A 269,090-nucleotide genomic window follows, 5' to 3' on the forward strand; every position below is an offset into this window, starting at 1 on the left:
ATCTTTCTACCATTAACACTGAAGAAAACGTTATTGTTTTTAACCATCTCTTCGGACGAGGCAAGAATCCTCTCAGGTATTGCTTACCAATAATTTATATAACAATATTTACTGTATATGTTTTTCGTAACCTTTACTAAACCGCTGGTCGCACTAACTTCTAATTGGTTCCAAACGAATCGTCTAGGTCCTGAGGAGGGCCTGGCATGGCCTAGCGCGTTAAGGCGTGCGCTTCGTAATCTGAGGGTCGCGGGTTCGCGCCCGAGTCGTGCCAAACATGCTCGCCCTCCCAGCCGTGGGGGCGTTATAATGTAACGGTCAATCCCACTATTCGTTGGTAAAAGAGTAGCCCAAGAGTTGGCGGTGGGTGGTGATGACTAGCTGCCTTCCCTCTAGTCTTAGACTGCTAAATTAGGGACGGCTAGCACAGATAGCCCTCGAGTAGCTTTGTGCGAAATTCCAACAACAACAACAACCAAAAACAGGTCCTGAGGTTTGCACAAAAGTAAAAATTTTCACCCCACCCATTGGAAAACTCGAAGATTTCCGAAAACCCCTTCTCATAAACTGCTGGATTCTTCATACAATCCCAGGCACTGGGGGATTTCGTCCAAACACTTTTACTGGGATTCCCTGAATGCAGACCCCAAATTTAGCACAGATTTACATTAAAACACGTAAATAAATAGACCTTCTAATTACCGTTCGTATCGTGATTAGATAAATTAAGGTTACGTTATAGCTGCAATGAACATTAAACTGACAAAGTAGTAAATAATAAATTAAATTTGTATTGTAGAGGTCTTCTAAATCCATAAAGGGGAACAATATCAAATTTACATGAATTCAAGTTTTGACACATCATATGTGCTCTTCAGTTTAGCATAACGTTGGGCGGAAGAGGGTGGGTAGAATTGTCGAAACCTATATCCACGTAAATTTGTTATGGATTTAAACCTTAATTTACGTAGTGTTGTTGATAATGTTCTTTGTTTTACCAGACACTAATTAGTATCTTATGATCCATCACATGCGATACAAGGCTTTCTTATGCCCTGTAGTTCAGGGAGCTTTGCTTATTTCATACCTAAACCAAAATCTGAAAATCTAAATACTGTCATCATGTGTTTTGTTGTTCTAATAGTTATCAATAAATATACGACCATAAATTTCTTAAAATAGTAAGTAAGTATGTTACGGTATGTTACAAGGAACTAAAGAATTGAAATCACGCATGGAAGTTACGGCATTGTTTCAAAGTTGTATCGATTTGTAATAATTAAACTCGATAGTCCATTAGTCAAATCAATATTATTTTTTGGTGTATACATATATATTTATATAATCAATCTCTTTAACTCACTTGATATTATAAAGAAGATAAAATCTTCATTTTATCAAGACTTTCTTTGTTCTGAAGTTTCAGTAATTGATCTCAGTTACTGATAATCAACTTTGTTGTTCTTAAGAATTAATACTTTTTTTTTTTACATATTTGGTATCACTAATGTTATTACAACTATCAGTATCAGATAGCTTATCGTGAATTTCATGGATAATTGTAAATGTGGTTATCAAAGCAGTACAGAAAATGTGTTACTTGCTAATTGCAATGTTAGTTGTTCGAACAGTGTGTAAGGCTTACGATAATTATTATATTGTACAACGGAGATTTTTAAAGCTTTTTGTATAAAATGAAACGACCTTTCTTCGTGGCATCGTGTGTTTTGGAAGTAGTATGTTTCATTAACACGTTTCTTATATACAGTAACCTATAATAAGAGATTGAAAATATAAAAATTAAAATACTAACTTGCCGAAATTGCCCAAGTGTGTACATATTGTCTCTACTGTTCATCACCAACGCTAATGATATATTTTCATCATCCGAATTAATAATGATCGAGGTAAATATACCTCGTGGTATGTTACAAGGAACTAAAGAATTGAAATCACGCATGGAAGTTACGGCATTGTTTTAAAGTTGTATCGATTTGTAATAATTAAAGTTGTATCGATTATTTAAAATAATTCCTTTTATATTTTATATATAAAAATATATCTGCTAATGATATATTTTCATCATCCGAATTAATAATGATCGAGTCGTTCATCATCGCTATTAGACTTAAGAAGAATGTCATCATTATCAGGGTTTATAATAATACAATTCATCATCATCATTAGAGTTAAAGTGCACATTATTATCATGAGGGTTAATGATAGTACAATTCATCATCACCATTAGGGTTACGGTGCACATTGTTTTCATGAGGGTTAATGATAGTACAATTCATCATCACCATTATGGTTACGGTGCACATTGTTTTCATGAGGGTTAATGATAGTACAGTTTACCATCACTATTAGGATTAATGATCATTTAATCATCAGAGTTATTGATCTTAGAGTTAACCCTTACCATCAGGGTTAAAGATTATATTAATGTTATTAAGGTTACTAATCGTGCAGGTCACCATGATCACAGTATAGTTGGCTATTGTCATTAGCCCTGATAACAACGTTGAATTGTATAGTCACTGAAAACATTAATGAAATATATATGTTATCACGATGGATAGCGTCATGCTGGAATAATATTGAAGTGATATGTATTATCGTAACGATTAACGAAAACATCTTGCTTTGATAACAATATGATTATTTCAAACTTAATACTAACAAGACAAAAAAGTGTTCATATTAAATATACGAGATGTCAACAGATGATGAAATGATAGATTTCGTTTTTATTTCAGAGGTAATATTCAAGTATGCGCGAGTATTACTGTATTGTTATATCACTTAACATGTCCCAGCTGGTATAGCGGTAAGTCTATGGATTTACAAAGTTAAAATCAGGGGTTCGGTTCCACTCGGTGGACTCAGCAGACAGTCCCATGTGTTTGTTTGTTTGTTTGTTTTGAAATTTCGCACAAAGCTACTCGAGGGCTATCTGTGCTAGCCGTCCCTAATTTAGCAGTGTAAGACTAGAGGGAAGGCAGCTAGTCATCACCACCTACCGCCACCTTTGGGCTACTCTTTTACTACCGAATAGTGGGATTAACCGTCACATTATAACGCCCCGCGGCTGGGAAGGCGAGCATGTTTGGCGCGACGCGGATGCGAACCCGCGACCCTCAGATTACGAGTCGCACGCCTTAACTCGCTTGGCCACGCCGAGCCCGTATTACGTAACAACTGCATTACAACAAATGCTTTTAGAAATATGAACATAAATTCGATACATGCAGTCTTAATTTTAAACTACTCAGACATACTAACAGAGAAAAATTTTTTAATATTTTTAATTGAACGAAGGCCACAAGCCTGCAGGAACAGTATACAAAAATTACATATTAAATCACTGATCAGGGAAAGCAAAACATTATAAAAGTTTTGCAATATAAATTAGATACTAAACTTTTTATGCAGCACAGAGTATCTAAGTTTTTATAGTGGCTCTATTAACTGATGGGCGTGTTGTTTTTTGTTTTTTTTATAGCAAAGTCACATGGGACTGGGCCTGGCATGGACCAATTCCAAAACAAACAAACAGTTACGTAATACGCTTTTTAAAATTTTATTTCGCATACTGGGAGTCTCTTGGCTTAATGGTAATCCTGAGGGCTTATAATACTAAAATTTGGATTTTAATACCCATGGTGAGTAGAGTAAAAAAATAAATCCTTGTTTTTAAAATAGGGTTTTTCTGTAAATAAGTTCATTACAGTTTAGGAGAACGCTGATATTTAATGTTTATATGGTATATAGTAACGGAGTGAAAAACTATTAAGATTATAGTAACGAGAGTTGATACATTTTCAAAATTTAACTTCCACTATAACTTGATTAGTTCTTCATTTCATTCCACACATTCACACCTGCGGATCAGCGGTAAGTTTATGAACTTACAATGCTAAAATTCGGGGTTCGATTCTTCACGGTGAACACAATGCAGACAGCCCACTGAATAATCTTGTGCTAAAACAACTTTACAGATATGAATAAAGAGTATTAAATATTCAATTTGCAATAACTGATGCCTTACATCGATTGTCTTTGCAATCATATGAATGGTTATAGTACACTGCAGTTCGTGGAGATTGTTTGTTTCTAGGCTAACTTAGATATTAGATCCATGTTTATGTCTTCAGTGGAATTTCTTGACGTCAGAGTTAAACGTGCCTAATCGTACAATAGAGACATTACATTTCTGTTGTTATAACAACAGATAAAAGTAAAATGTATTAATGCCTGTCAAGAACAACTAGTTACATTCTTAATGCAATTGACTCTTTGAAATGGTCATGAAAAGATAATAGCAAACATTTTAATACTTTTCTTACCACCTCAAGTGGCACAGTGGTATGTCTGCGGAAAACCGGGTTTTGTTACCTGTAGTGGGCAGAGTACAGTTGTACCCTTATGGAGCTTTGTGCTTAATTTTAAACAAACATTTTTTTTCTTTTAACAAAACTACCTTAAAGATAAATAGATCTAGCCGAATTAAAATATATGACGTTCGTTAGAAATTTAAAGGACGGGTGTCGTCCATCTTGACAACAGAATCTTAAGTCATGTAAGACAAGGTATAAGTAAGTCTTCAACATTTTGTTTGTTTTTGAATTTCGTGCAAAGCTACACGAGAGCTATCTGCGCTAACCATCCCTAAATTTGCAGTGTAAGATGTAAGACTAGAGCAACTAATCACCATCCACCGCCAACTCTTGGACTACTCTTTTACCAACGAATAGTGGAATTGACTGTAACATTTTAAATTCTCCACGGCTGAAATGGTGAGCATGTTTGGTGTGACAGGTCGGGTGCCTTAACTACCTGGCCATACGGGACCGCCTTCAATTGTAATTAACTTAAACATGTTAATTTTTATTATACAGTTACCAAATATATTGCATTACAAATGTGTATCTATACAGTTTCTACTGTTGACGAGAGTAGCATGCCTCAGAGATGAGAATACAATGTGTTTTTTGGGTTTTTTTCTGGCTAAGCCTGTCTGTTAAGATTATTTTAACTATAGTTTTATATAAAAATGTATTACTTCGATTGACATAACATTGCTAACTAAGCAGCACTGATTCTTAATGAATTCAGTTAAGTTACCGTTCAACTATTTGTCACATCAAACAAATTTTCTAAACTATGAGTTCGATAGTATTACAATTTGTCTGAAAGTCGGTATGACAAGCAGTAACTGTCCACTGTTTGCAACGGCAAGAGGCTCAATCATTTGTTATATGGTTATAGTCACACGGTAGAAATGTTGTTAATACTAGCTCTCGTCCGTCCAAATATGGTGTCCTAATATGACGGTATACCTGATACTATGGGTTTTGATTATATTAAACCTGATACTACAGAGTTTGATGACGTTATACCTGATACTGGGTGGTGATGACTAGCTGCCTTCCCTCTAGTCTTAGACTGCTAAATTAGGGACGGCTAGCACAGATAGCCCTCGAGTAGCTTTGTGCGAAATTCCAAAACAAACAAACACATATTTATTATGTAATCGTCTGCTCGCTGAACCCTTGACATCAGTCAATTTCACATGAAGTTCTATAAACATGACATTAATGAGTTATAAACACAATGCACAACTCTTACCAAATAACGTAACTTAACTTGTCATAACATTTATTCTAAAATATTTGCTTCTAACTCTCTAGCTATGAACAAAACTAAACAGTCATAAAATATTCACTCATAAAATAAATTGATTAATAATAACTACACTACACAATCTTTTATATCATGACATTCACATTTTTCTAGACGATGATCCCACTTGATCATGCTGCGTACTGTCCTAGGACACGAGGGCGGCTTTTGACAACGAAATTCGCGTTCGTGGGATTTTTACCCATTGCAAGATACAATTTGCTTACAACGGTTGCAGGTCTTTTCTGGATAGTTCCAAACATCATATTGATCTATATTTTTTTATTTTCTAATAACAGTAAGTATTTCAGAATCCCTGTCATGGAAATTACAATCTGAATGTACGAATATTTTGCGTCGCAAAGGGTTGTTACAAATGATTTTTGGTGGTATCACACTACCTATGTAACGTTAAACAGCGTCAAAATGTAATTATGATGCATACTCTTTCACCGCGCTTAGATATTGCTGTGTTTGTTACGTAATTTTCTGACCTGGATATTCAAAATAAGTTTAATATGTAGTACTTGACCATCTGTATAATAAATAACAAATTATCATTGAGCTTAAATTTAAACAGAAAAACGTGTTTGTACCGGATTTTTTTTTTTTTAAGAGTTAGGTTATTCAATTATCTGTGTGTTCTAATTGGTTTCAAACTACGCAAAACGCTTCCTGTCCAGTGTAAAGTATTTCAATATTTATGCTCGTTTCTAATTAATACCCACGTAACTTCTACTTAAATAGGTCAGAATATAAGCTTAATCTTTAAATGTTTAATTAATGCTCTGCGATATAATTTTTGCTTTCTGTATGCTAACTACACTAAATAAACGTTTAATATACTTTGTTGTTACTGTTTTTGGTGTCCCCGACGGATCAGCGATAAGTTTAGTCTTGTAATATTTTTGAGCAAATAATAAACGCATTACTGTTTCAATCAAAATGGGTTTAATGATTGTACTGTAACTATAGTATATTTACGAATCCATGTAATTTATTATGTTCAAAATGAATAAAGTCTCTTTTATGAAAAACGATTGTCTATTACTGATATATTGTGTCTTTAACGTACGATTCTTCAACTTCACTTGTGTTCAGTTTATTTATCTTGGGAGTAGTTTTAGTTTAATATCTCACAAGTCCTTTCGAGGCTTGCTAGACAATCAGGAGCGTTTAGTAACGTTTATTTCTCTTCAGCCCCGCTCGCGGAATTAAGGTTTGATTCCACTGGGAAAGAATAATGGTATTACTTAGAGGGTTTTTCTTTTATAGGGGGCAGGAACTTTTAATAAGTCATATGTTTTGTAAACTAATAATTATTAGCTGTATTTTCGAATAAAATATTTGCAACTACTTGTATCTTATTTTACATAAATAATTTAAATATAAACTGATCTTATCTATTTTTATTTTTATATTAGAAAATGTGTGTTTTCTTGAACTTAGAAATAAAATAAATACGAGTTTGTTTTTATTGAATTAGCGACTAACTCTTCTGGTATTAGAGTGCAGCGGAGCTGTGTGTGAAATAATATGGTAGGTTTCAAAATCGTATTTAATCTCATTTTGTATCTGAAACTATTATATCCTGATTATTATAATTAAAATAAGTATATAATCACTTAACACTTTATCTAAGTTTTGAGATAAAGTATTCAATAAATATTAAGTTTTAAAATTATCTCATGATATGTGGTGAGTAAGCCATTCAAATGTAAGTATTAATTAAATTGATATTAAAATAGTATTACTGGGTAATAATTGAAATAGTATTTCTAATTGATTATCAATAGTATTAATACTGATAGTAGCAATAATAGTTTTTGTATTTTTATACATTTGGTGCTACTGTTATTATCTTAATAATTGAGTTAAAATTTAAATATATAACGGATTAATCAGTGCAGTCCAGCTCATGGAACTTCGCTATTTTATGTATAACATTAACAAGTTTTATAGTTCTAATTGGTTTTACTGAAAATGTCAGACAGTATTTTATAAATTGGTAATCATACTTTGATAAATAACGCCTAAAAGTAAAACTACTAATTATAATAAATTGCTGAATTTCTAGAACTTAAGCTACCTAGAGTTTTAGAAAGACTTTATTGAATTCTTCCTGTGAATATTTCAAAATTTCACATCTGGCCTAATTTAAATTACGTTTGTGGTACTAACATTTACCATTAAATTGATTAAGCTAATGTTAGGTATAAAAAATGTTACTTCAATTACTTGACTGATCCTAGGAAAATAGTGCAAACCATAATTATCCACAGTTGTAGATTGTAAATGCTAAGAAATATATTAACAAAACTGGAACCTGCATGTGTGGTGTTTATTTTGGAATAAACTATAGACATGTGAATAGTGTAGCTTATTGTAATGGTCCAAGATTTTTAGGAACATGGGGATTCTTTCCCTTATTTCCCATGGTGTGTCTGTACTGTATCAAGTGAGAAATGTGACTGTTGTTATGACAGATGAGTAACAACATCATATGTATTTCATCATGATCATTTTTGTGAAATACCATAATCTGTTTCCAGAAGGTACCACTGACATTGGGGCCCTGTCCGATATAGGTCTTAATACATTTACATTATTTTTATATGCAACAGTTTCCTATGTATCATGGTTTTCATTAGGTGCTGGTCAATAGCCTGTGTCCGACACCTTAAAATGACTGATTTAACTGGCACTTTTTTGTACAGTGGATAAACTAACATACAATAATATTTTGGCATCTCAATAATATATGTTGTTATATTAATAATATGTTATTATATATATATTATATATGGTTTTACTGTTAGTGGTACGTCATACAATAATATATATGGTTGGAGTACCCGTTCCTGGAATGTAAATTCATAATTAATGAAAGGTTATGACATGAAAAATTTCTTCCATTATATGTAATTGTACAAAAATTTGTAAATGGTTATAAAAACTGTAAAACACTGTGTGAAACCACTAGTTTTCATGTATCTGTGAATAGACCTAAATTTGGTCACAGGAAGCAAAGTAGATGTAAAAAATGCAAAACTAAAAATTTGAATGTTTCTTTATAGACCTAATGAACCTCCATATTACTATTATATTTATATAGATAGGTAGTTGCAGGGTCATACAACAGTCAGTACTGTTATATCTATATAGATAGTAGTTACAAAGTCAGACAGCAGTCAGTACTGTTATATCTATATAGATAGGTAGTTATGTGGTCATACAACAGTCAGTACTGTTATATCTATATAGATAGTAGTTACAAAGTCAGACAGCAGTCAGTACTGTTATATCTATATAGATAGGTAGTTATGTGGTCATACAACAGTAAGTACTGTTATATCTGTATAGATAGGTAGTTACATGGTCATAAAACACAATACTGTTATATAGATAAGTATTTATGTGGATATAGTGATGGTTTATATGGAAGGTACTTAAATGAAACTGGTGTTGCACTGTGAGTACAAATAAAGGTAAAACGTTGGTATATAAATGTATCTCAGAATGGCTTGTATGGGTATTAACACTTTTATTGATAAGCAGAGAATGATGTTTTGACCTTCCTATACCAGCCCTTCAGAGAGATTTTTATTTCAAATGAATTTCTCCTCATCAAGAATGTTTGTATATTATTGAAACATATCTTAAGTTTCCAAGCTGTGATTTCTGTTAATAGCATGTGAAAGGAGTCCATTAAATTATGTACTTAGTGTTAATAATCAATCTCCATTATAGTTACAGGAGAAATAAGTTTAGCTGATGTTATAACAGCAGTGAAAGATACATTGCTGTGACTGTTAAATTCTTCCATAAAGATCAATACTATTTCTTACATGTTAATACATCCAGTGTGCGTGTTTTATATAAATCATACTTGGTAATCATCTTTCAAAAGAAACTGTAAAGTTGGTTTTCAGTAGATTCAACAGTATAATGAAATGTTTTGGGAAGTGATAAAAAAAATTGTTACCTACCTGTTATAAAATTTAATCAAATATAATGTAATAACATGTTTCTTTGGTCTTATTAAGTTTTTATGTAATTTAAGTTTTTACAAATTTCACTTTAATTGTTTCTACTATTTAAAAGTAACTTTATTTACCCTCATGATGTTTTAACTTTAAGAATAATTTGTTATAGATATTTAATATTATAACTAGTAATAATTTTGCTGTGGATATACCATACAACTACATTATAAAATTACTAATTAGTATGTATGTAGTCATAATTTTAACTGGATTTCTTTAATATATATGGAATTCTTACATATTTGTTACATGAAATTCATATTCTGTGTTTCTTACATCAGTTGTCTCTGTTGAAAACACCTTTTATAACATTGATATACCTTTCCATTCAAAATAGTAATATTCAAGAAACAACTGAAGACTAAACATATTAAATTATGTTTTAGAGTAAATTTTTAAAGATGTTTTTCATCACAATATTCAGTGTTACAAACTAACCTAAACAGGTTTAGTGTAATTACTTATTTATTCTGTGAAATACATCAGGAATCCCAGCACTAGTTAGTGAGGTTTGTATGTTACTAGGGTCTATACAACCAATAGTTCTGGGATAAAAAAAAATGTTTAGAAAGATGATAAAAAGTTTACTGTCATCCCTACAGACAACAGCAGCAATTACAGGGTTAATAAAGTTATAAATTAACCTTTGTTGGTTTATTATTTATAACTCTCCATTTCCTGGTACATATGATAGGTTTTAAGTTCTACTATTCATATAAAAATTTAAACAGTAGGTATATTCTTCCAGATGATGATTATTTGGTTCTTACATTTCACAGTAACAAGACCTCCTGTAGCATAGTGGAATGTTTGTGGACTCACTCTACTAGAAACATGGTTTTGATAGCCATGATGAGCAAAATACAGATAGCCCATTGTGCAGCTTTGTGCTTAATTCCAAACAAACACAGTAACAATGTGTATGCATGTTCCCATTACTTAAATGTACAGTCACAGTTGATCTTGTAGCTTGGGTTAGAAATAAATATTTTCTGTAATCTAAGTCTGAAGTGAAAGGTGGAAGGACAGATGCTAGATAGTAAAAGCTGTATTTAGATATATTACAGACTTGTATGTTTATATACTTCTTTCATAATTAATACTGATTTGTCCTAGGCTAAACGGACAAAGAAAGTTGGTGTGGTTGGAAAGTATGGGACCCGTTATGGTGCTTCTCTTCGAAAAATGGTAAAAAAGATTGAAATCACACAGCACTCAAAGTACACATGTACCTTCTGTGGCAAGGTGAGTTAATGTTAACTAGTTGAAACTAAAACTTCAAAAACCTTGTTATCAGTTTCTGTATGTACAGTACCTGTTGTCCCTCAAATCAGTGTCTTGTCTACATATCATTTGTTACTGGCTGGAGGGTTACAAACACTGCATTATGTTGAGTAATTTTGTCTTTGCTTCTCACAGTGACTGTTGTAAAGAACTGGACACAATAAACTATATGATGTCATACAATGACTATTGTAAAGAACTAGACACAATAAATTGATACCTTACAGAGACCATTATAAGGAACTGGACACAATAAAATGTGACATCACTCAGTTTCTACATAAAGGGCACCTAGTGTATTTACTCAGATTAATTACAATATAAATTTTTTTTTTATTTATTTGGGTGTTACTAGGAGCCCTAGAGTAAAGGACATTGCAAGTAATTTATTACATAATAGTTTTAAAGAATGACTTGATAAAACACTTTATGGCTTTAGTGTAGCAACTGTATAAAGTCACATAGTAAATATTACATTACACTTAAGTCTGATTTAAAAGATATTTTATAAAACAATTAAGGATACAAGCAACACTTGTTGAGAACAGTCTTAGCACAAATAATGGGTTACTTTCTCTTAAATGTGTATCATTTTATTACTCGTTTAGTACTATGTTTCTTTTCAATTTATAAATTTTTTTGATATACAAACACTAATGTTTTTAATGAACACAGGAGACAATGAGACGAACCTGTGTCGGGATTTGGAAGTGTAGAGCATGTCAAAAAACAGTAGCAGGAGGAGCATATGTGTACAGGTAAGAATGGTATATGTCAAAAGTTGGTACATACTGTGAAAACAGACACTGGAATCTACACATCACAAACTACAGTTGACCATGTCTAGGTGTTTACCAACTGATGTGATGTTTATAAGCTATAACCTAAGAGCATATGTGAAGTAGGTTTCTTAACCTTTTCCAATAATTTTTTTTGCTGCATGTTTTCATTATTACATAAAGTTTCTACTTAGCTAACCTCATTGAACAAAACACACTACCATCAGTGAAAGCAGTTTCAGTTTTTATATTATTTGTATTGTTGGGTTAACTGTTAGACCTTAGAAAATTTCTACTAGAGAGAGGAAAAGAAACAAACCAAAACTTAGAAGTCTTGATATTACAGAAACTACTTTTAACACACTTGTGTCTTTTTCAGTCTCATGGCAGGAAAACTGGTCATGAACATTCACATGACCAAAATTTTAAATTCCTTCAAGTTATGTAGGTGAAAGCATAAGTATTGACATGGGAGTTTCTGGACATTAAACATGGTAACACAGACACTGTCATTTTTCTTCATATGAGGTATTCTGACCATCAACTCAATTAAAAATCAAAACAGGTAACTACATAAAAAAGAACAGTCAAAAGTAGCTTAATCAAAGCCTGCCTCTTGAGGTGACTTAATATGTAAGTAAAATAATTCCAAGGTCATGCAGATGATGTTGGCCAGTCAGATCCGTACCAAAAGATGGCACAATACCAAAGAGGACATACGAATGTGTCAAAACTATTCTCCGGTAGCAAAAGCTAATTTGTTCTATTTACTCTATTTTTTCTGTTCTGTAGCTGCTACAAAAAATATTGTATTATGTTACAAAATATTCAAATCCTGAAAGAAAATTGACAATTACTCAGAGAACTTAAAAACCACTTTCCAAATAAGTCTTGTTTAACTCTGAGCAGCACACTAATGGAGAATAGAGACATATTTCTTATAGTTACCAAGATATTTAATGAAGAATTGAAAAACATTCCTACAGATACAAGTTCTAGCTACATTCTGAATAATATAAATGCATGTCAACAGTCACCAAAATTAACTTGTTGATATGCTTAGGTTGAAAACCAATTCTTGTAGTTTTTACTCCAGTGGCATGAGAAATTATAGAAAGAAAGTTTCAAAGGAATGGCTTATGAACCTAAAACATCAGGTACTGGAAATGTATGAAGAGCTAAATAACATTTAGATGCAAGACTTCCAGAGTGTTAAAGTAGGGTTAGTAACTCAACACGTACACTCTTACAGAAAGAAATTGGAATTCCATTCAGTACACAGATGTAGGCTTATTAGTTTGTTTCAAAGTTTGAAGTCACAATAAAGTCTAAGATGCAAGTACTTCTATGCTAACATACACAATTTTGTAATTTATAGCTATTTGAGGTCATTAGAATCAGTTCATGAATTTTTATTTTACTTAATGTGGTATCTGAATGTGGTTTTTTGACTTGAAAGTAATGCTTACAACCAAACATGTTATCAAACAGTAATATAAAGTCTAGATAACACTGCCAGTTTTATAAAAATGTTCTTGACTAAACAAAGGTTAATAAACAATTATCTATCTTTATAATAGTTATGTTCGTTGGAAAACCTGTACAGGAACACTAGTTTAGGCCTGAGTAGTCTGTTGGTTCTTTTATTAATAGAACACTAGTTTGTTTTACCTACCTAAACACTATCCTGTAGCATGACTTAAACTGAAAACAAATTACAGTCAAACATCGATATAAGGCGCTAGTTGGGGTCCAAAAAATTCGACCGTGTTGTATCTGATTGCGCCTTATACCGATTTGATTATACAGTATATTTTTTTTACCCTCGGGGTGAGCGATAATGCAAAATTTACTCGTTTTGTAGTGAAATAAAGAAAAACAAACAAAACCATACAAAAAGATTGAAGTGGATTTGGTTTTTGATTTTTGATCACATTAACCAGCTGATTACATTAAGCAGTGGTAATATTAAGCGGCGGCCTCTGTAGAAACCCCAAAAAATTTGGGGCCTAAGACCCCATTGTGCCCAACTGATTATCGCGCTTTATCGATGCATTTTATATCGATGTTTACCTGTATTCAAAAGATGTATTTTTATCCTTACAAAACAATTGTAAAATTGTTAGGTTTTAATTTTGTGCTTAGTGTTTTTTTGTTGTATTCTAGCACGACTGCTGCAGCAACTGTTCGAAGTGCAGTTAGACGATTGAGAGAAATGAAGGAACAGTAAACTGTGGGTTTGGTGTAACTATTTGATTTAAAAATGAAATAAAATGTGTAAAACTTGAACTGTTTGGTGTTAAATGTAGTGAAGTATTCACACAAACATCATAGCAGTAGGGTGTAAAACAGGGTTGGGCAAGGTGTTTCTAAAATCATTTTCATGGCTTTGTACATTGATTTTCGTTTGTTGAGCAAAAAGGATATTTGTTCTAAATCATTTTCAGTTTCAACTTTCAGACACAGTTATGTCAGAATTCCTACTTTTCCTATGAACTTGGTGCAAGTATTTTCTTTCATTGCATATCACTTATGTAACATTACCTCTCTGTAAGGATCAAAGTTAATCTCTGATATTCTGGTAAAGTCTAAATTTACCCAACCTTTTTGATAGCAGGAAACAGGTTGCTGTCTCTAAGTTGTTGCAGATCTTTAAAATGAAAATACAATAAAGTTGTACTTCTACCTCTGTTGTAATGTTTAAATACTTGTGTATGTTTGTAAAGATGTAGTAAAAGTGTTTATCTCTCTATTGCTATGTGAGTGAAATGTTAAAATCCAAAATATTGGATTATTCTAATAAACTTCACTGTTGCTCTTCAGACAAACTACCAACCACCATTAAATGTGTAAGGTGAATATTGGAACTACATGGTATAGAGAAATATACTGTAGGTACAATTAACATAGATGTACAATATTAAAACAAAATTAAATAAAATGTTATTCTGGTCTGACGAGACCTTGTTTATTAACAAACTTGGATATACATAGAGCAGACAACCTCCGAACAATCGGTTATAAACCATCAACTGGGTTACCTTTAATTCATTATTTTTATCAAATGTCTTCTTATTAACAGGTTAAAACAGGGGTTCCCAACCGGTGGGTCACGACCCCCAGGGGATCGCAAAGCTTTGGCATGGGAGTCGCGTAGCCTTGTTAGAAGTAGCTTGGGATAACATTAATTTTATTTCATCAATTAGATTTTCATGCTCTTACATTTTTTTTGTTTCTCTGCAAAGCAAAACGTGTGCTACGTTAGTTCAATGTCATTAGGTGATATTATGGGTGTATGTATGCGTGCCTGTGACTGAATGTGTATGTGTCTGCAACTGTATGTATGTGTGTACTAGTGAGTAGCGAGTATGTGAGTGCACTCGCATGTACGTATGCTTGTGTGTCTGTTTAGCTGTGATTAAGTGTGTGTGTGCTCGCTGTCGACACGTGAGTCACATGTCCCTTGCTGATTGGTGGATGACAAATCGTGCGACTGGCCACGCTCCCTTCCCTCCCAATACTTACCCCATCATTACTCTACCTGCACCCCCACAAGTAGTCAGTGTAAGATCTACAGTTGCCAAAGCGTTCATTATTCAATATTTTTATTTTATTTTAACAAGGAGATAAGTAAGCAGTAGAGGTGAGTTGTGTCCATGGCTAAATGGTGCAGATACTCAGAATGCTACCTCAACATTGGCTTCACCACTGTGCTCACCAACGACGGCATCGAGAAACCACAGTGTGTTTTGTGCCATGCTGTCCTGAGTGCAGAGTCAATGAAACCATCAAAACTCAAGCATCATCTCGAGACGAAACATCCAGAACACGCAAAGAAGGGTTTGGATTTCTTCAAACGGCATGAACGGTGTCTTAAGAGCCAAAGAATCGATAGAAGTGGGTTGTTTCAGCAGCAGAGTGCAGCCATAGTGGAAGCTTCATATGAGATTGCATTCAAAATTGCTAAACAAAAAATGCCTCAAACGATTGGAGAAACAATTCTTAAACCCTGCATGATGAAAGCAGTAAGTCTTATTCTTGGAGAAGCCAGTGCAAAGAAGATGCAGCAAGTATCCCTGTCAAATAATACTATACAGAGGCGCGCATTTCTAAAATGTCTATGGATGTGAAGGAACAGGTTTTGACTGAAATCAAGGGTTCCCCTTTGTTCTCCTTTCAGCTCGACGAGTCATCAGATGTAAGTTCATGTTCTCAGTTGCTTGTCTTCGTGAGATACATTAATTCAGGTGACATCAAAGATGAATTCTTATTCTGCAGTCCACTTGAAACCACAACAAAAGCTGATGATGTCATGGAAAACGTTTCAACTTTTTCTCAAGACGAAGATCTTCAATGGGAAAACGTGTGGGGTTTGTACAGATGGGGCACCAGCTATGCTGGGATTGAAATCAGGATTCCAGTCGAGAATGAAGAAGCTAGCACCTCAAGCAAAGAGCATCCACTGCATGATTCACCGATATGCTCTCGCCAATAAGACTCTCCCTGCCTCTCTGCAGGAAGTGCTTGAATCTGTAATCAAAATTGTAAATTATGTGAAGACTCAAGCACTCAACACTCACCTATTCAAAGAACTATGCAAAGACATGAATGCTGACCACGAAGTCCTTCTCTTCTACACAGCAGTACATTGGTTGTCGAAAGGAAATGTTATTAATTGTGTCTTTGAAATGAAAGATGAAATAAAGCTATTCCTGGAGACTCAAGAAAGGAAAGATCTTGTAGCTCACTTCGAAGATGAAGCATGGAATAAAAGGGTTGCGTACCTAGCCAACATTTTTGACCAGCTGAACAAGCTCAATTTGAAGCTTCAAGGAAGGGACACACATGTTCTCCTTTTTCAAGATAGTCTTCAGGCGTTTGTTTCCAAACTGCAGAACTGGCATCGGAAAACCAATCTTGGAAACATCGCTATGTTTGAAAAACTTTATGGAGTGACGGATGAGTCTCAGATCCAACTGGATCAGTTCCTCAAGGATGAGATTACCGAGCATCTTCAGTCTCTAGAAAAGGAAGTCGAAGCGCTACTTGGCTGAGCTATCACAGGAACAGGAGGCCCTGGTAAGGAACCCATTTTGTACTGAACTTGATGTATCCAGCATCCCAGATGATATCCAAGATGAATTTCTGGATCTAAGGAACGACTCTTCAGCTCGTGATCTCTTCAAGGTGAAATCCGTGACTCAGTTCTGGTGCGCTATGTCTCAGTCATACTCCAAAGTCAGCATGATAGCTTTATGTGTCCTTGTTCCATTTGCTTCTACCTACTTGTGTGAGGCAGGATTTTCCACTCTTGTCAATATAAAAACAAAGAATAGGAACAGATTGTATGTTGGAGATGACATGAGACTGGCTCTAACAAATGCTCGGCCACAAATTTCAAAGCTTGCTGCTGAAATGCAACATCAGGCATCTCACTAGCTGGGTTGGATAGCTGTTCAAACCTATGTTAATATTATTTTAAGAAATATATGTTCTTTTTGTGAATTCAGGTTGGACCAATGTGATTTAATTTGCTAATAAATAATTACAGAATTTTTAAATATTTTTTTACATGTTTCTTTCCCTCCTTCACAGAAAATAAAAGAAAAATTAAGCTGCTGATAGTAAGCCCTAAGTAGGGGGTCACATGGGTTTCAAACTTTTAGGTAAGGGGTTGCAAGTGCTAAAAGGTTGGGAACCCCTGGGTTAAAAGGTTAAACAGCATTAAGGTTACTTCACTGTGTTAAGATTGTGATTTTTTGATTTTTTTTTTTAGGCAAAGTTAACTTGTTACAGCTCAACAAACTGAGTTACATAACAAAACATTAAATTCTAAATGTTCTGCTGCTAAATAAAACACAGTTGATATTGTGGGTAAAGATATTCAGGGTATGTCAACATACTAAATCATTTCATTTTAAACCTCATTATTAACCAACTGTGTATTGGAGAAGGGAATGTTGACCATAATTCCAAAGTTGCTACATGTATCAACATGAAATATGACAAGCTTTTAATATATGTCCAGGTCTGTTGAACAAAAAAATCTAATGTGTATATTATAGTTTCTGGTGCTTAAAGTAATATTCATGTGTCACAATGAACATTTATTATTTGAAACTATTTTGTATAGGTACTTGAAAGTTGTAATTGCTTAAAGAAAATACTCCTGCATCACAGTAAACATTTATTTTAAACTATTTTCTACAAGACCATTAAAAATGTTAAAACTAAATTAATGTACACAAAATTCACATAACGAAAAATATTTAAGTATAAACATTTCAATATCCAAACAAGCAACAACTGACATTATATAAAGCTAGCCAAATATTTTTAATCAAAACATTTAACAATGAAGTTGATTTGTTTGGGAATATTGATGCTAATCTATTTACACGTTACAATACGAAGATAAAATCATGCATGTAATGCATGATTTTGTGTCTCCACCAAGTATTATCCTTCATAACAAGGTTTCTTAAATATATCTTCTCAAAGCCTTACCTCATCTAATTATATAAATAACAACCAATGAAGAACCTAACTTTCATTGTTGGATGTTCTATGGGGAAAAAAAAAATCAAGTATCAAAGTATTTTACAGTATTTATTGAAATAAATATATATTTTTTAAAGCATTGCTTTTTCCACTATGAGGAAAATAAAAGAATATTTACATATGTGCTGCCCCTACCCTAAAAATGTGCTAAGGACCTCATGATTTTACAGAACAGTGAAAAGTTACCAACAAATTTCAAGATACCAGCTATTACACACTTATTTCTTCTGGTTAAGTCACATGATATGTTACTTATAATGACTTGGTACTTTGTATACTGTCATAAAATGACAGTACTAACAACCTGACAACAATTTGGAATTAGTGTATTACTCTTGTATAATTTGTATAAATGTTTCAGTGCAGAAATGGGTTACATAAGTGAACAATTGGTTAAAAAACATGAATCAAATTACAACTAAAATGGAAAAAAGTAAATGATCATACTGACATGATTACAGTTTATTAAAACTAGAGTGATTACATGCTATTTCCTTTATACGAATGGATGTTTCAGTAGGAAGACTAGTTATAACCAGTTAGAATCCAATAGAAATATGTTATTTCTAGAAACCTGTATGAAAGTAAAGAAGAATACATAAACCACGCTACATCTGCCGTATCCAGGGCCTTCTGCCCAGTACTAAGGTTCATCAGGCTGGCTAGAACATGACAGATATAGCACTGATCTGGATGATATTTAAATCATTAATTACATGAACCACTATTGTTATGGTGTAAACTAACTGAAGGGTAATTACTATCAATTTTGTCAGATGTACAATCCCAGAATGTTTGTGGTTAGTGAAGTCAAGACTTGTAAATTTAGTTGATAATGGTTATTCTACACATGTAGAATTTTTTTTAAACATTTGCTGAACAAATCCTTTTCTTTAAAGTTGTTTTATATGCAAAACTAAACCTAGTTTCTCTTATTGGCAAAGTGGGAATAAGTATGTGAAATATAAATATTTCATAGTTTTATAATCAATAAGTGCTTTTGTAAGAAATATTCTTGGTTAAATTACAGAATTATCATACTGTGATGAATTTTTGAGTTGACTAGATTCATATAAAGTTTCAGGAAGGTGGACCAAGTTAAGCCTAAAATTTATAACAGGTGTTTTGTATAAAATTATATTATGTACCTAGTGCATGTTTTATTGGTAACTCAAACCATGATTAAATCTAAGTACAAAAAATATTAAATTGGAATAATCTTGTATTTTGTTCCAGTTCTCTAGATAAAACAACATTCCTGCTATTAAATCAAATTCATAAAAACAATTTTTCACTTAGTGTTGTGTGCAGGTCTGAACTGTAGTCTTATTTTTAATGTTTCTCTGTGAATTAACACCAAAGTGACATAATTACATAAATCTATTTTGTCTAGAAAAATAAAATGTAGTAAGTAAAGCATTAACAAAGTTTACTTTCAGTAATGAGATTCTTTATTGATATTAAAATGAAATAATTCAGAAACATTTGTTGTATTTTGTCATCAACAGTTTATAACCTAAGAAAGTTTGGAGTAAAGAAAGAAAGCATCAAATTTGTTTGGAAATAATTCAAATTATTTTTTCTTAACTTATTTGACATACTTGAATACACCAAAAACAGTTATGGAAAAGATTAAATAATTAATTTGTAGATGCTAAGATAAGCTAACACAAAGATGTAAACTGATGTTACATTTGCTGCACACTGTCTTCAGTTCTGAATCACCAAATACCACAGCCTGCTATAACTTTTAACGAAGTCAGTCCAATCTAAATTCTGTGGAACAATCGGAACTCTAACGTGTCCACTCTACAGCCAATTATAATAAACAAATATCACAGTTATTAAATTACAGCAAAAGATTTACTTATTTTCACTTTACTAAGTAACATTAAACATTTATGTCTGATCATAAACCACATAAAAATATTATTTACATATGATCACTTGTTCACTTATTCTTAATGATAAGTTTTGATGACTTTGTTTTTTAAACATCTTCATCAACATCCTTATATCAACTAAAATCTGCTGTAAACAGAAAATGATTTAGTTGTTAAACATACTTGAATTGTGCACCTGAGGATTAATGGTTCAGAGCTCATTTTTGTAAAATCATTCTCTGAACTTTGGGCTGTTGGTGAGTTATAAGAATGATGGTCAAATTCCACTAACTGGTCAGCTAAGACTTCATGAAGAATTAACAGTGGATGCTGTCAACTAGTTTAGGGTGACCAGACATTCCAGTGACCTTATTTTAACTTTCTATTACTAATCTGTAACTTTTCAATACTTTTAAACAACCATGAATCAACACATGCATTTTTTTTAACAAGTAGGGAAACTATAATATGACTCAGTATAGCTTTGCTGCTTCCTCTGATGTTGGCTATCCATCAGGTTGCAGCATGTATTATGTATCAACATTACTGAGAAAGTAGTTTGTGCCAAAACAAAGAAAGAGAAGACAGAACATAAAACAATGACAGATTCTGTTGTTGGTTAACATTCACATATTAAATCACCAACCACTGACTTAGCCGGAATATGAATGACAGTTGCTCATAATGTTATGGTAAGCTCTTGAGCCACAAGAAGTTGCTCAAGAAATTTCAATCAGAGAAATAAATGCAGTTACATAATTGAAAATATTTCTTCACTTGATGTTACATATAGTTTTCCATAAAAGCAAAGTTACAGTTTTAAGACATCAACATACAAGTTTATCCCACTTTTAGGACTTGGAAACCTGGTCACCCAAAACTAACTGCCTTTGCTTTGTTTATTAGGTGAAAATTTGCTATGGCTATGCACAGATAGCTTTCTGTGTAGTTTTATGGGAAAATTAAGGATCAAGCTTTTGCATTTAGTAATGAGAACAAGTGGTGATCAGATTTAAGCTATGTAACCACCATTTAGCCTCACCAAACATACCATAAAATTATTTTATATTGTTTAATTACCTGACAAATAGAAAACAAACCCTGTACCCTGATGGTTTATGCAGTTCCTACCTGATCTTAATAACCTGTGTTACCATCCTCTGGAAGGAAACAAGAAAAGATGTTTATCTGAAAACTAACCAATGAATGGTTACATTACAATGTTATGAAAATTTCTGTTTCTACAGACTTAGAGTTTCTGAATATTATAACCTGGATCTACAAATGGAAGCTTAATCGTGGCAATTACTTGAAAAGCTAATTTAAAGAAAACAAACACTGTCCAAGTAAGGATTACACAAGTCCTAAACTTGGTTCAATAAAAATAAGTTACAAAATAAAATGTTTACATTCAATATTTAATATTATCATCATTCAGAGCAACTTTATATCTAAATAATATCAACACCAAACAATGATTTTTTGTCATGTTACTTACATTTTCACTGAACAACAGTAGAATATACAGTCTTGAATGTACATTGAAAAGTTTTTTGTTGTTTTTTCTCTGATTTAATATTGAAGATAATTAATTATTCCAATGCATGACAGGGTTTTAACAATACTTACATTAGTCAGTGACAGTTATTCCACACTATATTCCATTACATTACAAGGTTCTAACAATACTTACATCAGTCAGTCATAGTTATTCCACACTACTGTATGTCATGAAATGAACAAAATTACCTTATACCTTTTTTTAGAAAAAGAAACAACTAAATACGTTTTTGTGTTACTGAAAGAAGAGACAAAAGAAAAACATTAAACAAAATCTAATGTACTTTATTTGAAACGTGAATGAAAATGGAATTGCCTGTAATTATAAAAATATGTTTCACTATTAAACAGTCTAACTTGAAAAGTAGGGAAAATCTGGCATAAAACTCGATATTAACTTATTGAGGGTTTTCATAAATAACAAAATAAAAATTAACAATAAAATATGAAAATTATATGATTAAAAACTTTAACTTAATTAAAAAAACTCTATAACTATATTTTTAACAAGAGGTAAAAATCAAATTTCACAAAAATATGCTTAGCTAATTACAATTATACAGCCCTAACACAATTAACATACAGTCCTGACACTAAAGAAAAGCAAGACTTGTTTAAACAAACCAAATATCTTACTAATAGCCTATGATTATACAATGGATATACACATGTCCCACAAACAAATTATGGCATTTAGTGGCAATTCTAACAAAAATCTAAAAAGGAAATAATTTCACTTTGTCAATACCATTAAAAACATTTATCAGAAATGCACAGTTTTACTGAAATCAAGAACTGATTTCTGATTCTGAAACTATTTCATATTCATCAATATTAATATCACTGTTTTGTGAGGCATCTCGCTGAAGACGTGACGCATGCACAGTGCTCTCAACAGTGACTTGATCAGAGGGAAGTCTGGAAGAATCAACATTTTGTGCCTGTTGACCATCTGGAAATACACAGGTGATTGCTCCTTCAACACTTTCTTCTTGTTCGCTTGTATCAAGTACTAGGGTTTTAAGGTTAGAAGGTGGAGTTGTTAAAATATGACTATGTTCCACAGAGTCTGAAACAGCAAATCTTTGGCTAAATAACCCTTCCTCATCTTCTGATTCAGAAAATTCTTGTTTAAAATGAGAGGAGTGAAAGTGAATTGAATCTCCATTGTTTTCTGCTGGTGTTGGAGTGTTCTGTTGAGGCTCCAATGATATATGTGCTTGTAATTCGTCTCCACTCTCTTCTTGAACATCAGGAAAAGACTCGAGACCTTGATATAATGAAGTTTCTTCTGAAATAAAAACATCACACACTCCATAACATAAAAATATGTTTAAAAAGTGGCAAATGCATACTTTCAGTAAATAGGAATATTAAACCATGTTTATTTAAAGAGATAACTAGTAAAAAAATCTAGTTAATGATATCTAATACAGTGAAAGTCAGTTTAACAAAAATTTAGGTAAAGGCATCTGATAGAGTGAAAGTACGTTTAAGAAAAATTTCGTTAATTACATCTAATACAGTGAAAGTCAGTTTAACGTTTTCACTATAGGCTGTGGATCAAAAGCCATGACATAGCATTTGTTGACTTGCATTCTAAATTTTATTAAACTATTATTTTTTATGAATTTATGTCAGTAAGTTTGGAGTCAAATTGTAAATTATAATTCAAATTTTAATATTACATACGAGTTAATTTCTCAATTTAAAAGTAAATATTAAAAGAACACATCTCAATATAGATTTTAGTAAATCATGTGGTATATTGAATGCAATACTGGTTAAAATTAGATGTGATGTCAAAATACTAAGTCTACAGTTTTGTACAAATTAGAAACTAAAATTACTGATATTGACAAGCTAGAATATGAAATGAGAACCTCGCATCTTTTTATTTAGCTGAGACATGGCTCATGTACTGAATCAAACACAATGGTCCTGTTCACCTCTTTCAATTTTTTGAAATGGTCCCTTATGTACAATTATGCCAGAAAATGACATGTGAATAACCATTTGACAGCTTAGATGGTTTTCTCAGCCATTTTAATCTATGAAAAGGTTACCATGTTCTATCCAACCACGATTTCAAGAAAGTAGGTTGTGTCTTTAGTCTGCTCAAAGTTTCATACTTTTTTAGCCCTAAATACAGCTTAGTTACTAAGTTTTAATAAATTATAATGGAATTCTGTGGTATCAGTATAGTTACTAAAGTAGTTTAGATTATTCAACTGTATGAATAAAACCTAAAAAAAATTTTGCTTGATATCCTCCACATGTGAAATTTTAAAAGCTTAGCAATTTATGTCTAGCAGCAACCAAGTTCAAAGGTCATAGTTAAAAGAGATAATTGTTTGCTTTATTTCTTAATTTATTATTCTGTATTTTAAGAAAAATAAGTTTAATACTTTATTTTTATATAGTAATAATCTATATACATATATAATGTATAATAACCCTATGAAGCAAAATTTTTACTTTTCCTTGTTCCTGGGCAGAAAGTGTTATTTCACAACTGCTTATGTCTAAAGTAAATGTAAAAGACCTATTTTTCTTTTCAAACTTTGCTTTTGTGACCTGGGTAATGAAATTTTCAAATCTACCCATTTTCCAGAATATTCCAGATCTAAGAAAGTCAAATGCTGAGCTTTTGATATCTAGGCTCAAAGAGTGGGATTTGTTAGATGAAAGTGTGCAAGTCACAAGTCAGCGGAAGCTTCACCAACATTTTTCAAGCTTCTTCACTCATCAAGATGGGTTCTGTTTCTGCCACTATGTATCTGGTCTGTGTGAGGCAATTGGAATTGCCTGTAACCTAAACAAGTAGTGTGTTTTCATTGATAGCTCATCCAGAAGCCTCAAAGCTGTGCTGCTCCATAACAGGAATAAGTATCCATCTCTTTCCCTGGCTCATTCGGTGCACCTCAAAGAGGAATACAACAGCGTTAAGACCTTGCTAGAAGCCTTGAAGTATGATGAGTATGGCTGGGAGATTATTGGAGATTTCAAAATGGTGGCATTCCTAATGGGTCTCCAAGGAGGCTTAACCAAATTTCCCTGTTATCTTTCCCTTTGGGACAGCACTACAGTGCACTACAACAGGAAGCACTGGCCACAAAGAACTGAGTTCTCTGTGGGGAGGCACAATGTCAAGTGTGAGCCACTAGTGGATCTCCAGAAGGTGTTGTTCCCACCATTGCACACAAAATTGGGTCTTATGAAACAATTTGCCACAGCTCTTGTTAAGAAGTCTGCACCCTTCAAGTACCTTTGAGACTTCTTCCCTAAGCTATCTGAGGCAAAGGTCAAAACTGGTGTCTTCGTTGGAACACAAATAAATATCCTGGAATGCACAGAATTCCCCTAGTAGCTCAGTAGGAAGGAAAAGAAAGCTTGGGGCAGCTTTGTCGCAGTGGTTCAGGGCTTCTTGGGCAATCACAAGGCCGAAAATTATGTGGAACTGATTGCTCTGGAGAAGAACCATGGCAAAATGGGCTGCAGGATGTCTCTGAAAGTCCATATCCTTGATGTTCATCTTGATAAATTCAAGGAGAACATGGGAGCATACTCAGAGAAGCAAGTTGAGTGCTTCTGCCAAGATATACTGGATTTTGAATGCCGCTACCAAGAAGCGTATAACAAAAACATGATGGTAGGCTATATTTTGGGGCTGATACATGAAAGTGATTTACATTACAGTTGCAAATCTCAAAAAACTACTCACTTCTAAACATTTTCGCATAACTTTAGTATAAATACATATAAATCTTGATTAATATGTTGTTTTATTCAGACCTTATGTAAATGAAAATGTGCAAATTTGCCCGTTTTTACATAGTAAATAGGTTAATTTTTAACTTTCATTCTCCAGGTCACAAAATCAAAGTTTGAAGCGAATAATGGCCATTTTATGTACTTTTACAATATACACAATTAAGAAATAACACATATTATCCAGGAACAAAATTTGTGTTACATAGTGTAATAGGAATGTGACTGTACATTACAAAATACTAGTTCACTAACACACAGTCAAGATGGGGAAGACTAAAGGTCAGTTTTATATTACTGGATACATAACATAAGTGCATATGCACCAACATCAATGCAATTTGGGTAATGTTAGCTAAGCATGACTGGAGGCTTAAAATAATAAAAAATAATAAATATGTGTTCATATATTGTGTTACGAGACATAAGCTACTTAGACCAAACATTTATATTTTCCTGTTATAATAAACAGTCATTATAGCAGAAAAAAGCATAATTCATATTTATTTCCTAATTTCTTTATGATGGTTATGAAGTTGTTTATGTGACAAACCCAACATAGTTAAAGTATAAAACATAACATAACATATAAAGTCTCATTGAAAACAAATGTTTGAAATGTATTCAGGACGTTTTACAGATTACACAAATAATATTCGGGAATTTTGGGACAAAGAATAGTTTTCTCAATCATAACATGAAATCACTTTGCACTCAGTCTGGTAATAAAACAGATTCTATTTTCAAAAAAAAAATCTTTGGTAAAAATATTTCATCAATAAATCTGATTTTCTGTGTACAAAATACTTGTGATCTTTATTAAAAGTCTACCAAATTCTAAAAAAATACACATTCTGTATCAAAAGTTATAGTGCAAATACTTAACATCTGCAAATCTGTATAAGAATTTGTGTATATTATAATGAAACATAATGAAAGTGTTAATAAATTTTAGTTAATGACATCTAATATAGTGAAAGCCAGTTTAATGAAAGTTTAGTTAATATAGTGAAAGTCAGTTTAATGAAAGTTTAGTTAATACAGTGAAAGTCAGTTTAATGAAAGTTTAGTTAATGATATCTAATACAGTAAAAATCAGTTTAATGAAAGTTTAGTTAATGATATCTAATACAGTGAAAGTCAGTTTAATGAAAGTTTAGTTAATGATCTCTAATACAGTAAAAATCAGTTTGACAAACATTTAGGTAGAGATATCTAATAGAGTTAAGTCTCTATCAGGAAGATTAAACAACTTTTTGTTTATATGAAATTGTTTTAGAATGTATTCTAATACACCTTGTTTACCCTAACAACCTGTCAAGTTTAAATAAAACTGGGAAACATCACATTAAGTCTGTAACTAGAACTAAGCATAAATGCACTTTGTATTGTTTTTTTACCTTCTGAAACCACAGACTCTGTGAATGATTCTGACACCAAGGGTAATGATTCTGCCTTTCCTTGTTCGCTAGCAATATCTTCTTGAGCTCTATCTTCTGTCAAACTAAGTTCTCTGTTGAGACACTCTTTTGGAAAGTGCGGTAAAAACTCGTCCAGCTCACTGTCAGTCTCAACAGTTTCTGGTAACTTCTCATGTTCAGCATCTGTAGAAAGATCAAACAACAAAAAACATCTTATATTGAATAAAAGTAAATCCACATTTCATGAAAGAATGTTTTGGTAAAATTTAAACCTTTCAGTCTTAAATAAAAACTTTTATCATTTCTATTTTATTAAGGAGAAAACAAACTAACTTATGCATTAAAAATGAAATTAGAGTAATTTCAAATTGTGTAAGCTATGCATAAATCATACATGTGACAGCAATCATTTATCAACTATTAAAATACATTTTTAATTGTGCAATACTTAAGTTGCTCACAAATGAGCAAATAAATGTACCCAGATTAAATACAGATCGTGTTTAGTTGGTTGGTTGATTGATTTCGTGTTTTGTGGCACAAAGCAGCTAGGCTATCTGCACCAGACGTCCGGTGAAAAGGTAAAAATAAATTAAACGTAATAAAATACATAAAAGGAAATGAGGGTAAAACAAAACATCATTGAAAAACATAAGTAGCATAAAACCAATGTTGACATCCAGTCTACAATGTTAGGAGAGAAACTACAGTAAGAGAAGTTGTAAAGGACTTCCTGTAGCAGAATGGTAATGACCATAACCCGCCAGGAAGACTAACAGGTAAGTACAAGAACCACCATCAGTCACCTGAAGTTGGTCTTTCCAGTCCTGGTTCTGGGTTACATGTTATTATGGCCAGTACCAAAAGGTAAAGTAATAAAAGTGTTAAAAGACATGTAGCAAAATTGTAATAACAACTTGCCAGGACGACTAACTGGTAGTTCAAACAGCAGTGTTAGTAATCTGAAGTTGGTCTTTCCAGTCTTGGTGTCGAGTTATTTAATGTTCTGGACATTTTCCAATTTCAAATTGAACTAGAGAGATTGAGACTCGTAAAAGGGAACCACAATAAAAAGGTGTAATGAATAAATATCAAACACTTAAATGAAATTAAAAAGATTAATGGTCATTAAAAACCTAAAATCTTTATCAAGGTGGACAGAGTCACTGTCACCAATAACACTGTCCAATGTTATGGACAAACCCTGGGACAAAACATGTTTAAAATAGTGCCGTCGTTGAGAGTCATAACGATGGCAAGAAAGTAAAACGTGGCTTACAGTGATTTGAGTGTTACACAAACTACACACTGGTGCAACAGTTCCAGATAAAAGAAAACAATGAGTTAAAAAACTGTGACCAATGCATAGCCTAATTAGAACAACTTCCGAACCTTAAGGAAGCTAGACGGCTAAAGCCCAATACAGGGTTTTATTTAGAAAAGCTTGTTGTTGTGTTACTCACTCCAAGTGGACTGCCAGCTGGGACGGAGCCGAGCCTTAAATAGAGGACCATAGTCCATGTACAAAATAGACATAATGGTGATAGTGCCAAAGTAGATAGATTTAGCTGTTGTGTCTGCAAGCTCGTTCCCACGAATACCAACGTTGATCTGTGGTGGAGTGCTGTTGTCAGAACCTATACTGGGTGGGCGAGAGGAGGTTGCTTGATTCGAAGAACCAAACAAGATGAACGTTAACCATCCTCTCTAAGGTCTTACAGAGACAGCTCGTCAAAGCAATTGGATGGTAGTTTGAAGGAATCTTGGAATCTTTCCTAAGCTTAGAGAAAGGTAAGATAATAGCCTGGTGCCAGACATCAGGAAAAACATTCTCCTGCCAGATCCAGTTAAAAACAATTAGAAGAATATCAAGAGAAGCAGGAGAGAGATAGCGCAGCATGTCATAGTGTACATCATCAGGTCCAACAGATGTACTGCCAGACCGATGAAGGGCCATTTTCAGTTCCACCAGTGTAAAGGAACAATTATAGTCAAAAAGACAGTCAGTTCGAAAGGAAAGAGGTGAACGCTCTGCTCGAGTCTCGATGGCCAAGAAGGTGGAGGAACAAGCAGAAGTGCTAGATACTTGACAAAAGCTTTCACCTAGAGTATCGGCGATGCTCCAGACATCAGCTACCTCTTGGCCATCAGAGAGTAAGATCAAGTGGGGGACAGAATTGTATTGCCCACTGACCATTCGAATCCTGTTCCATATGACCTTGGAACTGGTGGTAGAAGATATGCTAGTTGTTAACTTAATTCAAGATTCCTTCTGGCTTTGACGTCTTACCCACCTAGCATATGCACGGGCCCGTTGGAAAGGGATGGGGTTCAAAAGTGTAGTATATCTACAGAAAGTATCCAGGTCCGTTTTTGAACCTTCTGTGCCATGTGGCAGGCAGGATTCCACCGCTGACAAGGATATCATGGAAAATGTGTCAAGGTTTTAGGAATACACTGAGCAGCTGCTTGTATAATACAGTACATTACCGCTGCCACACAGTCGTCTATTGATGGCTGATTCATGATGGCAGGATCAAGTTCTGCAAGAGCAGTGAAAGTGGACCAGTCTGCCTGATCCAGCTTACACAGGGGCACGCGGGTAGGATGGCATCGACCACGTCCAGTCTCTCTCAAAAGTATAGGAAAATGATCACTGCCTAGTGGATTATTGTCAACCTTCCATGAAAAATGGGAGAATAATGAAGGGGAGCAAACCAAGAGATCAATAGCAGTAAAGGACTGACTAGGTGCATGAAAATAAGTGGAAGAGCCAGTACTGAAAAAAGAAAGATTGTGATCAGAGAGCATACGCTCTACAAAGAGACCCCTCCTATCAATAACAGCACTTCCCCAGAGGGGATGATGTCCATTAAAGTCCCCCAGGATTAGAAAGGGAGACGACAACTCTTCAACGAGAGCATCAAGGTATGATTGATCATATGTCTCTTCAGAGGTCAGGTAGAGAGAACAAACAGTGATGGTGTGACCCAAGGAAACACGGATGGCTATGGCCTCCAAGGATATGGTGAGTGACAAAGACAGGATGAGCACATTCTGATCAACGAATAGTGCCACCCCTCCATGTACTCGTCCATCACACAGCCTGTCATTTCTGTACAGAGAAAACTGCCAAATGGTGACTGTATCAGCAGGTTTTAGAAACGTTTCTTGTAAAAAAAGACATACAGGATGGTAGGAAGCAATCAGTGTTTTGATATCATCCAGATTAGAACATAAGCCTCGACAGTTCCATTGTATCAAGGTGGCCATTTTTAATGAAGGGTAGGCGAAGTGGCTAGACAACCATTCTGTTTATGATCATGTCTTTTTCCTTACTGTCCTTACTTGGAGGAGGTCTCTCGACCTCCATGGATCCTGCCCTGGGTTGACTGGGCAGGTCTTTGTTGTTGGAAGGGGATTCCAGTGACTGAGGATGCAAACGAATGATTGTTTTTCATCTTGGGGTGGAAGAAAAAGATGTATAAAAAAAAATGCCTGTATTTGAAACCAAAGGATGTGGATCTTGAGGTTTGTTGGAATGTATGGGAGGAACAGAGATTGGTGTAGAAGTCAATTCATCAACCTTTTTAACCATGGAGGTCAAAAGGCTTTTCATTTGTTTTGAAAACGATTCTCTTGGAGGCACAGAGAGATCTGTCTACACTCCAACTGCAGTTGTGGAACGAAGTGCAGCAGCACATGTCCGAGATGAAGTGGCAGACAGCAATTTCCAAGCCTCAGGATAACTAATGTTATGAGTCGTTTTCAAATGCTGCACCTCTTTTTCCTCCAACCATTTTGGGCAAGAACGAAAGTAGGAAGGGTGAGAACCATTGCAGTTGACACAATGTGGGTCCGTGTCACACTCATAGGCATCGTGGTCCTTGCCACCACAAGGAGCACATGTCAGGGAACCACGATAGGACGTCTTTGAGTGGCTGAACCTCTGACATTGGAAACATCGAAGAGGGTTTGGAATGTACGTCTGTACCCTGCATATTAGATAACCTGCCTTGATGGTGGGTGGCAGGTGCACGTGGTGATGTAAATATCAAAACGAGGATATCTGTCAGCATTTTAACTCCATCTTTGCGAGTAGAAATGAGCATCACTGCAGAAACTCCTTGAGTGGAGAGACCAGCGAGAATCTCTGACTCGGGAACGTTCTTCAAATCCCTTTCAACAATAACTCCTTGTGATGAATTCAAGGTAGCATGAAGGTAACCTCAATAGGTATATCCCCAATTGCCTTTGAATTTAAGAGGAGTTCACTGTGTTGGGATGTGAATGTTTCAACCAATATGTCTCCAGATCAAAGCTTCTTTACTGACTTTGGAGAGCCAGCAAGACTCTCTAGTCCCTTCTGAATAAAAAAGGGGGACATTTGCCCTAAAGGTTTTTCTGAAAGAGAATGTAATATAAGAAAATGAGGTACGTGTGTTACAGATGTTGAAGATTGCTGCTCAGAGTCTTCAAAGACGTGGTCATTTACCTATTGACTGTTTTTTTCACTATTTTATTTAATTTTTTGTTGGAAAATCCATAGGAAAAAAGGAAAATTTCGGTACCAACCCACCATGGAGCCCTACAAGGGTACGCACTACAATGTCATGCAAGGACATTGCAGCAACGCCAGGGTTTCGTGAGCACAATACCCAAACACCAGCATCAGACACAATGTCCATAACACCTGTTGAGAACTTCCAACACTCGTACTTGGTTGACTCTTGCCCAAGTGAACCAGCCGATTAACCCAAGGGGGACACCCCAAGGCCACTCGTCTACAGGAATACAAGGCCAAAGTAGTGTGTTACGGTTGGACCCCTCAACCACCAGGATCCTCTCCTCCCCTTCACGGATCGCCACGCACGGCAAACACGTGGGTGGATGTTTAGATCCCAGAGGAGGTAACCAGAAAGAACAGAACCTTCCCTGGGAGGTCCCCTCACCACGTACAGAAATCCACACCTAGGGGAGATCGTGTTTGTTTACATGTGCTTCACAAGATAAGTCTGAAGTATATACAGATAATGTCTGTCTACATGTTCTTCACAAGATAAGTCTGAAGTATATATAGATCATATCTGTTTACAAGTACTTCACAAGATAAGTCTGAAGTAGATACAGATCATGTCTGTTTATGTGGTTCAGAAGATAAGTTTGAAGTAGATAAGATCATGTCTGTTTATATGCTTCAGAAGATTAGTCTGAAGTAGACACAGATCATTTCTGTTTAAATGTGCTTCACAAGTTAAGTATGAAGTAGATACAGATTATGTCTGTTTATACGTTTTCACCAACGTTTGAAGCGAGCATGTGATGAGCCCACCTATAATTGGGCAAAAGCTAACATTCAACCTCAGAGTAAATCCTTTCATGTTTTTGACAATTACAACAAAATAAATGTAACCCAACAACACAGATATACCAATCATTTGTTACCAACATCCAACAAAAAAAGTTTCACTCATTTATAATCTCACGATTGTCATGCCTTTTATGTAAAAATATGTTCATTACACACTTATCACAAGTGAAAACTATTAAAAGAACTGGTATGCACAACCTGAAAATTCAGTACAGGATAAATGTAACAAAACAGTATCAAGTTTATTTGTGTTTAGTCTGTGTATATACCTACATTATTCTTGTTTAATAACATGGAAACAATTAGTGATATTGTCAGAGCTACCTCATAAACAAAACACTGGTTGTTGCAAGTTACAAAGCCCTCAAAAACAGGTGTTGAACCATGAGATAAGCCACACTTTTTGTAGAGTCAATATTCTCCTTAGTTATTTGTCTACAAACATTTCATAAAACTTACTGTTACCTGAGCATTGCATGTTTGGAACATTACTGGTTATCATGGTGACAATGTCCCTCGCTCTCTCCTTCCAGGACAAGGGAATTACATGAAGTGTGAGACCCGGAGCAAGACATACGGTCATCACTGTTAAAAAACAAAACTTGTTTGCACAACAAAACTTCAAAAAATATAATTTCAATCACAAAAGAATACGTGCTTTCTTGCGCACACAGCATGTACGAGGTAGTAAGAGCTTTCTACAGGTTACGTAAATCAAATGTTATGTTTAGAAAATTAAATAAAACTGTAGCTTTGAAATGTTAAAAAAAGATTTATTTTTAATGTTTTTTAAGAAAAACCCAAAATTCTTAACTTTATTATAATTTTTCATTTTATAAAACAATGAATTTAATTATTTATTTTTCTACAACATCATAATACAAGTATGAACCTTAGTGATAATACTGTGAATAGCATATAAACAACAACTAATCAAATATAGTTTAGTTGATCTATGGGTCACAACATTGTATGTAGTATGCAAACATCAACAAATCAAATATAGTTTAGTTGATCTATGGGTGATAACACTGTATGTAGTATGCAAACATCAACAAATCAAATATAGTTTAGTTGATCTATGGGTGATAACACTGTATGTAGTATGCAAACATCAACAAATCAAATATAGTTTAGTTGATCTATGGGTGATAACACTGTATGTAGTATGCAAACATCAACAAATCAAATATAGTTTAGTTGATCTATGGGTGATAACACTGAATGTAGTATGCAAACATCAACAAATCAAATATAGTTTAGTTGATCTATGGGTGATAACACTGAATGTAGTATGCAAACATCAACAAATCAAATATAGTTTAGTTGATCTATGGGTGATAACACTGAATGTAGTATGCAAACATCAACAAATCAAATATAGTTTAGTTGATCTATAGGTGATAACACTGTATGTAGTATGCAAACATCAACAAATCAAATATAGTTTAGTTGATCTATGGGTGATAACACTGTATGTAGTATGCAAACATCAACAAATCAAATATAGTTTAGTTGATCTATGGGTGATAACACTGTATGTAGTATGCAAACATCAACAAATCAAATATAGTTTAGTTGATCTATGGGTGATAACACTGAATGTAGTATGCAAACATCAACAAGTCAAATATAGTTTAGTTGATCTATGGATGAAAAATTTCATACTGGTCTTGTATGTGTAGTACATAAACAACAACAAATCAATACATTTCAGTTGATCTATGTGTGATAACATTCATACTGGTCTTGATTATAATATATAAATATTAACAAATCAATACATTTCAGTTGAACTTTGGGTGATAACATTCATACTGGTCTTGATTATAGTATATAAATTTCAACAAATCAATACATTTCAGTTGATCTATGGGTGATAACATTCATACTGGTCTTGATTATAGTATATAAATATCAACAAATCAATACATTTCAGTTGATCTATGGGTGATAACATTCATACTGGTCTTGATTATAGTATATAAATATCAACAAATCAATACATTTCAGTTGATCTATGGGTGATAACATTCATACTGGTCTTGATTATAGTATATAAATATTAACAAATCAATACATTTCAGTTGAACTTTGGGTGATAACATTCATACTGGTCTTGATTATAGTATATAAATTTCAACAAATCAATACATTTCAGTTGATCTATGGGTGATAACATTCATACTGGTCTTGATTATAGTATATAAATATCAACAAATCAACACATTTCAGTTGATCTTTGGGTGATAACATTCATACTGGTCTTGACTGTTGTATATTAATAACAACAAATGAGTATAGTTTAGCTGATCTAGTGACCTCTAAGACTTGTCTACAAGTTAATAAACAATATCCATAAACATGTATGACAAGTTACTGAGCAATATTAGTTGTTTAAAAGTGGTATTTTAACATACACAAAACATCCATTTGGACAACAAAAAACAGACAGAAGGGTACAATGTACATATAAACTCAAAAACTTGCACACTTACACACACAAACACATGCTCAGATCACACCAGTACTCAAGTAGCATACCCATCATTGATAGCTAGTCATGTCATGTGTAGTTGATTATGCTATTGTCTTCTTGACTCTTTTTGTTGTAAATACATTTATTATATGTTTATTTTCAAGTGATTCTAACAAGTCATCTGTGTACAGATATAGCAGTGTATTTAGTCTGTTTTGGTACACTCTTGATAAAAATGTGTTCTTCATCCTTTTTACCATCAAGAATAATCCTTGAGGTATGGATAAATCCTTAACATTATCATGATGTTTGAGAAATACTGTTTCAAAGATCTGTCATGTCATTCATATCATATTTCCTTCTTTATAAATCCTGACATTTCTTTACCCTTTTCCTCTTTTAGGAAATGAATCTTTTAATTCTTGCACGAATGTCTTGAGATATTTTTTTAGATGAAAAGCTCCACAATCATCCAATTTAGCAGTTTTGTAATGAATGAATAGTCCTGTGAAACCTCTCCAGGTTCTACTAACATCCAATTTAGCAGTTTTGTAATGAATGAATAGTCCTGTGAAACCTCTCCAGGCTCTACTAACATCCAATTTAGCAGTTTTGTAATGAATGAATAGTCCTGTGAAACCTCTCCAGGCTCTACTAACATCCAATTTAGCAGTTTTGTAATGAATGAATAGTCCTGTGAAACCTCTCCAGGCTCTACTAACATCCAATTTAGCAGTTTTGTAATGAATGAATAGTCTTGTGAAACCTCTCCAGGTTCTACTAACATCCAATTTAGCAGTTTTGTAATGAATGAATAGTCTTGTGAAACCTCTCCAGGTTCTACTAACATCCAATTTAGCAGTTTTGTAATGAATGAATAGTCCTGTGAAACCTCTCCAGGTTCTACTAACATCCAATTTAGCAGTTTTGTAATGAATGAATAGTCCTGTGAAACCTCTCCAGGTTCTACTAACATCCAATTTACCAGTTTTGTAATGAATGAATAGTCCTGTGAAACCTCTCCAGGCTCTACTAACATCCAATTTAGCAGTTTTGTAATGAATGAATAGTCCTGTGAAACCTCTCCAGGCTCTACTAACATCCAATTTAGCAGTTTTGTAATGAATGAATAGTCCTGTGAAACCTCTCCAGGCTCTACTAACATCCATTTGGCAGTTTTGTAATGAATGAATAGTCCTGTGAAACCTCTCCAGGTTCTACTAACATCCAATTTAGCAGTTTTGTAATGAATGAATAGTCCTGTGAAACCTCTCCAGGCTCTACTAACATCCAATTTAGCAGTTTTGTAATGAATGAATAGTCCTGTGAAACCTCTCCAGGCTCTACTAACATCCAATTTAGCAGTTTTGTAATGAATGAATAGTCCTGTGAAACCTCTCCAGGCTCTACTAACATCCATTTGGCAGTTTTGTAATGAATGAATAGTCCTGTGAAACCTCTCCAGGCTCTACTAACATCCAATTTAGCAGTTTTGTAATGAATGAATAGTCCTGTGAAACCTCTCCAGGCTCTACTAACATCCATTTGGCAGTTTTGTAATGAATGAATAGTCCTGTGAAACCTCTCCAGGTTCTACTAACATCCAATTTAGCAGTTTTGTAATGAATGAATAGTCCTGTGAAACCTCTCCAGGCTCTACTAACATCCAATTTAGCAGTTTTGTAATGAATGAATAGTCCTGTGAAACCTCTCCAGGCTCTACTAACATCCAATTTAGCAGTTTTGTAATGAATGAATAGTCCTGTGAAACCTCTCCAGGTTCTACTAACATCCAATTTAGCAGTTTTGTAATGAATGAATAGTCTTGTGAAACCTCTCCAGGTTCTACTAACATCCAATTTAGCAGTTTTGTAATGAATGAATAGTCTTGTGAAACCTCTCCAGGTTCTACTAACATCCAATTTAGCAGTTTTGTAATGAATGAATAGTCCTGTGAAACCTCTCCAGGCTCTACTAACATCCAATTTAGCAGTTTTGTAATGAATGAATAGTCCTGTGAAACCTCTCCAGGTTCTACTAACATCCAATTTAGCAGTTTTGTAATGAATGAATAGTCCTGTGAAACCTCTCCAGGCTCTACTAACATCCAATTTAGCAGTTTTGTAATGAATGAATAGTCCTGTGAAACCTCTCCAGGCTCTACTAACATCCAATTTAGCAGTTTTGTAATGAATGAATAGTCCTGTGAAACCTCTCCAGGTTCTACTAACATCCAATTTAGCAGTTTTGTAATGAATGAATAGTCTTGTGAAACCTCTCCAGGTTCTACTAACATCCAATTTAGCAGTTTTGTAATGAATGAATAGTCTTGTGAAACCTCTCCAGGTTCTACTAACATCCAATTTAGCAGTTTTGTAATGAATGAATAGTCTTGTGAAACCTCTCCAGGTTCTACTAACATCCAATTTAGCAGTTTTGTAATGAATGAATAGTCTTGTGAAACCTCTCCAGGTTCTACTAACATCCAATTTAGCAGTTTTGTAATGAATGAATAGTCCTGTGAAACCTCTCCAGGTTCTACTAACATCCATTTAGCAGTTTTGTAATGAATGAATAGTCCTGTGAAACCTCTCCAGGTTCTACTAACATCCATTTGGCAGTTTTGTAATGAATGAATAGTCCTGTGAAACCTCTCCAGGTTCTACTAACATCCATTTGGCAGTTTTGTAATGAATTACTAGTCTTGTTAAACTTCTCCAAGCTGTACTAACATCCATTTGGCTGTTTTGTAATGAATGACTTGTGCTGTGAAATGTCTCTAGAATAATGTTCTGTAACTCCATCATTATATCTGTTTCTAGTTGTAACATAAGGCTTCTTGATTCTTCAGTGCACTTGTGGCTTTTCAGACTCATGATTTGTAATGGAAGTATTAATAAATCTCCCAAATAGCAGTGTCATTAGAAATAGTATTACATTTTCTTCTCAATCAGACAACACTCTTACAAGAAGAATATTTTATTACCAAGTACCTGTTTTATGAAAAGTATTTCCTAAAAGGAACTGATTAATATTATAAAATTATAGTTAGTTTTGTTACGTTTCTTTTTGCCAACTAGTAACTTCATGAAGATAATCTTATATACAATTGTAAAAAAGAATAACATACAAATGAATATATTAATCTATATATATGCGAGCAAACATCAAACAAATAAATTTGTTTATTTATCATGCAACCTACCAACAGTGTACATAATGACCACTCCTGGGAAGATGTGGCCAATGAAGGCTAAGCCAGTCAATACACTGCAGGTCAGGATACAGAACTATTATAAAAGAAATAAACATGGCAAAGTCAAAATTATAGAAATACGACATGTATTAGTTTTTACAAGATAACTGGAGGATCTCAACAATAAGAGAGAGATAAATTACAAGACACTTCTGATACTCTCCAATATTTTAGAACATCTTGTTATAGAGCAGTCAGTCAGTATTGACAACATTACAAATGTTACTTCAAAAATTTGACTTAAAAAAGAAACTTGTACTAGAAGTTGAAAATTACTCAAACTCTAAACAAAAGTAATGTGAGCATAATTAATCTATTAAAGCTTACCACACCAGGACAGTCTTGTCTTAACTGCCAGTACCACTGTCGCCATGCTTCGCATGCTGACCAGCAGTCATTAACAAGCTGACTCAGTTCAGGAACACTGTAAACCTGTGGATGAATAGGCGTCCATCTAGAAATTAAAAAAAAAAATCCATTCATTCATAGATACTGACAAAACCTGAAACTGAATTTCACTTCTGTTTGAAGAAAAACTAACTATGTTTAAAAATGTAGAGTAGTATTTTTCATACAATTTCTTACCATAAATTGTTTGTTTGAAGTTAAACACAAAGTTGCTATGTGTGCCTTGTCAATCGAAACTCAGTTTTAAGTGTTGCATGTCTGTCGACTTTTTGCTGTATCACTAGATGACTCTACTATAAAACTTGCCAGAAAGATTTACTTTACTCACATAAATGTCTTGCATTTCAGCTTATTAATTTATTCTTTTTAAAAGATTCCATGAAACAGGCATATTCACCTTAACAAACTAATGAATTCTGTTAACATAAAATCTTTATGGAACAGAAACAGGAACAATCAACAAAATTACTGTGTTTTTGTTGCATTAGTGAACAAGTTTAGGAATGAACAAAGACAATTTTATATTTCTAATTATCAGATCCAAGTATTCATATTTGTTATTTTAGCTTTTACAACAAATGCTACTTTTAGGCTTGCTTTTCAAAATTTGTTTGACAAATAATTATAAACTGTTTGTTTTTATTTCTAACACAACAACTTCAAGATAGCACATTCTAGTGTTGAACACAACAATGACTTTTAAGATACATTCTTTTACTAGTTTTCTTCCACTACAGCTCCACTAATTACAGTCTTTCCTTCCTCTTTAAGTGTCTACCACAACCTTCCTTTTACTACAGTTTCACTACCTATTTGTTCTTTGTAAACTTTCAATTTCTCATTGTCTTCCTTTTCTAGCAATGCCTAATTTGACCAAACTTGTGTTTACCAACTTTGATTTCTTCTACAAACTTCCCTTTATTATGATTTTAATTTTCTCATCTACTAATATTTTACTTTTTCTTCTTTCAATCACTCCTTATTTTCTTTTAGTGGTTTCGTCTTCCTCCTAATAATACTTGACTTACTAATTTAACTTCTTTCTTAGTTTTATTTCTTCTCTAGTCATTCTTCTAAACCAATCTATCACTGTGGCATCCTCCTCAGAAGTAACTACATTGTTCTCTACTCCTCACTGCCTAAACCAACTTTAATACCTTCATACCTCTAATCCATTTAATAATGTTATAAAACCAGTCTTGCTGCCATTAATTTAAACCTCACAATACTCTGCCTTCCTTTAATGTAATCTGAGATCTAATTATGTGCTCCAAATAGGGAATTTTTCCTTTCTAACTTGCATGTATCAATTGACTTGTTGACTCTGTACAATCCTATACTTCCATATCTTTCTTCTCCTAGCATTCAACTCTTTTTTTTTTATCCATGCTTTTATTATTTGTTTTTCAATTACTGACTTCATCCTAATATTATTATACATTTAATTTTTCTTCATACTGTCTAGTTTTGAAACATTTCTTTTATTAAACTTTTGCCCAATTTATTTTTTATCTCATTTTACTAACTGTTTTCTTTCCATACAGTTTGTAAAAATAATAATTAATATATATATATATATATAATTACATTTAAGTGAAGTTAAATAAGTAAATAAACTCATGAGGAAGGACTGCATTAAAAACAGCAAATCCCAACCTCTGATTAATTATATTATAACCATAATTTTTTAAGCCATAAACAAAACACATTAAAATTAAACAAAATACACTGCATATTTTTAAAAAGATCCTGGGGTACAAGCTACAACATGGGATTATAAAATGTATCCTAGGTTTTGGAGGTGACTGAAGAAGTGGGACTCACATTGCGGTGGGGATGCACCATCTGTCTGTCTTAACCTCCAATAATAGTGATTTCATATGAGACAAGCATCAGTTTAAAAACAACTTTTAGAAAGTGTTCTAACCACATCATACACTTTAGGAGAATAGAGAATTATATATAAAAAATTACAGTTCATCATTGCCCTTCTAGATTTGAGGCCACCTAGTTCTTAACTTGTTACTGTTCAATAAATGTTTGCAAGATAGAATTAAAAATGAAAAGAACAAATGAGTGGAGTCATAATTTTGACACTAGAACCAAGTGCTGCACCATAAATATATTATCACATTTTTAAAAATAATAATTACAATAAACCTGGTCACAAGAATATCACATTGTATTTAACACTATTTTCTATCTCTAACAAAATTCAGTCATAAAAATGTACACAAGAAAATCAATTATTCAAACTACTGAAACATCACACATAGTAGCTTAAGCTACATAACTACAGGTAATGCTACTACTTTTACTGCAAGATCACATTATTCTCTAGCCATATCCTTCTTACTGACAGTCAAGACTGTTTGGTTTAACTGACACTTACTCTTCCATATCTTCGTTTTCTGGAGGAGCAACTAAAAGAGAAGAAAATTTATACCTAAACAACATTGTTGTTTAATAATATGATAAATAAAACAATGTCCATTTAACAATGATTCACAGAAAACTGTTTCATTCTGTAAGATTTGAAAGCGGCAAGCATATTTGTTTTCAAAATGAAAAGAAACATTACAGGTAACATCTGTTGAAACCTACATCAACTATAATATTATGTATAATTAAGCCAAGTAAAGAGTAACAGAGTTTGCCAAGGTTTAAATATTCAATAAACTCCAAGTTATATGGGAATGCTTCACATGTTCAAATAACTTTAGTGAGACAAGACTACAATGTGTTATTTTAGTGAGATTTCTTACAGAAAGATCACGGTGATTGGATGTTGAACCTTGATATGCTTCATAGTTTTGTATGTTCACTCAAGCATAATTGTTAATTAGCTAGGTTCTTTTTATTTCTAGGTACTAATTACTAACTAGTTTCTATTTTACGTTTTTGCTACTGCCATCTTCAGAAAAGTCTTATGAAGGACTCTATTATGTGGTGGTAGTTACCAAGTTTCAGTCCTGGTTTTTTTTTGTTCGGAAGGCTGATGTATTGTCCACTGTAAGTTTCCTAAAGATGGCAGCAGATTAGCAGCTGTAACACTTATCAACCAGTAACCACTAATTAAAAAACAACTAATTAAGAATTGGACTTGAGTGATCATTTAAACTGCTAAGCATTACAACACACATTTTATCTTGTCATAAAACCCAAACATTCAAAGGAGTACATATATTTGTAATGAAGAAACCTATGTAAGCTTTATAATTCCAAGTGTTTTGCTGAAAAGCTGAATGGCTCCATTTGTGTAGGGACAAATAAAATATTATCAACTCAATCCCATAAAAAAAAAAGTGCAAGTTAACAAAATATACATCAATCAGTGAATAACCCAAATGACAAGTGATTAAATACAAAAACTCTCAAGCAACACTTAGTTTCACTTTACACACAGCTGATAGTTCTAACTTAAGTGCAAGTTGTCTTGGATCAAACAAGGTTTGTTTCTAATTGTACTCGCTATCCAAGTGACTTTTAAACAAAACTATATTTTCAAAACAAGATGAAAACAAACATCTCATACTGGACCCAATTCTTTCAGTCTTTAACAGAGCTACAATTCTTAAAACTAGGTAGAAACAATTATGAAACAGTTCATTTTCACCCCCACACAAGATCAACATTCACCTAGTTTTTAAACAGAGATGGTTCTAAAGCAAGATGGAAATAAAAACAACATTAATGTTCAAAGCAGTCTCATATCATTATCAATCCACTCAGTTTCACACCAGAGAGAAAACAAATTATCAATTGCTTACTTCATATCTGAGGCCAGATCCAATTCACAAAGTTAGTTTCATACCAGATAGAAAACAAATTACCAATTGCTTACCTCAAATCTCAAGTCAGTTCAAATCCATCCAGTTAGTTACATATTAGACAGAAAACAACTAGTCAATACTCACCCCTTATCTCAGGCCAGATCCAATCCACCCAAGATTTATAGAGAAATACTATCAAAGTACTGAGAACTATCAGGAAGTAGAAGTCTGCACAATGAAAATATACAAACCTGTGAAAAGAAAAGTTATACAAATGTATCTGAAGGTTATTTTCAGGAAAACTGTTTACATTTACTTCAGTCTTTCATATAAACAGTTTCTGATTTCACACTTAATTTCATCTCTTTATTAGAATAAAAAAACTCAAACATGAGATAACCAATACATATTGTCCTTAGTAGAGGATTAACAATGACTTATTTGTAAAGTATATTTGTATGAAAACACTTTATATTATTATAGTATTCCACCAAAATTTATAGCTAACTCCTAGATACAATTTTAATCTTGAATGGTGCATTAACATTTCTTTAATATTTCTTCAATTACTAATTGCTGAATATTTTTTTATTTTTAAATACTTTTCTCTCAACTGAAGAGGACACATGCATGTGTTAAAACCAGTTTCTTTAATTGGTTGTTTCTTCTCTTGGTTGTAGATTTTTCATTCAATAGATTCTTTAATTTAAGGTCTATGGTTTGATTTATGTTAATCACAAAGCTACACATTGGGTTGCTTATCTGAAATCTGCTCACCATGGATATGTAAACCTAATTTTTAGCATTATAAGTTCTAATCTAGTCAATTATTAATACATGCCTGACTAACTTACTGATCAACTATATTCTACCTTTCATACACACTGAATTCTCAGTAACTTTTCCATAGATAATTTACAATCTTCTTTCTTCACTGATAACTTGTATTTATACATTGTACCCTTATTTAGGTACTTGATAAGTTGCTAGATTCTTGGTGTTATGTGCTCCCTAGCTACAATGTAGCTTACAACAATAAGCTATTCCACAAATCTCACAGAAAACTTGTAATCATACATAAAGACATTTCAGTAAGATATCTGTAATATTGTTTTGTCATAAGAAAAAAATAAAATATTAGCCCCATGGCTGTAGCTAGAGTGGGCAGCATCCTGGAGTCCAAAACATCAACAAGCACATATATATTGTGTACCTTTTCCATCGGGGTGGAAAATGATATTGTGCATTAACCCTTCATTTCCAATTTTAACAAAGAATGAGAGTTTGCTGATTTCAGTGCTAACTATAGCCATGACTGGTTCCTACTGAAATATACAAAAACAAAATGTGCCTGAAATGGTACAGTAACCATAGATGATTTACTAAAATGACAAATATAAAAGAATAATTAAACAAAATAAAAAATCTGTTTGTTTGTTCTAAAGCAAAAACTACACAGTATCTATCTGTGATGTGCTCACAACCAGCACTGACACACAATTTTTAACATTTAAAGCTGAAACCACTATGTCACTGGGGTGCACAAAACTAATTAATACTCTCAGATGATTAATGTTAAGCATAAGATGTCATCAAACTATGTGATAATTAATGTTAGGCATCAGATGTTGTCAAACTGTGTGAGAATTAATAATGATTATTAATCAATGTTAGGTACCACATGTTGTCAAACTGTCTGACAATTAATAATGATTATTAATCAATGTTAGGTACCATATGTTGTCAAACTGTCTGACAATTAATAATGATTGATGAATAATGTTAGGTATCAGTTGTTGTCAAACTGTCTGACAATTAATAATGATTGATGAATAATGTTAGGTATCAGTTGTTGTCAAACTGTGTGAGAACTTAAAATTATTCTATAGTTTCTTCTGTATTTATAAATGTTTAATATCAACTAATGGATTAGTTGATTTCATGACTACGAAATTCTGTATCACAAATACACTCCAAAATTTAAGCTTCTGATTTTTGCATCATAAATTCCATAAGTTTTAAAACCATAATGTTTTCCTTGTGTGGCACAAATAAACTTCATAAGCTTGTAGTTATTTAACAGAAAAATAAATTGTATTATTTGCATATTCAACTCAAAATGCAATTATTCTGTGTTCTCTGACTGAATGGTTAATAGTTAAAGTTCAAGGTTGAGTTATTCAAGATCTCTCAAAGAAATGAAACGTATCAAAAATTGGCAAACTTTAAACATCAATATGAAACAAATATTTAAGTTGCCATTATAAAACAATCACTGTTTTCTAGTCATGGTAGCAGAATACAAGATTGAGAACATCAGTGTCATATCACACGCAAAACGAGCAGGGAAGCCATAATATTAACCATTATTCAGCAGTCTAACACCTTTTCTCAATATACTGTCCAAGTGAAACCTTTCAACAAAATTGTTAACCATAATTGATTGATTGATTGATTTCATGTTTTATGGCACAAAGCTGCTAGGCTATCTCTGCCAAACGTCCAGTAAAAAGGTAAAAGTAAATTAAATGCAGTAAAATACATAAAAGGAAATAAAGGTAAAACAAAGCAGCATTGAAAAACAGAAAATGCATAAAACCAATGTTGACACCTAGTTTACAATGTTAAGAGAGAAAGCAGAATAAAAGAAGTTGTAAAGTACTTACTCTAGCAAAATGGTAATGACCATAACCCACCAGGAAGACTAACAGGTAAGTTCAAGAACCACCGTCAGTCACCTGAAGTTGGCCTTTTCAGTCCTGGTTCCGGGTTATGTGTCATAGCAGCTATTATCAAAATATAAAAGAATAGAAGTTTTAAAAGACATATAGCAAAATCATAATAATAATTTGCCAAATGTCCGGTTAAAAGGTAAAAGTAAAGTAAATGTAGTAAAATTTGTAAAAGGAAACAAAGGCAAAAACAAAACAGCAATTAAAAACATAAAATGGCATTAAACCAATTTTGACATCCAACCTACAAAGTTGTAAAGGACTTCCTATAGCAGAATGGTAATGATCATAACCTGCCAGGAAGACTAACAGGTAAGTACAAGAACCACCATCAGTAACCTGAAGTTGGTCTTTCCAGTCCTGGTTCTGGGTTATGTGTCATTATGGCCAGCACCAAAAGGTAAAGTAATAAAAGTGTTAAAAGACATGCAGCAAAATTGTAATAACAACTCGCCAGGACGACTAACGGATAGTTCAAAAAGCAGAGTTAGTCACCTGAAGTTGGCCTTTCCAGTCCTGGTGTCGAGTTATTTAAAGTTCTGGCCAATTTTCAATTTCAAATTAAACTAGAGAGATTGAGACTCTTAAAAGGGAACCACAATTACAAAGATGTAATGAATAAATATCAAACACTTATATGAGATTAAAAAGATTAATGGCCATTAAAAAACTAAAAACTTTATCAAGGTGGACAGTGTCACCATCACCAATAACACTGTCAAATGTTATGGACAAACCCTGGGACAAAACATGTTTAAAATAGTGCCATCGTTGAGAGTCATAATGATGGCAAGAAAGTAAAACGTGGCTTACAGTGACTTGAGTGTTACACAAACTACACATTGGTGCAACAGTTCCAGATAAAAGAAAACGATGAGTTAAAAAACTGTGACCAATGCATAGCCTAGTTGGAACAACTTCCGAACCTTACGGAAGCGAGATGGCCAAAGCCCAATATAGGGTTTTATTTGAAAAAGCTTGTTGTCACATTGCTCACTCCAAGTTGACTGCCAGCTGGCATGGAGCTGAACATGAATACAGGACCATAGTCTATGTATGGAACAGGCACAGCTGTGATAGTGCCAGTGTAGAAAGATTTAGCTGTGGTTTTGGCAAGTTCATTCCCATGAATACCAATGTGGCCCAGTATCAAGAAAAACAGAATAGAAGTAGATGTTAATGAGAAATGGGCCAGTCGGTTTTGAATATCAGAAAGAACAGGGTGTGAGCCAACATGAAGCGATTCCAAAGCCAGTAGAGAACTAAGCGAGTCAGTATAAATAGTGCAGTTGAAGTATTGCTTAGCTTTAATATGATCCAGAGCAAGAGATATGGCGTACAATTCAGCAGTGAACACAGAAGCTGTAGAGGGGATTCTGTGCGCAACCACCGAACAGCAACAAACAATGGCAGAGCCCACAGAGTTACCAGATTTGGAACAATCTGTATAAATTGGAATGGAAAGATTGTTTGAAAGATGTTCAGTAAATAAAAGACTATACTTCCAATCGGGAGTATCTGCCTTTCTCAAATGACTTAAAGAAAGGTCACATTTGGGGACTGTAATAAGCCCTGGTGGGATGGGCTGACCAGTGGATTCTGCAATGTTATCCAAGGACAGACCCAATTCATCCAATTGCGCCTGAATGTGAAGGCCAAAAGAAGCAATGGCAGATCGTCTGTTCTGAAAAAGTATGGCCCACTGAGGAAGGAAAACACATCCCCAGGTGGGATGCTTTGGTAAGGAATGAAGTTTTGAAAAAATATAGTAAAGACAATTGCAAACGGAGAAGGTGCAGAGAAGGTTCATGAGATTCAACGTGTAAGCTTTGAACTGGGGAGGTGTGGAAAGCCCCAGTGCAGAGTCGAAGTCCTTGATGATGAATGGGGTCCAGCATCTTTAAGGCCGAGGGTCTGGCAGAGCCATAGACCATTGATCTATAGTCGAGTTTTGATCGAATAAGAGCACATTATTTCTTTAACATAGAACATCGATCTGCTCCCCAACTGGCAGTAGAGAGGACACGGAGGATGTTCAGTGCTCTTGTGCATTTGACCCATAGCTGCTTTAAGTGTGGTATAAAGGTTAGCTTACGGTCAAAGATAAGCCCCAAGAACATGGTCTCAGGGACCACTGGCAGCAAAACTTCACCAATACGGAGTTCAGGATCAGGGTGAATACCCCGTTAGCGGAAAAAGTGCATGCAAACGGGTTCAGAGAGAGAAAAATTAAAGCCGTTTGCCGTAGTCCACTTCAGTACACGATTGAGGGCAGTTTGTAATTGCCACTCAATATATCTTATGTTCGACAACTGAAACAAGATGTAAAAGTCATCGACATAGAGCCAGTTCACAACAGTGAGAGGGAGTTGTTCTGTGATGGCACTTTATATTAAAAAGTGTAACACAGCCCTGAGGGACCCCAAGTTCCTGTACAAAAGAACGGCAAAGTGTTGAACCCACACAAACTTGGAAACTCCTGTCCATTAAAAATTTTTAATAAACATGGGTAAATGGCCATGTAACCAATATACATGGAGGTCTTGCAAAACACCATACCTCCATGTTATTGATATTGATGTTGGCATTTGAGAAAGGCTTCTCTGATTGATGTTTCAAGATGAATTAGGTGGTCTGTGGTGGAGTGCTGTAGTCGGAACCCACACTGGGTGGGCGAGAGGAGGTTGCTTGATTCGAAGAACCAAATAAGACGAGCGTTAACCATCATCTCTAAGGTCTTACAGAGACAGCTCGTCAAAGCAATTGGATGGTAGTTTGAAGGAATCTTGGAATCTTTCTCAGGCTTAGAGAAAGGTAAGATAATAGCCTGGTTCCAGACATCAGGAAAAACATTCTCCTGCCAGATTCAGTTAAAAACAATTAGAAGAATATCAAGAGAAGCAGGAGAGAGATAGCGCAGCATGTCATAGTGTACATCATCAGGTCCAACAGATGTACTGCTAGACCGATGAAGGGCCATTTTCAGTTCCACCAGTGTAAAGGGACAATTATAATCAAAGAGACAGTCAGTTCGAAAGGAAAGAGGTGAACGCTCTGCCCGAGTATTGATGGCCAAGAAGGTGGAGGAACAAGCAGAAGTGCTATATACCTGGCAAAAGCTTTCACCTAGAGTATCGGCAATGCTCCAGACATCAGCTACCTCTTGGCCATCAGAGAGTAAGATTAAGTGGGGGACAGAATTGTATTGCCCACTGACCATTCGAATCCTGTTCCATATGACCTTGGAACTGGTGGTAGAAGATATGCTAGTTGTTAACTAAATCCAAGATTCCTTCTGGCTTTGATTTCTTACCCACCTAGCACAACACAGGTGCGTTGAAAAGCGACGAGGTTTGAAAGTGTGGGATATCTACGAAAAGTATCCCAGGCCCGTTTTTGAGCCTTCCGTGCTAAGTGGCAAGCAGGATTACACCACGGACGAGGATATCGTGGAAAACGTGTCGAAGTTTAAGGAATACACTGAGCAGCTGCTTGTAGAATACAGCCAGTTACCGCTGCCACACAGGCGTCTATTGATGGCTGATTCACGATGGCAGGATCAAGTTCTGCGAGAGCAGTGAAAGTGGACCAGTCTGACTGATCCAGCTTCCACCAGTGCACACAGGTAGGGTGGCATCAACCATGGCCAGTCTCTCTCAAAAGTATAGGAGAGTGATCACTGCCTAGTGGATTATTGTGAACCCTCCATGAAAAATAGGAGAATAATGAAGGGGAGCAAACCAAGAGATCAATAGCAGTAAAGGACAAACTAGGTGCATGAAAATAAGTGGGAGAACCAGTATTGAAAAGAGAAAAATTGTGATCAGAGAGCATACGCTCTACAAAGGGACCCCTCCTATGAATAACAGCACTTCCCCAGAGGGGATGATGTCTATTAAAGTCCCCCAGGATTAGAAATGGAGACGACAACTCTTCAACGAGAGCATCAAGGTGTGATTGATCATATGTCTCTTCAGAGGTCAGGTAGAGAGAACAAACAGTGATGGTATGACCCAAGGAAACACGGATGGCTATGGCCTCCAAGGATATGGTGAGTGACAAAGACAGGATGAGCACATACTGATCAACCAATAGTGCCACCCCTCCATGTACTCATCCATCACACATGTCATTTCTGTACAGAGAAAACTGCCAAATGGTGACTGTATCAGCAGGTTTTAGAAACGTTTCTTGTAAAAAAAGACATACAGGATGGTAGGAAGCAATCAGTGTTTTGATATCATCCAGATTAGAACATAAACCTCGACAGTTCCATTGTATCAAGGTGGCCATTTTTAATGAAGGGTAGGCGAACTGGCTAGACAACCATTCTGTTTATGATCATGTCTTTTTCCTTACTTGGAGGAGGTCTCTCGACCTCCATGGATCCTGCCCTGGGTTGATTGGGCAGGTCTTTTTTGTTGGACGGGGATTCCAGTGACTGAGGACACAAACGAACGATTGTTTTACATCTTGGGGTGGGAGAAAAAGATGTATCAGAAGAAATGCCTGTATTTGAAACCAAAGGATGTGGATCTTGAGGTTTGTTGGAATGTATGGGAGGAACAGAGATGGGTGTAGAAGTCGATTCATCAACCTTTTTAACCATGGAGGTCAAAAGGCTTTTCATTTGTTTTGAAAACGATTCTCTTGGAGGCACAGAGAGATCTGTCTACACTCCAACTGCAGTTGTGGAACAAAGTGCAGCAGCACATGTTCGAGATGAAGTGGCAGACAGCAATTTCCAAGCCTCAGGATAACTAACGTTATGAGTCGTTTTCAAACGCTGCACCTCTTTTTCCTCCGACCATTTTGGGCAAGAATGAAAGTAGGAAAGGTGAGAACCATTGCAGTTGACACAATGTGGGTCCTTGTCACACTCATAGGCATCATGGTCCTTGCCACCACAACGAGCACGTCTGGAAACCACGACATGACATCTTTGAGTGGTCAAACCTCTGACATTGGAAACATCGAAGAGGGTTTGGAATGTATGGCCGTACCCTGCAAATTAGATAACCTGCCTTCATGGTGGGTGGCAGGTGCACGTGGTGATGTAAATATCAAAACGAGGATATCTGTCAGCATTTTAACTCCATCTTTGCGAGTAGAGATGAGCCTCACTGCAGAAACTCCTTGAGTGGAGAGACCAGTGAGAATCTCTGACTCGAGGACGTTCTTCAAATCCCTCTCAACAATAACGCCTTGTGATTATTCAAGGTAGCATGAGAGGTAACCTCAATAGGTATATCCCCAATTGCTTTTAAATTTAAAAGGGGTTCACTGTGTTGGGATGTTGATGTTTCAACCAATATGTCTCCAGATCAAAGCTTCTTTACTGACTTTGGAGAGCCAGCAAGACCCTCTAGTCCCTTCTGAGGAAAAAAGGGGACATTTGACCTAAAGGTTTTTCTGAAAGAGAATGTAATATAAGAAAATGAGGTACGTGTGTTACAGATGTTGAAGATTGCTGCTCAAAGTCTTCAAGATGTGGTCGTTTACCTATTGACTATTTTTCACTATTTTATTTAATTTCTTTGTAGGAGGATCCATAGGATCAAAAGGAAAATTTCGGTACCCACTGACCCCACCCATCATGGAGCCCTACGAGGTTATGCACTACAATATCATGCAAGGACATTGCAGCAATGCCAGGGTTTCGTGAGCGCTGTACCCAAACACCAGCATCAGACACAATGTCCACAGCACCCATTGAGAACTTCCAACATTGGTACTTGGTTGGCTCTAGCCCAAGTGGACCAGCTGATTGACCCAAGGGGGGCCACCCAAAGACCGCCCGTCTACAGGAATTCAAGGCCAAAGTGGTGTGTTAGGGTTGGACCCCTCAACCAACAGGATCCTCTCCTCCCCTTCACGGGTTGCCACGCACGGCAAACACGTGGGTGGATGTTTAGATCCCAGAGGATGTAAACTGAAAGAACAGAACCTTCCCTGGGAGGTCCCCTCACCATGTACAGGAATCCACACCGAGGGGAATTGTTAACCAACTTCACAAGAACAAGTCTATAAACTACGATAATCTAGGACACCATTTTTACATGAAAAATAATATTTTTAATAATTCATTATTTTGAAAACGTCGTTTCTGCTTACTGAATTGAAAAAAAATGTTTACAGTCAACGGACCTGATTAATTATCAGAGGAACGTATCTTGGCACTAAGTCAATGTTATCTTAGATATTCAAAAATTGGCATTGTGCCAACTTCGTATTACGTACCTTGATCACGAGAGACCTTCTTAAAATAAAAATGTCCCAGCTGGTATAGGTAATAACACTTTTATTAATAAGAGAACAACGTTTACCGATTCATTACATAAAATACCACGTAACATTTTAACGTATGTTTCTTCGTTTTTCAGAATTTCGCGCACAGCTATTGTGGTGATATCTAGCTAACCACTCCATATGTAGACATTATAAACTGGTGGGAAGGCAGAAAGCTTGTCACCTCCAAGAACTCGTTCGTTACGCTTTTATCAACGAAAATTAGAACTGACCGTTGGTTATAACGTCCTCACAGCTGAAAGGACGAGCATATTCGTCGCAGGTTGTATGTAGTCTTGTGTCGTTATCACCAGGCCTTTAAAATATATAATGTCACTTTGTGTAACAGGTGTTTTTTTGTTGTTTTTTTAAATGTTATCTCCGACATGATGCCCAGCATGGCCAGGTGTTTAAAGTACTCGACTTGTGATCTGAGAGTCGCGGGTTCGAATCCCAGTCACACGAAACACTGTCGTCCATTAAGCCGTGTGGGCATTATAATGTTACAGTCAATCCCACTATTCGTTAGTAAAAGAGTAGTCCAAGAGTTGGTGGTGGGTGGTCTTACACTCCTAAATTAGGGACGGCTAGAGCAGATAGCCTTAATGTAGCTTTGCGCGAAATTCAAACCAAACTAAATCTCTGATATGTATAGATAATTAGGCAATAATAAAAATAAGTACAGGGTAGATTAGATTAACAGTTAAGTTTTAAAGTCTGCGAAATCTTAAAAAAAGGCTTAAAACATCAATTATTTTATAACAATTTGGTGTAGAAGAAAGAATAAATTAAACATAGGACTAGGAGTCAGGGCTGTATACAGGCCGATGTTACGCGTTGGTTATCCCATGGGTTCGGGTAAGAAGCACATTTTTATTGCACGCTTCAACCTTTCACATTTGACGTGATATTACCACAGATCAAATGTTCTATTTACCTTACATTTACCTTCATTTAGTAATAGCTCGTGACTGATGAGAGTAAATACCAGACACAGTATATAGAGCCACTTGAAAGAAGAAAAAGAATGTTACTTGCATTTGTCAGATTGACGACATTAATTCAGACATATCTTAAGTACAAACACTTTTATAATACTTTCATTGATAAATATACTGTTAAAGGAAAAACCAAACCCTAAAGTAAAGATTATTGCCTTCTGTAAACTTTCACAGTTGAGACCTATGTCCCATGGAAACTATCTGGTAACAATTACCATGGATGTGTCGAGTGTTTTCTTTTTTTTTTAGCAAGTCCACATCGAGCTATCTGCTGAGTCCACCGAAGGGAAACGAATTGGATGTATCGAATAGATAAAATTAACAGTACAGTGCAATGAACGGAACAGCTTGAAGTTGTAACAATCAGAAAAATTCCATACCCCTCACACCAGTGCACCTTTTGGCGATAACACGAGTTTATACTAGATAATGTCGAATTTCACCCTCGAAAACAAAGAAAAATCCTTCTCAGATCCGGAATAATAAATGGTCCTGATAATTTCTGTACTTTGGTGAGGAGATTCAACCCTAATGCGTTCATGAAATTTGGTGCGACTGCAAATCACACTTCACAGACTATTAACTCAAGACAGCGAACACGTCCAATTATAAATATGTATATATAAAAACGCTTCAAGGTTTTTTATGATAAAACAAAGAAGACAATTAAGAAGACTATTTATAACAAGAGAACAAGAAATAAAATCACAAATTAACAACACTAGAAATAAAATTAGAGCAAAAATTAAACAACTAAAACAAGAAAAATGGGACAACTTCTGCTCTCAACTAAATAAACAAACTGACCCTAGAAAGTTCTGGCAACATTTGAAAAGATTCACAAATGAACCCGCCACAAGAAAATACCCAACACTGGAATATAACAACACCTTAGCACAAATCAACAAAGAAAAAGCAGAAACCTTCAAACATCATCTACAAAACACATTTAAAACACACAATGATACCGACATGAACAACTACTACTACAATAAAATAAACAACCACGTACCAAATAACATAGAATTATATAAACCACGCTTTCCAGTCAACATCAAAAACAGCAACACAAACAAAACATATGACTACAATACCCAACTACTCACCAAAACAATCAAACTAAATGAACTTGAACAAGCAATCAAAAATACAAAAAACAAAGCACTAGGAAATGATGGAATACAAGCAATACTTCTCAAAAAAAGGCACTCCAAAATTATTTGACCACCTATTAGCAATATTTAATTTATTTCTACAATCTGGATACATCCCAGTTTCTTGGAAGCAAGCAAATATTTTAATGTTCCACAAAGAAGGAAAACCAGCCAATAAACCAAACAATTATCGACCGATCAGCCTGACCAGCTGTGTAGGCAAAATTCTCGAAAGAATAATAAGCAATAGACTCTCCACATTTTTGGAGAATAATGCAAAATTACCAGAAGAACAAAACGGATTTAGGAAATTTTAGGCAAACAACAGATCACTTAATTAGGCTAACTGAAACAATAATAAACAGCTTTAATAGAAAAGAATGCACTGTCGCCTGCTTCCTCGATATCGAAAAAGCATTCGACACTGTATGGCACAATGGTCTTCGGTTCCGTATGTATGAAATGGGACAACCGCGAGGAATTATTCGCTTGTTATCAAACTTTTTGGAAAATAGAAAATGTAGAGTAAACGTAGAGGGAACTTTCTCGGAGTTCATCACTCCAGAAGCTGAAGTCCATCAAGAAGAGGTGGTTAGCCCTGTTCTCTTCATCATGTATGTAAGTAATATGCCACTAAAAGATCCAAACCATGGATACGCATCTCAGTTCGCTGATGATGTAGCAATTTGAAAAAGTGCCCCTACACCAGAAATAGTAGCCGCCAGCTTACAACCACAACTAAATAAATTATGTGAATATTGTAAAAAACACAGAATCAAAATAAATACAGCGCAGACGCAACTAGTGATATTTTCAAAATCTACGAAATATCAAAAAGTTCAACCCCAAATCTATATGAATGGAGAGCTCCTCCAGACTGCTACATCTGCAAAATTTTTAGGATTAACATATGATTCGAAACTTACATGGATAAAACATGTAAGTAACATAAAAAGTAATATTTGGCGAAGAATAAACTATGCTAGGAGTCTAAGTGGTAAAAACTACAGAACAACACCAGAAAACATCATTAAAATATACAAGTCATACATTAGACCTGTGATAAACTATGCAGCTCCTGCATGGATCAATGTAAGTGTAAATCAAATTCAAACCAAACTCCAAACATTACAGAATACACTAATTACATCACCATACAGAGTACCTAAAACCACTTCATCAAAGTTCATGCATAATTACTCAAACACACAAACAGTACCATATAGACTTCTGCATCGTACAATAAAATATTTTGATAAAAATTGGTGAAAAAATGAGTTGTTATGCGAACTAGACAGGTATTACATATATGATGAAGAGAGACCTAAACACCTTTCCCCGTTAAATCTATAATTAGATCTTTAAGACAAAATCATTTAAAATAATAATAGTAATATTAGAATATAGATAAAATAAAACAGGCCACCTACGTTCTAGACTTATTAAATAATAATAATAGTAATAATAATAAAAAAATCAAGAAGAATATAAATGGACATTGCCCTGAAAAGGACCAGACTAAATTTATGATATCACTCCAGCCATTCTATATTTAAATCGAAATATATATTAACCTGGCCACTCCAACAAAGTTATGGAAGGAGGAAGAGGTCGAGTGTACCTGACCCTCCCGGGTATAAACATAAATATACCCAAACACCAGAGAGACTTCGAGACTTCAAGGTGATTGATCTAGATTCCTGATGTGGCCCATATTTGGGGAAAACTGTTCCGTACTGACATCCCATCATATGCAAAATTTTCGTGACCATCAGTTTTCGAGATATTAGAGCGAAAACAAAGACAAATACACGAAACTTCCACCCAATCCGGAGGCGAGGGTAATAATTATAATAATGACGTAATGACGGAATTAACGACATCACATTAAACGAAATTTCAGTGCGACGTTCTAAAAAAAGGAACACCAATATTCAACAGGTGTTTGTATATAGTTCTGGTTAAATAATCACTTACATATATATCTCTAAGCCTTGCTGTATATGTGTGCAAACAATGAAAAAAACAGAACTGTCGGCAGTTCTGAATAAACAATAACATCACTTACTTTGTTAATTAGAGTAACTACACGGTTTCGAGATCTATCGGTCCTTCGTCCTTGCTCTTTACGGCGTATTATTCTCTGATCACCAGATCTAGTCTATTTTATACCGTACGTTTTACCAAACAAACAGCTGTGAGTTTCGTAAGACAAATATCACGTGCCCTGTAGTGAACAAATGTTGAATTAAGCCACGCAACTCTGACGTCATGTGTACCGCGTTGAGACGAAGTTAATCAAGTCACGTGACACCGTCGTCGGAATTAGTTTCATATTTCTTCCTGCAATAATATTATTCAAATCGCACGTGACATGAAACCAATTCAGTTGAATTCCTAATGTGCATTTTTATGACCCAGAAATTTGCTTTTTTAAAATAGATGATGTCACGTTTAAATAGCCCAGGTACCAAATACAGGACCTACATTCCCATGTGCATCTAGACATTCATAGCTTTCTTAAGATTATAGTGGATTATTATGGCAAGCTTAGAACGTGACCTTTATATATTAAGATTAAAGTATATTATAAACTTCATAAAACATACTGATACAATGATATTAAACACTACTAACACGTTCTTATTTAAACAATCAGTAACTTAGTTTTTGGTGTTTTGATGAAATTAATTAATCGATTAATGAAAGTGATTAGTCCTAGTAGTTGATCACCTAATAAAACTAAATTAACCACCATTTTTAACAAAACTGTTTAAAGAAAATTAATTCCAATGACACCACTGACTTAAGAAGGCATGTAGTTCGTCTAGATACAAAACATATTTCAAACATTTTATTTAAAAACCAAGTAACACCCTAAACTGTTGTAATATATCTTAAACTTGTGTTTGTATAATCAATCAATGCTTTAAAGATGTATTTAACAGTAAAATAATCTGTCGTTTATAAACGTAAACACCTTTTCCAAGTTATCGAAGCACGATTATAATTAATTTCACTTATCATAGTGTTAGGTCTATTCAATTTTTAACCACTACATTTTTTATTTGGTACTTCAGAATTTGTTAAAAACTAACTGGCGACACCAGAAGTTATATAAATTCATGCTTTATGAAAGGTTACGTCAGGACATAAAAATCTACTTCCATCATAAGTAATTTCAAAATGCACAAAAATGCCCCATAAAAACCACGAAACACAAAATTCAAAACTGAAAATTTGTATGTATTTCCCCATGAACATTCAAATTCTGCAATGTAATTGCATGGACATACAACAGACAGTACTATTATATTTATATAGATAAGTAGTTACACGGACATATAACAGACAGTACTATTATATTTATATAGAGTAGTAGTTACATGGACATATAACAGACAGTACTATTATATTTATATAGATAAGTAGTTACACAGATATACAATAAACAGTATTATTATATTTATAAAGGTAAGTAGTTACATGGACATATAACAGACAGTACTATTATATTTATATAGATAAATAGTTACACGGACATACAACAGACAGTACTATTATATTTATATAGATAAGTAGTTACACGGACATACAATAAACAGTACTATTATATTTATATAGGTAAATAGTTACACGGACATACAATAAACAGTACTATTATATTTATATCGGTAAATAGTTACACAGACATATAGCAGACAGTACTACCGTTTTAACAATTAATGTTTTGACTACAACTGTTTAATATTTTTATGAAGTCAATAATTCATTCAAAAATATAATAAATCACTTTTTACAGTAGATAAATTTTGATTTTAAGATTTGACCCATAGTATCAAGTCATCACCAGGTTGAAAGTTGGTTTCTGAAGAGCATGACAGACACGTGGTGGTAAAGACCAATATGTAGATGGCGTTAAGTTTGGTTTTTAATTTGTTTGTTTTTAAATTTCGTGCAAAGTTACACGAGAGCTAGCTGTGATAACAGATATCTAATTTAGCAATGTAAGACTAGAGGGAAGGCAGTTAGTCACCACCACCCACTGCCAACTCTTGGGCTACTCTTTTACCAACAAATAGTGGGACTGACTGTCACATTATGTCGCCCCCATGGCTGAAAGGGCGAGCAAGTTTGGTGTGATGTGGATTCAAACCCGCAACCCTCAGATTACGAGTCAAGTGCCTTAATCACCTGGCTATGTCAAGGCTTTGTTTTTAGTAAAATGAGTTATATTAATATGGAAAAACTTTGTTCCTGGATATTTATTTTGCACTGGGTCCGATGGTTTTACCAATACTGCTTCAGCTATTTTTCTTCTATTAATGTCAGGTTCTCTTTGGATTGTTTTAACATTATTTTTAAACAATGTTCTTGTATGTGTGATGTTCCTTAATTGTGAGAATCATTTAAAAGATTCCTCAAGTCTGAGATTCATTTCTCTCTCGGTTTCTTCACTACTATAGTCTGTATTAATTATGTTTGAATGTATTGTGTTCCAACTGGATTGATGAACTCTGTATTCATTAAAATCTCATCAGCTATAAATATGAAGAATATAGTGTAGTTGAAATACTATGTTAATTTTTAAATAGATAAAGAATGTAGTGTTAAAAGAATGTAGAGAGAAAGACGTTCAAATCATTACGACTGTTGATGTAACAAATGGATTATATACTGCAGTTGCAACAACGGGACATGAACCAAGTAGCCTCATATTCTCAGCCAGGTATGCATATGCTAAATAACACAAGACCCCATTTTTGAAGTGCAAGCAAACTTTCCATCTGCAAATAATTATTCATTTAATGATCTCGAAATATACAAGTGGTACCTATATATATATATATATATATATAAACACTATGAAATATAGGGAATGTCCTAATGGTTTACAAATTGAACTTAACCCTATTTCTATTTTGTAAGGCCTGTTAGTCAATTATTCCCAGCTTATTGAGTCAATCTCAAACAATCTTGTCAGATTGATGCTTTAGACAATGTTAAACATTCTAAACGGATTCAAGGTCAAAGTATGAAAGTTTCTGGATTATTTCTCAAACAACCATGCTTTTCTCATGGTTAATGACATGTAGGGTATTCAAAGTGAGATCACCTCAAAATCTTTATCTGTTGGTAGATGGAAAACAAACTGTAAATGTTGTTTATAAAGCTTTTTTTTATAATTATAAAACTTTGATATACAGTTTATGTTACTTTGAAATACATGATTCCTGTTAAATGTACATTAAAGTTTAAGGATTCCCTATCAGATGATGGGCATTTCAGCTATAACCCAACAGCAACAAAACAGGCCTATCGTGTACTTTTTAATAATCGTATTTTTCAATGTATAGCAAAATATTGGGGTTACCTACGCCAATTTTGTACTATTCATCAGAGAAAAGGTAGCCAGTTAGCAGCATATTCTATCACCCTCTCTCATCCACGCTAAGTGATTGACTATCACTTTTATAATGCTTGAAGTGGAGAAATTCTTACACAATACCTTATGCTCATTTATTGCGTTATTAAATTCGTATTTAGTCACATATAAAGACGATGGAGTAGTTGTCCATCATGTTACAGCTTTAACTGTATAACGTAGCAACACACTGTAGTCCTCTCTCCTGAACAACACTTATTGCAATACACTAACCAACACTTTGTAACATCATTTACAAAATATATACAAAATGCTATTATTTTTTAATATTATATACTCTTTCAAAAGGTCATAAGGATAACATTGAACAAGTACTTGTAAGCTACCATATGACTACGTAATGAAGGACAAACAATAAATTTTCGACACCTAGATTCCTGGAGCAAAATTATTTTAATTTTGTGGGGGGGCATCATTGTTTGTTTGTTTGTTTTTTGAACTTCGTGCAAAGCTACACAATGGCTATCTGCGCTAGCCGTCCCTAATTTTAGCAGTGTAAGACTAAAGGGAGGGCAGCTTGTCATCACCACCAACTCTTGGGCTACTCTTTTACCAACGAATAGTGGGATTGACCGTCACATTATAACGCTCCCACGGCTGAAAGGGCGAGCATGTTTGGTGCGATGGGGATTCGAACCCATAACTCTCAGATTACGAGTCGAACGCCTTAACCCACCTGGCCATGCCGGGCCCCGGGAGGGGGAGGTCATTCTATGTAAGACTAGAACTAAACATGGCGTCACTGAAAATCTGCATGCCCCATGTAACGCGGTGAGCGGAGCTTCAATGCCCGGAGCCCTACCAACAACTTAGGTTACAATTAATTAGCGAACCTATTGCAGTAAGTGATCGAGTTTGTCACTCGATTTGTCAGTGATGCGAACAAAATTTATGTTTGTCACTACAATCCAGTTAAGTGACGTGAATGTTAAGTTCGTGTTTCGTTGAAGAAATTATCAAGTAAGTGGGATTTCTTTTCATACAAAGTGCATTTATGCCGAAGGTCAATCACCTAAAGTTGCTTATATTCATAAAATGAAACGTTTCTGTTATCGCTACATGAACCAAAAAACCCGGCCATCGGTAGAAATGATTATAACAACATTTACAGAAGAGACCCAAGTCTGATAATGGGTAAACTTGCATAACAAGTTATTTTGGGAGTGAACAACATACCCGCTTATCTCAATACCAACAAACGGTAACACGGATACACAACTGTTATTATGGTAAAAATTTAAAAATCAAACCTGGGATGTAATACTGAAATGCCTGACATTTGCTGCTCCTTGCACTTAATTTTACAACTTGAAATAAAATATGTTGTGGGAAATAACTGGATTCATCGTTTATTATTGTATTGTCTTTAAATTAAATTAAGCCTATAACAGAGTCTGTGGAAGGGGACCCTGTTTTAAAGTACTTGATAATTTAACAATTTTATTACCAACATCAAATACTGTTTCTTGCTCCAAACGTTTGGCCAATCAATAACTTTAAATTCAGAGCCAGCGATGCACGTAACAAATGGCGCTCTTGGTCTATTTTTTTCTTAGTAAGGCCAATAACGAAGATTTAAATACGGGAACTAAAATACCGAGTAACTGAACTGTTCTCCATCACGCCCTCTATACGTTTTGAATAAAACATCTTGTTTTTGTTTTTTTTCAATTTACAAAACATTACTGTGTTACGTAGTTACTTCTTACAAGATTTCATTCGACGAAAAACAATCAAATATACCCCAAACTCTAAGTAATGGTGAGTGTGATTACATCATCTCTATTATTTACTAACGTTTGATAAAATTTTGTTTGGTTGTTGTTTTTGTACAGAAAAGTACATATCTGTAATATACCCATAACAGGTATCGACACCAGATGTTTGACGTTATAAGCTCTCTACACACTACTGCTGAGCCATTGTTAAGAGCCATTTTACTAATCCTAATGTGTTTTAGCACAGAACTACACGATGGGTTATCTGCGCTTTGTTCACCGTAGGGAATCGAACTGCGGATTTTAGTAAAGACTTTTGGAATCTCATAGGCTTAAACCGCGATGTTAGATGTGCAAAATTGTTTTCGTCATGGGCATCCGCAAGGGGGGCCCATACCCACCCTGGAAAATTAGAAACATAGTTCATTCTATATTCATTTCATATATGTTTGTTTTTGTTTGTTTTTGAATTTCGCACAAAGCTACTCGAGGGCTATCTGTGCTAGCCGTCCCTAATTTAGCAGTGTACGACTAGAGGGAAGGCAGCTAGTCATCACCACCCACCGCCGACTCTTGGGCTACTCTTTTACCAACGAATAGTGGGACTGATCGAACATTATAACGCCCCCACGGCTGAAAGGGCGAGCATGTTTGGCGCGACGGGGATGCGAACCCGCGACCCTCAGATTACGAGTCGCAGGCCTTAACACGCTTGTCCATGCCGGGCCCTTCATATATGTATATGAATTTATGTTTTATTTTGTTTTTACTTATTTCAAATTTCACAATACTTATTACATTTTATTTTCAATTCTAATGAAAGTCACTATATCTGTGAACAGGTTTAATTTAAAACCTTTAGATACCTAATGATTGCTAAATATTTTTTTTTAAAATGTTGCTACCACAGTGACTTCGTGGATATTGGACATGTCAGTTCTTACTTAAAAAATCATCAAATAGAGACACACAGTCTTGCTGACATCCCATGATCCTTGACACAGTGCGATCAAGATCACCCTGTTGCCACTCGTTGGTAATATCGGCAGCAGGTCATCAAAGACACTTGACATAATCTTGTACACATCCCATGAGACAACGTGGTCGAGGTCAACACAGATTTACTATTACGGAGTATATATAGCTGAAAGTCTTCAGTATAGCTTAAACTAACCTAACAAATATTAAACCCATCAAAGCTGACTGTGAACACTCAACTGCAGTGGAAAAACTTTGAAGGCCCTTAACATTTTACTCACCTCACAGTAAAATGTCTACAGACCCCCATGATATCCGTATTTAATTCCGTAATATCTTTTGTCTTCTCCGTATTTGACCACTGCCAAGTCTGTATATCCCAGCTGACCTGATGGGCCGTGGTATTTGTCAAAAGGTCTTGCCGAATTGGATATAGCACGTGAAGAGTTGTTGACATATTATCGCAATCCTTTCTACTTTTCATATCATAAGTTCTTAAATTCAATTGCACAAAACCGAAACATCAATGCTGATACATACATAGCCCAAGTTAGAGAACTTTTACCCTAAAGAAACGCTGCTGTTTTACAAACCAGGAACGAAAATAATGTATATGTGTTTTGTAGAAACAGTTTGTAAATATTTTCTATTTATTCTGCCTGACTATATCTGGAAACAACTTAAAGGCATCGTTACCTTAAGCAGGTTTCGTTTCATGACTTCAAACATGGCTACAGGTTGTTATTTTTATTAGTTTTACTGAAACATAGATACTGATATTTTAACAATATCGATACAATAAAAATCATTCAAAGACAGTCATATCAGTAGAGAGACATAACTACAAAAATTGCCATTACATGTGTATGGCCCGAGTAATGTGACATCAATTTAAGATGGTCTGGCATGGCCGAGTGGTCAGGGGACTCGACTTCTAATCCGAGGGTTGCGGTATAGAATCCCCGTCACACCAAACATGCTCGCCCTTTCAGCCTTGTAAACGTTATAATGTTACAGTCAGTCCCACTATTCTTTGGTAAAAGAGTAGCACAAGCATTGACGGTGGGTGGGTGAGGTGACTAGCTGCCTTCCCTCTAATCTTACACTGTAAAATTAGGGACGGTTAGCGCAGATGGGCCTCGTATAGCTTTGCGAAAAATTCAAAACCAAACTTACACGTGTTTCCTTATAATTGTGATTACGATCCTACACACACACACACACAATTAGGGAAGTTGATGGGGCATAGGAATACATATGCTACTGCATCAGGTTTGTATAAAATGACCACCAAAATTTGGTAATAACACAACACAATGAACTCACAGTTGCCCGATAGTAGAACAGTAACTGTCCCATTACCTGTATGCTAACACTGTGTAATCTTAACACACATACTTACACAGATTCGGTGTTGTTATTCAAGTACCAATAACACAGATATAAAATAGGTAACAATCACTTTTGGATCACCTTGTAATACACCCTGCTCCTAAATATATTTATTGTGTGGTACTTTTCCTAAACATAATATTGTGTGGTACTGTTCCTAATCCTGATATTGTGAGGTACTGTTGCTAAACGTTATATTGTGTGGTACTGTCCATAATCCTGAAATTGTGTGGTACTGTTGCTAATTACGATATTGTGTGGTACTGTTGCTAAACGTGATATTAAGCGGTACTGTTATAAAACACGATACTGTGTGGTACTGTTATTGAACATGATATTGTGTAGTACTGTTTCTAATCCTGATATTATGTGGTACTATTCCTAAACATGATATTGTGAAGTACTGTTCCTGAACATGCTATTAAGTGGTACTATTATTAAACATGATATTATGTGGTGCTATTATTGAACATGATATTGTGTGGTATTGTCCTAAATGTGATATTGTGTGGTACTGTTGTTAAACATGATACTGTGTGGTAGTTATTAAACATGATATTATGTGGTACTCTGATAACACATATCCTATAACAAGTATTTTATACATTCATTTGTATTTTACTTGTCTCTAAGTAGTGTATATATAGATAACATTACTACAGTTACGTGACATCCATTCCAACTTTCTTATTTACAGAAACAATCAATAGGTGACAAAACAAGCAGTCACAGAACCATACAATAAATAACTAAAATAACCCTATAAGCATTGTTATATCTTCTATCGATGTTAACTAAACAGGGAATAATAAAACCATACTACAATCCATCAGGTCATAGTACTGTTACTCTAGACATAACCAACAGACAATTATAAATAACTTACATGGAGAAAATATTTAAAACTGAGATAAGACAAACATAATCAGTTTGGTGAATTTTGTGCAAAACTATTCAAGGGCTATCTTCACTAGCCCTCCTTAAAGTAAACCAGAGGGAACACTGCTAGTAAACACTACCCACCATCAATTCTTGGGTTACTCCTTACTAAGAAATAACAGATTACCTGTTACATTATAATACCTACATGGGTTAATGGGTAAGCAAGTTTGGTGAAGGGCTTTGAATCTGAATTGAGTGCCCTAACTACTAGGCCTAATGTGATAACACTCAATTACAGCACAAACACAGTTACTGTGAAGTTTTATTGCTTTTAGTGTTACACCGAATTTAATCAGAGAAATTTAAAACCACAAGGTTTTATACACATTGTAACAGAGTGTTCCAAACATATAGTTCCACTTAAACCCTAATGTTAATGTACAGAAAGTGTCCTTAGTACTTATATACTTGTTAACTTTGGTAATTTTAAGATTTTCTATATGATTTGCCATGACAAGTCATGTCATCATGTACCATAACCCCTTCACTAAATCCTAATTTCAACATAAAACAATAGTATTTAGAAACTGGAAATATCCTAAAAAACTAATTTCACAACCTCATAGGGTTGGTACCAACGGTCTCACATTACAGTATCATTTTACAACATGGCAGCAATGATGGCTAAATGTTCATAAAGTGATTGTATATTCATGATGTGCTGAAAACACATCTACCCAAGAAGTCTTGACAAAACTGAAATAGAAACCCTTATAACCCTAGCACTTTCAAAAAGTGGACCTTTCTTCTTCAGGAGTAACCTGATTCCCAGATTGAACCTGAAGAAGAAAGATCCACCTTTCAAAAGGACTCGTGTTATAAGGATTTCTATTTCAGTTTGTTCATAGAGTGGGAGGGGGAAATTAGAGTTACACAATAGAAGCTACCCTGCAAACATCAATATATATATTTCTTTTCTATAATATCAGATATGTTTAATGTTTATGTTATTTTGACATGACTTTCACTTACCCAGTGATAAATTACTTGTATAACTTAATAACAATTCATCAACCGAATGATAAAAACATATGATGTTGAATCCTTTTTTATGTGATGGTTGTGAACATCAATGAAACAGTAGATAAGACCACACATCATACTCAACTGCATAAACAAACGTATGTTAACATTACAATTAAATTAATATGCAAAAATGACATAAATCTTCTTGGTCATTCTAATCTGCTGAAGTGGGTGTATAACGTTAAAATATATATATACAATCTTAATGATATGTTTAAATATTAGAATATTAAAGTACACAAATGTCATATACAAACACTGAAAACAACACAAAAGATAATTCAATATTAAAACATTCAGTTAGCTGGGTGCCACACCTATAAACACTTGAAATATCATAAAGAGACATGATAGAATTGTTGGCACGTGATAGATTTATAGATGCTATAGTGACCAGAATATGATGATGCAAGATAGCATACATCTTTAAAGGCAGCTCTGTAGCTAATGATAGTACACAAACAAGACATCATCTTGGAGTTGCAAGATCACCAAATCAACTTCTGATTTAAACCTTGTCTCCTACAGAAAGCAAAACATGTTTTAGGTGTAATTTGAAAGAAGATATTTTCAGGAACTTTATGGAATAAGAATTCATCCCCCTACCAAAAAAAGCATAACAAAAAATGAAACTATTACATATTCAGGGCATTTTATAATTATAGCTGTGGCTGTGAAAAACCAACAAGTGTTAAGACACCAAGAAGTCTATACCCCAAGGGTGAACCTTTGAGCCTAAGAATGAAGAGAGTTATGCAATGAGCAAGTGAGCATGAAGTTACAGCAAGAAAGTTAGAAGTAACTTTTTACATATCATGATTTGTTTGTCACTGATATTAGGAACTGGCTTCATGTGGAGACATGGACATGAGGCTATGCTAGCTTCATGTAGACACATGGACATAACTGAAGTTAGACTAGCTACGTGTGGAGACATGGACATGAGTAAGATTAGGCTAGCTTCATGTGGAGATATGAATATGAGATTAGACTAGCTTCAAGTGGAAACATGGACATGAGGTTAAGCTAACTTCATATGGAGACATGGACATGAGGTTAGGCTAGCTTCACAGTCTGTGACCATTAAATCCCCCTAAATTGCAAGACAATTACTACATCAGAGACTGAAATTTCTGTGACAACTAGGATAACAGTCATTGTATCACCAACAGGTAAAACACGTATACCAGGATTTGTTAAGAGTATATTTACTTCTGTTGATTGGGCTGCAGTAGAAACAACAAACACCTCAGAGGGTCCTGATTTATTGTAGTTGGTACAACACGTGACTCTTCAAAATCATTACAATCATGAATACAAAAAACAGAGCATAATTCAAGTGAAATCATGTTGACACAGTGCAAGATATGAAGACGAACATGTAGTATTTCTAAACCACATAACGTCAAAACTAAAAAAGACAAGTCTCATATCAAATTCTTACATATAAAAAGGTTATTGTCCTGCTCACAGGAGTTGTAGAGATCTTTCAACTGATCAATAACACGTATCACATTGCTTAGAGAATACCAATAAACCTAATGACTTAAGATGGGCAAAATATCTCAGAAGATCAATACTGAAGATATAGCCTCAACAGACAAGTTAGGTAGATGACTTCCACTTGCAAAACAGGTTGAGTCTTTCAAAGCTGTGAAAGAATAAGGAGTGATACAACCAAGTACTGGTGTGTGGGCACCACTTATTGTGTTTGTGAATAAGGATGGATCTACAAAGTTCTGTATGGACTACCAATACATGAATTAAGTCATAAAAAAACATGTCTACCCACTACCAGGAATTTAATTCAGATGCTCTTGGATCTTAAATATGGATGTTAGCAAATGTAAATCAACAAAGCAAGAAAAAAAGAAGACAACCCTTACTACCATAGATGGATTTTGTTAATTTCTTGTGTTATTATTTGGATTATGTAATGCAACTTCTTCATTTCAATGACAAAAAACAGAGGAGCAAGCTATAGTAAATTAACTACCTTGGAAACTACAATGGTCTATGTATACTGTAAACTCTCTATGTATCTATTTTATGCTTACCTTTTTGGTATCACTAAACTATCCTTCAGTGCCTTTTTCTTTATACAATTTTCAACATAAACTATCAGAAATCAAGCAAAAGCTTCTAATGACATAGTCAACAGTCAATGCTTAGTTAACCCTTAAACAGCAGGAATGTTGTAGATAGCAGCATTAATTGATGATGGCTGCCTTTACTAGTTAATTATATATTTTTGAATTATACAATAATGTTTTGCATGGTAAAAAAATATCTAACCCTTTTCTATTGTTGATTTAATATTTCTCTCTGAATCACACTTTTGTTTTTCTTTTTTTTGTGTGTGTGAATTTAATGAAAATCAATTAGCAAAAACAACCAAATACAATACTAGCTTGATAGGCTCACAAACTTGATGATTAATTTTATGATTGCTGTCTTCTCTAGACACAACTGTAATACTGAGATGTTCTTCCTTCTGCTAACAGTCACATTCTTAGAGGATTCTGTCTGATCATTTTCACAGTTGAAAGTCAGAAAGGAAAACCAGCCAAACCAGAGCAGAAAGGACCACTAGTCAAACCATAGCAGAAAAGATAACCAGCCAAATTGTAGCAGAAAGTATAACCAGTCAAACTGTAATTGTAGTTGAAAGAATAACCAGTAAAAATACAGAGAACTGAATACAAATTCCAAATTCTTTAAGAGTTAAAAAATGTATAAGAAAATTTAAAGAATTAATTTACACTTGACATGGAAAGATTATAAAATCACAGGGATTAAAAACAAAAAATCCCACAGTGAAAGTTTTTCATACTAAAAAAGACAAGAAAAGAAAACAAGTTAGAGATTTGTTGTTGAAACATAGTAAGTGATAATGTGTGAGATTCAATGTGTCACAAGTTATAAATGGGTATACACATCATTAAAACTAAAATCTGAATAACCAAATAATTCTCAAGTTGTTTTTTTGAGTAACCAGCTCTATACGTAAAGTTAAAACCCAGTCACAGTATGATTTCTCATGCAACATTTACTTTGTTTGTTCATTTGTAATTAAACACAAAGCTACACAATGAGTTATCTGTGCTCTCTCCACAATGGGTATATATAAAAATCTGGATTTTAGGGTTGTAAGTATGCAGACATACTGCTGTGCCACTGGGGGCCACAAGATTTACTAATGACTTACAATAGGCTGATTATTTCAACTAATTAGCCAAAGATAATTTTACAAAAAAATGTATAACCAAGTTTTATAAAACCATATGCGACAGAAGAAAGAACATTAGCATTACATATGTACTATGGCAGCTATGTAATTTCAACTTTTTTCTACACATTCAAGTTTGCATAAATCAATAAGATATTAGCACGAGTGAGGTCCAGTAATATTGAGATGTTTTAAACTTGTTAAAAAATTTCAATATTTTGTAACACTAGCATACGAGTTTGACCTATTTGACATTTTTGTTAAATATACTTAGTAGATTCAGTTTCCAAATGGGTTTTGTTAATTGTCAAAAGGGTGTTAAATTTAAAATGATCAAGCTATATCATCCATAAAATAGGTTGGCTTCTTCCAGTTTGAAATCAATTCACTTCTAATTCTTCAATTAATCAAAGAAAACCTAAAATTCTAAGTACACAAAGTATTTAACTGCCTACCATTCTTGTATTCTATCTCTGTATTACCATTTCTTGTATCTTATTTCTGTACTACCATTCTTGTATCTTATATTTGTACTATCATTCTTATCCTGTCTCTGCACTATTATTCTTGTATCTTGTCTCTGTACTACCATTCTTGTGTCTTATTTCTGTACTACCATTCTTATCCTGTCTGTGCACTATTATTCTTGTATCTTGTCTCTGTACTACCATTCTTGTATCTTAAATTTGTACTATTATTCTTGTATCTTAAATTTGTACTATTATTCTTGTATCTTGTCTCTGCACTATTAATCTTGTATCTTTTCTCTGTACTACCATTCTTGCGTCTTATCTCTGTACTACCATTCTTGCGTCTTATCTCTGTACTACCATTCTTGTGTCTTATCTCTGTACTACCATTCTTGTGTCTTATCTCTGTACTACCATTCTTGTATCCTGTCTCTGCCCTTTTTCCAACAGAATTATATCCTTTCCATGGCAAGATGACAGGTAATGTTCATAATGTTCCAACTACAACTGTACCAGTCTTGGAAGGGATAAAATTACCATCTTATTATTCAATTCAAAATTCTTATACAGTCTCTTTGCTCTTTCCACTACAGCTAAACATACAGCACAACTTCAGGGTTATATCAACAATCTACTACACTAAACACACAGCAGAACTGTAGGGTAATATCAACAATCCACTACAGCTAAACACACAGCACAACTTCAGGGTTATATCAACAATCTACTACACTAAACACACAGCAGAACTGTAGGGTAATATCAACAATCTACTACACTAAACACACAGCAGAAATGTAGGGTAATATCAACAAACTACTACACTAAACATACAGCAGAAATGTAGGGTAATATCAACAAACTACTACACTAAACATACAGCACAACTTTAGGGTAATATCAACAATCTACTACACTAAACACACAGCAGAACTGTAGGGTAATATCAACAATCCGCTACAGCTAAACATACAGCACAACTTTAGGGTTATATCAACAATCTACTACACTAAACACACAGCAGAACTGTAGAGTAATATCAACAATCTACTACACTAAACACACAGCAGAACTGTATGGTAATATCAACAATCCACTACAGCTAAACACACAGCACAACTTCAGGGTTATATCAACAATCTACTACACTAAACACACAGCAGAACTGTAGGGTAATATCAACAATCTACTACACTAAACACACAGCAGAAATGTAGGATAATATCAACAATCTACTACACTAAACACACAGCAGAACTGTAGGGTAATATCAACAATCTACTAGAGCTAAACATACAGCAGAACTTTAGGGTTATATCAACAGTCCAAAACAGCTAAACACACAGCACAACTTTAGGGTAACATCAACAATACACAACACTAAACACACAGCAGAACCTCATTAATAAATACTTCACAAATTTCCAAATCTCAAATGCATAAATTTATATTTCTCAAAAGTAAAACTCATTTTCTAAATTATGGACCAGATATAAAAACTGTTTCAATATTAATATTGTTTTAATATTAGAAATTAATAGTTCTCTTTAAAATATCTGCTCTTTCCAGCATCTTTGGATCATCTGCAAACTTGGAAATATTGCCTTCCAAAAAACTATCCAAACTCAATAAATAAATAGACACTAAGGAATCTAATTAGTCATGCCCCTACAAATGCAAAACTGTCTATATTCTTTCACAACATTATTTTCTTCAATTTTTCCACTAATTACATAAACACCCAATTTATTACTTTCTCATATGACACCTTCACACTTTCTGAAAGTGAATATATGCTATATCAACCAGAATGCTCTCACAGAAAAAAAAAATTATAATAATAGTAATAATATATTCCACCAAGAAAGACTAGCATGAATGTTTGATTGAGTAACCTTTAATAAAGGCATTTCAGATGCTTTAGCTATATGTAAAAACCAAAGATTCTATACACTCTATTAACAACACAAGTCATACTGATAGGCCTGTTGTTTAAGGATTTCAAACACTGTTAACAACCTAAGTCATGCTGATAGGTCAGTTGTTTAGGGATTCCAAGCATTCTTCCAACAACATAAGTTACACTGACAGGACTAATGTTTCCCAATTGTTCTTTTTATCCTCTGGAACTTTAATAGGTATCACTATGACAATTTTGCCAATATCAGTAGACTTTTAAAAATAACACAATGAAAAATCCAATTAATTCTTCTGTAAACTTTGTCATCAATTTATATTAAATCTCAATAAAGCCAAAAGCTGAATTATTCAAACATTTACCAAGCTGCTCTAAAAGAACAGCTTCGGACTTCTTCAAGAAATTTAAGAAAATCATCCTTTAAAGAGATTGATCCACCAGGAAACCTCTTCATACTCATCAGTAACATAAGAAAAATGTTACAGCATTTTATTAATATTCCCTACCTTTATAATAATATTTCTTCTAATGTTCTTTAAAGAACTAACTTTACCATCTTTGGGGTTACTGATGTATGACAAAATAATTGGCTTTGACCATCACCATTATATTAAACTGACATTACCAAAGTAAGAAGTGTAACATGTTTTGTTTTTGCTGTAAAGGGATGATAATAATGAACCACCAAAAACACATTCAAGTACACTAGCTACTAGGCCATGCTCAGTCCCTCTCGAGAAAAATACAATTAGTAACATTATTAGCTGCAGTATGCATTATCTCAATAAATTCTTCTAAGTATCCATACTTTTCACTCTGAACTATAACATCCATTAAACAAGTTCCAGTCCATATTTTCCCATCTATTCCACACAAACATACTTTGTAAAGTATAACTACAGTGAAAACTACTCTCTTCCCATCCTTAAACACTATTAAACCTGTGGTTGTTTGATACAATTATTTGATCCCAGCTTGATTTTTATTTCTGCTGAGTTCTTGAACCCATCAGTTTCCTTCTATTGTCCTACAACAGCAAGCTCCAGATTAAGACCTGCTTCTTGATTCTATAACTTTTGTGCCCATTTCATTTTAAGTTCTTCCCAAAGCAGTCTCTAATTCCTTCCCCTTTAAAGGTCTTACAAACTCTACTGAGCATTTTAAGAACTACTTTAAAATTATCACAGTTGTTGCATATCTCCTCTCACAAACTCTGCTCTTTCACTGCTTCTAACCAAAACTAAAGATAAAAAATATCATAGTTAATAAAAGTCAAATAATCCCCAAAAGTGGCAGAAGCAAAAATACTCAGCTGCTTTTAACACCACTTTAAAACAATATCAAATCTATAGTAAATGTAAAGTAATGTGAAAAATATAATGTAAAGAATCTACATGTACTACTGTACTTAGGTATGGCAAGGGGCCAATTGCCCCTTCCCTATGTTTATCATCTTTGTTTAGTTTGGAAGAATACGTATAAATATAAAACGTATGGTTTTTATTGTTTGTCATACCTCATTGGACTAGACAGATTCAAACGCAGGCATTGGGGTAAGTACCTAAATCAAGATATTGACTGTTATTCCTAAGCATTTATTTTGAAATTATTTGCTGATAATAGTTATATTACTAAACTAGTGCTTGCTACAAGAAATCAAAGTGTAATTGTACTTGTAATTGTGTATTCAATAAATCATCGCACAAAAATTACATTTATATACTTAATACTAATAACAGGCAATTGAAAAACACATTTTCTTTATTTATAATTGTCTACTACTAAATAAACAATATGTCATGCTGAATTACAATTAATTTCAGTAATTAATATGAATAAAGTCACCAATATTTCCATACCAAAAGATACAGTTGACAGCAACTACCGCCAAAGCGCTGTGATACGGTCGTTCCCATATAAGAAGGCTTTGTATTGAAACTACGTAAAATTCAAAAGGACTTAAGAAATTTGCAATGGCATTTCCCCAAACAGCGCTTGTCTCAGACACATTTCCTGTTTCGGTGTTAAGATATTTTAAAGGATTTATCTTTCTCACTTTCCTCACAATTCGCCACACAAACGCCATTACACCATTTGTTTTGATCGTACTGTGATGTCATGAACTAACTCCTATGGACGTATCGCGAAACTACGCATCGAAAATCCTTCTTTCAAAAGCTTGTTTGTTTGTTTGTTTGTTTTGGAATTTCGCACAAAGCTACTCGAGGGCTATCTGTGCTAGCCGTCCCTAATTTTGCAGTGTAAGACTAGAGGGAAGGCAGCTAGTCATCACCACCCACCGCCAACTCTTGGGATACCAACAAATAGTGGGATTGACCGTAACATTATACGACCCCACGGCTGGGAGGGCGAGCATGTTTAGCGCGACGCGGGCGCGAACCCGCGACCCTTGGATTACGAGTCACACGCCTTACGCGCTTGGCCATGCCAGGCCCTTTCAATAGCATAACATATATTAAGAATACCAAGTCGAATATGTAAGAATTTAAATTAAAAGTAATTACAAGCGAAAAGTTTTGGTTTGTGAGTAATTGAGGGATATCTAACATACAGTTTATATAAACAGATTGACAACGTTTTCTTTATCCCCAAAGCTACAGAAACTGTCTGTGCTCAGATCTATGGAGAATTAATGGACATTCTATCTTTCGAAAAAAAAAGCACATACCTTTCATGAAAAAGCTCAGATTATTATTTGTAACCTTAATAAGTGCCTGAAAATGTCATTCCTTCATCCAAGATACATTTATCGCTGAAATAACGTTCCCAGATCTTTTGGTATGTCAACACAATGTACAGTTGGAAAGAACCCAAACTGTTGGCTATATTTAACAAGTTTATTTTCTTTTGGTTGCGCAACTTTGAAAGCAAACTGAAACATTCTCTTGGATTGCGTGAGAGACATTAGAGTTTTCATCTTTGTTGGTTCATTTGTTCTTAGACATGTCTGCTTTTATACAGCAAAACCACATTGAGTTATCTGCTCATTCTACTGTGTTCATTGCGGAAAATCGAATTTCAAATTTTAGCACCATAGTTCCATATACTTACCGCTGTGTCACCGAGGTATTGTTAAACATAAAGCTACAAAATGAGGATTATGTTTTTCCCACTAAACTCAATTTTTAGTATATAAGCCTACTGGATTGCTGAACATGAGGGAGGGCTAAACTTGTTTGTTTTGTTTTTGAATTTCGCACAAAGCTACTCGAGAGCTATCTGTGCTAGCCGTCCCTAATTTAGCAGTGTAAGACTAGAGGGAAGGCAGCTAGTCATCACCACCCACCGCCAACTCTTGGGCTACTCTTTTACCAACGAATAGTTGGATTGAGCGTAACATTATAACGCCCTCACGGCTGAAAGGACGAGCATGTTTTGGCGCGACAGGGATGCGAACCCGCGACCCTCAGATTACGAGTCGCACGCCTCAACACGCTTGGCCATGCTGGGCCTAGGGAAGGCTAAAGAAACACTGAAAATATTTAATGCTTTATTGGTTGAAATGACCCTACTGTGATTTGGTAATTAAAATTGTATTATATTTTTCCCTTCGACATATTTACTGAAAAATATGTATACAGTACTAATATCTGAAAATTAGTTATAAGTTACAGAATGTTATTTAAAAGTTTTATCAAACGCATGTTAAGAAACGTTAATTATTTCCCTTGCTTTATTCTGTGCGAACATATAAATATTTTCTGTTAAAACCGACTCCATGTTATAACTTTGTTATTATTTTGTTTGTTTTAATTTCGCGCAAAGCTACACGAGGACTATCTGCGCTAGCCGTCCCTAATTTAGCAGTGTAAGACCAGAAGGAAAGTAACTAGATATCATCACCCATCGCCAACTCTTAGGCTACTCTTTTACCAACGAATAGTGGGATTGAACGTTACATTATAACGCCCCCACAACTGAAAGGGCGAGCATGTTTGGTGTGACGGGATTGTTATTATTAATTCATAATCAAAGCAAGTTACTCATGAATACCAAAATGAAGCATTAATCCAGTAATGAATATATTTAATATAATGTACCGTTTGGAATACATTGATTCAGCAACTGGGTAATCAATTTTTTATTGGTTGAACAGTTTTCCTAACATGATCAAAGTTATTTTTCTAACAATAAAGAGTTCGAACGAAATAAGTTCCTTAAAACTCAAACTATGTTCTTAAACATGCATAACCACATGAAAAAGAATTGGTAAAAAATTTCATAAGCTGTAAAACGGTTCATTTGTCAAAAGTATTAAAATAAATCTTGTCTGAGTTTTTCGTTTTATTAATAGAAAAAAAATCAAACCTGAACCTAAAATTAGTGTTGTAGTAGATTATTCTTCATTCTTGTGTCCTTTTAAATTATCTGATGAAAATAATTAAAAGCACAGTCCTCCTTAACGCTTCATTACAGACTTTCACTCTTTGGAATTTGTAAGTTATAGGCCTAAGTAACTTTACGAACAACATCACTGGATCAAACTGAAATTCTTCGACTAATGTAAAAAATAAACGCTTAAACAATCCTAATTGTTTAAAATATAAATAAAACACCACACTATATTCTCAAATACCACGTCGTTGTAGTTGTTTTATTTTCTGAGTTTGGTGATATACAGACAGAATATCATCTTTTCTCTTGTTATAATTGGGCATCCTGTTATTGGGAGAATTATTTCTATGTAGGTGAACGACTATATCCACTGGTGGCTTCATTTTTGATAATTCTCAGGTTGAGTTTCTGTTGACAAGCTAATCTCTTACAAACGTACTTCCAAAGACGATTGATTACCTTTAGTTTGGTTTGCCTGTCCTTCTGGATTCAGTAAGCCACATCTTTCTTTTCAGTAAATCGTGTGGCTCCTCTGAGTACCAGGCCCGGCATGGCCAGGTGGGTTAAGGCGTGCGACTCGTAATCTGAGAGTCGCGAGTTCGCATCCTGGTCGCACCAAACATGCTCGCCCTTTCAGCCGTGGGAACGTTACAATGTTACGGTCAATCCCACTATTCGTTGGTAAAAGAGTAGCCCAAGAGTTGGCGGTGGGTGGTGATGACTAGCTGCCTTCCCTCTAGTCTTACACTGATAAATTAGGGACAGCTAGCGCAGATAGCCCTCGAGTTGCTTTGCGCGAAACACAAAAACAAACAAACAAACCTCTGAGTACCTGTTTAATTCTGGAGTTCATCCTTTCAGCTATATCATGTCACGTTGAGGAAATCTAATTTTATCACATACGCTGACTTAAGTCTTCTCCGACTAAAGTAATACCTTACATCTTTATTCTTTACATTCACGAGTGCTCTTTAAACCATCAATTATCTTTCAACACATAACGAAGTATTTGTTACCATTATTCTTGAATTACTAGATGAATAATAATTAGTAATCACACTTGGTCTAGATATTTAGCTTCTAGTTTAACCTCACATCATGTCTATGAACTCTTTTTTAACATTCATTACCCACACATTGTAGGGGTACAATAACGGTAACTTTTACCTTTCCTTTTGTTGGAAAGTTATGTCCAACGGATATTTAAACAAACCCCTCTTTTCTTCATTTCAGGAAGCAATTTTCCACCTGTTATTAACAAATCAGATCAAATAATTGTAGCTGTATTACCAATGTTAATCAACATATTGCAAGGTTGTTTTTTTTTCATCAATAAACCTAAGAACTCATAGACAATTTTCCTCAAACAACAAGTTGCTTTTCTCATTTGGGACAAAAGAATGTTCCCAGCTAAAAATATTCTCATGAATCCAACTAATTATTGTTTTCTTTATGTCACGTTAGTAGATTGGGCTCTGTTCCTATGGCTTAATAGCAGTAAATTTATTTCTTATGTTTTTAAGTCTGAGATATAATGGATACGTCTGTAACACTATTCTCTTTCGGTGTAGTATAAACAAGATTGTTTAGTATAAAAATTATTATTTAGTTAATTTAGTTTTCTAATGTTTCATGGTTACTTAGTTTCATTACGAGGGTGTCAAAAGTAGTTATTTAAAGACGATAATTATGACAGACTTTGTTTTAACTTTGTTGTTTTAAATTGTCACCGCATTACTCGAACCTTCTGTATTTTTCTTGTTACCTTAAGTGAGTGTTGTAAGCATTTCATAGTTTATAGAAAGTTCTAGACCTCGGTTGGGCAATATATACATATAGAAAAGAGCAAATCAAGTAACTGCAAGTCAGTAAAAGTTAAATTAGTGAAAGTAAACTTAGACTATGCGATTGTTAGTTTACCCATAACGGGCGAAAGTGTTTACTTGTTTAAAGTTAAGCACAAATCTACACAATGAACTAACTGTCCTCTGCCCACCATGGGTATCGAAACCCTGTTTCTAGCATTGTAAGTCCTCAAACGCTGTGTCACTGGGGGGAAGAAGGCATTTATGAAATAATAAATCCTCCGAAAGAGTATAAGCAAAACGGAACTGTTGTAGATGTGATAAACGTCTCCATTACAGTTGAGAACATGGGTAATCAACAGGCGTTAATACACAAAAGAGACAGTACCATAAGGACGAGCCTTCAAGCTCAACCATATCAAGGAAACAAGAAACGGTTAATCAAACATCAGGAAGTAGGAAGTAGATTGATGTACGGGGTAACATTTAGCTGGAAATATCCAATCTGTCTCAAATGAGATATAAAGTTTATCATTTTAAAAAGGAACCAGCTTGTTGATGAGAAGCCTTGTTGAGTAGCACTGGTTCTACAGCTACAATGATTCGATCCAATTTGGTAACCGAAAGAGGGACATTGCCTCTAACAGTAACGAAAGACGACGGATTTACGCAAACAACGGCGAAGTTTCCGAAACAGAAAGCTTGTCTGTACTTCATGATGTGTGTATAATTTCCTTAGAGAATGAAGCCTAGTAACAAATAACCTCACAATCTATAAACAGTAAATTTTCGTACAGTATATGAGAATTACAGCACCAGAGAGTTGACTTCCCATAACGACAAGGAAGGCTGTTATTGTACCATACTGTAATTTTGTCTGTTAGTGGCATAACTGTATTTACTGTTTTAAATTAGATGCTTGTTTTATACAGAAAGCTAATCACGACGATGACACTATAATTTACAGTTTTTATAATAAATATTAAATGAACAATAATGAAAAAATCACAGATTAGATAAGTTTTATTGTACAAAGTGGTGAATCAATGAGATATTCAATTCAACGTTAGAAGTGAGTTAGATAGTGAAGGTTATTGCGTTTGTCTGTGATTAAGTTATTTAGTTAGTGTGTTTGTTATATTAGCGAAGGAATTCTGCAGTTAAACTTATAACCAAGTTAGATACACATATCATTAGTCTCGGAGTTTCTGTTGAAATGTTTGCGAAATTAGTCTTACAAGGAAACGTTGATTGTACTGTAACAAATGTTTCTGAAAAAAATCATCACCGTTAGGTGGACTAGAACTGTTATTGTTTGTACCAAGTAATCAAAGATACGTCACCCACTACTAGGAAACATAACTACTGTAGTGTTCATTTTAGACAATAAGATTTACATAACATTTACAGTTAGTGTCATTTATTACTAGTTCATGTTCGGTTTGTTTTGAATTTCGCGCAAAGATACACGAGGGCTACCTCTGCTAGCCATCTCTAATTTAGCAGTGTAAGACTAGAGGGAAATCAGTTAGTCATCACCACCTTCCACCAACTCTTGGGCTACTCTTTTACCAACGAATAGTGGTATTGACCATCAAATTATAACCCCTACAGCTGAAAGGGCGAGCATGTCTGATGTGACGGGGATTCGAATCCGCGACCCTCAGATTACGAGTCGAGCGCCTTAACCACTTGGCCATGCTAATAGTTCAGGAAGTATCTTGAAGTTACGTTTACTTTATATCTGAATGAAAATGACCAGTCGCATGGTATCACAATAGTCATTTTAGGTAAATACAATGTTACATCCAAAGCAAGGAGTGTTGAATTTAAACAAGCTGGTATAAAAATGTAGCCTGCTCTGTTGGATATAAGACATTTAACGGAAGTAAAGGTTTCATGTTTAATAACAGAAAATACTTACACTTTATATATTGAATATAGATTTTTCATTTTATGTATTACTTTATTTCTAGTGTCTTTCTTTCAGAAACTCTGTTATTCAGATATTCTTTCCAACCTCGTGATAAATATCTTGTTGAACTTCCTGTTGAATGAACTTATCCTACTGCTCTAAATTTAATTCAGTATGACCTGAGTATATTATACTCTTACTCTCTCTTTCTCAAGAGAAAGTAAGTTAAAATATTTCATCTTATCGTAGTAAGGCAATCCTTTCATCCTTGTAATTATTCTAGTAGCTTTCTTCTGAACACTTTACAGTAAGTCAATAACTTTTTTCAGATAAAGAGAAAATTGCACACATTATTCTAAATGATGACTATCTAGTGGGATGCATAAGAAATTAATAAATGTATTGGTTTATAATCAATATGTTTATAAAATACACACTAAAATCTATTAGATCAACTCTTCGCAACAGAGCGATGATTTGAGTGATTTAATCGCCAATATGCCAAGGATGTTTTCTTCAATCACAATATTCAACGAATTCCTAGGTATATTAAATGTGTGAGTCAACTTATAATAACCCAAATGCACTTTCTCGCACTTACAAAATTATTTTCTAATTCTTGATTTTTTTTTATGATAAATTTAGTTACTGACAAGCGGTAAGATAGGCGATTAAAATCACTCTACCACCCACTATGCACTCTAAAAGACTGTCTGTCATGCTTGTAACACATCCACAACTTAAAGTGTAGAGAATATTTCGTGTTACCACACTGATCCAAACCCGGGTCGCCACATCCAAAATCTAGATATTTACCGTTGAACCTGTCCTCTCTGCTACTGAGTATGCTCTTATCAATATCATTAGTGTTAAATCCCCTCTGTAATAAGCTTGAAGGCTTATAATGATAAAATTCTGGGCTCGATCATTTTAGTTGGAATAATATTTATATCTTAATTTGCATTCTTATACATAACAAGTAATTGAAAATTAAATTTCAATAAGAATGTTTGTTTGTTTGTTTTGACTTTTGCGCAAAACTACTCAAGGGCTATCTGTGCTAGCCGTTTCTAATTTAGCAGTGTAAGACTAGAGGGAAGGCAGCTAGTCATCACCACCCACCGTCAACTCTTGGGCTACGTTTTTACCAACGAATAGTGAGATTGACTGTCACATTATAATGCCCTCACGGCTGAAATGGCGAGCATGTTTGGTGCGACAGGGATTCGAACCCGCGACCCTCAGATTACTAGTCGAATGCCTTAACCCACCTGGCCATGCCTGGCCCAATAAGAAGGGAAAACAATCAGGTATTTTTATTCCTTTTATTGATAGGCTAAAGTTATATTTTGAGTAGATGGCAGCAGTGGTTATAACTGCACTGCGACGGCGGGAAAGAAAGTGTAAATGTGAAATTTAAGCTTTTAGTTTTAGACATAAGAGTGACTGTTAGTATTTTATTGTGTGTGAAAGTTAATTAGTTTTATTATTGTGTAACTTCAGTATTACACATTATAACAAAATGCCTCGTGAAATGATAATGTTGCAACTTGGACAATGTGGAAATCAGAGTAAGTTAGATTTGGTATACTTTACGTTATCGTTGTAAATTTCGATGCTATATTGATTTTCATAAATATATATACATGCACTAAAGTAATGTCACTATTATGAATCAATTAGTAATAGTAGTATGGCCAAAAGTTACTATTTTTATAGTACTGTGTAATGGTAATAGTTTTCTTTTCAGTACTCCATTTTGGGCGGTTTAGTGCTTTTGCGAAGTCTTAAGTTCTGTTAATTATATTAGCCCATTCGTGTACTGAAGTACTGAACTTGACTGAGGCTTGTTATATATAGTGTTACTGTTTCAATATATATGTTTTACAATAGTGGTTAGATGCAAATAGTTTGATTAGACATTTTGTTGAAATAATAGCAAGGTGACTGAATCTCTTCAAGGACTGTCTTGATTAAATACCTAGTTAAGTTAAAGATAAGCATAAAACCCTTTTGGAATATGAATTGATTATATTACAATGTTAACTTATACTTGCATGGAGTTTAAGTGTATAACTTATCATTCTGTATTATTTGATTTGTTAACGCTTAAACAGTGGGAATGTTGTAGGTAGCAGCAACAATAGATGATGGCTGCCATTTAAGGGTTAAATGGCGTGGAGTGGAAAATACAAAAAAAAAGTAAACAGGTAGTAAGTTTACTATCCACAGGGGCCATAGATTATGTAAGTTTAGTACAGCCACAAATTGTGTAAGTTTAACCAGGTTGAAAAATGTAAATGAGCAGTTCTGAAAGTTAGTGACAAAGTTTCATAATGACATTATTTTTTTAACATTACATTTCTGTTTAAATGTGATTATAAAGTCCCTGTTATTTCTTTATCCTCTTTTAATGATGGTGATTCTAAACTACTCTGAAACCCAAATTTTCTTTGTGACATCTTATTTTTAAATATATGATAATGTGTTTCTGACAGTTTTAGATTGAACATTTGTATTTGTGCCAGTTTATAAAAGCTGAAAATAAAAAAAAAACTTAAGAAATATTTCATTAAACATTTATAATTTCCATTCAGAATTGTGCAACAAGTTAATTGACAAATGCATATCAACCAGTTGATATATTACTACTAAAAAGTAAATTATATTTTTAAAAACTAATAGTATTTTTAATGTGTTAGAATAAATCAGAGTAATATTTGTGTGGTGTATACACTATAAATCATGGTGACATGGATAATGTCTAAATGTGTAGATAAATTAATTACTGTTTTTATCTGTATAGATATTTCATTAAACCTAACAATGAAAGCCATATAAAACTGTAGGGGTCTGGAATCAGTTTTTTGTAATGTATATGTAATATGTATATTGTAATAATAATTAAAACTATTATCTGTATTTTTAACTTAGTTGGATTTGAATTTTGGAAAAAGTTGTGTGCAGAGCATGGAATAAGTCCTGGTAAGTGAACCAACATTTAAGCTTGTATGTTCTTGTGCATTCTTTAAAAACTTGCAACGTATAGTTTCACTATGTGATTTTTATAGTATTAACATGTCTTAGTATAAGTTGGGTGAGTAGAATTTACAAATTCATTATTTGCACATGATATTATTGTATATGTTTCCAACTTTGCTTTCTGTCTCCCTTTTTCAAACTGACCTACATTTGTAGTACAGTAATTTAGGATTAAGTTATTTTTAGTCCTAATTTGTATGTGACAATGTATCATACACATGTAATGTGAAACCGATAAGAAGCAAAAAAATACAATTAATACTATTCCATGGTTTCCTTTCTGTAATTTTTAAACAGGAAATTATGTTTAAACTCCTGAAACTTGTTAATAAAAAGTAGTTATTTAGTGACTTTGGGTATAAATTGGAAAAATGTTGAACACATTTGTCGGGTTTATTGGATTTTACCCTTTAAACAGTTTCAATAATATACTAAAGGTACTGCATGACCAGTTGGTTAATAAGATTAAGGAAAGAAAATAGAATTGTTACAAACACATAGGTATTGATATTAAATAAACTAATTTTTTTCATAAAAATTATCATGGTGAGTTGTTTCTTACCCACAATTATAATTGGTTTTTGTTTAGAGGACAGTTTTTTTTAATATAAACTGCTAATTTACAGTTTATATGTTAACATCAGTATTTCCATATTTATTCATTAATTGAGCTGTTTAAGTTTTTAATATATTGCTGGATTTTCTTTATTTTCAGAGGGAGTCTTAGAAGATTATGCTACAGAAGGAAGTGACAGGAAAGATGTTTTTTTTTATCAGGTAACATTAAGAAATTGTAAAAAAAACATTTGTGGTTGAGACACCATTTCAAATTCATTGTAAATAAAGTAAGTTAAAGTATTAAAATGAAAAATTTGTTTTATATATTTATAATCCCAATATGTTGATTTCAAATTAAAGCATTAAGTTTATTCTGTCTTGACACTGTAAGGTTAGACCATTGAAATGAATCAAACTTTTAAAACTAATACTCTAGTGACTTGTACAAAGGAAATTTGCTACACTTTTCATAAATATATTTTGTATAAAAATGTTTCCAACTTTTGCAAAACTATATCTACACTTAAATAGTATTTAAAAAAAAAAGCATCTACAAGCTATATAAATAGGAACCTTAGGCTTATCAAGGGTGAACTCCTGCAGTACAGTATCATTGTGATTATAAGTTATTGTTACTGAGAGGTGTCTAATTACTAAATTGGAAATAAATGTTTATTTAACATCAAATAGGTTACTATGTTAGTCATTTCTGGAACAGTAATTCTGAATGATTACATGAGTATTTTAAAAGGTAAGAGAAGTGAAATTCTGAAACACTAGCCCTTTATTTTCTGAAGTAAGATTTTAAATAGACAGTACTCAGTTTCTACTTCATCAGTTTTTAGGCTTGGATAATATACTTGTTGATTTCCACACATTTTTAACTATGATTATATAAATATCAGTCATCACTTCAATACATAAAGCATTGTTTTGTAGAGACCATGACAAAGTATCGTGTGATTTTAAGAGATGAAGTAAAAAACATTTTAAATGTTGACTTCTCATTCACAGTACATCTTGACGTACTAACGACAAAACTAATAATTATTAAACTTCAATATTGAAAAGAAATCAGGCATACTGTTGAACTGCTAAAATATCTTTTTTGTGCATAAAAATGATAAATTGCTGCATGTTTCCTTTAAAACATTGAAAATACTGTCTGACATCCAACAGTTATAATAAGTTACTAAACATAATAATAATAATTTAAAACACTGATTACTGATTATTAATTTACACAAAATTAATAATTTTTGTGAAACAGGTGAACTGAAATACAAGATTGAAAGCTAGCATGGCAGAGCTTAATGGTGAGTGATATTTGCTAACCAATTAATTGATGGGTTCTCCAATAGATGACATTTGATTAATTGGTTATTATGATACCCCCCCTCCTTCCCCCAAACAAAATTGTGTCTTTTTTCCATTTTCAAGAAAGAAAAATTTGTAAAGGGTATGCCAGCATCCTTACGTTGTTAACCACTGCATCATTGTACAAAGCTTGTACTAGCATCATTACTTTGCAAATGAACTGAGGATTTTAGGTTCAGTTCCCATTGCCACAAATTTTTCTGGTCTTTCTTTGTTATGGGAAAGACATTACGGCTAGCTGTCAATAGAGGGAAGATCACTGGCTGGCAACACCCAACACGTAGTTTGTTTGTTTGAGAAACACTGTAGTGAGTGATTAAGGTGGGGAGGAGATTAATTAATCAATTACTAAATATCACTAGTTGCCATGTTCATACTTGTCCAGTCTAGTTGTTGTGGTAGAAAAAACTGAGTGGTATTTTTTCTCAGCAACTTGTTCCTGACCATTAAACCATACTTCAGATGTCTTTACTGTAATAAATAATGGAGAGTAAACAATACACAGTATATGTATATATTAGGGGTGTAAAGGTAATGAATTAACTAGTTGTAACATTTTCAGTATCTACTGTTTAAAAAGTATTTATACATTTAAATATTTTAATTTAATACCTTTTATTATGAGAATTTCTTGTTATTTTACTATATTACCTTTCATTGTATAGATTTCAATATTATTCTAACAACTCAAATCTCTGGCAGGCATTAAAAACGCAAGACATGTGGGAACTTAAGTCAGCCAATCGTGCATGCTGCTTACATCAGAGGGCTTACTGCCCCTCTTACTGCTAGCCAAATCTTGTGCATCACTTTTTCATGCATTAGCTCATGTTTGCATGATGTCTGACTCCAGTGTCCATTTGTCTTGAAATAATGACAATCTTCAGCAATGTCTTCTTAAACTGCTTGAGTTTAAATGTATTGTGAATAATTCTATGGCCTAGTAATATATACTGTTTTGTTTCTGGACCTCATTGCCAGTAACATGCATATGTAGGGTTTGAAAGAACTACAAACGTGTTTATGTTTGTAACTTGATGCTTGTTCAGTAGATACATTTTTAACTCAAATTTAAGTAATTTTCACAATGGATATTTTTACTTCATCAACATTTTGGTAAAGTACTTTTACTTGAATATGAGCAACATGTTTTATTACTTTTTACTTTTCTGTTACTTGTATGTTTATATATTCCAGTAAACAAAAACAAGCCCAAACAAAAATGAAAAACACTACTCAAACATAAACAATCCCCAGAGTACAGGCTATAATATGGGATATAAAATGTACCCTAGGTTTTGGAGGTGACTGAAGAAGTAGGACCCACATTGCAGTGGGGATACACAGTCTATCAGTCTTAACCTCTATTCACCAGTCTTGCATGAAGATGAATAATAATAATATAAGAACTAAATAGTTATAAACTAGTCAAATTAAACAGAGACTAGGAGAGTGAGGATGTAGGTGTTCAAACCAACAATGTTCCACATCTTTATCACTCTTCACTGCCACAAACTTTTGTGAGAGGATAAGTGAAAAAAAGAACATGAAACAAGGTATTACCACTTGGGGTAAGTAAGATAGAGTTTATAAAGATTTGTGCAAGGTTTTTTTTATTTTTGTTTTAGCTTGTTCTTGTTTATTAGAGTACCATTAGTCAGAGGTTTAATTTTAATGTGGTCTCTTTGTGATTTTGTTTTGTATGACTGTTTATTAATTTGCTGTATGTATATGTAATATTGCAGCTGGATGATTCATTGTTGGAATTTTAAAAATACGTTCTTAGGTTTGATTAACTGAAGCTGTCAAGAAAAATTATTTAATATTTCTTTCTTAGATTTGGTTACCTGAACCTGCCAAGTAATATTATCTAATGCTTCTTTATATTACAGGCAGATGATGGCCACATTGTTAGGTTTGGTTAGCTGAATATATCAAGGAATATTATTTAATGTTTCTTTATATCACAGGCAGATGATGACCACATTATTATATTACAGGCAGACGATGACCACTACATCCCTCGTGCTGTTCTTCTTGATCTCGAACCCCGTGTTATCCATACTATCATGAACTCTCCCTATGCCAAACTGTATAATCCAGAAAACATTTACCTATCCAAAGCTGGTGGAGGAGCTGGAAATAACTGGGCAGTGGGGTTTTCTCAGGTATGAAAAATAATGCATTTAGTATTAGTAACAGGTTGGGGGATATTAAACTGTTCATGATTGATTTATCTTTCTTTCAGTTCAGTGGTATTAAAAGACTTAGTCTGTTTGGACCTGAAATTGATCACTGATATCCATGGTTGTTTTTTGTCCTCATGAAAATTCTTAACCTGATTGCATGACCTTTGAACAGACCTTAAAAAGTTCAATGTAAATTAGTTTTTCTATCATTTTTAATGTGAAAATGTCGTTTTTTTGGAATCGCTTTTCAAAAAAAAAGTCGTTCCTACTTTTGATATAGAATTTCAATTTCCTTTAATCTGTATCAAAAACTTCAATATTATGTATCCAGTTAGCTACAGGTTTATTGATGTTCATTAATAATTTATTACCTGTTTTTACAAAGATGGACAGAATTTGTTTTCACCATTGTATGCATGATTGTCAGCAAAATTTCTCAAACAGCTGAATTTTGTTTGAGTCTTCTAAGCTTTCAATTAGATTCTTGTTTTCATTGTTGCAGATGGTTGATGTAGTCACTTTTCCACAAAACCTAAAATTACTTCTTGCACCAGTTGATTCATTCTAGACTAATATAAATAGTTTAAAATTTGCTCTATCTAATTTAAACTTTGCTTGTAGATTCATCCAAGGTTGAGTTTCTTTAATATATGTTCTTGCATCATAAATTGTGGAAAAGAAAGACTGTAGTAATAAAACCAGTGAACGAGAAAGTTATTTGGAAAACAAAACATCAATAATTATATTCTTAAATGATAGTAATTTCTAATGAAATATAAACTTGTGCTTTGGGATAGGCAGAAAATCCTAAAACACAAATTAACCTTGTTGTTACAGGTCACGGGTCAAAGGTCGTGTTATTGTGTTTGTTGACTAGCATTCAAAACTTTATTGAACTACTATTTTATGAATTTGTCAATAAGTTTGGAATCAAATTGTAGACTATAATTCAAACTTTAATATTATATATGAATTAATTTCTTAATTTAAAAGTAAATATTAAAAGAATGCACCTAAACATAGATTTTAGTGAGTTGTGTGGTATATTGAATGCAGCACTGGTTAGAATTAGATGTTTATGATGTTCAGATACAAAGTATGTAGTTTCTTATGAATTACAAACTCAAATTACCATTTGTTTTACAAACAGAATCTAAAATAAGAACCTCCTATCTCTTTGCAGAGATATTGCTACATTTATTAAATCAAACACTGGGCCCCACCCACCTCTGTCCATTTTTGAAAAGACTTGCTTATGTACATCTGCTTCTATTTATGGTGTGTGAGTAACCAATCAAAAGCTCAGAATGTCCCCCTAGTGGCTTTTTCAGCCTCTTTGAAGTATTTGGAGGAAAACTCATTCTTTTAATGCTAGATTTCAAGTGGTAAGACATTAGTGAGCTTAATTTTTGAGAACCAAGTACAGTATAGTTACTAATCTTGATAACTTGTAATAGAATTTTGTGGTATTGATATAGTAATTTATAATTTTTGGTTATTTTGAAATGTATATTTAAAATGTGAAATTATTTCACTTTATATTCTCTACATGTGAAATTTGATGAGGCTTAGCAACCTATGGCAAGAAGCAAACAAAGTTTACAACTAGAAGATAATTATTTTCTATAATTCTTTATTTACTGTTCTATGTTTTAAGAAAAATAAGAACTTGTTTGTAAATAGTATTTATATGTATTTCTACAACATATTATAACTGAAATTTGATTAAATACTTAATTTGAAAACTTGCTGTTTTATGTAAAAAATAAAGCCATTAATGTGTACTCATAACCTGCAAACACTTTGTAAACATGTACATACATTATCAAAAATCATTGTGTAATTACTATCATGGATATATTTGTGGATACAAGTTGGTGAATTCCACCCAATCCATAATGAAATAATTAGCTGTGTTTGCAGGTATGACTTGCTGAAGTAGAAACAGAATTTCAACAACATATTTCTAAATTATGTTGTATTTTGTGATGGCTGAAATATTAAGTTATTTTTGTATTGTTTGTATGTATGTGCATACGATACCTAAAAGTTGCTCTGTGGTGGGAATAAGGCTAATATACCATGTATGGGATGAAAATATTATTAATAACCCTATTGCAAGTTATTTAAGAGTGATTTAAGTATTTTCTTTTTATTTCATGAAGTATTGTGATTTGTTCCTAAAATATTTCTTGTAGGGAGAACGTTTGTATGAAGAAATTTTTGACATTATTGATCGAGAAGCCGATGGAAGTGACAGTCTTGAAGGGTTTGTTCTTGGCCATTCAATTGCAGGTGGTACGGGCTCTGGAATGGGGTCTTACATTTTAGAGAAGCTAAATGATAGGTAAGTTTAACATGTTATTGATTGTGTGTAGTTTAAACTTGAAATTACAGACTTGTTTTTACACTACACATGTGCTGTTTAGTTTGTCTTCTTTAATTCACTAATTTTGACTGTTCTTATGATGCTTGTTGTAGAATAAAATGTCTAATTCTATATAGAGAATACATACACAACCATAGTAACAACTAGGGGGTAATTGTATTTATTATTTTGATTGTTTTTTGTATGACTTGTGTTGTTAGAGTATGTAACCATATGTATAACAGTTTAGAAAAATGTTTGAAAAAAAGTATTGGGGATTCGTATGTTGTGTTACTGTTGTAACTCTAGAGTTACAACATGAACTATTAATGACATTATGCCACTGATTTTGGTACATGTTGTCAGTTATTGTTTAGGTACTATCATGCTGTTTTAGGTGCTACCGAGCTAATAATGTGGAAGTGTTGTGCTCCTATATTTTTATTATTTTTTTAGCTAGAATTTGTTAGGTTCTGTTTTTGTTTTACAGGTTTCCAAAAAAGCTGATAGAAACATATTCTGTGTTCCCCAACCAGGATGAGATTAGCGATGTTGTTGTTCAACCATACAATTCTCTGCTGACTCTCAAAAGGCTAACCCAGAATGCAGATTGTGTTGTTGTACTAGACAACACTGCATTAAATCGAATTGCTACTGAAAGACTACATATTCAGAACCCAACTTTTGCCCAGATTAACATGCTGGTAAGAAAGATCTTAATAGTGCACTGTTTTAGGTTTTTTTACAAGGTTTCTGTATGGTATTAAAACTACCAACTAAATAGTTTACAGAATAAATCTTTCTATAAATGACTTCATGTATTCTGATATCATGATGAGGAAACCACTTTTAGATAATAAAGTTTGCAGACAACTTGAATGGAAGAAAGCTTCATCACAAGTAATTTACAATGATGACAAGATTTTATCAGAGTTGTACATTGTAATAGTGTTCTTCCATTCAAGCTGTAATAACTAATAAAGTTGTTCTCATTTAAGTCTTCAACACTTTACTTATTTAGTAGGATATTCAGATTATAATAACACCTTAGGTAGAAACTGGAAGTGTCCATCATTTAAAAATAAATATTTGTTTAAGAAATTAACCTTTTTTTATATTAAAGTGATATAAAGAATCCCTGGTTCATCAGCAGCAGTAATTCCTTGTTATTGTTGTTGTAATTATTGAAATAAATATATGTGCTTGATTAGAAGATTGAAGATTTTATTGTTTTTGGAGAAAAATCTATTAGATATTGAAATAAAAATGTAGATTATTTTACTTTTCAGAGATTATTATAAAGAAAGAGATATACCCAGAAATGGATGTGATAAGCAGAAGTGGATAAAACTTTTTTAATTAAAATTTATAGATAAAAATATTTTTTTTATGATACAGTGAATTGTTTTTGAAAGTTTACTGCCAGTTACCTGTTCAACTATGAAGTTACTTCATAAGACATAACATACACATTTGTTCGTTTAGATTACTAGTGAATATTTTCATACTTGTAGTATATCATGTGAAGTGTGAAATGTTCTTACTTCAAGGTATCCACCATTATGTCTGTGAGTACCACAACTTTACGTTACCCAAGCTACATGAACAATGATTTAATTGGTCTGATAGCGCCTCTGATCCCTACGCCTCGTCTTCATTTCCTTATGACAGGGTATACCCCATTAACAACTGATCAAGAAGTAAGAAAATTTACAACAGGTTGTGTTTCACAATTCTATGAAAAATAACTTATCTATAAATCATATTTTGTTATTGTGGATTGATTTAAATCTCCTTGTAAGGTAATGTATCCTATACAATACTAATTTTAAAAGTTAAATTACTTTCTAATTTAAATTGTATCTAGTGGTGTATAAATGTATAGTTCTTTGTTGTAAATATATTTTTGGTCATCTTGGCTTCATGTAATAACTATATGTTGACCTACTGGTATTTTGACTTGCAAGTTATTGTAACTGATGACCTTGGATCTTTTGACTCCATGTCCTAAATGTTGACCTACTGTAGTCTTTTGATGCCATGTAGTTTTGACTATTAACTTGCTGTGGTCATTTGTGGATACAAACCACATGAATGTAAAATTTGCTATTTCAAAACTTCTTTGTAGAGTTGTACCACAATTGATGCCACTGAAACCAGCCATAGTAAGTGTCTCTTAAACTTGTATTGAACATGAATACTAAGAGCATTCTTTCTAGTAATTACCTAACATTTAATATTCCAAGATGCTGTGTTGCAATTTTAACTTTTATTTAATTTTGCTAAAATTCTTTCAATTCATCATCCTTAGTTTGGTTAAAAACATTTAGTTTAATGCAGAGCACAAAATGTAATGTAATGGGTTATACAGAACCAGTGTGTGAAATCTTTTATCAAGAAATTTTATCATTATCTTGCTTAATAAGTTGAGTGATTACTCATGAAATGGTAATAAAGTGTTGGCTGAAATAACTGTTTCATGTATAAAAAAAATAATTACCAGTAAAATAGTTAAGTCTATTTCTTAAAAAGAAAAGTTTTTTTTTGTTTTTTTTTCAGGTAGCTGGAATCAGGAAAACCACAGTACTTGATGTAATGAGAAGACTTCTTCAGCCTAAGAATATGATGGTGTCCACAACTCATGACCGGAATGCTAACCATTGTTATATAAGTATCCTAAATATTATTCAGGGAGAGGTCGATCCAACTCAGGTATTTATAGACAGAAGTATGATTTCATTGGTAAGGTTCACCAAGAATAACACACTTTTATTTTAACATAATTTTTCTTTGTGTTTGTCATAAGTTTTATCAAAGTGAAACAATAAACCTTTCTTAACTCTTGGAGCTTGGAATTCAAAATAAGAGTTTTTGCTTATTAAGTTACTAATGTCTTCCTTTCATTCCCTTCTCAAATTAATGTCTTCCAAAGACGTATACAAGGTATTAGCTTGTGATCGCCAATATCACAGTTCAGACAAAGATTTGTACTTATTGGCACATGTCATTTGCAACTTTCCATCTTGTACGCTCGTCACCTAATGACCTCTAACAGTAAAGACTGTTTCTAAAGTTATTGTACTTGGCCTAGTATTAAAGGAAAGATTAATTGTACTTAGTATTAACCTTACTGCCCTGGGTATCCTTCACTGCACATGATAGTTTACTTACATTCAACATTTTTTTTTTGTTTTACCAGTTGGAATAGCATAAACTCTTAACTAATAATTCATATTTTAATAGTATATAGGTGTTACATTCTTAACTCTACAAGGCAGTTTTCTGAGAAATTCTGAATTACCATAGTGTGACACATGATACATCTTCTCTTAGCATGTCATCATTCCTATTAGATCACCATTCCTTGAAAAAGAACGAAAGTAAATATAACTTACTCTATAAAATCATCATTGTTTAAATAAATTGCACTTATTAGTCTTCACCTTTGTTTGGTTACAGTGTTATCAAATAGAAAATCAATGTTTTCATCTATCAAGTGATATATTATATTGTGACATGTTCTGTCCAGATTATAGTCAATTTCATTTGGAGTTTAAGCAACTTTCCTGTGAGAAAGTTAATGGATAGTTTGGATGAACATGGAATGTTTGAGAGTTACAGGAATTTGTCTAAGTTTTTCATGTTATTAGTCTCTGTTGATTGGTGCATTATTTAACTGAATGAAAATTATGAATTGCAATAGAAAAGAATTAGGGTTAACTACCAAGAGCAAGAAAAAAATATTGAATAAGTATTTTGTTTTATTTCTTGTTTTTCATTCTTTATGTATAATTATAAAAGCAACTAAAATGTAAAGGAATAAGGATATTTTGAGGTTAAGATTAAATTAAGTAAAATAAATAGTAACATAATGGTTCACAAGGCAAACATGTAAGCTTCTTATACTACGTGTAGTAGCTCATGGGTAAAGCTGTTCAGTAGCATAACTAGAGCTGCACATGTTCAAAATGATTTACGATGGCATGGGCAGCATTTAGTCACAATTCAAAAGGCGATAAAATGATAAAATTTAATTACAAATAGGTACATAAAGCTACGAACCTAGAATTACTTAGGATAAAAGAATATGGTCCATATTGCAATATGAAGTCATCTATAAAGGAACAAAAGAGAAATATATATTTAATTCATGTTTTTGTTGTTGATTTATGATATGATTTATTGCAGGTTTCTTTCTGAATGGTCCTAATATCCCAAGTTGACCCACATTTATTTGCTTTCCAGTGTCATTAAGGATAAGGGATACTGTTTTTTAGAACTTCTAACTTTTTAATTTGGACATGTCTTTATGGTACAAGTTTGTAAATATTCTGCATTAGAAGGGGTATTACATACTCTTCTTATTTTTAAAAAAAAAATCAGTTTTTGGTAGCATCACCCTATCTATAAAATACTAAACTATGTCAACACACAATTCTGGTACATAGCATTCCACCTCAAACTTATACTGGCTGTAGTTGTAACTTGCTTGTTTCCATATTCAAAATTGTTTAAATACAATTGTATAAAAGATATGTTTTAGAAAAGCCAGAACAGAATAAATTGAAACTGTAAAGTCATGTTATTTAATACAGTATTGCTGTGTCCATTGTTCTGTTTGTTAGTTTAGTACTTGTCCCAATGGTCACCCACTCAGTGTGGATTCCTGAATGTGGTGGGAAGACCTCTCAGGGAAGGTTCTGTTCCTTCAGTTTAACCTCCTCTGGGACCTAAACATCCACTCACGTGTTTGCCATGCGTGGTGACCTGCAAAGGGGAGGAGAAGATCCTGGTGGTTGAGGGGTCCAACCCTAACATATACCATCTTGGCTTTGAATTCCTGCAGATGGGTGGACCCCTTGAGTCATTTGGCTGGTCCACTTGGGCTAGGGTCAACCAAGTACCAGTATTGGAAGTTCTCAACAGGTGTTGTAGACATTGTAGACAGGAGTTATTGTTGTGAGGTATTTGAAGAACATCCCCGAGTCAGAGATTCTGGTTGGTTCTCCATCCAAGGAGTTTCTGCAGTGAGGTGTATCTCCACTTGCAAAGATGGAATTACAATGCCATCTAATGTCCTCATTCTGACATTTACATCACCACTTCCACCTGCTACCATCAAGGCACGTTATCTTAATTGTAAGATATGGCCATACATTCCAAACCCTCTCTGATGTTTCCAGTGTCAGAGGTTCAGTCACTCAGAGACATCATGTCGTGGCTCCCTGATGTGTGCTCATTGCGGTGGCAAGGTCCAAGATGCCTATGAGTGTGAAATGTACCCTCATTGAGTCAACTGCAGTGGCTCTCTCCCATCCTACTTTTGTTCTTGCCCAAAATAGTTGAAAGAAATGGGTGCAGTGTTTGAAAATGATTCATTACGTTACTTATCCTGAGGCTCACAAGTTTCTGTTCACCACTTCATCTCGGACGTATGCTGCTGCATTTCATTCCACTATTACAGTAGGAGCACAGATGGATCTCTCTGCCTTCAAAAGAATCGTTCTCAAACCAAATGAAAAGTCTTTTGACCTCCATGGTTAAAAAAGTTGATGAATCATCTTCAACAGACATCTCTGTCTCTTACATACATTTCAGCAAATATCGAGATCCACTTCCTTTGGTTCTGGGTGGGTATTTCTTCAGATACGTCTTCTTCTCTCACCCTAAGATACAAAATGACTATTCGTTAATGTCCTCAGTTGCTAGAATTCTCTTCCAACAGCAAAGACTTGCTCATTTAAGACAGGGCAGGATCCATGGAGGTTGATGGACCTCCCTCAAATAAAGACAGTAAAGAAAAAAGACATGGTTGTAAACAGAAGGGTTCTCCACCCAATTCAGTTGTGCATAAATAAAACTGGCCACCTTGATACAATAGAGCTGTTGAGGTTTATGTTCTAATCTGTATGACATCAAAGCACTGATTTCTTCCTACCATCCTATATGTCTTTCTTTGCAGGAAACATTTCTGACACCTGCCAATACAGTCATCTTTTGACGATTTTCTTTGTACAGAAATGACAGGTTGTGTGATGGAGGGGTGGCACTGTTGGTTGATCAGCACATGCCTGTCCTGACTTTGCCACTTGACACACCCTTGGAGGCTGTTGCCATTCATGTTTCCTTGGGTTATACCATTACTGTTTGTTCTTTCTACCTGATGCCTGAAGAGACCTATGATCAATCAGACCTTGATGCTTTCATTGAATAGTTGCCATCTCCCTTTTTAATCTTTGGAGACTTTAATGGACATCATCCCCTCTAGGGAAGTGCTGATATTGATAGGTGTTGTTGCTCCATAGAGCATATGTTCTCTGGTCACAACCTTTCTCTTTTCAATACTGGTTCTTATACTTATTTTCATACACCTAGTCAGTTCTTTACTGCTGTTGATCCCTCAGTTTGCTCTTTTTCACTATTCTCTTACTTTTCAAGGAGGGTTGACAATAATCCACGAGGCAGTGATTATTTTCCTATAATTTTGAGAGACTGGCCATGGTCAGTGCCACCTGACCCATGTTCCCTGGTGAAAGCTGGATCAAACAAAGTGTTCCTCTTTTACTGCTCCCACAAAACTTGATTGTGCCCATTGTCTGTAAGCCATCAGTAGACAATTGTGTGGCAGCAGTAACTGACTGTATTATACAAGCAGCTGCTCAATGTATTCCTAAAACCTCAACATGTTTTCCACAGTATCCTCATCCATGGTGGAATCCTGCCTGACACATGGCACGATATACTCAAAAATGGGCTTGGGATACTTTTCGTAGGTATCCCACATTCACGCACCACATCGCTTTCCAGCAGGCCTGTGCACATGCTTGGTGGATAAAACATCAAAGCCAGAAGGAATCTTGGATTAAGTTTACAATCAGCATATCTTCTATCACCAGTTCCAAAGTCATATGGGACAAGACATGAAAGGTCAGTGGACGATATAATTCTGTCCCCCTCTTGATCTTGCTCTCTGATAGCCAGAAAGTAGTTGATACCCGGAGCATTGCTGATATTCTAGGTGAAAGCTTTTGCCGGGTATCTAACACTTCTGTTTCTTACTCCACCTTTTTAGCCATCGAGACTCAAGCAGATTGATTACCTCTTTCCTTTTCAGCTGATTGTTTCTATGGCTATAATTGTTCCTTTACACTGGTAGAACTCAAATTTGCCCTTCATCATTCTGGCAGTACATCGGTTGGACCTGATGATGTAGGCTATGAAATGCTGTGCCATCTATCTCATGCTTCTCTTACTATTCTTCTGATTGTTTTTAACTGGATCTGGTAGGAGAATGTTTTTCCTGATGCCTGGTGCTAGGCTATTGTCCTACCTTTCTCTAAACCTGGGAAGAATCTCAAGATTCCTTCAAACTACCATCCAATTGCTTTGACAAGCTCTCTCTGTAAGACCTTAAAGAGAATGGTTAATGCTCATCTCGTTTGGTTCCTTGAATCATACAGCCTCCTCTTGCCCACCCATTGTTGGTTCAGACAACAGCGCTCCACTGTGGACCACCTAATTTGACTTGAAATGTCAGAGAAATTTTGTATCTTGTATCAATATTCTTTGACATTGAGAAGGCTTATGATACAACATGCAGGTATAGCATGTTGCAAGACCTCCATATATATGTGTTATGTGGCCATTTGCCCATTTTTTTATTAAAAAAAATTTTAATGGACAAGAGATTTCAAGTTTGTTTGGGTTCAACACTTTCACATTTTTTTCTTCAGGAACTTGGATTCCCTCAGGACTGTGTTTTGAGTGTCACACTTTTCAGTATAAAGATTAATGCCATCACTGAACAACTCTCTCTTACTGTTGCAAATGGGCTCTGACGATGACTCTCACATCTCATGTCAGTCTTTGAATATGAGGTATATTGAGCAGCAGCTACAGACTGCCCTCAATTGTTTACTGAAGTGGACCACAGTAAACGGCTTTAACATCTTTCTCTCTCTCTTAAACCATTTGCATGCACTTTTGCTGCCAGTGAGTACTTACCCTGATCCTGAACTTCGTATTGGTAAAGTTGTGCTGCCTGTGGTCCCTGAGACAAAGCTCTTGGGGCTTATCTTTGACTATAAGTTGACCTTTATACCACACCTCAAGCAGCTATGGGTCAAATGTAAAAGAGCATTGAACATCCTCTGTGTCCTCTCTTCTGCCACTTGGAAAGCTGATCAATGTTCTGTGCTAAAGATGTATAGTGCTCTTATTCGATGGAAACTCAACGATGGATCACCGGTCTATGGCTCTGCCAAAACATTGGCCTTAAAGATGCTAGACCCCATTCGTCATCGAGGACTTTGGCTCTGCACTGGGGCTTTCTGACCTTCCCCATTTCAGAACTTATACATAGTCTCATGAACCTCCTCTACATCTCCACCATTTGCAACTGCCTTTAATATATGTTTCTAAACTTTGTTCCTTACCAAAGCATCCCACCTGGGGTTGTGTTTTCCTTCCTTGGTGGGCCATCCTTTTTCAGAACAGATGATCTGCCATTGCTCCTTTAGGCCTTCTTATCTAGACACAGTTGAATGAATTGGGTCTGTCCTTGGATAACACTGCTGTATCCACTGGTCAGTCCATCCCATCATGGCTTTATAGTTCCCAAATGTGACCTATCTTGAAGTTATCAGAGAAAAGCAGACACTCTCCATTGGAAATACTATCTGTTATTTGCTGAACATCTTTTGAACCATCCTTCCATTCCTATTATACAGATGGTTTGAAATTGGGTGACTGTGTGTGCTCTGACGTGGTTTGTTTTATTTCGGTGGTTGTGCACAAAATCCCCTCTGCAGCTTCTGTGTTCACTGCTAAACTATATGCGATTTCTCTTACCCTGGATCAGATAGAAGCTAAGCAATACTCAAACTGCACTATTTATACTGACTCTCTTCGTTCTCTACTGGCCCTGGAATTGCTTCACATTAGTTCACATCCTGTTGTTGCTGATATTCAAAACCGACTGGCCCATTTCTCCTTAACATCTACTTCTATTCTGTTTTTCTTGATACTGGGCCACGTTGGTATTCATGGGAATGAACTTGCCAAAACCACAGCTAAATCTTTCTACACTGGCACTATCACAGCTGTGCTTGTTCCATGCATGGACTATGGTCCTGTATTCAAGGCTCAGCTCCATGCCAACTGGCAGTCAAGTTTGAGTGAGCAATGTTATAATGGACTTTGGCCATCTTGCTTCCGTAAGGATCGTAAAGAGGAAGTTGTTCTAACTAGACTACGCATTGGTCAGTTTTGAAACTCATCATTTTCTTTTACCTGGAACTGATGCACCAGCGTGTTGTCTGTGTAACACTCAAGTCACAATAAGCCATATTTTATTGTCTTGCCATAGTTATGACAACAAAGACACCATTTTAAACATGTCTATTCCAAGGTTTATCCATAATGCTAGACAGTGTTATTGGTGATGGTGACACTCTCCACCTTGGTAATGTTTTCAGTTGTTTAAAGACCATTAATCGTTTTAATGCTATTTAAGTTTTTTAATTTATACATTACACCTTTTTTTGATGTGGTTCCCTTTTAAGAATCAAAGTCCATCTAGTTCGATTTGAAATTAGAAAATGGCTGTAATAGCAAACAACTCAAAACCAGGACTGGAAAGGCCAACTTCAGGGGACTGACAGTGGTTTTTAAACTTATGTGTTAGCCTTCCTGTTAGTTTTTCTCTTACTACTGTAGACTAGATGTAAACATTAGTTTTATGCTATTTATGTTTTGCTTTACATTAATTTCCTTTTATGAATTTTACTAAATTTAATTTTAACTTTTCACCAGATGTTTGGCACAGATAGCCTAGCTGCTTTGTGCCATAAAACTCCAAACCAACCAACCAACCCTATGATCATAAAATACAAGTTTCCTTGGCTGGCTTTTAGTTTTCACACTGTTTGTTGACAAATTCAAGATGTCTAATTTATTTTTTATCAGGTTACCTTTGTTGTAACAAGTGTCCTTGTTCTTATATCTTGTTAATTGGTTTTATCTGAGCTTGTATATTTTTAATGCTTAAACATTTTATACCATGTGAGGTACAGTCCCAATGTCTGAGCAGTCACCAGTAACATTGACGATGACCGAAGGTCGAAACGTTGTTCTCTCTTCTATGTAAAATATTTTCTCAACCCAAACAAGCCGTTTTTGCATATATATTTCTCTACAAGTGGGTTTTCTCAACATCACTGATTAGACATTTTATTTGAGGAGGAACAAGTGTCTCCACAGTCAGTGCATACAACAACTCTTCATGTAGGTTACTCCTGCTGTATTGCAAAACACGACACACTTGGTCGTCAATTAGGCAATGTCTGGACATTTTATATGTTAAAACTGTGTTATATACTCTAAATAAAAAGTTTAACATTATTGTCTTACATGCAACAAACCATGTGTCTGTAATAAATGTTTATTCAAGTAGGAATTTTCAAGTGTTTCCAAAATTCTTAGACACCTGTCATGTTTATGTAGCACTTAAATAAGATGTTTGTTTTTTTTTTTTTTTCAATACTGACTGTATAATAGTGTAAATTCATTGTCATCATGATGTAAATATATGACTTTCTTGCTGTCAGCTGATATTTTAATCTTCACAATACTTCTTGAGTACAAAAATATAAATAGGTTTATTGTTAGCTGATTTTGTCTGTTAACTACCATGACATGGATTTTTATATTCTATCTTACTATATAATTTTATCCATTTGGTAGCTGTACATCTGTTATTTATGAGTTTAACTCTTTTCTCTGCTACAGGTACACAAAAGTTTACAACGAATAAGAGAGAGGAAGCTGGCCCAGTTCATACCTTGGGGGCCTGCTAGTATTCAAGTAGCCCTATCTCGTAAATCTCCATACATCCAAACAGCACACAGAGTGAGTGGCTTAATGCTAGCCAACCACACCAGCATCTCCTCAGTAAGTATAGGAACAAATTATCTAATCAAACACAGCATAGCTGTAAAAAAAGAAAGGTGCAGCCAAAATGAGAAAATATTGGTAATTAAAATATTATTTAAACTGTTGTGACAAAACATTCAGAAGTACTCAAAACTTGTAGAATACAACTATCTACCACAAGAAATTACTGTCTTTTGTCAGTGCATGGCTAGACATTTTATAATGGTTGTTATAATAATTTGAGTTCAACCTCTAACAATATCCATTATATCATCTTATCTTAGAAAGATTATTTCAGTATGGGAGTCTGCTTCTGGTAAGAAGACACTCTGTTGTCCAGTTAAATTTAAACATAAATACGTGTAAATTACTGGGTAATTACAAGTAAAGTTTTGAATAAAAGCATGTCATCAAGGTAATCAGTATCTTACATAATTTGACAAAGAATATATATTTGTGCATAATGAGTGAAAGTTGCATTCAGTGAACGGGGTGTAATATTCTCACTTATAAACTTGTAAGTGTATCTTTACATGCATTAACCCTTAAATGGTGGCCACCATCAGTTGATGCTGCTACCTACAACATTCCTGCTGTTTTAGGGTTAATGTGTATAAATTGTTTGGAAACACACTTCACAAATAAGCAGCTACATTGTTTGTGTTGTATGTTTTTATCTTGTTTCTTTCTGTACCCCTGTAATGTTTTTACAGTACTGTTAACTAATGCTATGAATCAGTAATGGTGAAAACTATGTACTTATTGCATATTTAGCACAATGTAAACAATGGAAAGTCTGTCTTTCACAAGTCTGTAATAAAAAAATATTTTACAGGAGCTATAACTTATTCTTCTATTACACTGCAATAAATGTTTATCATAGGTGTGTTTCTGTCATTATACACTGACCCAACACACAAATGATGTTAATGGAGTATGTTATATCTGTCTTGTTCTATTTTGCTAGAAGTTATCACAGTGTACTAAATTCTGTTGTTTTACCTAGGTATCTCTAAGGGTTTTTAATTATATTCACTGAATTTAATTAATTTGTCTTTCTTCACAAATCATTATTATTGTTTCTTTATGGTGTGTTTTTTTTTCCTCCCCAAATGCTTAAAGGTATTTCTTTTTATTTATTTGATTCTCCATATTATATTTATTTCTTTATGAAGATAGTTCAATAAAAATGGGCAATCTGAAAGTAAGAAAAGTTTTCTTCTGGTGGAACTATTTATGAAACTTGTGAATTAGAACAGTTTCTTTATTAAAGCTGTAGTTGAATAGATAACTCGATTATGTTATTGAGCTTAGAGTTACCTGAGAATGTGTGCTGGTTTTGTGTAGTGTCAAATGAAAGCTACAATATATGAAGTATCCTACTTCTAAACAGGTTTTGTAGTCATCCAGAAATTAAATAATGAATTCATTACGACAAAATTTTTAAAGTTTCTATTAATACTTCATTTTCAAAAGTAAAACTTCCATATATCATGTTATACCTGTAACCTCAATACAAATTTTACCAATTATTAATGTTATATTTTAAAAATAGTTGTATCAAAAATAGGTGTAGCATTTTTTCCTGACACAACACATATTTCATGTACAAAATATAACTGATTTTATAAGTATATCTGTGGAATTTGTATGTGCCACCTGAGAAATTGTTCATTGTTGTATCTATAACTTGACTCTTCATCTGTGGGTAGCTCTTCGATCGTACATTACGGCAGTATGACAAGCTTCGGAAACGTGAGGCTTTCTTGGAACAGTTTCGTAAAGAGGCCATCTTTCAGGATAATCTGGATGAACTGGATTCTTCCAGGGAAGTAGTTCAGCAGTTAATTGATGAGTATCTTGCAGCTACCAAACCAGACTATCTGACATGGGGAATGCAGCAAGTAAGTTTTCATTATGGTCACTAGGCAAGGTGTGGTTTGTTTTACCTGGGACACTAAACAAATGGGTGGTTTATTTTGTGATTTTTGGTAAACTTTGTGTTTTTATAAATTACTTTGTGAAGTTTGGAGCTGCTATATCACACAATCTGTAACTAAATTTGTATTTGTGCATGACCTCTCAAGACCTACCCGTAAATTTGCTAGATGTATATCTCTGATTTACCAGATCATGTAATATCATTTGTTTCTGGAATCTAAATGGTTTTGCTTCATACAAAAGTACCAAACCTCATCTCGTTTCCTTGACTAGGTTGTTAATACTTAAAGTAAACATTTAGGAGAACAGTATGAAACTAGTTGTGGCTCTATTCAGGTTTTACTGTTCATAATTTAACTACATTTCAATCAAATTCATCTTCTGTGTCTTTATCACAATCGTGTAAATTAGTCTACCACTAGGTGGAGTTTTCTAAAATTATTTCACTCAAATAATAATAATAACCAATTTGAAACTCAGCTTTTACTAATTCTAGTGGGTGGGAAAATACAGGTGAATGTAAAAGATTTTGTTTTGTAAGTCGTGTTATTGTGATTGTTTAAACCAAGCATGAAGAAACACGTTAGATAAGTGTAGTGGTTGTGTTACAAATTTGTAAAAGTAATTCTTGGAAACTATAGTTGAACTGGTTGCTAACATTGTTATCAAGTATTACCTCTGAAAAATATTTTCATTGTAATTATATTTCTATGAAGTTTTAGGAAATTTTTAACTGGTTTCTTTTATTTAAAGATTTGTTGTTATAATTCAAATACTGACTACAAATTCTCGTTTATTCCTTGTTTTTTTTTTTACAGGCTGGTATTGATGTTAACTGACTACAACGTTGAAGGAAGGTCTCAGTTTTTGTACAGTTGTTTTCGTATTATAGTAAGTGTACATAATTAATCCTCAATACTGTGTGTTTTGCTTGACTTAAATTTCTTTCTTTAAAAACATTAAAGGAAACTTAAGTTTTACAAACTCAATAGAGATTGTAATGACAGTTGCTTTGTTTATTCATAATTTGGCTCACTTAACACATCATGTGTGTGTTTTATTAAACAAAATAATTATACACTTACTATGTAATTATAAAGACTACTCTATGTACACTGAGCTTACTTAGTTATTAGGAATTTTCTGTTCAATATTATGTAACAAACTGATATTATGAATTCCGAGTAAAATTGTTTAATATTAGATAGTCATGCATAGTTTTGCTTCTTTGACTTGAATGACGTGAAGGTGATGTAAAATAAATAATGAAGCTTTTATGTAAACATTGTCTGTATCTGAATGGTTCTACTATCTGGTTCTTTCATCCTGTACAATAAGGTACAACTTAAAGATAAATGTAGAGTTTAAAAACATGTTTGCTAATTCACAGATCTTTCATCAGTATGTTTTCTATGAAACTTAAATCACATCTTTATGGAAATTTAGCTTTTAATTCAGGCAACCAATTATAAAATTAAAGCATGATAAAAACTTGTATAACATGGCATGACTGGTCAATGCCATTCTTCTAAATAATAATTCTACTTGTTTTAAAAGTGATTCATGACTTAAGAAAGATGGATTAAGTTTTCTCTGAATTGTTCTCTCACTAGTATTTCATTGATTATAGTGTTATCAACAGTGCGATCGTACTTCAATTACACTGGTTTACATGGATTTATTTGGAGGTAAAAACAATAATCATATTGAAATTAATTTGACATTTACGATAGGAATTGCTACTCAATGCTGAAAATCTCTCGTACTAGAAAGGCATAACTGGGATATGTTTTAAAGATAATTAGATTCTGCTTGACTTGGAAGTTGCTTTGTATCTTGCAACACTGAAAATACCTAACTTGATCACAAGAGATTAAACTTATTGATCAAATGATGCTGAAGAGTATATCAACAAAGGTGTTCTTCAACAGTTATTCAGGTGGTATCTGAAGGTTAGAGCTCCACCTAGGTTGTAATGAAAGTGATCTCTCATGGGTAATGCTGCTTGGCCTAAAGAAACATTTCATTAATCTGGAACTTGGTCTTCAGTTGTCAATCGTGGGATTCAGAAACTGCAGTTGTTCCATATGATTAGCACAAAGTACACATGCTTTGTTTGCATTTAAGGTTATATATTTTGTTTCTATTCTCGTCATTTCGTTATAAATACCTTCAAATCTTTTATGTAATGGATGTATCTAACAGTTTGATATAGTTTCACCTGGCTATGTGGATGTTTATTATGAGGTTTTCTGTACTGTTCTTACTTCACTGTATAACTGGTTTCAAATTTGGATCTTTTGGTTTGGAGTGTTAAGGCACATTAGCTGTTTATCATCTCTTGTAGAGTGGATATGGCATATCTTGAATTATGCACTTTTGTTCTTTGAGGTCACTGCCTTTACTACATTAACAATGTGTAATCTTCATTAAAACACGTTATTTGAGATTTTTTCACTTTTTTGGGATTTTTTAAATTTTTTTACTGTTTGCTCTTATTCCCATTGTTTTTGATTCTCTAGCAATTTCCTAACTCACTTTTAGACTTTGTGATCATTTTCAAATTTGAATTTGAGTTCTGTTATATGTTCACCAAAATGACCTCACATCTAACACCAGTGTTATAATATTATTTTATTCAGCAAGTTATTTGGATTATTTGCTGAAAATAACGTGAAGTCCATTCCAGGTAATTATAACATCTTGGTTTACTTCTATAATGTTCCCAGATGTATGTTTACTTTGATACAAGTCAGATGCAAGTTCAGATAACATTTCAACAACAAATTTCCAGCTAATTGTATGCTATTGTATCACAAATAAATTTAAAGAATTCTGTTGCTAATCACTTACTGAATAGATACAATAGCTCTTGCCACTATGAATCATTCATTGAATACCCTTTTAATTCAAACTGCCTACTTGTATTTATAAAAAATGTATTTTTCTCTATTGATATTAAAATTCCCTTTTAAGTGATACCTAAAACGAAAAACTACCTCATCAGAGTTTGTGTGATGTTCCTTGAACAATTCTGTTTCATGCAAAAATGATACATTAAACTTGTAAAGAGTTACTTTGTTAATTATACAGTTGATATTCATAGATATTAAACTTATTAGATCATTAATTAAATGTAAGAAAAAGATTACCATAAAATTATGATTAACAAAAAAAAAAAAAAATTATGTATCTGAGGGACTATTTTTCAGGTAAATGGTTGAAGGAATTAGATACTAGCTTAATCCATAGTGATACTCTAGAAATTACCTTAACAGAAACCTTGGACTTGACTGACTTACCACCAGTAAGTTCTTTGAATTTAACCAGTAGGCTCTTTTACCAATGTACTGTCAAAAGTGCTCAGGTTATAAAGTATTATATATTTGTGTTCAATTGGTTTTTTTAAACCTATGTGTTTCTCAAATATCACGAATGTGAAAATATACTGCCATCATACTTTGTTCAATTTTTAACATAAAAAGATTTGTATACACAACAAATCCCACTACATATGTGATATATCAAATTACCGTGCATTTTCTACTTTTTAGATTTAATGTAATATTATTCTAAATTAAGCAGTCATCCTAAGGATATGCAGTTTTCATATAACATATCAGGAAAGTTGTCACATGCATTTCATGTTAGCTTTGTGTTTTTCAGTCATTTTATTGCTATCATACTTGTTTTGCCCATGGATAGGACATGGTTGTAATGCTGTATATTTTGCAAGAATGCAGACAGCTATGTCTTCAGTGATAGATTAGGTGGTATTTCAAGATTACAGCTTACAACATGCTTGTATGAGAATGACCAGCCATATGGTGGTGCCAATCACTTGAGTATGATGTTGCTCACGTTGTAGAAAATGTTGAATTTAAATGTTGATATAGGATTTCAGCTGCTCAGTTTGAGAGAATAATTACAATCTAGTACAGGTGACTTTCCAGTATGCAAAGCAAGTTGCATGTGTTTGTGTGTTCAAGTATAATAAAGATTATGCTTTTTGTCTTTTAAATTGTGTCCAGTCTCTGTTTCATTCTTATGAACTCAAGTATTCAAAGAAACACAGTATTACTTTAATAAATATCAGGTCTTCTGTTATAAAGTGGATTTATCCCATTGCTCTAGAAATAATTAGTTGTAGCTTCATTTTGCTTTGAGCACTGTCATTATCTTCAAGTTGAATTGAAAGTTTATTTTCACCAAAATAATCCTACTTCTTACACAAGGGTTGTAGTGGTTTCTATCATTGTGCTATTTCTTTATGAATAATCAGTAAAACAGTGAAATATACAATCTACTTAAATCCTCCCGAGTGGTTCAGTAATAAATTTAAAGCTAAAATCGGAGGTTTTATTTCCTTCAGTGGACGGAGCACAAATAGCCCACTATGTAGCTTTGTGTTAAAACACAATAATGAAAGGAAAGTCTTTTACTAATACATTTGAAAATGGCTGGTATGGGCAGAGAAAGCACTAATAGAGGAGTGAACAACGTTTCAATCTTATTCAGTCATTGTCAGGTTCACAAAGAATAATTTTCTCTACAAGTGAGTTTTCTCATCATCATGGATTATAAAGTCTTTTACTTCATTTGAATTTCATACTTAACGATAGCCAAGCAATTTACCTAACTTCACAGATAATTGACTAAACGTTTACTTGATATCTTGTGTTTGTCTAATACTCTAGTATTATTTCAAAAGTGAAACTCATATCAGTGATCTTTCACTGATTTAATAGTCAATTAACTACTCACTACACTAGTTGATGTTTTAAATTGTTCAAATAGTTTATTTTATACTCCCAAAAACCTTACTTGGTGAACTATAAGCTTTTCACATGTTATAGAAATTCTTTCTAATGAATAACTAAATTTAAAATTAAACATAAAACGTTTTGGGACAACATGGAACCAATTGGACCACCTTTGCTGTTCGACACTTAACTAACTTTAAATTTAAAGCCAACTTTTATCATTCATATACTTATAAAGTTTTTCTTAAATGTATTTAAATTTAGTGCCTCTACAACATTTAAAGGCTAACCACTCTATTAGAAAAATATAAACTGTTTTAGCCAAAGGTGACTTATCCTGCCAAATTTTTTGTCCCATAGCCTCCTGTTGTCACTGTTAAATATGAAAAAAAAGCATCATTTTATTATCTCATTGAACACTTCAGACAGATCCTCACCAATTTTTTTAAAGAGAAAACAACTTGAGAGATTTCAGCCTCTCCTTGTATGAGAAACTGTCCATTCTAGTAACCTTTCTCTGAACCCTTTCCCAAGGTAAGGAGCCCAAGACTGGACATATATCTGAAATGAGGTCTAACCAGTGAGCTATGCAATGAATTTATAACCTCTTTAGACTTGTGTTTAGTATTTCTGTAGATACAACCTAAAATTCTATTTGCCTTACCACTAGCAAACAGCACACTGCTTGGATGGCTTTAAAGACTGGTTGACTATTACACCAAGATCCTTTTCTCTCATGACACTGTTGAGGATATTCCCATCCTAAGTATACATATAATTAAAATTATGATAATCCATTGCATTATCTTGTATTTATTATAATTAAAACCCATCTTCCATTGATTTGCTGAACAAACCAAATGATCTAAACCTTTTGTAAAGAAGTAGCATCCTCTTCATAGCTATCATCATCCAAGACTGTAATATCATCAGTAAGTTTCAGTAATTTATTAACCATTCTTTCATCTATGTCATTAATGTAAATCAAAAAGGGCAAAGGCCTTAAGTTACACCACTTGCAACTTTAATCCAGTTTGATTGAATTCCATTTAAAATAACCCTTTGATTTTTTTTTCTATTCACTTCACTAACTTGTCCTTCACATATATAGAGACAATTTATTTTATAAGCTGTTATGTGGCACTTTGGCAAATGCTCTATGAAAATCCAGATATCTACACCCTTACCCTCATCTACACAAGAATGTCAAAAGATTTGTAAGAAAAGGTTTTTCTTTAGTGTGACCATGTTGACAATCCAATAAAATTCTAAACTTTGTTAAATGACTTTGCAAAGTGTCTTTTAACAAACTTTTCTCACATTTGTTGTAACACTAAGGTTTATAATTATTGGGACAATTTTATCACCTCCCTTGGAAAGAGGAGTTTAGCTAACTTCCAATTTTGGTTTCTGCTCAAAAAACTAACTAATTTCCTGTTTCAATAATTTTCATGATATTTTATAATCTTCCAACACTTCTGTCATACCAGTAAATTTTATTTTTTTAAATTTATGATGCTTTTTTAAATTTTGTCTCTTAAACTTTGTGAGCCAACCCAGGTTTTTACTTCCAGCTACCTTTTTTTCTATGAAGAATATACTTACCTTGAATGTTTAAAAATTTATCTTTACAAATATTCTATATCTGCTCAGTGTCTTCAAATAACTCATTGCTCAATTTGTAACAGATAATTCTTGTTCCACATCTACGAAATTTGTTATCAAAATATTGTTACTTATCTTCATGTGCAGCAAAACATAAAATTAAATAGAGCAATGATCACTTGTACCTAAACGTTTCCCAGTTTCCACCCTCTTGATCATTTCTATATTGTAAGTTAACAATAAATCTAAAATAGCATTATTCCTAGTGGATTCTCTGACTAACTGGTGAAGAAAACCAACCTGAACAATTCCCCCAAAACCTCCCCCATGAATATACCTCTACCATTTCCCAATCAAAATGTCTGAAATCAAAATCACCCATGATTATGACTATTAACAGCTGAAATCTTAATTTCATTAGTGTCATCTGGTGGTCATCATAAACTTTTCCCTTTATATACACTAACATAAACCCAAGTATATTCAATCTCATTGTAATTACCTTTAATATTCTCAACTACAATAGAATGTAACACTCACTTTACATATAAAGCCACTTCTCCCCTCACTTTAATATTCTGTTAAATAGCCTGTAACCCTGTGTTTCATAGAACCCCCCGCTTGTACAGCGGTATGTCTCCGGATTTACAACGCTAAAATCAGGGGTTCGATTCCCCTCGGTGGGCTGAGCAGATAGCCCTTTGTGGCTTTGCTATATGAAAAACACACACACACACATTCATAGAAACTTCCGTCATCAAAATCATGTTTCAGCTATTCCCATTAGATTAAAAATTCTCCGCTCCTACATTTGTTCTCGGATCATCTATTTTATTTCTTAAACTTCTAACATTACAATACTAACAATTAAGCCTATCCTTATACCAATTACTATACTCATTTCCTATGCTAAATTTTTCCTTGTTCCCCGCCCCCCGCTAGTACAGCGGTATGTCTCCGGATTTACAACGCTAAAATCAGGGGTTCGATTCCCCTCGGTGGGCTGAGCAGATAGCCCGATGTGGCTTTGCTATAAGAAAAACACACCTTGTCCCCCCTCTTTTTTTTCATTTAGTTTTTTTTTCTGGACTGCACCACTATCTACTTCTAATTTAAACCTTCCCTTACAGCTGAATTAATAGCCGTTGCAAACAAGTCAACCCTTATCTTACAAAAGTATTAAACGTATTTTTTTTTCCCTTATCCAAGTAAAAGATGTAATAAATAGTGTTTTTATTTTAACTAAAGGTCTGAACCTTTCTGTTTTATTCATCATACATCGGACATTAGAATATCAACAATTTAGTTTATTCGCGATTCTACCGTGTTCATCTTCAACTCAGATAGACTTTTATTTTTAAAACTACTATTGGAGTTCTTATACTCTGAATCTGTTTATCAAACTTTTCGTTGTCTTACGACGTTAAAATTCAAGGTTCGATTACCCGCAATGGACAGAACGCGGGAAGTCCATTGTTTTGTTTTGCGTTAAAAATAACGAAACAAAGCCCTGATTATCCTATCAATAAAAATATTTTAATGTATTGAACAATATGCTTTCATCTTCAAGTTGTTACAATAAATCAATATGTGATGTGTGCTAAATCCCGTGATTTATCCGTGTATAGAATATTTCTTTATTTGTTTAACCAGTACGGCGGAAAAATCCATTATATCTGTGTAATATCAAATTTAAAGATTCCTAAGATCTTTTAGTTTAAATTAATATGACAGTTTGTTAGTTAAAATTCCAATAAAGAATCAAATTTAAAGACTTTAAAACATTCACAGGCCCAGCATGGCCATGTGGATCACGAATCTAGGCTCTCGATTCGTAATCTGAGGGTCGCGAGTTCAAATCCCCGTTACACCAAACATACTTGCCCTTTCTGCCGTGAAAGCGTTATAGAGTGATGGTCAATCCCACTATTCGTTGGTAAAAGAGTTGGCAGTGGGTGGTAGTGACTAGCTGCCTTCCCCTCAGTCTTCCACTCCTAAATTAGGAACATGTAGCACAGATATCCCTCTTGTAGCTTTGCGCGAAATTAAAAAACAAAGAAACATTCACAGACTGAAAAGTGCAAAACAAAAATATTACTAGAAATTAAGAGATTGTAACATGCATAATATTCCTCATATTAAAGAGTCCTTTCGTGTTACTTTTAAATGCATAATATACCAAGACATAAACACTTTTACCATTCTTTTTCTAAATCATGAAGATTTCATTCTCTTTTTGAAATATTTTAAGGCCCTACATGACCAGGTGGTTAAGGCATTCGACTCGTAATCCGAGGGTCGCGGGTTCGAATCTCCGTCACACCAAACAGGCTCGCCCTTTTAGCCGTGGGGGCGTTATAAAGGTACAGTCAATCCCATTATACGTTGGTAAAAGAGTTGGCAGTGAGTGATGATGAATAGCTGCCTTACCTCTAGTTTTACACTGCTCGTGTAGCTTTGCGCGAAACTCAAAACAAAGCAAGCCTGTTTTTATTTTTTTGAATTTCATCATTATTAACAGAAGTTTTAAAGATGTCGCTAGTGCAGAAATTTTATTTAATGTGTTGTTATGGCGAATCCAAAGTACGCTGATCTTCCTGGTATTGTAAGTATCATGATTTTCCAGCTTTTATTTACAAAGATATATTGTTTAAAGATTTTTGTTGAGGTGGTTAAAAGGTTAAGAAATACAAATTATTGTTCTGTAAAAATAAGTAACTGAATGAAAAAACGATAGTCGTGTTCACTTCAGTAACATAGGGGTGAATGCTTCATCTGGTCAAGGTCGTAAATTTCTTTATTTTTCATATCCGTAATAAATGAATCAACAGGGTGGAGGAATGAGTCACAGTTGTTGGTCAGAATTTAATATTTCTGACGTTACAGGATATTGCTGTCTGTTTACGTATCCCAATTTATTACAGTTTTAATGATATACTGTAGAAGTCCAAAGTAATTAAAAATTATATTGAATGTGTGTCTAAGGTGTGGACAGAAAAAGTGCCACTTACAGCTGCCTTATTTCTTTAAGCATTATTATACCTTATTCTCATAGACACTGCAAACATATTCGCTTAAGTAAAACAATAAATATGCTATATAAATATCAAAATGGAAAGGCTTGTTTCTAGCTTTAATAAGAGCAACTATTCAAAATGTTGCCAAATAAATATATCACTACCTTAGTTTTTAAAGGTGATTTATTTCTGAGAGTCTAATTTCTTTGTGTATGTGTTTGTGTACACATTTGTACAGTATTAAAAACAACTACACAGATTTTGAAGTGAATGGGTGTGAAATGTTAATGTTTACTGTTTTGAGTTTCATCATTATTCCTGCACAATCACTTTTGAGAAAATGATTAATTTCCCCTTTTATACTTTTTAAATGCTTTCCATCATAGCTATTTATAACAACTTGTACTAACACCCTGTTAGAAATATAAAACTCCTTTAATTGGAGCATAGACTGTTTTCTCCAAGTCTTGTGTCCTGTTTGTTTTTGAATCATAATAAAATTATGAGCTGTCAAACCAATGGATGATCTTATATACTTTATAAGATCATATTTTGATCTGTCCTTGTGTTGTAATAATCATAGTAACCCTTCTCTGAGCCATCTTCAATAAGTTGGTTTCTTTTCTAACTTCTAAGGCAATAAAATCAAAACTATACAGTTTTCCAAGTGAGGCCTAACTAGTAATTTGTATAAAGAGAATGTTGTAACATATATTATTGAATTAGTATAAATTGAATTGGTATAAATAATGTAGAGTCCAGTCCATGTAATGACAACAAATTAGTTTATCTACTCTACAACAGTGTTTCTCAACCTGAGTGGTGCTGCCCCTACTGAGTATTTTTATAAATTCGGGGAGGGATAGACAGGTTTTTTATTTTTTTCAATATGGTTTTGCAAAAGTCATTGTGTGGGTTTGTTTCTGGCAAGCAATGTCCATCTCAGTGCTTCTTTTCATTTACTGAGCATATTTATTTTCGACACCACATTCTGTACTTGTATTAAACATTTTATAATAATGTTGTTTTCAGTCGTTCTCTACTGTTGCTGAAATAAAATATTTCAAAATTTGCAAATGACTGTTATTGCTGCACAGTTTTCATTTTAGTAAAATATTTTAATAATCAAACATTTGTCAGAAGGGGGCATGAGTACTCATTGTTTGCTGAAGGGGGTGCTGCAATGAAGAAGGTTGGGAACAATGCTCTTCAACATATGCTATAGTCGCTTTGCCACAGATTGTAGGACTAAGTTCACAAAAAAATTTGTTGAGGTAAAATTAAATTGCTTAAAGCCCAATATACTATAAATAAATAATAAACAAAAATATCCTAGGTTGATAACAAACCTGATTGTCTTAACAGAAACCTCAATTCTTACTGTATAACTTTACTCAGTCAGTTTTATGTTGGTAACTAATTACTCCATCATTAACTACATATATTTATACAGAACTGTCACTCCTACAAAGTGTGGCATTTTTTATGATCATTAATGATCTTAACATCATGTGCCCTCTAGTTAACTTTGAATTAAAACATTTAAAATATAATTTACAGCACTGTTCCCATCCTGGAGTATGAGAATCCCTGGAAATGTCCTAATGCAAAAACAAATTGTCAGTTAGCCAACTCATTTTTGGTGGATTTCTTTTTCAAGAGTTATGGCATACACATGGGATGGCCTCTTATCACTTGGGGAATTCCTCCTGAGCAGGTGGTTGAGTGAACTCATTGGTGTCTGTGCATTCCTGTTCTGAAAGTGATCTTGAAAAAACCCACCTGGGTCATTCCATGTCAAATCATTCAATTTTTGGAAAATTTTCTAGGTGACCCCCTCAGAATGCCTTGAAAAAATTCACATGCTCATCTACCCATATAATGAAAAATTGCCAAAGATTAGATCAATATCTCTAATAGTTTCTGATTTACAGCCCTGTAAAATTTATTAATTTTTTTTTTATTTTTGGCAAATTCATTTTCAGGCAACTTTGGCTGCTTAAAGCTGCAAGAGTAATGGTGGTAGAAGGCTGAAATTTGCTACACTGACTGAATTAATCTCACATAATTCAAAAATGATCTCAAACCAAGTTTATCTCTTTTAGGATTTGCATAGTGAGGCAGTAAAATCACCTGAAAACCCAAAATCGTAAAAAAAACATTAGTTTATTTAAGAAGCCACAGCTCTAAGACTTAGTATGATACAAAGCTGAATTTTGTTTTCAAATTTTCTATGACATATCAGTTGATAAATCAAGAATTGTTGTAATTAAAAGTCTGTTAGATCTCCTGCAAAAAAATTTAGCTGCATGCAACTTTTTATGATTTAGCTAAAACTAGCCATACTTGAGGCCACAGTTTGACCATGTCACCAGTTATTCAGCCTTTTCAGATTTTTACCATATATTCTTACATCTCTAAATATGGTCTACAAAAAAAATTAGGATGGTGTTCAACCTACTTTTTGAGTTATAATTTTTTAAAATATCCTCTGACCATACATTGTTTACTTAAAAAACAAACTTCAATTCAGGTGTGTTACTGTGTGCAAATATATCCACACAATTTTGAAATAATGTATGAATCCCATTGAAATATTCTAATCAGCTTTACCATATATTCTTACATCTCTGAATGTGATCTTCAAAAAAAATCAAAGTTGTGAAAAATAATAAATTATCAAAGTTTAAGTGTCTCTGATATGCTCCATTGGGCAAAGGACCACATTCAGGGTATTCAGTTCTTTCTTGTCAATCAGGAATAAGTCTTTCAGAATTGTGTAAAGTTTGATCTACTTGAGCTGTATGAAATGTGCAACACTGTAGCAGGTATTAGGTCACATCATAGCTTTATTCTACCAACAAATTGTATATGAGAAGGCTATCAGATGACGATGTGTACACAGTTGTAACTGTTGGTAGTGGCAGTGAAAGTGATGCTGCAGTAGCTCAAATAGGGTCTAAAGACAGTAATGACAATTATCAGCCAGGGAAATATGTGGCATGCATATACAATCATGAATGGTATGTGGGAAACATTAAAAATAGATCAGATGAACATTCCGATGTGTTGGTGTCATTTATCAAGAAATGAACTGTTCTCATGGCCTGCAAGGTCACATAAAGATGAAAGCTGGATTCCTTTCCAACATATTCTTTGTCTGATTAGTGCACCTACAGTGTAAGGCAGTAGTGCTCGCCACTGTGTTCTAAGTCAAAGTGATCTCAACATAATCAAACTTGAATTTCAGATATTTATTCAAGCTGTCTGAACAAAACATTATTTATTTGATGTTGTTGAGGCTAATTTATCACCAAAGCAGTTTTTGAAACATTTCATTGCCACAGTTATTGCAGTTTGGTGTGACTATAATCTTTCTCAGTTATCCCCTGTTGTAGCACTGTGCTTTTTGTGTCTGATTTACCTTTGTATTTATTATATTATGAATCTTAAACTCAGCCATATCTGCATAACTGTAATGCATACACAATATATTTGCATTGCCATGTGATCTAACTAATTATGCCAATAAACTTGTTCAGAAATGAATTAATTCTGTCTTGTTTCTTACAACTTTATTATTTAACATTGTGAAAGGCTGGTTAGAATATTTCAGTGGGATTCATAATATTCTGATAGGTATTTTTCAAAATTGTATGGATATATTTGCACACAGTAACACACCTGAACTGGATTTTTTCAATAAAAAACGTATGGTCAAAGGATACTGTAAAATATTATAACTCAAAAAGTAGGTTGAACACCATCCTGATTTTTTTGTAGATCATATTCAGAGATGTAAGAATATATGGTAAAAATCTGAAAAGGCTGAATACCTGATGACATGGTCAAACTGTGGCCTGAAGTAGGGACTACTTTTAGCTAAATCATAAAAAGTTGCATGCAGCTAAATATTTTACAGGAGATTTAATAGAATTTTAATTACAACAGTTGCTGATTTATCAACTGATATGTTATAGGAAATTAGAAAAAATTCAGCTTTGTATCATATTAAGCCTTAGAGCTGTGGCTTCTTAAATAAACTAATGTTTTTTTACGATTTTGGCTTTTCAGGTGATTTTGCTACCTCAACATGCAAATCAAAAAGAAAGATAAACTTGGTTTGAGACCATTTTTGAATTCTGTGAGATTAATTCTCACCATTACTCTTGCAGCTTTAAGCAGCCAAAGTTGCCCAAAAATGAATTTGCCAAAAATAAAAAAAAATGAACTAAATTTTACAGGGCTGTAAATCAAAAATTATTAGAGATATTGATGTAATCTTTGGCAATTTTTCATTATATGAGTAGATGAGCACATGTGAATTTTTTCAAGGCATTCTGTGGTGGCCACCTGTAGGCCCCTGGATGATTTGACATGGAATGACCCACCTGTCTGTCAATATTTATTTTTTTCTTATCCCTATCTTCATCATCATTTACATATTTTTTCTCCAGTGTCAAGTTTTAGGTCAATTTTAGTTAGAACTTTGTACAGCACTTCAAAATTTCTATAATTTATTACATATAGAACTTTGTGCAGCACTTCAAAATTTCTATAATTTATTACTTATAGAACTTTGTACAGCACTTCAAAATTTCTATAATTTATTACATACAGAACTTTTTACAGCACTTCAAAATTTCTGTAATTTATTACATATATATAGAACTTTGTACAGCATTCCAGAGTTTCTATAATTTATTATATATATAGAACTTTGTACAGCACTCCAGAGTTTCTATAATTTATTGTGTGTAGAACTTTGTACAGCACTCCAGAGTTTCTGTAATTTATTGTGTGTAGAACTTTGTACAGCACTCCAGAGTTTCTATAATTTATTGTGTGTAGAACTTTGTACAGCACTCCAGAGTTTCTATAATTTATTGTGTGTAGAACTTTGTACAGCACTCCAGAGTTTCTGTAATTTATTGTGTGTAGAACTTTGTACAGCACTCCAGAGTTTCTATAATTTATTGTGTGTAGAACTTTGTACAGTGCTCCAGAGTTCCTATAATTTATTATGTGTAGAACTTTGTACAGTGCTCCAGAGTTCCTATAATTTATTATGTGTAGAACTTTGTACACTGCTCTGAAGTTTCTATAATTTATTGTATATAATATATTTGCAGCCCTAAAAGTAGCAAGAATTATGTTGTTTCCCACTCTGATATATACTTGATTGCAACTTCTTGCTTCAACTTCAAAAACAAAGATTAAACATAGAGGATCAAGTCTCTTTGATTTTGGTTTTGTAAAAAATCATGATGTAAATATTTTTCTGCTCTTTTAAATTACTAACATGTTCATCTGTTATATTAATACAACATATTATTAGGTTTTGTTCCTATGTAGGTGCCACCTATGAGAGACCCATTAGCTATTTTTCTGGATTTTTAATGACATCACAGTGAAATCCAACTTTATAAGTATTAGTATTATAGTCCTTTTCATTTACTCACAAGTTGATTCAAGTATTTTTAGGTTAAAAATCAAATACAATATATTTGTTCTTCAGATCTATGAGAAGTCTTCTAATCATCAGTCCTTCAAGACATATAAGTATTTGATTCAACAATGTTACAATCACTAGTTGTAGATGTACTGCTAATAATTCTTGTCATGAATATTAGATGTGTTTGATTCAAATTATGTCCCAGTCACTATTTGTAGATGTACTGCTAATAATTCCTGGCATGAGTGTTAGATGTATTTGGTTCAACTATGTCATAGTCACTAGTTTTGTAGATTTTGTGCTAATGAATCCTTGTATATGTATTTCACTTCTTGGTAGTAAACATCCAATTCTCATTGTTGGTATAGGAAGTTCAGTCTCTGATGTATAGTAATTTCCATGTAATGCACAGGAATTGCTTAGCCATAGACTTTGAAACTGTTTAAAGTTAGCTTAACTTTGCTTCCATATGAAGAAAATTCCCAATATACACTCTTTCTCAGTGTTAATTAATCCACACATCATGTTGTTTAGAAACGTTTCTTACAATGATGTAACTTTCCTGTTTGTGGAACTTTGTGTCTACTTGCTGTTTGCATCTAGCAATCTTCTTTCATCATTACTGGAGGCAGTCTTTCCACTCTTCATTATTAATTTGGATCAAACTATTGTAGTTGTAGAACTGGTATTAATCAACATATTTCAAAGGTTCTCATCAATAAACCCAAAGATTTATGGATTATTTTCTTTAAATAGTGAACTTTTTCTAATGTAGAGTAGATGGGAGATTCTAAGCTAAACTTTGCCCCATAAGTGAAGCTAGTTCCTGTTTCCCAATCGTTGGTTAGCCATTTCATGTTTCATCCATTTGGTTGGGCTCAAAGACTCATCCTTTGGATATTGTCTACACAGTTTCTAAACAGTTCTTGATTCTCTACAGTCTCAGCTGTAATAGTAGCTTCCAATGTTCTTAGGGAGAAGTTTTTATTCTCTATAGGCACGTGTTTGCAGTTCCTGATGTGTCCTTTCAAGTTACACTTGAAACATCTTTTGTCATGTGGTTTATTCCTTCCATCATGTTTAAATAATTATTTAATGAATCGTTTTAGTTCTTCTTGACTATCATTGGTGAGAGTTGATGTTTTAATACTACATCATCAGTGGAAGAGGTTTTTATAATACTCAGTCTGGTAGTCCAGTACATTCAATATGGTGTCTTTAGTTTTTTGTCAGTGATTTTAATTAATTCAAATTACATCACCTATTGCAGATTTTTCTTTAAAAATGCACAGATACTTTACTTCAACCTCATCCTCTCATCTGTTTTCAGATCTATAAATTGGTTTCTTGTCAACAAATTCGTTATTTCAATAGGATCATCTGGGTAAGGTAATTGGCAATCCTTCCAAATCTTTCACAAGTTCAACTCTCAGTCTTCTTGCCTTCAAACCCTGTTGTGGAACAAAACATTAATGCACTGTGTAACATAAATACAAAATATTAATGTACTGCATAACTTATTTACATTTCTGTTTTCTGTAATGTACGAGTACTAATTGTAAACTCTCCTTTTATTTATGGTTCTTGTATAAAAACTTAACAGATGCAGTTAAATATTTATATTGATGTTGGTTTATCATGATCACTTATTATAATAATCCTTGATTCTTGGCTTATTAAAATAAGAGGAAACCAAAGTTTCATCCCTTGTGAGACAAAGTTCATTTTCTTATCATAATGTTAAGTTGTGTTTTTTTTTTTTTTTTCTTAGGCCCATGACCAACCTGATGTTTATGAGACAAGTGATTTACCAGAATCAGATCAACTGTCTTCAGAACTGATAGTGGCAAGTGTCTAAAATTTTGTTCATATACATAGTTAAAAAAAAAAGACAAGTGATTTATTATTTCAGCTGTTTTCAGAACTGATAGTGTCTAAACATTTTTGTACATATACATAGTAAAAAGAATTACCCAGTTGTTTAGTAACATGAACCAGTGTAATGTTTTTAATAGACAGAATTAAATATTGGAAACATAATATTTGAAATTCTTAAAACTGTAACTGTATTTTAAGTTTGAAAGTATAATTTTGTAAACTTGTACCATAGGACCAAAGCGAAAGTGTAGAAAAAGTGCCCGTATCAGCACAGGAAGCTTACGGAAAATTTAAAGGAAAGAATTTAGAGGCATCTGATGTAGGTAAGATTACCTTAGTGGAATTTGATGCAACTTTCCTACTATAGCAAGATATAATTCAATGAAATACTAAACTGATATAAATATAAAATTGATTGAGTTCACTACAATGGTAAGAAAATGTCCATTTAAATTAATTTCTACAAAACAAAGTCCTCTTTTAAATCAAAATATGATTAAAGTTTGATTAGAGACTGTCATATCAATAATTTAAACTTTCTTGATACATTATTTAGTTTTTTAAACTGCTGATGCCAGTTAATCTGGTACCTTAACCAACATGACAGCTAAAAGTTTAGTTTGACTGTTTAATATCAAAATAATTTAAACAAAAACTCCTTTGTTTACCATAGAAAACTTTTAAAAACTTTCTGATGTAGTATTCACTCATATTGGCAATGTGGGTTTTATAAAAGTTTAATAAACAATTTGAGGCAAAGAATTCTTTAAGAATCTGTTAGCAATGAACATGAAGTCTCAAATGAAGGGAATTTCTATGTGATGTGAAAAGTTAAAAAATAATTTTCTATTGAAGAGTGCTAATAGAAGTATTAAGAACATAGTCTTTAAATATGTTTAATTATTGGTTTACATTGACACATGAAGAATAGTTTTCTAACCTGAAAATGTGTGATCAGATTTTAAATGATTGGAATGTGATGCTGTTTTAGAAAGAAAATGATAATGTTAACTTGTTTAAAGTGTTGAGCTTGGATAAGCTGCCTCTTTCAAGTTGTTTTAATTTTGGGAAAATATGATCACAATGGTGTTATGAATATTATAATTGGGTGTTAAACATTCATCTGGGTCAGTTTTTGCTTTTATTGTTTGTACTTTGATTCATGAATTGTGGCATTTGTTTTAACTATTTACTAGAGGCTTGATTAGGGAGCTAAAACTAACTAGGAGAAGTTTTGTATTATGAAATGTTTGTAGGTTGTGGTAAAAAAGTGTTAGGTCTAAGTTATGATAAGTGAAATTATATTTGGTAGAAATTAACTGTTTTTATGTAAAGATTATTGTCTGCATTTTTTAATAAGATTATTTATAAGTGTTTGAAGAAATGATGAAATGTATAGTCAACCTGTTTGTTTTCACATAGATTTTACAGACAGGATTGGACGCAGTAGAAAAACAGGATATGACCTAAGATCCGGAGAATGGGAAATTGTGAGTTCATGTATGGTGTTATGTACTGATGTCAGTTTGTACTGTGTCGGTGAAAACTGGAAGATGTTTGGAAAGAAATTTGTCAGAATAGCTTTATAAACAATATTATAATTAAAGGATAATAATTTTGTAGACTAGTAATATCATATTTCAGAAATGATTCTTTTCTGTTACCTTCGTTTAATTCAAACATATGAAGTAGTTAGAAGGAAAATAAAAATGTGTATATTTTCATCTACAAATCATTTTAAAAAAATAATTCTAGTTTTAGTAATTCAAGAAATATCTATAAGATTACATTTTCCTTCAGAAAAACACACTTTCATGTTGTTTTAGTTACTTTGTTGTTGATATTCAGCACCTTATACATACTGTATAAAACAGTGGAATAAAATGTTCACATTTCATAAATTGTGTATAAAATAAACGTTTATTTGTTTCTAATTGCCAGTTATTACATGTTGATAATTTAAGTAATTGTAAATAATTTCTGTGGAGGTTGGTGAAGGAACCAGAGAGCCAGAAACTCCTCAACAGAAGTATCAACGGCTTCAACATGAAATGCGAGAGCTACTAGAAGAAGTGAATGAAGTAAAAGTGAGTTTTTTCAAATTCCCATTTTTTATTTAATATTTTAATATTTTTCCATTTTCAAGTACATTGTATTATGATAAGTAAGGAAGTATTTAGTTTAAATAAGCTGCATAGAGAAGATTTCAATTGGGAGTTCTTCTTTTGCACTTTCTGTGGTTAGGGTTTTTCATTTCTTCTTGAGTGACATTTCAGATTCTGTGCTTAACCCTTCTTCAGTTCTGTTAACTTTAGGGAAATTGTGTTGTTTTTACTCAGAAGAAGATAAATAGAAAGAAACACTTGCCATAACAAGTCCATAAGAATTACTGCTTCCATTTGAATTTACTGTCAAAACCAAACCATAATTAAACATGAGCTGTTTTAATAGTCTAAACCAAACCATTCAAACAAAATATTTAAGTAGCATCTTTTCCTTTCTGGAAACAAAGACCTAAAACCTCAGAATAGCTGTATGCCACTGATGTTTTAAAATGTAAAAAATGACCTAGTTGACAGAAAAGGAGATAGTAGAAAAATATATCATGTGCAATCAAATTTAGATTTGTGAATAGAGAAGAAAAAATACAACTTGTACAAGCAGCTTTAAACTTGTGGATAGAGAAGATGAAAAATACAGCTAGTAGAAGCTACTTTAGGCTTAGGGATAGGAAAGATGAAAAATGCAATTGATAGAAGCTACTGTAGGCTTATGGAAAGGAAAGAGAAAATACAACTTGTACAATCCACTGTATACTGGTGAATATACAGCATCTACAATCAACTTCAGACTTATGAATATATTGTTTCTCATCTATTTGAAAAATTCTAATGAAAACTTTATTTGTTGAGTTTTGTGGAATGTTTCATCAGTGTTTATCTACCACATATAAGATCAGTCTAGGTGATAGCTAGCAGAAAAAGCCCTCAAGTAGCCTTACACATAATTCAAAAACAAATAGATCATTATTTGTGTTGTTCAGTGTAGTACAATGCATCTAATATTTTCTAAGGAGTAAGAAATTTTCAAAACTTCTTATGTTTGTTTTTACACCTGATCTGTATGTTGTACTGGTAGGTGAATAAATAATTTTGTTTCACTTCAATTTGTAAACCTACTTCACTGTTTCTGTGTGTAAATATTTCTTTATGAAAAACAAAAGAGTATAATAACCATTGATAGACACTTATTTTATTAGGTTTTGTTTCTTCAACTCTTTTGCAATATGCTCCTACAATTTGCAGGTGGCCATATATACAACAGTACGAACTGTCATTGTGAGATTTCTTAACATATTCTCACAAACAATTGGTAACATTTAGTTAAAGATTATAAGTGTCTCATACACAAAGAATGACATTATTTTAAACAATTTTTCTACCTAAAGTATGTTATTTGCATTCACTCTTAATTCAACTGCAGTGTGATTTTCATTTTAAGTATAAAATTACTTTTCTTTAACTTATAGTTTTCATATTTTATTTGCATATTCTCTGGAACCATTTAAGTGAATATCAAAGGCTTTTTAAGATAAACACATTAATAATGTTAGTTCTTGTTTAATGATTTTATTCTGACACCTAAAGTACAACTGTTAAACACCCACATTGTTTTTTCAACAAGAAAGCACAGTATGAATAGCCTATTGCACTTAACAACAAACAGAACCTCTAGTCACAGATAGTCCATTCATTGTATAGCTTTGTGCTTAACAACAAGCAGAACCTCTAGTCGAGATAGTCTACTGTGTAACTTTGTACTTGACAACAAACAAACAAGTTAAAACTCCAGTTGTTCTAGATATAAAACACAGTCTGACTTTGATGTGTAGTCAGTTTCTTAAGATTTCTTTTGTTTTTAGACAGATGAATAGATTCTGTTAACATTACAAGTTTTTAATTAATTATAAATATTGATTTCTTGCACAACAAAGAACTTTGTACAGAAACACTTTAAATAATGAGGATAGTGGACCATTATCAAGGTATCTTATTATTTTCTAGGAAAGTGTTAAAGAAGAAACTAAACTGGAACAACTTTCTCCAGCTGTTTTGGTTTGTCAAGTTGAAGAACTCAACAAACAACTCATAGAACTGAATCTTGAAAATGTTCTAGGCTCTGAGCTGATCACAAACTTATCTGATCCTCAAGGGGAACTGCACAAGTGAGTCTGTTTCTTGAGTATTTTAAGCATGTTTGTATTGGTTCAGGTGTAAACTTTGGCTATGTTTAAATTTGCTTCATCTTTATGTATATTCACAGTGAACTTTGACCTTGTTAAGATTAACTTGTTAACTTCAGTTGTATTTTTCTAAAGGTACATATGAGTAAATAAGTTTTGCACTTGTTATTTTGACTAAATGTATTGGAAATAATGTTTTATTTTGTACTTTAACATTTTGTTGTGTTGTATTTTTATATCTTGTAAACATATATATATATATAACACTGAGTTTGGTTACCAGAAAATTGGTCACCCATCTTGAAGGATACAAAGAAACCACTCTTTCCAAGACCACAAAGCAGGACAGCACCAAAAAAACATCATCTGATGATACAGTTACATATGAACTGTACTACAAACCTGAACATTCGAAATTAACTGAAGCATCAAAAGTATGTTCTGTAGACTGACAGTACAGAGTTTCTAATTGTTTAAGAGATATTTTGAACAAGACTTTTTCCTAACCATAATTTTATACATTTTTTAAAATAAATGTGTTTTTTTTGGGGAAGGTAAATAAATTCTTTCATTTAATAAATCTGTTTTGATGAAGTTTAAACTTCAACAGAAATCGTTAGAAAACCGTAGTTTAAGTACATAACCTTTGAGCTTACAATGACTTTTATAGGATCTATTTTTTGTTTAATCTTGTTATTGTACAGTGTATTATATTTATTTTCTTCTGATGGCTTAAGTTGTAAAGATTTGTCTTATAGCATTATTCTCTTTAAAATGTGTGAAAGACGTTTCTGAGATTTTTTTTATGTAATGTAATTTCAAACAAATAAATTAGTCTGAAACTTTGTAAATATTCTTTGCATGTGACATGTAAAGCTATTTTGGTAACATTACTTGTCACTGACCTAATTTGGCTAAGTTAGAATCAACATTGTTCAAACATGCATTGATCTAACCTGGCTTATGAGAGAGGGGATGACCCAAATATTCATTGACCAAACTTGGATGATAATAGTCGAGTCCATGTAACTCAATACTGCATAATGAACAACATTGTGCATAACAAACATGTTTCATTTAACACAAATGTACAGCATAAGTGCTAATTCTAAGTGTAAACAAGCTTGTCTTGGAACACAGTCAGTAAAGATGTGTAACTAAAATTAACATTAGTTTATTTACAGGTGTTTAGTTAATGTTACATGTAGTTTCTCTCTTGTACTTTACTTATTGTGGACTGATGTATGCAAAGATATTGTACAATAAAAAACATGTCAGAAAATAAAATTAAATGTTAGAGGTATTTTTAAAAACTTAGAGAATATTAATCATTGTTAACATTTTGTTGTTTTTTCTGCAAGTGGATTTATGTAACTGACAAAGTACTTTTTAAGAAATAGTAAATTTAAATGGAAATTTAAAAAATAAAATATATAGGTGAGTGTAGTTCACATTACTAGTGCCATCTGGTGGTCATACAATTTCATTTCAATAAGTATATTTTAACCTAAGCTTATTATGAGATTATAGAGATTTTGTCAGGTTGTTTTATCAAACTTAGTTATTAATAACTAAATCTGTAACTAAACAGCTTTAAAGTTAATGATTTTGAACTAACAGTAAGTAATGGTGGTTCATGTATAAATTCCTTGTCAGATACAAATATACAGCTAGATAGGGTACCTGTCAGTTACAAGTATATGGCTAGATGGGATACATGTCAGATACAATTATATTGGTAGATGGGGTTCCTGCCAGATACAAGTACGTAGCTATATGGGGTTCCTGCCAGATGCAAGTATACGGCTAAATGGGGTTTCTGCCAGATACAAGTATACTGCTAAATGAGGTTCATGCCAGATACAAGTATATGGCTAAATGTGGTTCCTGCCAGATGCAAGTAAACTGCTGGATGGGGTTCCTGCTGGATACAAGTGTACGACTGGATGGGGTTCCTGTTAGGTACTTTGGCCGTCTTGCTTTTGTAAGGGTTGGAAAGAGGAAATTGTTCTAACTAGACTATGCATTGGTCACAGTTTTTTAACTCATAGTTTTTTTTATCTGGGTCTGATGCACCAATATGTTGTTTGTGTAGCACTTAGGTCAAAATAAGCCACATTTTACTGTCTTGCCATAGTTATGACAATGAAGACACCATTTTAAACATGTTCTGTTCCAAGGTTTATCCATAACATTAGACAGTGTTATTAGTGAGTGATGTCCACCTTGGAAATGTTTTCAGTTTTTTAAAGGCCATTAATATTTTTAATGCAATTCCCTTTTAAAAATCAAACTCCATCTAATTCAATTTGAAATTAGAAAATGGCTGTAACTCAAAACCAGAACTGGAGAGGCCAACTTCAGGTGACTAGCACTGCTGTTTGAACTACCTGTTAGTCATCCTGGTGAGTTATAATTAAAATTTTGCTGCAAGTCTTTTAAAACTTTTATTACTTTACTTTCTGAAAATGGCCACAATATCAAATAACTCAGAATTAGGACTGGAAAGGCCAATTTCAGGTGACTGATGGTAGTTTTTGAACTTACCTATTAGTCTTCCTAGCAAGTTATAATTACAATTATGCTTTAGAAAGTCCTTTACAACTTGTATTGCTGTAGTTTTTCTCTTAATGCTGTAAACTAGATGTAAACATTGGTTTGAATCCTGTGTATGTTGTTTTTTTAAACTTTGTTTTGTTTTACCTTAATTTTCTTTTATGAATTTTACTAAATTTACTTTAATTTTAACTTTTTACTGGATATTTGGCACAGATAGCCTAACTACTTTGTGCCATAAAAACCAAACCAACCAACCTGTGAGATACAAGTATATGGCCAGATGGGGTTCCAGTCAGATACTAGTATATGGCTAGATGGGGGTGGGTTGGAGATTTTGAAATTTTGAATTTAAAGTGAATACTTCTTTTAAAATTTTGAATTTAAATTACCAGTATGTGTAATATTTGATAATTACAGGTTTATTGGGTGTCATATCTAAAGTGTACATGATTTTAAACACATTCATTTTAAAAGTACAATTCAACACACCCTACTGTAATGTCCAATATTACATGTAAAGTATTACTTCACCAGTATCACATGTAGAGTATTACTTCACCCGTATCACGTGTAAAGTATTACCTCACCAGTATATGTCAATGTTACTTTGCTTGTGTCAAATGTACTGCTACTTCACTAGTATCAGATGTAAAGTATTACTTTAATTAGTTTTCCAAAATTGATTGTGATGTCTAAGTTTTTGGTTTATTGTTAATGAAATGTACCTTTGCTTATTTCAGTAACAAATATACTTGTTTTTTTTCCCATTTTCAACCAGTATTGATAAAAATACACTTCATTTCCCTTCTTTTTATGTGACAAGAGAGATAGCTGTAAGGAAACAACCTTTCACTTCTAAATATATCTAGTGAATAGTATGATTACTTGATTTTTTAATATTAATGTCCTAATTTCAGATAGCTACTTTGGAAGAACGTTTGAAAAAATTAGAAGGAATTCTTGGACCAGAAAGTAACAAGTTGGTAAGTATCTTTAAGAACAGGAACAGTTCCTCACACAAACCTAGTGGACAGGATACTGGGTTCAAACCATTACATATTCTAATATTTATAGGTAGCCTTTTCACAGGAAATATTTTTCACACAATCCTGGCAGAGAGTATGTATACTGGGTTTGTACCATTATGTATTTTAATATTTGTAACAAGCTATTTCATGGGAAATATTTTTCACACAAATCTGGTGGACAGGATAGTTGGTTCAAACCATTAAATATTTTAATATTTGTAACAAGCTATTTCACAGGAAATATTTCACACAGAGCTAATGGACAGGATCTTGGGTTTGAACCATTACACATTTTAATATTTGTAACCAGCTGTTTGACACACCATTTAAAATTTGTTATTACTTATGTTTAGGAAGAACAGAAACACTTGAAAGATCAGATAAATATTATTCTCACTCCAGTCATTTTTATGTAATAAGGATTATTTGTTCTTAAAGAGAAATAACCTTTGTTCATGATTGATTGTTGAATTATGCATGAGGTAATTTGTCTGTAATCAGATCTTTGGTTAATTTTATGTAAACATGTATTTTAATTAATTTATACACACATGGTTTTGAAGTGTTCGTGGATTTATATTTTAGGATTAGCTTGTGAAAAATTATTGATAGTAAACCCAATGATTTGTTATTAGGTGTGTGACACGTTATCAAAGTGTATGTGGTTTGGTTTTGTTAAGGTAGTTATATACACAGACATTTAGGATTAATTTTATTTCAAGCATGCAGATTTGAAACCAGGTTCAGGGAGAAGGGTAAACAATTGTACACAGTTTAATGTTACTGGACTTTCTTTAATGAAAGATATTTTTTTAAATATATGTACACATAAGGAGTTTTGGCAGTTTGTCTGGGAATAGGAATAGTGTGTTAGTATCTTGTTTTAAAACCATCCAGCTTATGAGGTAAAAGTGGAATGTGAGTTCCTCAGTTAAATGGTATTGATATGATGTTTCTAATTAAAGAGATTAAAGACAACATAGACTTTCTGTTTGTAACATTAAATAATAAAACTATTTAGGCTATTTTCAGCATACATATTTTATATTTCTTCATCACAAATGTTACTATAAACAGTGTAACTGTGTGGATTTGTTTTCTCTTAATTTCTTTATTTCTGTAAATTTTTCTTTAGTCTCTCCTGACACTTCACACTAACGAGAAGAGTATTATGGTAAGTATATGGTTTGGATGTTTGTATAATTGGCTAACTATTGCATAATGTAATTAATGAAACTCATAAAATCCAGTATAAAATGTTTATTTTAATTATTAACTAATAATATACTGATTTGGTTACAAATTTGTAAGATTAAGTTAGAAAACAAGTAACACAAGATTCCCTTTTAAATACGAGAACAAATTCTGAAACATTAACCAGAAAAAAACAAAACAGTGGTGAAAACAGTAAACCAGAAAGTTTATGTTTTATGAATATTACAGGAGAAAGTTAACAAACTTTCAGTTGAGAACAGTTGTTGAAAGAAGAGTTCAATGTCTTGTTATACATCTATAAAAATGGTCTAAGTCTCATTACCCATCAATATATGTGTTTATTTAGTCATTAATAATCTAAAACTAAATTTTCTAAATCATATATACCACTGTTGAAATATTAAGGAACATGTAGATGTTTGAGACTTGCATCCACACATTGTTTACTAATAAAAGCACTGAATGTTTGCTTAATTTCTACGATATGTTGTAGAGTAAACCAGATTGTTGGCCAGGTTGATTTAGGCATCTCGTATATCTTTATGGTTAGTCTTACGGCCTTGAGAACGTCTTATAGTCATAGAAAACATTTAAATGTAATGTTCAGCTGACACACACTTGATATTTGCATCATAGCTAACAGTCTTATAAAATATACAATCATTTCTGAAAAAAACAACAACAAAAAACACATACAAAACTATATCAGAAACCACATTGAAAGTTAAGCAACACCAAGACAGAGGATTATGGGAAATTCCTGTTCTTTGCAGTCCATTCTTCTATTTGTATTGTAGAATAAAATAAAATATTTTTATGTTTGTTTTCTCTGTTCTTAAGTCCATCTATGATATTACACCTTATAGTTCTTTAGACATGTGCTCAATTCTAATTGTTACATAGGCAGCTATCAACATTCTGTCGGCAAAGATCCAGCTATTAGATCCATCAAATGTGGAAGCCATTGAAGCTCGGCTGGTGGTACTACAGCATCGTCTACAGCAGGTTACTGAGAAGAAAGCTCAAGTGGAAGAAGCAGACAAACAGGGTAAAATAGCTGAAATTTACGAGTTGCTAAAAAAAGCCGAAACGATGAGTGTAACTTTACCATCGGTAGTAGACAGGCTGGTCGCTTTACAGGAACTTCATCAACAAGGTATGAAATGTACTGCAAAATGAGTAAACCGAAAATAAAAGGGATGATAAAGTGAGTTACAATGATAATGTAACATAGCCATTCAAAATTAATAATGAACTTCCAATCATAGCCAGCTAAAATCCAACCAGGTAATGAGTATGGTTAACTAAATACATTATTCTTTCTGATAAGACAGCTTTGAATGATATTTTTTATCACTGGTGTTGTTTCAAACAACTTGTTAGTGTGAAATAAAACTGCAAGTGTTTTCAGTTTATTTTTATCATCTGTTGCTTTATTTTTAAATGATCCCCATATAAAACTAAGAACCTTTTAAAATGGTTAATTTCTAGTATTACAAAAAGACATCATTTAAAACTCAGTAGCTGGAAGAGAGAAAGTATCAGATGATAAAACACTCTTATCTGTATATTTAGACAATACACTGTTGATAGTAATTCCTGCTGTATCAAATGTTGAAAGTGGTTCTAGTTCAAAGTTGTAATCAGACAAGGAACTTTATCTAGAAATGTCTTAACACAAACTTATAAACAACTTTATTGTCACACTCATAATTTAATATTTTTTTCTCAATAAATAATTCTTGCCATTCTATAGTATATTTATAGTATGTAGTATAATATATTCATTCTCTTTTTGTGTGTGTATGGTAACCGTTATTATAATTTAAAAGGAAATTGTACACCTTTTCTGTTAGTAGTAGATGTTAGGTTTATTTATGTTATTCATTTAAATATTTTACTCATCACCTCCTAATGACTTATTCTTAGTAACAACTTTAGATAAACTTTACTTATCACCTCCTAATGATTTATTTTTAGTAACAACTTTAGATAAACTTTACTTATCACCTCCTAATGATTTATTTTTAGTAACAACTTTATATAAACTTTACTTATCACCTCCTAATGACTTATTCTTAGTAACAACTTTAGATAAACTTTACTTATCACCTCCTAATGATTTATTTTTAGTAACAACTTTAGATAAACTTTACTTATCACCTCCTAATGATTTATTTTTAGTAACAACTTTAGATAAACTTTACTTATCACCTCCTAATGATTTATTTTTAGTAACATATTTAGATAAACTTTACTTATCACCTCCTAATGATTTATTTTTAGTAACAACTTTATATAAACTTTACTTATCACCTCCTAATGATTTATTTTTAGTAACAACTTTAGATAAACTTTACTTATCACCTCCTAATGATTTATTTTTAGTAACAACTTTAGATAAACTTTACTTATCACCTCCTAATGATTTATTTTTAGTAACAACTTTAGATAAACTTTACTTATCACCTCCTAATGACTTATTCTTAGTAACAACTTTAGATAAACTTTACTTATCACCTCCTAATGATTTATTTTTAGTAACAACTTTAGATAAACTTTACTTATCACCTCCTAATGATTTATTTTTAGTAACAACTTTAGATAAACTTTACTTATCACCTCCTAATGATTTATTTTTAGTAACAACTTTAGATAAACTTTACTTATCACCTCCTAATGATTTATTTTTAGTAACATATTTAGATAAACTTTACTTATCACCTCCTAATGATTTATTTTTAGTAACAACTTTAGATAAACTTTACTTATCACCTCCTAATGATTTATTTTTAGTAACAACTTTAGATAAACTTTACTTATCACCTCCTAATGATTTATTTTTAGTAACAACTTTAGATAAACTTTACTTATCACCTCCTAATGATTTATTTTTAGTAACATATTTAGATAAACTTTACTTATCACCTCCTAATGATTTATTTTTAGTAACATATTTAGATAAACTTTACTTATCACCTCCTAATGATTTATTTTTAGTAACAACTTTAGATAAACTTATCACCTCCTAATGATTTATGTGACATGTTGACATCCAGCTAAAATCACATATAGTTTAGAAGACTACAGTGGCATGGTGACATCTAAGATCAGATACAAGTTAGAAGGCTACAATGATATGTTGATGTTTGGCTTAGATTAGATCACATATAGGATAACACATCATTGAAATTATATTGTATGGTTGGAGTTATGTTGCTTGTTATGCCATAATTCCCATTTTTCAAGACTATCATAATTTCCAGTACTTCTCTGTAAGCATTATTAAAGCTTGCTGACATGTCAGTATGTTTATGTTTTTTACTGACTTAAATATTTTTATTAAAAAAGAAAATTACTCATTTAAAAAAATATATTTGCCCTCATTTTAGCTGAGACACAGAACTGTGTGCCAGAATTTGATTTTCTGTTACAGACTTACTGTGTACATTGATCAAGCAATAGCAACACATAAGTTCTGTATAAATTGTCTGGAATATCAGAATAATGCATTTTGTAATAAATAAAAAATATTATGACATTGGAGGTGAACAGTCAGTCAAAAGTACAGTGCTAACAAAGTCCTGCTTGTATTTGTTTTATTTTCCTCAGCCCTACAGTTTAGCAAAACCTTGACCCAGTTGGATGCTGTACAACAAAAAATAACTAGCTCCTTCAAAAACAATGAGAGTTTACTTCAAGAGGTAAGACTGTGTAAACTTTGACCTGCAAAAAGTTTGAGTCATTGTAAACAGTTTCCTGTGGTTAATTTTTTAAACACAATTTTCATGTTAAATGTTTTGCCAAATTATTTTCTGTTTATTAGTGCATCAATCACTTTCTGTTCATTAGCATATTGATCATTTTCTAATGTCATTACTTTAATCAGTTTATGTTTATTAGCACATTAACCATTGTTTATTAGCATATGAATCACTTTCTGTTTATTGTATCCACATACTAACTTTGTCTTTCTGTTTTAGGTTCAAGAAAACTTTTCTAAAAATATGGAAGTCATTAAGGCCAACATAGCAAGCCTTGATCAAAGAATGGAAGCTCTAAAGAAATAATTCCTCATTCTCTCCATTAATGATTTCAAATCTTCTATTGCATTGTTTCTTCTTTAGTCTGTTAAAAACAATAACTGTAAATAAGGCTTTACCATATTTATTTGTTGAAGAATCCAACTCGTATGTGTATTGGAAATGGTATGGGTTTTTTAATTAAATGATTACAACTGAGAAACATAACTTCTGTTTTTAATTGTTGCTTTTTAACAATACAAAGTATGGTAGCATTGATAAATAGGTTCTTTGTTTCACAACATAGATGATTTATTTATTTACTTTATAAGTAATTTTCTTTAGAATATTTATAAAACTTTCTCATCATTTGTCCTTTAAGTGAAAAAATCAAACCTTTCTTCATATATTAAAATTATAAAATGTTTTGTGATGAAATGGTGTATCCTTATCTGTTAATAGATGTTTGGATCAGAGAAAAGCTCCAAAGATTACTGAAAGATATTAAAAGAAAGTTGCATTGTAGAACCTTTTTAACCTGTGTCATACTGCAAGTAACATAGCGTAGTAGTTTATTAGTTTCTATGTTAGAAATGTTCAAACTTTAGCTAAGAATACTGTTTTCTTTTAAAGTTTTGTGTGTAGTACAGGTATCCAAGTGTTTTGTATTAAAACAGTTGCTGTATTATCTAATTCTATGTTGGTTTCTAAGGGTTCTAACTATTAGAAGGCATGGAAGTTTAATAGAGGGCTGCTTGTTACATGTGTTTTGTTGTAACTAGAGTTTTGTACGTTTAAAGATCATACTTAGTTCCCCATGATGAAGCAACTAATGTTTGGTGTGAAGATATTGAACTAACAGAATAGTTAATCCTTTTGTGTAAATCTGGGATTGTCTAACAGTTCTGTAGTTTGAAATTGATATCACTGTGCTGGAATAAATTGTTCAGAATCTATGTTTCTCAACTGTTTACCTAAATTTAGAAAAGTTAGGATTTACAAACATTTCAGACTTGGCATAGTCTGTTGATTAGGTCACTCAGCTCACAACCTGGTAATTGCGAGTTGAAACCCAGTCTTAAAACAACTTGCTGTCACAACTTAGAGTGGAATGGATTGCACATCTTCATGTTTAATTTGTTAATGTAAGTAACAAATGTTTCTTCAGAACCATAGTATGTCTGTTTTCACATTATCCTACCTGTAGGCTGTATATCTGTAAATTATAATTGATATATTTCCAATATCACAAGGTGGTCTTAAACCAAGTATAGATAAACTAATTTTATTTTTTGATTTATCTTTTCAAATTATGATTTTATTTGGTATTTAACATTGAACACAGCTGTGACTTAAACTGTTCACTTGAACACCACCTCATGCTCATAAAGGACCAAATGGCCAAGTCAAGATATTTATATTCTAAATATTCTGTGGAGCATATTCCAATCATTACATAAAGTAACTGGAACACTCAAAATAAGACTTAAAATTTAAGCATAGCCATCTTTAATTTTGAAGATTCTAATTAGTCAATGGTAAGCTGTTGAGGGCTTGCTTATAATGTTAAAATTCAAGATTCAATTCCTGCAGTACTTTGAGGTCAACAAGAAATAAACCCTAATTTTGAATTATGTAACAGAAAGGGAGAATACAACCAGTTTACTCAGTTGTTTTAAAGTTAAATGAATTTATTAACCTTGTTGTATTTTATTTTACTTTTGGATTCAAGAGGCAACATTGAAAATAAATCCTACATGTCTTGTATGAGGTGCCTGTTTAAAATAATGCTGGTTTATCATCAAGTAAATTATTTCAAAAAGTTTTAATTTTCAAGTTTTTCTCCATTTATTCAAATATAACCTCGTGACGCTCATTTAATTTCCCTCATGTTTTATTCGTAGACTTACAAATTAAGGGACTGACAAGGACTCATGCTATTGAAACCTTTCTAAGAAAGTAACCTGTGTTAAATAAACATTTTTTGTTTTTTTCATTGGGCGGTTTATTTAAATTATTAGGTGAAAATAATAAGTCCAGTTCACGTAACGATAGATTAGTTTGTTTCTTCCTTAACGTTTCTGCTTGTTGCCTACACTTGTTACACGCTGTGGTAGTTTGTAGGCCTAAGTTTACAAATGACGTTTCAACAGAAATGCATTGCTAATGGTAATACGACTTGTGTACAGAAATTTTACTTTATCAATCAACTAACTGATAACACGTGGCAATTAACATTTATACAATTACACGCACTTCATTAAAACCAAATATTTTACTTAATTGCTAGTAGTCTATGTATTGACTCGTTCTCGTATTTTTAACGTCCCTTATCTCGATATTCTACGCCTGTTTTCATACTTTTTTGCTCCTAACGACACGCGCCTTCTAGTTCTAGCTAGCATCTAAATGAAAGTATTGAAAATATAGCTTACAACAAAATATTTAGAATATCACGACGTAAATCAACATTATTACTTTTCTAGAATGAGGTTATTTCCAGAAAATCATTAACTTTAGAAACAAGAACATTACACTGCATAGACGTAAAGCTAACATAAATCCATAATCAGGCCTGACGAGAGGGAGGCTACAGTCCTGAAGTCCGGGGAAATATGAGATAAAGAATAATGCATTCTCATTTTCATTATATACTTAAGGAAATATTGCAGTACTGCGGGAAATCGCATTGCCTCAAAAAATGTAAATTCTCAACACATTTGGCTTCCACCCACCAGAAAAAATTTAATACGTACATGAATTTATGAAGATTTCAATAAGGGACATAACTATCCCCCGGCCCGACCTACCTCTCGTCGACCCTGCCTATAGTATAACTTGATATGTTGTGTCATTGGTTGAATTGTTTTAAAGTCCATACAACAATAATGAATTAATCAAATTGTAATAAAACTTGCAACCGGCTACATTCACTTTGGCGTACGTTGTAGACCAAAGTTCACAAAAACTTCCTAACGTAAACGCTGAAATTTGTATCTATTATACGCTTGTAATGTTTAGCAGGAAGTTCCTTGCTTAGTAATAAATGCTAGCTAATTTACCAGAAGCATAAACTCTTGATAAATAACTTTACTCGATCAATCTCCTACTTGTTAATTCACCTACTGAACATTTTATTGAATTCTCAATCACTGACCTGACTAAATGCTTACTTATATTTATAATAAATATTTTAAAAAGATATTAGACAAAATTATTATACTCTTAATGTCATTGTAAACTTTTAAAATATTCTAGGACTCCATTAAGAACTTATTTGCGCTTAACGTCATACACCTTTAACAAACCGCAACAGTAATTGGTAAAAGTCGAAGATAGCTTTTAAAACGTTTTTAGAAAAATGAAATGCCTTTATCATGTATCTATGAACACTCCGCGTGGTGACGCAGGTATTTCCCGACAATTTAGTTAAAAATTTAATCCTGGGTCGTATTCTAGCTTCCCGAAGAGTTGGAGGTAGCAGGATGTAGTTTATAAAATACTTGCACTGCTACGCAGAGAATCTGTAAGTACATGAAAGTGGCATTTCGTTTGTCTGAAGACATTTTAAGAGTTGCCTCCGATATTACCCCCACCCATCTAAATTACTACAATAAAAGTATATTTCAGCGACTGAAAAACAGCAAGTCATTTTTCTATACTACATTTGACTAATTGCATTTTGCGTTTTATCGTGTCCTCATTACAAGCCGTTAGTGTTTGTGCATAAAATAATTGCAAAAAGATTACTGCATTCAGTTGTTTTACTTCCTCTGTTACTATTTTATAGTTGAATATAAAGTTAGTTGATCTGTTTATTATATACTCATAACTGATATATAGGTAACCACTTTAGTTTACCTTAAATTAGAGGGAGCTTATGTCTCTCGGTTTGTTAGCAATCGAATTTCTTTATTATTCCTATATGTGTATATTAATGTATAATAATTTACCTATCAGGTTGTATCTGGAAATAAATAGAAGTCTGATAAAAAAACGTGTTATGTAATAAATTTGAGTTCTAACTTTGAACGAATTTGAAGTTAAAAGAGGCTGGATATAATGTAAATAAACTGTAAATCATTTTTTTCTTTAACTGACGGTTATATTCGATAGAAAGTAGCATTTTTAGAAAAGGTAACAGAGCTTATGAAAAAAAAAAAGATGTTACTAAGACAACTAGTTTTATATACTGTATATTTTACATGCCACCCTCCAGATGCAGATGCACTGCCTGGTCATTCAAAAGAAGAAAAGCATGTTATATACTTCCTGTATCATCCAACCTGTCAGTGAAAAATATCACTGTCTACCAACCTTTTATCTTATAAAATTCTTCCAAGAGAAAAATGCACGTAACACAAAAGGTGAATGACAGAATAATAGGTAGATAGAGCAAAAATAAATTAGCCGATTCCTTGACCAAAATTCTCTCCTTAAAACGAACGGTGAATGTGTAAAAGCATTACATGATGGACTTGGAATGTTTGTCTTATTAACTAAAGAAGTAAGAAATAGTAGATATGCGTCTGCACACCACATAACTTCATCCATTTTTATCTTCGGCCACTTCTAGATGGAGTATTTTTATCCTATCATAAATACAAACGAATAATGACAAATCTGCACTGTAAAAAAACAGTGTTACCTTTCGTAAACAATAATCGGATAATACCTCTGTTCATAATCCAGGTAGAATGGTTAACATATCATACACTTTTATTTCCTTATAAAATTACTGTGTTTCTTTTTTTTTTTTTTCTTTATTTCCACATTTTTGTTGTTGTTTTTTTCTGTGATAAAAAATAAATGAAAAGTGAATTTGTAAAATTATTAAGTCTCGTTTATTCAATAATTACGTAATCATAAATCATGTTGTCGACTTATGGCACTGTAATAAATCTAATAGTTAATAATTTGTTGGAATGCAACTCTGAAACTAACCACTTTTCGCATTTGTGTACAAAAAGTTCGAGTACATATCGCGTCCTGGCTATCCTTAATTTTAAATTCTGAGTTTTAGTTAAAGAAAACATCTTTATCTACAGGTAGGGATCACAGACATTACGACACTTTAATAAAATTACAAGTTACAATTTTATGATGCAAAAATCACCTTTGATAAATATGAATAAATACCTTTAAGATCGGCTCAGTGCTACAATATCATCACACTAACTAATTTAAAAATCATGATAATTTATTCTCACAAAATTCCTAGCTGTTGAACAAAACATACTACAAACAAATACGTGATAATACCTTTCCTGAAAGCCAACTTATAAGAAACTTATTATAGTGAACGAATAATTAAAAACAATAGATCCCCGAATCGTAGCGTTGTTCCCATCAGGGGTCAAATTTAAACTCCATCAAACAATCACAGTACTTACAACCAAAGTTCTCAATAATATTTTCACGTAAATATATACACATGTATTAATATTTTGTTTTTAGAATAACACTGTTATATATTTATTGTTGTAGTTTGTTAGCTTTTGTTAGTTGATTTTACTTTTTGTCTAGGTGTGTGCGTATAATGTTTTCTACGGTTTGTGGAGGAAACTTATTGATATTGATGAAGTAAATATATCCCATGAATTAAAAAGTCAAAAAACCATATACTGCTGCATACCATATATTCCCGACATCAACAGAAAAATAGCTAACATTTGGCAAAAACTTCTAACAAAATATGACATTCCAGTTAATACCAAATTTATTCAAAAACCAGGCACAAAACTAAGGTCTATACTATGTAAAACCTACAATATAACATTAGTTATAAAATACAATGTGATATCACATTGTATATTTATAAATAATGAAAATGAAACCAGATTCAAAGTTTAAAGTCACCTTCACACGTTTTCGAACACTGCAAATCAAATAAACACAAAATAACTATAGAAAATACCCAAATACTAAATAAAGAAACAAATATAAAAAACACAAAATTAAAGAAGCCTTACTTATACAACTCAAGCCCAAAATAAATCAATACAAAGGAACACCTTTATACCTATATTAATAAATATAATCAAACATCTAAGCACGCCATCTACATTCCTACCCTCAGTTACACAACTCCCTTCAAACATGTGGTCAGCTATCGGTCAGTTACCTCTTTCTTTCTTTTTGAGACTGACAATGACTGAAGAAGGTCGAAACGTTGTTCGATCCTCTACGTAAAACATTTTTCTCAACCCAAACTAGCCGTTTTTATATATATATTTTTTCTCTACAAGTGGGTTTTATCGTCATCACTGATTAAACACTGAATCAGTCAGCGTGTTCATAAAGTACTTGGATCCACGTTGACTAACATAAATATCCGAATATATACGAGGACTGTCCAATGGATCAACCCCATATTAAAAAATAATGTCAACTATAATTCCGAACGAACTTTATGTATTTACACAAGATATGGCAAGCTTTTAGTAAAATGTACAAGTTCTGTTGTACACAAAATGTTAAATATTACTTTATTATTTATACTTAGATTTTGTCTGAATTGTTGATGTCATTCTTTTTCTGATTGATAGCGCTTCAAGGCGATGTTTATCTGTAAAAACTTTTGTTTATTGTACATTTGTATAACCTCTAAAACTTTTCAAACACATATCTACAATTTTTCAGTATCCCTGGTATTTCCTCTCTTCTACTACAAACTATTGCTTAATCAGCAATGTAGAGTAGGATGTATGGTTGATAATTCTGATATCAAATACATTGCACTATTTTAAAATCAAGAAAGTTGATTTTGTTTACATTAGTTTGTCTGTTTGTTTCAACACAAAACCACATTTGGCTATCAGCTGTGTCCACCCTGGGAATCGAACCCTGAATTTTTGCGATATTATTCTGTAAAATCAATGCTAATTTAAAGGGAAACATTTATATAAGTGTAGTGCAACTTGAATGCCATTTGTAACGCAGGCTTGCAACAATGTATGACAATGTACAAATGTTCAATGTTGTAGAAACGTTGAAGGAAGAAATCAACCCATTCGTTATAATTTACAAAGATTAAAATTTGTTTGATTCTCATCTGATAATTTAAAAGAAACCGAGAACGAAATAAAAATATTACAACAATAGTATTATTTTTTAACTTAACAATAATTCATTATATGGGTATTAACATGGTATTAATGGGGGTATGTTTACCAATACCAGCCGTTCTGGTACATATTTTTTTTATTTTAAGTGAGTTTATCGTCACCAAGAAGTAGTTCCTTACATTGATGGTTCATTATTGGCTTACAGTTTGACCACTTGTGGAACTAAGAAACTTATTTCAGAGGATATAGTAAACTTTTTATTTCATTTTTACTCACAGATCATTAACGTGTAGATTTCATTTCTTTTCTTTGATATTTCTAACCAACCCACCTTCCCATTACTGTCTTGAGTTTCTCGTTTACTCTTTCATAGCAGGTGAGACCTATGAACTGAGGTTAAATCTGCTAGATGATGTTTCCTTCTATTTTTCATACATTGTAATTTGTAACTTGTTTATGTTATTCTTCCTGTCGTGTCCTGAGTTTCACACTTTAAATAACTATAGCTAGCTGAGGTGATGTTAATTTAAGAAATTGCTGTAGATTTCTCGCTATATTAAAACATACAGTGTTGTGTCATCGACCAAAACAACCCGATGCAGGTTGTTTGTGCGCTTCGCAATTCGCGGGTTCGCGCCCGAGTCGCGCCAAACGTGCTCGCCCTCCCAACCGTGGGGGCGTTATAATCTGACGTTCAATCCCACTATTCGTTGGTAAAAGAATAGCCCAAGAGTTGGCGGTAGGTGGTGATGACTAGCTGCCTTCCCTCTAGTCTTACACTGCTAAATTAGGGACGGCTAGCACAGATAGCCTTCGAGTAGCTTTGTGCGAAATTCCAAAACAAACAGACAAACAAGTCTTATACTCAGTCTTTTATGTCTGAATCTTTTTATTTCACACTTAAGATGTTTTTGATTAAATGTATTTATGTTGGTAGTCAATTCAGGCACGATGCGGGAGGGTTCAGACGACCACCCCTTATCTTTGTGAAATGAAACAATATGCTTATAGTTATATCGTAGTTGTTTATGGTATTAAACGTTTTATACAATTTATACATAGCCTATATTCCTACGATGATGTAGTAAATTTTTTTTGGTTTGAATTTTCTGGAGGAGAGTCATACCCCTAGACGCCTGTAGTATTAGCATGTGCTTTGCACAATACGTGTTGATTTTTTTGATTTCATAAATTAGAACCTTCCCCATCAAACATTACGTGTTGGGGCCTCTAATTGTCTTTAATAATATATTCTTGATTATATTTAATTAACCGGTTTTAATTCATAAAAACAATAAATTAACCGAGCATTCTGAACAAGAATGAAGAAAAATTTATAAAACAGGTTTCTAAACAAGACGGGCCTATCCTTTAAACATGATTACTTGGGTTATTTAACATGTCCACTATTGGTTCACAGCCTTCGGGTGGTCAATGTGCACAATTTATCTATGATCAGTGTTGAATTTTTCCAGATATCCAAACATTACGTGTTGGGGCCTCTAATTGTCTTTAATAATATATTCTTGATTATATTTAATTAACCGGTTTTAATTCATAAAAACAATAAATTAACCGGGCATTCTGAAGAAGAATGAAGAAAAATTTGGCCCGGCATGGCCAAGCGCGTAAGGCGTGCGACTCGTAATCCGAGGGTCGCTGGTTCGCGCCCGCGTCGCGCTAAACATGCTCGCCCTCCCAGCCGTGGGGGCGTATAATGTTTCGGTCAATCCCACTATTCGTTGGTAAAAGAGTAGCCCAAGAGTTGGCGGTGGGTGGTGATGACTAGCTGCCTTCCCTCTAGTCTTACACTGCTAAATTAGGGACGGCTATCACAGATAGCCCTCGAGTAGCTTTGTGCGAAATTCCAAAAAAAACAAAACAAAAACAAAAGAAGAAAAATTTATAAAACAGGTTTCTAAACAAGACGGGCCTATCCTTTAAACATGATTACTTGGGTTATTTAACATGTCCACTATTGGTTCACAGCCATCGGGTGGTCAATGTGCACAATTTATTTATGATCAGTGTTGAATTTTTCCAGATATCCATGTGTTAGTGTTTCTTTGTTTTTGAATTTCGTGCAAAACTACACGAGGGCTATTTGCGCTAGCCGTCCATAATTTAGCAAAGTAAGACTAGAGGGAAGGCAGCTAGTCCTCACCACCCACCGCCATCTCTTGGGCTATTCTTTTACCAAACGAAATTAAAAACACAAACAAAAAAGTAAAAAAGGCTTTGCGGCATGGTTGAGACAAGGAATTAGTATTACTAGTGGTATAATTATTTGGACTATTATTTTAGTTTTTGCTGTATATATTATTTTCAAAACGTAGAATTCACTGGTCGAAATGTTGTGAAAATAATAATACACATAGTAGTTTGACTGTGTGGGTATTTGGGTATTGATGTTGTTAAATACCCAGGAGGGTCAGGTACATTTGACCTCTTCCTCCCTCCCGAACGATTATAGCGTCTGTCTTTAGGGTTGTTTTTTTTTTTTTAAAGCTTTGGGCCAGAGTAAAAGTATAACATCATACTCAGGTCCATTTCAGGGCTCAGTCCATGCATGGACGAACAAGAAGTTTTTTTGTGTTTTTTTTTCCATTTAATTTTTTTTTTGTATTTTCATATATATATATTTTTTTGTATTTTTTCTCCTTTTTCTCGATTGAGAGAATGCTACTACTACTTGTAGTAACACAAACACTCACACAGAAAAGAAAGTAATAATAATTATTATTATTCAATACTTGAATAATAATTCAAAAAAGAAGAAGAAAATAAAATAATAATAATGATTAAAAAAAGAAAATAATAATTATAAAAATAAAAGAAACAAGGACTAAGTGTCTAGTGCATAGTGGCCAGCTTGTGTTACATTTCTTAAATATATGTTAAAGGGGAGAGGTATTTAGTACCATTTACATCATGTACGTGATATCTGTCGAGATCACACATTAAGTTATTTTTGTGCCAATTCTTATTGAAATATTTTAGAGAATTATGCAAGAGTCTTTCAGCTATTGTATCTATGTTTGCATACTTGTGCATGAATGTGGTTGAGGTGCTACGTGGTACTTTGTATGCTGAAGTTAGTACAGAATTTTGTATACGTTGAAGTTTCTGTACATGTGTGGGTGCTATGTTAATCCAGGCAGGTGATGCATATTCTATTGTTGGTCTAATGTACGTTTTGTAGATTTTAAGTATGTTGTCTGGTGATGTTCCTTGGATTTTACCTGAAAGACTTCTTGCATAGTTTGCTCTTTTCCAGATTCGTATCAGTACATTTTAATATGTGGTAGCCACGTTAATTTTGAGTCATAGGTTAGACCTAGAAATTTAGCAGAAGTAGCAGTCAGTAAAAGTGATCCATTCATATAGAGTTTTGGTGGATCTTTTTTCAGCTTATTCAGTCTGCTGAATACTATGACTTGGGTTTTTGGAATATTAATTTTGATTCTGTATTTCTGGCAGTATTCTTCGATGTTATTTAGGACTGGTTGTAGGTTCGTTGCTGCTATTGACGGAGTGGGGCACTTTTCCAGACTGCTACATCGTCAGCGAACTGTGATGCATAACCTAAATTTAGGTCCGACAGAGGCATATTACTCACGTACATGATAAATAATATAGGGCTAACAACCCCTCCCTGCGGGACTCCTGCTTCGGGTGAAAAGGACCCTGAGTGGGCCCCATTTACATTTACTTTACACATTCTGTTATCCAGGAAGTTGGACAGCCAGCGAATAGTTTCCTGGGGTAATGCCATTTCAAGCAATTTATGTCTTAAGCCGTTATGCCACACTGTGTCAAATGCTTTCTCAATGTCGAGAAAGCAAGCTACAGTGCATTCTTTTGTTGAAGCTGTCGGTAATTGATTCTGTAAGTCGAATCAGGTGGTCTGTAGTTTGGCGGTTTTTTCGAAATCCGTTTTGAATTTCTGGTAATTTTGAATTTTCTTCTAAGTAAACTGACAGACGATTACTAATTATCCTCTCTAATACTTTGCCAATACAACTGGTTAAGCTAATCGGGCGGTAGTTGTTTGGTTTATTCGCTGACTTTCCTTCTTTCTGGAACATTAATACTATTGCTTCCTTCAAGAAACGGGGATATATCCAGCTGATAGTGAGAGATTAAATAACGCTGTTAGGTGTTCATATAATCTCTGAGTGCCTTGTTTTAGGAGGATAGCTTGAATACCATCTTCTCCAGGAGCTTTGTTTTTTGTGTTTTTAATAGCAGTTACTACTTCTGTAACAGTGATATGTTTTACCAGTTGATGAGTGCTCCAGTCTTTTTTTTTTTTCTTGGTGTGTAATATTGTTGACTGGAAATTTAGGTGTAAAATGCTTCTGTTTTGGTCAATAAAGTTTGTGACTGTATTATAAAAGTATCTGTTCATGTCTGGTTCATGATGTGTTTTGAACGTGTTTTCTAGGTGTTTTTAAATATCTCGGCTTTTTTCTGTGTTAGTGTATGCTGTTTCTCCATCCAGTTCCAGTGGTGGATATACTGTGTTTGTTGTTCCTGTGTTTGTAAATCTTTTCAAATGTGTCCAGAATTGTTTAGGATCAGTTTTATGATTTAGATCGGAACAGAAGGTGTCCCAGTTTTCTTGTTTCTGTTGTCTGATTAAGTTTCGTATTTTATTTCTTATTGTGTTTATCTGAGTTTTAAGTGTGGGGGTTTCGATTTTGAATGTACTGTCTGCGGAGTATACGTCTGTTTTTAATTAAGTGTATTATATCTTTATGTGGTTGCCATGAATGAGTTGTTGTGAAGTGTTTTTGTTTCGGTATCGAACTGTTGGCTGCATGTTTTAGACACTCAGAGATGATATGACAGAGATGATAATACACATAGTAAAAATGAGAATAATTATTTGTTTGAATTTCGCGCAAAGCTACACAATGGCTATCTGCGCTAACCATCCTTAATTTCGCTATGAAAGACAACAGGAAAGTCATTACCACCCAACACCACACTTGGGCTACTCTTTTACCAACGAATAGTGGGATTAACTGTCGCAATATATCGCCCCCACGACTGAAAGGGCGAGCATGTTTGGCGCGACGGGAATGCGAACCCGCGACCCTCAGATTATGAGTAGCACGCCTTAATCCAACTGGCCATGCCGGGCCGCTTAAATTTACGCTTAAACTTCTCTGTAAGAATTATTGAAATTACTACATATTATTATCTTCAAATAGAAGAGGCAAAACATTAAACACATTTAGTTTCTGTGACCTGTTGTTCTCATAAGTGGCATTCGTATGGCTCAAAACGACCTAAGCGAATTATACTGACAGTGTTCGATTCATCTGCTTGACGGACCTAGACGTATCATGTGTTTCCTATCCCTTCAGTTAAGTATCAATTTTAATAAATTCCCGAGCATATTGAACAAGCGTTCGTGATAAAGATTGTTCATTTATGGAACCTCAATGTTTCTCTCACCTTTGTTATTCATGAAACTAGGTCACTCACATAAGGCATACATATGTTCTCTATTAGGAAAGATTACTGTAACATAGCATGAGCTGTATTGAAGGCGATTCTTTCCACTTACTTTGTAACGGTGCCACTTTTCTTTAAACTCTGACTGTGTTTTAGAATACAGATTGCTCCTACATTGTGTCTAGCCTCTTTCTTTGCTTCACACTCACTTAGTTAATAAAAAAAATGTTTTACAGTGTAAAATATTATTAACTAATAGTTGATCTGCGACTCCTGTCTAATTATTGAAAGGCGAAACAGTGAATCTGAAAATTCTAGAAAACCAGCTCTTTTAGAAAACCAAGCTCTTTCAGAAATTTACATATTTCTCTGCAACATGTGAAATAACAGTTTATTAGAATTCATACTGTTCTCTTACGTGTCGAACATGATTGTATTTTATATATATAGTTACTATTTCCAGAAATATACAGTGCAGTTATTGGAAAGCCTACGCTAAAACGAGTATCTGAAATATTTCAATACATAATTAAATAATTTGAATTGTGTCAAATGTCTTTCTATAAAAAATATGTGATTATTGTTTGTTAATGCAAATTGTAATCGTTATTGACGTTAAAACTAGTTATTTTTCGAGATTTATATTTTGATGGCGATGAAAAGTTATACCTCATCGAAAAGAAAAATATACTTTATGTAATTAGGCTTGTTTATTTTATGCGTATTTTCTTTGCCATTAGTAGTTTATTAGTATTGCAAATTTCGGTTATTTCGATATCCTTTCTCCCACCCCTAAAATAACTCCGAATGTATACTTTGTTAAGTTTCAAGGTTTTTATATCGATATATATGCGTGATCTTAGAGAGGTAAAAATAAGAAAATATTGAATTGTAATATTTGATCATGAGGCTTTAGCACGTGACAAGTTTCCGCTTATAAACTCTCGACAAAGAGCGAGATTCGATGAGAAGTTCAAAAATGGAGGAAGGTGTGTTTAGTAAATTGAATAGTTGGTTTTGGAGGGAAGATGTTTGGTTACCTAAGAACATGACATGGGAAATTATAAGACGGCAGGAAAGAGCTGTATATACCCAGTTTAGTGAATTATATAACAGTTTACTTGTAGCTGTTGTTCTCTTATTTGTACGTTATGTACTAGAAAGGTTAGTATTTAAATTTTAAGATTTGAACTTCACCTTCGGGCAATCATATTTTCATGTTTCATTTCAATTGCAAGGGTGTTGGGTATAGTATCTACTACGATACTAGCGGTAGTTAAGGGTACAAGAGAACTAGGAGTATTATTATAGTTTAGTATACGTAATAATGTGTTTAGTATTTTGCTGTGCCGTACGCTAGGCCAACTCGTAATACTGACGGAGTACTCGTAGTGTTGTACTATTTTTAAAATTGTTAATAACTTTTGAATATTGTTTTGCATATCTATATATTCTAAAATATAAGTATTTACGTACTCATGAGTACACCTCGTACCTTCTTGTATCAAATTGGGCTTTAAATTTATAAAAATTTGAGTTTAGTTGTATTAAAAACTACATTAGGTAAGTGTAGTTGTACTCTTGTTAACGTTACTTATAAGATATGTAACTTTAGTTGTTGTTTTTTTTGTTTAAAGAAAGTATAAACAGTGCGATCTTATTAAACACTTAGTAAAGTACTAATACTAGTCAGTTTCATAGTCTAAGACAAAAATGCATAACCTTAAAAACTAGTATAATTTCCAGCTGAAACAACACTTAATTTACATGGCCCATGAAGTTTAAATATGAATATTTGAATATGCATGGATGCATTTTCCATATAAAGTCAAGACACGTTTAGTCTGTTATGTGATCATTGGTTAAATCAAGTATTTATGATCACTTTCATCCCTCTTCTTATTTGGTTCCTTTTTTTTTTAAGTCTGTAATCAGTTGTGTATGGCTTTTATATAATAATCTATTTTCAAATCTAAAATTTGACAATAATGATAAGTAGTTAAATATTGTGAAAACCATTTTGCTATCTGAAATATGATGGAACTAGTTATTGCTAGAACTAGGTAAGTGCTAGGCCTTGAGAAGAAAGATCGGGTAGAATTGAAATACATTTTGGTATTAGTTATCTGATGGTTTTTTACTTTGGGATGTAAGAGATGGATGAAAAGCAGCATCTATACCAGAGATAGTGACTATGCCAGGTAGCTCTTTGTATCTACCTTATGATGACCTGTAGAGACAAAAATCTAGATGACTTGTATTACTTTTAATATGGGTGTCTGTATCATCCCTATTATAGTAGTAGCACATTCTCCAGTATTTAAACAAGAACAAAGGGGGAGGGAGCTTTTTGTTTAAAGTATGGAATAGGTTTTACATGTTGGTATCTTGTACTGCCCTGTTTTCCCAAATCTTGTACTTTTTATATTAAACATGGTCTTAAGGTTATACCTGACTTATGTGCACTCTTATAAAAGCATTTGGTAAAGTTAAGTTCCAAAGCTTTATGACATTCCAGAGATGTTAACTACTTTTATGTTTGACTAGTTGTTTAATAGGGTTGGAATAGTTGCCAGTTAGAATCTCATTTTCTAATGTGTTTTTAGTATACTACTTTGTTACAAATAGTTTTTTAATGTAAAGGTTATTTTTATTACTATTTATTTTATCTCAAAAATATAGAACTTTCAAATTGGTAGGAATCTAATTCTGATTGTTTAAATGTAAAGCAACTTTCAAAGTTTGTGGTATTCAGTGTCTCAAAGTAAATATTGGAGTATTAAGATACTATGTTCATGATGAGTTTTCTAAGATGAGATGTTTGAATTAAGTCTCTGTTTTCAAAATCTTAAAAAAATGAATGTCTAAACTTCTCCTGCAGTCGAAGATGTGATACATTGCATAATTAAAAGTATGGCTGTAAGTCTGGTGCTGACTTTCCAGAAATGGATTTCTTGCTGTGGAATTCAAGTTTCCAAACAAGAAAAATATAAAACTTTTTTATTTGACTTTAAATAAAAGAATCTTAATTTGTAAAATAACAAACCCTTTTATAAATATTGACAACAATTAAGTTCAGAAATAACGTGTTTGAGAACACTTGTTTTAGGTGACTTTTACTTGGCTACTTTGACCTAATTAATGTTGCTACTATAACTCTAGTAGTATCTGTCAACATGAAGTGTTAGTGTCATTATCTAAGACTAAAGTTAATTCAGTGTTGTCTGTCTGTCTGTTTGGTAACATTTGAAGTCTTTTTTTTTTTTTTTTTTCTTTATAAAATCTATATGCTTGTGACTTGTGTGTGCAGAAACTTTGAATAGTGTTAAAAAGTATTATTGTAATTAAAATAATTAATTTAACTATCATATAATGTTAGTTTGTTCTTGCAAAACTTTATTTTTTATATATCTAAAATAAATATTCTCTGCTATTAATCATGGACTTTGTTAGTGTGTGTGCATATAACAATATCAGGATTAGGTGCTGAAGCAGACATCTGTGATATGTTTTTGGTTCTTTGTTTAAAGAACAGTTCTAGAAGATTTCTACAAGTACTTTTTGATCTTAATCTAAATAAGTGGTCTGTTTACTTAATGAATATTTTAACATCTCTGCTGTTTCACATTTTACCACCAGTCTTGTAACACACTACTCTTTGTGAACATCTGTTGTTTTGTAAATTTTGATACTTTTTTTTAATGTTAAAATCAAATTAGTAATTATGTTAAAACATGAAATACATTTCCACTTTTGTTCAACAATAACTATAATAAACCTTGACCACACACTGAATATTTTAAAGTAACACTTGGCCATTAAGATAAAACTGACCACGACTTCTGGATACATGTGTGACATTGTCTACCAGTACAGTGATTTGTTTTTAATATTGCAGTAACAAATATTGTTGGTTGAACTCTACATGGGAGAATGACTGACTGATTTCTGTTATTAGTGACTTGGTCTTCTACATGAAAACTATTTTTTTTCTTATTGTCATACTTTACTTTGGAAATTCCTTTTTAAACCACCAATGTGTGTTGTGATACTGCAGTATTTCTTGCAGTATCATGTAGAAAGGTAGATTTGTAGTGTAAGTAGAAGTATAATAATTATATTTATTGGTGAATTTTATTCTTGGTGAAAATGTAGTTAATACTTAATAGGACATTTTGTAAAGATATGAAGTTTTTTACAAATTCCCTTAATTTCAGAAATGGATGCCTTTTTGATTTGGTTAGTACAAAATATTTGACAATTTTGACACAGTGGTAGCTGTAATTTGCAAAGAAAAACCTGAGTTACCCAATGGTACTATATTTGTGTACTGCTTTGTTTTTTCAGTTTTCTTGCATTTTGTTAATCTGCAAGTAGTAAAGTGACATATTCCTGTTTACTTCTGGTGTTATACATCTTATGCTTGTGTTGAATGTGTAAGGTACTTCTGTTTTATTTTCATATTTTACTTATCTGAAGTTTTTGTTTCTTCCTTTTTAACCACTATTACTGAAAACTGTTGTAGTTGAAATAACTCTTCTTTTTTTGTGATACACGAAACTGGTTTTGATTTAAATTGACTCTTGCTCAATATGCAGTGATGTTAAGTATTTAAATTTTACAAATAACTTAAGGTAGTTATTATTTTGGTTTAAATTACAAATGCATCCTACACAAGTATTTTGTGCCAGAAGTGATGTCACAATCTTCCCACTCATATGTGATTCATATAATTCTCTGGTATAGTAGAAGGAACATAAAATAGCCACTATTCTCCTTATACTATCAGTAAACATATGATTCATGTGTTTTTTTTATATATATATTTCTGATTTTAATATTTAATGTATTCCTCTTCAATGAACTACAAAATACCTTAAATTCTTTATTGGTATTTTCTATTATGGAACTGTAGTTTTGTTTTTTTCTTGAGGTAAATCCATTAACCACTTGAATTTTAACATTTAAAACAAACTTATTGAAATTTACAAAATAGTGGTTTTCATATACATAGATTTTGTAGTGTGGAGTACTGAAGATTTTTTGTTTTTTTTAAAAGGAAAATTCGCAGAATAGACCATCTATGTATCTTTTTATACAGAAAAGTACATCCAGTTAAAAACAAAACTTTATTTTGGGGTGTATTTTGAAAAAGGAATAACTTGGACCTGCACTGATTACAGCACTTGGTTATCTACTGTAATATCTTCAATGGTGTAGTTATACTTGGTACTCTTTTTAGAATGTTCTTAAGTCCATGATGGTAAAAATTGAGTTCTTTTAAAAAAAGAAAGATGTTTGATTCAATGATGATAATGTTGTTTTTAAACTTGGTTTGATAGTTTTATTTTCTGTGGGATTAGCTTCACTGTTTTAGTTTAGGGAGTTTGAGACCTTTTGGTTTGGGGGAAGGACGAGATAAAAACTGCTTTACATCATCTTAATGTCTCAAGCTATTTATATAATGTTGAAATAATGGTGTGTAGAGGTCAGTTACTGTTTAGTTTTGAAGATGTTTCATAACTTGTGTTGTTACAAAGACTTGTAAATTTTAAGATGAGTGTGACATCTAATATTTAGGATAGGACACCTGTTTGGTCAGTGTTCTGACTTTATTACAGATATTAGTTGGGCTAACAGTGTTTTAGAGGTGTGCAACTCCAAGTTTTCTTTCATAAACTTGGATGATGGGAAATGGTTGTAATTGGGAACACCTGAGTTTTGATTGGTTGATTTTATTTTATTTTAGTTAAACTAAGACCTGAGCAATCCTGAACTAGTCAAAAATAACTGAGTTAATTTGGATGTTTGTAATAATTGGAAATGCTAATTTCACTTGTTCTTTTTGACATTAATAAATTTAAATTAACTATCTTGCATGATGCTAATTTGTGCCTGTAAACTACCCACCTCTATGTTAGATTTAGCACACTTTGCTACATGTTACACTAATAAAATTAGATAAATATCTTGCACAACACGGTATAAGCAAGTATAGTAAAAGCTTGTATTTGGTTAATGTACAGGATGGCTGTTACATTATCCATCTCCTCTGTGAGTAAAGTGGTATGTTTAAGATTTAGTTGTAGGAAATTGGTTTATTGCTTAAAGTTCTTATTGTCAGGGTTTTACATATATTTACTTGGATTCTTCTGAAGTATTTTTGACTTGTGGTTAGTAAGTTTGAACAACAAATGGATAGCATACAATTTGTTTCAAAATAACATTCAAAACAAGTTAAACTGTACAAATTTTATGTCTATCATGTTTGTATCTTTAATCCTAAATTTGTTGTCAAAAAGTGAAGTGAGGCTAACTCAATTACTTTAGAATCCAGTTAACAAGACAAACTAGTTCTGTTATTGTAATAGTATTGGTGAATAATTTACTTTCACTACACCAGAGTAGTATCCTGAAATTCAAATAATTCTTCCTTCAAAGTCCATTCAGCCAGGTTTAATTACTTTTTGACAAAACAAACTACCGTATTTTCCGCCTAATAAGCCGAATTTCTGGCCCTAAATTTTGGACCTGATTTTTGGGGGTCGGCTTATTGGCCGATCACTCCTTTCTGAAATTTCATCTTCTTAGGAAATGTTTTTCTTTTGAAAATTACCATAGGCGGTAATTTTGTCCCATCAGCAAAGCACGTTAAGACTACAGTGAAACGTTGTTTCTGGAATTTCATTGGTTACCTAATTACAGTGAGTGGAGCCAATAACGAATGACATATTGATTCCATCTCTGTCTCAATACGACACGTTCTGCTTTACTACAGAACGCCAATGATCGCACACAACATGCATGCTGATGCTGAAACAAGACTAAGAAATCATTTTGAAGAAACTTGTCACTTCTTAAAAATGGCTTTGGCTTATTGGGCGGTAATAAGCAAAAACCCTCATTTTCAGAGCTGAAAATTGGCCTCGGCTTATTAACCGGAAAATACGGTATTCTATTTATATTTATTAAACTGTGAAATTATTTTTAACATGCTGCCTGTTATAGCTAATCATTCACCCTCTGCCTAACTTCATGTTTTATTTCACTAACTTTTGATCAAACTATTTTCAACACTTTACATGCTACTTCTTGATTGATGCTTACAAGCTACCTGCTTATCTTATTCACTAAAGTCTAAAAAAAACCACAGATTTAAGTTGTGAAGTCAACAGTGTTGTTGATGATAACTAGACAACAATGTAATTACAAATGCAATGTATGACTTGTACAACCAAACATCACAACTATTGCCTTTTTTAAAACAATTACTTTTAACTCTCTTGTTATTTAAATTAATATTAAACCATCAAATTAACACTTGCATTATAGTCTTGTATATTCAACACTTGTTTAAAAAGTCTCCTCAGGGTTTTCTGTACTTTGTAAGAATTTGAGTAAAAATTTGTGTATTCTTTTAACTTTTTTTTTTTTCATATCATTGTAAGGATGTTATTGGAACTAACTTGTCTTTTTTTAATACTGCTAATACTAATTGTATTACCTGTTGCTTCTTTGAAATTTGGCAGTGAGTGTTGTGCTTAGGGTTAGAAACACCATAGTTTTCTTTCATTCCTCAGCCTGAAAATGTCTGGACCTGGGAGCCCTACAGTATTGTCTATCATTCCTGGTCCTGGAAATGTTTCAGGGTAGAAACGTGAATTTGAAAAACAAAATTAATTACAAATATTGCTGTAAAAGCAGTGCAAAATGATGAAATGTCACTGAAGATATCTTTACATAAAAGTTATTAAAATGGTTTATATGTACTTGTATTTTGAAACTTTGTACACATGTGTACCCAACACCTGAAAGTTTAGATAAGGTAAAAAGGAGTGCACCTGTAGATAGGGTGCAACTATATGCAGAACATTTTAATTTGTGTAGTGTCTTTTACCATTTTAACAGATGTGTTGTTTCATAGTTTCACTTGATGCAGTAGAACAAGTTCTTTTTTTGTGTATTAACAAGACAAAGCACTGTGGATCTGGTAGTATGTTTTTACACTAAATATTTTAAAATGGATGAACTGATTTTGACATGTTTTAGACAAAAATTCCATTTTTTGTTGTAGATTGATCTGGCCTGTCTTGCTGGGTATTTTTTTGTTGTTTTAAAGGGAATTGGATTTTTTTAATATATTGTTTTTTTAGAAGATATCTAACTTCTAAGTTAAAGCACATTTTAGTGTTTTAATGTCTTCTTGTTATAACTATTTTTTAGGATAGTGTTTACACCAATAGCAGTATACTTTGGTTTGAAGGTAACAAGACCCAAGAAAGCACCAGAGAATCCCATCCTAGAAAAAGCTTTCAAAGCAAATGGCCGAATACCTTACAAACAGGTAAAAAAAAACCCATGTAAAGAAAAATAGGAATATAGCATTTTTATGCAATTGGACAGTTGTTGGCTTGTACATAAAGTTAACTTGTTTCAAGTTGGTTTCTTTTAAAAATGTAGCTGTGTAATGATGAACAAGATACCATTAGAATGTTTCTTTATGGGAAATGCAACAAGGTGGTTACGACTAGATATCATTTAATAACCCTTCAAGGAATCCAGCCTATAATCTTAATGTTAGCACAGCTGTTCAATATACAGGTAGTATCAATGCACTTGTTTGTGGTTTTGAGTACAAAGTGTAAAGTTGCTAACGTTTGTTTCATAAAAAAAATTCCTGAACAGTTTAAATGTTAAAATATTTTCAGAGTTTAGTTTTTATTAATGTTGATTCTTCTAGCTCACCTTTCTCTTAATATTCATGAACTGAGAAAATGTAAGACCTGTGTGTGTGTGTGTGTGTGTGTGTGTGTGTAAGCTAGATGTGTGTAACTGTGAGATATGTCTGTAACACCACATTTGAAGAACTCTGATTCACCATTCATCAATGCATAAAAACAAGCTTAGGAAGAGGGGGTAAAGAGGGCAAACTTCAAGTACAAACCCTCCTTTGCCACTTGCTTGGGGACCATAAGGTTACATGTTAGGTTCTATAACAATTAGTTCAGTGGTTCTCCAGTTATAAGTGGACCCCAGAACATACGGGGGTTCGATATTGCCCCACCCACTATGTACACTTCTGGGAGAATGAAACATAGCACTTACAAGAAAATTGTAAGGGTGTCAAATCTTGGTGTTAATCTTTATGTTGCACTCTGGCAATCCATAAAACTAATTAGCAAAGTTGGTGACAATTAGTCGAGTGGCTTATCACTTGTAAGTTTACACCCTTTTTGTCAAACAAGTGTTCAGATGTGTGGCTTGGACATAATGGCTGCATAAAAAGAATTGGTACCAAAAAAAAACTTTACTATTAAATTTCTGTCTAAATATTCTGCTTTTCTGAAATTTTCAAATATAATAAAGTAAAAAAACATAATTTCTCATTGAATTGTATAAATTTAATGTAATACTAATATAATATTATGAGCTATTTATACATTGTATACAGTCAATGATTGAATTGGTTTTTATACTTTTTGTGGAATGAAATAATAGATACAAGGTTTGGCAAAGCAGCTGGACTGGCCTGGAAGAAAGGTGGAAAGATGGTTGAGACAACGAACAATCCAAGATAAACCACTAACCATCACTAAATTCACAGAGAGTTTGTAAGTATGAAACTGGTTATTAATTTAGACTAAATTTAAAGAAAAAAGAACTTGTTATAATGACTTAACAACAACCAGAAATGTACACATTAGTTTCTAGGTGCCTTTTAAAAAGGTGACCAGTTTTTCTAAAATTGTTGAAATTTAATTTGTATGCTTGTGTATTGTTTGTTCAAATAACTTAATTGTGTTTTGCTTTAAACATCCTCCACCAGAGATGCTAACTAAAACTTTCCAGTGCTTAACTTTGTATCCTTTAAACACAGGCTGATAATTGTATATTTAAATTGAGGTAGATGGAAATTAAAACAATTACATTTTGACTAAATTGTATATTTATAAACGGCTGGTATGAGTAGAGAACGCACTAAAAAACGTTTCAACTTCTTTTTTTAGTCATCATCAAGTTCACAAAGAAAGAGGTAACTGACTGATAGCTGACCACATGTTTTGAAGGGGTTGTGTAACTCAGTGTAGGAATGTATAGGGTGTGCTTAGATGTATCATTATATTTTATTAATACAGGTATAAAGGTGTTCCTTTGTATTAGTTTATTTTGGGCTTGAGTTGTTGTATAAGTAAAGCTTCTTTAATTTTGCATTTGTTTCTTTGTTTAGTATTTGAGTGTTTTCTATGGTTATGTTGTGTTTATTTGACTTGCAGTGTTTGAAAACGTGTGAAGGTGACTTATGTTCTTTGAATCTGGTTTCCATTTTTCTACTTGTTTCTCCAATATGGAAGTCGTGGCAATTATCACATTGTATTTTATAAATAATCTTGGTGTGGTGTTTGTCAGTGTAGTTTTTACATAGTATAGACCTCAGTTTTGTGCTTGGTTTTTGAATAAATTTGGTATTAACTGGAATGTCATATTTTGTTACTAGTTTTTGCCAAATGTTTATTTGTCTGCTGATGTCAGGAATATATGGTATGCAGCAGTATATGGTTTCATGATTTTTTGATTCGTGAGATACATTTACTTTAGTTGGTTGATTTTGCTTTCTGTCTAGGTGTGTGCGTATAATGTTTTCTACGGTTTGTGGAGGAAACTTGTTGATGCTCATGAAGTATTGTTTTTAATTTTGTCTAATTGACCAAGATTGTAATTAAATGATTCATATGTGGACATTTATTGGTTGTAGTGGACAATCTAGTTTATGAGGGTTGTGGTTGAAATGCAAGGAATTAAAACTACATTATATCCACTACTATACTGGTACAGATATGTAGATGACACGGTTGCAGGATTCAAATCTACAGAACACACACTTAATATTTTTCAGTCACATTAACTTTATAATCCCAACATTAACTTCACATGTGAATAGGAAGAAAGCAATCAAATATCATTTCTTAACCTCAAAATTACAAGAACCAACACACAATTCAAAACAAATCCACCAAAAAATCGCCCATACTGGACTATACATTCCTTTGGACTCATCACATGAACAAAACAAAAACTCAATATACTGAGAAACCAAATAAATGCAGCCATAAAACTATTCTCACCAAATAAAATTAATGATGAATTAGACAAAACAATACTTCATCAACACACACACACACACACACACACAGAGAGAGAGAGCAAAATCAACTAACAAAAGTAAATGTATCCTATGAATTAAAAAATCGCAAACATTTGGCAAAAACTTGCAACAAAACATGACCTTCCAGTTAATACCAAAGTTATTCAAAAAACCAGGCACAAAACTACGATCTATACAATGTAAAAACTACACTGACAAACACCACACTAACATTAATTATAAAATACAATGGGATAACTGTCACAATTTCTATATTGTAGAAAAATGGAAACCATATTCAAAGAACGATAAAAGTTGCCTTTGCACGTTTTCGAACGCTGCAAATCAAAAACAAAACCATAGAAAACCCCATACTACTAAATAAATAAGTAAATAAATAAATGCAAAATTAAAGAAGCCTTACTTATACAACAACTCAAGCCCAAAATAAATCAATACAAAGGAACACCTTTTATACCTATATTAATAAATATAATCAAACATCTAAGCACACTTTCTATAATCCTACACTCAATTACATAACTGCCTTCAAACATGTGGTCCGCTATAGGTCCGTAACCCTTTCTTTCTATGTGACCCTATCAATGACCAAAGAAGGCCAAAACATTGTTTACACCTCTTAGTGCCTTTCCTACCCATACCACCTGTTTTTTTTTTTTTTAATGTAGATAAAATTATATAAGTGGGTTTTCTCATCATCAGATTATTTTGACTAAATGTTTTATTTTATGATCTGTTCAGTATTATGAAGTGAATGCTACTATATAACTTAGTACAAGCAATGGAGATTTTATATTCTTCCTGGTTGCAGAGTGACTTCTGTTTTGTTAAGCAGTGTTCAAAAGCTTTATTTTCTGAGCCTTTTTATCTACATTTTATTCTTCTGTGTTTTATCTATAAGAACTGCAAAACTAGGGTTTTGTCATCTTTTAATAATATTTTGTTGGATTCAGTCTTGGAACATGTCAAATGTCTTTTACGGTTATGTGTAATGGTTCTTATGTTCATTCTAAATTCTGTAAGACTTGCAGTCTAAATATTTTTTACTTATCCTTTAAATTCTTTTTTTCTTCAAAACAAAATGTTATAAATTTATTACAGATGGAGGTTCACGTTTTACCTTTCAGCATTTTTGTATGGGTTGTTTACTCTCTTCAACGTAAGTTTTTATCTGAATTCACTACTTCTTTTGAACAGACCAAGATGTAACAAACTACTTCAGATCTGTCATAAGGATTATATTTAGCTATTTATTATGCAAATTGACTTGCAAATCTCTGAACTAAGGCTTGTGATTTAAACAGCTCTTGAATAGTTAGAAACTAATCTTGTGTATTGAGACGTTTGTGTTAACTATTTATTTTTTTATTTTCTTATTAGTAAGAAGAAAAAAAAATTACTTACCTACAACTATGCAACCAGCAATTGAAAATGTGGCTACTTTTAGTTATTTGTGTATTCAAGTAATTGTAAAGTAATTTTAAAATATTTTAACAGATGCATCTGCTGCTACTTACTGAAATAATATTCTGATGTACAATAGATGTGAAAATCTAATTAGGTTACTTTTTTGCAAACGTTATTCCATTTAGTTGTTTATTACATTCCTTAGAAACCTTTGTTTACACAAGTTTTTTAAAGCTTTTTCCTGGAAATGAAACTATAAATATTTTAAAATGAAAGATAGAGAATGCTGTTTTATTTTTTGTCCCATGATAGTGGACATGAGTTTAAACTAAAATCATCTTTCCAAGCAACATATTGCCTTTTATTGGACTTGGAGTAAACTGAGTTAATGGTAACTTAACTATTTCTGGGTGACTGTCAACATTTGCCAATGTAATTTTATTGTATAGCATGATATTGTAGCTAGTTACTAAAATAATACTAATCTTAAACATTAGTTTAATTGTTTTTCTGTGTAGCATTTATAACATAACATTTTAAGGTAGCTCTGTAAATGTGGTTTGCCAGTTATGTAATTTTGTTTTAAAATAAGCTATTGATGCAAATTTGGGATTAACTAAAATGTTTGGTTTGTTTTAGAAACCTTGGCTGTGGGACACTAGGCATTGCTGGTATGATTACCCACATCAGGTTGGTGTTTGTAGCATTACTTAAACTAATGTGATATTTCATGTAGCTTTACAAGAGCCTGATTCTTCATTTCAATGAAAATGGTCAGGTAGAAGTTGTGGCACTAAAACCTTGATTTTTGGAAGAACAATTCATAGTTTTTAAGTATCTTCCTTCCAATTGTTTATAAACAAACTTGAGGACCAGGTAACTAAATGGTAATCTTTGCAGATAAATATTGTTTAATGAAATTATAGAAAACAATTTAGAACTTAAAATAAATCATTTACTTTTATACAGTACTAGTTTAATTTCATAAGTTTTTTTTTTTTGTTGTTTTTTTTTTAATGGTTTTAAAAAATCTGTTCTTAATATATTGAACAAAACTTATATTTTTATATGTCGTACTTGCAAGTTGTTGATTTACAATTTTGTTCTTGTACAAGTGTTAATACTGTAACGTTTGGACCTCTAATGGGACCAACATAACTTTTCTTTTGCAGTCAGTAACCAGTGATGTATGGTGGTACTACATGATAGAATTAGGTTTCTACTGGTCTCTTACATTTTCTCAGTTCATGGACATTAAGAGAAAGGTGAGCTAGAAGAATCAACATACCATAACTTCTCACACAGCCTACCAGTAAGTAAGCATGTTCAATTACGTGAACATGCTTGGTAGTGTACGTGTCCAATTGGAGTAACCTTGGAAGAGTAGTAATTTCATCTTCAGATCATTATTATTTAAACAATGTTGTTGTGAAGGATTTCTATTGTCAGATGTATTTATGCATGGTAAGCTGCAATCCAATTAAATGTTTTATATTTTAGTGAAATTAAATAATCGCATTCAAATGAAGCTAAATTAATATACAAAATTATGAAGGACTGTTAAAAACAGCAAATCCCAACCTTGGCTTAATTATAACCATAAATTAAGCCATAAACAAATGCAGACCTTGCTAATGCTCTTGTGGCTGAATAAGAGCACATCCTTGCAGCCATGTTCCAAAATCTGGTAAATCCTTCTCAGAAGAGTGGAGGTTATAGCAGTAAAGGTGCACCAATTCCATCTTAATGTATAATGCCCATGGTTTTGAAATGAAATGTTCAACAAGCATATGGGTGTAATGTTCAGGTATGCATGTACTCTTAGCTATGTAGTGTGTGTTTTTTATATACAGCAAATTACATGTACTTATCTTTCATACTTACTAAAATATGTAATTTCACCATTGCACATCTTGTAAGTTGTGGTACTGTCTTCTGTAATCTGTATTTTCTGTTTGCATCTGGGTGTGTTTCATTCATATAGTAACACGAGAATGAGTAACTTTGCTATAGAACAGTAAGTTTGCCTTGTGTGTATGAAGTTATGAATTGCTTATTTTACTAAATTCAGTTTCTTTTTAAATACCATATTTCCAAAATCATTGATTTTTAGTTTTATATTCCACAGAATTCCAGTGTTTAAAAACATTCTGTAATAAATACAACTTTGTTTTCAGGATTTTCTACAGATGTTTATGCATCACATTATCACTATCTCATTACTGAGTTTTTCATGGGCCTGTAACTTTTGGAGAATAGGTACTTTAGTCATGCTTGTTCATGACTTTGCAGATATTCCTCTGGAGGTGAGAAATGGACACGTTTGTTTTTAAAAGGTTTTAGTCTAGTAGTAAAATCGTCATTATTAATAGGGTGTAACAGTTACAAGACACTCAAACCTGTAAGCAATCTTAACACCTACATATCAGTTTTTAATTGATTTTTGGAGTTAGTAACTGGTTCAAATAATTGGATCATGGATAATCTAGATCTGTACTTTGTTAACCAGATGTATAGGAGTTAAATTTGCACAAATTTAACCTTAAAGCAGTTTCAACATGGTTATATATAAGGTTTTAAAATTTTTCTTTAGGTCATTAAAGTCTTACTGAGTTAGACATTTGGGATAAATTTTAAATTGATTATTAATGTTCAAAATTGAAACTTAATTAGTTTATTGAAGTTTCACTTAGTGGTGAGTGTATTTCAACAGAAGAAATCTGTTTAACTATATGTATAACGGTTTGCCTCTTTTGACCTTACAACCACCATGAATCTCTAATCCTAAAAGTACTGTGTATCTTTATGAAATTTTGTGGGTTTTACTGTGAGTTTCAAGTCTATACACGAAACATCTTCTTTTTTACTATTTATTTGTATGTGAATTTGATTTCTTTACTTCAAGTTAATGGAGATCTTCATGCTTAAAATAATGCTTCTTTTAATTTTTTATTACAATAACTGCTTCTGTAACCTCCTAATTTATTTTTATTTTAAATTTGAAAAAATTTCTCCTCCAAGGTTTTGGGTGACCTGGTTTTAAGATTTCACACTACCTGTTTTGTTAACCAATATCTAATTTATTGAAGGTTGTTACATAATTGTATTCTAATTTGCTATTTGGTAACTTCTTTTTTTTTCTAAAGGTAACTAAAATGTGCAAGTACTTAAAGAAGCAAAACTTGGCAGACATATCATTCATAGTCTTCACTCTAGCCTGGATCATTTCTCGTCTAGGACTCTTCCCTTGTAGGTGTGTAATTACTGCCTTTCACAGTATCTTTTTTAGTTTTTCCATATCCAAAGTTTTTTTATCAATAGCAATCTATGAAATAAGTTTGTTATAACTTGTACCATTTTACAAAGTTTTTTTTATGAACTTAAATTACAGACACGTAAACCATACACTTATAATAGAAGGTTTTTTGTTTTTTTTAAATTTAAAGAGTTAACAGTATCTGTAATAAGCTAAAATGGATGAAATTTTTCCCAACCATAAGAAGTTAATTGTGACTGACTATTAAGAGTTAGGCTTTTGTGAGACTATAATAGCTTATGATATTGACTACGGTTTGATAAAAGTAACATACAGCAGATGTATGGTATTTATGACTCTTCTTTGTGAAGTATGTAACAGCTTTCATTTTACTTGTACTAGTAATATTTGATTAAGATAATTTTCACTGAAGTGTATTTGTAATATGAATATCTTTATTTTACAGAATAATCTACAGTACAATGTACGAAGCGATTACTATTCTGGACTTCTTTCCAGTATATTACATCTTTAATACCCTGCTTCTAGCACTTCAGTTTCTTCACATTGCATGGACCTGGATTATTATCCGTATTGCCATCCAGGCTATTAGGAAAGGTGTAAGTTCTCTCTTTGTTTCTGCAGGTGAATCTTAACGTTTGTAGCTGAATCGATGATGATGGGTGTTTCTGTAGACATTAGATACTGAACTCCTAAACTCTTCCATATTTCATGTTGTTTGCTTAAATTTTGAACATTGCTATAGGTAACTCATTTCTTAAGTTTAATTATTTTACACATATTCATGAGATTTAGGTGAACAACAGCATTGTTAAACTTTATCCACGAGGAGTGCAATGTTTCATGTTTAATCTGTTTAGCTTTAGTTTTTTAGTCTCATTTAATTTCGGTTTTGCTTCTATCGGAGCACACTTTTTGGCTACTGGAATATTGAAAGTATTATGACTGTAGCTTACGATGTCCATGTTTATTAATTTTAATAATTTACTCGCTATACAAATGTAGTTCAATGTAAAAACAATTGTTATAGGTCTCTTAGTGTAAGATATGCTGTGATTCTAAGTTGTAGTTGAAAATTACACCTGTAACAGGTTTTTTTTTTTTAATTATCAAAGTTTTTCTGTTTACGATACTTTATTTTAAATAAACTTAGGTGAAGGATCTACGAAGTGACAGCAGTAATGCTGAGAGTAGCAGTGAAAACATTTCGAACCAAAATAGAAAAAGTCATCAGTCCTGAGAACGGTAACATGCTCGGAAATCTTGTCATTATCATTATCATGTCGAACACCGTCGGTCATTGTTATGGCATTCCAAGCAACACTTGAAATATGAAGTTGGAGTTTCTTGTTAATGTGTGTTTCATGATTATAAACCTGTGTAATTGGTAGACATCACTGCAGGGCTCATTATTATCATTTTGATTTTTATTGTGACCAAAATGACAGTTGTTTTCGATAACGCTGTAATGGTATTATAAATATCTGTATTTGTCATTATCAACTTGCAAGCTAAATATGTGTAACAATTAAAAATGTATTTCATAAGCTACTTAATTTCTTTTATTAACCCTATATTGGGGTGAAAGTGCATGCCACATAATTTTTTAGTGTTGTCATATACATATGGTGTATTTAATGCACAATTGGTAACTCAGCCTTGCTGATTTAATTACTCGTTGTGATAGAGTATACATTGGATGTAATTTAGAAGAACGAAATCCATGGAAATTATGAAATTCAATTTGTAATAAACTAAAATGACAACTTTTATTCTTCACAGGAGCATTGCCTTTAACTTAGACTTGCCACTGTTGTCTTCAATTCAGACTTATCTTGAGTAGTCACATTTGTAACTTGCCTGATTTTTATGTATGCAACAAACTTGAACATTCTCCTAAAAGCTTGTTTCCTGTATGTACACTTAATACATTAATATTTTATCACCCTTTACACTTGCTCTGATTTGTATGCATGTAAATTGGTGTGCCAGCTACAGTAAACATTACTTCTCCAGTGTGGGGTCAGCTGAGCTGATAGACTGTGTTCATGCTGCTTGAATACATTGTTACTCTTTACTCTGTCACACTATAAAACTATACTTAAATACCGAACTGTAAAAATAAACCAAATAATAAAAACTACTGTATAAGTGCAGTACAGATTAAACTTGCATACAGTACATGCAAACATGACTTTAAGTATAAACTGTGATTTAGAAAAACCGTACATAAGTATATTTGTACATTTAAGTTGTTTTTTACATGAAACTATGCAATAAGCATGTATCTGTTCAAAAGTTTACTGTATTGTTCTGGTCATAATTGTGTATATTTTATCTGAAAAATAATTGGATGGAGAGGTCCAACTTTATTTAAATGGGGATAAAATAAAAGGAAGAAATTTGTAAACCCCCCAATGCTTTCCTGCTGATTGCTTCCTTCACATGTCTAAAGTAAAAATGTAAAGAGCAGGAAAGTAGAAAAATGCAAAAGGGGCATAAAAACTTTGCAATTGTTGGCATAATTGGATCGAGACAAGAAGGTAAACAACAAAATGAAGGAAAGAGGTGGAAAATCTGAAACATGTTGGAAGTTGTAAATGGAATACTTTGTAAGAATTGGATCATACAGAGAATAGAACAGGCAAGATGTTGGGAAAAAAAACAAAAAAAAAACACCCAGTTGACCGGGTCCAAGACCTTAAGCAAACTTTTTATATTTAAGAATGGTTTTAAAAAAACAAATTCACGCATAATGCGAGGTGGAAGCTAGTTTACTGCACATATATATATTGGTACATTTGAACTTTAAGAGGAAATCCTCTTCCCTAAAAAGACCTTATTCAAATTAGTTGCAATATAAAGAGAAATGTTTAGCTAATGTTAAATCAACTGAGCAACTGTGTGTTGTCTTGGTCCATATGTACATTTGTGTAACTGTGCAAAAGAAACTTTACTTTTTTTCAAATATACAAACTTTCTAGGAATTATCCATCCTTATGGCTAGCCAGCAGGCCTGTGGACTTGTGACCCTAAGAATTGGGTTTTGCTTTGTTCTTGACAAGAAACAAACCACAATAATTAGCAGTAATTATAAATTGGTGTTGTGCCCTTTAAAAGAATAAACTTATTCAGTAGATGAGCCCCAGCAGTTCAGTTGTTAAGTGTTAATTCGGAACACCTGATGCAAGTAACTGGATTTCAATATTTGTGGTAGGCATAGTACAGATAGACCATATTGTATCTTTCTGGGCATGTACCAAGTTGGAACATGAAAACATGGCATAATTATCAACTGTTGTTTTAGTAAGCATAAGAAGGTGAGCTCTCTCTCTCTCTCCATAATATTAGTAAGAAGGGCTTTCTGTAACAGTAGTAGTAACTATTAAGAACTTTGATTTTAGCATTTAGGGCCATAAAACTGGGGCAGCTGTTCTGTTAGGTAAATTGATATATTTAACCAATGACAAGAACTATTGTAAATGCTTATTCTCAGGCTAAGCACTAGTCCAAACAAAGTAACAATGGGATTGATTAAACAACAATCTTAACAGAACTTGTTGGGTGATTGAGTACTTCCTAGATAATGTTATAATTTATTGTTTTAACCCTGTATTATCTCTCTCCACCATATTTATGTCAATTAATGGATAAAACTGTTCCATGGATAAGTGGTGTAAAAACTGTAGTGTTAAAATCCTTACTTTGAATCAGTCTTTGTATTTAATCTGAAATATTTGTGGAAATGGGTAGAAAAATATGGAAATTGTTAATTACGTGGCGAAGATCATTGTCAAGTGTTATTTGGATTGAGGTAGCTGGTGATTAGTTTGTGTGACTGAATTTGAGATCCATGGTTTACCACAAAATAATTCACTTTTGGGCCATGAGCATGTCATAAAAAATAATGGACAAATCCCCAGATTTGACTTGTAGTTCAAGTTAGAAGAGGGGGAGATCTTTAGTAGCTGATGTGTGTGTGTGTGTGTGTGTATAGTGTGTTGGTTCAACATTTGTTACTTGCTGATTTGTTAAAACAGCATGTAATAGAAAACTGCTTTTATATTTCCTAGAACTTTGTGTCTGATTTTTATTTATTTTTAACAGGGAATATCTAATATTACGCATTTGATAATGTTCGTGGTATGCTGAAAGTGGCAGGGGAGTAAACCTGTATTCATAGTAAATAATTCTTAAACGAATATATAATTCTGCACATAAGATGACCAATTTTCCTAACTTTCAAAAACTCAATTCATTGAGATTTGTTATGTGGTTACAGGTAAGTGGGTGATTTCAAACAATAATATACAAACGTTTGTAAGGGAATAAATATAGAATACAGTATTCCCTCGCTATTCGCGGGGTTACGTTCTTTACCCCCCGCGAATAGCGAAAAACCGCGAATATTGGATGCAGTTTTAAAACTTCTATGTATGAGATTATATACGGTACTAAATGCTTCCCAGACACTTTCTAAAGACACTCTTACTCATTAATACAGTAATAATGTAGTAATATTGCATGCAGTCATGTATTTCACTAATGTAGTAATGATAATGTAAACACTTTTTAATTTCGTACTGCAACAATATTTTGATCAAAAAGAAACGTAAATACAGGAGGACAGTAACACCGCATAGTATAGTTACCCATACTGTATTACTGTACCGTAAAGTCATTTTCTATGCGTACAACACATGTATTAGAATTGACAGAAAGTGGAACAAATTTAAAGGCAAACTTAAACAGATAAATACAGTGCGCACAGTTCAGGTAATAATAATACAGTACAGTACAATTCAGTAATAATATGCAATTAAAAACATTATTAATACACGGTCACAAAAATATGCACTGTATATACAGTGTATGCATTTATAGAAAAAAATACGTACTGTATTGCAATAATAATTGAAAAAAAATTTAATATTGTTTGTGCACTCGCCAATAATGAATGATGATGAAATTTGCTGTGCCATACGATGATGATGATAACATTAATGTACAGTATGGCACAGCTTAGCTGCTGCTTTACAGCACTTTAGGTAATTACTCCTTCTCTTCAGACACTTAAGGAGAAAGCTCCATTTCTTCAGGAGAGTCAAGATGTTGTGTTGTTTCTTTAGGAGAGTCAGGAGGAGGTGTCGTACTTTCTTCGGGTGTGGCTTGGTTTGACGTTTTGGGTACCTTCTTTAGGAACATGGTTATTGGCAGCTGGTTCCGTTGTTTTTTCATAGTGATGAATAGTTTTGTAAGTCGACATGGTAGAGTTAATTGCATTTGAGAATTGCAGCGAACGAACCATGTAAGGGTCCCATGACTTGGCAGTCTCTTGCAAATCCTTTGCTTTTGACATGAGTTCAGCCAACCGTTCTAGAATTAGACCCTCTTCCTCTTGTGATGGTTCTTCCTGGCCCTCTGTTTCTTCTTCACTGGCAGATTTCGTCAACTCTGCCAAATCTTCGTCCGTTAGAGGCTGAGAGTGGGCGTTAATCAGGTAATTGAACTCTTCATAAGTTATGTCATCAAAGCCTTCACCACCGATTAACTTTGCTAGTTTAACTGACTTGTTGACAGCATCATGTTGAATTTCATCCGGTGAGAACCCTTTGTAATCATGAACACATTCTGGCCACAGATTTTTCCAACATGCGTTAAATGTTTCTTTTTTTCATGTCTCGAAGTGCCTTGTGTATGACTGTCAGGCACGATGCAATTGTGAAATTGCGCCAGTACACTTTCAACTGGAAGTCCTCATTCTCGTCTATTTCATCAACTAATTGTTGAAGACAGTTGCCAGTGTAAAGTGCCTTAAAGGCACGAATCACTCCTTGATCCATAGGCTGGAGGAGGGATGTTGTGTTGGGAGGGAGAACTCGATCTGGACTCCCTCATGATACAAATCCACAGGGTGACCGCCAGCATTATCCATGATCAGCAACACTCGAAATTCGAGTTCTTTTTTGCGAAGGTATTCTACCACTTGAGGGATGAAACACTGATGAAACCAGTTGGATGTCAGGAGCTTCGTAATCCAGGCCTTGGAATTATGCATCCAGAAGACAGGCAAAGTGTTTTTATTTTTGTTCTTCAGAGCCCTGGGCTTTGCAGATTTATAAATGAGGCCGGGTTTCATCATCCAGCCAGCAGCATTGCCACACATAATAAGTGTCACTCTGTCCTTTTGTGCTTTGAATCCTGGGGCTTTCAGTTCGTCCTTCATGATGAAAGTTCTGGAAGGCATTTTTTTTTCCAGAACAACCCAGTCTCGTCCGTGTTGATGACCTGCTCTGGCTTGTATCCCTTCTCCTCAATGAGTTTTTTAAAGGCCTCAGGATACTTTGCTGCAGCTTCTCCGTGGGATTTTCCAAATCGTAGTTGGTAACGTTTCAGGAAACGATCGAACCAACCCTTGCTGGCATGAAATTCTTCGGCATCAGCTGCTGTTGATGGTCCTGGTTGTCCTTCAGTGAATTGAGAATATAATTTCAATGCCTTCTTTTGAATGATCTTGGTGTCCAAATGGATATTTTTCTTTCGCAAGTCTTGTATCCACAATGCTAAGGCAGATTCCATCCTCACTATTGCCTTATTTCTTACAACATTCACCATCTTAGCACTTCCACAAAAATTCGTATCTACACTAGCTCTGATTGCTTGTTCATTTTTCTTTATGTAACGCACGGTGCTCTCATTCACTCCGTAATGGCGTCCTACAGCAGCATAACCTTTTCCTTCCTTTATCATATCAAGCAGTTGTACCTTCTCATGCAGGGTCATAACCTTTTTCTGGCGCTTAGGTTCCTTGCCAGAAGCTGGAGGTGTAGGGCGTTTGAATGGCATTGTAGGGTGTAAATAATATTGTAAATTAAACACTTGAATTTACAGTCCAAACAACCACGTTGAAAACTCACGCGCGAATGAAAGAGAGAAACAGCTGATCAGCAGCACGCGTATGCAGCCAATCAGCAAGAAGGAGAAACTAAAGCTGTCAGCCACTGGCTAAATTCAAACCTATTTCCTAGCCTCCTCGGGACCGAGCTCTGTATGTGTGTGTGTGTGTGTGTGTGTGTAGTGCGTTACCGGCTGTGCTTTGCCGTTTGCGTTGTGGGGGAAGCTGAGGCAGTCAGCCAATAGCAGCTCAGCCCATTGTTCGATAAAGACGTCAATCGATAAAACTGCTTGAGAGAGTAAATACAGACATACCCTCGAAAAGCGTTTTTAGTCTCTATGACCTACAAAAACCCGGTTTATCGAGCATTCGTTTTTATGACGTTATGACGCTAGCCCGGTATACCGGCATACGATGTGATAGGGTTAAGAGCCTAACCCGCGAACAGGTGAGGGTATACTGTATGTTTCTAAGTTCTTAGGCCCAGTGAGCTTTTTATTATTATTATTATTGATTTTCCGCTTATTCTATCCATTAAACATGTTATTTACTTTATATTCTACCCTTATATTATTATTCATTGCTGTCTTTTTTTTTTTTTTAATTAGATTTTTTTTCCAGCTTTCCGTCTGTCATTTTTACTGCCGTGTTAGCATTTAATAACAGTAACTTTTTGAATGACACCAAAGAAAGGTGTACAGTAACAAGTCAACTGCTACATCTGGTGTTTATAAGGCTTTTTATCCATTTCAGGCTGTGGATTGAAGGATTCAGAATTTGAGAACTGACAATACTTTACATCTACACCCTCGACTGTTGGGTTTGATACAAGAGTAATGGTCATTCAGACAAAGTTGTGATGATGGCTGCTCCCTTTTTTCTCATTAATGAGAATGGTTATATCTGAACTATAAAATTTCTGACTTGGTTGTTCAGGCCACTTGTGTGTAAGGTACCATTCAAGTTAAAAGTTTATTCCCCTTTTTTCCATCTTTGTGCATTCAGTTAGGCTCATATTCTCTGTGTTATTTAGGTCTACCGTTTCTGTTCTTGGTAGTTTTAGTCCCTTTTGTTTGTTTCATTCATTTATTTTTACCTTTTTTCTGAAACTTGTTTCTCTCTTTCCTTCTGACGTGGGCCATTTACAATTCCTGCAACCTGCTACAGAAAGTGAATAGGAGTCGGATATCAAAACAGTTTGGACTTTAACGTGCATCATTCCTTTTCTATATCTTACTCCCATTTCTTTCTTTCTCTTGTTAAGCTTAAGTTTTTTTTTCTGCAATTAATTATTTTCTGGATAATTAGCTTGAATTCCACAGCCAAAAATACCCAACCTTTCACTTATGTAACAGTGTTTGATAAGGGGTAGCCTAAACGTTGGTGGTGGTTGGTGTTAGCTCTTCTAACTCTCAAATAGAAAACCTTCAAGTAACTGTGCATGAAATTGAATGAAAATCTTAAATTAAATATATGAACTTTTTTATTTACTATCACACAAAATATTAATAAATATGCATTAAGTAGCTTATTAAATATGTTTTTATTTATCACTATTTTTATATTGCCAGATTACTGACTTCCATGTGTAAATTTTTTAAATGCTGGTTTCTTCTGTACACATTCAACTAGTTTATTTCTGAACTTAGATTCAATTATTTCTTTATAAATTTTGTTTAAGTCTTTTAATCAGAGATATATTTTGATGTTTCTGAACAAAACAGAATTTAACAATTAGTCATAAGTGACTTAATATTTAAGACCTAATGATTATTTGGAATTCATATTATTAAAAATAGTTTTATGTTTTGAGTTATGGTTTAAGAAATTGAGAAAATGAACAGTTTTTAAATAACTTGAAGCTGCAATTCACAGAACATTAGAATGACTGCTTTTAAAGCAGAGTGCACAGTCTTTCTCCATTATGTAATTGTTATTGTAGTGGTTAATTAGTAACAGAGAGTCCTTCCCCATTATCTAAATGTTATTGCAGTGGTTAATTAATCTTATTTCTTGTCATTTAATTTTTGCAGCAGCTGTATTAGAAGGAACTATCACTTATGGTGACTTAACTGTCGTCAGAAGTTAATGAGACTAAAATTACCAGTTTTAGTATTTCTTTTTGGGGACCACACATCTAATTTGTTATTTGTGTGTGTGTAATGTGAATACCAACTGAAAAGCTTTATTCATTGAAAACTTGAAAATAGAAAACTTAAACTGCTTATCTAGCTCTGCATTCCGTTTGGAAAGCTGTAGTGAAGAGTACAACTGAGAGATGTTGTGTAGGTAAAAATCACAGCAATAAACTGTGGCCCTAATGTGGTACGTAGACAGTTGAAAGAAAACTGGGTGGGGAGTGAGCTTCACTGTTTGGAAAAACGAGGAATGAACAGATAAAAATAATGAACCTCGATCCCCTGTCTATATGTAAATTTGTTCAGTTTGTGTTTGTATACTCATGTTAAAGGCCTGATGAGTTATGGTATTGGATAAAAGGTTTTGTTAACCATTGCACGTGGTAGATATGGTGTGTTTGACGTATTTGTCTTTTTGTCTTTTACATTTATTCATAATTTTGTATAATTATAGATATTTTGTTAAAATTAGGTAAGTAAACTGTATAAAGTTAAAGCAATTTCTTAGATGCACGTAGAAAGTAATTTCTGAGTGATATTTTTATTCTTCAATTAAAGTTTGGAAGACTTGGCTGCCCTGACAAATTGATTTGAGGTAACTTTCCTGTTTGCTAAACATTGTAAAATAGCTATAAGTGTTCTTTGTATCTTGTAGGCTTTAAGCTATAATACTACATAATCTGTTTTTATGGCAAAATAAAAGTATTGGACAAGATTTCTGTAATGAATAAATACATCCTAGAAAAATTGAGATGTACTTCAATCATATGCTCAGAAGAAATGTATGGAATTACTGTCAGTATTTTTTCATTATCAAATAATTTATACAGATAGTTTTGAGTAGCATCTATTTTATTGATTTAAAACTCACAACTTTTATATTTTCAGTTGAAAGTTTTAGTCTGAAGCTGTGGGCCATTGATGGTTTTCATTATTCCTTAAAATGTTGGACAGATGAAAGACTTAGTAATGTCAGTATCAAGTAATTTTATCTGATCTGGTTAAGGAAGTGATATGTTGAAATAATGGTACTTCTTGAATGATGGCTAGTAAGTATGGTTTGTAGTTTAACATGCTGATAACTCCAAGTAATAAAGATGCATTTTGATCAAGAGCAGTTGGCATTTAAGGATCACCCAGACAACATCACATACTGCATACTGACTAAACAGTAATTTTAAAATAAATTTCTAAGAATGTGTTAAATGCAATTGTCTTAACATAGTAGTTAACTAAGACATCAAATTTATGTAATATTTATAGTTCAATCGATGTTTACTTGCTTATATCTTGCTTTGTGTCAACTGTGTAACTTGCAAGTGCACTTTCATAATGCAAGTAACACCCAAGAATTGTTTAACACCATCTATGTGACTTGTTTTACCAAAATTTTACTTAAACCTAAGTAATAACATTTTGGAAAGATTTATCATGATTTTCTACATGCTGTCACCCAGTACTTAATATGTCTTGGCAAGTAAAGGTGTTGTTGCTATTTGACTAGATATATTGATGGATTGTATTTTTTTCACAAACCTTTGTAAAATTATATCAGTCTTTACAAGTGACCAAAGAAAGGTGTTTAAAAAATGTTATAATTTGGAATGATTAACAAAAATTTCAGTTGGTTTTTAATATTCATGACTGTTTCATAATTGAAGTAAAAATAAATATTGAAACAACAAAAGATGTGAAACTACAACTAAGACTATTTGAAGAACCTGTGAAGTGTTTACATGACTGGTGGTAAGCTTCTGTGTGAAATGTTTACATGACCGGTGATAGTGTTGTTGTTTTTGTTAAAAGTGCGATATGGATAAGGCTTGTATAAATTTTGCTTTGTACTTAACTATCATATATTATTTTTACTTTAGCAGGTTAAACTGCTATTGATAGCACGTGCTATGTCAGTAACTGGAACAGTAAGTGAAACACTGGATGTTTGTAAATGTAGTTTTAAGTTTTGTTCAAGGGATTTTTATGGACACAAAAATCCTTATAAAGTGGAAAATAGTTGCTTACAAGATAGTTAAACGTTATTTGTTAGAAATATGATAAAAATTCCATAATTCTCACTACTTTCATCTGAATGTAAAAAAAAAAAAAACTGTTTATATTTACCTATTGTATAGTTCATATTTCATTGAAATGTTGTAACTGTACATTAAGTAATTGGGCAAAACACCATGACTGAACAATGTTATTGGAGGAAATAATTCAAGTCTGGTTTTATTTAGCAAATATAAATTTTATTAAAATATTATCACAAATTTATTTCATTATTTATAATAATAATAATACGTCTTATGAGGTAGAAATTAATATTTTTGGATATCTCTTCCAGAACAATATATACAAGTTATATACAAGTATTCAAGCTTATATTGGCCTCTCTCTATTTTTGGGAGTAGGGGAGAGAGATCTTATTTATTTTACAAGAAATTAATTTGTTTTATTTCTTCTATTTCTAAATCTAGTTCATAATATTAAAACTAGTTACGTAGGAAAGTGTCGTATATTCCTACTAAATGTTACGTTAACATTGTCACTTAACACCAACTTTCTCATATTTTACGTAAACAATGGGTATATTTAAGTGTGATCTTTGCCTTTCTGTAAAGAAAAGCATGCATATGCCATTTAGAAAAATAAAGTATTGGTCTAAATTAAGTGTTTCTTGCTTTATCTGAAGACTATTTGTTTTCCCATTCACTTGTTGGAGGGAAGGAAACAACTGAAATATAAAGTCCAATGGTAACTGAATTACTGCTTATAAATCGAGTTACTTTAACGAGCGGAAGTGACTGAATTAAATGATCTGAGACAAAAGCACGTTACAAAATGTTTTTTGTTTAAGTTGTTATTCCTTTTTAATCATAAATGGTTTACATCAAATCAGCCGCAGTTTCTTAAAACACCTTTTTTGTGTGTAGGCTTCGTTCTTTTTTATAAACGTATTTCAGGAACAAAGGTTTAGTGTTATAATTGCAACTTGAACCTGAAACTAATTAAATATTGATGGTTATCCAGAAGCTTGTACGTTCTGTTCTCCAATATTCACTACGTTATGTAAATTTGTTTGTTGAACTCTTCGTAAAGGTATTCGAAGGTTATTTATCCTAAATTTTGAAATAATAAAGTAGAGGGATGGCAGATAGTCAACACTACCAAACTCTTAGGCTGCTCTCTCTACCAAAGAATAGTGGGATTTACTGTTACGTTATAATTCCCCCGCGACTTAAAGAGCGAGTATGTTCGATGATGTGATTCATCAGGTCTACGTACATGATTGCTGTATTACAATTACTTTCACGTAGCGTGGGTGAAGTGTTTACGAGTTACTGATTTGTTAACTATTACGTAATGTTACTGATTTGACCTTACCCGCTGACACGGAGTTTTTAGAAATGGAGAAAAAAAATGTATATCTGTTAAAAGTGAGGAGGGGACAAGAAATAGGAGAGAAAGTTTTTTTCATAAAGCAATAAAAAGTTGGATGGCACGTACCCTTCTGTCTCGTTAGTTAAACGTATGATGGTTTAATTTCAAAGCATCAACTTCGTAATGTTAGTATTTCAGTCTGTTGCCACTAGGTGTTTAGCCTTATAGTTGATGATGTTTTTCTTCCTCGGCTTGGATATAAGTACGTTGTTGAGACTTGCTATTCCTCATATTGTAATGGTACTAGTCCCTGCGTGGCATCCTAGGTTTGCTTATAGTTCAGAGTTCATAAAATAAAAACACGAGCTTATTCACGAAAGTCGTGTAGAGCTTCACAAAATACAGATGTGAAATAGAATTCCAACGCCCATAATCACTATTCTTGTTACGTGATTAGGTGCACAACAACAAGATACAGGACTGGTATGATTCATCATAAAAGTAGGGTTGATTATCTGGGTGTGATGATCGTTTGAAGTAGTCGTAGTGAACCTGTAGGTAGAAAACATAATGGAAGTTTGTATCTAGTTTTATCTCTCAGCCTACCCTGTTAGTATGATGAAGCAATAAAACAATCTTAGAATACTAACCGAAGTAGCATTTCGTAACAAGGCGTCTTTTCAATTTCACGTTTTGAACGCTAAAGTGTAGTAAAATAATCACATTCATGACGTTTTCGTCACCCTAGCGATTAATGTTAATAGTACGATTAGAAGGTATAGGAGATAGAAAGAAAAAGGAATTTATTTGGGTTTAATGGACGAATATATGTAGTACCAGTAGATAACACTGGTTTAGTGGTACTCAAATTTTAAATCATAATTGTCAAGGGAGTATCAAATATAACGCGGAAGTGTGCGTCACGTGCTTGTTAGCTTGTTTTTAAAATAAGATTTACAAATATTTCTTTGCACATAAAGTTGAGTGATTATATAAGTTAAAGAAACCCAGTTTAATCCTTTGTGTGTTCTCACAATTATTTTTAAATACTTATTTTCATTTGAACCAAAACTATTATAGTGTGGTGTGTAAATATGAGTGACTATAGCGATTTTGAAGGAGGCCATCAAGCTCGAAAGGGAGCTATGAAAGACAATTTAATTGAGACGTTTATAACCGAACCGGATTAATACAAATTACGACATAGCATAGGTACGAAGAGTGTACTGCTTAAAATTGCTTCCGTCTTGAAATGTTCACTATTACAGTTTAATATAGTAACACGAGAAGTGCGAGGCTAGTCTTAAATTATACGCCATGACAAACTTTCCATTGACGTCAACATTAACAAATATGTACAGATCAAAGCCATTGAAGTTGTATAGGTTGGTTTAACGTGTATATTTGGTAGAGCATATTAGCTGTATAGGGTAGTTTGACATGTATATTTGGTAGAACGTATTAGCTGTATAGGATAATTTCACATGTATATTTAGTGGACCACGACTACCTCATTCCTTTAGGTTTTCAGCTGTCTTTCTTATGAAAGGAGTGAATTTTGCAGGAGGGAGTGACAGGATATAATACTTTGGCTTATGCGCTTCTCTCAACTTCAAATCTTTGTTTTATAATTTCGTTAATAGCACCAGAATATACCATATGGCCACCTCAATCTAAATGGCTTTTTGGGTCAGAAGGTTCTCTTTCGTAGCAATATACTTTTTGTTATTTATAAGGGCGTCTCTCTGAATTGTTTTGTAATGTAGTTCCGGGACTTGTTGCTGCTCTAAACGCTCTTTTATAGAGATCATGGAACGTTAACTTCTTCAAAATTTTACTTAAATGTTGCTGTATAAGTATTCATTTTCGGGGAAAAATGACGCATTAACTGCCAGCATGGTATCGTAACACTATTTAAATGGTTTCAATGTATACCTGTCATAATATTATTCTATCTGAAGCCAACTTCTGGAAATTTTGCCTTTATCCGTCATTGACTTTTTACGTGTTTCTTTTTCCACGCGTACCGATCGTGTACTCATATAAATATGCCAGAATGGGAATCTGAAGGTTCGTGGTTTGCATCCCATACAAGCAAAATTATACTCGCATTTTGTGTAAGTGAATGTGTTATAAAAGTAAGTCAAATCTTAGTATTTTGTTAGAGTAGCTCAAGAGTTGTCAATAGATGGTGCTGAGTAACTGCTTATTTGTTGTTTTTTTTGTTTGAAATGAGACACAAGGCAACACAGATAGCTATCTGTTCTCTGCTCATCACGAGTATCAGTCTGAAATCAGAACTAAGATAGTTTAGCGAAGATAGCACTTCTGTAACTTTATGATATCTGAAACTTATAGTTTATAAAGCATTAGCTCCACACTTTGGAGCGGGGTGGTGTCACGATGGTAAGTTTTTCAATATTTTAAAACGTAAGCCTTAATCTTAGTCCCAGTGGAAGGGCCCTCATTTTAAAGGAAATATACTTGGTCTATTTACCGTACCTATCACAACTCATAGAGTTTAACAAAAAGAAGAAGACACTCTTAGTATTTGTTTACTCTTGCAAGTTTGCGAACAGTTAAGCGATATTTTACAAGCTTTTTCTAATGTTATAGTAATATACTAGAAAGAAGACGCATAGTCAACACTACCCACCACCAGTTTTGGGTTACTCTGGTGAGACCCAATATTAAGAGTTAACTGTCACTCTTAAAACTCACGCCTTCAAAGCATGAAGTGTGATGTTTTTGTAGTGACAGGAAGGAACTATAGAACCTCAGAACGATTATTCGATACGGAACGAAGTTGCAGTGTAATATTACTAATTCGTATGTAATGAAAACAAGCATGGTTTTCATTTAAATTAAATTAATTAATTGATATCTTGCAGGATGGTTGAGAAATCTAAATTTATAATTTAATCTTAATTATCATATGAATTTTCAGTGCATTTTTTAAATTGGGATTCAAGCCTGATGTGTTTAAAAATTCTTAGTAAAGACATCAGCATATTTACATTGAATGTATTTGGCAGGTATGAAGTTTTATATTTTGAGTTACTAAAAAAAAAAAACTGCCCAAATTGTCAGCAAACAGGGTGCGAATTGGCTCTGTGATTGGACTCTGGAGTTTAAATCCAGGTTCGAATTCATGCAATGCCACAAAATATTCTTTGCACTTTCAGTTGTGAGTGCATTGTAACTTTGATGGTCAATCCCTTGACGTGGATGGAAGGGCTGTGTTGACTGGCTGTGTGTGTACAGGATGGAAAGAATAAATGAATTTGGCATGAACTGGATGTTGGATACGTCTTCTTGCGAGATTGTACAGAGGATGTTTTATTACTCCCATTCCTACCTTGTTTCCTCGCTTTTTGGTGAACCTATTCCAATACTTTCATTTTGTTTTAGATAGGTTTTTCCACTTGTAAACCTGTCTTTAAAGCTTATTATTAATTTCCTTATTCTATAATGCTGTTTATCAGTGGAACGTTAACGAAAATTTATATAAGAGAATCTCTCTTAGCTCTTTGTTTAACTTTGGGCTTGACTATAAAGAAAAAAATAAAAGTTAACAGAGGCAAAATAAATGTTAAGAGATAATATTAAAAACACCGATTTGTACAAACAAAGATGCCACAAAACCCCACCTATCAACTAATTTTACAACCCTGTGACTGTATCCAAAAACCTTGATATAATATTAATTTATACTCTTCTCATTCTTGAAAATCGCCAAGGGACTAGATTAATAATGTAGTGGTAAAAATATAATGAGACTGACATAATGTCTCATTATAAGTGTAATTATTTATAATAATGCTTCATATCTTTTTAAAACGTTCACATTGTAACAGTTGTTGCAACAAATGACCTATGAAAATTGTATTTCGACTCCCTGTGTATTCACTTGTATTCCAACCGGTTTCAAGAGCTCTAGGTCAAGCTGAATGCGGCGTTGGTAATGACATGGCCAATATGGTATGGTTGAAATACTATTAATTTAGTATTTCTACTAGTTCTTGAAAACCCACATGAACTACATCAAGAATGCAGTATTAAAATATAATAATATTTTTATATATAAAAATACACTGTCTTATGGCAGGTTTAATTATTTATATGAAACGCTATTATTATAACAAAAACAATAGTAAGTTTCCGTAAGTAACAACGTATTACAGAAGGAGCTATTGTAGCTTAGGGGTACTTCTTATTGACATAATTGTTTTTTTTTGTTGTTCCCATTAACTCAAAAAGAACTCTCGAGGCTATTAATTAATCCAACAGGCTCTTCTACTTGTGTCATGTATACAAATTCTTTAAAATTTCATAGAAGTATTTAAAAAATTTCCAGTAAACTAAATAAATACAAATATGTAAGCACAATTCTACTTTTCTAACTCATTGTAATTTAAAAACTAATAAATTAAATCTTGCGAATCTCTCGTTGTTACTATATTTTTATATAAGTTTTCTTTGCCTCTTTTTTTTTCATGAATATGTTTTATAATTTCTATAAAGCTCAAATAATTAAGATTAATTTTAATTTGGTTTAAAAGTTTAAATTAAGCATATAGTATTCTGAACAATACATGACTGTTTTGGTGGCTCATTACATAATTGTATATTCGAAATACCAGTATACTTACTAACGGAAAAACGTATTTTACGTTAAACTTGAGATATTTTTAGTGAACTTGTTTTCACTTATCGTAAGGAAGGGTACTAATCAGGTAGGCTGTTTAATAGTGTTGTCGGGGCTAATAATCACCACACGGGCCCCCAAAATTGTACAAAAATTCACGTTAACTATTTTTGGGGAAACTTTAAAAGAAGGTCATAAATTTTATTTAATTTGTTGCTCTCTTTTACTACATTTGTGTTATGCAGTATTTGTTTAGTGCTATGATGCCCTTACCGGTGGGATCTGAGTTTAGCCGTAGTTATAAATATTTCTTACTTTTATTCTTAAAAGAAGTCAGTTAACGCAGCAGTATCATAGCAAGCTTTTTGGTGTTATGATGTATTTCAAATGAACGTAAACAGATTTTAAATGTCTCGTATTATGTCTCTTAAATAGTATCTATTAATTTCCTCGTTTATTACCAAGCCTTTTATGGCTTGATTTTTAAGGTTTCAAAGCTCGTTGACCTATACACATTGCACGTGACTTCCATATTTTTCATGACTGATCCTCGAGAGTGACGTAATATTCTTTCCGTCCAGTGTACACACTTAAGTCATATCGCTAAACAAGTCCGTGGGCTTCTCATATAGTTCAAAGAGATTGCACAAAAACACAAAGCGTGCATCTGTTTTAAATTATGTCAACCTCTCCAATTCGAAGTTTTAAGGCGGCCTAAAAGTGGGTCAAGGTCAACCGCAATTTTATTATTTGAAGATGACATACCGTTTTATAAATACACTACTTGTATAACGGTGAACATGAGAAATATGTAAGGGGATAAATTTCGGCTGCCATTTATAGACAGATATAAGGAATTAATAAGTCCAATAATGTTTTAATGTAACTTTTAATGAAATAGTTTTAGTAAAGTTTACAGAATATCAAGTATTTGAAAATTTAGGTGCAAGATATTCCGAGATAAACTTTAGAATGACTACAGTTTAAACACCAAACAATAGCCAAATACTGAAAAACAATAGGCCTAGTAGTTTGTGTGACCTTTATCGTAAAAGCTAAACGTATTGGTTTCTTGAATGATGTATAATAAGCGATAGTTACAATGTTTTCTGTCTGTTATTTGGTGTTTTTATGTTATTATTGGACAGAAGAGGAGTGCAAAAGCCTCGCGAGCACTTCCTCAGTGAAGGGGTACACTCTGTACTATTAGGAAATGAACAAACTTTTAACAGCAAGCATTTATCATTGGGTTTAAGGGCTACATGAGTGGTTAAGACACAGTTTGGGGAGCTTCAGTCCCAACAATACCTACCTTGACTCCCTGTATATTCAGTTGTATTCCAGGGTATATGTGCTACTGCACATATTTATAAATATGATCGCTTTTCAAATTGCACAAGATAAACTTTGTGAAGACTAATTACCTTAGTAACCATTAGATAGCGGTATGAAAACCAAATAGGATAATGTGTGTTACAAACTTTATTTTTGCCATTCAATAAACACAAAAATGACATTTTCTAACGGAAGCACAGACAAAAATTCATATGTTTTGCGGCTTCCTTCATAAGCACAAAATTTCGACAGAGGGCTTTAGGTGTTAGTTACCATCATAGACGTAATAATAATACTCTTCATTATAGAAAACAGTAAAAAACTAACACGTACAGTTTAATGTAGTTTGTTATGGTTGCTTAAATAATAAATGACCGGCACGGCATGTCCAGGTGGGTTAAGGCGTTTGACTGGTAATATGAGGGTCGCAGGTTCGAATTCCCGTCGCACCAAACATGCTTGCCCTTTCAGCCGTGGGGGCGTTGTAATGTGACGTTCAATCCCACTATTTGTTGGTAAAAGAGTTGGCGATGATGACTAATTGCCTTCCCTCTAATCTTGCAATAAAATTAGGGACGGGTAACGCTGATAGCTCTCATGTAGCTTTGCGCGAAATTCCAAAACAAACAATACTGAATCACACACCTTACAGTAAGAGAGAAAATAATATATAATCAAATAACCAGAGTGACGTATTATACCCAGTGATTTAGTGCATAAAATATTTTGAGTTTCTTGTTTTCGGGGTTAAAGTCCAATAAATAGTCGCCGTGACTAGATTGTTTGATCTAATTTTGTGAAAAATATTTAAAAATCACGTGACGTCATGGCGCATACGCATAAAGAAACATTTTTGAAGATTCAAGTTTCTTACTACGGTCACTAATGTGTTATGACCATTATAACACAGTTTAACACCACTTGCTTTGTTGTGTCCTATCTGGCCCGGCATGGCAAAGCGCGTAAGGCGTGCGACTCGTAATCCGAGGGTTGCGGGTTCGCGCCCGCGTCGCGCTAAACATGCTCGCCCTCCCATCCGTGGGGGTGTATAATGTGCCGGTCAATCCCACTATTCTTTGGAAAAGAGTTGGCGGTGGGTGGTGATGACTAGCTGCCTTCCCTCTAGTCTTACACTGCTAAATTAGGGACGGCTAGCACAGATAGCCCTCGAGTAGCTTTGTGCGAAATTCCAAAAACAAAAAAACAAACTGTCCTATCTAGTTGTTCAAGAACAATACGTTTTGTTTAATATTGAACTCATGAGATCTGGATTAAACGAAACGCATCATGGCAAGTAAAATGTGGTTGGAAACTATTTTATACATTTATTATTATTTTATTACGGGTAACAGCTTTTAAATTTAGATAAAATATCTTTAAAACATGTTAGGATAAATACAACCAAAGGGATTCAGTAAAGAATATGGTATTTGAAATAAGATAGGTCTAATGTTAAAGCCTTTTGATAAATATGATTGCTGTAATCATTCCAAGCATAAAGCAATATGGTGAAATTTTACCTTAACAGTGAATGGATCCACTTCGTGCCTATGCTTTTATCATTAACAAACTTATACTTTGTTGTTTGTGTGTATATCGCTAATTTTTTCCCCTATAATTATTTCCACTACTGTAAATCCCCGGTGAGAAAACGGCAACTATTTGGATTTACAACGTTAAAATCAAAGGTTCGACACAGTAAATAGCACGATGTGGTTTTGGTATAATAACACACACACCAAACTGATAAAAATTGGAGTATTCAGGAAAAGATAACTTTACGTTTTGTATTTTCAAGACGGCTGGTATAAGTATTAGCACTTTAATTAAAATAAAGTACAGAACAACGTTTTATTTTTAAAGAAAATTACTTATTTCTTCTAAACTTAAACTTCTTAACTAAGAACATAACAACCACAAAATATCTGCTTATTTTGCTAGAACGTTCGTCACGGTTTTCCCACTAACAATTATTTATTGGAATTTGCCACGATAAACTGTCCACAAGGCAAGGCTTACCGGTCTTTGTCTTTCCCATCGTACGTCCTCATCACTTCCGGCTATACATAATATTTCCTTCATGATAAACCGAAACAATTTCCACAATTTACTCTTAGAATTTTATGACTCTTAAAAATGAACACATTCTGATAGATTAAATATTAAGTTATTTGTTTTTATTTATCAAATACAATTTATGTCGCACAGTTAGTTTTAATTTACCGAGAGAGGCCGCTTCAAGTAAGTTTGGTTTGTTTTGAATTTCGCACAAAGCTACACGAGGGCTATCTGCGCTAGCCGTCCCTAATTTAGCAGTGTAAGACTAGATGGAAGGCAATTAGTAACCACCATCCACCGCCAACTCTTGGGCTACTCTTTTACCAACGAATAGTAGGATTGACCGTGACATTATTATGCTCCCACGGCTGAAAGGTCGAGTATGTTTGGTGTGACGGGGATTCGAACTCGCGACCATCAGATTACGAGTCGAGTGCCCTAAACACCTGGCCATGGCAGGCCTCACTTCAAGTAAGAAACTAACATTACTGTATTTTAAAGACAGCTGACGGTTAACCTGAAGATGACCTGAGAAGGTCGAAACATTGTTTTGTACTTTATTTTAATTAAAGTTTTGACACCTATATCAGCTGTCTTTAGAATACATTTTTACTTCGAATGTGTTTCACGTCATCCTAAAAAACTAGTATTACATGTTTCCTTGTGTTTCTTCAATTTTTGTTCTGGGGAACGGGGAAGAAGCAAGCAAAGACAGATTAAAGCCTCTACTGCAGAATCCCCCAAACCCATATTTGTGTATTACATTTTTATTACAACAGCACATTGTGCTAATATAGCAAAAACGTAGGCAAACAGTAACAAAAGAGAGAGACTATTGAGAAACTATAGAAGTCATCAAAACGAATTACTCCTCGATAAACCATAATAATTGCTCTAGCAACATCAGCTCTATTTGGCAGGGTTGCACACTTGACCTCTACCTATATCATGTCACCTGCTGACACCGTTTCTGTCACATTTAATTCTTGTGTCTTTATAACGATATATCAACCTTGTACCACTTACTACTGATCATATCTGAAGAACACACACTAATGTTCCCTCAAAACATTGTGTGATCCACCATCAATAAAAATTTTTCCGTACGTTTTTCCAACTGTTGTTTGTCTACCTATTATTAGTACATACGATGCACGCCTCCCCCACATAAAAACGGAAAGACTGAGGCACTAGCCGTGAGATTTGAAATCGCTGAAAAATTATTGATTTTCTGAGGTGCGTTCGACTACATTTTCTATTTTAGTTCTAATGTTTTCAATAACTGGATGTGACTTAAACTTAATCCTCTTGTGCAGAAAGCAAAGAGGTGATATCTTATTCCTGTAGAAGTGAGAATATCAAAGTGAGTCGGCCCGGCATGGCCAGGTGGTTTAACGCGTTCGACTAGTAATCCGAGGGTCGCAGGTTCGAATTCCCATCGCACCAAACATGCTTGCCCTTTCAGCCGTGTGGGTGTTATAATGTTACGATTAATCCCACTATTCGTTGGTAAAAGAGTAGCCCAAGAGTTGGCGGTGGGTGGTGATAACTAGCTGCCTTCCCTCTAGTCTTTCCCTGCTAAATTAGGGACGGGTAGCGCAGATAGCTCTTGAGTAGCTTTGCGCGATATTCAAAAAAAACAAACAAACCCAATGATTCTAACTCATGTTTGTCTGAAAATGAGAATATCAAACTAAGTTTAATTCATGGTCGTGTGAAAGTGATAATGTCAAATTGAGTTTAATTCATGTTTGTGTGGAGGTGAGAATATCAGAGTGAGTTTAATTCATGTTTGTGTGGTAGTGAGAATATAAAAGTGAGTTTAATTCATGTTTGTGTGGAAGTGAGAATATCATAGTGAGTTTAATTCATGTTTGTGTAAAAGTGAGAATATCACAGTGAGTTTAATTCATGTCTGTGTGAAGGTGAGAATATCATAGTGAGTTTAATTCATGTCTCTCTGTGTGAAGGTGAGAATATCACAGTGAGTTTAATTCATGTTTGTGTGGAAATGAGAATATCACAGTGAGTTTAATTCATGTTTGTGTTGAGAATATCACATGAGTTTAATTCATGTCTGTGTGAAGGTGAGAATATCACAGTGAGTTTAATTCATGTTTGTGTGGTGGTGAAAATATCACAGTGAATTTAATTCATGTCTGTGTGAAGGTGAGAATATCATAGTGAGTTTAATTCATGTCTCTCTGTGTGAAGGTGAGAATATCACAGTGAGTTTAATTCATGTTTGTGTGGAAATGAGAATATCACAGTGAGTTTAATTCATGTTTGTGTGGAAGTGAGAATATCACAGTGAGTTTAATTCATGTCTGTGTGAAGGTGAGAATATCACAGTGAGTTTAATTCATGTTTGTGTGGTGGTGAAAATATCACAGTGAATTTAATTCATGTTGGTGTGGAAGTGAGAATATCACAGTGAGTTTAATTCATGTTTGTGTGGAAGTGAGAATATCACAGTGAGTTTAATTCATGTCTGTGTGAAGGTGAGAATATCACAGTGAGTTTAATTCATGTTTGTGTGGAGGTGAAAATATCACAGTGAGTTTAATTCATGTTTGTGTGGAGGTGAAAATATCACAGTGAGTTTAATTCATGTTTGTGTGGAGGTGAAAATATCACAGTGAGTTTAATTCATGTTTGTGTGGAAGTGAGAATATCACACTGAGTCTGTATTCTGTAGTCAACTTCCAGTTACTTTGGAAACGAATTTAATTTTATATTCATAATTGTTTACAAAATTGTGACATAGTGTTATATCTAATCATTTCAATATTATTCGGTTAGGAAGGAAATGAATTGTAGAAAATAGAGCCAGAAGGTAAGTCCTGAATTAAACGTGAATCAAACACTTTTCTTTTTTCAGAACTGTGTCTTCCAACCTGTGGACCCTCGCTATTAGCTTAATATTTGACATACAGCGCACCCTGTAGAAAAACACTGATTCATTACCAGATTTCTTGGATGATCTGTAGCTAAGCCTGCTCGGATTGTTAATCCGAAGATTAAAGGTATGCGCCCCGATGATGTAAGAACGCACTTTGAAATCGTAGAGATACTCTAAAATTCATGGTCAAATACCCATATTTGGTCGGACAAAATTAACGTAAGAGTTGACAATGAGTGCTTGCTATTTGTTGCTTTGTCTATTAGTTTGAAACTATGAATGGTTATACGTACTTAGCCCTTGAAGTAGCGCAATTTTTTTAATACAGTATATTTCGCACTAGTTATTTATTTCTGTGTGCTTTACTTAGTTTGTTTCTAATGTACTCCAAGGTTAGAGAGCTAGTAAATACACCCATTCTGTGGTTCTTTGTCCGAGAAATTTTCTGCCATTTAGATAGATTTTGTTTTACCCCCTCTTTCCTCACATTACAAACTATTTAGAGTTTACTCTTTGCTTATATCTCCCATAGGACACACCACTCCTTATCAGTAATATTTGATAACGAAATATGAGAAGAGTATATACCTCGCTGTTTTCTTTCAGTCTCTTTCAGAATTGTACCACTAATGTACTAACGCTTGAGTAGCCACGGGAATAATTCTTTATCTGCTAGTCGTGTACCAAAGTTGTAGCTTAACGGCCCTGTACTCTCCGTATTTGGATTACTCGTTATATTGGCTACTAAAGTCTGATGTATAAAAATATCGATTCCTTGCACCACTGCCTCGAATACTGTTTTCTATTTATTTATTGGTTGATATCTGTAATGTTGCATACACCGTTATTGTTCATTTCTTGTTTTTTTTGTTTTGTTTTTTCAGTCATCACAAATGGTAATAACTTTTAGCTAACTACGGTGTAGCCCCCGCTGGTACAATGGTGAGTCTACGGACTTACATCGCTAAAATTAGGCGTTCAATTCCCTTTGGTGGACTCAGCAGATAGCCCCATATGGCTTTGCTATAGAAACACACACACACAACTATGTTGTAGAGGAGCAAAAATAAACTGATAAATTAAATATTAGAAAAAAAAAGCCTGAAAATATATAATAAAGTACATATAATATACAATTTAATGATTCAAAACAAAAGTTTGGTTTGAATTTGGCGCAAAGCTACAAGAAGGCTATCTGTGCTAGCCGTCCCTAATTTAACAATGTAAGACTAGAGGGAAGGCAGTTAGTCATCACCACCCATCGCCAACTCTTGGGCTACTCTTTTACCAACGAATAGTGGGATCGACCGTTACATTATATCGCCCCCATAGCTGAAAAGGGGAACATGTTTGAAGCGACGGGGATTCGAACTCGCGATCTCAGATTGCAAGTTGAGTGCGTTAACCACCTGGCCATGCCGGGCCTGCAACAAAAGAAAACTAATATATACAATAATTTAACTGAATTATCATTTGTTTTCGTCTGCTTCTAAAGAAATCAAACTAATTTTAAACATTACTGATGGAATAAAAATTTATACTAAGATTCAAATATGTCTAGATATATGTCTTTAAGATTTTTTCTTATAAAGATGGTGGCTGTTCATGTTAAACCTTAGGGAAATATATAAAACCTTACCACAAAATCGACATTCATATCGACACCAAGTTTATCCTAATATGTGTTCGTAAATGAAAAGAATGTATATTTATTTATTACCTATACATTTACAAACTGATGAAAGAGAAATAGCTGGATCATAATTAATAGATATGCATTAACACATTGATGGAAGAGAGAGAGCTAGATTAAAATTAGTAGATATACATTAACACATTGTTGGAAGAGAGTCAGTTGGATCTAGTTATGAATTGACGCATTGTTGGAAGAGAAAATCTGGATCCTAATTATTAGATATACATTAACACATTGTTGAAAGAGACTCAGCTGGATCGTAATTAGTACATATACATTAACACATTGTTGACAGCCGTCTCTAATTTAGCACTGTAAGACTAGAGGGAAGGCAGCTAGTCATCACTACCCACCGCCAACTCTTGGGCTAATCTTTTATCAACGAATAGTGGGATTGACAGTCACATTATAACGCACCCATGGCTGAAATGGCGAGCATGTTTAGTGTGATGGTGATTCGAACCTGAGACCCTCATATTACGAGTCGAGTACCTTACCAACCTGACCGTGCCGGGCCAACATTAGAGGTAAAGGATTAATTACTAGGTACAGAAAAATAAAAACTGAACTCGTATTAAGTCTCTAGCCCTTACCTTTAACTACAATTCATCCTTTGATACCCTTGTTTACAAAAATAGTCATTTTAGACACTAAAGTGGATTTTTTTATTTAATTTAAGGAAGTTCTTTTCTGTCTAGTACATTAGATTTCATTAGTTTTATGTTTGTAAACATTTCAACAGTTGTTTCAATGATACGATGGTAGGGTTTTGGCTTTAATGAACTGACCCTGTTTGTTTCTAATCAGTCAACCATATCTAGTAATGACACACAAAAAGTTTTCTATGTATTATAATAAAGTTTTTCTTTATTTTGGACATTGGCAATAGACCTGGCATGGCCTGGTGGTTAGGACATTTGATTTGCAAGCTAGAATCCCTTCATCGAACATACTCACCTTTTCAGCTGTAAGGATGTTACCATATGACAGTCAATCTCAAAATTAGTTAGCAGATAATAGTCCAAAAGTTGGCGCTGGGTATTTTGATTAGTTGCCTTCCCTCTAGTGTATCACTTTCAAAGAAGGGACGGCTAGATAAGGTGGATCTCGAGTAGCTATGTGCGAAATTCAACATACAATCAAACATTCGTCATAAACAAATCTGAAACCCACCAAGTAATTGGATAGCAGAATAGACGAGATAATTGCTACCGCTAACACTAAATAATGTTTTGACACTGAACTATCTAAACCCTTGTTCAGTGCTCATTATGTTCTCATTAACTATTCGTTCATTCCTCATTGCTTTACAGCTCAGCTTATTAACTGACTGGTATTGAACTACTTCATCACTGATTACTCATATTTACACCGTACCTTTCTTGATTCTAAACTTTCACGAACTTTCTAGATCTGACATCATTGTAATGACGAGATCCCTCTTGCAAACATTTTGACCCGGCATGGCTAGATGGTTAAGGCACTCGAATCGTAATCTGAGGGTTGAGAGTTCGATTCCCTGACACACCAAATATGCTCGCCCTTTCAGCTGTGGGGGCGTTATAATGATATGGTCAATCTCACTGTTCGGTGGTAAAAAATAGCTCAAGAGTTGGCTGTGGGTGGTGATGACTAGCTACCTTTATTTTCAAATTAGGAACGGTTAGCGTAGATAATCTTAAGTCGTGGAAAATATAGCTTACAACATTATTCCTTTCTATTTTGTGGAGTCCCTTGAACATTGCTAATACAAAAATAAAACAATAAATTAAAGTATTCCATTCACCAAGTATTTTTTTCGTGGTTTTTGTTTCAAAAAGTTATGGTATAATGGTCACTTGCCCTTTTTGTCATTTGTTGTCTTGTCACTGGTGGAATTCTCTCTGGGCAGGTTATTAAGCGAATTCCCCTCCCTCTTGGCTCTGTCGCTAGTGACCATCAATAAATGATCTCGACATGAAGTACTACTCTTCAGCGGATTGTCTTGCCCCAGGTGAATTCCTTTTTGGAGTTAGCCAGTTGGCTGTTCTCTCGCACTTGAAATAACAGTCCTGTTGTGTGACCTTTGACTTGTATCGTCTGTGTTTCTGGATTCTGGAAACTACATTATTGATTCTCTTTTTAACAGCTGCTTAACTTTCGAGTTCATCGTTAAAACTTCATCCTGATGAAATCCAGTCCTGTTAACAACACAGCGACTTTTCATTTAACCACTAGTGGTTTAAGTCTTTTTTAATACCATAATTTTTCAGATCCACAAGAGTGGTTCGAATCACCAATTCCCCTGTAAATGCTGAAGTATTTGGTTCCATCATGAATATATATTACTAATAGTTCTTGGTATAGCAGTAATCTGACTGTGAAGATGTTGCAAACAAATGCAACTTTGCATGTTTCCACAAGAGGTCAGTTACCAGTATGCATGCTTTCTCAGTCTCAATTACCCATGCATAGTGAGTTTTAGAGAAACCCATAGACTCATGGACGTGTTTCCTACAATACTGAACTTTCTATTTTAGATGGAATATTCCCAGATTAAGTTTGACCCGTATTTATCTAATTTATTCTTGTTTGATTTTTATCTGTTGGATTTTCACAGCCTTGGGTAAAGTGACGACATTCTCACAATTATAATAGTTCATTTTCCACCAATATCCTTTAGAAATAATTTTATCCTATATAAACTTTAATCTACAGTTCCTTGCTATATATCCTACTGGCTTGTGTTTTATCTTCTATATTATAAGCTGTCTGAGTTCTTCATCAGAAGACGTTGATGTTTCAATACTACTTGCTCTTATGATCTCTTAATTCCTAAATAAAGCTTCTAGTTTCTTATCTGTGACTGTAAAGCACTGGAGTACAGTTGCTAACTAGACACCTTCCTTTAAAAATACACATATACTTTCCTTTAGACTAACTCCCATATTCTCGTCTGCTATTACATCTTCAATTTTGTCATAGGCCAACGCATCCAGCACTTCATATGGAATATTTGGGTAATATAATTGAATAAATCTTTCTAACTTTTCTCCACGTTTGGCTAAGGTATTTTATTTCCTCCATACCGTAACTTTACTCTTCCTACTTTTATTGATTTCTCAACCAAGCCTTTTGGACAAGGTAACTTGATAGTTCTCATGGTTCTCAGCTGGAAAGTTGTTTATTGCTGTTAAACTTGGTCCTTTTAACTGGGAAATAAGATGAATAGATTGTCTGTTACAATTCTTCTCATTTCTTGGGATGTATGTTTTAACCACAATAGTGAATATGCCCATATCAAGTTAGGGTTGTTCAAATTTAGTTCTTGGAATATATGTGTTAATAATATGTCCATATCCAGTCAAGGCGGACCAAACTTAGTTCTGGAAATGTCCATGTGGAATATACCCTTACTAAACAGCCACTGTAATTCCACACTATCACTTAACCACGAGATAAGATTAACTATGATTTTTTCTTCATCAGTGAATTTTCTAACTATTCTATTTGTGTGATAGGGGAGGTAAGCATATTCTCTTTACCAGTTGTCAACGTTGATACGAGAACAAAGGTTGGCACAAATAATTACCTGGTGCCAGACATACGGTTCATCTTTATTATTTGAATGTTAATACACATTAAAAATATTAATTATGTATTGTCTATTTATCAATATTAATTACACATTGTTTATTTTTTAATGGTAAGTGTACACTGTTTCTTTATCAATATTAATTACACGTTGTTTATTTTTAACAGTAATTATACACTTTCTTTATCAATATTAATTACACATTGGTTACTTTTAACATTAACTATACACTGTTTTTCCCATTGTTAATTATGTATTGTTTATTTGTAATAATAATTGTATACTGTTTATTTTTCAATAGTAATTACACTGTTTGCTTTTGAATGATAATTATATTAGGTTGAGGAATAATTCGTGAGCGTTTTAAAATAATTTCATTCAAGCATTACATGCAAGACTATACAATACTTCAATGCATGAACACATTACACCCAAAACATTTATTATGATACTTTATTTCATGTAATACCTAGGTATATAGTATGCATTGTTTTAAACGAAATTGCAAGAAATTAAATGCGAAAAGCAGATGGTGTCGAAAATGCTCGATTTTGTCCACTTGACATTCCATTTAATGAGCTGAAAATGAAAGCAAAAAATTAAAGACACATGAAAATCAAACACACCATCTATTAGAGCAAAAAATTATCTACCAAATGACATGAACTATTTTGCGAAAGCGTTTCATTTATGAATATATTTTTTAACTTGAAAAAATGCTCACGAATTATTCCTCAATCCAATACATTGTTTATTTTTCGGTAGTAATTATGTGATGTTTATTTTTTATTTATGTTCTTGTCGTAGATGTTTTGTTATTCTGTTCGATATGTTGGATATACAGTTAGTTTCGATCTAAGTGGATAGTTTTTGAGCACGAGGCATGAGCCACTGGGTAGGAGGAAGGAAAGTATGTGTCTTATTTTAGATAGGAAGTTGAAATTAATTTCTTGGGAAATTCATCAAATTTATAGAAAACGCCCATTCTGACTGTTAATGTACAGGGTTCTTTCTCTGTAATATTATATGAACAAGCCTTACATAAACTAAAGTGTTATGGCTTTTTTCATAAATAAGTTTAATATATTTAATATAAAAGGTATGAATTCAGTTAATCCATTTTTGACTTTATTACTGCTACTCAGCTTAACTTTCGTACATAAAAATAACACAGCAAAATCATACTAAAATTTACATTTCAAAATCATGAAGAAATAACAATTATATTTTGAAAGAAACCTCTGCTTCAGTTTAACGAGAAAACACAAATTCGTGACATCAGTTTAACCGACAGCTTATTTCTTTTGGGAGTATCTATGCCTTTGCTAGGCACAAACACACATACAAAAAAGTGAAATACTAAGAACAATGATTTAATATTTTAGCTACGATCATTCACTTTGTGAGAAACAATAACAAAATTTGGTTCTGAACTTTTAAAAATTAATAGTTGATGAGTTCGTTACTTCTCTTGACGGTAATGAGCAATTGTTTGAAGTAGACTAAGAAAAACAATAGTCAAAATAATATTTTGAGATATTTGAGAGTTTATAACGTTAAAATCCAGGATACCAGCGATGTGTACACACACACTAAGCAAGAAAGACTCGCAGTACAATGAACCTCAATATGTATATATCCATTACTGCTTTTGCAAGTTTTGTTTAAATTTCAGTAATTTTTTCATTCGCTATTTTATGTTCTTCTTTAATTGCGTAATAATAAAAATATCCATACAAAGTGTAACGTACTTTCCTGAACTTATAATAAAATACGACTTAGTTTCTGTGTTAATATGGCGTTCTTTTAACAATAAGATCATGTGCATTTCACGAGATTTCTACCGGCTTACATTCCATACATGGTCACCAAAACTGTAGTGTTTTCTGATTGGACACAACTGCAAACGAATTTCATAAAGCCACTTGTGCCGGTGTAGGATCAACCAATTGAGAACACTCGACATATGGTGGTAGATTCGCATTACCAAATATGGTAAAAAGCAGTGCCTCTGCTTGTTGAACTCCAAAAAAACCCGTACACTAGCCTTCCTCCAGAATTTCTGTGTGTATTCATGTTTATACATTATATTATAGCCTTCAAAATTATTCTGTAAATTAATTAGATTAAATATAAATAAAATATTTACATTTTTAGGCAAAGACGTATGAAATAAACAAATATTTCATATAGTAGTATATTAATTTATATATATCATCAGGTTTTGTTATTTTTTGATTGAGGTGTTTTCTTAAATAATACAAGTCCTTTAATTCACACTTTTGTTTGTGCTGTTTGAGGTTTTTCCTGTTAATATGATAGTTATGTTCAAGTAAATTCATATAGTTAATAGGTTCGCCACTGTGGCGCTGATGTCATTGGCGGAAAAAGATAGGTGGGCGTGTATATATTATACTGAACCGGTGGATGTAAGTTCACTCGAGTTTCTCGCTTGGGAAGTGTGGTGGTAAACGATTCTAATCATACAACATGTGCGAGGAAGACGTAGCTGCATTAGTAGTTGATAATGGCTCAGGAATGTGCAAAGCTGGCTTTGCTGGAGATGATGCTCCTCGTGCCGTGTTTCCATCAATCGTGGGCCGACCTAGACATCAGGTAATAAGTTTGTATCCTAAATTCTAAAAGTATTGTTTTCTCTAAGACACAATTAACTAATTTAATCTAGTCAGAAAATTAATAAACAATTCGCATGTATAATCTACCATTAAGTAGATACTTTCCTATATAGTTCCTAGTCGGACCGGCATATTAAAATGGCTGTATTAATTGCTAGTATTAATTTTAATTGTAATCTTGATGGTAACTTACTTTAATCGAAAATTGCTGAACTGAATACAACTTTAAATTCCAGAAGTCTCATTGCAACTAACTTTACATAGATTACTGCGCCGAGTCTATTGGGTGCTATCGATTACATGGGGCAAATGGGAGTATAAAAATAACGCAACAACACGATTTTATTACCTGTGGGTAATTCGACCATTTGGAACAAAGAAATTATTGGATTCTTGTTGACAAAGCAACTGCAATTTTACTGTTAGAACAGCAAAGCTTTTTGCAATAGCTGGGAAGACTACTTAATGTATACATTTGTTTTACGTATTTCCAAGAATATGTTTAACATCACTCGCCGGCACAGCGGTAACTCTACGCTCTTACAACCCTAAAATCAGGGGTTCGATTTCTCTAGGTGGACATAGCAGATGACCCGATATGGCTTGGCTTTGCTAAAAAGAAAAACTAAAAAAACTACGCCCGTTTGTGAACTACTGTTGTATCCACCCGGTAGTTTTTCGTTGTTTATCAATACTACATGACGTGTGGAACGAGGCAACAGACCTGCACCCATGGGGAGAGGTCACAAGTCCACTCGGTGCGAGGGAAGCTTTATCAACAAGAAAGTCTAAACTTTGTATGAGGGGAATTTATTACATGAAATAAATCGTGCGACACGCTTCCACCTTAAGAATATTTAGGCGTACATATTCGATTATTACAATATAGTACAGGTTAAAACAGACTATTTATTTACTTAAGAGAATTGTAGATGATATTAAGGAACTTCTTGGGTCTTTGCTACATCTCGAAAATGAAAGTTATTCATCGGTGGGATTACTTTTGCTTCACTAATATACGAACGCTTTTTCTTCAATAACTTTTCTTACTTTACTAAACTTTACGTTAGATCTTTTTTAAATTGTTTTGTATGAAACGTAATCCACCTTTTCAATAAGTTTTTTTTTGGTTTTCTTTGTTGTAGAGTAAAAGTATACGTAGAGACGACAAACCTTTTTGTTTGCAAAGAGTAACTTTTTTTTTTTTTTACTTGTTTTAAAGATAATCTAATCAACACTGAAACTAGTGATTATACCAATTGCATCTCTAATGATAACATTTTCTTTTCTCATCCAGGGAGTAATGGTAGGGATGGGCCAAAAAGATAGCTACGTTGGTGACGAGGCCCAAAGTAAGCGTGGCATCTTAACCCTAAAATATCCTATTGAACATGGCATTGTTACTAACTGGGACGATATGGAGAAAATTTGGCACCATACTTTCTACAACGAATTACGAGTAGCCCCAGAAGAACACCCTGTCCTCCTAACTGAGGCACCTCTCAACCCCAAAGCGAATAGAGAAAAAATGACCCAGGTATTTTTCTTAACCTTTGCTAAAATTTTGTCATAACATGTGTGACGTAAGTTCGTTTATACGTTCAAATTTTGTCATAAGTTTACGTTCGTGTAGTTTTTTATGTAATGCATAACTTTTAATTTTTCAGATTATGTTCGAAACTTTTAACACACCAGCCATGTACGTAGCTATCCAAGCCGTTTTATCCCTGTATGCTTCTGGTCGAACCACTGGTATCGTGCTAGACAGTGGTGATGGAGTTTCCCATACTGTCCCTATCTACGAAGGTTACGCCCTACCCCATGCCATTCTTCGATTGGACTTGGCCGGTCGTGACCTCACGGACTACCTCATGAAAATATTGACTGAACGTGGTTATAGCTTCACTACAACTGGTGAGTATTTCATGTTTTACTGTATTAAAATACTATGCAATCATGCATTATTTTTTTTATAAATAAATTTTGTGTAAATCAGTGTGTGAGTTAAGTATACTGTACTTGGAAAAATGTATTTTGTTTGCCAATTTAATATTCAATATGACTTTAGTGATAACTTGTTTTAACTATTTGGAAATTTAAATAGTCAGTGCTGTAACGTCTCGTAAATATTAGATCTAGTTTTTATCCACTTTGGTTAGATCTATATTTGTTAATAGAGTTTGATTTTTAACTGAAAGTATTCTGTAGGTGTAAGGTGTGTATCACTATTTTAACTCATTTTAAATGGTCATTACAGCTGAGCGAGAAATTGTGCGCGACATCAAAGAAAAACTGTGCTATGTTGCTCTGGACTTCGAGCACGAGATGACCACTGCTGCCTCCTCTTCCTCCTTGGAGAAATCTTACGAACTACCCGATGGTCAAGTAATTACGATTGGTAACGAGAGATTCCGCTGTCCCGAAGCCATGTTCCAACCATCTTTCCTGGGAATGGAATCTTGTGGCATCCACGAAACCACATTCAACTCCATCATGAAATGTGATGTAGATATCCGTAAGGACCTGTACGCCAATACAGTGCTGTCCGGAGGAAGCACCATGTTTCCAGGAATTGCTGATAGAATGCAAAAAGAAATCGGGGCTCTGGCACCCAGCACCATGAAAATTAAAATTATCGCACCCCCTGAAAGGAAGTACTCCGTTTGGATCGGGGGTTCCATCTTAGCTTCACTGTCCACATTCCAACAGATGTGGATCTCCAAACAAGAATACGACGAATCCGGCCCCAGCATTGTTCACCGCAAGTGTTTCTAAGCTACCATTCCAAATTGGTGTTAATAGCGATAAATTCGAGAGCTCTTTTAAGTTATGAGAGAGAAGTATGACTAGAAGGTTGTCGAATAACAAGGTTCAAATGGTAAGAAAGACTTGCCATCATTCGAAGTCAGTTGGAATAAGTTTGGACTTTTGAACAGATATAAACTGCACAGTAATGCTTTGTATGTCTGCTTTGGTTTCACGATAAAAATTCGCATTTTTCCTCCCCCTTGCTTGGCAGTGTAATCCTAAGTCAACACTGTCTAATTGTACCAAACTTAAAACTACTGCCAAACAACAAATTGTGTAACGAATTTTATCGTATTAAAATTTTGAGAATTTCACCTTTTTGTTGTACATTTTAAAACGAAGTAAAATACGAGATGTTTGGTAATACAAGCCTTGTTTTCGGTTTTACATTTTTTTGTTTTTCTCTGTGTACGTCTACATGCATACTCAAGAATTTCCATATACAAACATTAAAGAATATTACTTCAGAGGCAAAAAAGCGTCTAAAAAATAAAACTCTTGTGCTTTACTGCGAACATGAACACTGCACTAAGAAACATTATATAATATAAAAATTTTATAAAAGGAAATCTACTTTCATGTAAATATTTTGGCTTAATTCTGTAAGAGGTAACTTGTTTTACATAATTTAAAATAAGCAAGGTTTTATTTTTAAGGAAATATTTGTGTACAATACGTAGTACTTTTTTTTCGTTGATCTCCACGCATTAGTAAAACGTCTTTTTTTTTTTTATTATTGTTTTGTTAATTTGTGTGATAAAGCAGTCGTAAACAGTGCATTACCCAGCATTCTCCATCATGGCCAACTCCCCTTAGAAGGCGCTCTTTCATTACCTTATATGGCCATGTTGAAGCGAGAACATCCGGTGATGACCTCAGTATGCGCAGTATTGATTCATAAAACCGTTTTGACCACATTACTGGCAGCTGCAAGTGTCGCGTAAGGTTGTGATTGTTTCAGGGGAATTTCTCTGATGGGGTATGTGTGAATCTGTATGAAGGGGAGAGGGTAGTGATACAATGGCCTTTCTCGTCATTCCTGGGATTAAATTTATCTAGCTTGGTCTTTATTACACAATTTCGCAGCAGTTTTTTATTATTATTATTGGACAGTGATTTTAAAGTTAGCGAGAGAGAGATTGTTTTAAAATTATAGATTGTTAGACTTTGTTGGGAGACCGAAATTAAATTTCGTAGTTTAAAATGTTTGTTTTGGAAAATCGCACAAAGCTACTTGAGGGATATCTGTGCTAGCCGTCCCTAATTTAGCAGTGTAAGACTAGAGGGAAGGCAGCTAGTCATCACCGCCAACTCTTTTACCAACGAATAGTGGGATTGACCGTCACATTATACGCCCCTACGGCTGGGAGGGCGAGCATGTTTAGCGGGCGCGAACCCGCGACCCTCGGATTACGAGTCGCACGCCTTACGCCCTTGGCCATGCCCGGCCTAGTTTAAAAAGTTAGTACAGAATACTTGGGTAATTTCTATTACTAACGAAATTAGACATTTAAAACTTTGAGAGTAAAATTTTTTGGTCAAGTGATACGAGAAATCGTTGAACAAATTACAACTTAATCTCTTATACGTATGAATTTTTTTTTTGTTGGTGCTGTAATAGTTCGGATATAATAAGGCTAGGTGGGAAGAGTTCGTATTATTATTAGTAGTAGGAAAAGTTTCACGTATATTGGTTTGCTGCCATCAGGTGGCAGCACTGAAGAGTTTTAGAGATCTATTCCAATGTCGACGAATCTAGCCAAGAGAACTTTTTCCTTGAATACACGAATTGATATTTAAAGCTGTAATTTTTCGGATTATAATAAGAAATTAATTATATGTATTTAACCAAATGCACAAAATCGCGTAAGTTATTTATAAACGAGGTCCTAAAGTGGTTCGCTTTTATAATAAAATTTAACTACAACGTTATAAAATATGAATCGCACGAAAATATTTGGTTACGAACCACTGAACTCGACTTTTGTGTTCACTGCGGTTACTGTTTCTAATATTTTGTTATAAACCCTCAGCCTGCTATTGAGCCACTGTCGCTATTAAAGTTATGATTGGTTTGTTTTTTAAATAAATTCTGGTCAATTATTTGTGCTAAGAGACGTGTAACAGACACATTATTCAAAATGATAGAATATGTAGACTAGCGATAATGAATGGCATAAATAAGACTGTGATTTGAGAATTAAATTGTAACATTTAAGTTTAGAACTTTCTAATATATTACAAATTAATCATAATAAAAATTTGTTTTAATAGTTTGTTACTACTACTACGCAGTGGGTGAAAGTTTGCAGCTGTATATTCTCTATTATTGGGGTTTAGTGGTAACTATTTTGTCCGCAGACATTCAACAAGTAAAAAAAAAAAAAATTTAGGCAATAGTTTTCGTGGAGGAAAAGTTGACCTTCAACACTGTCTCGAAAGTAAGCTATTCTCTCGTTTAGCTTCACCGTATTAAGTAGCACTTATATGGATTACTGCAGTTATATTATTATTAAAACATGTACTAGTTTTTTTATTAATTAACAGTTCAAATTTAAAGTGAATATATACTAAACTGTCCACCTTCATTACTTTCTACGAGATATTAATTTATGGTAGCTGTGGCTGGTTAGACCTAAAATAAATTTAGTGTTTTAACCAGTTCTTGTGACTTGTTATACCAGTTTCAATAAATATAATTACAGGTGTTTGCTTTTATTCATCTTTATAGATTTAAATGTTATTTATACCTTCCTACATGCCAACTCCTGAATTGTGTTAATGAAATCTGTACTAAGGAAAAGAACGCATGAAAAAAACTAAACATTTGATTGGCTGATGACTGTACTCGCGTTGGAAATAAACTTAGAAAACAGAGCTATATATATATATTATGTTTATTTTATTGGCAAACTGAATGAAAAGGTAACTATTAATACAGATCATAAGCTAAACGAATCATGAAGGTGCAAAACCGAACAAACAAAATCATGAATAGATGATGGTGAAGTACAGTTGAAAGAATGTACCACAAGTGAACTGAACTGCAAAGGTTTGACAGTGACATCTGTTGGAATGTTTATAAATTACATAATGTCCTAGTCTTTTGATTCCAAGTCAGGAAGATCTAATAAAAAAAAAAAAAAAAATTGAAACTTTAAAAACTAAGTTCTGATGCATCATTAATGTTTCCTTGCCTTATTTAATTTTGTAATATATTAATTCCTAGAAATAGATTGACTTTTAAGAAGTACTTTTAAATCAAGTGAACAGCCATCAATAAGGATTTGTTTGTTGAACTTTGTACAAAACTACTTGTGGATTACCAGTCCACAACTTTGACATGACAGGCGGACAAAAAGGAACGCAGCTGTTCAACACCATCCACTAGGGAACTCTAACAGCAAATAGTGGGATTTACTATGACAAAAGAATACCCTCATGACTAAAAGGGTGAACATGTTTCTCAGTCTTGCAAATTGCAAGTCCAACACCATAACTACCTGACAACATTGGAGGAATATTTAGTTTGTTTTGAAGTTTTCACAAAGCTACTGGAGGGCTACCTGCATTACTCTTTTACCAGTGAATAGTGGGATTGACTGTCACATTATAATACCTCCACGGCTGAAATAGCAAACCATATTTGGTGCAACATGGATTCGAACCTGCAACCCTCAAATTATGAGTCAAGTGCCTTAATGACCTAGCCATGCCAGGCCCACAAGGTTGGGGGAAATGTTTGGCAATGGTTTTTGATTTCACAGATTATGAGCAAAACATCCTCTCTAAATGATAAGGCATATTCAACAATGAGTTTCAAATCTTGCTAACTGTCAAGAAGCATCCAAACCACTTGGCAATCAACATGGAAGTACAGGTTGGGGAAACATGTCTGAACTGACAGCTTAACTTTACTGTTTATGTTCTACTCATCTGCACGTGGAAACTGTATTTACTAAATACTAAATTTCAAGGATCAACCTTTAGGAAACTCTTAAGTGGACACAATTTTTAAAACAAAACCAAGATCTTCAAATACTGTTTCAATGTCCTTGCTGATGGCTAAATAACCCACATAACCTCCAAACTAATATATAACTTACTATTTTACCTCATTAATTCTAATAAACTCCCTGATGTTTAGTAATGTAGTTTATTAAACATTTGTACATTTTTAAACAGTAGTTATTTAAATGATAAAATCACATCAAAGACACACCAATGTAAAACACTTCTGTGAACGTGAACACACAACTTTTTTTTATAACTAGTACACAATCTTTAATCTCTTATTTCCTCTTTTGTATAAATTATTTTAGTAATTACAAAAATATGGTGTGAGAGAAGAAGAAAATTAAAAATTACCTTCATTGTCACTATCTGGTTCATCATCCTGTGGAAAAAAAGAATTAGTTTCAAGTCTTTACCAAAAGTATTTCATAGATGGGTTAAAACATCTAGGAAACAAACTATTGTGCATACAGAATACTATTTGTTTACTCTGCGCTATACAATAACATTACTTGTAACAAAAACTTCTTAATAAATGAACTCTCTCAGGCAATAAAAAATAACTGTGACACAAGTTAATAGAAACAAATATTTCAAGAAAGATGGATGGAAAAATGCATTCAAATACATTGACAATTTGCATAAACAGCAGTCACAGGGAAAGCTAATGATAAAGTAACATAATACTGAACAGTGCAATATGTTTCTCGTGACATATGTACAGCACAAATAACAGAGGCATGTTATGTGGAATAACCTTATGGTTTTGTAGCTTTTCATCAAAGTTCAGAAAGAAGTGACTTGTCTCTGGAGTAAATATCTGGTAATTATAAGTTATTCCAGTAATAACTATGGTTCTCATAGTCTGTTTGAAGTAGTGGGATCGGAAAAAGTAATTAAGTTTACCTTTCTGGAATACTCTGAGGAAAGACACAACTCTATTGTTGAATATTCTGAAGGTGTAGATGAAACCAATAATTATACAACTTGTAAGATAATCCATATGAAGCTAGAGTTCCTGTTATCCAATTCACATACAATTAGACAGAACTAAAGTTTACTGTAGTGTTACAAAGCCAGAGAGAATGTATGTAGTGTGGGGAACACATGTAACATGAAAAACCCACATCACAAACAATGACTATAAGTTGCTGTATTGATCGAAACAAACCTGCTAAACAGAAGTATGCTCAATGTAGTGATGCTCTGTGATATGTTGTTATAGCAACCAGAGAAAGCTAGCTATGTTGTGTAATAATGCATGAATTTTATTGGGAGACATTGTTGAGATTAAAAATAAAAACTAAACCTTATTTGTAAAATAAATAATTCTTAACATGAAATATTAGTCACGCTTAATCAAAAACATCGGTTTCACTTCTGCAAAGTGAAACTTACCAAGGGTGATAAATCTTCATCACCACCAAGTCCACCCATCTGTCCCATCATCTAAAACAGGTCAAGCAGGATAGATCAATTAGAAAATATCAGTAGTTTCAAACACTGATGTTACAAAAATAAAATAAAATCAGTCAGTTCTTGGAACACATTCAAACCAAGAAATCAAAACTAGAAAAACAATTTTAAACAACAGTTTAAATCTAGTAGGATTATCTACTGTTTTATGAAGTTTACACAACAGTTTAGATCTAGTAGGATTACCTACTGTTTTATGAAGCTTACACAACAGTTTAAATCTAGTAGGATTACCTACTGTTTTATGAAGCTTACACAACAGTTTAGATCTAGTAGGATTACCTACTGTTTTATGAAGTTTACACAACAGTTTAGATCTAGTAGGATTATCTACTGTTTTACGAAGTTTACACAACAGTTTAGATCTAGTAGGATTACCTACTGTTTTACGAAGTTTACACAACAGTTTAGATCTAGTAGGATTACCTACTGTTTTATGAAGCTTACACAACAGTTTAAATCTAGTAGGATTACCTACTGTTTTATGAAGCTTACACAACAGTTTAAATCTAGTAGGATTACCTACTGTTTTATGAAGCTTACACAACAGTTTAAATCTAGTAGGATTACCTACTGTTTTATGAAGCTTACACAACAGTTTAGATCTAGTAGGATTACCTACTGTTTTATGAAGCTTATACAACAGTTTAAATCTAGTAGGATTACCTACTGTTTTATGAAGCTTACACAACAGTTTAAATCTAGTAGGATTACCTACTGTTTTATGAAGCTTACACAACAGTTTAGATCTAGTAGGATTATCTACTGTTTTATGAAGCTTACACAACAGTTTAAATCTAGTAGGATTACCTACTGTTTTATGAAGCTTATACAACAGTTTAGATCTAGTAGGATTACCTACTGTTTTATGAAGCTTACACAACAGTTTAAATCTAGTAGGATTACCTACTGTTTTATGAAGCTTATACAACAGTTTAAATCTAGTAGGATTATCTACTGTTTTATGAAGCTTATACAACAGTTTAAATCTAGTAGGATTACCTACTGTTTTATGAAGCTTACACAACAGTTTAAATCTAGTAGGATTACCTACTGTTTTATGAAGTTTACACAACAGTTTAAATCTAGTAGGATTACCTACTGTTTTATGAAGCTTATACAACAGTTTAAATCTAGTAGGATTACCTACTGTTTTATGAAGCTTATACAACAGTTTAGATCTAGTAGGATTACCTACTGTTTTATGAAGTTTACACAACAGTTTAAATCTAGTAGGATTACCTACTGTTTTATGAAGCTTACACAACAGTTTAAATCTAGTAGGATTATCTACTGTTTTTATGAAGCTTACACAACAGTTTAAATCTAGTAGGATTACCTACTGTTTTATGAAGTTTACACAACAGTTTAAATCTAGTAGGATTATCTACTGTTTTTATGAAGCTTACACAACAGTTTAAATATAGTGAGGATTTTCTACTTTTTTTTATAAAGCTTTGAGATATGGAAAAGAATTTTTAATTTTAACAAAAAAATTGCTTTGTGCAAAGGGTATTCAAAGGCAATACTCAATATATTCATGAACAAATCTTTATTTTATTTTAATGAAAATACTTCACTAAAAATATGATTTTTTATATGTGAAAGACTTATAATACTAAGTGAAATACTGCAAAATTTGTGAAGATATACATACACACATACACTATATTAAAGGTCAGAAGTATTAAATCTAGAAAGGCTTTAAATGAGTACAAAGAGATTACATGGTTGGTCATAGAGACCAAGCCTGTATTGAAAGAGTTAATATAAGATCAAGATGGCAGTAGAAACCAAATTGTCTTTACACGAACACACTGAATTAGATTCAGTTAAATTATGGAGTACATAATGATACAGGGTCACAATCAATATTTTCAAGTTCAGTCACACATACAAACAAATCATTCAATCTGGAAGATGGTAAAATCAAACAATACATGAAGAACTAAGAAAGCTATGACATTAAATGTTTACCATACTAATGAACCCAAGTGACAAAACTTCATTTACCTCATCAAAGTTGGTTCCCGAGTTAAATTCATCATCAGAGTCATCTTCATCTGCCCATTTATTAAAATCTACTTTCAACCAGTGATACTGACAAAAAAAAAAGTTACTATTTTTATTCCAATAAATGAGTAAACAAAGAAGCTGTGAAATGGTCAAGATAAAATTTACATAAATCAAATGTTTAAAACTGTTCTAAAACACAATTACTCTTTAAAAACAATTTGTAGAACAAAGTTTTGTTTCACATTTCAGCTTTACAAATGCCATCTGCATACAGCTTTCCCTAAAATTAATGATAAAGCAACAAGTCAACAGTACCTGTCACCAACTCTTGAGATACTCTTGTGTAATTAAATAGTGGGTTTTGACTGCTACACTTATAATACACCCATATACCCAAAGTGCAATGGGTCACAAACTATGAAACCTTACATTCACCTTCTAGATACATTAATAACACAGCCACACCAAGCTAATATAACAATTTTTATTTATCAAAAACAAGAATGAAAAAAACAAACAAAAATGAACAATTTCATTTCATTAACTTTCATATTTATGAATATTTTCTGATAAAGTCACTTTTATTATTTTTAATACTAGTTGATATTCTTGTTAATGAAGTTTTGATAGTTCAATTTAAAAACTGGGGATGGAGAATGTTGACTCATAATCTACCCAAGGGACAAAAACCACAACTATCATATGTTGTTCTTGTAATCCCATTCAATGTAATTTTGTTTTCATTCAACACTACATTATCTTTACTGTTTCGTGTGGCACTGCAAGTGAAAATATTATGTTCAACTAAACATAATTCACTTCCTGACAATTTTACATAGTGCAGCCATCTACATTCAATATCGTGTACTACCTACGATGATGGAACGTGTGTGTTTGTATATATATATAATTAGGAGCAAACCAATGCAATGTAGGAAATATTCAAATGTTACTACAGTTAATAAATGATAAACTCTGATGTTTTGTGTAACAATTTAAAAGAATCTCATTTTTTACCAAGTTCATTGGATCTCTGGGATTGTTAGCATATCAGTGAACACTTCCTATTAAGATGATTATTTTTACATCAATATCACATCATAAACACAAGAATCAGAAGTACATGTTTAGATTTACCAGGACCTTACAACTAAGAAACCAGTAGTTCAAGCCATAAAATACTCCATGATCTAAAATTATGACAACTTTTATAATAAGTGATTTTTGCACTAAATAATTTGATATTTTCTTTGATTTTTTTAAACATCATACAGAATATGGGGAAAAAAATTAAAATGATCAAAAGTCATAATTTTCCTATACTTATAATGTGTTTCTGATACTATACTTATACATAAATAGCTATTATGGTTCAATGCTGCCCTCTAAATGCACAAAACATTATTATGCATGCCACAACTCTTCTGTCTCCCCTTCATTAGAAGTGACTCATTACAATGCATGTCTATTACAAATCATCACGTGACACCTTTCCACCAATGAGAGTGCCACACACTCATGTTTTGCATGTGACTCCTCTTCAATTCTACCACTCTCACTTCAAGTTTAGGCTGAAAATGGAAGATATCTTTTATAGAGAAATCAACTTCCCCAACTGTGAAACTGAATCACACCAACCAAGGTGCATCCTCAGAATAAGTGAAAGAACTGTAACAGCCCAAGTACCTCCACCATAACCAACATCACACATGGAGTAAATATAAGGGAGGAAGACAGACAACCATAATACATGTGTAAGGACTTGTGCTGATTAGTTTTACTGTAAATCTAAAACATGGCCACTTGGAACCAACATCCACACAGGGTTGAATAAGAGATCCCAATCTAAGGGGTGAACTACAATTTGACATTAGCTAAGTTGGTTTTAATATGTTTTATAGTGGAGGATATCATGTCATCTACACCAGAACAACACCAACATCCTACTCTGCACTGAATGATATTTCTGTATTAATTATTTATTTCATTAACCATTGATGCCTCCACGGTCAGACAACCTACCAGGTTGCAACTGGAAAGTGGTAAAGATTCCCAAACTCCACTAGAAGGAAAAAGGTGAGGGGAGGATCCAGAGGAACATCAACACCAGAGACAGTGCAATGGGTAACCACAAAACCCTATTTTTAAAAACTGACCATACTGATTCATTCAATACAAGGCATAGCAGGGATGGTCATCTATCCCTTTCTGCTTTGCTCATGTAGTCCATGGGTGGTATGGTCCGGGAATGTACATATTTATGAAGTAATTCCATCATGAAGATAAACCTCAAGCAATCTATGTGTGTGCTGCATGGCTACAGAACATAATAAGCAAGTTGACATGGCTGAACAGTGTGGATTTTAAAGGTTAAAGGATACCTGATCAGGCACCACATGCTACAGAGTGGGATCCAGTAAGAAAAAGAGGAACATGGCCCTAAAAAAGAAGATATATATATATAAGGGAAGGTAACTTACCCATTCACAGTCTCATGAAAGAGTGAAGGATGGCAACAGGTGAATGAATGATGGTAATTTGACAAGAAAGGAACAGCTACCCAAATAGAGTTTTGGAGATGAATATATGAGACATAGTCCTAGTGCTTGACAGATGAAGTACCTTCAACTGATGGCAGGGAAAAAGGAAAGTGTAGATTAGGAGTGAAGATGGGCAGAAAAATACAAGGAAGAAAGGGTCAATTAAACCACAAACCAAACCCAAAGGTAAGGGGAAAATAACAGACAAAGAAATAAAGTAAAGGGAAGAAAAATGTCAAAAATAATTTAGATAAGCCTGGCACATTCTGCAGTGGAGGCAAGGCATTCCATAAGAAGGTGGAGGAAAACTTACAAAGTCTGAAAATGAGTTCAACCATTATAGGAGGGAAGATGAACAATATTAGGAGCAGGTAGGTTAAGCCTACTTGGGGGGCTCGCACAAACAAAATTAATGGTAAGAAGTAGTAATTATAAATTAAACAAAATTAAAGACAATAAACATAAAGTATAAATTAAAATAAATTAACAGGAAGAAATTGTATAGTGAAATAAACTTATGATGTTGTGTGTTCAAGAAGAGATAACTACAATATTGATAAACCTGTAAAAATAACCACAGGTAAACTGAAAATAACAAATGCTTATTAAGCCTAATAGAACAAGATATTTAACTTATTTAATAATTAAAATGGAAATAAAACTACTGGTAAATCAAATATTTAAAAATGCCTAAGTTAATAATACATAACAAAGAATATCACTAACCACTAAAAGAAATACTTAGCCAAACATTAAATGCGTAACACACTGGGATACGTTTGTGCGGACCTGTGGCTCAAAGTTCTACTCAATCCAAACAAGTAGGAATAAAAATAAAATATATATAGTAAAATTATTGATAGATATACCAGTAAGATGAATTACAAATAAACCTAAAATAATAAATACTATTAACAGTAGAGTAGAAATATTCATGCATAACTGATTCACCTTTGTACCATCTTTAAGCAGCCTATTCCAGTAAGGGCCTTCTTTGGCTTTTATTAAGATAAATTCAATTCCTCTTCCTCGTACTGCATACTTTGATTCCTGAAGGGAAAAACAACAGTTTAGTCTTATCGTATGACATCAAACAGATTCCTCATGGTCATTCGCCATCACAGTAACAAGATAGGCAATATTTGATAGATCATTTAGGTAGAGTATTCATGATGAAACTTTGTAGAATGGACGGCAACTGCTTGTTGTGGAGACACAAGTGTAGAGAATGACGTTTCAAAAGTGTTCTGCCTTTCATCTTCAAGTCAGTGTGTGTGTCCACCAGGATACTATAAAAGACCAACAACACCTACACACACACTGACTCGAAGACAAAAGGCAGAAGACTTTCGAAACATTTTCCTCTACACTTGTGTCTCCACAACAGGCAGTTGCCATCCATTCTATGAAGTTTCATCAAGATAAGTAATGGGTGATATTACTTTTAATTATTAAAAGAACATATGAAGATGTTAAACAATGTTGACCAGAATATGCCAGAACATGGTGTATAAAGGTTATAAATTTATTGTTATACCATCTGGTTGGGGTTAGTAACTGTAAATGTTTACCTATTACAACACTCAGCGTAAAGAACATATGTTATTAGGGACCCTGTACCAATGATCATGAATTCGCACAGAATTTGATGAACAAATGGTTTAAAGTGTTAAAAAAATTAATGTGGTCCAGGGATAGTTCTACTAAACTACTTTAAAACTGAATACACTGTGAATCGATACACATTTGTTGTAAACAAATAATTAAATACAACATTTTCTTATTCTAAAAATACGGGAAGTTTTAAGATTAATCTTGAAAGTTTACTAACTACTGAGAATGTTTAAAAAAAAACTATAAACAGGCTTGTGGAAAAATACTCAGAATCAGAAATCTATTACCTAACACATGCCACATTTTAAGGATGCAATACAGAAAAAACTGAAATCCAATTTAATTTTACCTCTGGTTTTATTTCTTCCAGAAACATTAGAACAACTTCATGTTCTTTGTTTTCTACTCCTCCTTTCCCCCTGGGAAAAAAACAAACAATCAATTTACAAACAGGCAAAGAAAACTGTCAGTTTATTTATTCAATATTTTAGTTCTGGTTTATAACTGTTTATAAAACATAAGAAAAACATTTTACACATTTTTAACATTAAGAAATAGTCAAGTAGAGAAAATATCACTATATAATCAAGCACGAAAATTGTTTGTGGTCACTTTTATGGTCTGATTAAAGCTCTTTAACGGTCATTCATATGACCTAACTGACCATTCTTAGTGGTCACTCGTATGGCTTGTTAAACACTTCTTAGTAGTCATTCCTTCAGTCTGATTAACATTTCTTAATGGTTATTCATATGACTTGACTGACACTTCTCAGTGATGGTTCACATGAAAATATTTTATTGAACTTTCAGCCACAAACAGTATCTTTAATGACAGAGAGAAATGTAAACAAATAAAATAAAAGTTATTTTCAAAAACATTCTTTGATTTCTATTTTGAAAAATAGTAACAAACATTGTACATTATATCACTGAGCTGAGGTTAGGTTAGTGTATCATAACTCATCTACAGGAAGAGGGCAAAAAATGAAATTGGCAAAAGAAAAACAGCCACTTGATGAAATCATGTTTCAAAATACCAGCAACTGAGACACCCCAGTTCATCACAGCTCTAGTACTGATAGTACCATGTCACAGACTAAAATTCAAGTTTTGTTAAATGTGATTTACAAGGTTATTTGAAGGGCTAATGTCAGTTTCATGAACAGGTAAGATGCCTCAAGTTGGAGAAAATATACGAAAAGGAATGTCTGGATGTCGATACTTTTTTTACTGTATACATTGTTCAAAATAGATAAGAAGTAGACACATGGTATCTAGAGAAAATAAAGTTGAATCATGGATGGAACAAAACTGGAACAGGAATAAAAGTAAAAAACAAAAATGGTCATTAACTAAGGCAACTAGAAACACAGCAGAAAATGTGTCTAAATGCAAACAGTGACAAGGACAGAATGATGATGTGTTAGTGTTGTGCATGGAGGATGTATGTTACACTATTATGATGGTTAGAGCATAGGCCAGTGATATGAACAGAAAACTCCACTACCATCATGTATAAAGTAATAACTCTTAGTGGTGGATGTATCACCCTCCTAGTGGTGGAGTGTTACACTATTATGATGATTATAATATTAGCTAGTGACATGAACAGGAAACTCTGCTAACATCATCTCTCAGTGGTGCAGAAAGGTAAGTAACAATTCTGAGTAGGAGTATCTAAATAATTGCACGGCATCACTTCAAATACACATATTATATGAATATTTAACATATTTAATGAAATATTAGTAAAGTAAGTGGCATACACTTACCTGAAATATAGTTTATCACTTTCTAATTTAACTGTTGGGCTCTTACAATCTTCTAGGGCTATCATGAGATACAAGAGGTGTTTTCTTTGTGCCCACAATACAGGAGGAGGCAGAAGCCTGAAAACAAAAATGGGAAATGTAACCAGACTGTTCAGGATACAGCTGTCATACCACACATACTGTATCCAGACTGTTCAGTATAGAGCTGTCATACCACACATACTGTATCCAGACTGTTCAGGATACAGCTGTCATACCACACATACTGTATCCAGACTGTTCAGTATAGAGCTGTCATACCACACATACTGTATCCAGACTGTTCAGTATAGAGCTGTCATACCACACATACTGTATCCAGACTGTTCAGTATAGAGCTGTCATACCACACATACTGTATCCAGACTGTTCAGTATAGAGCTGTCATACCACACATACTGTATCCAGACTGTTCAGGATACAGCTGTCATACCACACATACTGTATCCAGACTGTTCAGTATAGAGCTGTCATACCACACATACTGTATCCAGACTGTTCAGTATAGAGCTGTCATACCACACATACTGTATCCAGACTGTTCAGTATAGTGCTGTCATACCACACATACTGTATCCAGACTGTTCAGTATAGTGCTGTCATACCACACATACTGTATCCAGACTGTTCAGGATACAGCTGTCATACAACACATAACTTATAAAACATAAAAATGTTGTACAAAACAGAATTAAAGTAAAACAACCACATTAATAAATATTTAGACAAATCACAAACTTGGATGTTAACAGTTCACCACTTGACAGAATACATAAAAGTTATGGGAAACACCACCTTAGTTATCTTATTTGAAACATATAACAAATCAGACCTGTCAACAAATTTTAGCAACATAGTACAGAGGAAACATTACATTTATTACAGACATAAATAAAATAACCATCCACATATAAAATGAAATCCAAAGCAGCTAAAGATAAATATTAATGAACAAAAATTAATACCAGTCTGCCAAAGGCCCTAATAATTTAAGAGATTTTTCATCATCTACAGCTTTCAAGATTCATCCCATTCTCTATAACAAAATGATTTGACTAGATTTTCTGTAAGGCTTTATTAAATATTTCCTTGTATGTTGTAAAGTCCAAATATTGTATCAGTTGATTTCTTTAGCACTACGCTCCAGGTTCCTGTAGAGACCCAGTCAAGATGTGAAGTCAGAATTACTACCCATTTTTCTATTAACCCTAACTAATCTTATGGGTTTCAAACTTTCCAGTACTATTACTCATTTCAAAAAAGTACAGTGATCTGACTGATAAAATTGGTTACCTAAAAGTGATGATTACATCAATTAGTGTAACTTAAACTAACTGATTAACAGAAAATCCAATTATAAGGATCATCAAGAAAACAATCAACTAATAAAAATTTTTTTAGATCTTTAATGTTTTCTGTTTCAATAGTTTTCTGCTGTCACTAATTTTAAACTACTGACTAGAAAGAAGCCAAATGGCTGGCAGCACCTTCTTCTAACCTTTTTCATTTTGAACAGTTTTCACCAATACTTTAACCTGTGTATGATTCAAAACATTTTCTTTTATATAATAGGCATTCAATTACTTTCACTTTACTATGTATACAGTCAACTAACTAGACACACTCTCAATTAAGAACAATGGATAAAAGTTTGAAATAAAACCATCCAGATCCAGATCAAAAAAACTCTGTCCTAACATACTGTATAATTTGACCAGGAAACTAATCAAAGTTTGAATTAACAATTAATGTATTACTATACTATCTTCTTCACTGTGAACAATATGATGACTGGATCAAACTGAACAATGATGCAACACTGGTGGTAATAATGACAACTACAAAGTGGTCTATGGATCAACCTGGACAATTATGTGACACTGATAGTAATAATGATAGCTACAAGGTGATCTTTGGATCAAACTGAACAATATGTAACACTGGTAGTAATAATGACAACTACAAGGTGATCTTTGACTTAAACTGAACAATGGTGGTAATAATGACAACTACAAAGTGATCTTTGGATCAAACTGGACAGTAGGTGACACTGGTGGTAATAATGATTTTGCAGGTCATTTATATATATATATATATATATATAAGTATGTGTGTGTAACCAACAGGTTTTATCAAGTTCACTTAAGAGTCCTATGAGCATCTATCAGAGCCTCTAACTGATTTAAATAAAACTCTAGTATTTATCTAACTGTAGTAACAGTTGAAAGGGGAAGAAATATATGAGTCACAGAATAGCAAAGAACAGGACAAGATTAATAAATATCAATAAACAATGAAACTTGTAAATAAAAGTCTAAGCTCTGAGTTAAGTATTTAACACAGGTAACTTACAATACTCAATTTGTGTTCATATAATTAATAAGTTTCAGCCTTATTAGTATTAACCAATAATTGTGTTGAATTTGGAAGTTTTGGTTTCATTTCATTGTTTCATGAGAAAACAAGTAACAATACATAATTAAAACATACAGGAAGAAACAGTCACAAAACTATATTTCTCTTAATTTTGTCATTTGTTATGCAAGTAAAACAAAACAAAAAACACAAAACTACATTATGTATATTACCTGATTCTACTAAATTGAGTTTATAATTCAACGTTAAGTTGAATATAAAATGCAATCGATTTTAAAAACATTGCATTTGTAAAAAATATATTTTCTGTAGTCAAAAATATATAATTTTATATTTATCGACTTTTGACCAGGAAATGTATTTATTTTAGTTTCTGATCGGTGGAAAACACAAATCTAGGCATTTTTTTACCACATAGTGCAAAAAGAATATACGACTGTACTCTGTAAAGGTAATTTTTCGTTAGATGACCGTAACTTCTAAGACTTAAGCCTACTAATAGTAATACTTAACACTATAGTAATATTACTATCGTTACTTGTAATTTCACTTTTTAGGTTTTAACATAAGAGTAATAAGATACCCATACGTAAAATACACTGTTTTCTTATGCTTTAAAATATATACTAAAATATAAGATATTTCAATATTACTCATTTTGACTGATAACAGATGTGCCGGTAGACATTGTTCGTAAAGTTAATATTCAATATGAAGTTTCGTTTCGCGAAATTTCGTACCCAACAAAAAATTTATTCAATAAAACCATCTGCGATAACTAGATCAGATGAGCTAACCGTTTTTAGGTATCGTTTCATAATTTATTTAATTTCGATCTTTTTACTAATACATATGATATTATATTGTAATTTACTTTTATAATTTTATTTCTATGGTTTTTATTTCCTTTTATTTTTCACCAATCAAACCTTCTCTTACCGCGCCAGTTGTTAGTAAGTTGTGAAATATTTATGAGTAATATTTGTGAAATAAGCAATTACTCTTTTTTTACACAGTGATTGTGTACAGGATAAAAGCCAAGGAACCAGCGCATATTCAAAATTAAACTTAAAAAAAAGTACCCTGTTATGTAAAACTTAAAAAATTATTTATTATCGGATACACTTATATAATACGTATGGTTACAACATTTCACCGATTTAACTTGGCATTAACTAGCTGTTGTACCTATTGTTGGCTGATTAAAACGTTGTGACAATACATATACTCTGTGAATACGGTAATAAGTGTTAAGTGATACATATTCCATTCTAATTTGTATTAAATTACTCATTTATATATTTATAACAGTTTTAAACTAACTCAATGGTTCATACTAAAGTCATGTTGTAGGAAAAAAAACAACCTTAAAAACAAAAGTGTTACGAAACATTCAAAACCACTTAAAATCTCTACATTTATGTTTTAGCAGTTTCTTTTGACTTCTACATAAACGGTCTAGTTATTGAAAATCTGATTTGTTTATCTTTGAGTTTATCATAGAGTCGGTAGAATCCATAGGTAAGAAACGCTAAGATACCAACTAGAAAGTGATAAACCCATCAAATTATTTATTCTTCTTCATTTTCCAGTCGAGATAACTCTACAGTTACTTTGTCACTAACGTCACTTTAAACCTATATTAATTCTAAATGTTCCTAGGCAGTGCAAACTGTCATCACTTACTCGTAATAACTAGTATCAATTAAAAAAACAAACATGTAAGTCTAATGTAAAATAGGCCCAGCATGGCCAGGTGGTTAAGGCACTCTACTTGCAATCCGAGGGGCGCGAGTTCGAATCCCCGTCACACCAAATATGCTTGCCCCTTCAGCCGTGGGGGCGTAATAATTTTACTGTCACTCCCACTATTCGTTGATAACAAAGTAGCTCACAAGTTGGCGATGGATGATGTTGACTAACTGCCTTCCCTCTAGTCTTACACAGTTATATTAGGAATGGCTAGCGCAGATAACCTTTGAGTAGCTTTGCGCGAAATTCAAAACAAACCAAACCAGTGTAAACGATGCCATGATTATTTCTTAAAGTTACCTTTTTATAGAAATCTAGTGCTCATTTACAAAGCTTAAGTACAAAGGTAAAACAGGATTTACCAGTCAATAGGTGAATAGTAGATGACTGTTAACATGCAGAACACTCTCTGCTTTGTACACTATACAGTCAATCTTTAGGGAGCCTATCTTATATTATGCATGAAATGAAGAAGATAAAAAAAATTAAAAAATGTTTGCACATAACATTCAATTTTATTTCAAAGAATACAACAGCTTTCAGTCAGGTGAAAAAAACGTCACAAAACAAGTAATAAAAACACTTTGTAAATGTAAAGTAATGTAGGTATGGCAATACCAAAATAATTTAAACCAGAATATAGGGATGATACAGATATACATAGATCACCCCTACTATATTAAAATATAACGTTACAGTGTGAAATGTATACTTGACTTTAATATTACTGCAGTTGGAAGTTATATATATATATATCCCTGACTGTTGCTGTCTAGTTTGTTTATCATGATATTATAGTCGTATCAGAGTAGACGATAGTGTAGTGTAATTAAGAGCCTAGGACTTGGTACAAAAAAAAAAAAAAACCAAGTTGAATCAAAACATGTCTCACTTACTTCACACCTCGTAACCATTTTGTATATTTGAAACTGTAACATTAAATGCTAATATTGAAAGTCACATGGGGATGATCTATGTATAGTTGAATCATCCATATATACTTATTTAGATTCTGTTCTGGCATTCTTACATAATTTTACATTTATAAAATGTTTATTTTTTTATTATTTGCAAAATGTTAAAGAACGATACTTGAAAATTTGGAGCCGTTAAAAATTAATGTTTTTAATGTATTTGAAGCGTGAAGCCTTTACATTGCTTGAGAAATGACAAAATTAACGGTCACTTTCATAACAGTAATTATTAGCAAGAGTGCATGAATCGATGGAAATTTGTCAAATAATACAACGGGTAAAGGTTGTTATAAAACTTCTTTACAATATTTCTGTCCTTGAATCAATAGAACCCGACGCTCAAGTATTGCAAGTGTTAGACTTGTTCTTAGTCAAACGATGGCGCTGGGCTGATCTTTGCCAATTTGTGTGCTGTGTGCATTAGTTCTAACTGCAAATTATAAACAGGCTATAAACTTAATATATCTACAACATGTATAAAACAAGGACACACGTATTATACTTATATGCAAGTATATAAGGAAAATCGTTTTGTGAATTTTCATTTGTTGGCAGTAATCTCCCGCCGCTAAACCCTTGAATTTTATTGTATTTGAAATTGGTGTTTTTATCACTAATTTTTCGCATATAGTAAAAAAATTATTTTAGAAGTGTAATAGCAGATTACCACCATTAGAGTAGGGCTACTACATTACATGACGTTTTAGCACTGCAAATTTCCTCCTAAAGTTAATACAAAAATGTAAAAGTTAATTTATGAGTTAATGTCGGTTGTTGTTTTGGAATTTCGCACAAAGCTACTCGAGGGCTATCTGTGCTAGTCGTCCCTAATTTTGCAGTGTAAGACTAGAGGGAAGGCAGCTAGTCATCACCACCCACGGCCAACTCTTGGGCTACTCTTTTACCAACGAACAGTGGGATTGACCATCACATTATACACCCCCACGGCTGGGAGGGCGAGCATGTTTAGCGCGACGTGGGCGCGAACCCGCGACCCTCGGATTACGAGTCGCACGCCTTACGCGCTTGGCCATGCCAGTGTCGGTGTCAAGAGAAATTTTGTTTTATTTTGATTCTATACAACAGCAATATACATTGCTGCTGCCTAATGTTTGTAAAACAAACCTATAGAAATAAAGTATAAGGGTGAATTTGCATTTTCGTATGCATATTTGTTTTAGTGTACTTCTTTAATGGATCTACATCTTTACTTTTATGCGGTTTCTTATTTAAGGTGATTTCTGTTTATATCTTATATTAATAAAACAGAAAACAGGAAGTTTGAATGAGCGAAATTTGACACCACATTACTAGCCTGTTACTTTATCTGTTGTCAGTATTTAATTAGCTAAATTATTATCTTTTAGCTATGTGGTAAAGAATAAGAGAATAAAATTTAGGCCCCCCGTTAGTACAGCGGTAAGTCTACGGATTTACAACGCTAAAATCAGGGGTTCGATTCCCCTCGGTGGGCTCAGCAGATAGCCCAATGTGGCTTTGCTATAAGAAAACACACACACACAGAGTAAAATTTAGTGAGATATTCATATATAATAAAGCCTTTTACGTTACCGTTGCAATATTCTAGATAACATTTGTTTTGGCCACCTTCACCTTTATTCTTAAATAAATAATTACTGTGAGGGGTGCGAGAACATATTAAACTTTTTTAGGAGTGAGGGGCATAAAAAAGGTTGGGAACCACTGTTCTAGAGTTAAAAAGTATACTTACTAAATGCCTTGTTTTATTTCGGCAGAAACAACAAACATCACCATTACATTTGACTGTAAATATTTTCCTTCACATTTCTCTTAATTAGTTCTTTACTGATTTAAAGTAATAGATATGTAACAAATAGTATTTCATAATAAGAAGCAAGATGCCATCACAAAACAGATTTGCACTGTTAAAGCTTTAATCTGGCTATGTTTTCATTAGAACGATTATTGCAGATGGCATCGTGTAGCTTTGTGCAAAATTTACAACAAAGCAAACCTCTGTTATTAATAAAGATTATTTTGTAAGTGGTTTGAAGTTTTGTAAAAGATATATTTATTTTATTTTTGCCAAAATAATGCCACTTCTGTTATTAATATCTTTTAATAAAATAACATTTGCTACAGGCTATGTTAATGTTTGATACCAGTTGTAGGCCTCTGTTTAAATACGTTTCGACAAATTTAAAAACTAATGGTACCCAAACATAACTTTCTTAGCTTTGGTCGATAAACAAATACATAACTCACCGAGTAATTACATAGATTAAGTCTCACAACTAACATTGTTAACTTTTCTGACAATTAATTTTCTTGTAATATTCACTAGCTTATCACTGATTACTCATAACTATATCGTTCCCACGTTTCTACGTGTTCCATGTGGCTTTGTTGATTCGTATTTTCATGGACTTTCTAAGTTTGTATGTCGTCCAGCAAATATTAGATTAAAACATTATAAATTTACCTTAAACAATATTTTTCATAATAATGAACGCTAACATATTTTTCGATTTTTCTGTACTTTTGATATATAATAAAGCAGTATTGAATTTGCACAAAAACACTGAAAATCCTCTTACAACGAAAAGTTTTGAGACAGCTTGACTGGGTAATGAAAAAACTTTATAATAAATGTACGACATTTCGATAAAATTTTGTTTTCCTTCTGATACAAAATCTTATAGAAACGTCATACATTTATAACAAAATTTTACATTACCTGGGCAAGCCATCTTAAAACATTTATTCCCTAAAAAGTGGGTTTCTTGTTCTCATGTCTCGTATCGCATTTTAACTTGTTTATTGGTGTGAATTATTTTATAGAATTTTGTCCTCAGATACGATTGTTAGTCTGTGCGTAGTATTAATAGAAATACAACATAAATCATTAAATGCTTCTGAAATAATACCAAACAAGGTTGTTGAAATTACAGTTTAATATCATTATTTAAAAAAACATCGTAATAACTTTTTATTTTCGTTTATTATGATGAACACTGATATATTAACGACACTGAAAATTCTCATAATTGGAGAAAGTGGCGTTGGCAAATCTAGGTAAGTCTAGGTCTAATCGTAAACGGTATAATTGGGTAAAAGGTAAAAGTAAAACTTCAACTTTAAAATTAAAATATGAATAATTACATACTACTATTAATTTCTGAGACCCATCAAGATTTTTTTTTTTTACAAATTATATAATGACTTCCAAAAAAAATCATGTATCTACTATATGTATTTAACTGTCATTTCCCCCAAATACTTCCCCATAACATTTACTCAAATGAACAGCAATTATTAAATCATCAGGTGGTTAATTTAAAATGTGTTTATGTTTAGTGATACATAACTTCATTATCTGATGATCTTTAACAAAGCCTTAACAATGTTTAAGCATGTGGAAATTTTAAAATGTTGAATTAGGATATCAGTGTAAGACTGAATTTTTGTTAAACTTGAACATGCACTTAACTATTAGGTTGAGGAATAATTCGTGAGCGTTTTTAAATAATTTCATTCAAGCATTACATGCAAGGCTATACAATACTTCAATGCATGAACACATTACACCCAAAACATTTATTATGATACTTTATTTCATGTAATACATAGGTATATAGTATGCATTGTTTTAAACGAAATTGCAAGAAATTAAATGCAAAAAGCAGATGGTGTCGAAAATGCTCAATTTTGTCCATTTGACATTCCATTTAATGAGCTGAAAATGAAAGCAAAAATTAAAGACATGAAAATCAAACACACCATCTATTAGAGCAAAAAATTATCTACCAAATGGCATGAAATATTTTGCAAAAGCGTTTTATTTATGAATATATTTTGTTAACTTGAAAAAATGCTAACAAATTATTCCTCAACCCAATATTGGGTCTAAACCTAATGAACAATTTGAAGTTGATTGTTTGATTCTTACTGTGCTTACTCTGTGCCCAGATGATAACGTTTAGTTGAACTAAGTTAGCAGTAACAATGGGCACAAGTATAAATGGTGAAAATCAGGTTTTGTATGTAGTACATTCTTCCAATTTCAAGGTGTCTACATATTTTGTATATGATGCTAGAGGTTGGAGTACATATTAAATTTGAAACTTAATTAGGTATCTCCTCAGGCTTCAGAAGAGGTTTACTAGAGTGGTGCTTGGGATGGTGGGGTCATCATACAAGGAGAGACTGAAATGTCTCAAATTATTTTCTCTTGGAGAAAAAAAAAAATGTTAGGGGTGTCTGATTGAAGTGTTTAAGATTGGAAGGGGAATATTTAACTGTGAGAATAGTAGGAGTAGGGGATGTAAATTTAAATTTTGGCAGGGTAGGAGTCATCTTTAGCTAAAACAGTTTTATTTTCCAACAGGATGGTTGGCCTTTGGAATAGGTTACCTTAAGGTGTTGTAGAGTATAAATTTAAGTTTAAGAAAAAGATTAGTAGGTATATTAATAATAAGGGCTATATTTAAGATATTTTTTAAAATATTTTTTGTTTAGAGGATGGAACAGCCAAAATGGACCAATAGGGTGTTTCAAAACATTACATTATGTTCTTCTCAACATTGAGATATTAGTCTTGTGATAACAGTTCACATTGTATTCTTTTTTAAATTCTCAGTAGTTTTATGTTTGGTAATTTGTGATGCATCTGATCTGCTGAGAAATGAAGAAATGCTTACATGATAAATGTGTGTGATTCATTATGTCATTACTTAAGGTATATATGTAGATATTAAAGGTAATGTTTCATGATGTGACTGTTATGATAAAAGTAAGTAAAATCAGACAATAAGGAATCAGTTAGTCCATCCAAGGCTATTTTTCACCCTTTTCTTTGTGTGTGCATGTGAAATAATTTGTTTCTTTCTTAAAATGGTGGCTTTCACTTCTATTAATGGCAGCTCATTACACAAGCCAATCATTGCATTATGAAGTAAAGCAATCTTAACTGGAGCTTATTCTGAAACAAGAATTTCAGAAAGTCTAAAGTTCTGAAAGATCCCAACAGAGCCCTGAATATTTTTTCATGGTCAAGTGACTTGATGGCTTATGGATGGAATACATTTCTCTGATTTCATTTCTTGTGGTCAAGTGACTCAGTGCCTTATGGATGGAATAAATTTCTCTGATTTTATTTCTCCTGATTAAGTGACTTGATGGCTTGTGGATGGAATAAAGGTCTGACTTCATTGTAACTTGGATGTGCTGTGTTGACGATTATCAGTGGTAGTGTGTTTTGACAGTAGTTCAGTTAGATGTGGTGTGTTTAGGATTGTCAATGGTTGTATATTGTGAGAGTAAAGCAGTTAGATGTGTGTTTTTTTTTTTAGGATTTCAATGAAGGTGTGTTTTGACAGTAGGTTAGACGTGGTTTGTTTAGGATTGTAAGTGGTAGTATATTTTGAAAGTAAGTCAGATTTTATTGTTTAGGGTTGTAAGTGGTAGTATGTTTTGAAAGTATATCAGTTAGATGTGGTTTGCTTAGGATTGTCAGTGTTTGTATGATTTCACAGCATGTCAGTTAGGTGTGATTTATTTATGATTGCCAGTGGTAGTATATTTTGACAGTCAGTCAGTTAGATGTGGTGTGTTTAGGATTTTCTTGTTGTTAGGTGATATTATGAAGAAGTTAAAGTTAGTATTGGTAAAGTACTTTTCTGAGAGTCAAATGATTGTTCTGTTCATGTATCAGTATAGTAAGTAGTCCATGTGTGGTTTTCATCTAATGATTGACTGATGTTTAGCATGTACAGAATAATCAGTGATGTCGAGAAAACCCATTTGTAGATAAAAATATATATGTAAAAATGGCTCGTTTGGGTTGAGAAAATTTTTTACATAGCAGAGAGAACAACTTTCGACCTTCGGCCATTGTTAGGTTCACAAAGAAAGAAAGAGGTAACTGACCGGAAGCTGACCACATTTTTGAAAGGGGTTGTGTAACTGAGTGTTGGAATGTAAAGGGCATGCTTTGATGTTTGAATATATAATTTTATATTATTTATTATTTTTAATATAGGTGTAAAGGTATTCCTTTGTATTGGTTTATTTTGGACTTGAGTTGTTGTATAAGTAAAGCTACTTTACTTTTGCATTTGTTTATGTTTGTTTCTTTGTTTAGTATTTGAGTGTTTTCTATGGTTATGTTGTGTTTATTTGATTTGCAGTGTTCGAAAACGTGTGAAGGTGACTTTTAGCGTTCTTTGAATCTGGTTTCCATTTTTCTACTTGTTTCTCCAATATAGAAGTTGTGGCAGTTATCACATTGTATTTTATAAATAATGTTGGTGTGGTGTTTGTGAGTATAGTTTTTACATAATATAGACCTCAGTTTTGTGCTTGGTTTTTGAATAAATTTGGTATTAACTGGAATGCCATATTTTGTTACTAGTTTTTGCCAAATGTTGGTTATTTTTCTGCTGACGTCAGGAATATATGGTATGCAGCAGTGTATAGTTTCATGATTTTTATGATTCGTGAGATACATTTACTTTTGTTGGTTGATTTTGCTTTCTGTCTAGGTGTATGCATATAATGTTTTCTACAGTTTGTGGAGGAAACTTATTGATGTTAATGAAGTATTGTTTTATTTTGTCTAATTCATTGTTAATTTTATCTGGTGAGCATAGCTTTATGGCTGTGTTTATTTGGTTTCTTAGTATGTTGAGTTTTTGTTTTGTTTCATGTGCTGAGTCCCAAGGAATGTATAATCCAGTATGGGTGATTTTTTGGTGGATTTCTGTTTTAAATTGTGTAACTATTCTTGTAATTCACTCCTCTATGTAAAAAATTTTCTCAACCCAAACAAGTCGTTTTACATATACATGTACAGAATAGTAGAAATTAAACCTACATTAACATGGGCTAACTGTTTGCTGTACAGTGCAAATAGAAAATTTCTACATCATCAAGAGTATGAATTTAATGACAATAAAGGTGAAACCCATGGAAAAACAAAAGGTAAATGTTAGATTTATTTGGTAATATACCAAAAGAGTTTAAACTCCAAATTAACAAGACAAAAACATTTCTACTTCAGTTATGAGTACATCATATTACTAACATTCAGAACAGTTTTATGTGAAATACTGTAACAGGTCGTCTATGAGACTGTTTTCTATTCATGATAATAACCTGAATGTTCATGTAACTTAACTTTTTTTAATTCATCCTTTGTCTTTTTTGTCAGTAAGTTGTACTCTTAAAAGTTGATGAGTGTAGTTTTATTTGCTTTTCAGTTTAATGCTTAGATTTACTGATGATGTGTTTGATCCAGGACTTTCAGCAACTATTGGTAAGTTGAGTTGGGTGGTTTATTCTTGGTTTAGTTTTGATACATAGAATTGTTTAATATGATGAATAATGAATAATTTATAGTTGGTTTAGTTTTGATACATAATACTGTTTAATATGATGTATAATAAATCATTTATTGTTGATTTAGTTTTGATACATTGTACTGTGTAATATGATGTATAATAAATCATTTATTGTTGATTTAGTTTTGATACATAGTACTGTGTAATATTATGTGTAATGAATTATTTATTGTTGAATCATTTATTGTTAGTCTAGTTTTGATACATTGTATTGTCTAATATGATGAATAATGAATTGTTTTGTTGAATGAGTGATTGCTTATCTGTGTTTAATGTGAGCTTTTATGAATTTCCCCTCTAAAAAGTTTACAAGTTTTTATAAGGGAACTAAATTTTACAATGTAGAGACCTATTCCTAACTTATAAAATAGACAGTTTAACAAATGTTAGAAATCTTTATAAGATACAGATGTATTGATTTTAAATACTTGTATTGTGTTTTATTGCTTTAGTGAAAAAAACTAGTGGATGAAATAGTTTGAAATTCTGTTGAACTTCTACATGTAAAATATCTACAGATGTAATTTGTGTAGGAATTTGCAGACTTGAAATTTTAAAACTGATTTCATTGTGATGCTTTTTGGAAAAAATTAAAAGTGCTCCCCTTTTGTAGCTTTTGATTATTCATATCTATGTTTTCTAATGCCCCTTTTTAAAACTTGCAAACATTCTCATTTTATAGAAAAAGGTTTTATTTCTTTCTTTCTTCCATAAAAGAACCTGTAGTTTCACTGTCTTTATGATCACTGACACACAATAAACTAATCTTTATATATATATATATATATATATACCAAGATTGTAATATTGTTAATCAAAAGGTCTTATTATGTAAACAAAGCCTAACATAGACACCTGGTGGGTAAAACTAAGTTGTATGTGCTCAAATACAAAAAATGTTTTAAATAAGCCTACTCCATTTTGCTCCACAAAAACTTTGCCCATCATAGTTCATGTGAAGTGTAGAATAACACGTCAACCCTTTTACAATAAATCATGAATGTAATTGTAGTGTAAGCTGTTCATAGGTACCGCTTCTTATCACCAAGTTGAGCATTTATCATTTTGTTCTGATCTCAGTATAGAGTTCCACTGAACTGGAAGCTTAACTGGTTTTTATGATTCAAGACAATGGAAAAGGAGCTGTCATAACATGTTCAGATCAGAATCCATGACTTCTCGAAGCTGAAATATAGACAGTTATGTTTCTCTGAGGCTGAGAAAGTCAGAAATACATGCTAAAATTATAAATATTTTCTTCCTTTGGGACTACAGGTGCCATATTAAGCTTGATAACAAATTCAGAAAATTCACATGCACTAATGATGTTGTTGGAATACACTGAAATCAACCCAAAATCCAAAATCAGTGATTCGTAAAATTTTTTATATAAAATTAAACAAATAAAATTTATTCATTAAAATAAGTTTTCCACTTATGTGGAAGAATGACCATCATTTATTTTCTACAGCTGGTTTATTTCAGTGGTGTAATTGTGTGTTCCAGTTGGATCATACCTCTTTAGAATTTATATTAAGTCATGATAATTCAGTGAATGGTACTTCATTCTCACTATACAAGTAAATAATATAATGTTAAACAAAATTATCATAGACCCAATCTTTGTTTTCTGCAGGTTTTTACATACAGTTTAATTAATTGTTGATTGTGTTAGTTTATTAATTTTTTTATGAGGGTTAATTATTTAGCAAATGAAGTCATCTCTCATCTAGCCAGTACTTAATTTGGAGTATGTTTTTGTAAACCATTTAATAATTAATATCCCGTTGTTTAAATAAAATGGTCACAACATGTAGAAAAACAAGTAAAATCTGATAAACATTTAGTCAGATGTTAAGTTGAAACACTTTAAAGACATTTTAATTTGAAAAATCAAATAAATGTTTGGATTAATTCCAGGAGTAGATTTCAAAGTGAAAGTGTTGACAGTTGATGGAAATAGAGCCAAGTTAGCAATATGGGTAAGTGTTTTACTTACAGTTCACATGTCGTATGTTTGAATTTTTGTATGTTTTCTTTCCTGATGCAACTCCATAAAGATGTATCATTAACAGCCAATTGTAGTGTACTTTTCTTGAGTAAGTGTTGTTTGTGTGTCTTACAACTGAATTACAGCTATAGTCATAAGCCTTTTAAACAAAATTTTTTACTTTTTCTTGTTCCTGCACAGAAAATGTTATTTCCCAATTGCTTATGCCTCAAGTAAATGAAAAAGACCTATTTTTATCTTCAAACTTTGCTTTTGTGACCATGGAGCTTATAATGAAAACATGATGGGAGATTTATATATGCAAAAATGGCTCGTTTGGGTTGAGAAAATATTTTACATAGAAGAGCGAACAATGTTTCGACCTTCTTCGGTCATCGTCGAAATGTTGTTCGCTCTTCTATGTAAAATATTTTCTCAACCAAAACGAGCCGTTTTTGCATATATATTTCTCTACAAGTGGGTTTTTTCGACATCACTGATGATGGGAGACTATATTTGGGGGCTGATATGTGAAAGTGATTTACATTACATTTGCAAATCTCAAAAAAACTACTCACTTCTAAACATTTTTGTTCATTTTTCTATAGCTTTAGTATAAATACATGTAAATCTTGATTCATGTTGTTTTATTCACACCTTATGTGAATGAAAATGTGCAAATTTCCCCATTTTAACATAGAAAATAGGTTAATTTCTAAATTTCATTATCCAGGTCACAATAGGAAAGTTTGAAGGAAATAATGGCCATTTTCTGTACTTTTGCAATATAAGCAGTTAAGAAATAACACACATTATCCAGGAACAAAATTTGTGTTACATAGTATAATGAATAAGAACTCTCTGTTCTTTGATTGTGTATCTTATAACTGAATTACAGCTACAGTTATAAGCCTTTTAAAATGATTAAATAATGAATAACAACTGTATTTGATTGTGCATCTTATAACTGAATTACAGTTACAATCATAAGTCTTTTAAAGTGATTAAATAATGAATAACAACTCGCTTTTGTTTAGAATTTGATCTCTCAAAGTAAGAATGTATCCCAAAACGATTTTCTTGCTGTTTTTCAAAACAGAAACGAAGAAAGAAAACTTTTAAACTATTAGATGCTTGGTTTATAGTAATACATCATTCAGCAATTGTGTTTGAAGGATTAGTGTTTAATAGATAGAACATGTTATAGCTATAGTATAGACAGTAACTCAACAGAATGTGTGTTTCTTTAAATACCAGGACACAGCTGGTTCAGAGAGGTTCAGAACACTGACTCCGAGCTACTATAGGGGTGCACAGGGTGCAATACTGGGTATGTATATTAATGCCAAACTACTGTATTAGCTCAAGGTAAAGTACTTGATAAATAATGTCCTGTTGTTTTTAATTGAAATAAACCTAATTATATTGCTAAAATAAATTGGTACTGTTTATTAAAATAAAATATTTACTCATTCAGACCTTATACTCATGTTGTGTTTCAGGTTATTACAGGTCATTCATGTTATGTTTCGGGTTATTACAGGTTACTCATGTTGTGTTTCAGGCTATTACAGGCTACTGATGTTGTATTTCAGGTTATTAAATAATTTAGTGAATTCTCCACAAGTTTAAGTTCAGTTAAGTACAAGTACTTTTTTCATAATCCAGTCATGTAAAGAATTACATGTACTTGTTCTTTCATCCCCTGATGTCAGTGGGTACATGTACTTGTTCTATAAACCCCTGATGTTGGTGGGCACATGTATTTGTTCTGTAACCTCCTGATGTCAGTGGTTACATTGATTTGCTACAAAAACCATCCAATGTGAAGGGTTACTTGTACTTGCTACACAATCCTGTGATATCAAGGGGATGCACCCATTTCAAATCCTCTTAATCCAAGAATTATTTATTTCCCTTATGGATCATTCCATGCTGACTCACCTAGGGATTCCCAGTTCATGTCATAGATTTCCTTGAAAAGATTCAAGCAAAGAATTTATTTTAATTTATTCAGTGATGCAGTTCAGCCTTAGGATTTTGCATGGCTTAATGAATCAAAACGAAGTTTTTGCTTGGAATTTTTTCAAGAAAATCTATGACATGAACTGGGAAAAGTCTTTTTTTCTGGGTGAGTTGATGTGGGATGACCCTTATTTTTCTGATGAATTTATTCATCAAGGAGTTCTATAAACTTCATATGATGGGATTACAGACATCTATTAATATATTTAACTCGCAAAATTTACCAACCAAGTCACCATGATCGTTGTGGCCTCTAATGTGGTAAGCTACTCCACAGAAAATATTTCATCTTAAATATGGTGACAATAGATAGAAGTCTGTTGTTTTAAATATTTTTTTTTAATTGTGTTTTCTTTTAATTCATTGAAAATATGTTGGAAAATAATTTCACATTTACCTGTTCACTTTTCTAAAAATGGTTTTCAGGAATGACAGAAGAAAGATACATATACTCCAGAGCAAGATTTAAAGTATCACAACTTAGCAGAAATTGGTAATTTATAAGCATATGTTGAACTCTGGTCTCAAGGTATATTGGAACAGAGAAGAATTAGGTTGAAAAATTGAGATAGCAAGAATAGGTGCAAAAATGTTTCTTAACATACTTAGATAAAAAATGGCCAGCTTTGTGATTTTCACTTAGGTCAACACTTTACATTGATGTATCATGCAACTAGTTGGAAAGAATAATGTTGAAAACAAATAGAATATTTGTAGTTTTACTTTACCAAACTCAAGTTGTCTCATTTAATGTTGTTAAAGATGCTAATCATATAGAGAAAATACAGGACTAATTTCCATGAAAAAAGGCTACATTAAGTTCTGTGGGTAAATATTTTATTAGTAGTTTTAATTAAAAGCAAAATGATTCTATTCAGATAAAACCTGAAACTTCATTGATCATTAGTTCTTGGTTAATGTTTCATAAATTACATATAAAGTTTACAGGCTTAATAAGTTTGTTTGTTTGTAGTTTATGATGTCACCAACAGAATAAGTTTTCAGAAGCTGGACCTGTGGTTGAATGAACTTGAGACTTACTCCACCAGGAATAACATAGTCAAGATGTTGGTAGGGAACAAGATTGATAAGGTACACACATAAGTAGCATTTATCGTTAGGGACCAACAAATGTCATACAATACTAGTTTCACACCTTCTCTAGAGGTCCTTCATCTCGAACCTTATCAAAAAGTGCAGATCAGGTTTTGGTAATTTTTGCTGTAAATGATTTTACTTCTTGCTAGTAGCAGGAAATAAATTAGATTAGCTATCACACCTGGATGGGCACATTCTGCCTTGAGGGCAAAATTTCACCAATAGATTAAACATAGTTATAGGAAGTGGGCTTGTAGCCTTTTTTTTTACATATTAAAAGAAAAAATATTTTGTGCAGAAAAAAATTGTTTTTGTGGTGATTTCAGCATGTTTTAAATGAAAATTTTATTGTTTTTATTGATTTTCTGAACTTTTTTTAGCATAATATGACAGTCATGGTCCAGTAGAAAAAAATCAAAATTTTTTGAAAGTAAATAGAATCAATCTGAATCATTAACTTGAATACAAGTGTAGTTTTATTGATTGCTACTTAACTTTGGCTGTCATGGTGTGACATAATTGGTTATTTTTCTGCTTCAAAAGGCCTTAGGTTAATAACCTAAACATGTAACAAAAGCTAATTTTCTGTTATTTTCAAGTGTATAAGACTGTGTGCTTTACATGTCAGAACAATATCATAAAATCATAGTTTAGTAATGAGTTGCAACAATGTGATAAAAGTATAGCTTTGTGTTGAGTTGCAACAATGTGATAAAAGTATAGCTTTGTGTTGAGTTGCAACAATGTGATAAAAGTATAGCTTGGTGTTGAGTTGCAACAGTGTGATAAAAGTATAGCTTGGTGTTGAGTTGCAACAGTGTGATAAAAGTATAGCTTGGTGTTGAGTTGCAACAGTGTGATAAAAGTATAGCTTTGTGTTGAGTTGCAACAATGTGATAAAGTATAGCTTTGCTTTGAGTTGCAACAATGTGATAAAAGTATAGCTTTGTGTTGAGTTGCAACAATGTGATAAAAGTATAGCTTTGTGTTGAGTTGCAACAATGTGATAAAAGTATAGCTTTGTGTTGAGTTGCAACAGTGTGATAAAAGTATAGCTTTGTGTTGAGTTGCAACAGTGTGATAAAAGTATAGCTTGGTGTTGAGTTGCAACAGTGTGATAAAAGTATAGCTTTGTGTTGAGTTGCAACAGTGTGATAAAAGTATAGCTTTGTGTTGAGTTGCAACAATGTGATAAAAGTATAGCTTTGTGTTGAGTTGCAACAGTGTGATAAAAGTATAGCTTGGTGTTGAGTTGCAACAGTGTGATAAAAGTATAGCTTGGTGTTGAGTTGCAACAGTGTGATAAAAGTATAGCTTTGTGTTGAGTTGCAACAGTGTGATAAAAGTATAGCTTTGTGTTGAGTTGGAACAGTGTGATAAAAGTATAGCTTGGTGTTGAGTTGCAACAGTGTGATAAAGTATATAGCTTGGTGTTGAGTTGCAACAGTGTGATAAAAGTATAGCTTGGTGTTGAGTTGCAACAGTGTGATAAAAGTATAGCTTGGTGTTGAGTTGCAACAGTGTGATAAAAGTATAGCTTGGTGTTGAGTTGCAACAGTGTGATAAAAGTATAGCTTGGTGTTGAGTTGCAACAGTGTGATAAAAGTATAGCTTGGTGTTGACTTGCAACAGTGTGATAAAAGTATAGCTTGGTGTTGACTTGCAACAGTGTGATAAAAGTATAGCTTGGTGTTGAGTTGCAACAGTGTGATAAAAGTATAGCTTGGTGTTGACTTGCAACAGTGTGATAAAAGTATAGCTTGGTGTTGACTTGCAACAGTGTGATAAAAGTATAGCTTGGTGTTGACTTGCAACAGTGTGATAAAAGTATAGCTTTGTGTTGACTTGCAACAGTGTGATAAAAGTATAGCTTTGTGTTGACTTGCAACAGTGTGATAAAAGTATAGCTTGGTGTTGACTTGCAACAGTGTGATAAAAGTATAGCTTGGTGTTGACTTGCAACAGTGTGATAAAAGTATAGCTTGGTGTTGACTTGCAACAGTGTGATAAAAGTATAGCTTGGTGTTGACTTGCAACAGTGTGATAAAAGTATAGCTTGGTGTTGACTTGCAACAGTGTGATAAAAGTATAGCTTGGTGTTGACTTGCAACAGTGTGATAAAAGTATAGCTTGGTGTTGAGTTGCAACAGTGTGATAAAAGTATAGCTTGGTGTTGAGTTGCAACAGTGTGATAAAAGTATAGCTTGGTGTTGAGTTGCAACAGTGTGATAAAAGTATAGCTTTGTGTTGAGTTGCAACAGTGTGATAAAAGTATAGCTTTGTGTTGAGTTGCAACAGTGTGATAAAAGTATAGCTTTGTGATGTGTTGGAACAGTGTGATAAAAGTATAGCTTGGTGATGTGTTGGAACAGTGTGATAAAAGTATAGCTTGGTGATGTGTTGGAACAGTGTGATAAAAGTATAGCTTTGTGTTGAGTTGGAACAGTGTGATAAAAGTATAGCTTGGTGTTGAGTTGCAACAGTGTGATAAAAGTATAGCTTGGTGTTGAGTTGCAACAGTGTGATAAAAGTATAGCTTGGTGTTGAGTTGGAACAGTGTGATAAAAGTATAGCTTGGTGATGTGTTACTATGAGAAAGATGTTCTTCTATAATTTGTGTTTGTAGATCACGTTAAGTGGTCTGTAACTTAACCAAGGAATTTGTACATACTTTTCAGCAAGTCAGTTTATTGTTCTACAAACCAGTAACTAAGTATTCTATTTGCTTGTAAGTTTATCTTACATTTTTAATTCTTGCAAAGGAGACTAGAGTGGTCACCAGAGAAGAGGGAGTCAAATATGCAAGAAAACATTCCATGTTATTTATTGAGGCTAGTGCTAAAACTCGAGATGGAGTTCAGTGTGCCTTTGAAGAACTAGTTGAAAAAGTATGAATTTTTTAATTTTATTTTTATCTTTAAGACATTATAGAAATAACAACACTGATGATAGTACAAATTATGTGAACATTTTTTTTGTTTCAGCCCACAATACTTTTTTTCAGTAAGACTTTACATATTATGTTATTTTCTATACCCTAACTATGTGGGTTTGTCAATTGACAAACCTTGTAACCATCATTATATAGGAGTGAATATAATTTTTTTTTTTTTTAAATCGTGCTAGAATGTATAGATATTATAACATGAAAATACAGAGTTTTAGTCTAAGTAGCTTAAGTCTCATAACATTATATATTTATTATTTTTTATTACATAAATCTTCCAGCAGTGCCTGGCTAACATTACATAACATTAAGCACTGAAAAACAAAATGCCTCTAACATAAATTAAAAAAAATAAAACTTATAAACAGTACTTACTATTAAAAGAAGTTAACTTCCTTGTGGGTCAGTTCTTAATGTGACGATTATTCATTTAACTTTTTTTTGTTAAATATATGGTTTTCAAGACTGTTTCATATCCAATAGTATGAAACTGACTTTTAGTTTTTACAAAGTGACTCTGTCTTGACTATTTAAGTTGACTAGTAGTTTATAATACATTCACATTGCAATTATATTACATTATATATGTATATAGATTATTGCTTTTTAGAAATAAATTATTAAACCTATTTTTCATAAAATATAGAATAATAAATTAAGAAATAAAGTAAACAATTATCTCTTTTAGCTATGACCTTTGAACTTGGTTGCTGCTGGAAATAAATTGCTGAGCTTTTAAAACTTCACACATGGAGGATATGAAACAAAATTTTTTTTTAGATTTTATTTGTACAGTTGAATAACATAAAAACATAAATAACTATATCGATACCACAGAATTCCATTATAATTTATTAAATCTTAGTAACTAAGCTGTATTTAGGTCTTAAAAGTATGAAACTTTGAGTAGACTAAAGACATAACTTATTTTCTTGAAATCGTGGTTTGATAGAATGTTGTAACCTTTTCATAGATTAAAATGGCTGAGAAAACCACTAGGGGACATTCTAAGCTGTCGAATGGTTATTCACATATATACTGTAGTAAGTGTTTATGAGGAACAGTTTTAAACAATTCAAAGAGGTGAATAGGGCTACTGTGTTTGATTCAGTACATTAGCCATGTCTCAGCTAAATAAAAAGATATGTGGTTCTTATTTTATATACTAGCTTGTCAGTATTAGTAATTTGAGTTTGTATTTTGTAAGAAATTAGACTTAATATTTTGTCATCACAAACATCTATTTTTAACCAGTGCTGCATTTAACATTCTACATTTAGGTCTGCTTGTTTAATAGTTACTTTTAAAGTAAGAAATTAACTCCTATATAATGTTAAAGTTTGAATTGTAGTCTACAATTTGATTTCAAATGTATTAACATAAATTCATAAAATAATAGTTTAATAAAATTTTGAATGCAAGTCAATAAACAAGGCAAAATGGCTTTTGATTGTGACCCGTGATGAAAGGGTTAAACAGAGCGGTGTGTTATAATGTGTTTGTGTATTGTGAAACTGTTGTAGTATTATAGTATTATTTTATTGTTTGGTAAACTGTACTATTAATGTGACCTTGTTCCTTCCTCACCAGAAAAGTGTATAGTCTGTCAGTGATTGTAAATCAAATAGTATAACTAGTAGATCACCCATGAAGATGATGTTGAGTGAAATATATAACCTTGTTTTTTCCATTATGCTATATAATCAACTAATTTATTGAACCTGCTGCTGATAACTGGTCTAAGGGTTGTACAAATATGACTGGTCAGGTTACACAATTCAAACTGTCACCCTTCCTTCATTCATGATAAACTATTAATGTTGTAAAAAATGTTTTGAACACCAGTAGGTTAATGGTAAGTTTATGAACTTACAACACTTAACTCTGGAGTTTAATTATCCATGGTGAACAGAGTGCAGATAGCTCATTGTGTAGATTTGCAATGAAAAACACACTAACTTGAACACTGTGATCCCAAAAACTATGCCAATATTAATGGGAAACGTTTTCTTGATCCTTGAGAAAAGAACAAGATATAAGAATCATTAGGACTAACTTAAAACAATGAAAAATTATGGAAATCATAGTTCTAGTTAAGAATGTGTATATTTTATGGCACAAGAACAATTGCTGGATTAAGAAGTAGGAAATAAGTTATATTTCAACCATTGCCATTAAATAATTTTTGCCATATCTTCTATGATTGGAATAACAAGGTTCACTAAAGTTTGTAGCTGAGGTTGTTAGACTTAAATGCTTAATATACTTACAATATTGAAAAGATGTTAAGATAAGAAATTAAAAATAATTAAAATGACTTTCTGTCTAAATAATCAAGAAAGAGATTTGGATGAAAAATAATCCAGGTGTGAGTATTTTATGTTCAGTTCCATGGAACAGGAATAGTGCTACAATAGATATAAAGTGGAATTAATATTGAACTTTATTTATTGTTTATTTGAGTTAAACAGATTCTTAAGCTCTATTAACAGATTCTTGTTTGGAATAATGGTTGTGAATCATCTAAAATAGTTTTTATAATAAAGTTACTGTATTGTTAACATATCATATTGAAAACTAATGCTTTTATTAGTATAAAATTAATCTTCTTCATTTCTTTTAAGTTCTTGCTGTTGTTTTGGCTATCAAAAAATAATGTATGAAACATTAGTGTTCTCAACAGTCTAAGTTTGCCAGTCTGTTAATTATTGTAAGTCCTAATTTTGTAATGTGTTGCTTAATGCAACCATTCTACTTTCATTTGGCTGTGTCTCAAAAGAGAAATGATTTGAATAAGTTTATAAATATAAAACTAATTTTATAATATTTTGTGCATTATATCCTCGGGTTGTGAAATGTTGAATATTTCAGAGATTAATAACTTTTCAGTTTAAGGAGTATTTGCTGTACCAGTCATTAAAGTAGGAAGTGTGTCAGTTGGAAATGTGTGGTACTTCAGTCTTTAATAATTATTAACCCTACCTTGCACTAGCTTCTAACACAGTTAGGCTTAACTTTGTACAGTTATGAAGCAGTGTAATTGCTCAGAGTTCAAAGCCTCTTTAATTTTCTACTATTTTATTAAAACATGTTTTAAAATGCATGTAACAACACTACTATACTTTTTTCATTTATCTTAATACAGCAAGTTAAGATTCTTTAAACTAGCAACTCTAACAAACCTCAACATGACTGAGTTGATCAGGATTGTTAACCATTTTAAATACAAAAATGGTAGTTTCTGGCAATGTAAAAACCCACAGAATTTACATTTATTGAGCCTAATGGGCTGATGTTTTAGGTCTTTTATAAACCTGTATGTTAGTGAAACAATATTAGGCCTAATAAGCAACTGCACTGATTTGTGTATCACTCAGTATTATTAATATCAGGTAGTCAGGACATTAGTAATAGATGTTTGTTGTTAGTATTGTCTCAGCAGTAAATAACTGGATTTCCTGTGAAACTACAGATAATTCAGACTCCAGGACTGTGGGAGACAGATAAAGCATCACACTTAAAGCTAAGTGATAGTGCATTACCACATCAAGGTGGACAATGTGGAGGTTACTGTACCATATAAGAACTACGTGAACTGTGTAATTATGCTGTTGAAGCTGAGACATTGAAGTAAGACTTCACCATGAAGCAGGCAACATGTGTGAAAACCAGAACTTAAGGGATCAGTCAGTTTCCATAGTAATGATAACCAGTTTTTCATCTATTTTATGATCCAAAACTATGCATCAAGACAAGTCTTTGGGAAGCTAGAGTATGGCAAAATATTGTGGTGAAGTAAAAAAAATCAAGTTAATGTGTGAAAAGTATATTTTAAAGTCCTAACAAATTTTATTTTATAAATATTTCCTGCTTTTTCAATAAACTTATTTTATGAGAAAATCTTTGATTTATGTTTACTTTGAAATTCAGTTGTTTTTGTTCACAAATATGTTTATATTAGCCCAATTAATCAGTAAGTTTTGAGTTTGTAGTATTGCTGCTCTTTACTTTATAAATGTGTAAATATATTTGTTCTGAGCTGATACACTTCATGAAATTTAAATTCCAAAATAAAATGCAAAATAAGATGAATCATGCTCAGTTTAATCTTATTATCAGGCATGCCAATGACATTTATGAAAAAAAGAGGAAAAGGTATATAGCCTGGCGCCAGAGGCGCCACAGCGCGGAGCAGCCGCGCCTGCCTAGGGGGTCTGGGGGAACTCTCTCCTTCTCTGAATGGGCAGCTCTCTGTGCCTCTGCGGCTTTCTGGACTTTTTCTTTAGCCAAGGTGGCTGGGCCAGATTTCACAGAACCATAGGCCTCAAGCCTTTCTGCCCTTTTCTTCTGATTCTCCCTCAGCTTTGAGGTATACTTTGAAGCTGCTGATCTAATGTCCTTACACATTCTCTTGTCTACAGGATCAAAATGAACATCTTTCCTTTTAAACATTTCAATCGCTGTTGTTTCTTTGGAGCGTAGAGAATATTTTATCGTCTGGTATGCACACGATACCAGACCACGAGACCTGCAACGAGACTGCCTCCAAGATGGCGGTCAGATTTTTTTTTTTTTCTGCAATAAACATTGAAAAAATACGATTTCTCCTCAAAAACCACCTACCTGGCCCCCAAATCGCTCATATTTTCTCCTCGAATTTACACGAATCTCGTGGGTGATCGTTGGCCGTTTGAAATCCGCGTTTCAGCGGAAAAATGGCACGCATGTAATATGCAGATATGCACAGAAGAGCATAATTTTTTTATTGTAATTCAATTAGTACTTGATGTGAAATCTCAACAAAATGTGTTTTATACTTGAAGTTAGAACTGTTAGGATGCAATATGTCCCAGTTTTAACTTAAGATGCAGTATGTAAGAACAGTATATGACTGTTATAATGTATATTTATATTCAAAAGAAATAATAAATATTATATGCATAATAATTTTAATACAAATTTATTTGCAAGTTACATTTTTGGCTCCATTGGCAAATCATAAAACATTTAAGAAAAAAAAATCTTTGATATGATTTTTATGAAGTTCAGCAATTATTGTTTAACTAAAACATGGAAAATTGTCTCTGTTAAATTATTATGATTTCAGCTGGAACCTTGTAGTGGTAACTTACTTTAAAAAGGATTTTGCAAGAAGACACAAGCAGAAACTTGTGCTGAAACGATATTTTCCAGCTTTCCAAGTGTAAAAAATACATAACTGATGATTGGATTCTCATATTCGTATGATTTACAGCAACACACAGTTGGTATTTTGAAAGACCTACTATTAAATACTAGACTGTGATGATACATATCAATTTATTCAGAAAAGCTACCTAGAGGGAGCTTCATCACTTAAAAACTGAAGTAGAGAAGTGATTGAAAGAACGAATATTTAAATGTAATAACCTGATAAGACTAGCATTTCCATTAACAAGGCCACTTCAGTTTTATTTAATAAAAATAGATAAAAGAATTAATATCAACTAATGGAGTAGTTAGTTTAACATTTGTTGAGTATTTTTCCTTGGTGAACGCTTAAACTATTGTGTTGATTTCTACTTGCTTAGTGAATACAGAATAACTAAACTTGTAGCATCAGGGTATAGGGGAATTGGTAGTTTTCTGTCACTCATCAGAACATTACTGTCACTGTTGATTAGCACGGCAAATTTAAAATGTGTTTTTAAGTTTAACAATATTTCCATAGCTTCATAACTAAATAACTTGCTGTGATTTAACTGTCTAATTATATAGAGGTTTATTCTTTTATGTATTAGACTAATTCTGCTAGGTTGTAACGTTTATTTTAATTCTTGACAAACTTAGTGAGATCTGGTTGTTCCTAAAACAAGTATATTGTTCTATTTATAAACTTCCGTTCAAGTATGAGAATGAAGAAAAATCTCATTGTTATTTAGTAATGCTTAGGGCTGATGTTGAAATATGATTTTCTGTTTTTGAGAAACAGTAAAATTGTTTTAAGAATCTAGTATTTATTCAGTGGCTTGTGCTTTCATGAGTTGAAAAGGAGAAATTTGATTGGAATGTTTGGATATTGCAGTATTACGACAAGTGCAATAAGACTATAATTATTTATGATAAGATTATTCAGGAGTTTATCAATACACAAGCAGTGAATATATCTGTTCTGTGGTTATTGTACCATTCTGATTAGTGAATGTCATGGTAAATGAACATATTTATTCTGTGGTTATTGTACCATTCTGATTAGTGAATATCATGGTAAGTGAACATATTTATTCTGTGGTTGTTTTTTGAACTGTTCTGATTAGGAAATATTATGACAGGTAGGCTAGTAAGGCCAGCTGTTGGAGTTTTGAGTATGACTACCAGTCACAAGTATAGTTTGTCGTGTTGTCCTCATGATTCTACAAGTATAGTTTGTCATGTCCTCATGATTCTACAAGTATAGTTTGTCATGTTGTCCTCATGATTCTACAAGTATAGTTTGTCATGTCCTCATGATTCTACAAGTATAGTTTGTCATGTTGTCCTCATGATTCTACAAGTATAGTTTGTCATGTTGTCCTCATGATTCTACAAGTATAGTTTGTCATGTTGTCCTCATGATTCTACAAGTATAGTTTGTCATGTTGTCCTCATGATTCTACAAGTATAGTTTGTCATGTTGTCCTCATGATTCTACAAGTATAGTTTGTCATGTCCTCATGATTCTACAAGTATAGTTTGTCGTGTTGTCCTAGCGAGTCTTTAAGTAGCATTTGTCGTGTTGTGCTAGTGACTCTGTTGATCATTTGTGTGAATCTTTGGATTCATACTTTTCAACCATTACTGTAATACATTGTACTGCTTATGTATATCATTTTTTACCAATAGTTGACAAAATAAAAGTTTCCCACATGGAATGTTCTGTTACATTAAGATCCACCTGAACCATAACTATATTCTCACGACATATGGTTTGGGAAGTACTGTTCTATTACATCATGATCTACATAAATAATTGCCGTATTATCATAATACCTGGTAAGGAAAGGACTCTTCTGTTTGAGATGCATCTTACCAGTAACCATACCCTTACACTATATAGTATTGGAAAGACTGTTTTGTGGGAGCGAGAGCTATCTTACCAGTAACCATATCCTCATACACTACATGGTGTTGGAAGAACTGTTTTGTTGGAGTGAGATACATCGTACAAGTAACTATATCCTCACACTAGATGGCATTGGAAGGACTGTTTTATTGCACTGAGATCCACTTGAACATCATTCACCATATCTTCACAGTCGATTTTAAGCAGTAGGATAAATTACTAAAAAACTTGCATTAAGCCACAAAGGTATTGTGTGTACATCAGAAAGCCACGATACCATTTTCTATACTGATTAGATGATTTATCAGTGAAAAAAAGGTGTCTTAAAGCATCTAGCATGGTCTATAGCATTCAGGTGAAAATAACTAGAGAAGTAAGCTGTCCAACTGCAGTTGTACTTTCATTAACCTATATACTTTTATATGTATTGAGAGTTTAGTTGAAAACTGTGTATTTACAACAAAACATCTTTGTTGGGGAAATGCCACAGAAGAGTTCCTAATGTCATTTTAATTGGCCAGGGAATCTTTGTCCTAGTTACTAAAACATTGTGGCAAGATTAACGGAGGGAGAAAAACTTCATTCGGTGAATATCATATGATCTTTCAGAATTTATATATTTTGATAATAAAGTAAGATGAAATACCTGACATTTATGCTCTAAGTTATTACAAGAGAACTTATTTTAACTGACGTTTGCCTTTGCAGCTTCTTCGGAGATAGCTGGAAAGATGAAATGTTTGTTGAAATAAAAGTCATCTAGTAATATCTTAGAGGTTAAATATAGTTTTTTTCTAACTTTATTATGAAAGTGATATCATGATCAGTATGATAGTGACTTACATAATGAAATGATTTGGTTCATTCCTGAACTTAATTTGTAAAAAAACTTCTGTTACCCTTCCTTGTTCAGTACGAAAAATATCTCATGGAATTCATTTTTGTGAGTGTGTGTACTACACACCATTATTTAAAACTGTTTTAATCAAGTTGAATATTGTCTTCTACATTAATTAGTGTCTAAGACTTTTGGGACTTTAACCAAATGCTGTAGATGTTGTGGCACATCTAATGACAAACAGCTAACTACACTTGCACTTATGTTAACCCTCTTACTATGGCTGGGACATATACTTCCAAGTCGCAGTTAATGCGTTAAACCATACTACTGATGTACACCTAAACAAAGTGACAGAATGTTGCAAGTACAGTAACATATAAAAGGTAAACACTGAACCCATGCTTGCTTAATTTGACATGGCCTACAGTTATAGCAAAACCTACTTGAACTTCATTGCCCACAGAAGAGGTAGTACTCTGTTAATAGTAGTAGCTAATTTGTGACAACTCAAAGTATATTCTCTGAGGTACTCCGTGTTGTAGTACAAAACCTACTACCTTCTCCATAGTACTGTTTTGTCACCATATGATCCATAAAACTGCTTAATCAGAATATAGTAAGCTTTGTTTATACTGAGTGATAAGCTGTTTTTTGGTTTTTTTTTATACAACTGAACATTCCTTTCTGTTAGATCAGTCTATTCATAGATCAACCCAGGGCTTGTTTGGATGGGAAGTGAATTATCATAGGTAGTATCCTGTTTTTGTTCTACAGTTCTCAGTTAATTGAGTATAATACACTGGCAGAGCAGTTTTAATGTTTGACTACATTTAATGACCACAAGTTTCTCTTGTTAACATCACTGGTTTCAACCACATGTATTTGTTTTATATTACCTAATCTGAACATAGCATGCTCTGATGAGTTAACAATAGGCAAATCAAGTGATGATTTACGTACAACTTGAAAGGTTTTAAGTTAATAACAGAGTTAACATTTCTTGGTTGTAAAAGATAAAATAATTTAGTTAAAAACAATACACAGGGTTTAACAAAAACATTTATCTTTTTATTAAATTGTGGTAGGAGGTTTACTGGATGCTCAAAACAAGGGGTTGAAAATAATAGCTAAAATTTTTATTAAATAAACAGTTCCCAAAAAATTGTGCAGTTAAATAAGTGTTTCATTTAAACCATTTTTACTTCTATAGTAGAGAAAGACACAACTTGAAGACTAGGTGGTGTAGGGATGAAGTGGCTCAAACAGAAACATTTCTATCACTGATTACATTCAAAGTATCAAAGGTTTTAAAGTTACAATAAAGGTTTCTTTTCCTTTCGGTATATTGTGTTTTACCATTATTAACAATGTACATCATATAGTTACTTATTTCACATACAGAGTTGAATACACGTTATACATTCAATATTTATTGTTTAAATATCAACAAGTCACAGGATAAACATGGCTGATATAATGTTATTGTGTAAAGGAATGTATCAGAACTATTCTGTTTGGCATTTTTGAGGTTGGCTAATGCAACCCAAAATATACTGCTTTTATGAAGGGAGAAAAAATATTCATTCACTCATTGAGATGTGTTCACACCAAATATTAGAAATCTCTGAACTGGGAATATCCCTAATGATTAATGGTATTGAAAAACAAAGAAATATGGATCAACATGGGAAACCAGGACCATGCACAAAGAGAGTTGCAACAAGTTTTATCCCAACAATAGCAAGCTTGAGTTCAGAATCTTGGAATAGCTGAAAATCCACCAATATAAAGGTCAATGGCAAAAGCTATCTACATGTCCAACACAACAGTATGCAGTATAATCATGAAGGACCTCCATGTGGAAATGAAACTAACAGTCATACGTCATGTTTAATAGTAGTGTACTTTGAGCAACTTAAGAACTAAATGAGTATTTGTTTTTTTAACATAACAATTTGGAGAAAATTTCAATTAATCAAACTTATAGCTTTATATAGGCCACTCAAATTCTAACACAAACCAGTTAATAGTTCTAACAAGACATGCAACTTCAGATTCATGTTTTCATCACAGAGCTTTTGACATCCAGATGGAGATTTTGTGTAATGTTTCTCCTGGTGATGGTTAACTATCAGTGATGGCTGCATGTATTACTTCAATGTCTGTTTTCATCATGCTCTAAAGTTCATTTGAAGTACCTCTTTCTGCAGTCCTGAAGAAAACAGGAAATAAAATGGTCATTCTTCTTGAACAATAAATTAGAAAAGGTAATGTTAAACCAGCTAAGTTATTACATCAGTGCTCACTGCTTATCTACAGCACTAAGACATTTAAAGGTTACTCAGACAATAGAATATTTCTGTTGGCCAGAAACTTTACAAAATAAATAAGTGTTCTTAATATCTGTGAAAACAAACCTGATGAAGAGAGGTAATCTATTCATGCTCGATCAAATTCTTAAATTTACTTTAAAACACAGAAACATTAACAAATAATTTTCAAATACCCTTTGAGACCACTTGACAAACTTTGATATCAAAAGTGCCATCAGCGTGGACCAGTTCTTCAAATTGTCGAGTTCCACCACCCAGACCAAAATAATGTGTTTTTGAGGCTAGATAACTAGAAGTTTAATTAAGAAACTACTAAAAACAACACAAACACGCACAAAACAAAACAGATGTAACCTGGCTTAGTATGTTTAAGGTAATCAACAATTGTAACAGACAGTATATTATAGATTTTAGTAATACATACACTTGACAACTTAGATGTACTGAAAAATTTCTAACACAAAAATTGTGTACACTTTTATAAACTTATCTCAACAATCTCGTATTTTCTTCAAGTAACAGACCCAACCTTACAAGCTTCTCTTTATTTCTACATTCTTAGCTTCTTTGAAATATTTCATATTAACTAAATAAATTTGTATATAATTTATTTGCAAATCATTAATTTTGAAATCCCACTGGCATATCATTTCATTTATACTACATTAATCAAAGTTCCCAATTTAATGTTACTGAATATATCTGAAATGTACAAATTAAAGGATGTATATAGAGAAAAAATATGCAGTGCAAGTGATTATTATTCCAAATTTTTGACCTGTTGGTTTCTAATACTCCTGCAGTTTTTGGCACTTAATAACTTTTAGTAAGTGTATTAAAATTTGTGTTACTTTTTTCTATTGGACGTATGCTTGACTCATCTTTTCCTATTCTAGGCTGTTTTTAAAACAATACATTTGAAAACTTTCAGTATTTTTAGCACACTACTCTTTAATTGCACACCATGTTTCTCACACTAGTTATTAACTGGATGTGCAGGTACAGTAATCTTGTACTGTAAAAGGAACAATACATAATTTACTAGACGTATTTGCATGAAATGTTGCAAGCTTTCAATAAAACGTCTCTGAACTGATCACTTCTTCTTTCTCAACGAGAGTGCAAGGCAATGTTCGTGTAAAAAAAATTAAAAATACTCTTGTTCATTGTACAGATTTCATAATAATAACCTCTCAAATACACATCTATAGTTTTATCTGTTCATTGTACAGATTTCATAATAATAACCTCTCAAATACACATCTATAGTTTTATCTGTTCATTGTACAGATTTCATAATAATAACCTCTCAAATACACATCTATAGTTTTATCTGTTCATTGTACAGATTTCATAATAATAACCTCTCAAATACACATCTATTGTTTTATCTGTTCATTGTACAGATTTCATAACCTCTCAAATACACATCTATTGTTTTATCTGTTCATTGTACAGATTTCATAACCTCTCAAATACACATCTATTGTTTTATTCTTGTTTGTTGAATTTGGTATTTACTCAAATGTCACTAATTGTTAATACAGGGTACAATAAATAGTTCATAACTCTAAGATTGAGTATCATGTTAAGTGTGTAAAAGGTTAAGACGTGTGTATTTTGATCCCCACTTGTGCATGTGTGGTTCACTGTTGAAGACATTTTCACTGAACTTTTGTAACGTGAAGGTCACCCATAAGTTGGGCTGTTATTCCTCAGTTTTATGTTTTTAAGAGTTTAACATTCTGGTGTTTATTTTGTTTAAAAACTATTGATTTTTCATTATTGTATAAAATAAAACATATTTATTAAATGAGGATGATTAACCATTATTTTAATTAAAAAAGAAAAAAAGGAGAAAGATGTAATCAACTTGATATCAAAGTTGTCCATTCCCTTTATTAAGTTCACAATACAGAGCAGTAATAAACATACTCCAGGTGTGTTAAATTATGTTTAAAGAATATTACAAACATTATTAATATTAAGAATTTCCTTAACTCATGTTATTACTAAATAGTACATTCAAAAGCTACATTACACTTGTGAAATATGAAAACAATGAAAAGAATTAAGTGAGGCTAAAAACCAGGCTACAGTTTATGTAAAATAATATATGAAATCAGATATAAACAACCACCATAATGAAGTTAATAATTGGAACTGTTTATTTTACCCAGAGGAACTTGGGCTAACAAACTGGTAAGAGTGATATTAGTTATGATAAAAAAATACATTATTTTACCTTATATTTTTTATAGAGAAAGCAATCCTAAATTTTAATTTTCTAAATTAGGCTTATCTATTTAAAATGGCATTAAATTCAGTTCTGTTTTATTGGCTTATGATTACAATTAGTAATGTAATTCAGCATTTTAATAAGATCAGGATGTGGGTGACAGCAAGGTGTTATTTCATATATTCATATTTATTTGAGCTACATCTCACACTTGAATATTGTCATTAACCAGAAAGAACATTACCTGATGTATGAATAAGTGCTTCTTATGTTAGCAAAAATAGTCACAGAGATTTTCAACATAATTTATTTGATAAAAATAACCAGACATTAAATATATTACTGTATATAAAAATAAAGATGCAAAAAGGATACAATCTACCACTAGGTTTCAACTTCCAGACATTAAAACATTACTGTATGTGAAAACTATATATGTAAAAGGATACATTGTACCAGTAGATTTCAAAGTAGATTTCATCAAGTGTAGCAACTTGGGCTGGTTGTCTATGTTATAAATTGTCTCAGAAGTTAGAATGATGTCGTATCTACACCAAGACAAGACAATGAGTTGTACACAAACAAGAAGTTGAATACTGAAATATATGTGAAGGGTTTTAACCCTGAGTAGAGAGAAACTACGATATCTTCACTAAAACACTACAGGTAATACTTCACGACAGAAAGGTGTCATAAAGTAGATACCATCTGATATAGTACAACAAACAAATAAAAGTGACTAGAACAAAACAGTTTATTGGTTTTAGATGTGCATCAATTTTAATGCTGAAAACAATATCTAACCATTTAAAATTATCTTTTTTTTTAATTCTTACTGATGCAATTTCACAAGGTCGGAATTTGGCAATTAAAATATTTACTTTTATAAATGAATTTATTTATAATATATCAGATAGTGTCTGAGGGTGTGACCTACAGCTAATATATCAGATGGCATCTGAAGATGTGACCTACAGCTACTACATCTGATAGTGTCTGATGGTGTGACCTACAGCTAATATATCAGATAGTGTCTGAAGATGTAACCTACAGCTAATATATCTGATGGTGTCTGAGGGTGTGACCTATAGCTAATATATCATACTGTGTCTGAAGATGTGACCTACAGCTAATATATCATACAGTCTGAGGGCGTGACCTACAGCTAATATATCATACAGAGTCTGAGAGTGTGACATACAGCTAATACATCAGATAGTGTCTGAAGATGTTACCTTCAGCTAATATGTCAGATAGCATCTGAAGATGTGACCTACAGCTAATATATCAGATAGTGTCCAAGGGTACAATTGTAGTTAATGTATGATTCAGTGTCTAAGAGTGTGGCCTACAGGTAACACATCAGACAGTATCAGTGTATGACCTCGTAGTTAGTGTATCAGAGAGAGTGTGGCTTCGTGATTATTGTATCAAAGAGAATACGAGGATGAGGTCTTGCAATAAGTGTATCAGAAAGGATCTTATAGTGTAGCCTAATGATTAGTGAATAGAAGATGTAAGGGCCTGTTTTGAGATGTGGTGCTACTAGATATCCTTTGTGATTTCAGTTGTAAATATATTAGTTACATTCAGTTGTGTTATAATTTACTTCAAGAAATGCTCCTCCAGGTGGCATAGTTCATCCTGACGAACCATTGGTTCACTGTTCAACATTAGAGACAGCTAGGTCTTGATATAAAACATTAAGAAATAGTATATGAAATCTTGCATGCTGAAGGTTTAGTTAAAAACAATTAGGAATTTTTTTTATTTATAATGAAACATCAAACTAGTAAACAAATTATGATAGCATTTATTATACTTTTACCTAGATACTAAAATATAGAAAAACAGTGAATGAACTAGCTTGCAGTTTTAAAACCAGTTCCAACTGTCAAACCTATACATTCACAAAATTCTAAACTTTTTTAAATAGTTTAGAATTTAATGAATGATTTTTCTATTACAAACCTGTCATTCTTTAAGTCTAGCACTTCTGTTAAATACTTTCCTACAGCAGTCCAGTCTCCTGCAAAAAACCGACACCTGGTAGAAGCAACGTTTTCTATGGGTCGACTGTTCAGTAAAACATTTGGTATTGTGAGCAGATCCAAAACTTCATAATTCTAGAAGTCATAAAAACAGAATTCTAAGAAAATAGATAAAAAATGTGGTAACCAGTTAGCATAAAAGACCTATAAAACAACACAATGTCAATAAGTTAGGTTTAGAAAGTTTGCACTCTATAGTAACCTTACCCACATGGATAAAAAGCCATGTCATCACATTTGTTGACTCCAATTCAAAATTTTATTCAACCACTTTATGAATTTATGTTAATAAGTTTGGTATCAAATTATTAGATTATAATTAAAGTTTTAGTATTATACATTAATTAATTTTAAATGTAAATATGTTTAATTACAAAGTGTAAAGTTTTGTAAGAATTAAGAGCTCATATTACTGATACTGGCAGACTAAAATATAAAATAATAACCTCCTGTCTTTACTATTTGCCAAGATACTACCTATGCACTGAATCAAAAACAGTTACCCTGCCAGCCTCTTTCCATTTTTGAAAACACTTCCAAATGCATACTTTTGTATATGATGTGTGAATAACCAGAACAAATCTCAGAATGTCCTCCAAGCCTCTGAGAAGTATTTATGTTGGAAACAAGCTAATTTCATTGTAGATTCCAAAATGGTGAAGTGAGTCTTCAGTCTGCTTGAAAGTTTTCTTTTTTAGACCCAGATACAGCATAGTTACTAAGCTTGATAAATTATAATGGAATTCTATGGTTCTGATATAGTAATTTATGATTTGTTGTTATTTCTTATGTACAAAACGTTTCACATCCTGCACTTGTGAAATTTGACAAGGCTTAGCAACATACAACAAGAAGCAAATGAGTTCAAAGTTTGTAACAAGAAGAGATAATTATTTTCTATAATTCTCTATTTACTGTTCTGTATTTTAAGAAAAATAATTAAAATTTAAGAACTTGTTTTTATAAGCAATACTCCATATACATATAATGTTTCATTACTAGAGTAACTGTATTTTACAAAACACAGCCAAGAAAACATATTTTATATTACTGGATATGGTAACATATGTACATATGGACTGCACCAATGCAACTTTTGTAATATTGGTCAAGTATAGTTGGGAGGTCAATAAAATAAAAATATATGTAAATGTATAATGGTATGAGATTTAAGCTATTTAGACTAAAAATTATGTTTTCATGTTATGATTTGTAGACATTCTAGAATGAAAAAAGCATATTTATATCCATTTCCTAATTTTTATGGTGGTTACAAGATCAGTCAAATCTACCAAACTGGTGCAGAAACTCTATAGAGAAAATAATGGATAAAATATAAAGTGTTTTCTTAAAAAACACTTGATAATTATTTGGAGGTTATAAATCTTTTGCATGTGAAATTTGAAAATGTTCAGATACATAAAAGTATTTTTAAGCTTAAAATAAAAATTACCCTGTACATTCCCTAGTCAACATTGTGAAAGAAAAAGTGAGAGAAAAACATTATTAAAACTCAGTAAAACTTGATAAAAAATCTGATATTCTGTGTATGAAAGTTTTGTAATATTTATTGATAATGTGCCAAATTTTATGAACATACACTTCCTAATTTTAAAGATATACCATAAAGTTTCAGCAATCACAAAATGGTTATATGCTAAAAGAGTTAAACAAAATTTTATCTCAAAATGTCAGTATGTTTAGAAAGTTGGCCCTTTACATCAGTGGCAGATTTAAGGTTGTTGTGGTAATTATTGTTGTAGTTTTTGTGGGCCCTACATCCCGTGTAATTTAACATCGAATAAAATTTACAATGGGTCCCCATTAACACCATGGGGCCTGGGGCTGAGCTTCCTCTAGCCCCTACTAAAATACGACACTGCTCTACATTAACCCTTTCATGAAGGGTCACAGGTCAAAGACCATATCATTTTGTTTGTTGACTTGCATTCAAAATTTTATTGTACTGCTATTTTATGAATTTATGAATTAAAAAACACTTAGAATGCAGGTTTTAGCGAGTCACATGGTGTGATGAATTCAGCACTGTTTAAATGTTTGTGAAGTCAAAATACTAAGTCTATATACTTGTACAAATTAGGAACTCATATTACTAATATTGACAAGTTAGAATATGAAATAAGAACCTTTTATCTTTTTATTTTGCTGGGATGTGGCTTATGTACTTAATCAAATACAGTGACCCTGTTCACCACTTTCAATTTCTTGGTTGCTTATATACACTTACTACAGTATATGACATATTTTAACAGCTTAAAATATCCCCAAAGTGGTTTTCTCAGCCATATTAATCTGTGCAAAGGCTACCACTTTATTTAAGTTCAAGGTTTAAAGGAGGTAGGTTGTGTCTTTTGTCTGCTTGAAGTTTCATATTTTTTAAAATCTAAATACATCTTAATTACTAAGCTTTATATATTATAAGGGAATTCTATGGTATCAGTACAGTTATTTGATTTTTTTAATATTAAACTGTGTATATAAAACCTAAAAAAGTTTCATATCATTCACAAACAAAATGTAAAAGGTTTAGTAACCTATGTCCAGCAACAATAGAGTTCAAAGGTCCTAGTGAGAATTGTTTGCTTTACTTCTAGATTTATTGTTCTATATTTTAAGACAAATGAGTTTAATAATTTATTTCTAAATAGTAATAATCTATATATATATTTAATGTATTGTAATTGAAATGTGACTGTATATAACAAATTACTAGTACACTAAAACACAGGAAAGATTAAAGGTCAGTTTTATATTACTGGATATGTAAAATGAGTGCATGTGCAGGTGTCAATGCAAGTCATGTAAAGTTAACTACATATAACTAGAAGGTCAACATAATAAAAAATAATAAATTATATTTCAAAATACAGTGCTGTGAGACTAAAGCTACTCTGACTAAACATTTGCATTTTTGTGTTATCATACGTGGCCACTCTGGAATGAAAAATGCATATTCTATTTATTTCCTAATTTTTATTTATGATGGTTACAAGGTTGGTCAAATGACAGACTCAACATAATCAAAGTATAGAAAATAACAAAATATAAGGAAATGTATGAAATGTATTTAGGATGGTTAGAGATTATGCAAATAATATTCAAGATTTTTGAGACAAAGGATAACCTTTTCAATCATAACATGAAATCACTCTGCACTCAGGCTAGTAATGAAACAGACTCTTATTTTCACAAACAAATCTTTACCAAAAATATATCATTAAAAAATTTGATTGTGTACAAAAACCATGCAATCTTTACTAAAAGTATATCACATTTTGTGAAGATACACATGCTGTATCAAAATTTAAAGTGCAAATACTTAATATGTGCAAATATGTAGACGAACAAGCCAGTTGCAAAAGGATTAAACAATAATTTATCTCTAGATTTACCTCTAAACGTTTAAAACACATTTCTAAATTATAAACACTGCTGGCCAAAATCTTAAGGCCAATGAACATAAAGAAAAAAATATGCATTTTGCATTGTTAAGACTCAACCACTTATTTGAGTAGAGCTTCGAAAGATGAAAATAAGAAAAGGAAAAATAAAAATAAAAAAATTCTTTAGCATTTAATAGGGAAAATGTGAACACTGTGAAATTAGCCTAAATACTAGCTGGTCAAAAGTTCAAGACCATACCAAAAATAAGTTCTAAACAGGGTAAGAAATGCCCAACAAGAGGTCTCAGTATTGAGTTGCATGGCAGTCATTGCGAATAACTTCAAACATTTGCTTTGGCATGGTCAATATAAGCGTTTGCAGAAAGCTGGGTGGAATGTTATTTCAAGTGGTGAAGATGGCTTCACGAAGATCATGCACTGTTTGGAATTGACGTCCATTTCTATCGACTTCCATTGCCATCCACCCCAAACATTTTCAATGGGGTTCAGTTCGGGGAAACACGCTGGATGATCCAAAAGAATCACTTTATTCACCATGAAAATGTCCTTTGTCCTGCAGGCATTATGGATTGCAGTGTTGTCCTGCTAAAAGATCCAATCATTTCCACACAAGTAAGGGCTTTCAGTCAATAAGGATGCTCTCTCCAACATGCCAATGTAGCCAGCTGCTGTTTGATGCCCCTGTATAACCTGAAGCTCCATTAATCCATGGAAGGAGAAAACACCCCAGATCATGATGGAATCTCCTCCACTGTGTCGTGTAGAAACTGTCTCCGGTGGGATATCCTTATCGTCCCAGTAACGTTGGAAGCTATCCAGACCATCCAGGTTAAATGTTTTCTCATCAGAGAACAAAACCTTCATCCACTTTTCTACATCCCATGTTTGGTGCTTCTCAGCAAAGTTTAACAGAGCTGTTTCGTGGTGTAGAAGGAGGCGTGGCCTTTGAAGACGTTTATGGTTTTTAAAGCCTTTCTCTCGTAGATGCCGTCTTATTGTTCTTGAGCTGCATTCTGCATCTGTAAGAGCCTTAATCTGGTTTGACGATCGACTGGTGTCTTGCTGGACAACCCGTTGAATTCTCCTGCTCAATGCTGGCGAAATTTTCTTGGGCCAACCACTTGAAATTCTTGTTCCATATCCCTCAGGGTCTCTTAAGAAATATGCAACAGCAGTTTTACTATGCCCAATCTCACCAGCTATGGCACGTTGAAAGAGACCTTGCTTTTGCAGCTCGACAATTCTGCCATGTTCAAATTCTGTTAACCTTTTAGCCTTTGCCATGTTTTTACCCAATGTAACACAGGAGGTGTCAGTGGGAGATGTTGACAATGCTAATGCTTGAACACAAATGACTAAATTTCGTTACGCGTTTTCTGATTAATGCTTCGTTTCAGTATGGTCTTAAAGTTTTGACCAGCTAGTATTTAGGTTAATTTCATAGTGTTCACATATTCCCTATTAAATGCTAAAAATGTTTTTTATTTTTATTTTCCCTTTTCTTATTTTCATCTTTTGAAGCTTTACTCAAATAAGTGGTTGAGTCTAACAATGCAAAATGTATATTTTTTCTTAATGTTCATTGGCCTTAATATTTTGGCCAGCAGTGTATGCACCAAATTACTTGTGGGTCTGATCTGAATAGTTACAAAGTTGCTAATAACATGCAAGTCACACATGAAAAAGTAAACACAATTACTATTACAACAATCTGCAGCTAATCTCACTAGTTTCATAATCTGTGTTTGATAAAATAGAGTTTAATACAGTCACTGTATGATTGATGACATAACAGTCTCATCACTAATTATTCATTTATAAAGCAACTTGTTATAGATTTAAACTTCTTGTTCGTAAAGAAACGAGACCACTTCCAAAAGTCACAAACTTCATGCTGTAACCAAGTTTAAAAAAGTGAAAAACAAATTAAGCAAACTGACAAATGAATCTCTTTCTTCATTCAAATGAACGAGAACACAAGCTTACAGAACTAAAATATTTTATAGCTGATAATTAATGAATGTACCAATATAAAATCAATAATTTCACCAAATTATTTTTATACTAAATGTTACAAAAAAGCAAAAACAAAATTGCATGATATGTGGGCCCCACATATGATTATAATCAGAAAGTAGTTGTGGGTTAATGTTGTTATAAATACTCTTATTATCTTTCACTTGTATTGCTTGGTAAACATCTTCAAAATTTTCATAGAAACAGGAACATCCATTACTTACGAAATCCTGAAAATGGACAGTTGCTCCCTTTAAAAAGGCAAATATTCCTGGTAAGCCTGCTCCACATCCTAGCTAGAAAAACAGATGATACACTTTATTAACATGGACAATTTCCTAATGTGAAGTTCAAAAGGTGGAATGAAAAACTTTTAACAACAACCACCTTCTGATGTTAAATACTCTTGTAATATTGTAAACTGTCCTAGTTACTGCTCACAAGGTTATGTTATTGTAGTTACCTGCTTTATTTTAACATAATTAAACAGTTTGGGCTATGAAATATTAATATGTATTAATAACATCATTAGGAAAGGATGTGTATACAAAACATGTTGGGTAACAAGAACCAGAGTAATGTTTAGCTGAGTTCTTATTAGCCCCGTTACATCAGTAATAGTGAACATTTTAATAAAAACAGAAAATGTCAAATTTAGCTATCTCAAAACCTTATACGTGTAATGAACTTTATATTTCATTCTCATTATTGTACATTATAATGTTTAGGGAACAGTTACAACACCAATTCTAATGTTTTTTTATTTAAAAAATATTAGCAACTGTGAATAACAAATTATCACAAACATTACACTTCCACATATCATGATCAGACTGATTACCACAAACAGTAACAGATCTCCAATTATATTTTAAGGGAACCTAAATGGTGAGATGTTAATGACACTTCTCCAGTCATGAGAGAGTTACAGATGTAGTGTTTTGAGGCAGTGGTTTCAAATAGCAATAAGCAGGAATAAAAGAACACTTGTTTTAAGCAGTTTAAAAGCATTATCACCTCAAGTATTTTCATTCCATTTTCAAGTATATTTTCAGTTGACAAAAATTCCACCAAATCCAGTGCACATTCCCAAACCTTGAGACCACCTACAAAAATAAAATTTAAAAACATACTAACTCTAACAAGTTATACATGCTGTCTTAGATTACATCAATGATATCTAGAGCATTGGAAACTACAAAAATAATTTTCAAATGTAACAAAATTATTTTGACTTATTGTATAATTCATTACAGGGGAAAAGTTTTATCTTTGTGAATAAATATATTATTTCAATAGTAAAAAATATATGTTGCAATCAGCTGGTTGTAAAACTCAACCTGGATTTAGTTTACTCTGTTTCTTCTGCAATCTTTTCCTCAATGAAATAAATTAATAAAACTGTGATTAACAAATTAAATCCATAGTGACTCCATACAGTTTGACATAAATCTAACTTGATTACTTCTTAGAATTGTTATTCTTTTGGTATAGGGATAAACAGGTTATGATTAATACACTAGTAACAATGAATTAAGTCAAACAAAAATGAATGTTTCTTTATGTACACCCACTACAAGGATATTACAGGATAAATTACTGTTGTGACTTTTTTATCAAAAAAGTTGAAAGTTCCACATATTCTGAGTTTAAACTTGTATGCTTAGCAATGCCTAACTGAATTAAAACTCAAGGTCAGCTCCTTCCGAGTTCTGGATAATATTTGTAAGTTTCCACGATTCTAAGATGTTCAAGTGCAATTTTGATGAGAGGATATTTCTGTACTGAAGAATTCTACATGAATGGCATTGGTGTTTCACACCAGCCCAATTTATGTGCAACTACACATAGCAATGTTTACTATAATTCCAAGAGTACTCTATCTTCAGAAATATGGTAAGTTTTTAGTTAATATTACAAATATGTTATATACAAAATGTACTGAAGATCAGTCTAATTTATTGAGTCACTATGACAAGTTTGAATGCAACTCGAATTTCACATTAAGAGGAAAAACATTTTTTCATTTCCACAACTGTTAGAATCTCTTAACTGTTCTATACCCTAACAATGACTGTAGTAATATAAGCAATACAAGTTACAATTTAAGAAACCAACATTCACAGACAATTGCAATATTTCTCTGCCATGCAATCCCAACATGGACAATTTTGACACAAGAAAAATCATGAAAAAACACATGTAAGCTGGTTGACATACATGTGAATAGTTCTTCAAAATACTAAACTCTGCTTTCCTTGCAAAAAGATTGAGAAAAAAAATCCAGTTTTGTCTAAAATCCTATGTATATTGTTTGAAATATAGTCATGAAACGGACTAAAACCCCTAAAATTATACTTTTTGTGACCTTCTGACCCCACTCCCCAAAAAATAACCAAAATGGATATATTCCACATTTTTCTATTTATGTGTACTAGACCTGGAAAAAAGTACCTTCCTACCAACTCCTTCGTAATGTGATCAAAATATGGCTGAGTAACTAACCCCAAACCCAACATTTTTTATGTCAGTGTGTTAAGCACAAACAGATATATCTGTGTCAATTTTTACCTTGATTTCTATAAATATGACAGTACAGTAGCACAATATATATACATTTTTAGGTTGTTTGACCTTTCACCCCATAAAATAATTAAATATGTCTACAGGTATAAAATATTACATAACACCTAAGAAACATGCTGGTAATTATAATTATTCCATAAAACCAATATCCTTAAACCTACATTATATTATAAGAGTTACATCTCATCAGATTTTTAATACACAACTCAATAATTAACTTGAATCATAACAAGTGTTAAGGTACTGTGTTTAAAACTATTAGTTTTGTTATTTAACACCATAAAAGAAACAGTTAACTGACTAACCTTCATAAACACCAGAGACAAGATCAGAATGAGAGTTCAGCACTGTTGCTATCTTTTTACTGCTCTTGTGCTCCTTCAGACGTCTTTCTATGCTACAACCAAACAGATGTAATAACACTATCTCGTTTATAGGAACTCTTTGTAGCTTGATGTAAGGGTCTTGAATCATCTAAACAGGTGATATGTAAAAATTAAATTTTAACCCTGTTCTTCTAACAAAATGAAGAAGAAAACAAAGGATATGTAGTTAACTTTCATGTACAGCTGCTAATAACAATATAATGTGAAACTGAAAAAAACTACAATACTCTGTTTATTTCAATTATTTTAACAAAAATTAATTCCATGTTGCTATACTCGATTAGTAGTATATCTGGTTAGTGTTACAAAAATACTTTTGTAACTGAAATTATGATTCAATCAATTAATATCATGAAATAATTTAAGTGAGTGTCTCCAATTATTGTTGTTTCAACCAATCAAATAACTAAAATATGGTCACCGTGATTTCTTATAATTTTTTTTGACAAATTCAATGTTTTTAGGCAATCTAGCATCACAACTCTTTAAAATAACCAACAAACCAGAATGAATGTTTCCAGCTTTTCAAAACTCATGTGAATTTAACTAATTAATGAGTCTGATGATTTAACAATTATCAAACTATTAATCATCCATTAGCAGACATGGCCTCTAGTTTGTTGGTGCAGAACATATCAGCAGTTTAACATTTTAGTGATGCACATTTGTTGTTTTATGCAGACCTAAAAAAAAACATTCAGAAAGAATAATTATCATAACAACAAATTGTAGTATGCCTCTGTAGAAGTAACTTCATGTCATCCAATGGTGTGCTTTAGGATCAATATTAGGATATCACAAAACATTCTTATCAGAATTAGACATCACCTGAAGACATTAAGATTTATGTTTTGGTTGAGGCTAACAGCTACTTTTTAAAATACCTTAACTGTTGACCAAACCTTCCCATTGGTTCTGTTGAGGCTGTATAAAATAAACTTAAACATTATATTTTACAGAGATCAATAGTATGAAAAATGAACTTAGGAAGTACTGATATGATGAATTATTGTAGTTTACAAAAATAGAGGCATTTGTGTACACCACACTCTGCATACTGACAAACTTGATGATTCATTTAGATGAAAGATTAGTGTGATAAATTATATTATAAAGAGCATGGAGTTTACCAAACACAAGTTCTAACTTTTAATAATCTATAATTATTTCACATGTTTACAATTTTACAAAATAAAATTGACAAGTGGAATGAAAATAAAAACTCAAAAGGAAAAATTATGATTAAAATATGCACTACAAACTCAGTACATACCAAGATAAAAAGCTGCACTTTACAACAAGTCACATTCCTTTTAAAACAGAAACTAGTCACATGATCTATGTTCTCCCTGTAGCTGACCAATCACAACTTATATTGCAATAATCCAGAACGTATTATTTTTGTGCCATTTATTAAACAACATCACACTCAAGTTGATTCGGGGTGAACTATAACTATCCTACAAAGCAGAAGGAACCATATGTGATGATTCCTGCAAGGTATAGTGACACCTAGGGATAAACTAGCACATGACCTAATAAGAAGTTCTAAACTAGAATCATACAAATATCTCAGAATTTTGCATTTTGTATTTATCAAGATGAGGTACACGTCCTTTATTTGGGTCATGAACTTAAAAAAAATCTAAGAGTGGACGACATGATAAATGACAAAAGTCCTGATTTTCACACAATTCATTCATAACATTCATTTATTACACAGTGTAATAGTCTTCAAGACAAAAGTCTTGATTTTCACACAATTCATTCATAACATTCATTTATTACACAGTGTAATAGTCAGAATGAATCTGTAGAAAGAGGTTGTATCAACTGTAGTGTCAGTAGGGGCACATTCTGTTACCTGCTTTCAAAACCCAGCTCTTAATGTCTTTCTACAGTGTTTTACATGATTAATTAATAGATAACAAATGGACACAAAAGTGTCTTACAGACAGGTCAAAGTAGGAAATTGGTATAACTCAAACAACAGCTCTTCATATCAGCCTTATTGCAGCTGTTGGAATAGAAACTTTATCTCAGCTTATGTATTATTACAACAGAGGCAGTTATTTTATTTTCATTTTATTCCTCCATAGAGAGTCTATTACAGTCTCTGAGATGTATATATTAAATGTTCGTTTGCTCTCCTCCACATTGTGTGTACGTGCATTAGGGAAAATTTTATAAACATATTTTACTCTTTGGTTTAAGAACAAGAGACCATCTATGAATGTAATTAATGTTAACTTACATCAAGGTGTTCAATAAGGCAACATCTATGAATGTAATTAATGTTAACTTACATCAAGGTGTTCAATAAGGCAACATCTATGAATGTAATTAATGTTAACTTACATCAAGGTGTTCAATAAGGCAACATCTATGAATGTAATTAATGTTAACTTACATCAAGGTGTTCAATAACAGCAATAATGGGGGTGGAGGAGTTGTAAACCAGCCAATAATATGCCCCCTTTTCCAAATTATCTTCACCTTTACTCTCATGAAGAAGCATAGTCTATATTGAAAGCACTGCTATATTAGGTCTCATTTGAAAACATTTCACACAGTTTGGTTAAGACTGGTCCAGTGAACCTGAATTAGATAATGGACAAAGAGACACACAGATTTTTGTGTTTTATATATACATACTATATAGCAGTGAGGTATATAGTATCTGCATAGCATATTACCAACTTATTCTACTTTCAACAAATCAAGACAGGATTTAGAAAGCTATTTTCCTTATTTTCTTAGACATAAATGCAAGTTTAATTTCCAGAACACTGAGAACAGTTGTCATTCTATTTTCCAGGTTGGTGTCAATAATACTTCATGTCCACTGCAATGTTTATTGATTTATGAAAAAACAAGTAAAATTAAATATAATACAGCTTTATTATTGTTTGGTTACTCTGGTTGTTATAATCTATAATTTGATTCAACAACCTTTAATTACCTTTCATGAAGATGGCCAAAACAGCCAATACAGCATGTGTGCTAAGACATGGAAGTAAAACTTTCCATACATGAGGCCCCTGAGTAAGTGAAGTTTCACTTTACTGAACCAGGAAAATAATTTAAAAAAATTTTAGAACATTTTAAACAGATGCCTAGAAATATCCACTTATCAAAACTTGTGTTTCTAGTTCAATATGTGTAAACATTGCTTGTGTATCAAACAAATTGCTAAACACAATTGCCTTTAAAAGTATTAAAGCTTATAAAGCAGTTAAATGTTTTTATTTGCAATAAATGCATTTTAAAACATTTTATCAATCAGTTATTTGAAAATTCTAAACATAAACACCACATTCTTTTTTTCACACAGAATAAGAACACATGATTATTAGAGTCATTTTGTTTGACAGTCAAACATGTTCACTGCAAGCAGACATGTGAAGAGAGAAAAAGAGTATTGTTTCTCACCTACTCTTCATCCCTTAGACCCATGGTGTCCAACAAAGTCACCATCTGCCAGATGGCAAAACAGCTATTGATCTGTGGTGAACTGATGCTTTACTTCTACCACCTATTTTTTTAAGTATAATTAATTTTATCAATAAATAATTGAAAACATTAGTATGTAATTTTTACCTATCTATAAAAACACAATTTATTTTTTTGCCATGTGGTGAAAATGTTAACACATTTTACACAGTGTTGGTGACTATGAAATTATTGTTGGACATTAGTGCATTTGCTTTAAAAGCACACCCACTCCTACAATTTTTTTAAACCACAATTATTCCAATGTTCTAATTTATCCCAGTCAGAAACTTACTTTTAAGTAGTGTATATAATCATTTAAATTGGTGTGTTGGACAAGGATTCTTTTACAGTGGGTGTCTGCGACTTATTGGAGGTGAATTCAACAATAAATGAACAACATGCATTCCACTTACTTTAAAATATGTTGAAAACAAGTGAAACATATAACAAAAATTCTTCATACTACATGTATCACAACTTTACCTAAATACTATATGGTTCTCTTCTTGGGAAAAATCTATTTTGGACAAATTCAATTGGTTTAAAATGCAGTTGACAAGCCAAACTATTTTCCCGATTTTAAATGTTTAATTTCACATTTTCTAACTTTTCTCTGACCTAAACTCTCATTTTCCTTGGCTTTACTTTTGGCTCGCTTCCTACTCTGTGGTTTATTATATGGCTGTTGCTACTTTTTACATCTTGCATTGAGGGATTCTAGAAATATCTGTAGCCTTGACATCATTTACACAATGTTCAATAACCATCTGCTTTTAACTCTTTTATTGTGAAAAAAAAAACAACATGAAATATTAACTCACAAAATAAATTAATTAACACTACCTACATTAAACAGTGTATTATATCTTATAGCTATGAACATATATTTTATAGTCACTACACTATGTTTTGTGCACAAAAGACTTGTAATGCTTGCAGAAAGCTAGTATGATTTTGTGAAGATACACACACCATTTTAAAAGTTATAGTATAGAAACTGATGGTTATGAACACAGTCACACAGATTGAGTCTGTAATGACAGGGTTCATTTGTTTCATCCATATACTACTTTGTTTCATTCCTACCTCCCTCTTACATGACATTTTAATAAGAAAAATTTAGTTCCTCTATCCAGTAAGTATTTATTGTACTGTCTGTTGAACCTTACCTTTCCGAGAAACCTACAGTTGTGAACTACTATTCACAGCAGTGGATATACTAGACTCCTTAATAAAAACCTGTATGCATCTGTTCATTGTTACTTTGTGTTGTATCTTGCCACTTGTACTTGAATGAAAGAGAAAAGAAAGAGTTTGTTTGTTTGTTTTGGAATTTCGCACAAAGCTACTCGAGGGCTATCTGTGCTAGCTGTCCCTAATTTAGCAGTGTAAGACTAGAGGGAAGGCAGCTAGTCATCACCACCCACCACCAACTCTTGGGCTACTCTTTTACCAGTGAATAGTGGGATTGACCGTCACATTATAACGCTCCCACGGCTGAAAAGGCGAGCATGTTTGGCGTGACCAAGATGTAAACCCGCAACCCTCAGATTAAGAGTCACACGCCTTAACACGCTTGGCCATGCCGGGCCAGAAAAGAAAGAGAGTAAGATATATGGTATAGACCCAAGGCAGTTTAAAGGCAGTGGAGTGGTTTTATACCTCCTAGAAAAAGAATATAACATCACATACCACTTCAAGCTTTGGTGTCATGCTTATAATGCCAACAAACATCTCACCATGGTCCTAGCAGCATAAAAACTGGTAACTCCAATTTTTTTCTCTACATGTAAAATGTAAGTGATTTACACCTAATCATCAAAAGCATTTTGAACTGTATATAATTATCACAATGTGGTAAAAGTTTCAAACAAATGTGTTCTTTCATTTGAAAATTAAAACCATTACCAAAAATACTCTAGCTGTTATCTTACAATAAAGCATGGAGCCTTCTAGAGTAAAATTTCAGTCATCACAAGAGATCTGATAGTTTGTTTTCTAAAAGGAGCTCAGTAACATGAGCAATGGAGGTGGATGGGTGGACTAAAGTCCCTGCCTTTCTCCTCTTATGCTCCAAAATTGCTCTTTTTCTTGGTGATAAAACATTGTCAATAATTATACACCTTGCCTGCTGTGAGCTAGGAAATACAAATGTCAGCTTTAAAAATAATTAATATATATACATATATTAAATGTTGATATACAAGAAATCACTATTTAGTTTTACATTTTAAAAGGATTTGTAAGACTGACTTTCTGTTACCATTCCCCCATCATCAGATTGATGCATCAGGTTGCTTAAAAAGTGACCCCCCTTTTGTTGATGATCCCCTACCTTTATAATGTCCTCTGGATGTTACCGTAGGAGCTACACTACATATGTTCAGCTGACTTCAAGAAATTTAATGTTTAATAAAATTTTCGTTTAAAACTCAACAAAACTAAAATTAATATAGCAGCATACCTAAACAAAAAAAGGAAATGGACAAACCTGTATGTGTTGTGGAGTGACTGTCACCTCTACTCCCATAGTTTCACCTCCACTGTTTGTTGGTACCTTTCCTTCTGATGAACAGATTTTTCCTTCATGGGTTTCTTCAGACTCATCTTGTTCAGTATCACTGATGTGACTACCAGGAGATGGAAAGTTGAACTTGAAGGCCATTCACACAGTGAAAAAGGCTTAAAATCTTCATAGTTTTGTAAAGAAGAAAAATACGGTTTTGTTCACACTAAACCTTGTTCTGAACATAAAATCTTAATTTAGTCCCAATTTATTTTTAACATTTTACTTATTCTTGAACAATCAAGTCAACTAAAATTTCCATAATTTTTCTTTTCCAGTTAAATATACAATTATAAGAAAGTTAACTGTTTAACAAGTTTTACTGATATTCATTTAATGTTCTTGTAAAAAACATTACCTTTGGAAAAAACAGAATAGTATTCAGTATAAATCTTTACAAAGTTTTTAAATGGGAAAACTTGAAGTAGGCACTTCATCACCTACACCAAGCAATATGTAGACCAAATTACAAACTACAATAACCATACAGCAAGACATAAACAATTCATAAGGTGAAAAACAAAACAGCATAAAGTGTAATATGAAATTATTAAAACAATGTAAAAGTACACACAAAGAATAGCAAACAAAAACTTGGTCACAGCAAATATTAAAAGAAAAAAATTTTAAAAAAAGTGAAAAATACCAGTACAGTATTCTAAGTAAAAGACCCTGGTAACATTTCAAAAAAAAGATAGTAACATTCTTACTGTTTTGTAAGAAAATATCAAAACTCCAATAATCTTACTAAACAGTAATATTTAGTAATGCTCCTTACAACATGCTATTCCTTACATTTAGAATGTTATAATAACCATAGTAATCAACAGAGGCCTAAACATTAATATGGGTAATAGTACTATTTTTAACAAATCACTTGAAGTTCACCATTTATCATGCCTGCTCATTCTATGTAAGAATATATGGCAAACTCATTCACTATAAATATACAATTTGGGTCGAAACAATGTTAAAAAGAAGTAAAATTAACTTAAACCTAATGTTAATAGATTATGTATGTGCTAAAATTTTGATGTTCATTATGCCTTAAACAAGGTGATTTGCTAAGGTCACTTCAAGTTTAAAATATGTCATGCAAGACAATATTACTATAACTGTACATTTAACTATGTGTATCAAGTTATAACTACAACATAGTTGTAAATATCTGTTAAGGTTATATACACAATTATTTTGCACAGAGTTACATGAAAATAAATTGATAACCATAATACAGTTTATTTAAAAATTTGACTACATACATGTCTGTCTTGGAATTTTATGTTTAAAGTTACGAATCTGAACTGCAGAATCACTTACAAGATACTTTCTGCAGTAGTGTACGTAGTCATGACAACAAGTTATGAAAAGATATATACAAGATTGTCATGTATATAGTAAAATTAGAATGACTACACATTGTGTATATAGTCATATAAAAACAATATATGATGTAGTGAAATTAATTCACTTTGCACTAATCTATATATATTTTAAAACCGTGGAATATTACTTACTGTTGATTGCAACTAGGTGAGCTACATACTAATTAAATGTAACCAAATGTAAATTATAAACTATGCCTCACACAAAATCTAAGCTAACATATTGTTATCAAATTTAACTTTATAGATAACAAAGAAAATAGATAGAAAATATAGTAGAACTATCTCGCAGTTCCTGATTCAAATGTAGGCAAAGGTAAATACTAAAAATACGACTACTATTATTAACACTAATACTACATCACCAAAGTTATATGTGCAAGTACAAATTCAGAACAATTCTTGGATGTTTTCCATTATTCTTTACGTCTGAAATTATTACTCTTAGACACAAATTTATTTTAGCTCAACGTTGGCAATATAACTTGTCTTACATCAAAGAGTTTTTAAAAAGACGACTAAACCCCACTCCAAACGTATAAAGCTCCTCATGCACTACTGCTAGTTTTGCCTAACGATCATACAAACAGGTCAATTATTTTGCTTGTTAAACTTAATTCTGATTCAGAGGAGCTTTGATAAGTTTAAATTAAATCAGTTCTGTTATAAAATGAATGTCTAAATTTAGCATTATAAATTCCAACTATATTTCACAAATTATACGAAATAATATGCACAAAATTTGAAACTAAAAACACTCAAATTTGCATAAAAATAATTAAATGTTATATGAATAAACTAGAAATAGTTGAAGGTGAAACAAAAAATTGCATCACTAATGAAACGAACAGTGGAGGATAATTGGAAGTTTTCATGTTATAATATGTACAATGTTTCGACCACCAGTGATCATTTTAAAGTTTGGTTTTTTGTTTTTTTAATTTCACGCAAAGCTACACGAGGGCTACCTGCGCTACTCGTCCCTAATTTTGCAGTGTGAGAATAGAGAAGAGGCAGCAAGTCATCACCGCCAACTCTTGGACTACTCTTTTACCAACGAATAGTGGGATTGATCGTTACATAACGTCCCCACAGCTGAATGATCAAGCATGTTTATGTATATAAATATATTAATCTACACACCACAAGTATAACTTGCCGCACCTCAAACTTGTTGCTCAAATATCCACACCAACAAACTGTTATACACGTGATCGCGAGAACGACTCTATTTATACCTCAGGTACAATTTCTTAACTACGTTTAAAAGATAGATGTTCATTTTTACAAGTTTACTTTTAACATCTGACTTTTCTCACTGTTACCCCTCACTTATCAGTTTTATATTACTGCCATTTTCCTTTTATTTCGCTTACGTCATTTCGTCACAAAAATTAATTCATCAGTGTTATTACACTCCGACCTATACAAACTATGAAAGACAAGATTAAAATCGAACGATAATATTATTGTATATTTGCATATAGTAACTAAGGTGACAAGATTTTAAAGTAGAAACCGAACTGTGTGGAAAAAAACAAAATTTTATGGTCGAAAGTTTCTCATCTTACATTTCACGGATACTTCGTCCAGAACAATTTGTAGGTATAAAGTTTTGTATAAATATTCTATTTGTATATTTACATACGGACATTCCATAAATCTGAATTAAATTCATGAAATGAAAAACAAGAGATAGATAATTAATAAGTGACATTCACGTCACTCCACAACCTGTGAGAGGCTTAGTAATTATGGTTAGCAAACACTAGGCTGTTTTAGAAAAAGAATTTTTTAGAAAAATTTTAGAAAAAGTGAACATTTTATAAGAAAAAAAAAGATTCTTTTTACGGCAAGTACTGCATGTGAAAAGTGTTCGGATTGTATTGACACAAACAGTATTTTTTTATGTATTAAATTTGTTACCATTTATTGAAAAACTAACATTTTAAAACTCCATTTCTTTAGACTATATTTATGAATTACACCAATAAAAAAGATATAATCAAACCTTCAGGTTTAGCCCTAGTGAAAGTCGGGTTCTCGTTATACGAAGATACTAAAAAACTTTTCTATGATAAACAAAGGCTTGTTGTTCGTATCGGAGTTATGTTTATAATTGTCTGAAATTCAATACCAAAGTGGAAATATTTTATAGTTTTTTGTTTTGGTGCCATTTAATAAATAGTGACGCAGTGTATTTATTATTTCGGTCACATAGATACAGATATACAAGACATGTCCTTTATGTAATAGTGAGTTTAAAACATATGATGTAATTAATTCTTTATATTGGATTTACCAAACATATATATCCTGAATATCATACAATGTGCAATTGTTAATACATAGTCCATACTATGTTGTTGTATTATTAATTAATTTTGCATTTAGTTCGTGATTTTAGTAAATTTTAGATAATTATATCTTTCTAACCCACAGTAACAACATAATATAATATGATGGTTTACTCGGTGTCGTCTCATCATTAGTTAAATGTTATTTATGTTGTCAGACGATGTAACATGAATATTTTTATTTAATGATAGTTCTTTTAAAATATTTCTTCAGGGCTGAGATGTCAAGGAAGAATATTAGACATAAATATATAAAAAGCAGAAAAGACAGAATTCTTTATTTTCGTAATGAAAAAATTACTGAATCGATAAAGAGTTTTTATATCTTTCATAAAAAGGTCCTTTAGGTATTTGTATGATGATTTGAAAGTGTAAACTAAATTAGGAATATTGAGTTTACATGGTGAATGAGGGAAGTGAAGAACTTTAGCTAAGACTGATTAACACGGATTATTTATATTACAGTTACTTAGTTTAACAATCTATTGACCAGGGTGAAACGAGGAATAAATACTGTTAGTCAGTCAGTTGAATCTCGAATTTTGGACATGTTCATATCAAGCAATTTGTCTTCGTTTCATTGGTTCCAATAGTTTAGTACATCAGTGTAATCAACACTGGTAACAACGATTCTAAGGTAAGTAGTGTACACATTGAACTTTTTCAGTAAGTTGTCTATTCTGTCGATGTTTCGTTCGAAATGCTTGGTCCAACTTTTGCTCCACATGATGACATGATAACCACTTTTCATATATTAGTGAACACCATTATGTAGCCTGCGACTTCTCTACCATCTGTTTTACTTTCTTTTACCCTTCTATTTCAATAGGAAATTTAGCAGGAGGCCAGCTTGTTTGTTTATGTCCATCTACTTCTTAGGCTTTGTGAACTTTCCTTTCCATTGAGGAAAGTATTCAACCATCCTTTCAATATGCGGGCATAATTTCTCATGCATGTTCCATTTCGGCTCTTTTTTCCCTCTTTCTTAATCCTTCTTGAGATGTCACACTACATAGAGATGAATTTGGACACTTTCCGAAGGGTGTTCATCTAGGTAAATTATACATTGTTTCCTTAACCAAGTCAGTGTGAGTTTAGGTAAGACATTGTAATAATTTCTTACACTGATACTTCGACTAACACTTCCCACCCTTCCTTCCCACTTCTAGTACACCTTTTCTTGGAAGCAGCTGTTACAGAAGTAGGTGGGAGGTTGGAGTTTTAGGACTAGTAGCGGGCACAAACTGAACGAAAAAGCCTTCATATGAGAAGAGGTATCTATCGGAAATATATTTACAGTGTATGAAAATATTAAATTTTCATGAATTTACAATTAACCTACAAAATATATAAGCACTACAGATATAAGTCAAAACTGAAAATTGACATTACCAAAAATGTATTCAAATTTTATGTGTGTTGTTTGTTTGTGTTTCTTATAGCAAAGCCACATAGGGCTATCTGCTCAGCCCACCGAGGGGAATCGAGTTCCTGATTTTAGCGTTGTAAATCCGGAGACATACCGCTGTACTAGCGGGGGGGCATTTTATGTGTGTAATCTTGTGTATATATAAATAACTATAGATAAACTTATATTTTTGATCCTTTTGTTTGTAAGTTCCAAAATAGAATTATTTGGTTTTATTTAAGCAAAATACCATTACAACTTATCTGTATGTTTTATCTGTAAAGGCATATCACAGATATAATAACTCATTTAAAAGATTAACAGTAATATCTGATTCCATGTAGTCTAAAACATTAATTATGGTCAGGATATTGTTTACAAATTTTATTCAAAAGAGATTCAAAGATATATTATTCACGTTTTCAGATTATTTATTAATACGCATAACTGAAATTATGCATATGTTTTTGCAATAAGATTTCATGAAAACTATAGGTGTGCTGTATAAAAAAAAAATTATAAAAACACGACAACTAAAGACTGAATTCTTTAAACAGTTAACAGGCAGTTTGTCTGATCTACTTTCATAACAGTGGTTCTTGACCAATATGAGGAATGTCTTTACATTTGTTAAGTTAAATACAACCATATACTAAATGTATAAAGTACTAAATAATTTATATTTGATCACATCTTTGTATAGTTTTACTTTTATTAGACAGGTTTGTTTAAAAGATTCTGACAAACAAGTTTTTAAATCTTCATAACATGTCGACCCTACCTCATTCATTCAATACTAAATTATTATTTAACAGAAACTGAGGAAGAAAACATTTTTATATTTACTAAAATATTGAAATTGTTTAAGTGTGATGATTTAACACGATCACATTTTATATTTTTAATAGTATACACAGGGTTCAGAATGTTACATTAAAATAATTTTGAATAACCAAATCAACATCTTGAATATAAGGTTTCACTGGTACAGTAATAACAAAGCTACATTTCAACATTATTTGGTATTTAGTATGAAATTTGATGTTTCCAGGACTTTGTCATATTTGGGAAAGTGTGTGATGGCCATGAAAACTAATCATGTACGTGGATTATGAAGATGTGTTCAGATGAAGGACTTTTCAATATGGAAATTATTCTTAAACTTCGTTAATTTGAGAAACAAATCAACATACATCAACATCAGAACCATTATTAAAGTTGTTTCTATGCCAACTATTACACTGACTTCCATTTAATAATTATCACTTATTGTTTTATATGATATATATTACTTTTAGTTATGTCGTTGTTATGTGTTATTTTACAATTTCAACAACTTTCACAAACACTGTATCACTAGTATATCTTCATTAACACTGTATTAGTCTTGCATGGCTAGATGAGTGGGCGCTTGATTCCCAATTTGAAGGTGGGGGTTCGAATCCCCGTCCCATTAAACATGCTTGCCATTTCAGCCATTGAGACGTGATAAAGTTACGGTCAATCCCACTATTCTTCACTAAAAGAGTAGCTCAGGAGTTAGCGGTGGGCGGTGATGACCAGAAGCCTATCCTCTAGCCTTTCACTGCTAAATTAGGGACGACTAGTGGAGATAACCCTCGTGTAACTTGTGGGCGAGGTTCAAAGTAAGCCAAACTAATTAACACAATATCACTGGTATGCCTTATTTTGTAACGGATATATTCGACTTTTATTTCGATATAGTTTCGTTGAAGTGGGTGTTTACTATAAACTACTGTAATAATACCGTTTTTACGAAATCGATACCAATAACAGCTTCGCTTCAGTCACAGTGACACCCATACTGATGTCTCATAAGTCACACTGACACTTGTAGAGGTGACATGACTGAAAGTGGAGATAGTTTTACTATCTGGGATTTTGTTTGAGAATATGACGACTTTCTGTAACGTCTATTGTATACAGGAAAACATTTTGTTTACAGCTTTGGCTGATGATTTAGATGAACCTTCGCTACAAGGTAAAATGTTAGCAATTTGGAATGTCTATGACAAACCTCTATCCTAATCTTCCAACAATAACCACAGACTTAGCTTCCGGATCGTTACTTTTGTTCATAGAGACACACTTATGGACATTCCAGACACAGAATACCTAGATGTTTTCAGTTATCTAGGGTTCGGTGCCTCATATTGAAGGCATAAAAAGTTTTAAATGTCTTGTAACAGGATGGGTGTACAGTGTCAGACTCGTTAGTTTTGGTAATGTAGTCGAAGGTAAACAACTGGTACAAAAACTGTTAAACTGGGCCCAGATGTGTTCTATATAATCACCTCTACTTACTTTGCAATATTTCATGTATGCTGACGGTTGATATCCTTCTTTACCTAAAGCGAATAAACTTGCTTGTTAGGTTGTTTGATAACATTTACTACATCTATCAGTGTTAGACCTAGATTGTTTGTTTGTTTTTGAAATTTCGCGCAAAGCTACACAAAGACGATATGAGCTGGCCGTCCCTTATTTAGTAGTTTAAGACTAGAGGGAAGGCAGCTAGTCATCATCAGCCACCGTCAACTCTTGGGCTACTAGTTTACCAACGAGTATTGGAATTGACTCACATTATAACGTCCCCACGGCTGAAAGGGAGAGCTTGTTTGGTGTGACGGGGATTCGAAGCCGTGATCCTCAAATTACAAGATGAGTATCCTAACTACCTGGCTATGCCGGAAGACTAGACATGGAACCTAGATATAATTGTTTATCTACACAACGCTTGTATTTTAACGTTACGTTACATCTACATTTGTATTTCATAGACCATGTACTAGTAAAGTTTTTAATGTATGATTTTATCCAAATATTCACATTTCTCATGAAACACCACCTACAGGCTGCTAAATATATTTACAGTTTCTGAGATATTATAATGTATTAATGATATATATGTAATTAATTTGTTAAAGTGACTCAACACTTTCAATTTATAAAAAAAGTTATATTTTCATATTAGTGAACAACCGATCCTGTTTGACAATAAAATTATAAAACCATTAGGACAAACACGGTTAGTAAATTACCAGTAGTTCACAAATTGACAATAGTTTATATATTAATGATATATTTCAAATACTAGTCTATATTTTTAATTATATTTGTTGGCTGGGATGGAGTATTGTTTTAGATGGGGTTGGTTAGGTCTATATCAAAAAATGTTTCCTGTTCTTATAGCTTTTGTGGTTCAAATATCAATATTCGTGATGTCCTCCGGTATATCTTCAGATCTACATTTCTAAAATCAGGGTTTCGATTCCCCTTGCCAGACGCAGGAGATAGCTCAATATTCATCATAATTTCATTCTCCGGAAGAAAATACTTTAAATAGATTATGAATATGTTTGTAATTCCGTCAGTCACAACGACTGTCCAACAGTCCCATGTATGGGTTGTAGTTCAACTAGACAGAGGGCCAGGACTTGATTGTACATTGCACGTGTATAACAGAAATGTGATAGTGGCAGGAGCCACGTTATTCTACATGGAGACACCAACAAGGATGACCAAAGTTCAACCCTGTATTTTGTTCAACCAACAGCACCACAGCCAACTGGTATTATTACACGATTCAGTTCTAAACATTTAAATGAAAATAGAGTCATCGTTATTTCACTAATTTCTTCAATATGGCACAATAAATAAAGGCGGCCAGTTGCATGACGTCACGGGCATAACCTCTATAACGGTTTCGTTTGTTTTGAATTTTGCGCAAAGCTATACGAAAGCTAACTGCGCTAGTCGTCTTTAATTTAGCTGTATAAGACTAGAGGGAAGGCAGCTAATTATCATCACCTACCTCCAACTCTCGGGCTACTCTTTTACCAACGAATAGTAGGATTGACAGTCACATTATAACCCCCCCGCGGATAATAGGGCGAGCATGTTTGGTGTAACAGGGATTCGAACCCGCGACCCTCAGATTACGAGTTGAGTTCTTTAACCACCAGGCCATGCCGAGCCTCTTCTATAATGGTCTCGTACACGTTACTGTTACACCTATATACAGACTCAAGCCAGTCACAGTGACATCTATAACAGTTGGTAATATACCTTTTACCAACGTATCATTTTTAATAATTTGTTGTTGTTTTGCTGTAAATTTATCATATAAAACAAAGTATAACTAGAAACTTTCAAATTTTCTACCGTGAATACATCATGGGTTATTAACAGGTTGTTTGCTTACTGTGTTTCTTACAAAGATGTCTCCTTTAGTTGTCCTTAATTTTTGAAGTGATAGACTAAAGGGAAGGCAACCAGTCAACATTCACCAGCCGCCAGCTCTTGTATTGCTCTTATCCCACGGAAGTGGTCGTCACATTATATAGAGCTCTCACTGTAGAAATGGTAAACATGTTTAACGACGGGTTTCCATCCAGTGATCTGCAGATTACGCGATAAGCACCTTAATCATTCTGTTATGTCATGCGTCAGTAACAAATAAACATTTTCAGTAAAAAACGTGGAGTTTCGATTACAAGAACAACGATTAGCTGACCATTTTATATTTTAAAATTTGTTTGATAGATAAAGGGAGACAAACAGTGACTTGGATAAACAAATAAATATTACAATATATCATAATCAAAACATACAATTAAACTAATTGATCCTAACAACGAAAAATAAAAATGATATTAAATTTTATGATTTTTTTGTGTTTTACTTGGTGTAGAATCTGTAAAAAATAACTACAGTAAAATGTATCTCTACAATACAAATTAAATCAGTCTAAGTAAGTCTCGTCCGATTGTTCAGTGAAAAGCCTTCTCACGTTTTTTTTTTTTTTTTAGTTTTTCAAAGTTACGTTAGATCCACAGCGGCATGTCTATGGATTAATAACGCTGGTGGTGGGCAGCTGATGTATGCTTAACTACAAATAAAAGTTATATTGATTTTAAAACTTTAGGGGGAATTAAATTATTAGATACAAGCTTCGAACTGAAAGCATGGAGGAATGGATGGATATAAACCTTGTTTATAAAATTTGAAACACAGTAATGGTAGATATCATACAGCTATTGTGTGGTTCACGTATACGTTCTTCTATACTTCTATAGATAACCTATAATTGTTGTTGTTTGTTTTGGAATTTCGCACAAAGCTACTCGAGGGCTATCTGTGCTAGCCGTCCCTAATTTAGTAGTGTAAGACTAGAGGGAAGGCAGCTAGTCATCACCACCCACAGCCAACTCTTGGGCTTCTCTTTTACCAACAAATAGTGGGATTGAACGTCACATTATAATGCCCCCACAGCTGAAAGGGCATGCATGTTTGGTGCGAAGGGGCTGCGAACCTGCAATAGTCAGATTACGAGTTGCACACCTTAACCCACCTGGCCATGCCGAGCCTTGTTCACTTGGAGCTAAGCACAAAACAACACAATAGTCTATCTGTGCTCTTCCAACCATGGGTATCAAAACCCGATTTCTAGTGATGTGAGCCCTCATATATACCACTGTGCCACTGGGGGGACACACCTCAACAGACAACTAAAATACTCCAAGCTGATACCAAATTGTGCTAAAATGATGCACCAGTTATTGACTCTATCCATATATCACTTGATTCAGCTTTGAAACTAGTTCCTCAACACGTTGGCCACTTCTACTGAACTTGAGTGGACAAGACAGTATAACATGTCTGTATTTCACCAGTAAGAAAGGGTGGCTGAAAGCAAGTAAAATTAAGGTTGATGCACTTGAAAATTTTGCAGAAGAAGGTGGTTCATCTTCCATTAGTGACGAGTTAGCATCTCAAGCACTGCCTATAATAACAGTGTGAAAATGTCTGAAACTGATCTATTAGAAGTTGAAGTAAAGATGTTCCTCAAAAACAACACAACACTTCTAAAGCTTCTCACTCAACACAGGATGACTTGATGTAACACCACAAGAGAGCTGCTTTTGCTACACTAATCGATAAAAGTGTACATTTTACAAAACTCTTAATTTCTCCTCTTGGTGATAATGGATGAACAATAAAGGCAATCAGTTACCTCCCACCACACATCTGTAACCACAGGAGATGAACTGATCAGTTTAATGTAGATGTAAAAAGAGCTATAATTAAAGTAGTTCTTGTGCCCAAAAGTAATTACCTAGCTACATTGGGTGCACAGAGTTTCTGGTGAAATGTTTTAGAACTTAAAGAAACCAACACTTTTAAATTAGATGGAGACAATGAATAAAGTACAAAACTGAAGTTTATCCTAGTCGGATAAACATTTTTAGTGACACAGTTCATTCTTTTGGTATGTGAATAGTTTTATGAGTTTTGAGTCTCTGATTATTACCATGACTTGCTTATATTGTTTAAGTTTAAATATTTACAATATTATGAATTTATAATATACGAGTTAGTTTTTTTTTTGTATGTGCTTTACAATGCTATTTTGGTTAATTTCCAAATTTCTTCATATATATCAACATCGTATTGTTATTATTGGTACATGTTGCCAATGTACTGTCATAATGGATAATGTCTTTGGTAATAGCATCCAACTGCAGTGGGAATATCCCATCTATCAGTCAAATCCAAAGAGTGATGTTAATCCAGTTAGCTGTAATAGAAAATTATTAAAATGTCATACACAAATATGATGGTAGGGTATATATTTCCTTTTCTTTTTTTTTTTTGGAAGAGTGGAGATTGGTAGTACAATTTCTAAAAATATTATGGGGTGGCTGTTATTCATTTGCTTTCTACTTTTAGGTATGTAATGGTAACTGTATTCCCACAACTTGGTTTAGACAGTGAAAGACAGTAGAAATCAAAACATGGCATGTGTAAACACTCAGTTTTGTACTGTTACTTAATTTTTTATGATTTTCATGATGTTTGACTAGACTGACATTGTTTATTTGGATTATGTCTGACTGATGGGGTATACCCAATGCATTCAGGTGCTATTATTAAAGGCATTATTAATTATAACAATAAGTTGAAAACCTGAACCAATAATGATAATAAAATATTTAATACATTATTCCTCTATATTGCTGATTTAATCACTTATTAATATTGAATGCAATCTATAATATGTAAGTTATTTATACATACATGTAATGAAACAATGCCAAAAGTCAATTTCTTAATCTGAGGCCAAACAAAATCCTTTCTTCAAGTGTTGCTTCTGAAAAAGTTGGAAATTGCCCATACAGATACTTGAAAGAGTTAACATCTTTGTCTAACACCTTTATAAACTGGTCTATCAAGCCCACTTTTATCTGAAGTGGAGCTAATAGGACTTTCTTTGTGTAAACCAAACTTTCACGTTCAATGTTTTCCATCCTGCTGTCAGACCAGCTCCGGGAAGCCATTTCTTTTTTATCTGGTTCTGATTTCATACCTTGCTTGACCCATTTCACACAAAAAACATGGAAACTTTGTATAACAGGGTTGTTGATCCAACAACATTCAAAGGTCTTTTAGGTCTCCACAAAGTAACCAAACACATTCTTTGTATTTGACTTTATTAAGAAGTTTGAAATTATTTTATGTTTCCTTCAAGTGAACCAAATAAGTAATAGTAACAAATACATACATATATGTTACCACTGAGAAGTAGAGTA

General features: G+C 32.9%; 8 protein-coding genes and 1 pseudogene across 27 annotated transcripts; 6 read left to right on the forward strand and 3 right to left on the reverse strand.

Annotated features, from left to right (window-relative positions):
• Positions 1–6,774: 6,774 nt before the first annotated feature.
• LOC143252469 (large ribosomal subunit protein eL43) lies at positions 6,775–14,083 on the forward strand. Its single transcript, XM_076504649.1, has 5 exons — positions 6,775–6,931; positions 7,172–7,224; positions 10,848–10,976; positions 11,691–11,773; positions 13,961–14,083. The coding sequence occupies exons 2-5, from the start codon at positions 7,222–7,224 to the stop codon at positions 14,022–14,024; spliced, it is 279 nt and encodes a 92-aa protein (XP_076360764.1). The 5' UTR covers positions 6,775–6,931; positions 7,172–7,221; the 3' UTR covers positions 14,025–14,083.
• A 3,885-nt stretch (positions 14,084–17,968) lies between these two features.
• Positions 17,969–73,385, reverse strand: LOC143252468 (reticulophagy regulator 3-like). 9 transcript variants are annotated; one of them, XM_076504646.1, is made up of 9 exons: positions 73,261–73,362; positions 55,521–55,795; positions 42,422–42,528; positions 40,897–40,927; positions 38,424–38,550; positions 38,046–38,130; positions 32,827–32,946; positions 26,970–27,173; positions 17,969–23,089 (listed from the first exon to the last, which is right to left on the reverse strand). In XM_076504646.1, the coding sequence occupies exons 4-9, from the start codon at positions 40,902–40,904 to the stop codon at positions 22,587–22,589; spliced, it is 1,047 nt and encodes a 348-aa protein (XP_076360761.1). In that variant the 5' UTR covers positions 40,905–40,927; positions 42,422–42,528; positions 55,521–55,795; positions 73,261–73,362; the 3' UTR covers positions 17,969–22,586. The 9 variants fall into 9 exon arrangements, with proteins under 9 accessions (XP_076360761.1, XP_076360762.1, XP_076360758.1 ...); XM_076504647.1 differs by having other exon boundaries at positions 55,521–55,679; positions 73,261–73,346; XM_076504643.1 differs by lacking the exon at positions 55,521–55,795 and adding an exon at positions 44,944–45,063 and having other exon boundaries at positions 73,261–73,345.
• LOC143252467 (tubulin gamma-1 chain) lies at positions 71,755–105,075 on the forward strand. Of its 4 annotated transcripts, XR_013029006.1 has the most exons (12): positions 71,755–72,124; positions 81,582–81,632; positions 82,405–82,466; positions 85,625–85,792; positions 88,012–88,160; positions 88,672–88,885; positions 89,732–89,881; positions 90,741–90,893; positions 98,970–99,131; positions 100,826–101,017; positions 101,873–101,945; positions 104,760–105,075. XR_013029006.1 is itself a non-coding variant. In XM_076504636.1 (11 exons), the coding sequence occupies exons 1-11, from the start codon at positions 71,986–71,988 to the stop codon at positions 101,891–101,893; spliced, it is 1,461 nt and encodes a 486-aa protein (XP_076360751.1). In that variant the 5' UTR covers positions 71,755–71,985; the 3' UTR covers positions 101,894–102,337. The 4 variants fall into 4 exon arrangements, 3 of the variants coding, with proteins under 3 accessions (XP_076360751.1, XP_076360752.1, XP_076360753.1); XM_076504636.1 differs by lacking the exon at positions 104,760–105,075 and having other exon boundaries at positions 101,873–102,337; XM_076504637.1 differs by lacking the exons at positions 71,755–72,124; positions 104,760–105,075 and adding an exon at positions 79,813–79,957 and having other exon boundaries at positions 101,873–102,337.
• Positions 105,076–109,896: 4,821 nt separating this feature from the next.
• Positions 109,897–131,795, forward strand: DCTN2-p50 (dynactin subunit 2). The gene is made up of 12 exons (XM_076504650.1): positions 109,897–110,027; positions 117,666–117,740; positions 118,005–118,095; positions 119,195–119,262; positions 119,761–119,859; positions 121,837–121,997; positions 122,299–122,449; positions 125,492–125,557; positions 126,738–126,776; positions 127,721–127,973; positions 130,430–130,521; positions 130,801–131,795. The coding sequence occupies exons 1-12, from the start codon at positions 109,992–109,994 to the stop codon at positions 130,885–130,887; spliced, it is 1,218 nt and encodes a 405-aa protein (XP_076360765.1). The 5' UTR covers positions 109,897–109,991; the 3' UTR covers positions 130,888–131,795.
• A 12,518-nt stretch (positions 131,796–144,313) lies between these two features.
• Positions 144,314–190,452, forward strand: LOC143252473 (ceramide synthase 6-like). Of its 3 annotated transcripts, XR_013029009.1 has the most exons (14): positions 144,314–144,536; positions 151,596–151,716; positions 152,871–152,983; positions 155,638–155,695; positions 156,583–156,633; positions 157,116–157,208; positions 158,121–158,249; positions 159,090–159,196; positions 159,666–159,819; positions 160,374–160,465; positions 168,812–168,848; positions 169,142–169,302; positions 182,557–182,701; positions 190,194–190,452. XR_013029009.1 is itself a non-coding variant. In XM_076504652.1 (11 exons), the coding sequence occupies exons 1-10, from the start codon at positions 144,337–144,339 to the stop codon at positions 160,458–160,460; spliced, it is 1,113 nt and encodes a 370-aa protein (XP_076360767.1). In that variant the 5' UTR covers positions 144,314–144,336; the 3' UTR covers positions 160,461–160,465; positions 169,142–170,920. The 3 variants fall into 3 exon arrangements, 1 of the variants encoding a protein (XP_076360767.1); XR_013029008.1 differs by lacking the exons at positions 168,812–168,848; positions 182,557–182,701; positions 190,194–190,452 and having other exon boundaries at positions 160,374–166,563; positions 169,142–170,920; XM_076504652.1 differs by lacking the exons at positions 168,812–168,848; positions 182,557–182,701; positions 190,194–190,452 and having other exon boundaries at positions 169,142–170,920.
• Positions 190,222–193,660, forward strand: LOC143252472 (actin, acrosomal process isoform-like; annotated as a pseudogene). The gene is made up of 4 exons (XR_013029007.1): positions 190,222–190,463; positions 191,781–192,020; positions 192,151–192,397; positions 192,741–193,660. The product of XR_013029007.1 is annotated as an actin, acrosomal process isoform-like (transcript).
• A 2,512-nt stretch (positions 193,661–196,172) lies between these two features.
• Positions 196,173–210,074, reverse strand: LOC143252474 (prostaglandin E synthase 3-like). The gene is made up of 8 exons (XM_076504653.1): positions 209,794–210,074; positions 206,726–206,842; positions 205,301–205,370; positions 204,289–204,387; positions 200,795–200,881; positions 198,704–198,754; positions 197,660–197,687; positions 196,173–196,418 (listed from the first exon to the last, which is right to left on the reverse strand). The coding sequence occupies exons 1-8, from the start codon at positions 209,826–209,828 to the stop codon at positions 196,390–196,392; spliced, it is 516 nt and encodes a 171-aa protein (XP_076360768.1). The 5' UTR covers positions 209,829–210,074; the 3' UTR covers positions 196,173–196,389.
• A 4,588-nt stretch (positions 210,075–214,662) lies between these two features.
• LOC143252476 (ras-related protein Rab-18-like) lies at positions 214,663–232,267 on the forward strand. The gene is made up of 7 exons (XM_076504661.1): positions 214,663–214,923; positions 219,108–219,163; positions 221,169–221,230; positions 222,496–222,568; positions 224,237–224,355; positions 227,124–227,249; positions 230,781–232,267. The coding sequence occupies exons 1-7, from the start codon at positions 214,853–214,855 to the stop codon at positions 230,889–230,891; spliced, it is 618 nt and encodes a 205-aa protein (XP_076360776.1). The 5' UTR covers positions 214,663–214,852; the 3' UTR covers positions 230,892–232,267.
• Positions 232,268–236,276: 4,009 nt separating this feature from the next.
• LOC143252475 (histidine protein methyltransferase 1 homolog) lies at positions 236,277–259,462 on the reverse strand. Of its 6 annotated transcripts, none has more exons than XM_076504660.1 (10): positions 259,284–259,443; positions 256,253–256,451; positions 253,699–253,801; positions 250,186–250,354; positions 248,312–248,400; positions 247,519–247,590; positions 241,774–241,928; positions 240,252–240,350; positions 237,737–237,852; positions 236,277–237,442 (listed from the first exon to the last, which is right to left on the reverse strand). In XM_076504660.1, exons 4-10 carry the CDS (start codon positions 250,352–250,354, stop codon positions 237,402–237,404), a joined length of 741 nt encoding a protein of 246 aa, XP_076360775.1. In that variant the 5' UTR covers positions 253,699–253,801; positions 256,253–256,451; positions 259,284–259,443; the 3' UTR covers positions 236,277–237,401. The 6 variants fall into 6 exon arrangements, with proteins under 6 accessions (XP_076360775.1, XP_076360774.1, XP_076360772.1 ...); XM_076504659.1 differs by lacking the exon at positions 259,284–259,443 and adding an exon at positions 258,877–259,088; XM_076504657.1 differs by lacking the exon at positions 253,699–253,801 and having other exon boundaries at positions 259,284–259,462.
• Between the last annotated feature and the right edge of the window lie 9,628 nt (positions 259,463–269,090).

Source organism: Tachypleus tridentatus, chromosome 6 (assembly GCF_004210375.1).
Source record: "Tachypleus tridentatus isolate NWPU-2018 chromosome 6, ASM421037v1, whole genome shotgun sequence".
NCBI classification, from domain to species: Eukaryota; Metazoa; Arthropoda; class Merostomata; order Xiphosura; family Limulidae; genus Tachypleus; species Tachypleus tridentatus.

Bases quoted from the DNA above. Each gene is read 5' to 3' on its own strand.
- LOC143252469 (XM_076504649.1), top strand. The intron at 10,977-11,690 runs GTGAGTTAATGT...TAATGAACACAG, and splicing joins CATGTACCTTCTGTGGCAAG to GAGACAATGAGACGAACCTG. The intron at 11,774-13,960 runs GTAAGAATGGTA...GTTGTATTCTAG, and splicing joins GGAGGAGCATATGTGTACAG to CACGACTGCTGCAGCAACTG.
- LOC143252467 (XM_076504636.1), top strand. From the start codon at position 71,986: ATGGCAAGGGGCCAATTGCCCCTTCCCTATGTTTATCATCTTTGTTTA. The intron at 89,882-90,740 runs GTAAGAAAATTT...TTTTTTTTTCAG, and splicing joins CATTAACAACTGATCAAGAA to GTAGCTGGAATCAGGAAAAC. The intron at 101,018-101,872 runs GTAAGTTTTCAT...TTTTTTTTACAG, and splicing joins TGACATGGGGAATGCAGCAA to GCTGGTATTGATGTTAACTG.
- LOC143252468 (XM_076504639.1), bottom strand. From the start codon at position 72,657: ATGGCGTTTGTGTGGCGAATTGTGAGGAAAGTGAGAAAGATAAATCCT. The intron at 42,529-72,430 runs GTATGGAAATAT...TTCTTTTCACAG, and splicing joins GCTGTCAACTGTATCTTTTG to GTTTGTATATTTTCATTGTG. The intron at 32,947-38,045 runs GTAGGTTGCATG...GTTTTTTAACAG, and splicing joins GGTCATTATGTACACTGTTG to TGATGACCGTATGTCTTGCT.
- DCTN2-p50 (XM_076504650.1), top strand. From the start codon at position 109,992: ATGGCGAATCCAAAGTACGCTGATCTTCCTGGTATT. The intron at 121,998-122,298 runs GTGAGTCTGTTT...TTTGGTTACCAG, and splicing joins CCTCAAGGGGAACTGCACAA to AAAATTGGTCACCCATCTTG. The intron at 130,522-130,800 runs GTAAGACTGTGT...TTTCTGTTTTAG, and splicing joins ATGAGAGTTTACTTCAAGAG to GTTCAAGAAAACTTTTCTAA.
- LOC143252473 (XM_076504652.1), top strand. From the start codon at position 144,337: ATGAGAAGTTCAAAAATGGAGGAAGGTGTGTTTAGTAAATTGAATAGT. The intron at 155,696-156,582 runs GTAAGTTTTTAT...GGTTTGTTTTAG, and splicing joins GGTTGTTTACTCTCTTCAAC to AAACCTTGGCTGTGGGACAC. The intron at 159,197-159,665 runs GTGTGTAATTAC...TTTATTTTACAG, and splicing joins CTAGGACTCTTCCCTTGTAG to AATAATCTACAGTACAATGT.
- LOC143252474 (XM_076504653.1), bottom strand. From the start codon at position 209,828: ATGTCTACCGGCACATCTGTTATCAGTCAAAATGA. The intron at 198,755-200,794 runs GTAAATGAAGTT...GACCTGTTTTAG, and splicing joins CGGGAACCAACTTTGATGAG to ATGATGGGACAGATGGGTGG. The intron at 197,688-198,703 runs GTAAGTTTCACT...TTTTTTCCACAG, and splicing joins ATGAAGATTTATCACCCTTG to GATGATGAACCAGATAGTGA.
- LOC143252476 (XM_076504661.1), top strand. From the start codon at position 214,853: ATGATGAACACTGATATATTAACGACACTGAAAATTCTCATAATTGGA. The intron at 222,569-224,236 runs GTATGTATATTA...GTTTGTTTGTAG, and splicing joins TGCACAGGGTGCAATACTGG to TTTATGATGTCACCAACAGA. The intron at 227,250-230,780 runs GTATGAATTTTT...GTGAAACTACAG, and splicing joins TTGAAGAACTAGTTGAAAAA to ATAATTCAGACTCCAGGACT.
- LOC143252475 (XM_076504657.1), bottom strand. From the start codon at position 256,426: ATGGCCTTCAAGTTCAACTTTCCATCTCCTGGTAGTCACATCAGTGAT. The intron at 240,351-241,773 runs GTTTGTAATAGA...GTCTTGGTGTAG, and splicing joins CTAGACTTAAAGAATGACAG to ATACGACATCATTCTAACTT. The intron at 237,443-237,736 runs GTATTTGAAAAT...TGTTTTCTTCAG, and splicing joins TTGTCAAGTGGTCTCAAAGG to GACTGCAGAAAGAGGTACTT.